The sequence below is a fragment of the Pinus tabuliformis genome, chromosome 8 (assembly GCF_031772625.1).
Source record: "Pinus tabuliformis cultivar Carrire ecotype Pingquan chromosome 8, CPIR1, whole genome shotgun sequence".
NCBI classification, from domain to species: Eukaryota; Viridiplantae; Streptophyta; class Pinopsida; order Pinales; family Pinaceae; genus Pinus; species Pinus tabuliformis.
In genome coordinates this window covers 1,569,568,701-1,569,857,058 of record NC_142294.1, presented here as the reverse complement: position 1 = coordinate 1,569,857,058, position 288,358 = coordinate 1,569,568,701, and positions in this window count along the sequence as shown.

The window sequence follows — 288,358 nt, the reverse complement described above, 5'->3', positions numbered from 1 at the left end:
TAACTCGAATAAAAAACGCGGTCCTTCTCAAATTTCGTTTCTGCAAGCAGGCCATCTATAAATCAAAAGGGAAGGGACTGCCTCAAGCATAGCTGAAAGTTTGGTATCTGAGTGTGAGTAGCATCAATGGCCGGATGTATGATTTCTTGGGTATTAAAGTTTTTCGATTCTTCCGCATTATAGAATCGTTATTCTGATTCCAGTGAAAGGATCATCATACTAATTTCTCAATTCATGAATATCAGACAATATTTGTTTAGAGCTCTATCTCAAGAAAAAAGTCATCAAAATCAAGATTTGGGATTGTTATAGAATTTGGTTCAACAACCTTAAAATTTGAGTCCTCCATATCACCCTATGAATTAGTGATTCCTTCAAGTTTGCTATTCATTTTCTCACCATTTTGATGGGCTTCAGAATCTAAGGAAATAGATGAAGATGAGATTTGTATCTTATATTTAGAACAATCCAATCCAGTAGGATTATGGGTGTCGAATAGGTTTTTTTTCCATATGATCATACTACTACTACAATTTAGTATAGGATTGGCGTATAGTTCTATGTCTATCAACCATCTCTTCCAATATCTTAATCAAATATTGTTGAAGATGACATATAGGAACCTAGTCTAATTGAACATATTGCAAAGTAACTTATGCAATATTAAGAGATGTATCTACAATAGTAAGGGTCAATATGTCGAGCTGAAGAATCCTTTTACATGCACTAACTAGGCTCTATGTCAAAAATGCAAGACTAGATGTACTACCTAGGACTCTTGAGATAGATGCCTTAGGCTAGTACTTGATATAAGGCACTCAATTGTTGTGATGTTAGATGATTTCCTTTGAAGTCATCTTGTTGCAATGCACTCACTATGATTTATAATAAGGGTGGTGCCTATGGAAACTCTTGCAAAATTGTAGTTTATATCACTCTACTTGGCTCCAGAGTTATGGCTATTGTCTCTCTGCTCTTCAAGTCATCTTGCTGGCCTCAACTGTTGTGATGACTCGTGATGTCAAATTCGCTGGCCTTTCAAGTCATCTTGCAATGCACTCACTATGATTTATACCAAAGGTGGTGCCTATGGAAGCTCTTGCAAAATTGTAGTTTATAGCACTCTACTTGGCTCCAGAGTTACGACTATTGTCTCTCAGCTCTTCAAGTCATCTCGCTAGCCTCAATTGTTGTGATGACTTGTGATGCCAGATTTGTTGGCCTTTCAATTCATCTTGCAATGCACTCAATATGATTTATACTAAGGGTGGTGCCTATGGAAACCCCTGCATAATTGTAGTCTATATCACTCTACTTGGCTCGAGTTATGGCAATTCTGTCTGCTCTTCACAGGATCCATGGTTGTTGTTTCTCTATTCTACGTTGCTATGATATCTCACTATTATGTCTCTGCACTACATAGAAGTTGTAGTCTATATCACTCGGCTCCAGAGTTATGGCGATTGTCTCTCTGCTCTTCACGTTGTTGTTTCTCTATTCTACATTGCCATGCTATCTCACTATTATGTCTCTGCACTACATACAAGTTGTCATGGTTGTTTCTCTATTCTACGTTGCTCTGCTATTTGACTATTATGTCTCTACACTATACATAGGAATTGTGACTTCTATTGCGTTGCTCTGCCCAAGCACTAGGCCCTCCATTTCACCAACGTTAGCGGGATTATAAAACATTTATCATGTTGAACCCTGCATTAAAGTATCATCCTAATGTCCTATGTCATGAGGGTCCAATCCTAAAGAGACTATCTCAGTTTTGTGCCCTTTCCACTCAAAATGAGGACACAAACTTGACGTGTGGTATTAAATTCCACCGATGGCAATAGGACTATAAAAAGTAAAAAGACGAGTAAGCATTGGAAGTACTCAAGCATGTCCACCAAAACTGTAAAAGAAATAAAACAGGACAAGGAGAGTGCCAAAACAGATACCATTAAACCTTAGAGAGCCCAATAGAAAAATGAATGAGAGTTCAAAGGGAAATAAGGAAATAACCCAAAACCAATGAAGCTATAAACTATCAACGCTTCTAACATCCAAGGACAAGAAGAAGTGTGTAGTGAGATTCTTTTCATCCACAAATTTTCTGTCCTGTGGTCTATGACATCCAAGTGACCAAGTTTTGGAATATGAAAAGTAGGAAAAACTTAATATATGCATCATCCTCCAAGTTGATAGCAATCGAGCCAACATCGGGACAAAATAGGTCAAGTCAATTAGATACAACTGATTTTCATTCACAACCTAGAGGTACACATAGTACTAGATAGGTTTTTCTCTGTTCATATCTTCTAGTTTCTCCATTGCCCGCACTAGGCCCTCCATTTCACCAACATTAGCGGGATTATAAAACATTTATCATATTGAACCATGCATTAAAGTATCATCCTAATGTCCTATGTCATGAGGGTCCAATCCTAAAGAGACTATCTCAGTTTTGTGCCCTTTCCACTCAAAATGAGGACACAAACTTGACGTGTGGTATTAAATTCCATCGATGGCAATTGGACTATAAAAAGTAAAAAGACGAGTAAGCATTGGAAGTACTCAAGCATGTCCACCAAAACTGTAAAAGAAATAAAACATGACAAGGAGAGTGCCAAAACAAATACCATTAAACCTTAGAGAGCCCAATAGAAAAATGAATGAGAGTTCAAAGGGAAACAAGGAAATAACCCAAAACCAACGAAGCTATAAACTATCAACGCTTCTAACATCCAAGGACAAGAAGAAGTGTGTAGTGAGATTCTTTCCATCCACAAATTTTCTGTCCTGTGGTCTATGACATCCAAGTGACCAAGTTTTGGAATATGAAAAGTATGAAAAACTTAATATATGCATCATCCTCCAAGTTGATATCAATCGAGCCAACATCGGGACAAAATAGGTCAAGTCAATTAGATACAACTGATTTTCATTCACAACCTAGAGGTACACATAGTACTAGATAGGTTTTTCTCTGTTCATATTTTCTAGTTTCTCCATTGCCCGCCTGTGTTTCTTGTCCTATGATAATCTTTGTTTTGAGCTCTTCATATTTTGAATATTTCTATCCAAATGACTATATAGAGTTGTCATGTGTAATTCTTGTAGGTTGAGAGCAAGGCTACATGATTTGTGGGTGCGGCTCAAAATCATCAAAAGGATTCAATGTGGGTGTGGAAGCCATCTTAAATTTAGGAATTGATGGGGAGGTAACCCAAATTTTTATAAAATATGCAAAGAAAAGATCAAATATTTTAGTGAAAAGATGGAAAATTCAGAATTATATATTCTAAACATGTGGATCTCAAATGTCTTATTCTACCAAAAAAAAAAAAAAAAAAAAATCATAATTTATAAATTTTTACATTCCATGATTCTAAAAAAACAAAAAACTGAGAATTTAGAATTCAAAAATCTACATTGTAAAAGAACTAGAAATTTGGAATTTCAGAATTCTACATTCTAAACCTTCATGACTCACAACCCATTAATAAAAAATATATGGAAATATCTTAATATGATATTTTAAAATGTCAAAATTACTTTATAAATTTGGAGTGAAGATTCCATATTAGTATATCAAAATGTCAACACTATAAAAAAAAGGTTTATCTGGAAAGCTCCAACACTTCAAATTCTTTTAATTACGCTCCACTTCCACATCAGTCACCACCATCCATGTCATCCTATGGAACATCATCTATTCTGTCTACTAATTGATTGCAAGAAACATCAAAACAAAAACAACTAGCATTGTCGTGTTGCACACCAGTGAAAAGGGTAACATAACCTCCCATAATTGACCCAAGCAAGCGTGTTTCATCCTCAACAAAAAAAGTATCGTTGAATGAAGAGTTCAGTGAGGGGTTAGCCATCAAGTAGTGAGGGGTCTCCAAGCCCCCATCTTCAGGGTTCACACCCTGCTACTTTGAAGTTGTGTTTCTATACTCATCTTTTAATTGAGACACAAGGCAAAGACTCGAGTGAATGAAAGCATTGTTGAAAAGTGTGCAACAAGAAATGCTTGTTGAGAATACAACAAGATGATGGAGCTTAGTGAAAAGAGTCGCCTTCACTAAGTGGGCCCGCAGGCTATTTTTGGCGCAAGTCTATTTTTAGACTATGTCTATTTTTAGACATATGGATCATGTCTATGTTTATGGATGATTGATCAAGTTGGGAAAAATAGATGGACTTCTATTTTTGATGAAAGTGTGAGTGATCACAGTGTGAGTGATCAAAGTCTATTTTTAGACTGGCTGTCAAAAATAGAAAAGTCAAATATTATTATCTCACAATAATATTTGGACTATAAACTTGATCTTATTCTCTTGGAGCACTTCAGTTTGAGCTATAGAGGTGGCACATGCAGCTGTCAGAAGGAAATACGCTTTTCTTATGAGTCAGTTGAGTTGTTGCATGCATGACTTCAGTTAGAACTCAAGTGAGTTGAGTTTAGTGGACTGGAGGTACAGTTGATGGAGTTGTGTTCAGTTTGACTTAGTTAAACTAGTTGTAGTTAGTCTAACTGCAGATAGACTAATGATGAGTTGTTAAACTAATTATTAACTCATAATACAACTAAAGAATACATCAGTTAACTCAGTTGCATGTCAGTGCATGTTCAGTTCAACAGGGACAAGTGGTAGAGAATCAGATTGCTATCAGTTGTGACTATAGTTGTGCATCAGATCTTGCACAATCAAGGGATTGAGTATGCCAATGAGTTTGCTCACGTATTTGGCCCACATTTTAGCCTTTGCTCACGTCCACAAAGAGTGAGTGACTATTTTGCAGGTGAAAAACGAGTTTGGGAAGCGATTCTCATCAGTTCTTGAGCAGGTATTGAGTAGTGGAGGCAGGCAAGCAGCGGGGGAGATTTGGAGATCAAATCTGAGCTGTATTGTGTGTAACAGGTGGAGATACTTGTGAGAAGTATTATGCTTTGTATTGTTACATGATTCAATCAATATAATATACATATAGTGTGGGGTTTTTAGCGAGATGCTTTCCCCGGGATACATACTGTGTTTATGAGTTTGATTGATGCTTCTATGTGTGCCTGTGAATGTTTATGCTTCTGTAAATTGATGATCAACGTAGAGGAGATTATGTATTATACATGTTCCGCTTATAATTGTATGATCAGGATAATCTCTGTGAATATGTGTTAAATTATTCAAAATTTCTACATGGTATCAGAGCTAGATAATTTGTAGAAAAAGTTCTACATGGTATCAGAGCTAGATGATTTATAGAAAAATTTCTACATGGTATCGGAGCTACTTGATTTGTAGAAGAGATTTTTACAGGACTTCAAGCGAGGATTGATCATCGGGTCTATTATTCAGGAAGTGTTTACATTTTATTTCTTCAGGCAGAGTCTGTAATCGGGCCAGGTAGCCTCTGGATTCATCCTTCTTTTGGAAGGTGAGATATTCGGTGAATGCCCATACAGTCGATCTCTGTACAAGAAATACTTTGTTCTCATGAATTCTAGATTGGAAGCGGTTGAGTTTTGAGCTGGTGGAATTCGGATTTAATTCCAAAGCAAGAGATAAACTCAGAAACATTCAGTGTGAGAATGAAGACAGTATGCCCAGGTATCTCACGAAGTTCACCCAATGCCGGGATGAGCTGGGAAGTGTGAGGGTGACTGTCGGATGAGGATGGTGAGTCTAGCACTCCTTGACCTTCCTAAGAGTTGGCATAGCTACCAGGACTCGGTGAATGGAAGGGAGAAACTGCCAAATTGGGAACGACCATGGTCGGATTTGATGCAGGAGGAGATTAGACGGAGCACCAGAGACAGTTCTTCATCTATGCATGATGAGGAGAACTGTGCCTTAGCGAGTAAGGTGAAGAAGGGGAAGGAGAAGGTTTCTCTTTTCGAATCTTGTTCTTCCAGTGATGGGAAGAAATTTGACAAGTCGAAGGTGCGATGCTTTCGTTGTCATGAGATTGGTTCATGGGTCAGGAACCTGTATGCTCTTGAGGTTCAAGATGTATGCGAAGCCTTGAGCAGCAAGGCAACTGATGGAGACTTGGTGGTTGAGAGGGAGCGTATATTACCTCTCAACATGCAGAGCCAGAAGAAGTCTCAGACGATTGTGGAGGAGCCACGATTGGTGCAACAGTTTCAGGAGATTGTGGAGGAGCCACAACAGGGGAAGCTAAGAGGAGATTGAGTAGAGACATCTACTCATCCAGAGACCTCCAGTAGGGGGAAACTTCAAGCCAGGTGTGCTGAGGGATTGCATGCAGCCATACCTCCAGGTAGGAGGTGGGGTGATGTGGATTGATCATCCCAAGGAGGAGGGGCAAGATCCTTGAGGTACCCAACCTCTTGGATGAGACCTTGCTACGGGAGCCCCAATGTGTAGTAGCAGGAACTGACTGATTGGGTAGAGACAGATGTGGATGGAGCGACAGTGCAGGGAATCCCAGGACAACGCATAGCTAGCAGGCTGTAGCAATGCGAGAGGCACAAGTGTTTTGCACAGTGCTAGGTGGCACAGAGAGGTGTGCAATGGTGCGAGATGCATGGAGATGTTGCAGTAGCGCAGATGTCAGAGAGGGAGCACTTGTCAGCAGCAGGTAGAGCTTCAGCATAAGAGGGTGTTTCTATCCCAACAGGGAGGTCAGTTGGGAGGTGCAGTGCGGATGCAATGCTGGGAGATAGAACCAGCAGCAGCACGGATGCAGTCAGAGATCAAAGTGACAGAGGCTAGAGTAGTCAGATACTGAAGAGCACAGAGATGCAGAGTTTCAGTCGACAGAGGCAATAGCAGTCAGAGACTTTGATGACAGAGCAAGTGGACCAGCCAGATGTGTTGCATGGAGAACATTCCAGAGTTACAGGATCGGATTTGAGAGGAAGCCTTTTTTGTTGAGAGGGAGTGTTGAAAAGTGTGCAACAAGAAATGCTTGTTGAGAATACAACAAGATGATGGAGCTTAGTGAAAAGAGTCGCCTTCACTAAGTGGGCCCGCAGGCTATTTTTGGCGCAAGTCTATTTTTAGACTATGTCTATTTTTAGACATATGGATCATGTCTATGTTTATGGATGATTGATCAAGTTGGGAAAAATAGATGGACTTCTATTTTTGATGAAAGTGTGAGTGATCAAAGTCTATTTTTAGACTGGCTGTCAAAAATAGAAAAGTCAAATATTATTATCTCACAATAATATTTGGACTATAAACTTGATCTTATTCTCTTGGAGCACTTCAGTTTGAGCTACAGAGGTGGCACATGCAGCTGTCAGAAGGAAATACGCTTTTCTTATGAGTTAGTTGAGTTGTTGCATGCATGACTTCAGTTAGAACTCAAGTGAGTTGAGTTTAGTGGACTGGAGGTACATTTGATGGAGTTGTGTTCAGTTTGACTTAGTTAAACTAGTTGTAGTTAGTCTAACTGCAGATAGACTAATGATGAGTTGTTAAACTAATTATTAACTCATAATACAACTAAAGAATACATCAGTTAACTCAGTTGCATGTCAGTGCATGTTCAGTTCAACAGGGACAAGTGGTAGAGAATCAGATTGCTATCAGTTGTGACTATAGTTGTGCATCAGATCTTGCACAATCAAGGGATTGAGTATGCCAATGAGTTTGCTCACGTATTTGGCCCACATTTTAGCCTTTGCTCACATCCACAAAGAGTGAGTGACTATTTTGCAGGTGAAAAACGAGTTTGGGAAGCGATTCTCATCAGTTCTTGAGCAGGTATTGAGCAGTGGAGGCAGGCAAGCAGCGGGGGAGATTTGGAGATCAAATCTGAGCTGTATTGTGTGTAACAGGTGGAGATACTTGTGAGAAGTATTATGCTTTGTATTGTTACATGATTCAATCAATATAATATACAGATAGTGTGGGGTTTTTAGCGAGATGCTTTCCCCGGGATACATACTGTGTTTATGAGTTTGATTGATGCTTCTATGTGTGCCTGTGAATGTTTCTGCTTCTGTAAATTGATGATCAACGTAGAGGAGATTATGTATTATACATGTTCCGCTTATAATTGTATGATCAGGATAATCTCTGTGAATATGTGTTAAATTATTCAAAATTTCTACAAGCATCTTATCCTTTTGTTGATGCAAGTTTGCTTTTGTTTGCCAAATGTATGAGCTCATAATTTCTCTAGTACAAGAGATCTCGCTGTGAGCGTTTTCTATTTTGAATTTTGAGCACCATATTATCTCTACCATGCATAGGATTCATAGTGCCCCTATTCCTGATCTCATTTACATTTCCAAATGCATCATTATCTGTGATAAAAACAATAACGTTTTTCTTTATTGCCAAGAAGTCCATAGAATCTAAATGTTGTTCTAAATCTGTCAGCCACCTCCTTGTCAATGTTCAGAGCATTATATTTACCCCCAAACTTAGCCAAGCCACATCATAGTGCTTTGGGTTCAAGGCATAGGCCGGAAAAATTCAAATGGGTATTGTATTTGTACCATAAATTGATAATTAGATCTTTTATGGTACCATATAGAAGAGAGCCCCACTCTTAAAGAATCTGCTGAAGTTTTCCAAAATATGATGTATGCTGATATAAATTGTAACCACCCTCCTCCCACATTTACCCAAGTTAACCAGTTCATCGGGGTAAACACGTGACAAGAAGCTACTATGATGTGATTCAACTCCCCATGTACAGTTAAAGAAGTGGAACCGACAAAACAAAACCATTATGACCTTCCACACATGGTATAGAACCTTCAGGAGCCAACGAATCCTTCCAGGTGACCAACCCCTGAGAAAACTTGACATTTCACTGCTCTGGACCCTCAGCCGCTCCCATGACAAGCCATGCATGTGATTGAGGCCTTCCAGTCTCTCCCATAACAAGGCATGTCAACGAATGTGGACTTTTTCAGCTAGTTCCGAGCCAGTGACCCCAAATTTTTTCCCACTTTTTTAGAGCCAGGGCTCAGGCCACTCCCCAGAACTTTATGAAACTTTCAGAAATGATAAATAAAAATGGAATAAGGCTACTAATGCAATCATTGGTACAAGTATTTGATCTGATCTCTACTAGCCATGATAAACATTTTGTCAAACATGTCACAAATATGTAATCTATAGGTCATAACAACAAATCTGAGCATTGGGGTCTCATACTTATATGAGCTTCGTAAGGACACATTTATGCCTTATCAAAATAGCTGCATTATCACCTATTAGGCCACATATTCATTTTTCATTCATTTTCTAATCAAAACATGATGATAGCCATACATTAAGACTGTTATAAAACATCCTCTTAACCATCGTATATTCAACAAAAATAACAAAGGTATAACAACCATAAAAACCACACACAAACAAGTATATTTATCCATCAAATACAAGAGGAGAGGAGCTCTTATTAACATATGCAAAGGAAATCAGGTCTGGAACTTCCACGTACCATCTGACCATAGATTGACTGAACCAAAATTTTCTTTCAACCAATCACCCCCATGCCATATTCCAAGCGTGAATATGGGATCTCATGAAATAAATCAAAACATGGGCTTCGAAAGGCCAAACCACCTCAACCCTCAACCAGTGATTCCACCTCATGGCTGGACATCACTAACCATCACTAGATTGGTATCTACTCAAGATGTCTAGGCCTCCAGAGCATTTGTTCCATCCAAGACTTCTAGGACTAGTAACTCAACCCACAACTGTTGCCGAGCTTCCAGAGCGTTTGTCCAACTAGGGCTTCCAGGACTAGTGACTCAACCCACTAAGAGATTCTAGAGCATTTATCCAACCAAGGCTTCCAGGTCTAGTAACTCAACCCAAGCTATTATAGGGCTTCCAGAGCGTTTGTCCAACCAAGGCTCCAAGAACTAGTGACTCAACCTACAATAATAAGAAACATGAGAACCAACCAGAAAAAAAGAGGCAAAACCCACAACACCATAGCTATCTGGGAAATGGAAAGGCTAGGCAAAACTATTGTCAATCCAAACAATCCTCCATGCCAATGACAAATCATAACCAAGAAACCACATGCATGCCAAAACTAGCAAGGAGACCATACATGCAACTCGGTGCCTGCAAGAAAAACCCATTTTAGCTGTTGATCCCGATTTCCTCTTGCACACTCCTCCAAGAGTGCTCCAATAAAACTCTAAGTGTCCAAGAGTATGAGAGAGAGTAGAAAATGAGAGCTCCAAAATTGAATTGAAAAAAAACTACAGTGAAAAAAAGCTACAAACTAATCCTCAGAAACCTTTTTATTAATGAGACTTGTATTTTCTTCATTTTCCTCCTCACATGTAACCTATGACCTTTCACCTCCCTTTTCTCCCATTCTCCATTATTTTCATAATTAAAATGCTAATTAATTCCTTGTGCCTTTTCAAATCCTTTGTCATTATCTTTTCCAATTTCCATAGCTATTAATTAATCACAAGTGATCCCCATCATTATGTTTTCGCCCAATATTTAGCTTGGAAAATGTGCCCCATGACCATGGTTATTATTTTGCCTTTATTAACTTTATTACCTAGATTTTTGACCAACACTGTTACATAAATGTCTTTGAATATTGACACATGTTTATCACAACACTACAGAAAATAAGCTAGTGGCTCCAATATGGAAAGAAACAACTCAATGTTCCCTGATCAAGCCACATCAAGAATTACAATGTTGTTGTGCATTGCTTTTTCAGTTTGCATCGTCTCCATGTTTTCCACTATGGATTGAGCACCATGGAAAATAAAGTTGCCTTTATGTACCATAGGTGATGACTTATTACATAATGGGATGCAAATTTGTTTTCCCCAACCTTCAAATTTTAGAGCTCGTCAAATTGTCTAACATCTGTTGTGCATGTTGATGGTTTGTGATACAAATTCGGATTTATTTTACTTGTCAGAAAGGATTTTCATCCATTCAACTTTGACAACTAGCTTTGAAAGCAAGATTCAAACTATGAATTACACTTTGGGTCCAAAAATAATGGGCATACCTAGCCTCAATAATGACACTGACTGCTTTGCAGGAATGCACATTGTCTTCAATGAGTTGCACAATGTTTGAAGGGCCCATGATCTCAATTACTTTTTCAATTTTCCATTCAACACTCCTCACCTGATTCTCTCAAGAAGGATGGACCTGAAGTATATATTACTACAATATTTACCAATTATCTATTGGTTGCATGAGTGTTTTCATTCGAAATAATACACAACCCACTATTACTCCAATTGGAATGCACTAGTTCTAGAAATGTCACCATAATCAACTTCTCTTTCCATAGAAGAATAGTGCATACCTTTTTGAGTTCATTCCCTTGTAACCCTACGTGCTTCCTTCACTTCTCTAACTGTGCCTTGCCAAGATGGATCCTAAATGACATTGAAGGGAATCCCATATGCATATATGGCTTGGGAAACTCTACGATTTGTCTCTTCCCTCCCACACATGTCAAACATTTTTTTTCCAAACTTCTAATGTTGAATCTTATCCTGGCATCTTCAACAACTAGTAGAACTTATTGTACCTTTCTTGAAGATGTTAGAGTATTTTTGAGTTTAGGCTTGTTTCTCCTCCTTTCTTCCTTGGCTAATTGTGCTTCACCACAATGCTTTTGAAATTATGCCTCCACCTTTTGGATGATATATATACAAACAAATTGAATCATTAAGAATCCAAAAACGCTTGTGTATGACTCTCTTAACTTTTGTTTCCACTTGCTGCAATTCCATAAGCAACTTCCACCCGATCTTTCATCCTTCTTCCCTATATTTGTGACATACTTCCAGAGAGAAGAATCATTGGTACATTTATGCCAATTTTCTCTCCCATTTCCAGTTAAATACCTCGAACTAGAACAATTTGGGTGTCAAAACGATTAGACCAGCAAGTTCCACTGGTTTTGATAACATTGGTCTTCCCTAATCATATTTCCCTTCAAATACACCCGCGTGAGAGTTTTCTTGTTATTTATCTTTTTTGTCTCTGTCAGGAACCATTTTGTTGTTGTGAGAAATGATTCTTAGGTTGCCTGGAATGCATTTGGTAGAAAACTCTGGGATCCTAGCAAATTGGTGTGGATTGGAGAATCTGCGATTTTGATCCTAACAAAAAACTGGTTTGCCACCCTCGTGTGGAAAATCTAGTAATCTTGCCTAAGAGTGATTTTCAATGTTCTCTAGGATGAGGTGTGGTTTTCCTAATTTTGTACAACTACTTCTCTCATAATATGGGTTGCTTCTGGATTTGGTTCTTCAGTATCGAAAACTTGGAGTGTGCACCATGGCCTTACCTTCATCCTGGACTACTTCAAGCTGTAAATTTTTGCATAAATAATTAAGTTGTTAAGGGGACTAGCTATATTTTCTTCAGTGTTCCCATCTTATTCATCATCTTTTGTTTCTATATCCTGTTCTTCATAGTCCACATATTCCTTGCCTAATGATGAAACTAACATTATTTCCTTGCTATTTGTGTTGGGTTTCCCATTAGATTTCAGATATAATTTTCACCACTTGTAGATGCGAATTGGTTACAAATGGATGCTTCAAAGGAATTCAAAGAATAATATATCAACATCTGAATCATATAAGAGGATTCCAATCCTTTAGATCTTGACATATGGATTCTTTTAGAATCTTTACCAAATTTACTACCAGAATCTTCTTCCACATTGTAAGAAGTCTAAGAGATGGGATAAAAAGTGAGGAGGGGTGCTTCTTACTCAGAATCAATGTTGATGTCACCCTAGCCACCTCCTTCCAGTGAGCCAATACTTTAGATGTTTATAACTACACTTGTTTGGGAAATCACCCTTTCTAGAAATATTTTTGCCAACGAATTCACAACATAACTCATCCAACTCATTTGTCCATTTCTTTCTCTAATCCCATTTTTTTCCTTCTTTTCAGACCTTTGTTTCTACCACTATCATATTCTCATCTATAATTATGTTATATATTTATTGTTCTCTTATCCTACAAAAAATTCTTTTCAAACTAAAGAAGTTGAGAGGAACAATATCTTGTGGCACTTTGTATAAGTATCCAAGGCCTACTCTAATAGTAACAGGTAGTTTCACTATCCTAATGAAATTATCCAAGGCCTACTCTAATAGTAACAGGTAGTTTCACTATCCTAATGAATTCATCATAATCCTTCTATAATTTTTCTCAAGGATATAAGAAGTCTAGGTTCAACCTGGAAATTTGTTGCTAATGATCTCCCAGGCACACTGACTGATATTTTAATTCCCTTGTTGTATGTATTTCTCATCTTCTCATCTATAATGGTTTTATTCATTTATTGTTGTCCTATCCTACAAAAAATTCTTTGCAAACTGAAAAATTTGAGAGGAACTATTTCTTGTGGCACTTTGCATAAGTATCCAAGGTCTACTCTAATAGTAGCAAGTAGTTTCACTATCCTAATCAATTCATCATAATTCTTCTATAATTTTTCTCCAAGGATATAATAAGTCTAGGTTCAACTTGAAAATATATTGCTAAAGATATCCTATGGACACCAACTGATATTTTAATTCCCTTGTTGTATGCCTTTCCTCTTTCCCTTGCTTTGCATCCAAGAGCCCTCCATTACAATGACAATAGCTAAAAAACCCAACTGTTGACTAAACAAGAAAATTCTATCGATTTCAATTATATATATTTGTCTCTCCAATCGTCTTTTAAAACATATTAAATCCTCCTAAATTCCATGTTGTTTGAACTGTTATGTCAAGGTCTATAGGATTCTGAAACAACTAGAAGTTGAAGAGGTTCTACTATCATTAGGTCATTTCCAGAAATTAATGCTACCCTTGTTCCTTGTATTTTCCTCTGGTGAGAAGTTATCCCCCAATCTTTTCTTTGTGGGATAGGTAATAGTTAAATGTTTTGTGTTGGTGCTACAATGCTACTCTAGCCTAGAAACATGGGCATACCAGAGTTTTCCCTTTTGATGGTTTTCAATAGTGTAGAGTGGAGATTTTATAGAAAACAACAACAAAGTGTAGGGAGAAGTAATATAGAGCAATAATAATGTGAATTTTGGATTTGAATTGTGTTAAAGTTTAGAAACATCAAAATTTAAAAATATTTGTACTAAATGGTTGCAGCCTAAATTATGTCAATGTGTTTGAAACTGATACTCTGGATGTTCTACTAGTATGCCTCCATAGGGTTGAATTTGTCCAATATTGGTCACCCAAGGATAGAAAAGGTAGAAGGTGGTATGAAATAAAGTTCATGAGCCTTCATAAATATAAACCTCCAGTCTTTAATTCTCCATATATACCATAATTGTCATTAATTATATTAATGATGCCCGTAGGGGCAAGTAAATGTAAAGGGATCAAAACGTCCTAGAACAATTGTAATATGCATTTTTTGAAATATATTTCCAAAGACTAAAGAAGAGAGAATCGAACATGGGTCTTAATGCCTGAGATGGAAGCTTGCTTGAGGAGAAAATCTATAACGGGGATTCGAGAAGTTTCTTGCCTTACCTATGTATTAATTTTCTGATTTGATATTGAACCACTCACCTACTAGCAGTAATGGGATAGAATAGGAGTAGTATTGAGTTTCTCTAGGAGTATGGATAATGTACCCAATCTAGAGACTTCTGATTGACCACACAGCTTGAGGAGGGCCCCAAAGAAATTCTCATATTGGGAGCATATGTGGTGTGTGCAAACAGAGTGAATAGAGAGGAAGAGTAGAGGATAATCAAATGTAACAAATTCATATTGCACTTTTTGTATCAAATTATCTTGGTTGGATTTTCATAGCTATTAATTCATTCAAACAATTCATACTCCAAGCAATTCCTCCTAGGCACAAATGAAACTAAACCGTTTTGGAAGTAATATGGTAAATGTTAATACAAGCTTCAACCATAGGTTTTAAACACGAAAAGGATATTTTGAGGAAAATTACCAATTAAAAAGAAAAAATATAAAATTCAGGTTGGAAATTTATTGGTAATTGTTTTAGTACATACCTCCCCAGATACACTTTTCCATGAGCTCCTTCTCCAATATTAGCACCAACAAATAGAAACTAGGCGTCAATAAGCAACTTCTTATCCACCTGGAAACCCAAATCCTTAGGTCTGTTTGATTGCATTTCAAAGTTGCTTTGTAACTGTTGGTTGAGAAAAAAATCTTCTTCCTCCTCCAAATTCATCTTTGATTTCAACGAAACAAATAAAACACAACAACTACAATGCCTATGGCGAATTTAATAGTATAATGCATCAACTACTTCAGATTGCAAGGCAATTTTTTAGGGGTCTTTAAATCAAATTAAAGCTTGAAATAGTCATTTTGTTTTCTTCACTACAGGTTTGAAAGAAGTAGAAATTATTCAACCTGGAGAACTGGACTACAATGTGTGCTCTTGTTTCACAATATAGCTCTATGTTCAAAATTAATAGACCAATAAATCCTATGAGGGGGTATAAATCATAACTTTGCACTAACAACTTTCCTCAACACATAACTTTGCACTAACCACTTTTCCCTAGACATCGCAAATCCACTATTGAAATAGTGGTTAGTATAACCACAAGTGTAATGCCAAGGAATGTGTATTCTTCCATAAAATACCCTCCCCTATTTCTGAATGTTGAATTACCTGTGTCATTAAGAAATCTATGTCAAGTGCAACTGAGACACAATGAAATATCCTCATACAACATAAGGGGAAACAAAGCTCCAAAGCCAATTCCACTTAACACCATGAAAATAATTGTTTAAAAATTCTTGCAATGATAAGGGACTACTCAACCCAACCCCCACCCAAAGGAACAAGATCCTCCCACCTCCCCTAGTGCTCACAAGGCCTAAGGTGAAAGGATCATCACACTAATTTCTCAATTCATGAATATTAGGAAATATATGTTTAGAGGTTTATCTCAGAAAAATGTCATCAAAATCAATATTTGGGATCACTATAGAGACTGGTTCAACAACCTTAAAAGTCGAGTTGCCCACATCACCCTTTGAATTAGTGATTCCTTCAAGTTTTCTCTTCATTTTCTCATCATTTTAATGGGCTTCAAAATCTAAAGAAATAGATGAAGATGATATATGTATCTTATATTTAGAAAAATTTAGTCCAGCAGGATTATGGGTGTCGAATAAGTGGGAATAGATGAAGATGATATATGTATCTTATATTTAGAAAAATCTAGTCCAACAAGATTATGGGTGTCGAATAAGTGTTCTGCGATATGATCATGGTGCTACTACAATTTAGTATAGGATTGACCTACAATTATATGTCTATCAACCATCTCTTCAAGGATCTTAATCAAATACTGTTGAAGATGCCATAACTAATCATATTGCAAAGAAACATGTGCAATATTAGGAGATGTATCTACAATAGTAAGGGCCACTATATTGAGTTGAATAATCCTTTTACATGCACTAACTAGTCTTTATGTTGAAGATGTAAGATTAGATGTACTACCCAGGACTCTCAAGATAGATGCCTTAGGCTAGTATTTGATATAAGGCACTCAATTGTTGTGATGACTTGTGATGTTATATTTGTTGGCCTTTGAAATCATCTTGAAATGCACTCACTATGATTTATACTAAGGGTTCTATGGAAACTCCTGCAAAATTGTAGTCTATATCACTCAACTTCACTCCAGAGTTATGGCTATTGTCTCTCTTCTCTTCATAGGATCCATGGTTGTTGTTTCTCTATTATTTGTTGCTCTACTAACTCACTATTATGTCTATACACTACATAGAAGTTTTGACTTCTATTTCCTTGCTCCGCCCCTGATGAGCCCCAAAAATGAATAATTATATGGGCTCATTCAGCCTCCTAATTCGACTTAATCCACCATTCTCATTAGTTTATTGCATGTTTTTTATTATATTTATGCTAATAGAGTGAATTGGGTTAGTCATTATGCCAACAAGTCTAATGGGTGCTTTGTGCAGATTTTCAGTCAATTTTGAGATAAAATCAAAGGTTTAAATGAGCACTTGGCAGCCAAATTTGTGGAGAGGATTTTACGAAGGTGTCCCCTTCATTTATGGGCCCTTACCTCGAATTCTCCACCATCAGCTCGGAGTTCAAGGGCCACCACATCAATTATCACAAGGGTAGCCGAGCAAGGGCTAGTAAAGGTGCTGTTAACTAAGAGTTTTGGCAGTCGAGTTCCTAAAGTTCAGGAGGGCTGTTGGGGTCCTCAATTTGTATAAATAAGAAGGCTTAGGGCCTCATTTTAGTTAGTCACTTTGTAGGCAGAAGTTAGCTAGTTTGTAGTTCGATTTTAGTCATTCTTTTAGTCATTTTTTAGGCAGTAGATTAGCTCTGCATTTCAGCACACTTTCAAGCTTTTCCTTGTGGACAGTTTTTGATGTAACTATTATTTCTTGCTCAATAAAGATGAATCCAGCTTTGCACCAGCTCTAAACTCTCTTAGGAGGTTGTAGCTCTTGGGGTTGGGCCCAACCCAAGTGCTCAGTACCTCCTTTGTTTACTTTTATGTGGTTTTGCTGCATTCTTAAAATAAAATCTGCTATTTAGATTTAAATCTTGTTTTGTTATTTATGTTGATTTTGATTATTAAAAAGGCTTTTCATGTTCAGATTGATTTGGTAGGTTAGTAACAGAGAAAATCTTGAGAAAAAAGGCTATCAAGCACCTCTGATCTAACCTCTCCCTCAGTGGGACCATGAGCTGGGACCAAGGTGTCCTTGCTGCCACCAAAAACACTGTCTTTGCTTCATCATGCAATTATTAGTGTTAGATTATCATTTGCAAAAGTTGATACCAGTTGTGGTTACATGCTCAGGTTCATGATTTCTTAGTTTGCATAGCTATTTCACATGATTTTGTTGCAAATGAACTGCTGTCCATTTTCTTTGCTGTTATTTAGGTCAGATTAGGTTAAAGTAGCTAGGTCCTTGATTTTCCGAGTCTTTGTTTGTTCAGTTTGAGAAATAACTTGCAGAGCACCTGTATTACCTCTCTATCTACCTTTCCTCCATCAGATAACCTACTCCAACCCTTAATCCATCATTCCTACCCTTCATTTGCCATACTTTTCCCACCTTGCCCTAATTTCTACATTCTTGTGCATCATCGCTTCCTCCATCCTCGAAAAAATACAATCACTCCTTAGCCCCATTCACCAGGTCCTGGACCCCTTAACATCATTATCTAACCTCCATTTCCACTTTCCCACCATTTTTCCTCCATCAACCCTCCAAAATCCTCTTTTTGGAACATCTTGTAGAAATTTCAGAACATTATGTAGAACCCCTGCAAACTTCCTGTAGAAGCTCACGAAAGCGGTTTCTTGATAACGAAACTCTGTGAAACTCTCTGGAAGGGTGCTAGGGACCCCTTAGGCCCTCTTCTAACCTTCCCAACCTCCTGCAAGCATTTCATCTCGCCAATCCACCTCTGCACAGTCAAAAACCAGTTAAAGCACATGCACAATAATTCTGCCAACTTACTCAAAAATACAAAAAGATGTTTCTTTTCAGATTTCACTTCAGAAGTAGCTTAGTCACATGCATGTTAACTTTCTAAGAGTCAATGGCATTCCTTTCTATAGCTTTCATCATTTTTTGCACCAGTAGGGTTAGTCGGTAAAACTAGGGTTTTCTAGGGTTTGCATTTCCTTTCCGCTTTCAGTTTCTTTCTGCAAGTAGATTAGCCTCCTTTGAGTTAGCTTTCGTCTATCAGTTAAAAAGCTTCTTCTAAGAGCTCATAGAAGTTGGCTTAAGCTCCTAGCGGACTTGTGCCAGCTGATCAAGTGACAGCCGCAGCAAGAGCTAGTACTTGTGTATACAGCACCATCGCTTCCAAGTTTGTTACAAACTACCGGGTTGATAAAATTAAAGAAGGGAGTTCCAGGAGTTGCAGCATTATTGCTGCAATAATGGGGCCCACCACCTTTTTGGCGCTGTTTCCAGGGAAGCGTCAAAGTATTGGTGATTGCTGCTTTTCTTCTATTTTCTACTACAACCTTCTGCTAAGTAGTTTATTTCATTTCCATTCTGCAATTTCATTTCCACAAAAGTAGAATAGACATTTCCTGCTTTCATTTCATTTCTGCAAGCGTAGATTAGCATTTCAATTCCGCAATTTCAATTATGCAAGCGTAGATTAGCATTTCAATTCCGCAATTTCAATTTTGCAAGCGTAGCCTAGCATTTCATTCTTGCAATTTCATTTCAGCAAAATAGATTAGTTCTTTCCCGCTTTCATGTCAATTCCGCATTTTCATTTGAGCAAGATAGATTTTAGTTAGTTGCAGTTCAATCTATTTCAGTTTTGCAGGTACAAGCAAAAAAAAACAAAAATCAACCAAAAAGATTTCCTTTCATGCCTTGTAGGAGTAGAGATAATTCAAAAAAATTGATTGCACAACACCCCCATTGCTTCACACAACCAACCTTCTCTCTTCTTCGATGGTTGTGATTAAAGAACCCTTAGGTGGATAGCAAGACATATTTGAAGAACCTTAAGCGAAGAAGAAGAAAAAACATTCCTCTGGAGCAAATGGCTACAAATAGAAATGTTGGGAGCATTACCTTGTCCAAAAACGAATTTGCAAATCAGATGGAAGATTTCAAGAGTGATATGAGACAGTTTCTTGCCATGTAATTGGATACCTTGTGGATCCAAAGGAAGCAAGAGGAAGCCAAGACGGATTTGGTCATCTTTTGTCCTAGGTGCACTAGAAAGCATCCTAGGAACGAATGTCCAATGCACTCCCTAGAAGTGTGTTTCGTCTGTGAAGAATACCATCCTACGAATCAGTGCCCTTCCTTGCCTGGACTTAAAGCTGCATATCAGAGAGCCAAAGGAACCATTGAATCACTCTATTATATGAACCAAAGGAGGCCACATGGACCCATACCCTACCAAAAAGGAATGCAAGGGACATCCAGACCTATTACGACCCCTATCAAGCCACTTCCATGCATTCCTGGGGTCCCCCTGCTCATCCTTCCTAGTCCACACCCCCTCCTTGGTCGTATCCTCCTAAATACCATGCTTCTCCAGTTGCTCATTCGTTTCACTCTTATGCTCAGCCACAACCTCAATGGACTGCACCTCATCAGGGGTGGAGGCCCCAGTACAACTCTCCTCCCGTTCCTTTGCCTCTACCACCTGCCCAACCACAACCCCATCCACATCCATCTCAAATATACACCCTCACTCAACTACCCATACCACCATTTCCAAACCCACACATTGGAATAGCTCAACTCCATTACAATGCTGAGGCACAACATGTCCAAACAACTCCTCTTGAGCTCCAAGATATTCACCATAGCTCAGGAAGAGTATTGGAGAAAAGAGATTATATTGATAGCACTAAAGGATCACATCCAGTAAAAGAAGATTCAAGAGAGGAGATCAAAGAACCATGGGCTGCACTTGATGAAGAGAAGAGATCAGAATCAGAGATCGAGAAAGCTCCCTCATGGTTACCATCAAATCCTCCATGTAGTTAAGAGAAAAATCGGCGAAAAGAGGAAGATGAGAAGGTCATGATAGAAGGTGACATGAAGAATGATCCAGATCAGCAAAAGGACCAAGGATATCATAGCTATATTGAGATATGGTTCCAGACGGTCACTAAGTTGCAGCAATACTCTCTTCCTCAGCTATGTTTGATCCCTTCAAAGTCAAATAATTTGGTCTCTAAAATCCGGATAGCTGTCAAAGCATGCATTTCAAGCCTCCACATCATTTTGTCTCTAATCTCGATGTGCACATGGCTCCATTGGAAGTATTCTTATACTTGAAAATGATTTTGTTTTTCAAGTAGGGTAGGGTAGAAAAAAATAAAAAAGAAAAAGAAAAATGAAAATAAGAAGAAAATAAAAATCTAAGGTGAAAACCTCCTCGGAGGCGCCTCAGATTGGCTCATTGATTGAAAACCTCCATGAGGCGGTCAATGGGTTGGGAAGAAGAGAAAATAAAAAGAGAATAAGATCCCTGGGTGAAAACCTCCCTTGGAGGCGCCCAGGACAGGCAATTAGGGTGAAAAAATCCATGAGGCGCCCTAGTTGTTTTCAAAAAAAAAAGAAAAAAACAGGCCTAATCTCTGTGGAATAATTGCAGGTTGCAGGAAATGCATTGTAGGTAAGGAGGGTTGCGCAAAACAAGGATAGGGGTCCGTACCAGGCTACAGGACATCCCTACAGATATTCCTTCCATGGCCACTCGCCTTTCCTAAGATTTGATCACATTCAGGTCGAGATTCCACCTTCTACAGGAAGTTCTGGGCTTTCTATGGGAAGTTCTGGGCTTTCTACAAGAAGTTCTATATTTCTACAGGAAACACCTATAAAACCTTCGGGGAAGCCAAATTCGATTTTGGAAGGGAATCTGAAGCTTGGAATCTGTTTTTTAGGATTTTAACCACCCCTCTATTCAACCCAGCACCATATGGCACCCTGTTCAATCTCTTTACACCTTCGTCACCCACCTGGGTATGTGTTCCTGCACAGTCATACAAGAAACCCTGTTTTCCTCAGATTGACAGCAAGAATTTTTTAGTGGCAAGTCAAATAACAAAGTCTCGCACACCCTACCTGTCCAAGCTCCATCTAGACTCTGCATCAACAAATTCCAAGTCTGCATTATAGCCCAAGCTCATTTTTCTTACCATGCAAAAAACTGCAGAATGCTTGGAAGCAAAAATACATAGTGCTGAATTTTTTTTTTCCCTCACGTGAAAATTATGCATCCATTTACAAAACCGTCTTATGGGGAGTTGTATAGGGATGATGGCAACATGCCCGAGCAATTTCAGCCAATTCTGGTGCACGGTTTCCAAGAAATCAGCCTCCATCACCTTCAGCCATTTTTGCATTTTCTCCATATTCGTGCATCCGTTTCAAAACCTGTTTCATGGGGAGATGCATATGGATGATATTCACCTACCCAAGCAGTTTTAGCCGATTCTGATGCACGGTTTTCGAGAAATTGATCTCTGTAATCTTCAGCCATTTTCCATTTTTCTCGAAATCTGTGCATCCATTGATCACAATTTTCATATCGATCTGGTCTATCGTTCAGGAGAAATGGAGAAAATAAGTCGTTGCCTTGTAAAAATTCAACATCAGCAGCTTGAGGGTGCAAGTCTGAACGTGGAAACAAACTCCTGCAGCTTAGATCTGGCCAGAGGACACCTGCACAAGGAAAACAGCCATGAATCAACAACCAAGCCATCATGCAACCACAGAAACCAATGCATGCAGCAAATGAAAGGCCACAACACCTCACAGCAACCACGCTCGACTTCTAGGTACGTGACTAACCTCGTTCCTCTGTTGCATGAATCTAATTTAAGAACTGCATGAATGAATGAAATGGTGGGATTCAGCCAGAAAGCTAGCCAGTTCGATTGCACTCATCCAGGGATCACCAGCGCACGTGTGTAGTCATTCACGGGAAATTAAAAAAAAAAAAACAGACAGTGGTAGAGATTTTGAACTCCAGCGCAACTAATGGTAAGGGATTCCAGGCAGAAAACATCCAGTCCCATAATAGCACTGCAGTCTGCATGTGGCCACGTACACCTGGCCACTTCACTCCCTCACCACGAATCACGCCGCAATTAAAAAATGCTCGGCTGAAACCACCTGTTGTTCATGTGCACTTGCAACATCCTCAACTGAAGTATGCATCCTCCGCTGCCACAAAATGATTAACTAGTCGTCCTCCACCGGTTTTTCTACCTGTCTTCGAGATTCTGTTGCGTATCGGGCTTAGAGGCACAATGGAATTCTACAGGAACTGGGGGGGTCTTCTACAGGAAGTACAACACAACTTTCCGGAGCAAAGAAGCTTGGACTTTTCTTCGTTGAATTTGGAGTTCTGAGAGAGGTAGGCTCAAAAACACTCTTCCATGCATGGTATATTTCGAAAAAGTGGTGAATTGAACTGTCTTGAATTGGAGGGTTAGAGACAAGTCTGCCTGTGAGTAAAAAATAGGAGTTTTCCTGTGTGTTGCACGGAATCTCTCAGTTGGTTCTACGTCAAAATTATTCTCCACCGTTTCTGTTAAGAAAATTCCTCCTGTAGAAAAGATAAAGCACTGTGAGGGCTAACCTGTGTATGAAGAATGTGAATTTTACATGGTTGTATGTATGCTGGGGCTGAAAATTACGCTCTGCACTCTGTTTGTGGAAACCTAATTCTTCCTTATATACACGGATAGCCGAGGTTTGGGCAGCAAAAGCATTAGAACCAGGGAATTGGTGCAAGTTAAAATATAAACACCTGAGAGATCATGTCCTGAGGTACAAACGAGGAAATCAAAACAGAAGATGAGAAGGAAGATCCAGAACATAAAAGAAAAAGACTAAAGCAGAGAAGGCATAAACTAAACAAAATGAGAAGAAAACCAAAACAGAGCATGAGGAAGCTAGCTAACAGAGGCAGAGAAGACAAAGAAGAGAAAAAAAGGAGGAAGAGACACACCATGAGATATCAGTGACAACAGATCGAAATAGTTTCTACAGGAAGCATGAAAATAGTTAAAACAGTTTCTATAGGAAGCATGAAAACAACTGACACAGTTTCTACAGGAAGTATAAAAACGGAGCAGCAAACGGAGAAATCACCTGAGATTTTAGCTAGGGAGGTAGCAGCTGTGCTTGCTGCCTTAAGCACATCTCCCAAGAAAAAAGGGAAGCGAAAAAGGGAGACCCCCATGTACTTTAAGGCAAGAAGGAGCACACGGATAAAAGTGGGCAGACCCAAACCACAGTCAAAAGAGCCAATTACTATTGAGGACACCACAACTAAACAAAAGGAGGATTCTCATTCAAAGATAACCATCACCTATGAATGAGGAAGCCAAAAACCTTCACTTGGAGAGAGAGAATTCAGATGATGGACTCAAAGACAGCTCTACAGGAAGCTGAGACAGTTCTACAGGAAGCTGAGAATTCTCTACAGGAAACTCAGGCTAAGCTAAGAGAGACCGAGCAATTGGAGGAAAAGGCGGCCAAACAATCACAGGAAGAAGGAAAGACAAGGAAACATCTGATGAACAACAAAGAGAGGACAAGCTGCAGGCTGAGGTTGAGGCGCTAACAAAACTGCTACAAGAAAAGGAGCACAGGCAGTGGGAAGAAGCAGAGAGAAAAGCATGGTTTCATGACCGAGAAGAGGACATCACTTCAGAAGCTTGGCATGACAGGGAGGCCACCAGGGCCATCAAAGATGGAGAGATGGATTAGTTGCTCAGAGGATGAGCAACACTTTCAGTAGGGGGTGATGATGAGCCCCAAAAATGGATAATTATATGGGCTCATTCAGCCTCCTAATTCGACTTAATCCACCATTATCATTATTTTATTGTATGCTTTTGATTATATTTATGCTAATAGAGTGAATTGGGTTAGTCATTATGCCAACAAGTCTAATGGGTGCTTTGTGCAGATTTTTAGTCAATTTTGAGACAATCAAAGGTTTAAATGAGCATTTGGCAGCCAAATTCGTGGAGAGGATTTTTAGGAAGGTGTCCCCTTCATTTATGGGCCCTTACCTCAAATTCTCCACCATCAGCTCGGAGTTCAAGGGCCACCACATCAATTATCACAAGGGCAGCCGAGTAAGGGCTAGTAAAGGTGTTGTTAACTACAAGTTTGGGCAGCCGAGTTCCTAAAGTTTAGGAGGGCTGTTGGGGTCCTCAATTTGTATAAATAAGAAGGCTTAGGGCCTCATTTCTGTTAGTCAATTTGTAGGCAGAAGTTAGCTAGTTTGTAGTTCAATTTTAGTCATTCTTTTAGTCATTTTTTAGGCAGTAGATTAGCTCTGCATTTCAGCACACTTTCAAGCTTTTCCTTGTGGACAATTTTTGATGTAACTATTATTTCTTGCTCAATAAAGATGAATCCAGCTTTGCACCAGCTCTAATCTCTCTTAGGAGGCTGTAGCTCTTTGGGTTAGGCCCAACCCAAGTGCCCAGTACCACCTTTGTTTACTTTTATGTGGTTTTGCTGCATTCTTAGAATAAAATCTGCTATTTAGATTTAAATCTTGTTTTGTTATTTAGGTTGCTTTTTATGATTAAAAAGGCTTTTCATGTTCAGATTGATTTGGTAGGTTAGTAATAGAGAAGATCTTGAGAAAAAGGCTATCAAGCACCTCTGATCTCACCTCTCCCTTAGTGGGACCATGAGCTGGGACCAAGGTGTCCTTGCTGCCACCAAAAACATCGTCTTTGCTGCATCATGCAATTATTAGTGTTAGATTCTCATTTGTAGAAGTTGATACCAGTTGTGGTTACATGCTTAGGTTCATTATTGCTTAGTTTGCATAGCTATTTTACATGATTTCGTTGCAAATAAACTGTTGTCCATTTTCTTTGCTGTTATTTAGGTCAGATTAGGTTAAAGTAGCTAGGTCCTTGATTTTCCGAGTCTTTGTTTGTTCAGTTTGAGAAATAAATTGCAGAGCACCTGTATTACCTCTCTATCTACCTTTCCTCCATCAGATAATCTGCTCCCACCCTTAATCCATCATTCCTACCCTTCATTTGCCATACTTTTCCCACCTTGCCCTAATTTCTACATTCTTGTGCATCATCACTTCCTCCATCCTCGAAAAAATCCAATCGCTCCTTAGCCCCATTCACCAGGTCCTAGACCCCTTAATATCATTATCCAACCTCCATTTCCACTTTCCCACCATTTTTCCTCCATCAACCCTCCAAAATCATCTTTTCGGAACATCCTGTAGAAATTTCAGAACATCCTGTAGAACCCCTGCAGACTTCCTGTAGAAGCTCACGAAAGCGGTTTATTGATAGCGAAACTCTGTGAAACTCTCTGGAAGGGTGCTAGGGACCACTTAGGCCCTCTTCTAACCTTCCCAACCTCCTACAAGCATTTCATCTCTCCAATCCACCTCTGCACAGTCAAAAACCAGTTAAAGCACATGCACAATAATTCTGCCAACTTACTCAAAAATACAAAAAGATTTTCCTTTTCAGATTTCACTTCAGAAGTAGCTTAGTCACATGCATTTTATCTTTCTAAGAGTCAATGTCATTCCTTTCTATAGCTTTCATCATTTTTTGCACCAGTAGGGTTAGTCGGTAAAACTAGGGTTTGCATTTCTTTTCCGCTTTCAGTTTCTTTCTGCAAGTAGATTAGCCTCCTTTGAGTTAGCTTTCGTCCATCAGTTAAAAAGCTTCTTCTAAGAGCTCATAGAAGTTGGCTTAAGCTCCTAGCGGACTTGTGCCAGCTGATCAAGTGACAGCCACGGCAAGAGCTAGTACTTGTGCATACAACACCGTCGCTTCTAAGTTTGTTACGAACTACCGGGTTGACAAAATTAAGGAAGGGAGTTCCAGGAGTTGCAACATTATTGCTGCAATACTGGGGCCCACCAGCCCCGACGCTAAGGCCTCCATTTCACCAACGCTTGTGGGATTATAAAGCATTTATGATGTTGAAACTTGCCTCAAAGTATCATCCTAATGTCCTATGTCACGAGGCTCCAATCCTAATGAGATTATCTCAATTTGTGCCCTTTTCACTCAAAATTAGGAGGAAAACTTGACATGTGTGGTCATTTCTCTTCTTTCACATCTTTCTCTACCCTTTCCTATTTATACTTTTGAACAACATAGAATCTGGTCTCCACTACTTTTGTTACCTAGGGATTTTTATTGACATACCAAGTACTACTACTTATCATTCAAGCTCTCTTATTTTATGTCTATGATGGTCTTTGTTCAACCGACAAGTTTTGTCACTGGAAAGAATATAATGGAAAAAATCACAATCACTAGAGATCTATCTCAAAACTCCTCAATTCTCCATAAATTCAAATCAAATATGTTGAAAGCACTCTAATTTTGAAAAATTCTTTCCATTAGGGGCTTAGCCATTGCACAAAGGAAGGTCCTTGGCAGAGGAACTGGAATATGCTAGGAAAGGTGATTGAATGAAAAAATAGCCATAAAAAATGTTAGAACAAGAGACCCTACCTAGAATATTTATGCAAATGTAAGAGTTTTAGTTTCCCTCAAGTATGTAAAGAAACCATTTTGCTTTTACTTCTAAGTTATATGCCCAACAAGTCTCAATTTGCACTATTCAAATAATAAATTGCAAAAATGTACTGGGATTTTTTTTTAAAACTTAACATAAGTACTCACTATTGTTTTCAACTAATATTTTTCAATGGGAATTAAAAGAAACTAAATATCTAGCATATAATATAGAGAGATAAAAGTGCATTGATAGGACTACAGGGACAATAATCAAGAACTACTTGTTGCAAGTCAACTACTTGCCATTATCTATATGTTCCCTCCATGTCAACTTGTTATATATCCCCAAGTCTTCTAAAAAAGGGGTACCCTTTTTGCAATGAAAGATATGATAAGTTACTAGCTTTTTATAAGTAAAACAATACACCAATTACCTTATTTTGAAGCTGAAGATATAAGCCAAGTTGGTTTCTAGGTTTTCGTGTTATGTTATTCTTGATGTTAGAGAGGTGCATTAGTTCAAACCAAATTTATCTAAACTAGAATTCATAGAGTGCTAGACCAGTTGGTAATCAAAATTGGACTGAAACCAGTATGTGAACCAATTTATGAACCACTCTACTAAAATATACATAAAATGTGAAAGTGTTAATATATTTATCTATCTACCATCGCTAATTCCATCAACCTATACATAGTTATGTTTCTCATTTAGTATATGAGTTTCCGACAATATTTGAAAATGATGATTCATTCCATATTGTTATCTATTTTCTGGCATTGTATTAAGGTCAAATATATCGTAAAATACAATACAACTTCAATATTGTATCCATTCAATTCTATTCTTGATAATATAGTTTCCTTAAATTTATCGTTGAACCCAAACAATTCATGTACATACTTCAACCTTCTTTCAATTCTAAGGTGTAATTTATCAAGATATTATGTCTCAATTCTCCTAATCCTGAAGTATCTATTACTTTCATGTTCATGAGCTCTTGTAGTAAATGGATTACAAAGTTGTTCTATATAGGTAGGGGGCAGTAACAACATTTCTACAAGTTTGAATAGAGGAGCACATCCCTTTCTAATCAATGAATGAGGGTGGGTACTTACCAACGCTTGGCAATATGGGAGGGTCGATGAAGAATAAAAATCATGCCCATTGAATCACCTAAGCATAACTCTTAGTAATTTTTAAGTTCTTTCCCATATTCAAGGCTTTCAATAGTCTCATCCATAGTGAATCTGCAGCCTTATAGCAAAGTTGGATAATAACAAGGGTAAAGTGGATAACAAGAAAGGCATTCTCGTAGGGTTTATTGCTAGTAAAAGTATTTAACACAAATTTTCAATGTCAAAGATGAGATGCATTTGTTTTGGTTTCTTCAGTCCTAGTTAATAGCTCTGCAACTTTGTTGTATCCCACTTAGAGAGAAGTCAAACATTGGTGTTCAAATACCTATATGACATCATTGTACTGGAAAACTTGCATTAATTTTCTTCTTGTATCTTGATTACTTTATTGAAATTGAGTCATAACATCATTTCAGTTTCATCCATAACCCTTGACTTAATGAGAAACCATTAAAATTAACACACGTAATAAAATCAACTTGTTATTTTTCTATTTCCTTGGTAGCAAACCAACATTAGATAGGCTAGGGTCTTGGGATAGGGGAGTGAGGTGAACTTCCCCAATACTACAAAACAAACATATCATCTTGAGTTAGTGTGTGTAGATCCACTTTGAGTGGCACAGTCTGGAAATCCCTTCTAACACAAGGGTTAAGCACTAGGCTACATTTATACCTTAAAAGTGACCTCCCAACTCTGTTTGGAATCGATGGTGATTATATCTGGGAACTACATCATACTCGTGGGGGTTTCTTTCGAGAGGCTTTAGGCTCGATACCCTACCCTTACATGTAGTTCTAGTTGAAAACTATCCCCCCAGGACGTGTTGCTATTGGTGGTGACCTTAGTGGAGTTTCTTAGGATACTATCACGAGTGACAACGAGGGGACCAATTCTTGTTGTAACTGTTGGAGAATGTAACTAAGTTCGGTCTTCATAATTGTATCAAAATGAACTTTATGTAAAAAGTAAAAAGACGAAAAACAAAAATTTATTTTTGAAGCATGAGTTTCATACTTAAAAAAATATTATTTAATTATTAAAGCATGTTCTTCATGCTTATATGATTTGTGAAGTCAAAAGAATCAAATCTATATTTGGAACTATTGTAAAGAAAAAGAAAAAGAAATTCAAATTATAATTTGGGTTAAAACAACCTCTAGATGTCAAGTGAGCCTACCTGTCATGTTGGCCCTGCCCCAAAGGACACGTATGTTCGAACCCCTCTAGATAAGTATAAATAAAGGAAAGTTGGATCTCATTTGGACACATAGTACACTTGGAGAATTTGTTCTCAAATTTCGTAGAGAAAGAAGAGGGATGAAATATGAAATGGACGAGAAAAAGGATAATTCATCTTCAGTTCAATTTTGTGGAAGTTTTTCCTTGACATATCTATTGTTGAAGATCTGTTTATGATGATCTACATGTTGCTAGTCTCTTGTTGTTGATAGTTTTGCTGAACTAAAGGAAGGATCTGACTTGGCATCTAGAGGGTTGGTTATGGGTCTTGGATATCTCATTTTGATCTGATTCTATAAGAAGAGAATTTTATGGGTTTTCGCCTTTGAGGGGTTTTGCCCTGGCTTGGAGCCTATATCTTGTGTTTTCTGTGTTCTTGTGATCTTCATGTTTTACTTTTGGTAATTGCTTGATGAAGAAGAGAAACATAATAAGATAATGCCAACAAATTCACAAGTAATTATTGTTGAAGTATGGAATTGTTTCTTTTTTACTATCCTTTTTTCCCTCTTATTTCACCTTCTTATCACCATTTTGTAGCAAATTCAACATGTTTAAGGTCAAGGTCAACTCTCAAAAAGGTATTCATCATCCATAATTAGAATCTCTGCTTCTTAATGAATTATAATGAAAATATTCTTACAATCACGGAATTACAAACATTCTGCAACTAATATTAGTTTTCGTAGAAATGTTCATTGTTAGACAGGTTGCAACACTTCAAATAAGGGATGAAGGCTACCTGGAGATGAAAATTTTCCACCATATGGATAACCACCTATCAACACAACTTGGCAAGCTATGAGGATTGAGAGATCTAGAAGTCAAACTATGAAAACAACGTGTAGTGATCAAGTAGAGGAATAGAACAATATCAAGTGAGCAAGATTGAAGACCTGTTCAGCTGTTAGATTTTGGATCGAAATGAATCTCCTATGACTTGCTCTTTCAGTAGCAAGTCATAAAGATATTGAGTTTTAAATTAAATCTATCTCGTAGATGTCAAAACAACACATGTCGTGTAGGCATAAATCTCTCAAAATCATTTTATGAAAATTATATAAAGGTTGTAAGCCGAGACCTGAGACATAAGTTTTGGAATATTGAAGTTTATAGCCATTTTACTGTGAAGACCGATATACTCTGTTTCAGTTTAATATAAGCTACTTTTCTCAATACATCCGTGAATATTTTGTGATTACTAGCTAACCTGCACTCACAATAGTGCCCCTTGTCAAGCTGTGAGGTTTTGTTTTAGTTTAATTTTGCATTGCTTATCCTTAGTATTCTAGCTTCTTTTAGAATTTATTCCATTATAGTTGCATTTCTAACAATTCTCATTTTGATTGTAGAGTACTCACAAATCGAAAAGCATTAAAAATATTTCAATTATTGATGCATCTTCTTTCCAACACTTAATCATTTCGTAGCTTAAATCGATTTCTTAATTGTTGATGAAACACTCTTTAGAGGATAAATATGCACACAAGTAATCATTCTCAAGTTGTAAATATTTTCATTTCATTTTCTACAAGTAGATCCTTTTTATGGAAATTTCTCTTTCATGCAATTAATCTAGAATTTCTTTGCTGCAATTTAGTATAAGAGTTTCCTTCTGCAAGATAGTGTAGAATTCTTTGAATTCTGCAAAATAGAGTTAGATTGTTTCTTTCTTGAAATTTGTCTTTTAAGCATTTTCCTTTCATACAATTAGAAGAAAGTTTTGAATTCTACAACTTAAGATAGATTTTCAATTTCTACAAAGAAGTTGATTTCAATTCGGTAAATTAGAATTTAATTAAATTTTAGATTGAAATAACAAGTGTGTAATTACTCTCCAAGTTGTGTCTATGCTTAGAACTAGTTTCATTTCTAGAATCAATTAATTGACAAGAAGAATCCTAGCATATATAGTGCACATACATTTCACAAGTACATGAATCCTGGTTGACAATTAATGAAGTAAATTAAGAACAATTAATTTACCAAACAATTATCATAGAAAATGATAAATTCAACCCAATGTGCAAACTTTCCATTTTTCCTATTGTCACTCAAATTGTACATAGGATTGTGACAACACTCAGGACAAGGGCTTTCACTCTGATCCCTGCCCACTCTGTTCTAGCTATATCCTAGGAAAGCTAAGGGGGGTAGTCCTTAAAGGTGAAGTGGAAACTTGTTGGGAACCAACACGGTCTAGGAGATGCACCTGATGATATTGAAAAACTTGATTAGAATTAGGTGGCAAGTTCAATTAGACAATTAAGAGACCAGTTCCTTACATAACAATGCCCAATAAAATTATGAACTTGCACAACAAATGTAGATCATTCTAGTTACAAGATAATCAGTCCTGCAAGCAAAAGTTAGCTTGATAATCAATAAAGGAACATTGCAATGACAATGTCAACTTGCTCCAATGAGATAATCAATTACACATAATGTTGTAAGAGGGACTATCAAGATCTATTAATCTGCTTACAATCAAGATGATAAGTATAGTCTTTCCATACAAGATTACAAGAATGTCAACAACAACTTAGAGATTAGATCAATGAAACAACATTATCAATATGATTGTTAAGGAGATTCGATGTGCTTCTTAAGATTCTCTTATACTTATGTATACAATATTTAGGAACAAGAGAAACCTAGAAGATGCAAAGAATAATGCTTCAATAAGATAACAATGAGTTAATCAACAAGATTGAGATCCTCTTAGAGCAAGAATAAGCTTACAACAACAAGAGAATGTGGTTTTTTTATTATCTATAAAACACCATTTCTAAAAGTCAATATTCTGACATATAGATAATTGACCTGGTCAAACATTGGATATCTAACGAAAATTGAATGTTCATCAAATATCCAACGAACATTCAATTATTTTTAGATATTTGATGAACATAGTTATCATCAAATATACAACTAACATATCATCAGATATCTAACAATAATTGTGTTTGTCAGATATGATGAAATTCAAAACTTAAAAACAAAAATGCAAAAAATGCAAGTAAGATCTAATAGTACGGTTGAACTGTCAACATACAACATCATATTTGTTGCCCATATATACTAGTGTTGCACTAATGGATGTGTAGCTCTGGTATCCATGTATGTTGTCACAATTGGTAATTTGTTCCTATGATGGCCTTCCTTCCTGCATATAGTACACCACATTTTTTTGCACTTCTCCTTACCCTTTTCTAAGTCATGTAATTGTATTGTTAAGGTTGCTAGCTGTGAATAGACTTTTTTGCTTACTGCAGGAGACGCCTCCAACTTCATGGTGGCTTCTAAAGCCTTAAACTACAAATTAAACTTATATTGAGTTAATGAGATACATAATCCTGCAATAAACCATTCTCTATGTTGCACATATAAAATTTGAAATGTCAGTTGATCCAACAAAATTTTAAACCTCTAATCAAAGTTCCATACGGACTCCTCGATGTGCTGTTTAATCTCCTTAATCTTTTTGATACACTTGGATTCTAATTTTGGTTTGTAAAATTCATTTAGTATCACCTTCCTGATTTGTCCCAATGATCTGTTTTGTCCTCCTGGAGTAGTAGCCTTATATTTCATATACCAGGCTAACGCGCAATCCCTGAAGGTGGTTTCTAATTGCAAAACCTTCATTAGTTCATCTTGGAATTTCTTGATAGCCCATACTACTTCATAGAAAAAAATATGCATCTCGGAATCTTTTGTCCCAACACCATGAAAGACTGACATTCGCATAGTAGAATCAATGTCTGTCATGATTCTCTCTGAAGTTCTACCTTGTTGTGCTAAGTTAACTAATTTCATGGTACCTTGGGTCCTATCTAAATACTTCCACTACCTTGACGACTTTTACTATTGTCCTTACTCTCCTCACTAACTAAAACTAACTGCAACAAATCACTGGGTGATCTTACTTCTTTCCTTGAAGATGTGCATTGGATCATTTGTTCGATGTAGGGTACGACCTGCGTAGGGTCACTGGGATATACTAATTATTCTTGTTCTAAGTTGAGCAGAGGTTTTATTTCCTTGTCCTTTCCTTTTTCACTATGCAATATTTCGTTATACTCTAGGCACGGTACTCCATTGGGAAGGGGATCGACACTGATTCCTTCTTCTCGATCACTAACTCTCTAATCTTCACTATTGTGCTACCTTCTTATTCCTTCTATGATATTTTTGGTGGTCCTTCTATCTATCACAAGATCTGATGTATATCTCTCTCTTACCTCACAACTGCATCGAAATCTCACTCCATTGTGCAACACTGCTAGCTCCTTCTATCATGCTTTCGTCCCGCTTTAATGTACGTGCTCTAACAATTTTTTTTTTTTGGCTAAGATTCACGGACACCTTGGTCAACGGGTGGACGCTACATCCACGGAAAAATCTGGGCTGATTGACCTATCTCCATAGCCCACTAGCAAGGCTTAACCCCAAGGGCTTCGTGCAGAATGGACCTTGTGACCTCCTGAACGGCGAGGCACTGATTTTGACCAACTGAGCTAATTGATCCGAATCGGAACACAAAAGACTGTCAAGAACCTTGACTGTATTGAGTTGAACAAATCCTTGAAAATTCCAAAACAACGATCGAAAACACCCTGAACCAGTGGCCATGGCAGCCGGCGTGGAACGACGAGGACCTCGGTCAAAGCGCGCTGACTGAGGCCCATGGAGACTGCACGGGATGCCAAAATAGCCCCTGGGAGCCCCGGATCGGGAAAAGGAGCTGATTTTTGATGCGTGAACAGGGCCAAAATGGGAAAGCTTGAGCACCCGGTCGCGTGGGGGGGACCAGAGGATTGCAGGCGGAGAAATGAAAAGCGCCATCGTACGAAGGTGGGACCCATGACTTGGAAATCAGTGGTTTTGATCGGGGCGCTCTTGAACGGTAAGAGGTTTTGGAAGAGAGCAGAGCGATCCCACTCAGCGATTGACGCGTGGCAGCGGAGGTGAGAGAAAAAACGTCGTGATCGTGCACTATTGGTCGAGCAAGTCAACCGTGCTCGACGTGCGTATGACGTCGGATCTTGAGGAGCCCAGATCAGACGGCTGAGATTGCGCTCGATAGAAAGAAGTGGAATCGACAGGGAATTAAGTTGCGATTTAAGGGGATTTGGAATCCATTTGATCGCCACGATGGAGAAAGAACGTATCCACGACATAACCAAAGAAACGAATCGACGAGCAGGCTGGCGTTGTTCCGATGGGGATGCGTGGCTACTTCTTGAGCGTTCATGTTGACGCCGAATAGGGAACTCCAAGCACGCAGGTGGTAGGTGAATCGATGTAGGCGGGAGAGGAACCGAACAAGCATAGGGATTGAATGATTAAAGCCATGAATAGAGACAGTCGAATTCAGATTCAGAGAGGAGGAATAGAGAGGAGTCCAAGCGACCAAGAGAGACAGTGAACAGTGAACCCTGAGAGGAGGATTGAACACATAGAATAGTAAAGCCAAGCAGAGGAGACAGAGGGCTGAGCTGACCACAGGCAGCGTCGAGCACCAGAGAGCTTGAAGATTCAAGCCTTTCCCTAGAGGAATCTGTCTGTACTGAGCATCACATTTGGCTCTTTCCACTGTAGACCAAGGGTCACAGAGCTGGTAGGAAGAAAAAGAGTCTGTGAACTCCGAGTGGCCTCCGGGAATCCAAGAACCACCCTACCAAGCAAAATCTACTTCAGGAGAACTCACATTGAGTCCTTGTATTGTAATTTCTCTGTTGTAAGACACAATAAAATAAGGCCACCACTGAAGCTGGACCGGAGACGTAGCCCTGGAGAATAGGGTGAACTCCTTATTAAAAAATTGTTTGTGTCTTTGTGTTGCTTACTGTATTTCTCTACTATCTTTCCACTTATCTTCTGTGTATTGGAAATCTGATCGATCTGTTGCTTAAATAACACAGAACACACACCATCACATGAGTTTGTAATACCTTTTGTTTAATAAATCTGTAACTGAGGTCACTCATAGGGTGATTATCAGATCAAGTGGTATCAGAGCTTTAGGCTGTAAGGTTAGACAAGCTTGTGTTGGTTTAGCTGTGAATGCTCACTAGATCAAAGCTCAAATTAGGAGAAGGAGGGTTGGTGGAAACTAATCCTGAAATTGGGAGAGTCTATTCTCGGAAGACAATGTTAGAGGAAGGTTCTATAGGACCAGACCCTCAATTCATAGAAAGTTTCCTAGCTATAAAGTCTATGGTAGAAGAAATGTATAGGGACTTTAGAAAGCATAAGGATGAAGATTCATCAGGCTCTAAGCAAGATAAAGAAGAAGATGAATCTCATTCCCATGACCACTCCAAAGGAAAGGGGAAATAGGAAAGCTTTCTCACACCTCCTAATAGCCTTGTGCATAATAAGAAAGCATCTTTGATTAAGTTAGATGTTAAATTTGATTTGCCTATATATGATGGAGAGCTAAATGCTGAAAAGTTGGACAATTGGATAAGACAAATTGATGTGTATTGCAGGGTACAAAACATAGACTCAGACAAGAGTAAGATTTAGCTGGAAAGCCTACGCCTAGGAGACACTGCCTTGGTTTGTTGGGAAGGCAGAACCCAAGCTGATATGAAGAAGCATGCTAAGACCATCTCTGTCTGGAGTGAATTTGTTGCTGCAATAAAAAAGTAGTTCTATCCATTGGCCTACATGCAACAAGCCATGATGAGTTGGAAAACTCTTCGACAGTTCAAAGGGCAAAGTGTACAAGGGTATACTCAAGAATTCAGAAAGAGAGCATTGATGTTGGGTATCTCATTAGACTCACCAGAGACTCTTTTGAAGTACATTGGTGGTCTACATAGCTACATGAGGCATACCATCCTCATGTTTAATCCCACTAGTATAGATGAGGTATCTGTACAAGCTACTCATCTAGAAGCCAAAGGAAAGAATGGAAATCCAGAAGTTGGGGGACCATCCCAACCCACTGTAAGCAAGAGCAAGGAGAAAAGAAAGCAGAAGTGGAAAGCAAGGAAGGCTAACACTGCACAAAAAGGCAAAGCTTCATGCACTCACTGTAAAAAGGAGGGGCATGATGATGAGCACTGTTGGATTCTGCATCCAAAACTGAGACCTAAGAAGTCCGAGGGCAAGAAGAAGAAGACTGCTGCAGCTATTCAGAAAGATTTGGGGTTAGACTCGGGAGATGAAACAATCATTGCAGCCATAGGTATAAAAGGTAAGAATTATGAAGCATCTACTAGTAATTATGCTCAATCTGTTATTAGTGAAGAACATGAGAGAAAAAGACATGAGCTTTTCCATATTCGAGTTGTTTCCAAAAATCAAAAGATTGATACTTCGTTTGATAGTGGCTCACAAGTGAATATGATTTCTGAAGAAATTTTAAAGAAATCGGGATTAGCAACTACACCTCATAAGAAGCCATACCCATTAGGATGGTTGAATGATAAAGCACAACTACAAGTGACTAGACAGTGCAAACTCAAGTTTTCTTTTGGGTCAACATTTGTAGATGAGGTTGAGTTAGATGTAATTCCTTTAGATATATGTGGAATTGTTTTAGGAAGTCCCTACTTGTATGATAGAAAAGCTATTTTCTATAGAGCTGAGAACAAGTATCTACTTGTTAAAGAAGGAATCGAATACTTTGTAAGAGCTCATAAGCTCAAGAATAATTATACTCTCATAAACTCAGGACAGATGAAAAGAATGATAAATTCCTGCAAACAGTTCTTACTAATGGTTGTAAAGGAAAGGAAAACTGATAAAACCAATGTATTTGAGGGCTGTAATTCTGATCAGCAAGCTGATATAGAAAAGATTGTTTCTGAGTATGATGTCTTGTTTCAAGAACCTCAAGGTATGCCACCCAAAAAGGGAATAGTACATGATATTATTTTGCAGCAAGATGTTCCTTTGCCTAACATTGGGATGTACAAGTTATCTGCTTTAGAGAATGCTGAAATCAAGAAGCAGGTGCAGGAGTTGCTCGAGAAAGGGTTCATCAGGCCTAGCACATCACCATTTGGGTCACCAATCGTTTTGGTGAGAAAGAAAGATGGCTCGTGGAGAATGTGCATTGACTACCGAGCACTAAATAAGATAACGATAAAAAATTGTTATCCCCTTCCTCGCATAGATGATCTTTTAGATCAATTGAAGGAAGTTGTTTATTTCACCAAGCTGGATTTGCACAGTGGATACCATCAGGTCAGAGTTGCAGAGCAAGATGCATGGAAAACTGCTTTCAAAACAAAGCAGGGATTGTATGAATGGCTGGTTATGCCTTTTGGCCTAACTAATGCTCCTGATACTTTCATGAGATTAATGAATGATGTACTCAGACCTTTTCTTGATGATTTTGTTATTGTGTATCTAGATGACATTCTAATTTTTAGTAAAAAGTGGGAAGAACATTTAAAGCATGTTAAGCAGACATTAGATGTTTTGAAAAGGGAAAAACTTTATGTTAAACTCTCCAAATGTGAATTTGGCAAAACCTCTCTAAATTATTTGGGTCATATAGTAGGGGGAGGTGAATTGAAAATAGATCCCTCTAAAGTGGCAGTCATTGTAAACTGGCCTAAACCCAAGTATGCTACATAAGTGAGAAGCTTCTTAGGAGCAGCACAATATTGGAGGAAGTTCATTCAAATTTTTCCTCAATTGCAGCTCCTTTAGATGCTTTGACAGGATTGAACAAGGTGTTTCAGTGGGGAGGCAAACAGCAGAAAGCCTTCGACACCTTGAAAGAAAAAATTAGTACAACACTTGTACTAGCTCTACCAAATCTACAAAGACCATTTGAGATCCAAACTAATGCCAGTGACTATGCCATGGGAGCAGTGTTGACACAACACGGTAAACCCATATGTTATCATTCTGAGACTTTTAATCTTGCAGTAGTTAACTATCCTACCTATGATAAAGAATTGTATGCATTAGTTCAGAGTGTGAAAAAGTGGAAACATTACTTAATGGGCAAAGAAACAGTAATACATACTGATCATCAGCCACTTCAATATCTACACTCCCAAACTAAGTTGCAACAATCAAGACATTACAGATGGATGGGTTTTCTACAACAGTTTCATTTAGTCATCAGATATAAAAAGGGCATACATAACAAGGTTGTAGATGTGTTATCTAGACCCATTATAAATGCATCTACCATACTTAAGCATAATTCTATGCTGCATGAAAGCTACATAGAACAATATGCTCAGGATATGGACTTTAAGGATGTATATGCAACTTTGAGTCAAGGCAAAAGAGTAGAAGAATTGGACTATCATGTGAAGGACCGACTCTTATATCATTGTGGGAAACTCTGCATTCCACAAACTGAGAGAGTAAAGATAATTAGGGAAGCACATACTTCTCTGATATCAGGTCACTTTGGGGTAAGTAAAACAGTTGCACAGCTGCAAAGGTTCTGCTATTGGCCGAAAATGAATGAGACAGTTTCTAGATATGTAAAGGGATGTGCTATGTGTGCTAAAAGCAAGCCCAACAACAAAAAACTAGGCTTATACACTCCATTACTAGTTCCTTCTCACCCTTGGGAAAGCATTTCCATGGATTTTGTTGGAGGACTGCCTAAATCTAGGAAAGGTCATGATTATCTGTATGTTGTTGTGGATAGGTTCAGCAAAATGTGTATTTTGATACCCTGTAGTAAACAGATTACAGCTGAACAAACTGCAAAATTATTCTTTGAACATGTATGGGTTCATTTCGGATTACCCACTTCTATTGTATCTGATTAAGACACCCGATTTGTGGGGAAGTTTTGGTCAAGTCTGTGGGAACTAATGGACACCAAGTTAAAGAAAAGCACAACTTTTCATCCACAAACAGATGACCAGACAGAAGTAGTTAACAGGACGGTGACCCAATTACTGAGAGGATATTGCAGCAAACACCCTAAGCTTTGGGATGAACACTTGTGTTATGTGCAGCATGCTTACAATAGAGCCAAACACTCTTCTACACAAATATCTCCTTTTGAGACCTACTTTGGTTTCATACCAAGGTCTCCCTTGGATTTTGTCTTTGGCAAAGATAACATGGTTGATAGACACAATGATGTGGACAGGGCAACTAGGTTCATTGAACAGATCCAGGAGATCCACCAGGCAGTACAGGAACAGCTGGAAAAGAGCTAGGACAAGTACAAGGCTAGGCATGATAAGCATCAGATGGAGCATAGTTTTCAGGTTGGAGACCAAGTCTGGCTATATATTAGCAATGATAGGATGCAAGATGAAGGTAAAAAGCTAAAACCTGTCAGGTATGGACCCTTCAGGATACTTGAGAGGATTGGTGAAAATTATTTTCGCCTTGATCTACCAGCTTACATGCACATCTACTCAGTCGTGAACGTGGATTGCTTGAGGTTGTTTGAACCTTCAATGATCAAGGACCCTGAAGAGCAGAGTCAATTACCTTCTGTTGATGACCTGCTACCTGAATATCTTAATGAGTTACAGGAAGACACAGTGTTGGACAAGAAGGTAAGGACGACGCGCAGTGGACAGGTGGAATACGTCAGGATTGGGCTTAAAGGTTCAAAGCCGAGCAGTGAAAAGTGGATTGAGATTGGACAAGTGAGACATTAGTTTCCTCACTTAGTCGATGCTTGAAGAAAACCAACTTTTGGTGGTCCAAAAGCTTTTTCAATAGGGAGGCCGTGATCCAAATCGGATCCATAAAAGATTGTCAAGAACCTTGACTGTATTGAGTTGAACAAATCCTTGAAAATTTAAAAATAGCGATCAAAAACACCCTAAACCAGTGGCCATGGCAGCCGGCATGGAACGACGAGGACCTCGGTCAAAGCGCGCTGACCGAGGCCCATGGAGACTGTGCGAGATGCCAAAATAGCCCCTGGGAGCCCCGGATCGGGAAAAGGAGCTGATTTTCAATGCGCGATTAGCGCATAGTCGCGCATCGTTGGGCGAACAGGGCCAAAATGGGAAAGCCTGAGCACCCGGTCGCATGGGGGGGACCAGAGGACCGCGGGTGGAGAAACGAAAAGCGCCAATGTACGAAGGTGGGACCCACGACCTGGAAACCGACGGTTTTGATCGGGGCGCCCTTGAACGGTAAGAGGTTTTGGAAGAGAGCGGAGCGATCCCACTCAACGATCGACGCGTGGCAGTGGAGGTGAGAGAAAAACCGTCGTGATCACGCGCTATCGGTCGAGCAAGTCAACCACGCTCAACGTGCGTATGACGTCGGATCTTGAGGAGCCTAGATCGGACGGCTGAGATTGCGCCCGATAGAAAGAAGCGGAATCGACAGGGAATTAAGTTGCGATTTAAGGGGATTTGGAATTCGTTTGACCGCCACGATAGAGAAAGAACGTATCCACGACATAATCGAAGAAACGAATCGACGAGCATGCTAGCGCTGTTCTGATGGCGATGCGTGGCTACTTCTCGAGCGTTCATGCTGACGCTGAATAGGGAATTCCAAGAATGCAGGTGGTAGGCAAATCGACGTAGGTGGGAGAAGAACCGAACAGGCATAGGGATCGAATGACTAAAGCCATGAACAGAGGCAGTCGAATTCAGATTTAGAGAGGAGGAATAGAGAGGAGTCCAAGGGACCAAGAGAGACAATGAACAGTGAACCCTGAGAGGAGGACTGAACACAGAGAACAGTAAAGCCAAGCACAGGAGACAGAGGGCTGAGTTGACCACAGACAACGTCGAGCACCAGAGAGCTTGAAGATTCAAGCCTTTCCCTAGAGGAATCTGTCCGGACTGAGCATCACATTTGGCTCTTTCCACTGTAGACTAAGGGTCACAGAGCTGGTAGGAAGAAAAAGAGTCTGTGAACTTTGAGTGGCTTGGGGAATCCAAGAACCACCCTACCAAGGAAAATCTGCTTTAGGAGAACTCACATTGAGTCCCTGTATTGTAATTTCTCTGCTGTAAGACACAATAAAATAAGGCCACCACTGAAGCTGGACTGGAGATGTAGCCCTGGAGAATAGGGTGAACTCATTATTAAAAAAATGTTTGTCTTTGTGTTGCTTACTGTATTTCTCTGATGTCTTTCCATTTATTTTTTGTGTATTGGCAATCTGATTGATCCATTGCTTAAATAACACAGAACACACACCATCACATGAGTCTGTAATACCTTTTGTTTAATAAATCTTTAACTGAGGTCACTCATAGGGTGATTATCAGATCACTAACCCTTGGGGCTATGCTCTAACCTTTCTTGTATCCTCTGCGCTTCTATATATATGATGTATTGGCATCCTAAGTCCATTTGATATCTACTCCCTTTACTATATCCCTTGATTTTATCCCCTTAGTCCATCCACTGGTCAACCCCCAGTCCCCCCACTAAGCATGAAGAAATTCAACCTCTCATGGTATCAAATTCCAGTGAAATCACTCCTTTGTTACGAAATATCATCTTTATCCTAGTAAACAATGCCCTCAAGTATTTTCCCCATGGCCCTTTGAAAAAAAATATCTTTCAATAACACTATATAACTGAGTGCCTTCTATCACAAATTCAACAATGTAACCCTCCAATATGTTATTCAGCCAAAAGTCTACCATCGCGAGACTTTGTTGCTTACAAAATTTACCCTTTGAATTAGATCAGAATTCCAATTATGCAGTACCACATGATGCTAGTTTCTGTATTCCTTTAATAGGATTTTCAACCACTTTGCCAAAATAATTAGGAACTTTGCGAAGAAAATTTCATGAAAGTCTATAAAAATGTACCTTTGTAGCTATTCCGCATGGTTGATTCTCTGGTTTTTGGTCTGTTCCACCGAAAATTTGTGTTTCTTCGCTCATACCCACCACTATATTTCCTTCTTAGTAGGCCTCAACATCCCCTTCAATTGCAGATCCCAGCCTTTGCAACTGAACCATTTGTTGGAACATAAAGAGTAGACCCAGGTTTAGAATGAATTAGCCAACAAAACCGCTCAGACACCGACCCTTTCGGAAACGCCTATGGTTAGGTGAAACCTGACCCAAGGAATATTATGAGGGGTTACAGAAACCTAGACAATTCTAAAGTGATGAAGGGAACATGGATCCTATGTTATCACTCTTATACTCAATATTTGTAGAAACTTTCATTGAAGTCTATCCATGGAGTATTAATCGACATATTTGATTACTGGAGAATACAAAACCAACCTTCTCATAGAAATATATTTTTTAGGAAAACATTTTATCATTTCTATTTCAAGTAGAAAAGGTAATGATATATTTTGCATTAGATTGGCATACATGGTCATATAAATAATATGGATTTAGGCTTAATAAAATACCATATTAGATCAATAAATATATTTGAAGAACTTGTATCTTTAATTCCCAAAGAGTATATGAAGGATGTCAATTAGGTTTATCTTGGTTGAATAGGAGGAATGATAGTTATCCTCCCCACATGGATTCAATCTTGCAAGTGACATCTTGAGCTCATAATAAGTATTATTGTTGTTATCACTTCAAGTTTTCTTGTGTATTGGCCTTGTTCCCTAAAGAATCTAGGATTTACCCTAGATACCATCCTCAAAATGAGGGGAAGTACTAGGGCATTTTTCCTATGCTTGTAACCTAAAAAAAAAGAGGTTTTTGAAGGAGAAGAATTAGTTCATAAGCCACTATGGACATATTTATTTATGTGATGAGATGGAAAAAATATATGGAAACTTCAATAAATGGAAAAATGAGGGAACTATAGTGGAAGCGACAAACAACACAGTGACAATATCACTCTTGTTTATAAATGAGTTAACAAATCTTGAGTCTACAATGGAAAATGAATGTTAAATTGACACATTTGAGTTTGATTTCATGCACCAAAACTTCAAAAGGGTGTCAACCAAGAGGAAGAAAAATGAGAGAATTATACACATATATCCCAAATATAGATTATACACATTCTGTAGCAATGGGAGAATTATGGGCCACCTTTTCATACTCTTGTAGATATATGTTTGGTTGTGAACTATGCTCTTGTTTCTTAGATCCCTTGGTGCTTGTGGAAACTACATTGTTATTTCTCATTTACCTTCCTCATGATAATAATTGACACAACTTATGAACTATTCAAAAACTCAAGAATCATGAAATCCAAGCTAGTCATCCAAATAAGTCAAAACAACAATCAAATAATTATATGCCAATAAGCCTTTTAGCACACTACAAGTAATAGAATTGGTGATCAGCCAATTAAAACATTTGAAATGATCTAAGAGCAATAATTGCATCAAAAACTTTATTGATGAAGAAAAGCAAAATATGACTGTTGAAACATAAAACAATGGAGGGTCCCTAACCTCTAGGTTTTGTGGCTTATTGAGGACATCTACAAGTTGTTATACCATTCCAAATTTTAGATTAGGGAGGTGTGGGCCATCTTAGAAGTAGAGCCAGAGGGAGGCATTGTGCAAAGGCAAGGCATGGCATATTGAGGTGGCATAAAGGAAGATACTATGAAAAGAGGCAAATGTTGTTGAGGTGCTATAGAGGAAGATACTAAGAAAAAAGGCAAATTATATACACAAAGAAAGTAAATGAATTTCCAATGGTTTATCATTATAATATATGTATTATATACACAAAGAAAGTAAATGAATTTCCAATGGTTTATCATTATAATATATGTATGTAATTTTTTTAGTGACTACAATGGTAAAAAGTCTTAAAGCAACATTGGTGAAAGTAATGAGATATGTTTGAGAGAAACACACACATATGTGTCTTTAGAGACATTAAATGGAGAAAGTTGTGATATTCCATTACTTAATTCTTTATCAATTTTCTCTGTCACTCATTTGTAAAAAAAATATACTTTTCTCTAATCCCATAGCTAGGGGATTCTCATTTAATTCTCACATTAGAAGAAATTTCAGCCTAGAAATGCTCATGAAATTTTCATGTCATAATATGTAAACCAACCAAAATCCTTTAAACTTAAAAATACGTACATGTAAATATTTTGGATGGAAAAGAAAAAAATCCTTTTTTTTAATGTGTTTTTTTCATAAAAAGTCACAGGTTCAAAACCAGAGGGGATAGAGTATGTATAACTTCGTAGACTTGGTAATCAAATGGGAAGTGATCCCTTGTGCCACAAACAAGAGGATCTGGTACACCAATTTGATGTTCAGAAGTTCAAACCCAGAGGGGATAGAGTTTGTATGTCCTCGTAGACGTAGCAGTCAAATCGCTGCGCGAAAATGAGTCTTTTGTGCCACAAATAAAAAAATCTAATACACCAATTTGATGTTTAACTTAACTATCACCTCAAAATTAAATAATAATAACAATAATAATCATACTTCTTGCCATATTTCTGAAAAAAAAATTAATGATAGCAATCTACATTAGTTATTAGCTACCAGTACCACTGTCAGCGTTTACGAGATAGATTTGAGTGAGACTGCACAGTGCAGAGCTGCATGGATTTAGGTATTCACGCATTCCAATGCAGTTGAGCGTGTAACTTTTTAATTCAATATCGAGTTTTGGATTCTCCGTTTTACGGATGGATTTCGGAGGATGGCGGCGGCCTTTTCAGTGCCAGCTGTCAAACCAATGAAATTCAGCTGCGCTCAGCATTTAAAAAAAATTGCCAGCGTTTTAAAAATTGCCGGCTTTTTAAAATCATAATGTACACACCCGCCTCCAGCATTGACCCTCCCTCGATTTCCCTCAGTCCATGTATAGCTGATTGACGCAACCCACTTGCCGCGGAAGATTTTGTTGGGCGTATAACATTTAATTTTTGGATGTATGGGTTTACGGCTCGACAATTAGTTTGTTTTTTTTTTATTATTTTAATTTAATTATTTCTTAATTTCACCACCATTATTTTTTAATTTAGTCACATTTTTTATTAATTTTTTTAAATGAATTGATGAATTTAATTTAGTAGTTTTTTGAATAAGGGTTTTTAATTTTTTTAAATGAATTGATGAATTTAATTTAGTAGTTTTTTGAATAAGGGTTTTTTTTTTTTTTTTTTTTTATATCTTTATTTTAATGATTATAAATCTTGGAGAATGGTTGATAAAGGTGGAAAATTGTTTATAAGAAATTTAAGTATGATTTTATTTTATATTATATTTATTTAAAATTAATAACTTTTAAATTGATAAATTTAATTCAGTAGTTTTTATTTATTAATAATGGATTATTAATAAATTTTGTATTTTAGTGATTATATGATTATACATATTAGAAAATTTATGATAAAAATTTATTTAATGGAAAAATAATTAGTTAATAATTTTATTTGTTTTTATTCTTGCTAAAGTTGGGTATGGTCTTGTTCTACAATTTTGTGATGATGCATAGATTTGTTCATGATTATATTTTTACTTATTTTTTTAGTTGTTAACCCTTACTTGAGATGAGGTTGTTTCTTCTATTTTGTAATTTACTTGGGGAAAGGTATTTGCTATGATGTCTTTAGCTCAATTTTATGTCTTGGCATTCTCTTTTTCATGAAGAGATTCTAATTGCTTTCTTGTTTATGAAGAGGTATTTTATGTGATTAACATTTTTTCTATGATTTTTATTAAAATATCAATGGTGATTCAATTTCAAATTAGCTTTCATCACCAAACTTGGTCTAGTAATATATAATGTCTTACTTATAAAATATCATTCTATGCCATAAAAAATTTCAAGCTTGCAAAAATGTTTATAGGGCACTTTGTTTAATAGATAGAATCTACAAGCATTAAAAGGAGGCCTATAAGTTTTGTGTTATGGAAAATGTGTTATGAGTTTTTTTTGTTATTAATAGAGATTGATCCATATATAGTGAGCGATTCAATACATTAAACAATCTTTTTTAAATATTGGTTAGTCCTTTTAATCTTACATTTAAGAGGAGCCCTCTTCACAATTCGATCGTTGAAAGAAAATCTACTTCTACTTATTACATTATTTTTGAGCAAGTAAAAATGTTTTTTTGGTTTAATAAGGAAACAATATCTATTTAAAATATCAATTGCGATTACATCTTCATGTGTAGAGCATTATCAAAAAAACCATTGTTAAGTAACTGTATGAACTCATAAAGTTTTCGGATAAAATTCAAAATCTATATAACTTATGGTATGAAAATCCAAAATACAAACACACTAAACACAAATAAGTTCCTAAAATCCTTGCATTTAAAAAGTTATATGACACATCAACTAAATTAAAAAAAAACACATGTATTACTTTAATGAAGCAATATAGTCCATCTTCACTCAAATGGTATATGTTTTTGTGTAATTTAATTACACAAAAGTGCTTCCTAAGATATATAGATATTCATTACTTTGGAATCAAAGTTATAAGACCCTTGGCTTGATCACAAACACAACACTAACGTGAAGAAGCATGACATTCATATAACATTAAAAAGGAAAATAGTTAAACACACTTTATACATGATGGAAAATGTTTTGAAAAGAAAGATTAATTTTAATATGGTAGTCATCTTTTATGTATCATGACTTCATTGTGATATAAAAAATGATTGGTGGTGAATTACAAAAATAACTTAGATAGATTTGTTTTATGGAATATAAGTTCATGTTTTTAATCCAAATTATTGAAAGTATCAATAATTTTCAAATGGCAAACTTTATGGTGAGAGACGAAGTTGATATTCAAAATATAAAACTTATTCTACTTTGGTAGTTGTGATGTTCAAGAAAAACAAAATAATGAGATGGAGTTGATATTTAAAATACAAAATTTATTCTACTTGTTAAGCTGTTCAAGGAAAACAAAATAATAAGATGAAGTTGATATTTAAAATATAAAATTTGTTTTATTTTATTATTTGTTGTGTTGAAGGAAAATAAAATAATGATATATGAATTATTTTTGTTAAGGATATTGTTAAAAGTTATAGATATTAATTAATGATATGCATCAAAACATTTATTTTATTAGGCATATTATATTGGTAAAAGTAAAAAAATCATGTAAATTATTAAACTATATTTTTATTTTAAATTATTATTATTAATTATGAAAACAATTATATATATACATTTAAACTTATTTTATTATGCTTATCATGTTGGTAAAAGTAAAAAAATCATGTAAATTATTAAACTATATTTTTATTAATTATGAAAATAATTATATATACATTTAAATAGTGATGAAACAATATTTTCAATCATGGAAATTTTATTTCCACTTTACTATGGAGATTCTTAATATGTAAATAGACTTTGTTACGATACCATGGGCCAATATCATCGCTCATTAATACCACATGCTCAAAACCATATCTCTCTTCAAATGACACTTGTTCATATGACATGTTTTTTTAATTAATCAATTTAATTAAAAGATAAAAATGCATTGTCTAAAATCATGTCTCCTTTCAAATGACACTTGTTCATATGACATGTTTTTTTAATTAATCAATTTAATTAAAATAAAGAAATGCATTGTCTAAAATCATGTCTCTCCTCAAATGGCACTTGTTCATATGGCATGTTTTTTTAATCAATCAATTTAATTAAAAGATAAAAATGCATTGTCTAACTCATCTGTTAAACTTTTTGAAAGATTTTCTGATTTTGGTCAAAATTGCCTAGAATCCAATAAGAATTTGCTAGTCAAAATTACCTAGAATCCAATAGGGATTTGCTAAAAAACTAATATTTGCCGTAAAAAAATTAAAATCTCCAAAAAAATATAAAAATTAGATAAAGCATTTCCCAACTAATTTACTTTTATTTTAACTTTAATTTAATATATAATAAATATAATAATTTGAAACATAAAAATTCAACATAATGGCTTCAATCCAAACTCTCCTCAAATGATCTCCATATAATTGTGATATCTCTATATAATTTTGATATTCATGTCTAGATGATAATTAATTAGCAATAATGATTCAAGTTTTTTTTTTTTTTTTTCCCTTTTTTGGGTTTTATTAAGTCGTAGAATATTTGTCAGATTTGTTTGGAGGGTTTTGCACCTTTTCTGGTCAAAATTTCCCACAATCCAGTTAGAAAATCATATTTATAGAAATTGACTTGCATTATAATTATTGTTAGATTATCATATTAATAATATTAATTAAATTATTAAAAAAAATTTACAATTTAAATTTAAAATCAATGATTTTTTTTCTTATAGTAAAGTTAAATTATTTTATATTAAAATTGAACAAATATATATTAAAATAATGTTAGCCATGGTGTATGATTTAGGAAACTAAATTAGTAGCATAATTTTATTTTTTTTCTTATTAAAAGTACAGTGGATAACCATAATGTCTTCCGAACTGTAATTATAATTAGAAAATAACTAAAAAATAAACTGGAAAACATAACCACCCCATGAGTTGTACTTCATATAAGAGCACTAGATCACTTCATTACTTTAGGAAGAAAGTCCATCTGGGTAGGTGTCTACTATTCACTATAATTGTTTGAAGAGGAGATATCATAATTTACCAATGCCTTTGCTAGCCTTGTGACTTCCTTGTTGAGCCTGTCAACTTTTTCCATGATTTCAACCATACAAATTAACAACTCCTATTAGGTGTCAGGGCAATTAGTAAGTACTCTCCCCATGAGAGTTTTGACATTCTAGTATAGTTTGATCATTTACATGTTGGATTAGTAGTGTGCCTTGGTAGAAATTCCTACATTAGGAATCCATTCCCTAGTTTCTCTGTCAACTTGTTTGTCATGGATAAACCTTCTACTTTGTCGATCTTGGTCTTCCGCTTGAAATATTTCTCTTTGAACCACTTCAGGAAAATGTTTCTATACCTATAAATGGTGGCACATGCAGTTGTTTGAACTTGGGTTTCACCAGTAAAAGGAGGGTAGTTGGAGGTAGTAGAGGGGCCTAGTTATCCTCTTCTCCCTCCACGATGTGAGGTGAAAAGGCGATGTCTAACCATAATGTTGAGTGACCAAGAGCACCCTAGCGCGAGAATGGAAATATAGGGAAGCTGGAAAAACATAAATTGAAATAGAGAGGCTCAGGGGGCATTTAGGGTAAAAAGGGAGTAAAATTAGAGTGGGTGACCATGATGGTGGAAGAGATACTTGGGAAGAACGCCAATTATTAAACTTGGAAGTCAAGAACCTAGAGAAAAGTTAGGAGGGTAAGGTAGCTCCCCAAAGGCTTAAGGTCTAATTCAGAGCACCAAACAGTAAACTCCTCCCATGATTAGAAGGCCTAGTGAGGGAACTTAGAACCATAATACATTGAAACCAAAAATATTGAAGAACATAGATACCATATCATCCATCGATGAAGGAGAGTTCATCACAAAGATGGAAAAAGTTGCAAACTTGAGACTTCTCCTTTGTGATTAGAGCGAGCTAGAATTTTGCATTCCGGGTTGACCAAATTCTAGCTGAAAAATGACTACTACTACATAAAATGCTATCTTTATCCCTCAATTAGCATTGGTTTACCAGATTCATAAGAATTTTTCTTCCAAGAATGAAATGTCTGCAAAAGATGACAATTTCCCATAGGATACATGTTGATCAAATACCACTACCAACTATATAAACTTCAAGCCACCTCTTAAGATATTTGGACCAACTAGTATCATAATATGCCATCATTGTAACAACCCTAGTGAAAATTCCATGTAATAAATGTTAAAAACAATAACCACGGATGACTGCGACACTTATTCCAAGCTGAATGTTGGGAAATACATCCTAGGAGGTGTTCATTTGGTTGTTTATGGCTAAGGAAATTGGCAAAGGAAATGGCTAAGGCTTTGAAAAGGTATGAGGCATTAATTGGCATTTTATTTATGAAAATAATGGAAATTAGGAGAAAAGGAAGGTGAAAGGTCACATTTTGCATGTGAAGAGGAAATTGAAGGAAAATAATGGAAAATGAAGAAAATAGAGGCCTCATTAATAAAAAGGGTTATGAGGATTAGTGGGTAGGACTTGGTCAGTTCAGTTTTGGAGCTCTCTCATTATTCTCTCTCTCTCTCTCTCTTATACTCTTGGTTACTTAGAGTTTTCTTGGAGCACTCTTGGAGGGTGTGGCATACTTGGATTCTTGGAGCAAGAAGGCAAAGGAAGACCATGAAAGCACAAGAAGGCATTGGCATCAACAACTACATCAGATTTTCTTGCAGATATCAAGTTGCATGTATGATTTATTCACTAGTTTTGGCATGCATGGCACATGCATGTGGTTTCTTGGTTGTGATTTATCATTGGCATGGAGGATTGCTTGGATTGACAGTGGATTGCCTAGCCTTGCCATTTCTTAGATAGCCATGGTGATTGAGCGTTTACTTTCATTGCTTTGTTTTCCTTGGTTCTCATTTTTCCATAGCTTGGGTTGAGTTACTAGTCCTGGAAGCCTTGGTTGAACAAACGCTCTGAAAGCCCTATAACAGCCTGGGTTGAGTTACTAGTCCTGGAATCCATGGTTGGAAAAACGCTCTGGAAGCCCTTGGCGGGTTGAGTTACTAGTCCCGGAAGCCTTGGTTGGACAAACGCTCTAGAAAACCTGTATAAGTTGTGGGTTGAGTTACTACTTCTGGAAGCCTTGGTTGGACAAACGCTCTGGAAGCCATAGAAGGCTTGGATGGAGACCGATCTGGTGATGGTTTTTGGTGATGTCCGACCGTGAGGTGGAATCACTGTTTGATGGGTTGAGGTGGGTGGCCTCTGGAAGCCCTGGATTAGTTTTGATTGATGTGTTCTATGAGATCCCACATTCATGCTTGGAATATGGAACAGGGGTGATTGGCTGAAGAGATACTTGGCTTAGCCAATCTATGGTCGGGTGGAATGTGGTAGTCCCATCTCCGGTTGGTTCATTGCATTTATTAATGAAAAAATTCATTCCCTTGATTTTCATGTGCAAATGTACTGATGTATATATGGATTTTGATGGCTGATATGTTTATTGTATTTCTGTTCCTATTATGTTTTTTATATGCACATTTACCCTAGAGGTTGTTACAGAGTGGTATCAGAGCATGGTTCAAACACTTGGACTGGATGGGCTCTATCATAGGTAAAATGAAGAACAAAGGTTAAATTTTAGACCTTTCTGTCATATTTATTATAACTTTTCTTCTGTGGAATATTAGAAGTCGAAAATTTGTCCATATTGAAGGTAAATCCCACTAATAATGTGGTAAAAATTTCAGATATTGGTTCAAAATACTTTAGGAATTATGATCTAAGGAAGATGACCTTCCTGAATGCACCTTTAAACAGGTCACATTGGCATTTCTGCAATAAATTTTCTTCTGTAGGCTTTTAGAAGCTGAAAAATTGTCCACATTGAGGGGAAATACCAATGATTATGTGGTAGAAATTTCAGATATTGGGTTGCAATATTTTAGGATATATGAGCAAAGGGAGTCGAGCCTTCTGAATGTTCCTAAAATCAGGTCTCAAATAGGTCACGTTGACATTTTTGTTATAACTTTTATTATGGGTACTCTCAGGAGTTGAAATTTTTTCCACAATGAGAGGAAATCCCAATTTTATTGTGATAAAAATTTCAGACATTTATTCTGTAGGTTTTAACCCTGTACAGAAATTACCTGCATACAAATTCTATAACACAGAAAATAAACAATGCAAGAGCATAACACAAAAAAAACATATACACAGATATTTTCCCCTGGGTCCCAAAACCGGGACTACCAGCTTGATTTTTCATTATGTTCCTTTCAATGTTACAATACATATTTATACATGTTGAAGCATCTAATACCATGGACCAAAAACCATCACGTCCAAAACCATGGACCGAAAACCATCACATCCAAAACCATGTGCAAAAAACATGCATAAAACCATAGGTAGGTCCGCCCAACCTAATATAGGGTCCAAAACCAAAATTTTCCGGGGCACTGTCCCAGACCCCATAGAGTGGGGTTACCTGCACCCCTTAAACCCCTTGTAATCCCCCCCGCCACGCAATCGGTGCAATGAAGGGGGGGCTCTGCCCCCCTTCTAACCCCCCGGTTAATTACGTGGGCTAGTCGTGGAAAGAATATAACACAACCCAAAATTCTCCCACTTGTTGTTTTCTTTCCACAGGGGGCCACAAGAGAGATTAGTCATTTATCTAGCCCTTCAACGCCCATTGTTTCTCTACACCAAGAGAACTTCTCAGAGCTCACAGGTTTTTTCAATGCATCTGCAATATTCTTCAAGGTGTCCACCTTTACCAGCAACATCTTTTTGTTTTCTGTCATATCCCTCAAAAAGTGATACTGAACATCAATGTGCTTTGTCTTTGAATGATATGCATGGTTCTTTGCCAAGAAAATTGTACTTTGGCTGTCGCAGTATATCCTTATAGCTCCCTGTACTAACCCCATACTTGAACACAATCTCTGCAATCAAACTGCTTCCTTGCTTGCATGAGTGGCTGCCATGTATTCTGCCTCTATATTTGATAGTGCCACTATAGATTGTTTCTTACTCATCCAACTAATTGCACCTCCAAATGCGTTAAACACATACCCACTTGTAGATCTTCTCTGATCCAGATCTCCAGCCCAGTCTGCATCAACAAAGCTACGAATATCCAACACTCTGTCCAATCCTGGTCTTCCTTGGTAGCACAAACCATAATCACTAGTGCCACACAAATACCTGAAAACTCGCTTCACTGCTGTCCAGTGCTCCTTCCTTGGTTTTGACATAAACCTGCTCAATACTCCCACTGCATGTGCAATGTTTGGTCTAGTACAAACCATTGCATACATCAGGCTACCAACTGCACTTGCATATGGAACACAGGACATGTCCTCTTCCTCCTCTTGTGTCTTGGGACACTGTTCAACAGATAACTTCACACCTACAGGAATAGGAACCTTCACCAGTTTACTATCCTGCATATTAAACCTCTACAATATTGTCTTGACATACTTCCTCTGGTTTAACCAAAGCTTCCTCTTTGCCTAATCTCTTTTTATTTCCATGCCCAAAATATAGTTTGGAGACCAGGATCTTTCATGTCAAATTTGGAGGACAATTAGGTCTTCAAATCCTGAATAATTTCTTTGTCATTTCAACCAGCAACATATCATCCACATACAAGACCAGATAAATAACATGGTCACCAATTAATTTAAAATACACACAGTGATCTGCTTTGCTTCCAGTGAAGCCAAGTCCCTGTATAAATGTATCGAATTTCTGATACCACATCCTTGGTGACTGTTTTAACCCAATCAAAGACTTCTTTAACTTGCATACCATTTCTTTCTTACCCTTCACTGCAAAACCTTCAGGTTGCTTCATGTAGATCTCCTCTTCCAGATCCCCGTGAAGAAATGTTGTCTTCACATCCATCTGTTCTACCTTAAAATCAAAAGTAGCAGCAACAGATAAAAGTAATCTAATAGAAGCTACCTTGGCAACAGGAGAAAAAATATCACCAAAATCAATTCCCGGCACCTGGGAATAACCTTTTGCTAACAATCGAGCTTTGTATTTATCCACCTTTCCTTATGCATTTGTCTTCTTCTTGAACACCCATTTGCTGCCAATGGGTTTCCTTCCAGCTGGAAACTCCATCAGATCCCAAGCCTCATTTTTGGGCAAAGATGCCATTTCCATAACCATGGGCTCTTTCTAGAGTTTTCCATCCTCTGAGTCTACTACTTCCTTCACAGTTCTGGGATCATCATCAGTAATAGATAAAGAAAAATTTGAACAGAAGCAGATGGAATATACCTTTCTGGCTGCCTTCTTTCTTGAATTGATCATCTCACACCTGGAGTTTGTGGCTCTTCATCTTCTGATTCCTCCTCTGTTGTAGAGTATGATTCTTCGTCCTTTAGCTCAAACTCTATCTTCTCAGGTTTTTTTGGTTGGACTTCATGTTTAATAACATCTTTCACCTCTCTGAACACCACATCTCGACTGTACACAGGCTTCCTTGTTATTGGGTTCCAAAGCTTATAACCCTTTAAACCATCCTTATACCCAATAAATATGCATTTTTCAAATTTACTATCCAACTTGGTTCATTTCTCCTTTGGAACATGTACATATGCATCACATCTAAATACCCTCAGATGTGAAAGAGAGGGTTTCTTACCAGTCCATACCTCTTGTGGAGTCTTATCCTCCAACACTAATGAAGGTGATCTATTGACTAGGTAACATGTTGTCTCCACCGCCTTTGCCCAGAATTCTTGTCCTAACCCGGCACCACTGAGCATGCTTCTTGCCCTTTCCTTCAACGTCTTGTTCATTCTTTCTACAACTCCATTTTGTTGAGTTGTATATGGATTAGTATTCTGCCGTGCTATACCACACTTCTTACAAAATTCTCAAAATTCCTTACTGCAAAACTCTCCACCATTATCTGTCCTCAGTACCTTTATCTTCTTCTTTGTTTGGTTTTCCACCAGAGCCTTAAATTCTTTAAATCTGTCAAAGACTTCAGATTTCTTCTTAAGGAAATATATCCATGTATTCCTTGAGAAGTCATCTATAAATGATACATAGTACACAGAGTTACCCAATGATGGAACCTTCACAGGTCTAAACACATCACTGTGCACAAGCTCTAATATCTGTTTCGCCCTCTTACCACCAGAGGGGAAACTCACCCGATTCTGCTTCCCATATACACAATTTTCACAGAAATCAAAATCCAGATTCATACCTTCTACCATACCTTTACCATGAAGTATTCGAAGGCCCTTCTCTCCAATATGTCCAAGCCTTTGATGCCACAACATGGTCTTCTCTCCAAAGACCACTAGATTTTCTGCTCCACTTTCAGGAACCATAGAATTGTTGCACCCATCAACAACAATGCTACCTTGCAGCTTGTACAGAGTTCCAATCTGAACTCCCCGTGTCAATAGCAGTGCTCCCCGAACCATCTTGTAGGTATCCTTCTCGAACATTGTTTTTACACCTGCATCATCCAACTTGCTTACAGAAATCAAATTTATGGCCAATGCAGGAATATGTAGAACACCCAGAAGTGTTCTAACCCTTCCACCTTGTAACTTCAACTTTAATTTTCCGTGACCAACGATTCTAGCCTTCCTATCATCCCCTAAGAAGACATCACCACCATTGTATTTCTCATACTCGCAGAACCACTCTCTATGGGGAGTGAAGTGAAAGGATGCACATGAGTCAATCAACCATGCCTCATGATCTACATGTGTAATTGAAGAAGCCAAGTACACATCCCCACCTTCATGTGAGGTGGTTTTCGCCTCTGCAGAAGGAGCATCATCAGATCCCTTTCGTTTATCAAGAGCTTTAGATTTACAGTCCCTTTTGTAGTGCCCTTCCTTTCCGCATTTCCAGCGCACCACCTTTACAGGTTTTCCTGGAGATTTAGATTTCCATCTAGATTTAGACCTCCACTCGATGACTTATTTTTGTTTCTGTTCTGGGACCGTCCTCATAGAAACAATGCATCACCATTCTGGCTCTCCATATTTTTCCATCTCATTTCCTTTGTCAGCAAGGATGAGACTATTTCATCAAACTGCAAGGCAGTTGCATTGCTACCTGTTGCAATAACCAGACTATCCCACAAATCTGGTAGAGAACACAACAAACTAATGCACTTATCTTCATTTGAAATTTTAATATCAACAGATGATAACTGACTTACCACAATATTAAATGTGTTCAGATGCTCTGTCACCGAGTCTCCATATTTCATCCTCAGGTTATACAACTTTTTCCGTAGGAACAGTTTATTCACTAGAGACTTAGATTGGTACAAAGTCCCTAACTTGTCCCACAAAGCCTTCGTCGTAGCTTCCCCTGATACATTCAAAAATATTGAATCTGAGACACACAATCGTATTGTGCTCTTTGCCTTCCGATCCAACTTCTTCCATTCTTCATCAGACACTCTCGTTGGTTTAGTACCCGGATCTACCATGATCCACTGATCTTTATCCACCAAAAGATCCTCCATCTTGAGTTTCCACAACTCAAAACTCTGACCATTAAATTTCTCAATCTCTATCTTTCTACTGCTCGCCATCTTCTTTCACCACCAGAATTGACCCTGCAGATCTCCCACTTAATGGGGTCTACCACAGGCTCGAGCGAAACCCCTTAGCAACAAAGGCATCCCCTTGAAGCCAAAACAACTCTGATACCAAATGCAGGTTTTAACCTTGTACATAAATTACCTGCATACAAATTCTATAACAAAGAAAATAAACAATGCGAGAGCATAACACATAAAACACATATACACAGAGATTTTCCCCTGGATCCCAAAACCGGGACTACCAGCTGGATTTTTCATTATGTTCCTTTCAATGTTACAATACATATTTATACATGCCGAAGCATCCAATACCATGGACCGAAAACCATCGCATCCAAAACCATGGACTGAAACCATCGCGTCCAAAACCATGTGTGAAAAATATGCACAAAACAATAGGTAGGTCTACCCAGCCTAATATAGGGTCTAAAACCAAAATTTTCCAGGGTGTCGCCACAGACCCCACAGAGTGGGGTTACCTGCACGCCTCAAATCCCCTGTAATCCCCCTCCCTATGCAATCAGCGCAACGAAGGGGGGACTCGGACCCCTTTCTAACCCCTCAGTTAATTACGTGGGCTAGTCGTGAAAAGAATATAACACAACCCAACATATTTGCTATATTTTAGTAGATAGGATTAGTGTAAATCGAGATTTCTGGATACTCCTAGAATTGTGCACCAAATAGGATTGTGTTGGTATTGTTTTATAACTTTTCATCTATGAAATATCAGAAGCTGAAACTTGAACCATAGTAAAGAATAATTCCACTGATCATATGGTTCAGTTTCCATAACTTGTACTACTACAATTTAGGATATATGCATTGAATCATTCGCTATATTAGTTTGCATGCAAAGTGTTTGATGAAATGCTTAAATGATTCAATGATTAATTGCATACAAACTGTTTGATAAAATTCCCCAGTGAGTATGTTGTTTGTGGTTGGGGATAATATTTATGTGTAATAGTATTTCTGTAGTTGATATATGCTTACTTGTATGCAAATAGTTTTCTATATTAGTTTGCATGTAAAGTGTTTGAATAAATGCTTACATGCAAATGTAATAGTATAGTAGTTGTTTGTGGAAAATGTAAAAGTATGGTAGTTGTTTGAAGAAAATGTTATTTTTTCTTGGATGGGATAGTATTGTAGTATAATAATATGGATGTAGCTGATCTATGCGTATTTTCATGCAAATAATTTGAAAAGTTGTATGTAGGGAGTTTGAAAGGTTGCATGCAAGGAATTTGAAAAGTTGCATGTAAGGAAATGGAAAAGTGGCTTGTTTTTAGTTATGATGTTACAAGTGGAATAAGTGGAATGTTTTTGACTTAATCTCATACAAAATGTATTAGAAATAAAAATCATTTTCTTTTCAAGTGTGGTTAAATTTAGTAGAGCTTTGGAGATCCCATTTCCATAATTGGACATTGGAGATCGTGCCATTATAGTAGCTTCCTCCTTCTACCTTAGTGTGGACCATGGATAGTAAGGGGGTATGATTATAGGTTGTTAGTATTGGTGAATGCTGATTTCAAATTAATAGACACGATGTCTTTCTTTTTGGAACATGTGATTGACTGTGGAATTATATGTCGCTTACATGTTGATTTCATGATACCTACTTACATCATTGTATGTTAGGTTACATTTTTGAATATTTTGATTACATGTATTAGTCTTGTAGGTTGATTACAAGAATTGATCACTTATTTTCAACTACATGTGGTTATGCATATTGGTTGTTGGTTCAGCATTGCTTATGCATACTGTTGGTTGCATGTGGAAATGTGTACAATGGAGTAATGGTTGGTGTAGTTGATATGGTCATGCATTGATGACTAGACTCTAGCTGGAATGATGTGTATATGGTTTGGTACTCATTTTTTATGTGTGTATATGCAATTGTTATGCGTATATGATCTTCGTTATGATTATGCATGTATAGTAGGTCAAACATGCCTTGTGAACTCATGTTATGCAAGTTAGGTCATCATAGTGCTATTGGATGTTATGATGCTAATGTGTTGGCTGAGATAGAGTAGGAGATGCAGATCATCATAATGAGGTTGCAGCAATTGACTTTGGGGTAAGAGCATATCATCATACATGTATTGTATGTTCGACATTTAGGTACGTAAGTTAAGGATTACTATATGCCTTAGGGTCATATAGATTAGGTTTATGAACATGTATTTGATGTTATGCTTACATTCATGATAGATGTTACATTATTAGTGTGGTTATATGCACATGTGTTAGATAGTCAAGAATGATAGTAACCTATAGTTGTATGCATTGTTATTGTTGTTTTATATTAGATAACCTGATGATTATATTATATGTTGTTGATGAGTATGATATATAGCTTATTGTTGTTATATGCTATTAAATTGATGATTAGGGCCATTTTTCTGGACCTCTATTTCCTAGTGAGAATATTGAATTATTTGCAAAAAAAGATGAATTTTAGACTTAAAAAGAGTAATGTATTTGTATTGTTTTAACGATGACATAATACTATTATTGCTAGTATAATAGCCGAAACAATATATTTGTTTGTCTACAACATAATAGCGGTGATTTTGCGTATAGAAAATAGAGACCAAAAACATTAAGAAATTGGTGTTTAGGAAGCTTAAGGTGTCATTGTAGCTATAATATGATAATATCAATGTGGAGATGTTAATCAGAGCTATAGGAATTCTTAGAAAATCAAGACCCTTCCCTATAAGGATGGTTTTAATACGTATTAATCGCATAGTCAAATCATGTTTCTCCTTAGACATATTGTTGTTCTCAACGAAAATTTCATTGAGTTGCATAGATATCTCTCTGTAAGCTTCACGACATTTTCTTAGCACTTGGCACAAGAGGGCTTTTATGTGCCAGTGAAACTCTATAGTATATAGTTATTGATTTGTCTGCCCCAAGTGTTTCTCAGGTTAAGGATCCACTTAGTTGCAGACACAAGGATATCAACATTAGTAAAACCATTGCAGTGAACCATGGTTTCTATAGTGGCTCGACATAAATCCATTTGGATAGGGTCTGGGGTGAGAGCTTGAAATTTTCTTACTACAGTAAAGGCTCGAAATTGAGCATGGACATTGCCAACACCATAATTTATTGCGCCCTTTCAACTCCTCATTCGTTCTCGAGGCATGTCGGAAGAAGGGAGCATAGCTATAAACAAAAGGAGATGTGAAAGCGCAAAGGTGTCAAAGGGAAATAAGAGAAGAGTGAAGTGAGGTTTCAAGTGATGTAGAGTTGGGGAGGGAAGTTGATAATGAGGAGTGAAAGGAAGGTGGCGGAGAAGCATAGTGCAAGGTGAAGGTCACAAAAAAGGATATAACAAGGCATTGATGAGGGGGAGGAGGCCTTTTAGCTAAGTACTAGAACAAATTACAAAGCACAAATGTATGAAACAAGGAAACATAGAGGCTCCTAGAGAGACTATGTTGAGTGAATCCTTTAGGATTAAGATGCTTAGATTTGAAATAATCATAGAATATTTGAACCTGGTGCTGGGTTTCGTATAGATCACTAAGTCCAGAGGAATTATGGTTTACAAGGTGATTCTTTTGTTGAGGAGGTTGGCCACTGTAACATCCCATGTTGGAGGAAGTCGAGACCAGGGCCAAGAGTTGAATGTTTAACCATTACCAATATTCCCAAGCCGTATAACTAAATTTCGAAAATGTGAAGCACCAAGGGCTAAGGGGGAGGGAAGTCGTAGGGGAAAAATTTATTTAAACAATCATAGGAGGAGGAAGGGGTGACTAGGTCGTGAGGACTTGGACTAACCCCCAGCACAAAGGTGGAATCAACAAGTTGTTGGCGAGGTAGCAACTCATAGAGAAATATAACAATGTTAAGAGTAGTGTAAAAAGAAAGTAGCGAGTCAAATACCATGTTGAAGTTGAAGGCACAATGCCAATTAAGGTTGCTAGAATGCGGCATTAAGTGTTTCATGCAGTTAGAGGTTGGATTCAATAACAAGAAGGTTGGCCACTAGAGCCTCCCAGGTTGGAGGACACTGAGACCAGGACCAAGAGTTGAATGGTGAACAACTGCCCATATTCTTAGGTCATACAATTGAATTTTGAAAACGTGAGAACCAAGGGCCAATGGGTAGCCAAGCTCTTGGCCAAGTAACTATGCAAGGGGGAAGTTTTCTAAAACAATCATAGAAGGAGGAGGAAGGGGTGGCTAGGTTGTGAGGACCTAGACCAACCCCTAACACAAAGATGGAAACAACACGATGTCAGTGAGGGAGAGGCTCATAGAGTCATATAAAAGTGTTAAGAGCAGTGTAAAACTATAGCAAAGAGTTGAATACCATGTTTAAGTTGAGGGTGAAATGCCAATTAAGGTTGGTAGAATGCAACATTAAGTGTTAAATGTAGTGAGGGGTTGGATTTGATAACAAGTTGATAACATCGTTGAGGGGATGGGATGGTATTGGTGTTGTCCCATCACTTTCAATTGAGCGTGTGGCCACTTTGATTAGGGGATTATTTTTTATTCAAAGTTAATAATCTCTATTTACCAATGTTAATGTATTTTCTTCTTATTATTTTATTTTACTAGAAATTGTTTATATGAAATTATTACTTTGTTATATTAATTTTATTCACAATTAATGATCTTGATATATTTATCCTAATGATTTTTTTCTTTATGTTTTATTTTAGTAATAGTCCTTATTTACTAGCTTTTGCACCAAAAGTTGCAAGTGCACGTTGATAGTGTTTCAGGGTTATTTTGACCATGCAAATATATGTTTTACCACAGACCAATACCATGCATTGTCTACAAAAGTGTAAGTAAATATAATTACATTATTTGGACTCTACCCAATCAGGGGATGGAAACCTCTATTTTGAGGAATGAGAAGACCCTATATTAAGGATTCTAGCTTAGCTACATTGTTGCTTTCATGGCCTATATATCCTGTGTAAACTTTGAGAATGTCATCCTTGTAATGTTGGCATTGTAGTGTTGCCATTGATGTCCCTTGATGTATGCCTTGTAATCACGAGTCCCATACCTTGTTTTGGATATTATATATGCTTTTAGAAGGTTTTCATAATGTCTAAATGCTTGTGGAAGGTTGTCATGATGTTTAAGGCTCAATCCTGAAGCTGAGTTGCAAATGAAATTAAAGAAGGCATACTTATAAGGAGTAACACATGTGTCTAGTTGAAGAAAAAGCATTATAATGTTCGTTGTTAGCCTTGTAAGGTGGATTATAACGCACTTGATGATCGTAAAGGGTGCGTTATAGCTAAAAGGTGATTTTTCCCGAATTGTGCACGCACTCGGGATATTTCCATGGGTTTTTCCTATGGTTTTTTCTCTTGGTTTTTGGTCAAAAAAATCAAGGAGGTTTGTCTCTATTCTAGAAGATGATTAAAGTGGAAAAATATCTCTAATTTAATAAAGATATTGGCAAATTGAGTCAAGGAAGAAAGTTCTATGAATTGGACTAATTTCATTGTATGAACGAACTCATTAAGAACTCCATCACTTTGATTACATTTACTAGTTTAATCACTCCAGAAAATTACTTATAAGAGAAGGCTACGAGGATTTTTGGTTGACTCTTTTGTGTGTGAGAGAGATTATATGCATTGTGTGCTAAGTAAAGAATTATTTGTATTCAGTGGTTGTAGTAAATCAATGCAAAATTTTAGAAAGTTTTCAGAGATCAGTTAGCAAATGTTATTCAAACTTTTGTGCAGAGATTGAAGACTTGTGTTGAGGGGGTATTATGTATAATTGTTTTATTTTCCAATGAAGAATTTTAGTGGCAGCTGAAGGGTTATCTACAAGAGTAATCTTGTGTATTCGCAACAATTATTATGTAAACTTCGAAATCATTTGTATGTTGAGGTTGTGTCCTTTAGAAAGTGGATGCATGCATTATTATTATAGGAGTTGTGGCTCATAGTTGGTGGTGGCCAAAATATTTCATTATTAAGGAGTAGAGGCTCCTTGTTAGTAGTGGCTAGCTAAAGATTGTAATTGTGAAGATCTTTGAATTAATAGAGAAGCATAAGAAAGCAAATAGTTCGGTGGTTTTCTGTAGAAAAACATGTAGATTCACAAGCTCATGTAATCTACTAAAACAAGAGGCAAGAATATACTTCTACTCTTTACAACGGAAGCCCATAAACATCGAGCAAACAACAATCAATAGAGGAAGAGAATCAAAGGCACATAACACAATAAATATATGGGGAAATCCACAACTCAAAACCCCAATATATGTTTTATATTAATTCGAAAAATCAGGATGAAATTACAATGCTTGTTCTCTCTAGAACAATCTGAGCACTTAACAAATTCAATCTCCAACTCATAAGCAAGCTCAAGGCCAAAGCTTAGCCAATTCACAAGCTCTCCAAGTCTCTATTCCAATGTGTAATTCCTATGAAGGATAGCTTGTATTTAAAGGGAAATAAAACCTCTAAAAATAGTGCAATCCCTCAAGGATCAGTTCTTGAATGCATGCACTATCAGTGCAACTCAGAAAAATCTAAAACAAATAGTACATTGTCCATGCACTCTAGTCTCAACTGGGTCTTTCTCAGAATCAACATGCATGAGTTTCTGATGGTGGAATCTTCAGTTAACTAGAGTAGCACTAATTAGGTCACTAGTGTCCCAACTCACTGTTTACTCACTATTAGTTCCTGAAACTGATTGGAACTAATTTAATTGGACTTAACTCAATAAACTGAGTTAACTAATTACAACTCATTCATAACTCATCCTGAACTCCTATAAGTTAGGGAGTACATATACATGTCTTCTAAAAGACGTCCAATTTGAATTTCCTAAATTAATTAAGTTAATTAAACATAATTAATTATTTTCAAATTGTTATGAGAAAAATAATTCTATTTTAATTCACAGTTTAATTCAAGGACAAATTAAACTGGAATTTCTTGTTGCCATTTCTCAACACTCCCTCTCAATAAGAAAGGGATTATCCAATACCTTGATCCTATCTCTGTGAAACTCGAATTTACATCTTGTCAATGCCTTTGTCAAGATGTCAGAATCTTTCTCCTCTATGGGAATGTAATCTAACAAAATGATCCACCTCAATACACAATCTCTGAGATGATGATAACAGATATCTATATGCTTTGACTGATCATGAAAAACTAGATTTTTAGAGAGTTTGATACAACTCTGATTATCACAATAAATCACTGTCAGATCCATCTACTGACCAAACAAACCAACCAGGATCTTCCTCATCCAGATAGCCTCACATGATGCTTGACTTGCATCCATGTACTTTGCCTCTGCCGAACTGAGTGCAACTGATCTATGTTTCCTGTTGTACCAAGAAACTACAGTTGACCAAATACTAAAGATCCATCCTAATGTGCTCTTCCTCTCAGATGGATTCCCTGCCCAATCAGCATCGGTGAAGCCTCGAAGCTTCACTCCCTCTGTCCGTCTGTACCAAAACCAAAACTGAGTAGTGCCTCTGAGGTATCTCAATACATGCTTTTCTGCCTTCCAATACAACTTGGTAGGCCTAATCATCGCTTGACTAAGCTAGTTAACTGCATAACACATATCTAGTTGTGTGTTCACCAAGTACATTAGTGAACCCACAAGCTTCCTGTAAACAGTATCTTCGACTACTTCTCCTGAAGTAGCATCTCGAGATTTGGGGCGTGCAATTCCTATTATGACTTGAGAGTAATTGAATTACCACCATGCTACGATGGAATTTTCTTGAGGAGGCCCCTGGAAGTCATTTTCTTTGCAACTTGAGAGAAACTGGGTCTCCTCAATGTGCCTATGGAAGAGAAGCCAGATATCTTACTGAGTTTTATGGTGGTCATTAAATATTCTCTATTTACTTTCCTTCCAAATTTCCCAGACTAAAAGGCTTGGGGTCAATCACTAAAGTCTATTAAGAACTTGCCTTTGGAAGGGTTTTTTCCCATGTTTTGACAGTTTGGACAACATCTTCTTGAACTCTATCAGTTCTTTTGAATCCCTTTGCAATTTTATCCAAATGGTCGTTTTCTATCTCACGGGTGTCAAGTAAGTGATCCATGGATTCCTGCTAGTTTTTATATATATAGCACCATGAAGGTCCTGTAAATCCTCTTTTGATGAAGTTCTCCTAGGTAAGGATTTTTCACTTTTCTAAAAGCCATATGAATGTGGATATCTTTAGCCATAATGCAGAGGACCATAACTCCTACCAAAATAGACCTAAGTCCTCTTGTGGCACTTGGTGAATTAGGTGATAGGCTTCTTTGATTGTGAAGGATCCTATTTTTTGTAGCCGCATTGCAAGATGTTTGAGTATGCTTTCTTCCTTATAGTTATGTTGTTGATTTCGTGCCATAGATTATGTGAATCTTCCACTTGTCCATATCCTTGCCAAAGCGTTGGGTGTTTTTGTTTTTGTATTTGTATGTTGTCATCCTCTTGCTAGTAGTGGTGGAATTGGATCTCCTTGATCACTACACATGGTCTTGGCTTAAGGGGAGATGAAAGTTGTTGAAAAGGATAGGATTTTTCTTCCATGAGTCCTCCCAGAATCTTGCTAATTTTCCATCATATATCTCCCAAAAGTTGTGTGCTTGGACACTATATTTTTTGTGCCTTTCCAAGTTCCAGATTAGGGAGCCTTGAGCAAATGAAGGTAGTCGAATAAGGCCCTGCTTGTCCAACTCATTTGCATATTTCTTGTGCCATAAGTGCACCCAGGATTCCAATGTGCATTTGATCCACCTTTGCCATCTTTTTTCTTCTTGTATTCTATTTATGGATCACATAGGCCAAGACCTCCTTCTAATTTTGAAAAACATAAGATGCCCCATTTAACTAATGGTTGTTTTGCTTAAGGTGATTGCCTCCCCTAAGGAAAGTTCATTGCAATTCTTTTTATGCTTTTCAGGATCCACTTGGGTGTCGCTAAGATCGAAAAAAGATATATCAACATGGATTGGAGCACATATTTAAGAAGAACAAGATGACCATCTATATTTAAAGAGCAGGAAGTCTACCTATCCAATATATTATTGAGTTTGTCTAGGAGTTTCCAACAGGAGGATTTATTTATGGTCGTGTTAGTAAAAGGCACACCCAAGTATTTGGAGGGAAGGGACGCAATGGAGAAACCAAAAATTATGATGATGTTTCTTTGGGTGATGAGAGGGGCATTAAAAAAAAACATTATAATTTTCCATATTGATGGTGGTGCTCGAGGCTTTCAAGAACAGCTCAAAGATCTCTTTGTCAATTCTAGCTTCCTTAACCAACGAATGGTTTAGGAGAAGGGTATCATCAAAAAATTGTTGATGGGTTAGAGGTACGTCATCATGGAGAGAAAGGCCTTTTAAAGTTCCCTTCTACAAATCTTCTTTAATGGTTCTTCCTAGTCATTCAACCATAAGGATAAAGTGGAAGGGCAAGAGAGGGTCTCCTTGATGAATGTCCCAGGAAGGTTTGATGGTATCAGAAGGGGATACATTAACAAGGATTGATAAGAAAGCAATGGAAACCAAGGATGTGACCCATTGGGTCCATTCAACACTAAATCCAAAGGCTAAGAGGATGCTTTCCATATAGGATCAATTTAATTTGTCAAAGATTTGGAGAGATATAAGTTAAATAACATGTCAGGTTTCTTCAAAATTTTGAGGGAGTGAATGGTTTCATGTGCCATAAATATCCCATCGAGGATTCTCTCATCTTGCACATATCCAATTTTCTCAAGTGAGATGAGAATGGTCAGGATGGGGTTGATGTGATTAGTTATTACTTTGGTGATGATTTTATAAATAACAATACAAAGGGCAATGGGTTGAAATTTACCTAGTGAAGCAACATTGTTCTCCTTTGGCACCAATGCTAGGAAAGTAGCATTAAATGCGGGGAGAATGTATTGATTAGCTCTTGAGTCTTCAATGATCTCCAAGATCTTAGTGTGGATGAAGTGTTATCATTGCTTGAAGAATGTGGTAGTAAATCCATCTGATCTAGGAGCTTTCCCATCTGCCATTTGATGAATGGCCATGTTAACTTCTTCTTCACTTATGGGCCTAATGAGTATCATGTTGTGGGCTTTCGTACCTAGATTGGTGATGTTGGTTGTAATTTGGTGAGTGGCTTCATTGCATTGAGGAAGAGGACCAGAGAGCAGATCCATATAGTGTTGGAAAAGTAACTAGGTTCGATCTTCATAATTGTCTTTGTACTTATGTCTCTATGTATATTTTATGTATCAAGAAAAAGAAGAAAGAAAATATTGTTTTTCAAACATGGATTTCATGCTCCATTTAAATGGCCAACTAGGCCAAGCATGCATTTCATGCTCCTAGGTTTTTTCAAGTCAAGAAATATTTATCATGAGTCAAAAGAGTCATTTTCATATGTAAAAGACCCATTTGGTTAGTTTGTATTAAGAAAGAAACATTATTATTGAGCTTATAAAGTCAATTTGGATTCCCAAGGCCAAATTGACCCTGCAAGTAAAAGTCGGCCTAGAAGAGGCCTATTCGACCCCTTGAGAAGGGTACAAAAGGGAAGAGAATTTGACTCATTTAGAAACTAATCACAAGAAAATTTGATCTAAACCTAGACAAGAAGAAATGAAGAGAGAAGGACAAGGAAACAAGAAGAAAGATCAAGCAAGGGAAGAAGATCTGAAATACGACCTATTTTTTCCCACACATGTGAACATCTGGAGTTTCTTTACAAGTTGCACGACCGAGAGTTACAGACCTGAATTGAGGGCCAAAAATTTGATTCGAGCAAACTTTGAAGAGGTTGACCTTTGTTGACTTTGGTAGACTTTGTCTTGTTTGGAGGGGATATTTTGGAGGGATAACTTGGTGCTTGCTGGAAGTCTTGGTCTTGGTCATTGGGTCTTGGAAATCTCATTTTGAATTGATTATATAAAAAGAGGATTTTTTGGGTTTTCCCCATTTATGGGGTTTTTCCCTGGCTTGGAACCTATACTTTGTATTCTTTGTGTCTTTGTGATCTTCATATTTTGGTATTTTATTAATTAAGAAGTAAAACTAAATGATATAAAACCAACAAATATCACAAGTAATTATCAAGAAAGGAGAATCAACATAAATCTGCAAATAACTTGATTTTCGAACATGGTATCATAGCTAAGGTCGATGAAAGTATACTTGAAGATCACTCTCATTGGCATAATTTAATATTTCACCATTGAAGGCTAGAAGAAGACATTAACATCTTGGAACCAACTCTTTTAACAAGTCCTGAAAATGCGAAGTTTTGTGAGAATAAAAGTATGAAATTATATGGAGGCAAGTTTCATTGTGGAGTAATACCAATGATGTTGGTCTCGGATATAAGTTCTTCCTCTTGAAAGAAATCTAAGTTCTACTAAAACAAGTAATCCAAGTAATGCAAAGTGGTCTATGACAATATGACAACAAGCGATATATAACCCTGAGACACTATGTTTGATAGCATAACAGTGTTATGTGAACAACAATACCAATGATAGAATGAAGAAGGTACACACAACGAAGAAAAGGAGAGTAGGCTAAGACTTTTGAGGACAAAATATGAGCATAAAAACAAAATTAATCTTCCTCTAATAAGCCAAGAATTATGAGGTGTTATAGGTGGACGAAATTGTAGTTTTGAAGGGCTGAGTAGCCTACTTGGTAGCCAAGACTAGGCTGCATTCACCTAGAATAAGAGAAGTGAGATCAATGGTTGTTAGAGTGGTTTTGAAAGTATTTGGAGTTGCTTCACGTTGCCTTAGACAGGGCCAAGTCTCTCAGAAAAGTCCCGCTCAAATCCATGATGCCTTGGGAGAGCTGAAAGGGTGTTTTCTAGGAGTATAAGTGTAGGATTGAGGTCGAAGCTTTGAATAATGGTTAAACCATCCAAGTGGAGCACATTTGAAACAGGTCGCAGGCCATTGGAGCTCAAGCGAAGGATGAAATAAAAATGTTTTGGGTTATTTATGTTTTTCTAGGAGTCGAGTGTTATCACTCAGGTTGTCCTTAAGCTCCTATAAAGGATACGGTCGAGGTAACCACAAACCAATCTTTGGATTGCAGGTCCTAGCCTACCTGCAATCAGAGAGGGCTCTCTCTTTCTGATTTAGCTTTATTGATGATGATTTTAGGCTAGTTTTTGAGTTCAGGGGTTTTGTTTAAGTTTTGGTGGAAAGGATGATGCTTTCAAGTAGAGAGGCAAAGCATAGTGTGGTAAGTTTCAAACCATTGGGCATGGAGTCATGGAGTAAGACTGCCGGTGCGTTTTCTTGGTCACAAGAGGAATGAGGAGCAAGGTAGCTGCTCATGAAGCAATACTCAAGGTGAATGGAGATGGATTGAAGGCTAAGGAATGAGAGGCAACAAAGAATCGCTCAAATCAGGTTAGCAGAGGGAAGATGAATGAGCTCTGTCTAGGAGCAGCTAAGAATTCTTAGATAACAGTCATTGATATGTGAAATAGATCAAACATGAGCCATAAAAGAATTCATATTTATGCCTAAATCAAGAGAAAAATATTTAAAAAGCCACATAAACTGAGCATAGAGTGCAGCTAAGCAAATTCTAAACCAATCCTTTGTTTTGTGACTTGAGCATATATGAAATTGAAATAACAGAGGTTAGGAACACTTATTGATTCATATAGCAGCAAAATAATTCCATCATTCACTCTTTGGAACCATTAACAACACATCAAACAATCCATTCTCCAAGCTTGTAAGCAGTCTTTGATTATAGAAAATATTAGATATACAGTGCGAGTCTCTCCTCGAGTACATTAACCAACCACACCCTTAAAACAGTGCAAAGGGTGGTATATAAAGAAAAATAGCTACAGACCTCCCTTGAACAGGTGTCAAGGGGGAAAATATCTCAAAAATATCTCTCAAAACAGATCAAAGAGATCTGTGCAATCATTGTCACTGAAACTAATCTATGCTGGAAATAAATGCATAAAACATATTAAAACAGCTGCGCTGGGGCAGCTGGCATCTCAAGTCATGTAAACAAGGGTTGCGCATGAGGCTGCAGCCTCTGAAATGAGTGTAGAGAGGTCTTTGAGTCGTGTGTTGGCCTCATGGCCATAACTGTAAGTTGGGGAGCCATAACGGCTTAATGACGCTTTGCTGAATCTGCTAGGGCCCTTCTGTTTTCATCTGCTTCAGAAGATTTTGACTGATACTCTCTGTCGCTTCCCTGATACTCTTTGCCGCTTCCTGATCTTTCTTGGTTTCAAAAATTCTCTAAACTGTCACATCATCTCATTAGTGGCCGTTATTTGGCCCAAGCACCTGCTGCAAGGTGCTTTGTTACTTCTGGGTGGTTATCGGCCCTTGGACGACTCAAAATGCTTTAGCAAGACTTAAAATCACGAACTGGATGAGTAAAGGGTCATTGAAGGCCTGCCGAGGTGAAAACCCTGCGTTTGGAGCTAATATGGGCCTGGGGTGATCGAAATTGATTAAATAATGACTCTGTTCCCTTGACGAAGAGGCGCGCGTGGCATATATATGAATAATATAAAAAATAGCCCCTTTTCCTTTATAGCAGGCAAAATGCCCATTTTACAAGCAAAAATCGCAAAAAATATGGGTGGGCGCGACACTGTTCATTAGATTAAATGCTGGCCGTTGGATCCGGCACGAGCCAATCCAACGGCTGGCGCTAAATCGCATCAGGGCGGACCATTGGTCCCAACACATAAAACCTCTGATGGAGCGATATAGCTTGCGGACCCGAAATTCCTTTCAAAACTGCCCTTTATAAATTATCGGCTCAGGAATATCGGAGACCTCCCTTTTCATTGTGCCTGGGGACCTTACAGACCCGAAAGCTTTTACAAACCCGCCCTGATAATATTTCGACTCTGCCATATCAGAGCCAAACATAAGGGGTGATCGCCAATCAAACATGGGTCATTGATTTGGTGAAGGCGATGGACAACAGAGATTACGTCGGCATTTCGCTATCGGCGGGGTCATGGGGCTGCCACATAGAAACGCCGAAACCCATCGGACCCGAAATGCCTTTGCAAGCCCTTTATTATTTTGAAATCGGGTCCGGCCCGGGCTTTCGGCAATGCAACATAGAGTAAACACATCTTATCGCCCGACCTCCGACAGCGATATCGCATCAGAGGGAGGGCACATGCCTTGAGACTTAGCCATTTTCGCTTATAATATGCCACTGCCCTCTCCCGATAGCGATATCGCATCGGAGGGGGACCAAATAGATCCTTTTCTCATCGGAGCATGTATTTTATTAAAATGCAAAGGAAAAATGAATTTGGAGGGGTAGCCTTTGGTGTTTCGGATGGATTCTAAGGCATCGGAAGGGGTCCGATTGCCAAAAAAGGGAGAATTTTGTCATTTTTTGAAGGTTTTTCATGGTTTTTGTATTCTTATGCCTTGGAAGGAGCCCAAAGGCACTTGGGAGGATTTCAATGGATTTGAGAAGGATTTTAGGCCTTTAAAAGGGTTTGTGCCTTGGAAAAGGTAGAAACAAGGCCAAAAAGATGGTTTTTTATACATATGAAGGGAATTTATGCTTTGTGAAGGAATCAAAAAGCATTAGAGGGGTTTTATGGAGTGATGAAGGGCTTTATGCATCGGAAGGAGTCCAAAGTGCATCTGGAAGATGGTTAGAGGGGGGCAGTGTGGGTTCTTGCTGAGTTTCTGATAAACTTAGCAATTCCCAAGGATGTATATGGTTATTTTTCAACCAGGGGGAAGGGATAAGTATACAGGGGAGTTATATACATAGTTTTAGTAGGGGAAGGGGAAATAGATAGGGAGTTACATAATAAAGTTAGTAGTGAATATGATAATGATGAGGAAAAGCGCTAAGAATGATGTCTTAGGCTATCAATGGGGGAAAATGACTGATAGAAGAAGTGTGAACATTCCTTGAGTGAAGTAGATCTCCACCAAGGCAAATGATATGGAGAATGATGAATCTAAGAGGTATCAAGCAGATCTTGACCTCTTTAGGGGAAGTTAGTGAGTGATTTGGGGAAAGAGGAAGAAGGGGAAGTTAGTCATGCCTCGCTTGAAGTCCTCCAACTGAACAACTGCCTTCAACTTGTGATATGATAGATATAACACTTGACAATATGAAATGGATCACAAGCCATGATTCTGCAACGACAAAGCTACGTACCCGACCTACTCACCTAGCATTTTCTCTTATTTTGGTTTGGGTGCACTTGAACTAGCATACCCAGCTTTTCATTCTTTCTTGTTGCTTGTGCTCCTATCTACTTCTACACTTATTTCAGCCAGGGGCTCAGATTAAGCTGTTGAGCACCCTTGTTTCTCTACCTAACTACAAATCTGCCAAGATTAAGCTGTTTGGACAGATGTTCATTCTCTATATTCTACAACATGAAATTGAAACCCAGGGAAGCCAAGATTAAGCTGTTTGGCCTTCCCATGCTTGAAAACTGATCAAAATGGATTACTCATCAAGACTGGAACAAAGCAGTGGCATTTAGATTAGCTCACTTTCACGGATACTTCTCTGGCCATCTGTATCAAATATGGAGCATTGCAGCAAGCAAAGTATGACATATTTGGCATGTAAAAATGTCGATCATGAAAGATGATTAACCTGCTGCAGCAGGAGGCTAATAGTGGCTCCACTTGGGGATGGCTTTTCCTTTTGACAAGCCAAGAACAACAGGTCAGAATGCCTTGATCCTCTGTAGTTGCTGTTAATTGAAAATTTCTTCTGTGCTAACTGCTGAATGACTAGAACTTTAACTTCTGAATGCAGCACTCCTCCTTAACTGAAACACTGTGAAAAATAAAGCATCGCCTGCTTTCTTCTGCGTGCTTGATATTGCATACACTTTTGCTTGAGAACTGCCCTGTGAACTAAACACAAAAAGGGAACAAAACTGGAGCTCTTCTTTTCTTGTCTTTGAACAGGCTGTAGATGTAACGCTAAAAAAAATCCTCTGTTTTGATACTACTGACTGAAGAACTGGAAGCCTGAATGCAACATTTTTAATAGAACTTGCTGTTATAAATAACAACGCTACCCTTTTGACACTGAATGCTCAGAACAACGTTGAACTCTGCTTTGGGAAGCCATCTATCTCTTATTTGCGCACAGGTATCAAAACTGAATACTTTCTTTGAAATATTTCAAAGAACAGAGAACTGTAATGCTGCATTTTTTGCTCCTTTAACTCAAAACTGTGCTGCGTTTTTGTCCTAGCAATCGAATTGCTTTATTCAAACATAAAAAGAGAACGTTGAGTCTAAACAAAGACTAATATACAAATATATACACTGGCCTGAGTTGCATTCAATAGATGGGAACATGGTAATGCTTTAATACTCGGCCATTAACCGGGCCTTCTTCAAGTGCGGAGGCATCTTCAGATTTGAGGAAATAAGTATTATTGCCTTGCACAGCGCTGATGATAAAAGGGCCTTTCCACAGAAAGTCAAACTTGGCATGCTTTCCCTTGTCTTCTCGTCTTGAGTCCCACTTTAGAACCTTGTCGCCAATAAAGAAATCCTCAGCTTTAGCCCTCTTGTCAAACGCCTTCTTCAGCCTTTCTTGTAACATTTGAGCTCTGTCATACACCTGTTCTCTGGTCTGCTGAAGGTGAATGGTCTGATTGATCCTTCGTTGAATATCATTTGGTTCAGCTTGAACCTCCTGCAACAGCCTCATAATGGAAATGCCCAAAGAAGATGGGAATCTGGCTTCCATACCGTAAACAAGCTCATAAGGGCTCATCCCAATTGATTTTTTTGTTGAAAGCCTGTCTGCCCAAAGGGCATTGGTGAGCTTTTTATGCCAGTTCTTCTTGCTTTCTTCCAAGGTCTTCTTAATGATACTGATCAGGCTCTTATTAGATGACTCGGCTAAGCCATTACCTTGAGGGTAATAGGCTGTGGAATGGCCTAAAACGATATGGAATTTATGGCAAAAATTGATCATCTTTTTGGATTTGAAAGCAGCGACATTGTCAGTGATGATCTTCTCAGGGCAGCCAAATCTAGAAAGGATATTGCACTCAAGGAATTGGATAATGGTGGTGTCATTGGCTTGCCTACATGGGATGGCCTCAATCCATTTAGTGAAATAGTCGGTAGCTGTTAAGATCCACTTATGCTGGCCTGAGGAAAAGGGATGGATTTCTCCAATGAAGTCAAGACCCCATTGTTGAAAAGGCTTCTCGGTTGAGATGGGTTTAAGAGGCAAAGGGAGCAGCTTTTTCTTGCCTTCAAAGATTTGGCAATTGTGGCATGAGGTGGCAAACTTCTTTACATCTGCAAACAAAGTGGGCCAATAGAAACCAACCCTTAAAATTTTATCCGCAGTGGACTTCCAATATAGATGTCCTCCACAGTCCCCTGCATGGAATTCTTTCATGACATTGTTAGTTTCATTCACAATCAAGCAGTTAAGCAATATACCTTCATGATTTTTCCAAAATAATGCACCATCTAAGACACAAAATTTCAAAGCCTTCATTCTTAAAAATCTCTTCTTGGTCCTGGACAATCCTGGGGGAGCACACAGGTTTAACAATACAAAGAAAATATCATCATACCATGGGGATTGCAAAAAGGTGTCACTGATCTGTGGAGTCGCCAGCTCCGGTTCATTGTCCAGCTGGTTGATGTCTAAGGCTTGAAAGTTTGTTTCGGACATCAGTTTAGCTAACCCTTGTCCCTTTATTAGCTTGGTTGGTTTTATTTCTATGTCATACTCAAGAATGTTAGCAATCCACTTGCCTCTTTTGCCTTCTAACCCCTCTTGGGTTAATATGTCTTTTACAATAGCATTTGGCACATAAGCAATCACATGTGAATATAAAATATAAATTCGGAATTCCTTGATTGCTTTAACAAGGGCATAGGCTTGCTTCTCCATGATTGGGTATTTCAGGGGTGCATCTCTTAAGGCTCGGCTAAAAAATGCAATTGGATTTTCAGTTCCTTGATCATCCTTTTGCAAAAGGACAACGACTATAGTATTATTAGATGCAAATGAAAATATGATAAATTCCCTATCAAATTTGGACTTGTGAGGACTGGGGCTTGAGTTAAGGCTGATTTAATGCCCTCAAATGCTTGCTTGGCCTCTAGAGACCACTTTACCTTGGCGTCTTTCTTGAGCATGTTGTTTAGCATTCTTATTAGCTCAGCCAAGTTTGGAATAAACCTCCTTAGGAAATTGATTTTCCCAAGGAATGCTTGCAATTCTTTTATATTTCTAGGATATGGGATTTGCAATATGGCTTGGATCCTTTCCGGATCAATTCTAATACCATCCTTTGAGATGATATGTCCAAGTAATTTGCCTTCTTCAAGGCCAAAGAGAGACTTCTTGGGATTCAAGGAAATGCCATATTTCCTACATGTGATGAATATTTGCCTTAGGTGTTTGAGGTGCTCTTTATCAGATTTGGAGAAAGGGGTTAAGTCATCAAGGTAGACAACTAGGAAATCATGGATTTCCTTGGCGAATGCAATGTCCATTGCCCTTTGAAAGGTGGCACCAGCATTCTTTAGGCCGAAAGGCATTTTAACATACTTGAATGTTCCCCACGGTGTGGTAAATGTTGTCTTGTCTTGGTCATCCGGGTGAACAAGTATTTGTTGAAACCTGAAAAACCATTGAGCAGGGAAATTCGTGATGACCCCACTACTCTCTGTAGAATGTGATCCATTTTGGGCAAAGGATAGTGGTCCTTTAGGGAGACTTGATTTAGATTTCTGAGATCTACACAAAGTCTGATCTCATTTGTTTTCTTTCTTGTGGGAACTAAGTTTGACACCCATTCAGAAAATCTGATGGGTGCTATGATTCCTGCCTCATACATCCTCTTTACCTCCTTCTCAACCAAGGGAAGGAGCACGGGGTTGATTCTTCTAATTTTTTGTTTGAAAGCCTTTTGATTTGGTTTTAAGGGAATGGTGTGTTGGATTACTGAGGTATCATAGGATTTCAAGTCCTCATAACACCAAGCAAAGACATCTTGGAATTCTTTGAACAAATCTACATACTTTGGTTTTTGATCAGGAGGCAAAGATTTAGACAATTTGATCATTTTGGGCTTCTCTGCTGTCCCAATGTTGTATTCTTCTATGGCAGTGTTTATAGGCTGCATTTTTGGCTTTTCGGGCACATCATTTGCATCAAACATGTCTTCTAGTGGAGTGAGGCCAACCGGGAGAAAATTGTCTTTTAGATCAATAATCTCGGCCTCTGTTTTATCTATTTCCTTCAAATGCATTTGTTTCAACTCTTCAATGTTTTCATTGTCAAAGACTGTTGGGCTTAGGATCTGTCTGGTTGTTACAGCTGTTACAACTTGCTGATTTTCGTTTAATGCTTGTTGTTGTGGGTCCTCCATGGTATCCTCATCAATGTTCAGGCCTGCAAATTCATGCTGTAAGGTAAGAAAATTGTATATTTGAGCGTCATCCTCGAACACTTGCCAGTGTTTAATGTTATTTGGGACAGCAGGCCTATGTTTTATTTCAGCAGTGAAATGGTGATTTGGCTCAAAGGGAAGCTTGCATGTACTAGCGAAAGTGGCTAGGCTGTGAGCATGAATGTTATGATTTCTTGAAATCTTGGCAAGCTTGGATTCAGTGAATGTATCAAGTATTGCAGTGGCAGCAGTCCTATAAGCTCTTAGCCTTCTATCATTGTTAACAAAGTTGCCTTTCATTTGTTGGATTACTAGGTCTGAGTCACCTAGGATGGAAACTTTGGCAGCTCCTAAAGCTTTGAGCAGCTTAAGGCCTAAGAGGAGTGCCTCATACTCAGCCATGTTGTTGGTGCATTTGAAATTCAGTCTATAAGCATGACCCTCTGCATGGTTGTTATGTGTACTGTGAATCCATATTCCTGCCCCTGCTCCTAACTTGTTAACAGAGCCATCAAACTCTAAATACCATGTGATTTCTTGCTTGTGGTTAGTATTAAGAGTTTCAGTCATTTTAGGATTGGGCAGACCCGAGTCTTGTGTTTCGGGAGGTTTTTCTTGTGTGCTGGATGCATTGGCTGTTGTGACAGTATCATGGGTATGCGCAACCGATTCTTCATTGATGTGTGCTTGTTGTACTAAAGCCATAGGCTTATCATCAGTAAGGGGACTTGTCTCATCATTAAACAAAATAAAAGAATCCATATCAGAATGGATTGAGTAATTTGGAAACTTTTGGGGCTTTTCCTCACTGCTTACCACATACTTCATCAATGTTTCTCTATATAGTCTCTTAGGTTGCCCAAAGACTGATATAGTGGCATAAGAGAGGTCTAATTGGAGAGATCCTTGGAGTTTTTCTCCCCAAGATCTTGATAAGAGCATGCCATATGTCAGCAACCACCACGTCCATTAGGATTGTCTTGTTGGGAAATTGGACTAAGGAGACACATAAGTCTTTGATTAAGCAGAAACACTTGACCTGACTTGAGTCAAAGGAGAATAGATCTTTGTAGGGTCTTGTGACATCAAGGTTTAGTTTCTCCATTACAGCTTTGGGCATAAGATTGTGTGAGGCACCTGAGTCAAACATAGCATTGTGCAAGACTTTGTCATGAATGTGCAAAGTGACATAAAAGGGTGGAACATATCCATATATTGATTTTCCATTAACTTCAGGACCAAACAACAGCTCAGGGGTATCATCTAAAACATTTACATCATCCTTGACCTCTGGCATTTGAAGTGATCTTTGAATTTGTTGCCTATACAAATCATGTTTGGCAAGTTCTGAGAGGGAGATGGATATTTTAAGTTTTCCAATCTCTGCCTCTAAATTAAATGGCTTTTCCAATGGAGTCTTAGTGTTGATGACGATAGTTTTTTCTTTTTCATTTGAATTATCAGCGATTTGCTCTTGTTTATCAACGTTATGGGAATTGATTGCTTGCGGTTTTTTAGTTTTAAGAGGGCTTTTTGGAACGCTGTTCAAGTTCTCTTTCGAGGAAGAAGGTGGCAGAGGCTGATCAACAGAAGGTTGTATGTCTGTTATGTCCTCTACAGTCACTTGGTGTGGGTTTGGGACAGTTATATCAGCTGTTTCTGTTATAATAGCCTTGCCTCTAATCTGGTTGGGCTGTTTGCCCTCCTTTGGTTTAACCTTTTCGGGCACATCTATGGTTCTTGTCCTCAGCTTATACTGTTTGTGGACTTCATAAACAGCTGAATCATAACCTTGTTTAAAGTCAAAAGACTCACCAGACTTAGTCTGAAATTGATTTATCTCATGGTCATCTTGGTCTTCTTGGGTTAGAAAAATTTGTTGCTCACCCTTCAAATCTATTAAGTTCATGTGAGTGTCTTCTATGGGTTCATTAGAAGTGGATGCCTCTGCGTAGTTTTCTTGAAAAGGAGGTCTTATATCATGGTCTGGGCTAGACCTACCAGCGTTTGGATTTTTATTTTTCCTGAAATTCAGGTTCCTGACAGTGTTAGCTTGCTGCCCGTCCCATGATGATTTCCTCTCAACACTCTCTACTCTGTCTCCCAGCCAGTGTATGCCATTGATAATAGCATCTAGATTTTGATCTAAGGCTGAGGGCTCTTCCTTGAAGGTGGTTCTTCTCTCAGTTCTAGCTCTGTTTCTTTTGGCAATTAAATTTTCCTCCACAGTGACAGCCACGTTTTGCATGTCTGCAAGGCTGTTAGGGGCTCTTTCTTTTAACTGGTAGGCCATATCTGGGTCGAATCCATCAGGGAATTTATACAAGGCAAGGTCAGGTGGAGGCCTTAAGTTTTGTGGGATAGCATTATAAATGCTATTGAACCTTGCACAATAGTCCAAGACTGTTTCTTGTGGACCTCTTTTGATTGTATCATATTCAACTAGTATGTGCAAGGGGTCTTTCTTTTTCTCCCATCGGTTGATAAATGACTGGTATAAGGCTTCTGGGTCTGCTATGGAATTAGCAGGGAGTGCTCTAAACCAAGTCCTGACATCGCCTGTCAAACTTTGGACAAAAATCTTCATTCTCACACCATCATCGTCAATCTCATAGCTTTCAAAGTAATCCTGCATTTTCTTTGTATGTTGAAGGGCTGTGCAGGCACTTGTGCCATCAAAATATGTGATTTTAGTTTGGTAATCCTGAGGCATAGCTCCAGGATTAGCAGGTAATTGCAAAGGTGCATATCTGTTAGCCATATTCACAGGGATAAGAGGGACAACAGGAACAACTGGGATAGTAGTGGTAGTATGTGCAGTGAATGGAGGTGTGGAAGGAGTGGATGAAGAATAAGGGGAAATAGGGGTTGAACGAAATAAAACTTTGACAGGGGTTGGGCCACAGTTTGGCTGAACTATCACAGGAGTAGAATTAGCGAAATCCTCCTTTAGCTCTAATTTCCTGAGGTTTTTTTGGATCAAATTCGGATTTTCAAAGGTAGCTATGGGATTTGGGTCTGGATTTGACCTTGTATAACGTGAATTCTTCCTGGGAGCCAGCTTCTTGCTTGTTTTTTGGGGATTTTCTAAGAATGTATGGGTTAGAAAGAAACTTTTGAAGGTATGGTTCTTTCCCAGTGGAGCTTTCCAACTTGATTTGTGAAATTATCTGAGGATGTTCCCCAGTGGAGTCGCCATTATGTTATCACTCAGGTTGTCCTTAAGCTCCTTTAAAGGATACGGCCGAGGTAACCACAAACCAATCTTTGGATTGCAGGTCCTAGCCTACCTGCAATCAGAGAGGGCTCTCTCTTTCTGATTTAGCTTTATTGATGATGATTTTAGGCTAGTTTTTGAGTTCAGGGGTTTTGTTTAAGTTTTGGTGGAAAGGATGATGCTTTCAAGTAGAGAGGCAAAGCATAGTGTGGTAAGTTTCAAACCATTGGGCATGGAGTCATGGAGTAAGACTGCTGGTGCGTTTTCTTGGTCACAAGAGGAATGAGGAGCAAGGTAGCTGCTCATGAAACAATACTCAAGGTGAATGGAGATGGATTGAAGGCTAAGGAATGAGAGGCAACAAAGAATCTCTCAAATCAGGTTAGTAGAGGGAAGATAAATGAGCTCTATCTAGGAGCAGCTAAGAATTCTTAGATAACAGTCATTGATATGTGAAATAGATCAAACATGAGCCATAAAAGAATTCATATTTATGCCTAAATCAAGAGGAAAATATTAAAAAAGCCACAGAAACTGAGCATAGAGTGTAGCTAAGCAAATTCTAAACCAATCCTTTGTTCTGTGACTTGAGCATATATGAAATTGAAATAACAGAGGTTAGGAACACTTATTGATTCATATAGCAGCACAAGAATTCCATCATTCACTCTTTGGAACCATTAACAACACATAAAACAGTCCATTCTCCAAGCTTGTAAGCAGTCTTTGATTATAGAAAATATTAGATATACAGTGCGAGTCTCTCCTCGAGTACATTAACCAACCACACCCTTAAAACAGTGCAGAGGGTGGTATATAAAGAAAAATAGCTACAGACCTCCCTTGAACAGGTGTCAAGGGGGAAAATATATCAAAAATATCTCTCAAAACAGATCAAAGAGATCTGTGCAATCATTGTCACTGAAACTAATCTATGCTGGAAATAAATGCATAAAACATATTAAAACAGCTGCGCTGGGGCAGCTGGCATCTCAAGTCATGTAAACAAGGGTTGCGCATGAGGCTGCAGCCTCTGAAATGAGTGTAGAGAGGTATTTGAGTCATGTGCTGGCCTCATGGCCATAACTGTAAGTTGGGGAGACATAACGGCTTAATGATGCTTTGCTGAATCTGCTGGGGCCCTTCTGTTTTCATCTGCTTCAGAAGATTTTGACTGATACTCTTTGTCGCTTCCCTGATACTCTTTGCCGCTTCCTGATCTTTCTTGGTTTCAAAAATGCTCTAAACTGTCACATCATCTCATTAGTGGCCGTTATTTGGCCCAAGTACCTGCTGCGAGGCGCTTTGTTACTTCTGGGTGGTATCGACCCTTGGCTGACTCAAAATTCTTTAGAAACACTTAAAATCACGAACTGGATGAGTAAAGGGTCATTGAAGGCCTGCCGAGGTGAAAACCCTGTGTTTGGAGCTAATCTGGGCTTGGGGCGATCAAAATTGATTAAAGAATGACTCTGTTCCCTTGAAGAAGAGGCGCGCGCGGCATATATATGAATAATATGAAAAATAGCCCCTTTTCCTTTATAACAGGCAAAATGCCCATTTTACAAGCAAAAATCGCGAAAAATATGGGCGGGCGCGACACTGTTCATTAGATTAAATGCTGGCCGTTGGATCCGGCGTGGGCCGATCCAACGGCTGGCGCTAAATCGCATCAGGGCGGACCATTGGTCCCAACACATAAAACCTCTGATGGAGCGATATAGCTTGCGGACCCGAAATGCCTTTCAAAACTGCCCTTTATAAATTATCGGCTCCGGAATATCGGAGACCTCCCTTTTCGCTGTGCCCGGGGACCTTATAGACCCGAAAGCTTTTACAAACCCGCCCTGATAATATTTCGGCTCCGCCATATCGGAGCCAAACATAAGGGGTGATCGCCGATCAAACATGGGCCGTTGATTTGGTGAAGGCGATGGACGGCAGAGATTACGTCGGCATTTCGCTATCGGCGGGGTCATGGGGCTGCCACATAGAAACGCCAAAACCCATTGGACCCGAAATGCCTTTGCAAGCCCTTTATTATTTTGAAATCGGGTCCCACCGGGCTTTCGACAATGCAACATAGAGTAAACACATCTTATCGCCCGACCTCCGACAGCGATATCGCATCGGAGGGAGGGCACATGCCTTGAGACTTAGCCATTTTCGCTTATAAGATGCCACTGCCCCCTCCCGATAGCGATATCGCATCGGAGGGGGAACAAATAGATCCTTTTCTCATTAGAGCATGTATTTTATTAAAATGCAAAGGAAAAATGAATTCGGAGGGGTAGCCTTTGGTGTTTCAGATGGATTCTAAGGCATCGGAAGGGGTCCGATAGCCAAAAAAGGGAGAATTTTGTCATTTTTTGAAGGTTTTTCATGGTTTTTGTATTATTATGCCTTGGAAGGAGCCCAAAGGCACTTGGGAGAATTTCAATGGATTTGAGAAGGATTCTAGGCCTTTAAAAGGGTTTGTGCCTTGGAAAAGGTAGAAACAAGGCCAAAAAGATGGTTTTTTATACATATGAAGGGAATTTATGCTTTGTGAAGGAATCAAAAAGCATTAGAGGGGTTTTATGGAGTGATGAAGGGCTTTATGCATCGGAAGGAGTCCGAAATGCATCTGGAAGATGGTTAGAGGGGGGCAGTGTGGGTTCTTGCTGAGTTTCTGATAAACTTAGCAATTCCCAAGGATGTATATGGTTATTTTTCAACCAGGGGGAAGGGATAAGTATACAGGGGAGTTATATACATAATTTTAGTAGGGGAAGGGGAAATAGATAGGGAGTTACATAATAAAGTTAGTAGTTAATATGATAATGATGAGGAAAAGCGCTAAGAATGATGTCTTAGGCTATCAATGGGGGAAAATGACTGATAGAAGAAGTGTGAACATTCCTTGAGTGAAGTAGATCTCCACCAAGACAAATGATATGGAGAATGATGAATCTAAGAGGTATCAAGCAGATCTTGACCTCTTTAGGGGAAGTTAGTGAGTGATTTTGGGAAAGAGGAAGAAGGGGAAGTTAGTCATGCCTCACTTGAAGTCCTCCAACTGAACAACTGCCTTCAACTTGTGATATGATAGATATAACACTTGACAATATGAAATGGATCACAAGCCATGATTCTGCAACGACAAAGCTACCTACCCGACCTACTCACCTAGCATTTTCTCTTCTTTTGGTTTGGGTGCACTTGAACTAGCATACCCAGCTTTTCATTCTTTCTTGTCGCTTGTGCTCCTATCTACTTCTACACTTATTTCAGCCAGGGGCTCAGATTAAGCTGTTGAGCACCCTTGTTTCTCTACCTAACTACAAATCTGCCAAGATTAAGCTGTTTGGACAGATGTTCATTCTCTATATTCTACAACATGAAATTGAAACCCAGGGAAGCCAAGATTAAGCTGTTTGGCCTTCCCATGCTTGAAAACTGATCAAAATGGATTACTCATCAAGACTGGAACAAAGCAGTGGCATTTAGATTAGCTCACTTTCACGGATACTTCTCTGGCCATATGTATCAAATATGGAGCATTGCAGCAAGCAAAGTATGACATATTTGGCATGTAAAAATGTCGATCATGAAAGATGATTAACCTGCTGCAGCAGGAGGCTAACACCGAGTTCAATAGGAGTGCTAGATGTAGCAAGAAGGAGAAGTTTAGGCACCTTTTTTGTGAATTTTTTTTATGGTTTAGACCTCGAAGTTAGGATGCATTTCTATATAGTTTGAGAAAGATGACCGAAGACCCTATATATTCTAAGTTGAAGGGGTTGAGAGGCCTAAAACTGGTTCAGATCATTCCTAAAATCCAGCATATGGATGGATACTAACAAGGGAAGAGGACTACAGTTGGAGGGAGGACTTTGGCAACAGAAAATAAGGGTTAACAAGGACTATTGGAAGCCTTAATTAGGCTGAAGTTTGTACAACAAGATACACAAAACCATAATTGAGGAAAATGTATGTTGAAAGTATATCTTATAAAATTACAATGTGTAGGCTTGTTTCATAAAAGATTGAAGGGTTGTTCCCTATTGACTCTGTCTTGGAGTAACAATTTCATAATACAAGCACTGCCAAGTGTGCCCTAGTTGATATGATTTTATGTGATAGGTCACATTCAAGTGGGTTGTCCTAGCAAGCCCTAGAACTATCATCTTGAAAATTTTGTGAGGGCTAGTGGAAGGCAGCCTAAGAACATCGAAGCTTGAGAAATAAAGGAATATTAGTGGTTGTGTTTGGTTTCCCTAGTTATGTCATCTCTAGTAAAGAAAAGAAATTGTATGAAGACTGGTTAATATGCCCTAGATCGGTAGACTTTGAGAGGGTTGGTTCAATGTCGTAGTTTAGTGAAGTCTATGGTAAGAGGGTTACGTGCTAGAAGTTGTAAGTGCAATGATACATGAGTGTTTTGTCACTATTGAGAGACAATTTGATTGGTGCTCCAAGACTAACAATTTGGAGCTGCATAAGGACAATTAGAGGGCTATGTATAAAATCCTAAGAACAATCATCTAAGAGGTAGCTAGAGAACTGAAAATAAGGTCTATTTGAAGACCCTAAGAGTTGGCTATTTTGGAAAGATGAGAATAGCAATTAGAGGGCATAATTATTTGAGTTTATGGAACCGTGTTAATTGATAGAGACTAATTGGAAAGGTAAGCCAAGTTGTGTTCAAGGTTGACTAAACGATAGATTGGATAACCTTGTTTTGTGATAATCAGTGAGTTGAAGGAACCACATGATGGACTATCTTCAAGGCAGGAAGTAGCGTTGGAAACAATTCAGGATGTAGTTGGTGAAGTCCTCAAGTATAAGATCATGAACTGTTATGAGGCATATTTGGAGCCCTTTTTCAAGGAGTTGCAAGAAGAGAAAACTAAGTGATAAGAGCATTGATTAAGGAAGCTACAACAATTGCAGGTAGTTGATGTAAGGGAAGCAAGAGTACTTTCGACACAAGTTTAGGCTTGTTGATGTTTTTTTTTTGAGAGTGAGTGAGTATGGATTTCTCCTCTCAAGTTTTGAGGGAGTAATGTTGGACAATTTTTCTCCCTATGTCATGTACTAGGCCAGGACTAACTGCCACAAGTCTACTCCATGCATCATGGATAGGGATAATTATGGATTGAATAAGCATGGTTCTCTTTATTTCAGGTACTGTGATAGATTAGGATTGGTATCCTAAGTCAAGTACAAGGAAATGGATAAGGAGAATGGTGTATTGGATAAGCATATTGGACATGCATTCTTAAGTCATGCACTGTGATGGATTAGGATGGAGATCCTAAGTCAAGTACATGGACTTAGATAAAGAATGGTATGATGGACACACATTTCCTTGAGAGAAATTGTCTAGTGGAGGACATACTTTGGGTATCCTAGGTGGAGTATGTACCTTGATGAGGCGGTGTGATGTCCCATGGAATGCCTCCCAACAATGTGCTATGTGGAATATAGAATGTACTTGTCAATGCCTTGGTAATGTGACAATGCTGGATATGATGATACTATCATAAATGATTCTTATCAATATAGATCCCTTCTTATGAGAATATTTTAACTTGAGATAGACTTGTCAAGTAATTATGAATACCTCCCTAGTTAAGAGGGAGTGTTGGAAAAGTAACTAGGTTTGGTATTCATATATGTCATTGTACTTATGTCAATATATATATTTTATGTATGAAGAAAAATAAGAAAGAAAATATTATTTTTCAAGCATGGGTTTCATGCACCATTTAAATTCTCAACTAGGTCAAGCATGCATTTCATGCTTCTATGGTTTTTCAAGTCAAGAAAATATTTATCATGAGTCAAAAGAGTCATTGTCATGTGTAAAATACCCAATTGGGAAATTTGTATTAAGAAAGAAACAATATTTTTGAGTTTATAAAGTCAATTTGGACTCCCAAGACCAAGTCATCCATGCCAGTGAAATTTGGCCTAACAGAGGCTTATTCGACCCCTTGAGAAGGGTATAAAAGGGAAAGACTTCAACTCATTTCAACACAAAACACAAGCAAGTTTGATTTGCACCTAGTCAAGAAAAAATCAATAGAAAAGGACAAAGAAACAAGAAGAAATACCAAGCAAAGGAAGAAGATCTGAAATATGACATATTTCTGCCCACACGTGTGAAATTATAGGGTTTCTATGCAAGTTGCAAGGTCGATAGTTGTAGAACTGAATTGATGGATGAAACTTTGATTGGAGCAAACTTTTAAGAGGTTGACCTTCATTGAATTGGTAGACTTTGTCTTGTTTGGAGAAGATCTTTTGGAGGGATAACTTGGTGCTTGGTGGAAGTCTTGGTCTTGGTAATTGGGGCTTGGAAATCTCATTTTGAATTGATCCTATAAGAAGTGGATTATTTGGGTTTTCCCCAATTGCGAGGTTTTGCCCTGGCTTGGAGCCTATATATTGTGTTGTTTTTTTATTTGTGATATTGATGTTTTGGTAATTACTTTATGAAAAAGTAAAATTAAATAATATAAAGCTAACAAATATCACAAGTAATTACCAAGAAAAGAGAATCAACATAAATCTACAAATACCTTGATTTTCCAACATATAGAAGTCCAATATTAACTCTTCAATGTCCCCCTGTTTCTCTACATTTTCTACATTCTCATATCGTAAAGATGTGATCCTGTTGTGAGATTGATGTTGTATGGTAGAGAGATGGAAGAAAGAGGTGTTACGTTCTACTTCCCTTATCCTACTTAACTTGGACTTCTATTTCCCATATATCTCTTATTGCTTGTATCTCTCCTCCAACCTTCTTGTGAGGGATATTTCCTTGTTTGTTTCTTCCACCATTATGCCATTGTTGATGATTTCCCATTGGAGCAATGCCATTTCCTTTTCCAGGATTTGTTTCTCTTTGAAGATATTCCCAAATTCTTCTCTGTTCCATTTTTTGTGTAAAAGTTTTATTTAATTGAGTTTTTGTTGAAAGACAAACATTTTTTATCCCTCAGCAGGGCTCATACTTTTCCACCATTCCTCGATTTTGCCCATTATGCTGGCATCTGTGAGCTATAATTGTTCAAACCTAAATGGGAATTTTAAAGGTTTGCCTAGAATCCTCCATGTGAGACATATTGGCTAGTGATCTGGGCTGACTAATGGGAGAATCTCCATTGTCAGTTCATCCCCACTAGTGAGAAAAAAATTTCATACGAGGAAACAAACTAGTTTGGAAAAGCTTTGTGTCCCCCCCCTGCTTGTTATTCCAAGTGGAGATTTTGTTAATGGTTTTCATGTCCACCATGACATTTTCCTCATTGAAGCATTGAAGGTCCTCTGATTTAGGTTCCAAGTGTTTTCGTCACCCTTTCTTTTCACCCAAGGAAGTGATCATGTTGAATTTACCTCTTATTATCCATTTGTGCTTATCAATTCTCATTTGGAGAGAGTAAATATGTTTGAGCATTTCCTTCTTTCTTGCTAGACTTTGGGGACCATATACATTGAAGAGAAAGCCATGCAAATAGGTTCCTAATAGATGAGAAGCAATAGAAAAAACAAATGTTTCTTGAGATAAGCAAGAAATGTTGATCTAAGCTAGGTCCCAAGCTATACTGAGGCCACTTGATGCTCCTTCAACATCTACAATTATGAATTTACCCCTTTTCTAAATACATGACATTATTAGTTAAAAATATGGACTAGACCATTTGGTTTCTTGAATTAATAACATAGTTGGAAGATCTTGTTGAATCTTCTAATGAAGAATACATTGTTTAGAGGGGTTATTCAAACTCCTTATATTCCATGAGATTAACTTCATGAGGGAATTATGTTTTGGGATGAATAGATCTATGATATTTGTTTGTATTGACTAGAGTCAACCAACTTCCTTCCTAGTGTATCAATTCTTTGGAGATCCAATTTCCTACCAATTTTTTTTATTTCTTTGTTGTTATTTTTGCATTCTTTACTGATGACACTATGCACTCTTAGCTGCCATGAGACCTGGGATATTTGGAGCGCAACCGCTAGAAGATCAATCCGCTTTTGAGGGATTGTTTCCAGATCATTATGGTGGTACACATCCTCAATTTCCATGAGATCTAAACCTTTTATATCCTCAGTTTCCATGAGATATAGCCCTTCTATATCCTCCTTTTTCATGGTTATGCCCTTTGTCTAATTTGTATCCTAGATCTTAGAAATGCTTCTCGGAAAGGATTCAACAATGTTATGGTTGTGATCCTTTGCAGGTTTCTCACTTTCACCTTCTACTGGATCTTCTTGAATGTTCTCTTGCTATAGAATTCCTGATCCTTCCAATAGATCTATCATCACTTCAAATCTTTTTCCCGAAACTTGTATCTTAAGTGCAACATAGGTGTTAGTCTTACTATAACACCTCTTGGAGGGGATTTTCATAAAACCATCTCCATCCCTTTCCTCTATCTATTTTGTGTCTTTCTTAGGTTCATTGTCTTGCTATAATGCCTCTTGGAGGGGATTTTTGTAAAACCATATCCATCCTTTCCTCTATCTCTTTTGTGTCTTTCTTAGGTTCACTGAGACCAAAATTGTGGAATAAGTGTTCGTGCATGTGGAATCTCCTACACCTGAAGGCAACATGCTTTTAATCCAGGTTTCTTCTGATTCCAATGATGTTGCTTCAGGGAAGTATCCATAGATATTCATGTATATGCATATTCATGCATATGAGGTATAAAAGCCATGCTTTGTTTGTTCTAAAAGGCAGAAAAATTCATCCAGCTTGTTACCAATTTCCTTCAGTGTCTCTAGATCCCAATATTTGTGAGGGAGAGAGTACATTGCTAATCCACACTAGATGCCAACAAAAATATTATTTTTTCAAGGTTGAAGCATTCCACCCAGTAACAAATGTACAACCTAGGAGAGTTAAAGAAGTAGTGATACCCATCCAACGCAACTTTAGATGTTCTATGTGAGATAAAATTATATTGAAGAACCCTTTTGTGCCAAATTTAACCTCCTAATGGGATTTTGGCATCCATGCACTATGATCTAGTGGAAGAGTGTTTTTTTCATTGGCCATATTCTGATAAACTTTCATATCAATGTATGGTCGTGCACGAATTGGATATTACCATTTAGCCTAGTTGGGGAGATGTGGATCCATGTGATTTTTGCATGGGTCATTTTTTACTCATGGCTATGATTTTCCACTAGATCTAGCTTGGTGGTGTCAACAACCTTAGATTTATGTAGATTAGGACCCACAGGAAGGATCAAGCCTAAGGAGTGGTTGGAGGGGCCTAAGGCCCTTGCCTGCAAGGTTGTCATTCCTTGGGATGTACACAATAGGGGAATGCCAGAGAGGAATAGGGTAGGAAGAGGGAAGGAATGGGGTTGCATGCACAATGATCATAAACTCTAAGAAATTCAATTTCCGACATTGATATTGTTGCAGAGCTATGGGAAATCAGTTAAACATTTTAATCATTTAATTAAAGATCTAAATTAATATTATCCTTCATTAGAAGTAATTTTGAATAATGAAAAATAAATTTTCATTACACATTATACATATTGGAATTGCATTGGATGGGAGAGGATCCACATTTTTACATTAGGAAAACATTTTGAATCAAATGGAAAGTATGCATAATTTTCTTGATTTGGCATGTACGCAACTAATCTCCTCTCGAAATATTCTCCTCCCATGTTAGACTTAGGAAGTTCATATGGCATATAATTTTAAACACTCACCTTTAATTCCTTGATTATAGATCACCATCCCCTTCAAAGATGCCTAAAGTTATGGCTAAACCAATTTATTTTTCATTTTATAGATCCATTGAATGCTTTTAATTCATTGGTGAATTCAAGATCCATTATAAATTTATCATTGAATTTAATGAAAAATCCATCTAAAAACCCCATTTCTAAATATCTATGGTGTTCTCATGGTGCATGATCATCTACAACCTGTTATAATTGGAAATGCATGAAATATTAAAAGTAAATGAATAATATAAGACATGAAAATTGATATGTAAATCCCATAACCTATTAAAATATACGATTTTTTAATGGTGAATGGGTACAATATGGGAACCATCACATGTATTTTTGGCGTGGGAGCTTCACATTGTTAACCAATATTTTATGATTTTCATTCATAAAATGTGTTTTAAAATTGTGAAAATTAAAGTTTAATATATTGTAGGTATTGGGGTGAACTGAAGAGTATTAGGGGTGTTGGGTCGGTTGGGCTTGACCCAGGTTCGACTTGTACTTCGCACCAACAAAACCCTCAGAAACCAACCCTTTCGGCAATGACCCACAAGCAGGTTGAAGTCTCACCCAAAGTGGCTATGGGTGATTGCAGAACCAGGTTTCTGCAACCTTGAGGGATTGCATGGAGTGGCTCTTAAGTTCGTTTTTTTGTATTTTAATCATCATTCTAAGATTCATAACATTATTGCGCAGTGTATTCTATCTACAGACTTTGTCACATTTATTTTAATATAAACACATTAAAAAACAATAACAGTTGTGCTAACATACCAATTACTTGAAATTACTTCACATAAACAAATAGAACACAAATAACAGATACAAATACAAAAGACTTTGCCAAAAATTCTTCTTCTTTATTAAGATATATCTTTCAATACATATAACTCATTGACTTGCGCACCCAGTTGTAGGTGGTCTACGCACTTAGCTGCAGACTCTTCCAATGCCTCCATGGACTTAGTTGTGGAGCCTTTCTTTAAGACCCAAAATATAGAACAAAAGACTCGATCACTTGTGATATCTCTATGATGTGTTCTAATTATTATTGATAAAGCATCACATGTCCTTAAATATGTTATATTGCTACAAAAACCATGGTCCACATACCATGGAATGAACAAAAAAATGAACTAAAACCCGATACCCGTTACAAAATGAGGGGCTTCAACCCTCCCCAAATCCCCTAGACTCTGCGCGGTAAATAGAACTTCGTGGACTCCGCGCACTCCACTCCTCAAAATGTGGAGTCTTTGACCAAAACTGGACCAAGTTGGGCCATGCCCAACAAAGGGGTTTATAGGTATCGAGGAGCATAAAAAAGGGTATCTAGTAAAAATAAGGGGTTGTTTTATTAGAAAGATGTACTAGGGATGGGGGGAAGGGTGGGGTTTCAAAAAAGGATTTTGGGAGGTATTTATCAATACCTAGTGAAATTAGGGTATTCTTTATTATTTCATGAATGCACACACTATGTTACAAGTTTATTGAATGAAAACCTTGTGACTTCTTGCGAATTCTTGCAACTTCTCTAGTATCTCTCATATAATCAAATCACAGCCATCGTTGTCTTGATAACAAGTGTTATCACCATCTTTTACTACAAGATTGTCCCTATCTCTTTAGTAATGAGCATTGTGATTTCCCTTATTGGCATCACTGGTATGGGGCATATTGATGGCTTCATCTACTGAAGCTGTGTCCATATTGCTTCATTTATAAGATCCTCTAGTGTTTCTTCATTACCTATTTGATATGGAGAAATAGGTTTCAAAACATGTTTCCACATATAACCTCCCAACGTCTACATGTGAATCAAATACTAAAAAAATCAGAGTAGGATTTTGATACAATGTAAGATTTTGCATGATCTTTCTAGAGAGTAACTCTATACGCGCCTTTAAAAATTTCATGAGGGCTTGTTTCACTATTAGGGATTCGCCTTGATCTCTCTAATGTTATCTCCAGATACCTCTCCTTCTTCTATTCTACTAGGAGCTTAAACTCCTTCAAATAGTTTTATACATGAAAAATTATTCCACCCTCTTCAACAAGTATAAAATCAACCATTGCATACTCTTAAAAAAGGTATGTCTTCAATCACTTAAGAAATTGGTCTTTAAGAATAAATGGTTCCATGTTTTTTAGAACCAAATATCTTTTCACCACATAACTGATGACAAAACATATCGATCATCAATAAATTCACGTGACAATTATATAGAGATATATTAAAATACCTAATACAGGTTGTGAAAAGTAATGTATTATATGAATTTAAACAGGAACACAACAAATTATGGATATAACCATAAATACAAAGATGCAACATAAATAACAATTCATTTCATTAATATCAAATATTGAAATATGCTTACAAACAAAATGGAAATAAGACTAGCTCGAGCGATGGTAGCTTATCTCTGTAAAGAGATGTGGCAGCTACATGCCTCTGAACTCTGTTACAATGAGGCTTAAAGGCCTATTTATTATTAAGAAACAATGGAAAACCCTAAACATCCAAAAACCTAACCCTAGGAGATGAAGTGCCAAACTATGGACCCCATTTGGGTAAATTGCTACATCAACTTCATGGGGTCGTAACTTTGGCATACGATCTCTGTTTGACGCGCACAATACCTCGTTAGAAAGATCTATCCGAGGACTACAACTTCGAGTGGCCAACATCATTTTACCACCAATGCTGGCCTTGTTTTTCCAAAAAAATGTTTTTTAGGGCTTCAAAATGGCTCTGGAAGTTCAGGACCTGAAAAACTGCCAAAAATAGTAAATTGTGCTACAAATAAGGAAATTGAAAAACTGAAAGAGACAATGGTGGGGGTCCAAGTGGAATAAGCAGGTGGCCCTAAATATCCACCCAGATTAGTCCTCCCCCCTTAGGAAGAAATGTTCCCCATTGCGTTGAGCGCCTCCATAAGATGGGAAAACTTTTGTTGAACTTGGTCCCTGGTGAGCCACTTGCCTTGGTGCAAGAGTTGGCCAACTTTGACAACCCGAAATAGTTAGATCTTTTGATGGTGAGTGTTCTTGACCTGTGTGTCCATAATCCAATCAATTGTAGCTTGTTCCATGAAGTCTGGGTTTAACTCTGTTGGTGTGAGCTATTGTGTAATGTGCGATGTGTCCAGTAATGGTGGGAAGTATGGTCGAAGGCAGTCCACATTGAACACTAGGTGCAGGCCAAGGAATGGAGGAATTCTGAGCTCAAAAGAATTATCTCTTACAACCTGGGTAATGGTGTAAGGACCATATCGGAGTGGTCTGAGCTTCTAATGGGGTCCGGTAAGGCGTTCTTTCTGCAAATGCAACCAAACTTTGTCACCCACCTGAAACTTGTGTGCACCCAATATTGATCATGTCGCTACTTGTAATTGGAATTTGACTTCTCTAGGATGTCGTGAACCTGCTGGCAGATGTGTTGAGTGCATTCAACAAATATGATCACTTTATTAGCCCCAAACAATGCATGTGTGGATTCTGTCTGTGTAGTCGCGTGCGACATGGAAACATAAATAAGACACAATGGTTGAAACCCTAGACCCACTTGAAAGGGATTGCGACTAGTCAAGCTATGGAGAGCTCTATTATAGCTGTGATGCACATATGGTAGACTCTCATCCCAGGTTCAAGGATGCTTGTAGTTGTACATGCAAAGTATGTGCATTGTCATCCTATTGATGACCTCTATCTGAGGATGGAAGGCAATCTACTTGGTGAGCTTGGTGTCCAATAGTGTCCAAAGGCTTGACCATAATCTGCTCGAGAACCTGTTATCTTGATACGATATAATGGTCTGCGGGATCCCAAAATGTACCCATACTTGTTCAAAGAAGAGTTTGGCAGTGTCCTCTCAGTGATACTCTTCTTGTAGGTCGCCAATATAGCAATCTTAGAAAATTTGTCCACGACCACAAATATATAGTCATAAACATGTTTGGTAGTGTTATCACCTGGATTGAACCTCAGGTTGAAGGAAGGCAATGCCAGGGTAACCACAAACCACGCTTAGCCAAGTAGCTAGCCCTACTAGGCCAAGAGAGGGTTTTCTCCATAAGGATCTCAAGCCAAGATGACTGGACCAGGAAAATGATATTAGGCTAGGTATAGTAGCAGAAGGTTTGATTTGATTTTGAAGGGTTTTGTTGGATCATGAGGAACCAAATAGTTAGGGCAAGGAAATTAGGTCAAAATTGCAGGGTGTTCGATGGGGCAAGGTAGGCACAAGGCTCAACACTCTAGGGTTTGATGGGTGAGATGATTCAAGACAGGTGAGGAGCTAGAAAGAGCATGTAAACAACATGGATTCTTTCTAAACTGAAGAAAACATAGACTGTTAATACTTTCCCAAAACAGAGCATAAATATTATGAGTTCTGCGTATTAACTTGAAAACATCCACTTAAAAGCAATGAAATGATTGATGAAGTACAAAAAACATTTTAACATATGATCACAATAGAGAAAATTGAACTGAACATCATATCACATGGATCCCAAAGAAATAGCTGCAAATTTTCATTAATCTCCTGCTGAAGACTGATACAAAATGATGTCTACTCAAAGCCTAAGCATCCAACTGAGTCCAACCCATACAATGACTGAGGAAAATCCTCAGCTCAAGGGGTCGAATCGATGAGAAGAGGAGTTGTTTCTAACAAGATTTGAACTGCAAACAAGAAAATAGGGTGGTCAAAGTGACTCATCCCTAACCCAAACAAACTGATACATTACACCTCATGAACTTGTTTTACTTGATGAATCTACCCTAGTAAGATCTAGAAGCATCATAATTACATTCAATTGATCAAATACAAGGATAAAATCATTATTTTCCAAGGTGAAAGTGAAAACTGGGACAAAATAGTGAAAAATTAGACAATTTGTCAAACGCACAGCACCGGTGCTAGGCGCGCAGGCGCCCTTAAACTTAAGCTACACTTTTGGAGGTCTTCCTGATGTCCAGATTGGGCCCACAATAGCTTGTTGGAAATATATACCTGTCTACTTTCTAGAAAAACTTGAATTTCTGAATTTGGATGTCATTTTCCCAGTCAAAAATCAATTCTCCCAACACTGCTCAGTGCCAAGGCCAAAAATAGGGCAGAAAGGTCATTTTTTGAGGGTTTTTGTCCTTTTTAACCAACCAGTTCTCCTCCAAATCCTTAGAAAAAGTACAAGGTGTATTTACTCATCATCAGAAACCTAAAAATGCTGACTTTTTCCTCATTGGATGCACCAAAAAAGAGTGCAACACCCATGGCGTTGTGCGTTTGATCTCCATGACTGTGCTAAAAATTGTCTGAAACTCTCAGCAAGTAACTTCATGCCCCAAAATGATCAAAGTACCCAAAAATGTGTTTTTATAGCTGATAAAATATTAGAGGCATGTAGGGATGCCTCAAAAAGCATGTGAAGTCTCCTCCTCTCCTCTTTTTTGGTCAATTTGTTAATTTTCTCGCGAGCTCTTTTGAGCTTGCTCCTTGCCACTTTGTTTCTCCTTGCATAATACTTGGCCATCTTCCTTTGCAAGTCAACATCTCTACTTGCTTTATCCAAGAGGGTCTACAAGTGTGTGTTCACTTTCTCAAGCCAAGACTCTCTGTTTTCATCAATGTCCTTGACCAATTGCTCATTTAAAGTGAGCTGCTCCTTCAATTCTACCTCCTTTTGACTTTCAAGCTCTAAGGTCTTTTCAATCCTCTTGTTCTTGGCCTTTTTCTTTGTCCCTGTTCATCAACTAGCTCTCCATAGTCTCCATAAGCCTCATCAAGCTGAAATTTGGCTTTCTCGGCTTCCCTCTTTGCCTTGATGTACTTGATTTGCATCAACTCTTGCTTAACTTGTAGCTGCTTGTTCTCTTGCTCATAGAAGAAGATAATATATTGGGCTCTTTTTAAATTAACCTCAAGCTCCCTAATTTTGGCATCCTTTGCTCTTAAGGAAGCTTGAGAAGATTTGTTTTCCTCCTCATCACTAATGTCCACAAGGAGAAACTCCTTTTCAATGTCATGATCTTCATGCTGCTGTTTGACCTCTGCTTCCTCTACCATTTTCTCCTTCCCTTTAACTTGTAATGTTGGTGACGAAGGCAAGGCCCCTCTCACTTTCCATAGGGTAAACACCTACCTCTTTCCCCTTTGATAGGTGAAAGAAAATGGCTACAAACTATTCCTCTGTGGTATACTACTCTGACCATGCTCAGTGTGTACATCATGTCCATCGTTGTCATCATGCTCATCAAGTCCCCCGTCACTGTCATCATCTCTAGTGGGTGAATGAATGGCTACATGAAATGGTGGTGTAGATGGTGTGGAGGTGTCCAGTGAAGAATGACCTGTTGAAGATGAGTGATAAGTATGTTGTGATGGATGAGAAGTAGTAGATGGAAGAGTGGAGGATGATGGAGGATTGTGGGGAGATGCTTGAGTAGGTGTTTCATTAAATATCTCATTAGCTATGAAGGCCTCCCAAGTAATGCCTAGTTGATCTAAGTGATTGAGGACTATCATTTTGATAAGAGAATGATGGAAAATACTATGCATCTAATGAGCTAGGTCCCTTTTCTGAGCAATATATGTCATCTTGTCAATACTCCTGAAAAGGTAATATGGAAAATTGAGCATTCTTACCCTGGTAAAGTGCATGAGTAGCCTGATGTGGTATGAGTATAGTCGGGAAAACCTGCCCTCACAAGTGAAATACCTCATGATGATCTTCATCAATGGCACATATTTGTCCAAAAGATAAGAGAAAGGGAAAATTCTCTTCTTATCATTTTTGAACCTTGTTTTAAGATATGGCTCATAAAAATTGTGATGCAGCTCTTTTTGATTGAACCATTTCTCTCCTGCATATGGAATTCTAGTGGCCTGTGATATGATGGTTGAAGATATAGTGAATGTGACCCCGGCTAAAGTGACCTGGTTGTTTTGAAAATTGAGGATGAACTGCTTGGTTAACTATTGATGAAAATTCACCGTCTCAACCTTTTGACAAAACTCTAAACAACCCATGTGCCTGAAACATGATACTGCAAGTGGTGATGCTATAAGTTCTGTTGTATCAGTGGGTTCAAATCTAATAATTATCCCTCTTTTCTTGATTTGCCTCCTAGGTTGTCCTTCACCTTCTTCTGAACTACTATATTTTGCCATGCTTTGTAGGTGAAAACTTGAGGAACTAATATATATGCCAAGATGAGTGAAACAGTGAGGAGGTGGAGTGAAATACAATGAGGGTGATTGGAAGGTGACAAAGTATGAGAAGTACTGCAATTTTGATTAATGAAATGATTTTGGAAGCATGCAAGGGAGTTTTGCTAGGGTTTCAACTTTTAGAGTGCCAATTTGCTTTATTTGATGGAGAAAAAGAAATTTCGGGCCACTTACTTGTTGAATGCAGGTAGTTGAAGCCTTTGTGGCTTGGAGCAAGTGAAGGAAATGATGTTTTGGCACCCCTAGGGTTTGCCAGGCTCCTTTGGCCAAACGCACAACACCTTCTTTAAGCGCGCAATGCTCTCAACAAGTGCCCCCTTTTGATTTTTTCCTCCTTCACTCAATCTCCTCTTTGCCAAGGATAAATTAGAATGCAAAGGAACTAATGAACTTTGAAAAATGCCTTTGAAACTTTATATAGAGGATGATTTTGATTTTTCTCATGAAAAGACCCACTTTATAATGTTTGTTTGGAACTTTTTATTTTTTTTTCAAATCTCTATCTAATGTTTCTCTTTCTCGGTTTCTTTTCAGGTGGATGTAGTTTTGATTGAACTAATTTCTTCAATGGCTCACTTCTTGCAGCAAGGAGACATGCTTGGGCAACATTGGGAACAATTATTACATATAATGACTTAAATTACATCAGCAAACTAAAATACTCTTTTTTTCATCTCAAAAACATGTTTTTGAGATGAAAATTACATTAGTGAAAATGAGAACTTTATACAATAACCATAACTTCACTATTTGTTTATTGGTCTTCCTCATATTTTTTCTACCCTTTATTTACATGTGAAACTATGCTTTTGACCTTGCAGTGAACCCTAAGACATACCTAATGGAAAGACCTTGGAAATGAACCCTAAAACCTAATGGAAAGACAACTGCCTTGACACCTAAAGTAACATATTTGAAACCTCAACTAAATACAACATGGAGATGGGTCAGCAAATGTACCTCATGAGGGAAGATTTGATTTTCAAAGAAGAAGACAACCATCAATGGACCATTTTAACACGACCTAATGGAATGATCCAAAATTTCAGTATGTGACACCTAAAATGAAAATGCAAAGAGCAGATTTGATCCCTGATGGAAGTATGCATATACTGACACTAACAGATAGAAGGGAGGACAAACATATAGTCCATGGATATGGATTCCCAGAGATGGTTGGGAGTAGGTAGATGAGTGTACATGCCTTGCTTCTTGATGGATGACTTGGCGATGGCACAAGCAGTGCAGGATTTGATATATTTCCCAACATCCAGTCGGATTTTGGGCCAATAGAAGTAATTTTGTAGTAAAGCCACAATTTTCTCCACCCAAAGTGTCTTGCGATCCGACTGTAGTGCACCTTCCAAATCATTTTGGCACACTCACTTGAAGGAAAACAAATGTGGCCCAGGTAGCATAATGATGCATCTTGGAGGAAAAAATCATGAACTTGCTTCCCATACACTAGAATACGGTATGTGGAGGTGAACTATGGATCATTTTTGTATAGATGCGGCCATCCAGAGGTCTTGTGACCACAAGAGTTGAGAACAGTAGTCAATGCTGCAACTAGGGGCTGACCAAGGCAGTTTGCAACATGATTGGTGCTGCTCTTTTTGTATTCAATGTTCAAGTGGAATTGTTATAGATATGTAGACCACTTCTGATGGTGATTGCTCTGCAACTTCCCCTGTGTCTGTATAAACTGAAGAGGCCGGTGATCAGTGTGGATGACCATCTCCTTCCCCAGAATGTAGTGCTTCCATTGTCGCCAAGCTTACATGATGGAATACATTTCTTTATCATAGGTGGGGTACTTACGAATTGTGTCGGAAAGTGTCGCACTATGATAGGCCACTAGATGCCCATGTTGGGTGAGGGTTGCACCAATAGCATAGTCTGAGGTGTTTGTCTCGATTTCAAATGGCTGCTATAGGTTTGGCAATGTGAGTATCGGTGTAGAGCAGAGGTGGTGCTTCAACTCAACGAACACCTTTTATTGGGACTCAGACCAAGAAACTTTGCTTTCGCCTCGCCCTTAGTAATTTGACTAAAAGGCCAAGTGATATGGAAGAATCCAAACACAAACCTCCGATAAAAATTTGCAAGGCCCCAAAAGTTGCGAAGCTCCGTTAGAGTGGTCGGAGCTGGCCAATACCAAATGACTTGGATCTTGGTCGAGTCCACATGCATGCCACGCTCATCTATGATGTACCCCAAGTATTGGACCTAGCTCATGCCAAAGGTGCATTTCTCTAAGTTGCCAATAGTTTGTGTTGCCGAAGGGTTTGAAGGACTTGCCAAACGTGTTGCAAGTGTTCTTCCTAACTCTTGCTAAAGATGAGGATGTCATCCATATAAACCACCACAAACGCGTTGGTGAAGGGCTGCAAGATGTCATCCATTAGCCTCATGAAAGTAGCGAGGGCATTTGTCAACCCGAAGGGCATAACCAAACATTCAAAAGGCCTTCCTTGGATTTAAAGGCAGTCTTCCATACATCTGTGGGCTCTATTAGAACCTGGTGATAACCAGACTTTAGATTGATCTTGTTGAAATAGTTGGCCCCCTTGAGTTGGTCCAGCAGGTCATCAATCCGTGGGATTGGATACCTCTTCCTAACAATGATTTTGTTTAATTCCTGATAATCAATGTAGATCATCCAGGTTTCGTCCTTCTTCTTTACTAGTACAATCAGGCTCCCACAAGGCGAGGAACTCGGTCGAATGTGCCCTTTTTGCAATAACTCCTGGATTTTCTTCTTGATCTCTTCATTCTCCAGAATGGAGCGGAAATATATCAGCCCGTTGGGAAAAGGTGCTCTGGGAGTCATATCGATTGGATGCTTGACCTGACAATGCAAGGTTACCCCTGTGGGGGAGGAGAAGATGTTCCTGTATTCTTCCACGACTACATCCACCTGCTTCTACTGCTTGGAGGAACCCTTCCTAGGGGTCATGGACATGGCTATGTCCTTCCCCTTGTTTTGAGAGCGAATAAGAAAGAAAACAAATTTCCCAGTCTAGGAGATGACCTTATTACATTGCTTAACAGAGATCAAAGGGATGGAAATAGGTGGGGCCACCTCTGGTATCCTGTATAACTTAGCACCCAAAGAAATAATACTAGATCAAGGTATAGACTCATATAAATCATGCCACTTCCATAAGTATGGTTTTCCTAATAATACATCACAAACTTCAAGAGGAGCAACATCACACAATACCTCATCCGTGAAGCACTTGATGTTGTAGGTAAGGTGGCACTGCTGGCTGACATAGAGATCCCGTCCTTGTTGAAGCCACCCGATGGTGTATGGTTGTTGATGTGTTGTAGCCGTAGGCCTAGCTGCTTCATGACCTCTTCTAAAATGAGGTTCTTTTGGATCCCTATATCGACAATGAACTGTAGCAGAGAACGCTTCACCCACATCTCTGAGTGGAATAGGCGCTCCCCCTCTTCTGGATCTTTAGGATCAATCTTCTAGATCTTGGTGATGGCCACCATGGCAGTAGGCTCTGTGTAGATGATATGCTTCCCTTTTTCATTCCCCTTGTTGGGTTCTAACTTTGATTTGGAACATGCGTCGGACTCAGAAGCCTTCAACTCGGCCACCAGTGACTGCTTGGCCCGACACTCACTTGTGTTGTGAGTGGAGCTCTTATGGAACTCACACCACTTTCTCGTGTCCTTCTTTGTCTTCATGGTGTTGTTCTTTGCTTGTGGCTTTGGTGGGTTATCCCGAGTCGCCTCGTCTTGGCTTTTCCCTTTGCTCTATGGTTTGGGGGCGCCTTTCCCTTGCTGCGTATTCACAGATCCAAAGTCTCGCTTTTTTGTTTAAGCTTTTGCTCCATCTTGACAGCGTATCGGTACGTCGTATCGAGCAAGGAGATCTCCAGGAACTCCATCTCATCCTGGATGTACCTGTGTAGGTAGCCATGGTACTTGAGTACCAAATGTTTCTCAAAATCCTTGATACTCAACTTCATGAAAAGGGTATGAAAAACATTAGTAAACTCTGTCATGTCTTGGTCCCTTTCCCGTTGTAGTGTGGTCCACTTTATTTATTTATCCCCATAGCTCTCGACAGGGTAGTACTTCTCCTTTATGGCATCCCAAAATGAATCCCTAGTGGGTGTGGCTGAAAATAGTGAGGGTGTACTTTCATCCATATGCTCGCAGTAGGTTTCCCACCAATCCTTGACGTGGGAGGTGGCTTTGAGAAGAGGAAAAGTAAACTTTTCCTAGCTAGAAAAATCATGAACACAAAAATATCCTTCTAGTAGATTTAACCATTTATCTACGTCGTCCGCATCTATCTGACCCTCAAATATGGGAATGTCAAAGTTAACTTGTACCTTAAAGGGTGTGGGGCTTCTAGAGTAGCTGTTGGAAGTAGATGTGTCGCCCCTAGTTAGCCGTTGAAGGATCTGGGCAAAGGTTGTCCATCATCGTGTTCCTTTGTTGCTCGTGGGATTATTTGAGCAATATTTTGATAGGATATCCTGCCCCCTCATCTTTCTTTTCTTCCCCCATGGGAGGCCGTCGGGATTTGCGAGGGTGGTCTTGCAAAGGTTCGACCAGTTCAAGCCCTAAATCCTTATATCGTGAGCTCGTTGGAGACATGCAAATAAAAATAGAGAAAGAGAAGACTGCTCTGATATCACTGATCTAAATTTAAACAGGAACACAAAAAATTATAAATATAACCATAATAACAAAATAATACTTCATTTCATTAATATCAAATACTGAAATATGCTTACAAATAGAATGGAAATAAGACTAGGTTAGGCGATGAAATATTATCTTTGAGAAGATATGTGGCAGCTACATGCCTCTGAACTCTATTACAATGAGGCTCAAAGGCCTATTTATTATTGAGAAACAATGGAAAACCCTAAACATCCAAAAACCTAACCCTAGGAGATGAAGCGCCAAACTATGGGCCTCGTTTGGTTAAATTGGTACATTAACTTTCCGGGGTCGTAACTTTGGCATACGATCTTCGCTTGACACACACAATACCTTGTTAGAAAGATCTATCCAAGGAATACAACTTTAGAGTGCAAAACTTGAAGAAACTCTCTCTCTCTCTCTTTCTCTCCACCCCTATCTCTTAATGTCTTTGTTTTTAACTCCCTCTCTTTCCCCCTCCAAATCCATCTCTCTCCCTCCCTCTCTCCTCCTCTTCCCCCCTCCTCTCTCTCATCCTTCCTCTCTTTCCCTGTCTCTCCCACCTCTATGTCTCTCTCCCCCACTCTATTCCCCCTCCATCTCACTCTCTCTCTTAAATATGATCCCATTGTGTTGTATTTACGAAAGTATCTAAATTAAAAATATATATATAATTGGTTGTAATATATTAAACCTATATCTTGGATCAATCACGTCAAAGAAAATACAATAATAACAAACTTAAAAGAATCATGCATTATCTTTCCTCTATCATTGTTAGTCAATTTATTTTTTCTCTTTGCTTGGATCCTTGGTTAAAATGCATCTATCCTCGATTTAATCTCTATGGGAATATTTTTGGTACTGGTGAGGATGGATGATTTAGATACCTCAAAAGTAATTATAACCTTTTTGTTTTTAAATTTAATTAAAAAATGTTATAAAATAAAATTAAAATAAAATATTTTGATTTTGAAATAAGCTATGGTTTTTGGGCATGTGGTATTGATAAGCCATGATATTGGCCCACGATATTGTAATAGAATAATTAAAAGCCTAGATATGTAACATAATAATCAAAATCATAGATGCTACATGGTATTGATAAACGATGGTATTATGATTTCCTTCCCTCATCTCCCTCGTCTCTCTATCTTTCTCTTTTGGGTATTGACCCATGGTATTGTAAAAAAGTCTATTTAGAAGTTAAAAATATCTATGGTAAATATTCATGGCTAAAAATCTTGTTATACTGTAAATATTAATTTTTTATTCTCTTATTAATTAAATTTAAAGATGGTTATGCAATCATTATTTTAATTTATATGGTAAAATGGATGTTAATTTATAAGTGCTATTTATATGTTACATATCTTAATGTGATATGTATATTATACTTTCTTTTATCTAAAAGTTTGACTTTAAAAAATATATCATATCTCACATTTAACTGATGAGCCTCATCATTGAGTAATTATATGGGCCTTAATTCACCTCCTTGCTTAGTCAAACCAACTATTCTCACAACTCATTACATACTTTTGATTATATTTTGTTTATGAAATGAATTAGAGTTGGATATTTGGCTTTGTGGTCTAATGTGCATGTAATGCACGAATAAAGGATAAAAGCAAGGAAAAATGCAGACATAAAGGATAAAAGCAAGGAACTATGGCAAATACCTTGGTAAAACTAGAATGGGACAAGGGAGAGTAATTATAGGAGGTAAATCCTCCTCATTTACTACCCCTCCAAACAACCATCACTTTGAACACTATAAGACAACCGAGCAAGTGAAGACGATAGAAACCAATTTTTCTTGAATTAGAGGCCAAGCCTCCCTAATGGTAAGAAGGTCGTTAGAGACTTCACATGTATAAATAGAGAGGTTTAGGACCTCAGTAGGATTCAGACTTCTATTGTAAAACTATGTTTTATTCCTGAGCTGCAAAGACTTGTGAAAATTTGTTGTGTAATCCATGGTTTTTATAATAAGAATGAGTTATGTTTAAACTAGCTCTGAGTTAACTTCGAGGGCTGAAGCTCTTGGGTTAGGGCCTGACCCAAGCAGCCAAAGCTCCTCTTTACTGTACATGTATGCTAGCATAGAGTTCTGTTATGTTTATTTACTTAAGTAGTTTCATGGATTTCTGTTCATTTGCGTAAGTAGCCTTATTGTTTTCACTGTTTATTTGCTTAAGTAGTTGAACTTTCATTACAACAATATAGTGTAGATTACTCATGGTTTTCCTGTTCATTTGATTCAGTAGCTACATTTGTTATAGTTTACTTCCATTTATGTCTTCTTTGAGTTCATAGGTTAGTTAGAGGAAAAAGATCACTATCAGGTTGTGCGCAGGTGTCTCGACCTCATCTCCTCCCTCTGGGACCATGACTTGAGGAAGGGACCCTTTAGCAGCCCCAAAAACACAGGTTTCTGGTTCTCGCATGGGCTATGGAGTTCGCCATTTAATGCAGTTATTTGCTCACCTGCATTGGTTTTCTCTGTCATTTTCATTTGAAACTGCATCCAGCACGTTCCTCATGCATCGCTTCCTCGTCGTCCAATCACCAACAAACATTCACAATCACTGTTTGATTCACTATTTTCTCCAACTGTTTCCTCGTGTGGAGTCCACCACTTACTTTATTAACTTTAAGCCCCCACCGTCGATCTGCCTCGCCTGATTCGACAGCTATCGCATCACCCAATCACTTTAGGTGCTTTAAACCCCCATCGTCGATCTGCCTTGCCTGATCCAACCGTTTTCGCTTCACCCGATCGCCAATTAGCTTGGTCGAACTCCACCGTTGATCAGCCCTGCCTGATCCAACGGCTATCGAACAATCTCGTGCGGATTAATGCACGAACGTTATCCACCCGAGAACATGCATGAAAAGTAGTTTTCTCGTGCTATGTGTCACGCAACAAGGCTAATCGCGTGAAATTTCCAAATATTTCTTACAGCCTGAAGGGTGCGCAAGAAACTACTTACAGCCTTAGAAACCCGCTCCCTTATTTACGCACGTTTCTTTTCCCTGTGATATGATCTTCGTCGTCCATCTCTTAACTTCACCTGCGTGATAAGATCTTAGTCGTTCATCTGCTTTGTTCCCTTGTTCATCCATCCATTCACTTAAGCCTTCGCAATAAGATCTCCACCGTTCATCCTGTTAGTTAACCCTGTTCGCACATCTATCTACGTAACCTCCTACGATCCAATATTTGCCATTCATTTTCCTTTCACCCGACTGATCCAACAGTTCTTATGCACTGTTACTCCCTCACGTCCTCCTTTCACTGATTTCGACCTTCGATTGTTTTTTCCACTTGAAACCTGATTTAGCCTAAGTTTCTTTGTTACACCTTAGTCTAGTTTTGATGCTCTTTACTTTTACAACTTAGATAATTAGCATTAGGGTAATGTTAATTTATCAATTCTTCTTAGCATAGTTGTTTAATTGGTTATTTAGGTCATGGTGTGATTTAGCATTTCATGTTGTTTTCTTCATTACTGTAGTAGAGTAGCTCTCTCTTAGAATATGTTTGCTCTCCTTCCATCAAAAAATTAAGCTTCTTCTGACCCTATAGAAGTTTGGCTTGGAACCCCTAGGGTCTCTTGCCAGACAAACAATGACAACAAGCAGGACCTTCACTTCTACTTGTGCATATATCACTGTCACCTCCAAGTTTGTACGAACCCCAGGTTGATAAGTAAAGCTGGTAGCCCTGGGAGTTGCAACATTATTGTTGCAATACCTAGGCTTATCACTAACGCTCACCCATCCAACACCTACTCATCCACCCTAAACTGTGTTGTAGAGCGCCTCTAATTAAGAATTGAATTAATTTCACATCTCTCTTTTATTACTATTTTAAAAGAGGGAATTGAATATTTTTACTTTAAATTACTTCTTTTCTTTGCATGATTTTTTTTTGTTTTTTCTAAAGTTAATATTAGAATAAATTAGTTAACCTGATATTAAAATGGTTTATTCAAGTATTCAATTGAAATATGAAAATATAAATAATATCAAATTTATTTGTTTTTTTTATTATTTAAAAAAATGTAAAATGTTTGTATAAAATTATTTTATTTCATATGGAGGTGGGAATATTTTATTTTTAAGTGAGATTGAAAGTGAAATATTTTTACCATATCTCATTTGTATTGGGTTGTAATATCAACAATAAAGCAATTACAACTAGAGTGTGACTACTTTTTATAATACTTTAATGTAAAACTAACCAAATATGTATATTTGTTTTTATTTTGATTATATTCGACATTAATTTTTAATTTTAAAAATATTTTATTTTTATTTTAATATGGATGTGTAAAATCCATGTTGAGCATGAACTAAATCACACATCATCCTCACACTAGGCCTAATGTGTGTGTTTTAAGCTTATTGTTCAGACTGCATTATTTTTCAGTTAAAAAAATACATATTGGAGTTACTGGTTGTTAATCAAAGAGTATTTTTAGATCAAAATGCAGACCATGGTCAACAATGATGTTCATCAAATGGGTTGTATCCTAGCACTAGAATATTAGTGCCTGAATCATGCAAAGTTTCATTTGAAGTGCATTCATTGAAACAGGGAAAGTTTCATCTGAGGTGCATTCATAAATTATGGATGTGCAAGGTGAACAATATCAATGAAGGAGCAACTTGAATTAAATTTAACATCCACACACCTTACGATTGTTGTACATTCATATAAGAGCATATAACATAGTATTGTAAAGAGAATTCATTCACAATGACATGCTACTTAATAAGCATGAAATAGACACCATCCATATATATAAGTTGAAAAACAGGTAAAATAGGGGGCATGCATCCACCAATGAACTTAGTAACCATAAATATAACATGATGCCCATGTGATATGTCTATTCATCATAGCCAACAAAAAAAATATACTTTTTTCTTACCTTCTAATATTAATAAAAACAATAGTGCCATAAGGCACAAGGAATAGGTGAAACAGGGGAAAACCCTCAAACAACTTGTTGGGTCTGCTGACATTAATGCCCATTAATTAGTTGATAACTCTTTCACCATCCGCATGTAATCATCCAACTACATTATTCCCCCAAAATTGGGGATTTTGTTCCTGGTAAGTTATTTTTTGATTTGCTCCAGTTGCATTGTCACTCTGCCTTCCTTTTCAACACTTTTGGAAATGATGGGCAAACAATAACATGTTGATATGAATTATATTTTGAGTTTTCAACCACTCATGCTAGGGAAGCTAGCCATAAGTCATGCAAGAATGGTAAAGACCAACAATATCCTAAAAAGTTATCTTCCACGTTATTTGAATATCTCTTGTTGATAGTCTAGTCAATTCAATACCTTAACCAACCAATTCAACCTTACCAGGGAGGTAGATGGATTGTGTTTCCTGTGATGAACTCTCACTCACAATAGGGCCTTAGATTGAAGGGGCGGGTGATAAAGGAATGTCAGATCAAAAAAATGGAACTAACTAAAAGTAAGGTTTCCAACTTTGATAAGTGATAGGTAGGTAGATTATTCTATGAGCTATAGAAGGGCCTACTTTTTAAACTACAAATAGCATAACCAAAATAAATCATCCATAGATCTCAATCTATACAATAATTTTTTTGTAATATTTACTTCATAAACAAATTAAATTTCACTTTTGAGAAAACTCACTAAAATTCTACAGAGAATTTCCACAGGGGGGATTTTCCTCCTAGGAGATATAGTTTTGATTGGTGACTTAATGTAAGGATAGCAAACAATTAGTCTAAGCAGTTAGGTAGTGATGAGATTATGGACAAAAATCATCTTTGGCTAAATGAGAGTGAAGATTAGACGTGGAAAAGGCCTTCTCAAAATGGAAATGGGAGTGTTTCACACTTTGGTGCTAAATTGTTAGGCTTATGTAGCCTCCATGACTTGGTCATTTACAATGGCATGGAAGCTTGGCCTAGATCCGATGATATTATGTGTAAAACTTACAATGGTCAAAGTGTGGTGGATTATGTGATTTATTCTTAGATATTTATTTCTAATTTGTCAGAGTTCAATATTGGAGCTTGTCCTATTGAGGTGAAGTAAGATCATATGACTTTCTTTATTAAGTTGAGAATGCACATAAGTGGGATGCAGGTACAACAAAACCAACATTTACATAAGTAATCTCATGCAAAAGGAAGAGTCATCATGAATCTGGAAAATTAAGAGCTCTTTGTTACTGCTTTGGAACATCAATTTCAATTGGCAAAATACAACTCATAAAATGAAGAGGACAATGTAGTAATAGAAAAAATTGGTAGCAATATGGTGATCCCTTTAATCCACAAGGCATTAAAGGTGTGCAAAAGATCTCGGCCAATGAAGAGAATCTCAAACTTTTTTCCAACCAATTCCTGGTTTGACAAGGAGTGTAAGGTTTCAAAAAGATCACTTAAAGAGAAGGAGGCAAACAGTGAAAGCGTGAAAAAGTACAAAAATATGGTAAGAACAAAAAAAGGAAAAGTATTTAACTTCAAGAAGGAATGAATTAATTTCTTTGGGAAATCCCAATCCAAAAATATTTTGGAGGGAATTACAACAAAAGAAAAAGAAAACATATATTAATATCTCAACTACTCAATGGTTAGATTATGCCAAGCTTCTATACGAGAGAGAATCAAAGAAAAGTAGCCCTCCCATAATCAGCACTTCGACTGAGTTATTTGCATGAGAAGATGTCGAGTGTGCTAAAAAAATTAGCAAATGGTAAAGCTCTAGACATTTATGGTTTTCAACAAATTTTTTAAAGCGGGGGGTTGAAATCTTGGCTTTGATTATCAAAAGGATCTTCAACAGCGTTACACAAAGCAATTTTCCAATTGAATGGAAAACTAGTGTTGTTATCCCTCTTTACAAAAGTGGATACATTAAAATTCCCTCTAATACTGCATTATTTTGGTTAATCCTCTTTCTGGAAAGCTATTTGGAAGCATGGTAGAGCGTAAAATAAGCAGTTGGAAAGAAAATGAAGGTAAAAGAGAAAAAGGTAAAGTTGGTTTTAGGTCACAACATTCTACAATTGATCATTGTATCACTCTTAGGCATTTAATAGAAAATTTTTGGGACATACAGGGTCAGGAGGTCTTTTGTTGCTTTGTTAATTTCAAGAAAGCTTTTGACACTACTCCTAGAGACAAGCTTTGGAGAAGAATGGAAGAGATCAAAATTACAAGTGAATATAGAGTTGTTGTTCATAAGATCTACGAGAAAGTTAGAGCTAAAATCAGAACTAAGGAAGGATTTTTTGAATGCTTTGGTAGTGACATTGGGGTCAAGCAGGGGTGCCCTCTTTCCCCCATGTTTTTTGGCTTATATATTGATAAGCTGGAAGAATGGTTAAGCAGTACCATTCGAGAGGGTATTTAGTTAGCAGTTTGTGTAGTGAGGCTTCTTTTATATGTTGACGACCTTATACTAATTGCAAAATCAACTAATGGTATGAGAGAGCATTTGAAGACCTTGGAGCTCTTCTATCAAGAGGTTGGTATGCAAGTAAAAAATAGCAAAACCAAGATCATGATCTTCTCCTTGAAGAGGAAAAAGCAGTAGGTTAATTTTATTTTTGAGGGGAAATCCTTGGAAATAGTGGAAGAATACAAGTATCTAGGATTTGTTTTTCACAACAGGCTCAATTGGGAGACTTGTAGAGCTAAAAGCATTCAGGGGGGATGGAGATATTTTTACCTTCTACATAACAGACGTAGAAAATAATAATTATGAGATTGGAATACCAGGAAAGATATTTTTGGGTTGATGGTTACACCGGTTGTATTATATGGATGTGAAGTTTGGGGGAGTAGTATGGCAAACTACAAGTGGATATAATTACAAATAATTCAAAAACACCTAATCACTAATAATCTCAAACTCAAATCAACAGTTCCTTATGAGATCTTGGTAGTCGAGGCTGGTTTGTTTCCGATGGAGGCTTCAACGATCTTTCATTTTTTAAGTTACTTAAAAAGGGTTGAAGGCATGTATGGGCATTGCTAGCATAAAATAGTTGTTGTAGAGGGGTTAAAGTGCAGGAAGAAAACTTGGATGAAGCAAAAGGACAAGTAGTTGGGTAAGTGGGGCATTAAGTGGCAAGATTGTCCTAATTCTAAAGAGGAGATTAAAAGATGGGTGCTTGAAAAATTCAAGACTGCCATGTGGGTAAAGAAGATTGGTCTAAAAAAATCTCTATATGTCAAAGATTTCAACCCAACATGGTCTCATGATAAGATATATTTGGGTGTCAAAATCATGAGAAAGGATAGATTATTAATATCATAGTTGAGGATTGGGTCTCATCATCTCAGATGTGAAACAGGTAGATCGACAACTCCAAAGGAAGAGTGGGAAGAAAGAATCTGCATCTTTTATAGTAAAGGAGAGGTTGAAACAAAATGAAACTACATCATGGATTGTCTGGCTTATGAGGATATTCATAATCAATTTGAAAGTGAGGAAGTGAGGCTTATCAAAACTATGAGCTTCTTGGTCAAGGTTCATGACATGAGAGTATACTTAGAGAAAGGTTTGAATATGTGATGTGTTTGGAGTTCTAGGTCCCTTAGACTACTTGGTCTCATGGGCGTCATTAAAATCCCTTCTTCTTCTTCATCATTTTCAAATTTGTAGTACAATGTATAAGGCAAAGGTGTGTTGAGTTGGAACATAATTAAAACACTCATCCCAGGTGGAATTCACAACTCCTATATTTCTCTCTCTCTCTCTCTCTGCACATAGCACCATGTTAGAAATTGGTCGAGAAGACCCCTTACCAATGATGACACTAAATAAATTTTTATTTTATTTTATTTGTCATATCATGGTCATCTTTCTTCTGTGACTTTCAACTCTTAATACTCATCCCAAAATGACCAGAAATTTGAGTGGATAAGGTTGAAAGCATGGAGGAAAACATAACATGTTCCATTGAGGACCTGGGTCGATGATCGATTTATTGCAAGAAACTTCGGGCATTGTTATAATAAAAAGGAATAAATTATGATTTATATTGGTCTCATGAAAAATAAACTAGATGATTTCTGATGTCGAGATTTAGATGACTGAGAGTGGCCATAAGAATAAGAACCGCATGTCACACCAGTAGTGATGCTCATGAGAACAATTGAACTACTTAGCAAGACAAGGGAGACATGGACAATGTGCATACTCCACAAAATTTTGACACCATATTCAACATGTTTGAAGAAATTGCAATAGTTTGCAACTATTCAATTGCTTTAATGGCCACATATTACTAGAAGGAAACAATATGATCACAATTCTACCAATCAAGAGTGAAATGATGAAACAAAGATCGAGGATAAAAGTCGGAATGGAGCATTTTGGGCACATATTTTGACCAATATCATCTTTTGATTGAGACTTCAGCTCAGTTTTCCTCCTCCAACCTCCAACAGTCTGATGGATAGGTCCCTGACATATTTTTGTTGGTTGACACTTCACCTTTAGATCTAGTTTCCTTAATTTTTGTCGGCAACAATCTTGAATCCACATGTGTTCATTCCCATAGTAAGTTGAGAGACTGCGATCAGTGTCTTGTACTATTGTTATTTTTTATCCAATAAAACTTGCAACTAGCATTTAGATGATGGTCTACTTTCTGATCCAATGGACAAAGGGAAATATATATTATAGCATCTACTTAATTAAATTTAAAAAAATATAGAGTAACAAAATAAGTTAACATGCATTAAAATAAATAAATAAATAAATAAAATAGAATAAAATAAATTAAAATAATAGTAGTAATAATAATAATAATAATAAAAAATAAAAATAAAATAAAATAAAAAATAAAAAATTGCAAGATGAAGAGGTTAAGCACACAACAAGGCTTGCAGTATGAACTAGCTCAGATTAATGGATACTTTCGTTATATTTGTAGGATTTTGAACCATTGAGAGAATTACAACAAAATATTTAGACTTTAGAAATAGAATTAGAATAGACCGAAAATTATTCCATCAATTATCCAAATGAAATGTGCAATAACTGCAAAGATAAAATCTAATTGTGGAGAACTAATTGCACCTTGACAACAATCAACACCATTTTGATTTTGATGTAGCACTCTAAAATATAAAGTTGGATGAGTTCATGGACTAAAGGAGTGGAAAGAGAACTAGAGAACATATCACATCTAGAAAAAAAAAGTTTTGGAGAGGAGTAATAGAAACAGTTAGAAGGACTCTGTAAGACCCTAGTAGTTAAGATCAATGTGGAATATTTTGTTGAAGCAAAGAAGCACGATAACTAGAGATTTATGGACATAATCAAGGATGAAGCACAAGAAGCTAAGGTAATCATGGAAAATAATGTTCACTCTTAGGACAATAGAATTGATTATTACTAGTAAACTAAATATCGTGCACACTAAATGATGTGCACAATTAATATAGACTGAAAAACATATCACAACATTATAGATTTGTCAAGTATCTCTAAATAAGGTTCATGTTGATTTCATTGACTTATTTTACACATTGCTTATGGGATCTCCATATATTATTTTTTTAGTTTTGTTTCAAATTAGTGAAAGTAGGGCCTAAAAGGCCAATAATAATTTACAAATATTATAATTCTTGTTTCTTCAAGGTTCATTACCTACCAATTCTCATTTGATGTATACAATATGAAATTGTGAATTTGTAACAGAGTCAATTTTCTCAAAAAATATCAATAAACCATTTTCAAATGAATCTAAGAACATAAATTTTACCATGGAGGTTGAAATGAATAAGATAATATTAATAATCTAGTCCATTTTTCTCAAATATAAGTGGTGTGCCCAAGTTTAGTGTATGAACTAGGCTTTGATACCAAGTGTAGAGGGCTCCTCCATGTGACCCAAAATTTACTAAAAAAATAAATTAACACAATTAAAAGCATATATAAATATAAACGCAAAAATTTACAACTTCAATACTTCAAATCACCATCACCATTATATTCTATAACAATATACAAAATAATAAAGCACTAAATATAATGAAGAATGGTCAAATGTTTTACTAAATAATCCATAAAACAGCATACAAGATTTATTGTTCACCCAATAGAAGGTAAAATCTTCAATTGTGGGTTGTCACAATCCTCATTTCTTGCTTGTCATGGCTCAATGATCAATCTCTTGCAATTCCCACCATGCATGACCAAAATTTAATAACTCACTCGGTTGTCCACCCTACCAATGCCAAGTTACTCTCCTTACCTTTGGATACCGAAGCTATAATGGGGTTGTAAGGAGGAGAAAATAATACTAGCTGATAGGAATTTCGGCCACAACATTGATCTCCCCAGATCAACAATTCGTATCCAATACACTCTCAACAATTCTCAAGATCACCAATTTACAACAAATCATAGGTTCTCACTAGAAAATTTAGAAAGTCATTATAATGCCCATCCAACAAAGCTCAAGAATGTCCCCTTCATGCGAATACATTTCTTTTATATATTCTTTTTGGTGAGGATTAGATGTGACACTTATTTTCTCATGCAAAATAACTCATTATTGATTTCCATAAATTTGAATATTCACCTAGCCATATATCCTACCCATAGCTCTCATGTAATTTCCTATTATTTTAATTAAACTAAATATTTTCTCTCACCCAAGAGTTATATGTTACTAAATTTATTCTTAGTTATTCCCTTATTCCCATATTCTCTTCCTTAATTTTTGTTATTTGTTATTTATTGTTTTTTCATTATTTTGTCAAGTTATTGGAGCTCTCGAAAACCCTAGTTGAAAAATACTGCAAAAACTTGTGCCACGGTAATTTTCTTTTCTTCAATTTCTCTTCCTATAGCACATGCCACTTGACGAAGCAATATTCCCTCCTACAACTAGATTGTAGCATATGATAAAATATTTGAGCAACATAAGGCTACAAATTTGAATTCCTATGGACCAATCTTAAACAATGATCAAAAAAACTTGTAGCAACACGTTAGCCATGAAAAGAAATAGATACCAGGAAGTTTCTTACCAAAAGCAACAATATACTCTAAATTTGAAGTACGGTCTACCTAGATTGGAGAGTATATATAGTACATGCATGACCATGCCCTAGTATGGAAATTTTTGGGTATTTGGTGAAAAACCCCTAACCCAATGGATCCAAAACAAATGGAAGTTAAAGTGTCACATCAAGCTAGATCTTGGTGCAAAGGGTTTTCCACCATAATTTTTTACATCTTAGAAGATAGGGACAAATTATATGAGAAAAAACCATACATTTTTATTTTTTTGGACTTTATCTTGTATTTTGAACTGAGTGTTTCATCCCAGACAAGGAATATTTCATGGTAGCTCTAGTTTTGATCTGGATGTATTCATTGTTGCGAGAATTATGGGGTTGGGAGACATTGGCTGGAATAGGAAATTCCCTAGGGAATTATGTCAAAACATCATAGGAAACCAATCAAACACATTATATTTCATATGCTTATGTATGCATGTACATGAATACATCTGAGACTCTTCCAAAATAAATTGATATCTATTTCCAGGATGATTTGTGGAATTAGACACTCAACTACAACCACATTCCCTTCAGGTGCAGGAGGTTCCACAAGTATAGACATTTCTATTAGGACTACCCATTAGTGAAGTAGACTTAAGGCTCAAAATTGTCATTGGCTTAAGCCATGATGGTTTTACTGTGATTGAGAAGGGTCATTGTAACCTTAAGCAGCCCCCTCTATGTCAGAATGTATCAAAAAAGGAGGATGTGTCATCAAATTGCTTTGATCCTCTTGCATCTTTGAACACCTATAACAACCATATTTTGGATCATTCAAAAGTTGTTTGAATTAAAGATCCCATGGGACCCTACTCGTCTATGGTAGAACCCCAAGCCTTAGAAACCCCCCATTGTAGTTGACTGCAAACCCATCGCCTTTTAATCTTCCACCTTCTAATTCCTCCACTCAACCACCTTTCCCTCTTATTATGCTCCACACAATCCCTAAGGGGGTTGAAGCACTTCTTGACCAGATGGAGGACATGTACATGGAATTGGATGTGCTCAACCTATCGAAAATAGTGAAATCCTGAAAAGGCAAGATTCCATTCACTCTCCCAAACCATCAAATTTGTCTCTTAGGTTTAGAATATTTGAAGTACAAGCAAATAGAAACCAAATCAAATTCTAGATCTAGGCCCTTGGGGCTCCAAGTGAAATCCTTGAAAGATTCAAGCAAATCGCATAGGAAGGAGAAGAAACAGGGCCATAAGTGAAATCTACAAATGTTGGACAAATTGGGTGGTTATTTGGTAAAATTCATACATGTTAGGGTTATTGTGGAGGTGTTCCATGGTGCTAACAAGTCTCATTCATGAAAGTACTATCATGGAACACGAGGGGCCTTAGTAGCAAACACAAACAAAGGCTCCTGAGAGACAAATGGATGCAAGAAAAAATCATCATTATGATGATCCATCAATCTAAATTTTAGGGGATGCCATGTCTAATCTAACTAACAATTGGAAAAAATGTCAAATTGTTGCCATATATGTCCAGGGGCATTTCAGAGGACTAGCCATATTGTGGGATGATCATGAAATCAGAGTGATCAATATGTTTGTCATATTCCAGGTTTTGACAATTTGGTTCTAGGTTGTTGATTCGGGGAAGTTTTGCCATATCTCTAATGTGTATGGGCCGAATATCCCTTATGATAAACCATTGTTTCTTAATTCGATAGCCCAAACTCGAAATTTGGTTTCCTCCTCCCCATGGATTCTCGAGGGAGAATTCAACCATATCAAGTTGCTATATGATAATAAGGTGGGAATCTAGAGGATTAAGGTGCTTGTAGCTTCATTTAAGGAGACCATAGACTCCCTGGGCCTCATTGAGGTGGACATGGTCAACAAGGTAAGCATCAAATCACATCATGACTATACCACTTCCTATTAACGGAAAACATTATGGTTTGGGATGTATTTATTGAAGCATCCATTCTTCCTGCCATGGATCATATCATTAGGCTATATGCCTTAACATATATTTGCAAACTCGCCCCTAGAACCATTCTCTTACATTTGAGAAGTTTTTTCTTTGGCATTCAGATTTTCTATCAAATATCAAGAAGTGGTGGGAGTGGAATATGGTATTTTTTTATGAATTCATGCTACAACACATACACCACAATAGGATTTCTTTTTTGAAAGGATTTGATGGCAGAAGGCTAGAAACCCACTAGGATATATCCCAAGAGTTGATTCAATTCTTCCAAAACATTATTTTAGAGCTAGAGGGGGACAGAGAGAGAGTTATACAGTCTATCACTCTGTATATTCCATCTCTCATAACAACTGGTCATAATGTGGAACTTCTTAGGGAGATATCTTTTGAGGAATTCAAATCTACTATAGGAATTTACAGGGTAAGTTCCTTAGATATAACACCAAAGGACACCGCTAACAAACAGATCACAACTCAATACACCAATATTCTTGACGTGGTTAAAACCCTCAAAGAGGGAAACAGTCCACGGCCTAAGCCAACGTGCCCACTTCAGGCAATTTATTAATAAAACAAAGAAAATTTACATAAGCTTCTCTCATGAACGGTCACCCTACAGATGACCCTCCATGCTCTTTAAATAGAGATCATGGACCAATCGGGTGTTAAGCCATGGATCAAGTGTCGGTAATATTGATGAGAGAATGAACCGTCAGATCACTTCAACTCTAGAACATATGGTGACCATCAGATTGTAAGTTACAAATGTACATATTAAAGAAACACACTTTACCTATCTCTACACTAGACCGAGTTATACTTAACTATTTCCTATGTGCCGGAATATCCTAACATCCCCCCTTAAGAACAACTTGGGATAGTATTGAAGGATGTGCAAATATGACACAATATGAGAAGGAAGGAGGCATTAGAGGCTATCCCCCCTTAGTGACAACTTTCTGAATTCCAACCATAAATTGAATTTTAGTAAAATTTGCCTCTGTGAGAGCCTTTGTAAAGATGTCTGCAACTTGATCATCGGTTGAACAATATTGCACTTCAAGAAATGGTCATGAATGAGCTTTCTGATGAAGTGCATGTGTAGTTCAATGTGTTTGCTACGCTAATGTTGGACTGGATCTTAACATAGTTGAATGGCACTTTGATTATCACACCAAAGTTTAGTCAGATGTTGTTGCTGAAAACCAAACTCTAACAGCATCTAATGAAGCCACAACGCTTCCTTACTAGCTTCTACGGCCCCATGATACTCTACTTTTGCTAAATAAAGAGAAATGGAACTTTGTTTCTTGCAATCCCATGTAATAGGTCCAAAACCAAGAGGGAAGACATAACCTGCAATAGACTTCCGATCATCAGGGTCACCAGCCCAATCGAAATCAGTGAAACCAACCAATAGAGGAGATGTTTCTGCACTGTAATGAATCCCAAACTGAACTGTACCTCGAACATAACGAAGTATTCTTTTAGCTGTTTTCCAATGACTTTCATGTGGTTTTTGCATAAACCGATCAATAAGGCCAACAACAAAGGAAAGGTCAGGACAGGTATGGGTTAGATACAAAATTTTTCCTATAAGCTAATGGTATAAGGTAGCATCAACTTCAGGGGAAGTACAAGTCACTGAAAGTTTTGCTCCAAATTGAAAGGGAGAAGGGGTTGGCTTGCAGTCTTCCATGTGAAAGTGGCATAGAAGATCACAGGCATACTTGGACTGGGAAAGGGAAATACGTTCCTTGGATTGCAAGACTTGAAGACCAGGAAAATAATGCAAGTGTCCTAAGTTTGTCATTTCAAACTTCTTTTTAAGGCTGGACTTCACATGGTTTATAAGGTTGGGATCACTACTAGTAAGGATAAGATCATCAACATAAAGAACAAGAATGAGAAGAGAATTACCCACTTTCTTCGTGTAGATAGTATTGTTAGAATGACACCTAGAAAAGCCAGTATCGAAAAGAAAGCTATCCATTTTGGCATACCAAGACCGAGGGGCTTGCTTGAGACCATAAACGGATTTCTTAAGCCAACATACAAGGCTGGAGTCTGTTTGCATAAAGCCAGTAAGTTGTTCCATATAGATTTATTCATGCAAATCCCCATGTAAGAAGGAAGATTTAACATCCATCTGATGGACTTCCCATTTGAAAGAGGTGGCCAGGTAAAGAACAAGGCGGATAGAGTTCATTATGGGAGCAGGGGAGAAGGTTTTAGTATAGTCAACGCCTTCAACTTGTGAAAAAACGTTAGCAACAAGAAAAGCTTTATGTTTATCAACTTTTCCATCTGGTCCATACTTGGTTCTGTAAAACCATTTGCATCTAACAAGTTTCCGTCCCTTTGGAAGAGGAACAAAATCCCATGTATCATTTGCCAATAATGAACGATATTCTTCATTCATAGTTGCGTCCCAATCTGGATGGCTTGAAGCTTCTGCAAAGGTGTTAGGATCATAATTCGTTGAAGCTTGAGCTAGTAAAGAAGAGGCTCTATCGAACTGAGAACATGTACGCCATTGATCTGTAGGATCACCTACAAGAGCACTTGCTACATCCCGAGTAGCACTGACCCATTTTTGAAGCTGAGGAGCTGAAGGAGGATCCTGAGAAGGCGGGGGAGAATTTTTATCCTCATTTTCATCATCTGAAGAAGAAATATTTTTAGAAGTAGAAGGGATAGAGAGAGGTGGCACATCCGCTAAACTAGGCTCATAGGCTGATATATTTTCAGAAAACTTTACATCTCTTCTAATGATAATATTTTTGGACTTAAGTGGAATAAGTCTATATCCTTTGACATCTTCATAATATCCAACAAAAATAAAATTTTCGCTCTTAGGTTCTAAAGCTTTATGTTTCTCATATGGAATATGGGCCCATGCTTCACTTCCGAAAAAATGAAAGTGACTTACATCTAGTTTAATTGAGCTCCATGCTTCTTCTGGATTGATATTCTTTAAAACCGTAGTAGGAGTGCAATTTACTATGTAATTTGCATAGTTAATTGCTTCTGACGAAAAATTAAGACTAAGTCCTTTAGATTGAAGCATACAATTAACCATTTCCTTTAAGGTGCGATTCTTCCTTTCAGCTACATCATTTTGTTGTGGAGTATATGGAACAGTATGTTGCATTTGAATTCCATTCTCAGTGCAAAAGTTGATGAATTTGTTGTTAACATATTCTCTGCCATTATCAGATCTTAGCTTAAGAATTTGATGTCCAGATTGTTTTTCAACAAAGGCCTTAAAGGCCAAGAACATGTTAAATACTTCACTCTTGAGTTTTAAGAAGTATACCAAGTGCGTTTGGAGAAATCATCAATGAAAGTTAAGAAATACTTGTAGCCAGAGAATGAAACAACTGGAAGTGGACCACATAAATCACTATGCACAAGTTGTAAAGGGGTTGAGGCGTGCTAAGAGGCACGTTTTTCAAAACTATCTCAATGATGTTTTCTGAGTACACATCCGGAACAAACACCATCTCTGCAAGATACCATAGGAAGACTTGTCACCATATTTTATTTACATAGATTTTGAAGGGAGCGATAGTTTAAGTGACCAAATCGTTCATGCCAAAGTTTGCTCACTTCATCATTATGAGCAACAAGTACCGAGGGAAGAGTTGATGACCCAAAGTTGTTAAACTTATACAACTTTGTAGAATCATCAACAATGCTAGTAGCTAAAATCTGTTTAGGATCTCTTAGGTCCTTAATTACAACATCATGACGTGAAAATTCAACGGTTTTACCTTCACCTGAATGAGTTATCTGATATACAGATAGAAGGTTGCAAGATAAGGTTGGAACACATAATACATCATTAAACTGACCATTGTCTAGATGAACAGTTCCAGTCCCTACAACACTAAGAGATCTATCATCACCAACATATATATTTTTGGTTTTACAATCAATTAAAGAAGGAAACATAGCTTTGTTTTTGGCCATGTGATAAGAAGCTCCAGAATCAATGAGCCACTCATGAGAATGAGAAGAAGAAGACACATTTAGTGCATAAATAGACCGAGATGCTTGACAATAACATGCAGAAAGTGTTATTCCTGAAGATGAAGTTTAAGTTGAAGAGTGCTCCAAATGGATGTTATGCTTCTTCATTGCTGCTTCCAAGGCTTCCATCTTCTTAAATCATTTGGATTCTAAGTGTCCATCTCGATTACAAAAGTGGCAATGTCTATCAGTCTTCTTCCCTTTGTTTTTATTTTCCTTATCATTTTGTTGAAATGATTTTTCATTTTGAGACTGAAATTGCTTAGGACCCTTGTTTGGTTTAGGACAATTCTTTTTAGGATACTTCTTCTTAGGATTCTTTGAATTTGGTTGATGTTGGGAGGCTAAGGCTTTCTTAGAAGAGTTTCCAAGATTAAGAAGACCAAGATGTAAGAGTTTTCTTGTTCTCTTATTAAAGAATCACAAAAGACATCAAAAGAGGGGGACTTGTAGTCTTGTCCTTGAGAAATAAATGCTTCTCTAGTAGAATGGAAGGTGGAAAAAAACACAGAGTAGGTTGGTCCCAACTTAGCAAGAATGGAATATATAAGGCTACCATCTTCTTTCTTAACCTTAACACCTTCCAAGAGAAGTCTAAGGGTCTTGAACTTGACAAAAAATCTTCAATGGAAGAAAAATTATTCGAGTCCAAAGTAAGCAACTCATTTTCGAGTTGATGGGCTATAATTTCATTTTTAATTCCAAAAACTTTAGTGAGTTGTTTCATTGCTTCATTAGGGGTATCAAGTTCTTTGATATGGAATCTAAGGTCTGGAGAAATAGACATCTCTATCAACCCACGTGCTTGATCTTGCCTATTTTCCCATTTTGTTGCCTTATTTTCATCTTTAGGTTTAGTTTCTCAGCTTGAGGCTATTCTGTAAATGTTAGAAATAATACTAAGAGGGGGGGTGAATCAGTATTATCAAATCAATAATTTTATTTTTCAAACATATTTGTATACGCTACTTCAGCTAAGTGAACTAGCGTGTACACACAACTGTACTTAAAGCAACCAACGTATATGCAGAGAACTTTTGATTTAGCCAATTTATCGTGCATTGAACTTTAACCAATATATCAAAGATTTATTAGACAGTGTAGTAAAAGCAGAATAAAGCATCACACATAAGCAACACACATGAACACCAAGATATAAGGTGGAAACCCAATGTGGGTAAAACCACTTGCTCTTGTCGTCTCTGTCTTCTTTTAATAATAAGAAAATATGTTTGCAATCTTGTACTGGTGCAAACTCATACCAGTACACAGGATTCTACCTGCAGAAGGTTACAACCTTCTCCAATTCTCCAACTTCTACTGGAAGGGAGCTATGACCCCCTAACTCTTGTACTAGCCGATATGTTTACTAGTATGTACGCAACGACCTACAGAAGGCTACGACCTTCTTTCTTCCTCCAAGGACCACGTTTCATAAATTTTCAAATTGGATCCTTCAACAACATCATAACTGCAATCCAATCATCTGCATCAACCAATCATTGAAACTCAACCATCACTTTCTGAATCAACCACAACTGAATCAATCAATCACTTTGTCAACCCATCATCAAATCACAATCAATCTGATCATTCATAATACTGTCACCAGAACCCAAACTAGAACCCAGAACTCTGCAACAACAAACAGAAACAACTAAAACATACTTTATAAGGTATACACTACTTCCATGTGTCAAACCTGCGTGTATACGCGCTTTTATCAAAGCTAACCAACATACACATCTGCAAATATTAATTCATAATTCTGCATCTATTCCGGACTTCAGTTATACTCAGAACATAATATTTACAAAATAACACACGTGTCAGTATTCAGATATAGACTATACATGATCAAACCACACAATGATAATTCATTTCAAGCCTTAAGATCCCGATCCATCATTAGATCTTATCCTTCATCAACCGCTAAGGTTCATCCTTGGTTCAGATCAAGCACAACACCATAAGCCAATAACCTGCATACTAGATCTCACACTTCATCATTTATTCGATACTTGCACTCCTGGCCTAATGATCTTCTCCTCCTTATATAGTTTTAGGCCTTTCTCAATACCATGGACCAAAACCACTTAGGACCAATACCTTGGACCAAATACCTAGGGTCAATACCTCAGACCAAATACCTTGGACCAAATACCTCGGATCAAAAACTTAGTTTTCCAAGATATACGTGCTTTTCCTTCTGTGAAAGTGCATGTGTACATATATGCTACGAGTGTTCAGTGAACTTGCGCATATACGCAGCTTGGTTAAGGTGAACCTGCGTATACCTCTCTTTCTTCATTCTTTGTAGTTTGATCTGTAATTCTTTGTTGTTGACATGTTGTATTATGATCTTTCATTTGAGTGAGTTGCCATCAAGGACAACACCTGTATCATAATGCCAATAATCTCCCCCTTTGGACTTGATGGCAACAACAACACCAAGTCACTCTCCCCCTTTGACATCAAGGGAAAAGGGTGGACCAAGATAATTTCTCCCTTTGACATACATTATGTTGGTCATGCTCCCCCTGAGTACATGTTGAATTCTCTAATTGAGCTCCCATGCTGAGATGTATTGAAACCACCCATGCTCCCCCTGAGTACATGCTGAATTCTCTAATTGAGATCCCATGCTGAGATGTACTGAAACCGCCCATGCTCCCCTAAGCACAAGCAAAGTCTGCAAAAAGATTTTCTAAAAGAATAACATGACTCTATAACTCAACTATGTGAGGATGACCTTCCTATCACCAATGACTCATACATACATCCATCTCCCAACCAAGTGGGGATATACCAAATTTGACTCATCCACCCAACCAAGTGGGGATATACCAATTGTTTATACATGACAAAAAAAAGAAATATTACATCATCCATCCCATGTAAAGTGGGGATATAAATTACATTATTTGCCCAAGAGGACTCATTCAAATGTATGAGAAGACATATCACACCCTATACTTTAACATGACTTGAGCAACAAATGGTATAGATATCTGAAGCCATAGCTAGACTCAGCAACCATAATGATAACAATGTTGAATGTATGTGAAGGCTAATGCTCCCCCTGAACCGCTGCTACCTGTGCATTGTTAACAGGTCAATGATCAAGGCATCTTTGTTAGTCAGATAAAATTAATGAACAAATCATATTGATCATCAATATCAGTCAGAGCACCCATATCAGAGATTGCCCCATTGTTTTTCTTGTCTGAAAAACATATACGCTCCTTGACCCACAGAAACCCGCGTGTGTACATTACTACACTTCATGAAACATGTGTATAATAACCTTTCTCTGAAAAATTTGATTTAACAGCAGGATGATGCAACAACTACTCCCAGCTTTTGTTTGAGATATTCAAATGTCTCTCTGGGCAGTGGTTTAGTGAATATATCAACAACCTGTTCTTTGGAGGGAACATATTCCAATTTGACCTTTTTTTCAAGCACTTGTTCATGTAGAAAATGGTATTTGATGGGTATGTGCTTGGTCTTGGAGTGCATGACTGGATTCTTTGAAATATTGATGGCACTTGTATTATCACATAGAATGGAGATGGGTGGAGTACATGTGATCTGAATGTCTTGCAATGTTTGCATCATCCAAAGTAGTTGTGTGCAGCAAGATGCAACAACCACATATTATTCTTTAGCTATAGATAACGCAATTGAACTTTGTTTCTTGCTGAACCAAGACACTAACTTGGAACCTATATAGAATGCACCACCACTAGTGCTTTTTCTGTCATCAACACTTCCTACCCAATCTGCATCTGTACATGCATGAAGAGTAAGATCTGTATCTCTAGGATACGATAAACCAAAGTTCTGTGTTCCTTGAAGATATTTGAAAATCCCTTTGACTGCCTGAAGGTGTGATTCCTTTGTATTTTCTTGGAATCTTCCAACTATTCCTACTGCTTGCATGATGTTAGGTCGGGTACTTGTTATATAAAGCAGACTGCTAATCATAGAGTTGTAAGTTGGTTGATGTACTATTGTCGATTCATCATTTGAGCTGGGATTGCATCTTGTTACCATTGGGGTACATACAGGTTTAGAATCTTCCATGTCGTACCTTTTCAAGATATGTTTGAGATTTTTGGTTTGTGAAAGAAAAATACCATATTTATTTTGTTGAACTTGTAGACCAAAAAAATAGGTAAGTTCACCAAGCAAGGACATTTCAAATTCTTGCTGCATTACTAAAGAAAAATTATGACTCATGGATTCTTCATTGCTACCAAAAATGATATCATCAACATAAACAACAATTATTAGCAATTTATCAGTGTCAATCTTTGTATATAGATTGCTATCTGCTGACCCTTTTGAAAAACCCTATTGGTGTAGATATTTATCAAGGTGGTAATACGAGGCCCTTGGAACTGTTTTAAACCATAGAGATCCTTTTTGAGTCTGCATACAAGTTTTGCATCATTTCCAAGAATTAATCTTTCTGGTTGTTCAATATAGACTTCTTCTTCTAAATCTCCATTAAAGAAGGCATATTTTACATCCATTTAGTATACTTTGAATTTCTGAAAGCTAGAAAGAGCAAGAAACATCCTTATGGCTTCAAGTCTAGCAACAGGTGCAAAAAATTCTTCAAAATCCATACCTTCTTGTTGAGCATACCCTTTACAAACAAGTCTGGCCTTGTTTCTAATAACTTCTCCATTTTCATTCAGCTTGTTTTTGAATATCCATTTAGTTCCTATAATATTTTTATCATGAGGTCTAGGAACTAATTCCCAAGTATTATTCTTTTCAATTTGCTCAAGTTCTTCATTCATGGCCTTGACCCAACATTCATCTTTGCATGCTTCATTTAAATTTTGAGGTTCAGTGGAGGATAGTAATGCTAGATAGCTTGAGGTTTCTGTTAGAGCCTAGATTGACCTCAGGCTGAAGGGAGGCAATCTTAGGATAACCACAAACCAAGCTTAACCTGGTAGCTAGCCCTACCAGGTCGGGAGAGGGCTCTCTCCTTGTCAATCTCAATTGAGATGACTGAATTAAATATGGATTTTAGGCTAGGTATAGTAGCTCTAGGGTTTTTGGTTGATTTTGAAGGTTTTGTTGCTGGATCAAATGGAGTAGGCAGCTTTGGGTCCGGGAAATCAAGTCAGAATTGCAAGGTGTTTTGTGGGGCGAGGTAGGTAGGTGTTTTGGCACTTGGAATTAAGTGAGATGGTAAGTCTAAGACTGGTGAGGAGCTGAGGAGGGAATGCAAGGATCATGAGTCCTCTTCAGACAACTGAAAACATAAAAAAACTAAATGTATTCCCAAGGCAGAGCACTGTTACTAATGTATTCCACCTATCTATCTTGATTTCATTTAGTTAATAAGAATGAAATAGATTTTGGCACATATAAAACATGAGAAAAACTAATGACAGAAGGAGAAATAATGAAAAAACACATTACCACAAGAATCCCACAAAAATAGTTGCAAATCCTAGTTTATTTCCTTGCAAAACTACTGTAGAGATGTACAATGTAGCTCAAAGCATCCACAAGAGTCCAACCTTTACCAATGAGGAAGAAAATACATAATATAGACATGAAAACCACCTATGCTAGCCATCAGAGGTCGAATCCAAGAGATAAGGGATTGTTTCAACCATATCTAAACTAGGAACATGAATATAGGCAATGGAATAGCTTGCCTCTAAAACCATGGAAACTGATCCATTCACCCCCAAACCACCTCAAAATGATGAATCTACCCTTTCAGGTCATTTTACAATTACATTTACATAGCATAGCATCATTTACAATCATAAATTCATCCAAGATGAGAGAAAAATTCAACTCGTAGAAAAATTAGGTGAAATTTGGATTTTTGAGCAAACTGGTTCTATGCGTAGCGCCACCTGCCAGGTGCGTAGTGCCACTTCTCAGCTGATTGTGGAGGCCTTCCCCTTAGCCAAATTGCGCCCAAGATAGCTCATTGGAAAGGTCTTCCTGTCTAGTTTCTGGAACATCTTAACTTTTTTCATTTGGAGGTCATTTTCCCCCTAAAAAGTGGAATCTCCCAAGGATGCTTCTTGTGCACCCAAAAAGAGGCAGAGAGGTATTTTTTTGATGGTTTTTTTGACCTTTAGGTGACCAAGATTTGCTCCAAAATTGCTGAAACTTTCAAGGATTGATGTTCTCATCATGCTAAATCCAAATATGCAAAACATTTCTCCAAAACATTCTCCAGTCAAAAGCGTAGCACCAAGTTTTGGTGCGTAGCGCTGGGCAGTTTCCTCCAAAAACACAACAATTTCCTCCCTTTGCTCAATAACCCCTTAAAATCGTGATTTTTCTCATAAAATTCAACTCAAATAATGAATTAACTTGAGAAAGAAATTACCTTTATATGGCTTGGGCACTTTTGATTTTTCACTCTCCAAAACCCACTTTATAATGTCTTTTGGATTTTTTCAAATACTCTGTTTTTTGGATGCTTGACTTTTTGTTGGAAATAGCTAAACTGATGCTTGGTGATCTTTTGCTTTTGCAGTGGCATGTATTTGGAAATATCAACAGGTTACCAGGAGAAGCATGAGACCATTAATTACATATGAGAAATGATAAAATTACATGAAATTACAAATAAATAAATAAATAAATGTTGGGTGTGGAGCCTGATTATCTTCTATATTCAAAGGTATCGCCACATAGGACCCCAGCTCGAAATGGGGGCGGCAACGGGGGTAAAATTGCCTTGTAAAAGTATAGTAATTTCTAGTCAATCTGGGCCGTTCATTAGGTGGATGATCTGACGGTAGAACTTATTTTTAGTTTAGGGTTTTTTGCCCTAGAAGGCAACCCCTCTCTTTGTATGAGGGTATTGTATTTGAGGCTGTGTGATAGATTTGTATTCTGTGAGTGAGAAACAGAGAGGTGAGAAGGCAAACCATTTAAATGATTTTAATACAGTTACAAGTCAGTTAAGTTCTGTAGGGGTAAACTTTGATGATGAAGTTAGAGCTCTGTTATTCTTGTGCTCATTACCAGAAAGTTGGAATGGTTTGGTAATGGCCATTAGTAACTCCGTTTCTGGATCTAGTACTTTAAAGTTTGATGATGTTGTCGGTGCTATCCTTAGCGAGGAAATGCGACGGAAAAGCTCCGGTGAAACATCGGGAAATGCTTTGAGTGCAGAGTCTAGAGGAAGAAAAATGGAAAGAGGAAAGAGCTCAGGATATCGCAGTAAATCAAGGAAAGGCAGATCCAAGTCCAGATCGGGGATAGTGTGCTGGAAATGTCGAAAGAAAGGACACCTAAAGAAAGACTATAGATCTCAGAAGGGAAAAGAAGGAGATGCACAGCAAGAAAACAATCATGAAGCAAATGTGACAGGTGAGGTGTTACAGGATGCTTTGATTCTTTCTTTTGAAAATATTACTGATTCCTGGGTGGTAGATTCAAGGGCTTCATTCCATGCCACACCTGATAAGAAATACTTTCATGACTATGTTCAAGGAGATTTTGGACAAGTTCGTCTGGGTGATGATAAACCTTGTAAAATCGTTGGAATGGGTAAGGTTCTTGTAAAACAGCAGAATAGAAACCAATGGCTATTAAAGGAGGTAAGGCATGTTCCAGATCTAAAGAAAAATCTGATTTCAACAGGGCAGTTAGGCGGTGAAGGTTGTGTGACAACTTTCACAGATAAAGCTTGGAAGGTCACCAAAGGAGCCCTGGTAATAGCAAAAGGTGAAAAGGTTGGTACATTGTATTTATGCAATGGTATTTCTAACTCTGTTAATGCTTTAACTTCCAAAGGAGCAGATGCAGCATTATGGCTTCATAGGCTCGGACACATGAGTGAAAAGGGGATGAAGATTCTTCACTCAAGGAATTTGTTGCCGGGTTTGAAGAATGTTGATTTGGACTTCTGTGATAATTGCATTTATGGAAAACAGAAGAGAGTCAGATTTCTCAGAGTTGGGAAAGAAAAGAAGAATGAAAAATTAGAGCTTGTGCATACAGATGTATGGGGACCTGCTCAGGTATCATCTCTTGGTGGCTCTCGTTATTATGTTACTTTTATTGATGATGCAACTATAAAAACTTGGATTTATTGTATTAAGAATAAATCTGATGTATTTGATACTTTCAAGAAATGGAAAGCTTTGGTTGAGATTGAGACAAGAAAGAAATTGAAGTGTCTTAGATCAGACAATGGAGGTGAATATTGCAGCAAAGAGTTTGATAGGTACTGTTCAGAGCATGGAATTCGCAGAGAGAAGACAGTTCCAAGAACACCACAAGAAAATGGTGTGTCAGAAAGGATGAACAGAACAATCATGGAGCGTGCAAGGTGCATGAGATTGCATGCAGGATTGCCTTTACAGTTTTGGGTAGATGTTGTAGATACTGCTGTTTATCTAATAAACAGAGGGCCTTCAAGTTCCTTGGATGGTGGTGTTGCAGAGGAAGCATGGACAGGTAAAAAGGTAAACTACTCTATTTTAAAGCCTTTTGGTTGTGAGGCCTTTGTCCATATTGATAAAGAAAATAGAACAAAGCTTGAGGCAAAGTCAAAGAAATGTACCTTTATTGGATATGGTGTTAATGATTTTGGTTATCGCTTATATGATTACGAAAATCACAAAATCATTAGGAGCAGAGATGTAATATTCAATGAAAAGGTCTTGTATAAGAATCAGTTGCAGGAAAAGAAACAGGAAAAGGAAAACAAGGAATACGCAGTCTTTGATGAAATCACTGGAAAAGTAAAGGTGCTTGAAAATAATAATAATCAACAACCACCACAACAACAACAGGCACCCGAAACACCTGAAAGTGGTGTTAGAAGATCTACTAGGATAAGTAGACCCCCTGAACGATACTCTCCTTCATTATATTATTTATTGCTGACTGATTCCGGTGAACCCGAATGTTATGAAGAAGCAATGCAGGTTGAAAGCAGGAAGAAGTGGGAGGTAGCCATGGAAGAAGAGATGGACTCCTTAATGCATAACCAGACTTGGGATTTAGTCAGGTTGCCTGTAGGAAAAACGACATTGAAGAATAAATGGGTTTACAGGCTGAAGGAAGAAGATGGAGGAAAACAGAGGTATAAAGCTAGACTTGTGGTGAAGGGGTTTGCACAGAAGAAAGGTATTGATTTTGATGAAATATTTTCTCCTGTTGTTAAAATGACTTCAATCAGAACTATTTTAAGTCTTGTAGCAGCTGAAGATTTGCATCTTGAGCAGTTAGATGTAAAGACAGCCTTTCTCCATGGGGATTTGGAGGAAGAGATATATATGCAGCAGCCACAAGGATATGAGGTGAAAGGAAAGGAGAAACTAGTGTGCAGGTTGAAGAAGAGCTTGTATGGCTTAAAACAGGCTCCAAGGCAGTGGTATCTAAAATTTGACAAGTTTATGTCTGAACAAGGTTATACTAGATGTCACTCTGATCATTGTGTTTATTTGAAAAAGCAAAATGATGGCAGCTATATTATATTGTTATTATATGTAGATGACATGCTTGTTGCAGGATCTAACATGCAGGAAATAAATGTGCTCAAAAGAAAATTGGCAAATTCATTTGCAATGAAGGATTTGGGAGCTGCAAAACAAATCCTTGGTATGAGAATAACTAGAGACAGGAAAAATCGTAAATTAACATTGTCTCAGAATGAGTACATACAAAAGGTGTTGAAAAGATTTAACATGCACAATGCAAAACCAGTTAGTACACCTTTTGCTAGCCATTTCAAACTTAGCAAGGAAATGTGCCCAAAGACCCAAGAAGACATGGATTATATGTCTAAAGTTCCATATGAATCAGCAGTTGGAAGCTTAATGTATGCAATGGTTTGCACAAGGCCTGATATTGCACATGCAGTGGGAGTTGTAAGCAGGTACATGAACAATCCAGGAAAGGAACATTGGATGGCAGTGAAATGGATTCTCAGATATTTGAAAGGTACCACAAATCAAGCATTATGACTTGGTGGTTCAAACATCTCCCTACAAGGATATGTTGATGTATATATGGCAGGTGACAGAGATAACAGGAGGAGCACTACAGGATATGTATTTACTGTTGGAGGAACAGCTGTCAGTTGGGTTTCAAAAATCCAAAGTGTTGTTGCACTTTCAACAATAGAAGCAGAGTATGTTGTTGCTACAGAGGCTAGTAAAGAAATGATTTGGTTACAAAGGTTTATGGGTGAATTGGGTAAGGAGCATGATATGGGCACGTTATACAGTGATAGCCAAAGTGCCATTCATCTTGCAAAGAACTCAACGTTTCATTCCAGGACTAAACACATACAGCTCAAGTATCATTTCATACGATCAGTGTTGGAAGATGGAGAGTTGAAGCTGGAAAAGATACACACTAGCCAGAATCCTGCAGATATGCTAACAAAAGTTGTAACTAGGGAGAAACTGAGAATATGCTCAGTTTCAGTTGGTCTTCAAGGATGACGATGAAGATGAGAAACATCTAGGTCCAAAGAGGAGTCATTGTCTAGCAAATGGAGCAGCGGTGGAGTTGCTACAATCAATCTCCAAGTGGGAGATTGTTGGGTGTGGAACCTGATTATCTTCTATATTCAAAGGTATCGCCACATAGGACCCCAACTCGAAATGGGGGCGGCAACGCCGCCCGTAAAATGTTCGCTGCAGGGGGGGTCCAGGGGGGGTGGCTGCGACCTTTGGGAGCCCCCCCTGGCGGGGGGTTTCGGGGGCAGCGCCCCCGAAGCTAAAAACAGCTGTAAAATTGCCTTGTAAAAGTATAGTAATTTCTAGTCAATCTGGGCCGTTCATTAGGCGGATGATCTGACGGTAGAACTTATGTTTAGTTTAGGGTTTTTTTCCCTAGAAGGCAACCCCTCTCTTTGTATGAGGGTATTGTATTTGAGGCTGTGTGATAGATTTGTATTCTGTGAGTGAGAAACAGAGAGGTGAGACTGTGAGAGAAAACAGAGGATATTACAGCGGATTTGCTGTAGGTTGTGTCTCTTCATTTTGCTAGATAATAAAAAGGAAGGACTGGCTGTTCGGGGTGGACGTAGCCCAAACTGGGTGAACCACGTATATCTGTGTCTCTCTTGTTTTGTGCGTTTTCTGTATTTATATTTCTGCAATATTTTATGTGTTCCATTGCTCCGTACTGACCATTATTAATCAATGGTTAGTGAAAATTTGACATGGTGAAACCCTAATACCTAATGAGACTATAACCCTAAGACTGAAGACCTATTTAATGAAATAAACTAAAAATGAACCTAGAATTGAACCATTGACTAAAACACACATGAAAAGAAGTCAGTAGATATGTGTCATGAGGGAAAAAACTGGAATGTATCTTACCATCAGCTGATCCATGACCTAATGGAATGCAACTCATTGAGAATGGGACTCCTAATATGAATGCAAAAGAGTGAATTTTGATCATTGATGGCAGTGTGAAGGCACTGACACTAATAGTTTCTATAATAGTTCTTTTTGTTTGTACACCTGCCTCTTTTTTCCCTAAAATTTAATTTTCTGGATGATTTTTCTGAACATACCTGGACGAAGTCTTTTCTTCTACCATTATCTCTTCTTCTGGTGCTTCATTGGTTTCTTCTTCAGAATCATTGTGATTTGATGTGGGAAAATAATCCCCATCTTCTTCATTGTCATAATCTTCAGTTTTTATCTGTTTTGGATTTTTGCATGCTTCATCAACTACAACATCAATACTTTCAACAATTTTCCCAAGTCTTTTATTATAAAATTTATATCCTTTACTTCGGGAAGAGTAACCAAGAAGAATACCTTCATCTGCTCTGGGCTCAAACTTACCAAGTTTTTCATCAGTCCTTTTGATATAACATTTGCTTCCAAAAACTTTAAAGTATTTTACAGTAGGAGTCTTACCATACCAAAGTTCATGTGGAGTTTGAGTGTTGTTTACCCGAACATTTTCTTGGTTGAGAATAGTTACGGCGGTGAATGTAGCTTCACCCCAAAAGGTTGTAGGAGTTCCAGATTCATCTAGCATAGCTCGAGCCATTTCTTGAACAGTTCTGTTCATTCTTTCTACCACTCCATTTTGCTGAGGAGTCCTTGTGGTGGAGAACTGCCTTTTTATTCCGTGTTGTTCACGAAAGTCAAAGAATTCATCCGAGGTAAATTCCCCTCCTCGATCAGATCTGAGGCATTTGGTTTTGCGATCTGATTCATTTTCAACCAAAATTTTGAAGGCTTTGAACTTTTCAAATGCTTCATCTTTATGCTTTAGAAGACCTATCCAACACATTCTGGAAAAATCATCAATGAATAAAATAAAGTATTCTTCTCCATAAGGTGAATTTTTCCTTGATGGTCCACATAAGTCAGTATGGACAAGTTCAAGAGGCTTACTAGCTGACCCTTCTTTTTCAATGAAGTGAGATCTGGTTTGCTTATCGAATTGACATGGTTTTCATATTGTATTTTCAGGGATGCTGATATCTTAAAGATCACGAACAACCTGGAATCGGCATGCTTTTCTTATTTGAGAAAAGCTTAGATGTCCCAATCTTCTATGCCACAGCCAGTTTTCATCATTTTTGCTTAGATAGCACTATTTTTGCCCTCCCTTGAGTATGTATAAGTTGTTTGGAGTTCTTGTACCTTTGATCATGGTTTCTCCTGTATCAAGCTCAAGAACAACACATCCGTTTGATCAAAACACCACTTCATTTCCTTGATCACACATTTGACTAACACTCAATAGGTTATGCTTTAGACCGTCTACATACATAACATTGCCAGCTTTAACCTTTTCTTTCAAGAAAACAAAGCCTTTACCTTTTATGACAGCAGGAGTTCTGTTTCCAAATGAGACATTCTTTTCCTTTTCTAAGGCGCTATATGAGTGAAGTTTTTTTTTGTCACCTATCATGTGTTTTGAGCATCCACTGTCGATGTACCACTAATTTTCTTGTCCTTCTGCATACAAGGCTATACCACATCTTTCTGTTTTAGGTTTCTTCCTTCTCCATATCTCGGGATTTAATGGAGTTTGCTCCTTTTAAGATGTTTGCCGAAATTTGCTCCTGCATTCAAATTCTTCATGGCCAAAGTTGTTACAGATTGAGCATTCTATTTCATTTTTAAGAAGAGAAAAGTTATTATAGGAACTTTTCTTGATCCTTGTCACATTCCTTTGATTTTGTGCTTCTCTAGTCATGATGGTTTTGTAAGCAACACATTGAGCAGATTTGTGTCCAAAATTGTGACATGAGAAACATTGTCCATTAACGAAGTCCTTGTGATTATCGAATCTATTGACTTGGTGATTGTAGTTTATATTGATATTCATATTTGGAGAAAATTGAGTATGATTTACCTGAGGATCTACTTTATGCCTTTGTTGACGATTGTCATACTGTTCACTATTCTTTGCTGCATCAAGATAGCTTTTAGTGGAGGTTGACGACTTCTGTGATTGAGATGCTTCTTCAGTATATCCAAGACCTGTCTTTATCATAGGAGAATGCTGCACTTTGATAATTTCATTTAAGGTTTCTGATCCTTTAGCAAATCTAAGATTGAGAGATTTCATTTTCTCAAGATCCTTTCTTAGACCCACAATTTCACATTCTAGTTTTTCATTGTGTTTTTCTTTTTCAGCAAGTTGGTATGTCAAGGTATCTATAATCATATTCTTTTCTTCTAAACAGATTTTGAGTTTAGATATTTCTTCATGAAGGTCATCTTCTTCTAAATCATCCCAAAAATTATCATCATCATAAGCCATTAGAAGTCTATAGTCATTACTATTTTCATCTTCATCACTATTTGATAAACCATCGCTATCTTCATGAGTATAGTAACTCTTTTTATTTACAACTTGTTTTCTATTCCATTTTGCATATTCCTTCCCTTTTTCATATTTATCTTTATGAGGACATTTGGCAGCATAATGACCGACTCTACCACAGGCAAAGCATTTGAAGGGTAGTTTACCTCTAAATCTTCCGGAACCCCGTTGAAGTTTCTTGACAAAGTTTACTTCATCTTCTTCTTCTTAAATATGTCCTGATTCATTGAGTTCTTCCTTTCCTTTTGCTGAAGCTTTAAATGCAGCTTCTCTCATATCTGATGGACCTCCTTTTCTCATCTCAAAGGCAGTTAAGATTCCGTGAAGCTGTGTCATAGTGATAGTTTGCAGATCTTGTTTTTCTTCTATGGAAGACACTTTTGATTCAAATTTAGCAGACAAGGATCTTAAAACTTTATCAACTAAGGTAAATTCCTTTATATCTTCACCCAGATTCTTCATACAATTGACAACCTCATCTATATGTAAGAAGTAACTAGCTATACTTTCATCACTGTGCATCTTAAGAGTTTCATACTGAATTCTGAGAGTTTGAAGTTTAGCACATTTTACCTTAGAGTCTCCTTCATAGCTCATAACGATTTTGTCCCATATTTCTTTGGCTGATTTGAGTTGCATAACTTTGACAAACTCTGATTGTGACAGACTTCCTAATAATGTATTGACAGCCTTGGCATTGGTTTCATATTGCTTTTTACCTGTCGTATATGTAGGAATTGTTGTTGGAAATGTATATCCTCCTTCCACAATTTCCCAGACATCCATTCCAAGTGATTGTAGATAGGTTGTGGTTCTTATTTTCCAATAAACAAAGTTTCTCCCATCAAATATTGGCGGTCTGATTGATCCCATGCTTTCTTGATTACTCATGATGATGGATCTTCCTTCAAATGATCAAGCTTCTTCTGAAGGACTTGCTCTGATACCAATTGTTGGAAATAATACTGAGGGGGGAGTGAATCAGTATTATCAAATCAATAATTTTATTTCCCAAACAGATTTGTATACGCTACTTCAACTAAGTGAACTAGCGTGTACACGCGACTGTACTTAAAGAAACTAGCGTATATGCAGAGAACTTTTGATTTAGCCAATTTATCATGCATTGAACTTTATTAAACAGTGCAGTAAAAGCAGAATAAAGCATCACACATAAGCAACACAACTGAACACCAAGATACAAGGTGGAAACCTAATGTGGGTAAAAACCACCTGCTATTGTCGTCTCTATCTTCTTTTAATAATAAGAAAAATTGTTTACAATATTGTACTGGCACAAACTCATACCAGTACGCAGGCTCCTACCTGCAGAAGGTTACAACCTTCTCTTGTTCTCCAGCTTCTACTGGAAGGGGGCTACAACCCCTAACCCTTGTACTAGCCGATATGTTTACTAGTATGTAGGCGGCGACTTATAGAAGTCTACAGCCTTGTTTCTTCCTCCAATGACCACGTTTCATAAATTTTTAGTCTGGATCCATCAACAACATCATAACTACAATTCAATCATCTGCATCAACCAATCACTGAAACTCAGTCATCACTTTTTGAATCAACCACAACTAAATCAATCAATCACTTTGTCAACCCATCGTCAAATCACAATCAATCTGATCATTCAGAATACTATCACTAGAATAAAGTCACCAGAACCCAGAAATCTGTAACAGCAAACAGAAACAACTGAAACATATTTTATAAGGTATGTGCTACTTCCATGTGTCGAACCTGCGTGTATACGTGCTTTTGTAAAAGCCAATCAGCGTACACATCTGCAAATATTAATTCATAATTCTGCAGCTATTTCGGACTTTAGTTATACCCAGATCATAATATTTACATAATAACACATGCGTTAGTATTCAGATCTAGACTATACATGATCAAACCACATAATGATAATTCATTTCAAGCCTTAAGATCCCGATCCATCATTAGATCTTATCCTTCATCAACTGCTAAGGTTCATCCTTGGTTCAGATCAAGCACAGCACCATAAGCCAATAACTTGCATACTAGATCTCACACTTCATGAGATATTTAATACTTGCACTCCTAGCTTAATGATCTTCTGCTCCTTATATAGTTTTAGGCCTTTCTCAATACCATGGACCAAAAACACTTAGGACCAATACCTTGGACCAAATACCTAAGGTCAATACCTCGGACCAAATACCTTAGACCAAATACCTCGGATCAAAAACTTAGTTTTCCAATATATACGTTCTTTTCCTTCTGTGAAAGTGTGTGTGTACGTATACGCTACTTGTGTTCAGTGAACCTGCATGTATACGAAGCTTGGTCAAGGTGAACCTGCGTATACCTCTCTTTCTTCATTCTTTTTAGTTTGATCTGTAATTCTTTGTTGTTGACATGTTGTACTATGATCTTTCATTTGAGTGAGTTTCCATCTAGGACAACACCTGTATCATAATGCCAACAGTAAAGACCTTTACTTCTAAGTAAATCCACAATGTAGGACCACCATTGGAAGTAGTTGGTGTTGTTAAGAATAACTTGACATGGACTTTCCATTTAAAAAGAAATGAAGTTGTAGATGTTGAAACTAAGTGTTCTAATGAAAAGATCTTGAAAAATTAGGCAGATTAAAAAAAATGGCTCTAAAAACGGCTTCCGGATGAAGAAGTTATGGCTTTTTGAAGAAAAGTTGTTGAAGATGCTGACAAAGTGTGTGAATGATAATGTTATATTTAAAAAAAATCCCCCCCCCCCTCCCTCCAAAATTAATCTAATTAGCTCACTTTAAAGAAAGATTTTATGTGACCCACTTTTATAAATAAGTGAAAGTCACTTTTACAATGGTACTTTATGAGCTACTCACTAAACTGTAACTTAAATAAAATATAAAGAGACTTTAGAATTATAAGTGACTCACTTTTTATAATGGGTGAGAACACTTTTACATAAAGTAACTTTCAAATATAAGTTACATGTGCTTTTTGAAAAAGTAACTTAACAAAAAAAAATATTTGAACCCAAGACCTCTATTCTCATAAAGCAACTTTAGACCAAGTGAGCTAGTTTAAAAGGTTAGTAATTTTTGGGAAAGAGAAAGGGTTTTTTTTTTTTAGTCACTGAAGCTTTGGGGTGCGTGCTTACTAGAAAAAACTCTTTTTTCCTACAAAAAAAACACCACACAACCCAACATGGACATGCAAAAAAAAAAAAAAAACTACTGGCTTGAAGTTAACTTTCACTAGGAACTAAATATTTTCCTCAATGTTTCTGATTTTTCAAGATCACAATAAGGTGCAACGGAAAAGAGCATATGCATCAGAAAAATCCTTTCTTTTTGTTTCTGATTTTCCTAGATCGCATAGATTCACAGGGCAAAGAGCATATGCAGAAATGAAAGGTATAGATCCAGTAATAAAAAACAGAGAGCTAAATAAACTGAAATAAACAGAGAGATGAATAACTAGAACTACCAAAAAAAAAATTATACCTCCAAATCTTAAAAATAACGTAGCTAGGGTTATCGGAAACCTTTTCGCGTGAAACGAAAGGGGTTCTTTCTTGGAACAGATGCTCCTAACACAATAGAGCAGTCCTCTTGGCCCGAAACCAGTCAGAAATAGGAGATCTAGGAAACGACAATTGGATGTAGTTGTACCGACTTTGGATTTGGATCACCAACGAATGCAGCCCTCAAATAGCTCTGATACCATGTAGGAATTTACAGGGTAAGTTCCTCAGATAGAACACTAAAGGACACCGCTCACAAACAGATCACAAATCAATACACCAGTATTCTTGACGTGGTTAAAACCCTCAAAGAGGGAAACAATCCATGACCTGAGCCAATGTGCCCACTTCAGACAATTTATTAATAAAAGAAAGAAAATTTACATATGCTTCTCTCATGAATGGTCACCCTACAAATGACCCTCCATGCTCTTTAAATAGAGATCATGGACCAATCGGGTTTTAATCCATAGATCAAGTGTTGGTAATACCGAGGAGAGAATGAACTGTCAGATCACTTCATGTCTAGAACATATCGTGATCGTCGGATTGTAAGTTACAAATGTACATAGTAAAGAAACACACTTTACCTAACTCTACACTAGACCAAGTTATACTTAACTATTTCTTATGTGTCGAAATATCCTAACATCTACCATCAAGATGGTGCCTCATAACAAAGCCCCTAGGTTGGATGGATTTACAATTGAGTTTTTTCAATATTGTTGGTCAATAATAGGCTAGGAGGTTTGGAAGGCGGTGGAGGAATCTAGGAAATCTAAATCTATTCTCAGAGCATTGAATGCCACATTCATAAACATGCTTCCAAAAAAGGATAAGTTTGAAGACCCCAATGAGTATAGATTGATCACTATATGTAATGTTATATACAAATTCATCGGTAATATTATAGCAAATTGGCTTAAACCTTTCCTTCCTAAACTTATCTCTCTAGAAAATACGAGATTTCTAGAAGGGAGATAAATTATAGATTGCATCATGGTGGCTCATAAGGCCATTTATTCTCTAAAAATCACTAAAAAACCATAAATGATGCTTAAGCTAGACCTTTCTAAATACTATGATAAAATGAATTAGGAATTTCTCTACCATATTATGAGGGCCTTTAGGTTTGCAAATAACTGGATCACCTAGGTGTATAATCTAATATCCTCGTCCTCTTTTTTTATTTTGGTAAATGGTTCCCCTTCTCCCCCTTCCATTCATCCCAGGGGATTTGATAGGGAGACCCACTCTATCCATTCCTTTTATTCTAGCAGTAGAAGTATTAGATTGATTTTTCATGGTGATAGCAGTAGAGCGTAGGTTAAAATCACTTTTCCTTTGTGGAGAATATTTTCCTCTCACCTACCAGTAGTTTTTCAATGGCACAATGGGAATCAATACCCAAATAATGGAGGAATCTTGTGCATTCAATCAAATTCTAGATCTTATCTCTGTGGCCTCAATACTGGAAATTAATAGAATTAAATCTTAGGTTTTTTTATTTAATACTTCCATTATTGTACAAAGGCATGCAGCATGAATTCTAGAGATCAAGATTAGCAAGCTCCCATCCAAATATTTGTGTGCTCACTTATTGGATATCTCCCTCAAGTGTAGTGTTTCGGAGGAACTTATTATGAAATGTTAGAGTAATTTATCAAGCTAGACATTCAGGTCTTTGAATATGGCAGGCCATTTAGTCTTCCTTAAAGCAATTTTACAAACTCTCCCAATTTATTTATGTTGTGCATGATGGAATCATTGACTATTCTTTAGGAACTACAATGACTTTAGTGATCCTTCTTGTGGGGTGGCTTAAGAATGGAGAATAAATGGCCTTTAGTGGCTTAGGATAAGGTGTGTAAGCCAAAACGTAAAGGAGGACTCAGTTTTTGGGACCCCTCTATAATGGCCACAGTGTTGGGTGCCAAAATATGGTGGAGATGGATCTGTGGAAATATATATGGACACACAAATATTTCCCTACAAACCCTCCCCGACATTTGATAAGATTGGAAGCATCTGCCTAAGCTGGAGAACCACATAGAGCTAGCACAACTAAGGTTACAAATGATAGCCCAAGGAAATGTTAAAATTGAATATTATTGGGCAAAGGAGATGATTAATAATCGATGGTGTAAGTGGATACCATCGGATAATTAGAATACCAACCCCAATGGTGACATTTGGAGAAACTTTTGGAATAGCATGTAGCATTTTGGGATCCTAGTCTCACATCAAGATGATAAGATATAATGGGGCTATAGTTCCAAGGGCATCTTCTTATTCAGCAAAACCTATCTCCTGGAAGCTAGACATCATGATAAGCCCATTAACAAGGTTTGGTTCAAGATCTAGAAACAACATCTATGGCCTAAAGTTTATATTTTATTGTGACTGTTATTAAAACCTTTATTCTGAATAGAAAATTCCAAGACCCGGTCTTGCTACCCTTTATGTTTATTGATGTTGAACTCTAGATCATTTATTTAGTATTTTCACATTCTCTAGAGGCTTTTGGAACAAGCTTCAGGATTTCCTATCCAAATCAAATAGGGATCAAGACAATCTTCAAAACACCATCAGTAGTTAGCAGACACAGTATTTTGTCAATTTAGTTCTTAATTGCATCTAGAACATTTCCCCTAGCTTTCTCCTCTCGTGCATTTGGAAAGAAAGAAATAGATGAATCTTTAAAGGTCAGGAAATATTGATGGATTCAACTTGAAATTCCTTTGCCAACCAAGTAAAATAAATGGCCCTTGCATTATGTTGGTTCTCCCAATATTGGTAATATTTTGGTGTTGATCCTAAATTCTGCATAAGTGGTTCCCTTCCGCTCCCATGGGTACTTCCTCAAATGGCCCTCCTCCTATTATCATTTCCACCCCAAGCCTGTGGAATCCCCCTTCACCATCCTTTTAAAGATAAACTTTGATGGTGTTGCTAAGGGTAATATGATCCCAACATATTTGGAGATGTAATCAAAGATCATATTGGGATGCATGTGTTAACATATTCAGAGACAATTGGGATTTAACACTAATCACATGGTAGAATTAACAGGTCTAAGAATGGGCTTGGAGTATTCCCAGACTCAATGTTGCAATAATCTCTTTATGGAAGGGGACCCACAACTCCTCATCAACATGATCCGCGAAATCCAAGTTGGGTCCCATATCCATAAGTTATCTACAAGTTGGAGGTTGGAGTCCCTACTAGAACAGGTCACACTCCTCATATCTAATACTCTAATTCTTATCCCACTGCACATAAGATGAACATGTAACATATTTGTGAATATATTAGCAAATTATGGTCATATGGAATCTTCTAATCCCATGGCATCAATTTGGAATTGTTATCCTACTTACCCCATGAAGGCAACATGTTGGAAAATGGCTTAGAAATATTGCCCAACCCTAGATGGGGTGACTTTCGAGACGAGGGAGGGGGGGAAATTTCCACTACCCCACCCAACCAAGGGGTTGGGATCGTGGCACCACACCCCCAACAAGTGTAATTACGACATGTTGGCATTAATACCACACTCACATGGATAGATGAGAGAATGGTGTAGTTCAAACATCGATGGCATGTAACGTGCAAGGAGGGTGGCCATAATGGCATGCTTGTTGTTGTTAAATCATTTTTTCATCTCCATGGCTTAGAATGAGGGAGGGGAATTTTGGTCTGCAATGAGACACCCCCATGAAGATGTAGATCATGAGGATGTAAGGAGTTGGGTAGAGAGCAATAAAGAAATAATTCGTCAAAGTGAGGGTATCACCACCTTCTAATATGCTCAACAGTGGGTGATTTGCTTGGGAATCAGCCTTAGCTTATGACTCATAGTAGTTCTCATTTAGGAAGGCACAATGTTCATGGAAATTACCACATCTCCTAGTTGAATTGCAGACTGCCCATCTCATAGAAGTCAAACGGGGAATTATTGTTGATTTTTTCTCCTCTCTTCAGGCACCCAAGGAGAAATGTTCCACTAAAATGACTAGGTGATAGATTTCTCCAATTATGGTTACGTTTTTCTAGTTTTATTTGTGCTTTCCATTTCCTATTATAATTTTGGTCTCACTTCCCTTTCTCGGGTGGAGTATTGTGGGTGGTGGTAACTTTGTTTTTCTCATTTATCTCCTGAAGGCTGGGTACTAGCAAGGTCTATTGAGGTTAAGGGGACCTTCATCCTATCCTAACATGGTCTAGAGTGTTGTTACAAGGTGATAGTGTTTTCTAGCTTATATTGTTAGTATTACTGAGACACTAGGGGGGCAATTCTGTGTGGTGCATCATGTTGGAAGATAGTGGTGTATGTTCTCTCGAGGTTTAATGAGTTTATGTTGTCCCACTGGATTTCCATCATTAACCCAGGCTGGGTGGAGGGAATTGGATCTATCTTGGGTAATTGTTTCAGTGAAATCCTTGTTTATTTGGTGGTCGATTAATCTATTTGTTCTTTGGCGTATGGGAGTTGGCATGGGTTGGTATGTTGTAGGAATTTTGATGACCATGGGCCTAGCTAGAAAGGTTGACATGCAAGTAGTATCTCAACTCATTCATCCATCAGTGCTTGACTCTTTCAGTGTGTGGTGGCTCTGTGTGGAAAGGGTTTAGCTCATCGAGGGAAGACCATGGCCTATTTATGAGTCTCCAAGTGTCACTCTTGCAATTCCTAAACAAAGAGCCAGAGTCAGAAGATGGGACACTTATTATGAGGAGCGATCCCATAGACGATATACCCATTTGCATCATCAAGTTAAATATTTCGCAACACAATATCAAGAGCACACTCTAGCTCATGTTCAAGAGGAATTGGCCTAGTCTGGGGGAGCATCTTCTCATAAAGCGTCCCTCTTAGATATTGAATTCCTTGCTGAGTGGGAAAATTGGATCTCAAATATGGGACATACAAGGGGAAGATTTAATTAATACATGTAGGCAGTAGACTTGTATTGGCAAATGAAATTCCTTCTAGGGTGGAATTTCGGGACTGCAATGAGTCTTAGATGAAATCGCTCCAACCCTTGGATCTCATGCATGCACATATGAGGGACTTCTATAACAATATGGAGAGGATTGACCATAGGTTGGAGAGGATAGAACACCATATTGGCATCCTGTTGGTAGTTGATTGATGTCCAGCAAATCCGACAACTCATATCCTTGTGGTAGGCACAGAATCCAACCCCTTTACTTGACTTTGATATGATTCTAGTTTATGATTACAAACTCTATGGAAATATATAGATGGAACTATGTAATAGATAAGAGGAGTAATCATTCTTGATTATTGGGAAGAAACTGATCTTATAATACCACATGATGATCAGTATGTGGGAGTGGAAGATAGAGCCGACATCGAGTAGTTGCCTCTGTACTCATTTCAAAAGAACATATGATCAATGATAATAATTCAATCTTCTCAATTTTCTGGGAGAAGTACGAATTGGGGGAGTAGGCATGTGTAATGCAATTCGAGCACATGTACCACGAGAGTTGCATATTTACGTGGTTGGAGAACCAGAATACCTGTCCTCTATGTCGATTTGAAATGCTTGTATAGCATAAAGCTCTTTTATTCAAGGATGTAAATTGACTCTCATAGGTGATTTGAATTATGTCAAATACATTAGCAAATTTTTTTAATAGTCGGTAGAGAGATGTGAAAACAATAACTTTTGAAGGTGATTTTGTTTTGAGATTCCAATTATCTAGGTATTCAATAAATAAATAAAACGGTTGTTTGGTTATTAGACATTTTGGAGTTTTTGTTAAGCCGTGATATTTTGTTATTTGAAAGGTTCTTTTGATTACATGTGTGAATTCAACACTAGAAACCCTGAAACATTAAGATGATGAAAAATTCACAATTCAAATTTGTATTTTCAGAAAATCTCTACTATATTTTGAGTAATTTAAACCTAAAAATATAATAAGACTCCAAAACATTTTATAAAAATACTACTTTTTTCCTAATAATTAAATTTAAATAAAAATTAAAATATACTCACTAATGCAATGCTATTATCAAAGTTATAATTTATTAATAAATACACAACTAATCCAAAACTCTTTTATCTTTAAATATCGAATAATCCACCACATTTTTAAATAATTTCTCTTTAATTGACAATGAAAATAACTAGAAAACCTAAATTTATCAAATAGTCTTCTACCAATTAGTTAACCACATTTATTTTTCTAATCATTTTTAAATGAAAATAACAAAAAATTCTAAGGAAAATAAACATGAAGAAAGTCAGTATTTTCTACCTTAATAATAAGGAAAACATTTAAGCATTTAATATTATTTAATTGTTTTTTTACTTTGTTTATAAACAGGATAGGTTTATCTTCTAAACATTAATTGAATATATATATATATATATATAAAATCAAACATATTAATTGAATATATATATATATATATATATATAAAATCAAACATATTAGATAATAGGTTGAAAATGCTTAATCCTTTCACCCCTTTGAAATAATTTCACTGTAATATGAAAGAAAATAAGAATATGCAAATTTATTTGACAATTTTTTAATTTGCGTTGGGTTTCTTGCTTTGCAGCATTTAATTTCACTATACATGTCTTAGTAAATTAATATCCATTTATTCTGTGTTGTTAACATGTTTTCCAACTATTTAATTTTACAATGTATGTTTTATTAAATGGATGTCTATTTAGTCTGTGTTTAAAATGTTGAATATGTTTATTTTGAAATATAATGTTTTTAGTTTAATGTGAAATTTAAAATATATATATATATATATGTTTTTTGTTTTAATTAATCAAATATATCCATCACCCCTAATTATATGAATATGGCATTTTCTATTCCAAAGTTACTTCCAAGTTAGAAGTTTCTCTAATGAGATTTTAGTAAAAACAATTTTTGGTTAAGCTTTCCAATTTTGTTATTTGAAAGGTTCTTCTCGGAACAATTATCTAAGCTGAGAGAAAAACACTTTCATTTCTCTACGTCGCTCTCTTTCAATCATTTTTCGATTCCTTTTATCAGGCATGATGGAACTTGGAAATATATTCAAGGATTTACCATCAGTCAGAGGACTCGAGTTGTTGAATGTTTGCATTAGAGGAGGATTTGAAAGGCATGTTGGGGTTTCAGAGCTATCAAACAAGTTAAATTTTTATGCATGATGGTCAATTCTAAAATGTGTTGATCCAAATGGATTGGAATTACTCCATACGCTTTGGACATCCAACTTGTTCGTGACATCATTATAAGAGAAAATTGATGAGTGCGACCAAGAAGGAATGCTCATCTTTGAGGCCAACTCAACCTTAAGAGGCCTAATTTGAAAATTACGAAAAATATTTTCCAACAATTTATAGACCAATGAATGGATCTATGATCGTCTGCAACGATATTGCTTCTCGATTAGTTCTCGTTTTCCAGTGAAGCACAAAATCCCAAATAGAATCTAAATGAAAAGTCGGCGATCAACTTAACACCTAAAGAAATAAGTTGGGATTTGAAGGATCTCTTCCTCAAAATGAAAGAAAATCTTGCCTAAGAGTATAGAAGATCCTAAGCCATTTAACTGTTAAAAATACGGTTGACAACTCATTTGGGAAGGCCACCATTTAAATTGATCGAAATGAAAGAAAATCCTGCCGAAGACTATAGAAGATCCTAAGCCATTTAACTGTTAAAAATACAGTTGACAACTCATTTAGGAAGGCCACCATTTAGATTGATCGTGTTGTCATGCTGGGAGCAATTGCTGGTGTGTACACTCTCCTACCAGAGAAGAGTAAGACTAGCCCATTCCGTAATCTAGAAATTGAATTCCAGTGGTCAAACAAGTGATTGCGGGATAAGTATGCACATTGTTTCCTATACTTGTAATCTAATCATTGAGAGGCCCTGACAGATGAAAAATGGATTTTTGTATTGCAGTGTTTGCCTTTACAAAAATCCCCTTACAAAAGAGTCTTGCATCCAATTGTTGCAATGTCAATGTGTCTTTTTCCCAGTAATCATGAGCAGCAAGAGGAACATCCTCCAAGGATTCAAAATCCCCACATCAATTCCCAACCAGTAGTTCCATATGTCGGCAACAACCCAAGATTTTTTTAGGAGCCCAAACTTGAAGAGCATGGTTGGTCCTATAAACATAGAGATTTTAGCGTCTGAAAACAACAATGGAGAAGAGACAACACCCTTTGAAATGTTGCTTCTCAGGTAAGCTTTTGATTTTATTTTAGTTGTTGCATTTTATAGTGTGAGTTTTGGTTGGTTAGGGTTTAAATCTAGTGATTCATTTCCTTGCAGTTGCATCTGTAAGTTGTTTAATTGTTTTTTTTGTGGTCCTTTTTCTGATTGAATTTCAAAGACCCAAGTGATTTCTTTCAACAATTGTGGATCATCTTTTCTCTTTCTGGGGTCCCTACTAAATGAAATTTGGAGTCCCAATCAATTCATCCCCACATGCAATTTTTTGAATTGTTTGATGAATATTAACATCTTGGACCAAGCACTGAAAGACATTACAGTTTCTTTTGTATCCAAATAGATCCTTGATATATAAGTTTGATATCACTGGGAAGCTATAGGGTTCAGACTAATGATTGAAATTTATTCTTTGCAATATGTATTGTCTATGTGCTCGTATGTGTTCTCTTATACACACTTGTCTTCCCATGCTTAGAAGTTGGAAAATATTATTGCCATATTATTGTTTTGAGGCAGTAGCTGAGGGAAAAAGGGCAGTTACTGCAGGCTTGGCAACAGGCATCACACTATCAATAAATGAGAAGGACATAGGAGTTCCACAAATTCTAGTAATAGGGAGTTGTTGAGGAAGAACTTGGACTATGGGTTTGATATGTTCCTTATTTATGAGCTATGAAGGGAGGCTTGTCTCCCCATGTTTTCCATTTTCTACTACATCTAACATTTCTTAATGGGAATAACAGACCTCTATTAACTCTTGAATCACATGTATTGTTTGTGGGGTGGATTGTGTGCACATAACCATGAAATTAGGTGTCAAGAATGTCTCTTGCTCACACAATGTACTATTTCCAAACATGAGTTACAAGAGGTCGCGAGAATGAGGGGAATTTAAAAAGCCTTGCGGGAAACTCAAAAAATGTTAGAAACAAACCAGGCTCGAAGTAATCTCTGGATATGCTCATGATGCATTTTGATTATTTTGATGACTAAAACACCACTCTATTTGGTGGTGGATATGATCAAGAGTAATAGCATCAGTATCACAAAGTAGTAGTAAACGTCGTTGATTGATTGATTGATACATTTATGTGAGGTGGGCAAACATAGACCTCCCTCTTAAGACACTTGTTATACTTCTAGTTGAGTAGGAGATAAGCCATGGCTTTTCATATGGATTGGTGTCATGCCCTTATGGAGGAGTAGTAGGAGCCCATGACATAAATGAACAAAGACCCACAATTATATCCAAATCGACCGCTTCCTATGACGGAGATGAATCCACTATTGTGATTGTGGTAGAGGAATCTATTATGGAGGCCCGAGCCTCAGCCTTATCCTAGTCCTGCATACGAGTTCAAGGCCAATCTATATGGATATTAGTATGAGGAAAATCCTAGATGGAACATATCACTCCAAGATTACCATTCTGGGTATTCTATTATAAATATGAATGAGAGAGTAAATCGAGTTATGGGAGGAGGCCTCGCTATGGTCAGTAGGAGGCCAAGTTATTCATCAACCTAAAGTATTCAAATGGAAACACAAGCGTGTACTATAAACCTACAAATTTTCACCATTTAGATTGATTGTGTTGTCATGATGGGAGAAATTTTTGGTGTGTACACTCTCCTACCAGTGAAGAGTAATACTAGCGTAATCTAGAATTTGAATTCAAGTGGTCAAACAAGTGATTGCGGGATAAGTATGCACCTTGTTGCCTATACTTGTAATCTAATTGTTGAGAGGTCCCAACAGATGGAAAAAGGGATTTTTTTATTGTAGTGTTTGCCTTTAAAAAATGCCCCTTGCAAAATAATCTTATCCAATTGTTGCAATGTGAATGTGTCTTTTTCTCAATTACCATGAGAAGTAAGAGGAACATCCTCCAAGGCTTCAAAGTCCCCATATCAACATCCAAATGGTAGTTCCATATTTCTGCAAGAGCACAAGTCTGAGGAGCCCAAGCTTGAAGAGCATGCCTAGTCCTATAAAAATAGAGATTTTTGCCTCTAAAAGCAACAATGGAGAAGAGACAACCCCTTCATTTATTGGGGATCTAAGAAAATGGCTGAGATGATTACTACAACCAATATGTTTATTCTACTTTAGGCCAGGGTTTATATTTTAGCATAAAATTGTCCAAAGTCTTACTAATTCGGTTCATTGAGATTCTTTATATTGCATACGATTTTCCAAGTTACTAGACTCTATGTTATTTGTTTGTGTTTACTAATTTGATCTTGGGCCAATAACTAGTATATATGTTGTTGTACCTTCCACTTGATTGACATAATTACCAGCATAGATCCATCTTAAATACGGATCTAACATGAGCAGAGAGGGATCCAATTTATTCACTTGCATTTTTTTTTTATTAGTGGATACTTTTTTTTCCACTGGAAAAATCCGTAAGCATTTCATTAAAGATGAAAGGTTACATATGTAGATGCGTGCCGCATATGCCCAATTTTTCATTGGTATCTCTGTACATTTACAAAAATAAATACATATATCTGCTGTTGCACAATATTGCTGTATGGTCGGTACAGTCGAAGAGTTGATGCCTTATGGCATCCATCAGTTTACAAAAAATTTACAAAAATCACAGTTTTGTTTACTGTTGCTGTCCTTCTACTAATTTGATATCAGTTCTCATGCAGACCCACAGTAGGATATTGTGGGTCTATATATGGGCGGTGGTAAAACTTTTGCTCCTGTTGTTCCAAAATCTCGGTTATCTCCCAATGTCCTTTCTCCATCAGTGTGGCCTCCTTGGAAAGTTTATCAGCATCCTGGTTGTGTTCCCTGTATATATGAGAAACGCAGATGTGATTAAAAGCTGTCTTGAATTGTAGCACTTCATCAAGTATATTATTGAGTGTGTGAATGTGACATGTAGTGATGCTGTTGAACCAATTAATAATGATCTGTGAATCTCCGTAGATGTTTATGCTGTTACATTGGTGGCTCAAAGCAAAATGAAGCAGATGTCGAAGAGATATTAGTTCAGCGAAATTGTTGGTCCCGGCCCCCAAACCAGCCTTGATGCGGTAGGAGTGATTTCCAGATTTGTGCAGTATGAACCCACCCCCACTACTTTGGGCATTTGCAGCCCCGTCGAAGTATGCCCAAGGAGTCCCCCTGTCAATGGCGGGGGGATGGGATGGAATGCGAGATTTTGGAGGAGGAGGATCAGGTAATTCATTATATGCACATATGATCCGGGCTTCAATAAGTGGCCAATGAATAGCTTTCTCTTCGAAAATCAGCTGGTTTCTAGCTTTCCAAATGGACCAATTTATGATAATGGGCAGATTAACAAGTTTGGTGCCTTTATGACTGTTCCCCCAATCGATCCATGTGTTAACAAGGTCGATTCCTCTCCATTCACCCGCGAATTTCATAACCTGTTTTAAATTGATCCATAATTGAAGGACCGCATTACAGTTCAGGAATAGATGCTCTGTGGATTCACTGGCATTCTTGCACAGAACGCATCTCGATGGTCCGAAATGGCCCCTTCGCATGAGGTGCTCACCTGTGGGTGCTCTGTTTCTGAGAACGCACCAGGTGAACAGTTTGGAGCGTGGGGAAGCAGATAGCTTCCATAAGTTGTGCCACCAGCGTTCAAGAACTTCGGGTTTTCTCTGCCATATGATGTGAACATAACCTTCTTTTGGTGTATACCTCCCACTATCCGCCAGGTGCCAAATGATTTCGTCCGGTCCTTCAGTTATTTTGACATGTGATTCCATCAAGGCCTCACAGAATTCACTCCAAGCATCGTGCCATCTCTGCGGGAGGTTGAGTTTTGCGGCATTTTTCCAAGCCTGATGGAAAAGGTTTTTATTAGTGGATACTATTTAAATGTTTTGTATAGTTATTTAATTTTTTATTTTTATTTTTAGATTTTTAAATTTTTTATTTTGATAGACATGAGCAATTTTTTTTTTTTTATTAGTGGATATTATTTCAATGTTTTGTATAGTTATTTAATTTTTTATTTTTATTTTTAGATTTTTAGATTTTTTATTTTGACAGACATGAGCAAATTTTCAACTTTGATGACAGATGGACATCATTACAGAACATACTAGAATGAGCCTCTTTGCTCAATTAGTACAAAAAATTGTGTAAATTCTAACTCTTTATCATGATATATATCCAAGTTTCCAGCTTATCTGTGGTCTACTTTTTTTTAATGTGAGAATAACCAAGGTAGGCACAATCTTTTATTTTATTTTTTTATCTAGCCTTTCCGCTCATCTAACTCAAATTCAAGCCCAAACTACACAAGAAAGCAACATGCATCAAGCTCTAACAACAATCATAATATGAAGCCTAGACTACCCAAAAAAACAACGTGCATCAAGCTCTAACAACAATCTAATATTTTCAAGGGTCTAACAACAATCATAATATTTTCAAGAGACCTGTTGTCTTTTTGTCTTCTTTTACAATATATGGTGTAATCGCTGCTTTTATACTAACACAATTACATTAGTAAATATGATTAATCTAAATCGATAAGCATCATTTTCCACCTATTATTAAAGAAAAAAACAATTTATATTAATTTTTAAAACTGAAATATTTTGAAATAAAATATATTTTAATTTGTAAAAGGTAAAATGTTACAATAAAATCTGTAACGAAGCATGGCCAACTTTGCAACGGACGTAAAACGTGGTGAAATTTATTTTTAAAATATCTACTAAGACCGTCACGCACGAGATGAAACCTAAGTTTTCTGTAAATTAAAATTCTGTAAACCTACTTCCAAGATTGAAATAGATACATGTTGAGTAACAAATATTATATATATAGTATTTCTATTTATGTGTAAATTAGTAAATTTATTTTTATACATTTCTATTTATGTGTAAATTAGTAAATCTATTTTTATCTTTTTTATATGGTAATTTTTATGTTAAAGGTACATATGAAATCTCTCTCTTTCATATATATAGATATTTTTATTTTTTGCGTCAATATTTTACTAATATAAAACAACACTATTATATGTGTTATAAGTATCATTCTTTTTCAAGTTGTCATATGATGATGTAAGAGTTACTCACATGACAATATTTTTAATACATTGGGTTGTAGATAAGTAAATTAGCAATTGCATCAAATGTTGCAAAGAAAACGCTATAAGGCATAAATTCGGGAAGAATTGTGCCATATAAAACATCATTGAAAATAAGAATTAGTAAACAAAATGTCATTCAGAGTTAGAAGATAAAGAGAAATCACTTAAATTATGCCAAATTGACAAATTCTTGAGAAATTCTATAACATTTCCAACATAAATTGTCTCTTAATCTTCAAAGATGATGTTTCAAGTTCCAATAGCAAATAATTAATAGATGTTGAAAAAATATTAGTAGATGACCTCAAATGAGGTAAATAAAATATGATGGATATCTTTCCAAATTCAGGAATTTTTTAATAAGAAAACCTCATATATCAAACCTTGACCATCAATCCTCTATGTCATTTTTTGGCATGACCCTGCCACTCGTGAAACTTAAGACTGCTTATAACTAACTAATTAGTATTTTCCATTAATAACCTTTTCACATGCCCATACAATGTCAAGCATGAAAATTTGCTTGAAATCCATTAAACCATATGATTGCAAAGACCAGTCTTCGATAAGCTAATACCCATTTTCTTTGCAAACCCAGACCAACGACTTGGAACATCATGAAGAGGGCCTAAGTTGTTTTAACACAAGGCTCTAGCTCCTCTTCGATAAGCACAGGGCTGGGTACCTGGTGGTTGAACAAGGTTTCAAAGTTTTCAAAGCAAAATATCTTAGTAAAAACTATCTTAGGCTCAGTTAACAATCATATATCACAAGATAGCACAAATTGGTCACGTTAGCAGAGCAAGATGTTCTTGGGGAGATTGAATCTATGTGTTATGAAACCAGCTCAAGAAAAAGATAGAAAAGAAGATCAACGCCTTAGAATTCAGCTTCTTCGAGGGGGAAACCTCCTTTACATTACATAAATGAACAATTCTTGCATGATACAAATGAAAAGACCTCCTTTCTATATATAGGAGTCTATAACATAATCAGAGCCGACATAACAATAATAATGTAAGGGCATAATAACAACAATAGTGGGCTTCTATGGGGCACAATAGTAACAATATGGGCACTACATGGGTACATCAATATAATAAGTGGGTTATACTAATAATAATAAGGGGTTACACTAGTAGTATAGGGGCCTAACATGCCCCTCTCCTTCAAAAAGCGTTGTCCTCAACGCTTGAGTAGTTCTTGATGCTTCTGTATAAAATTCTTGTCCTCCCATATGGAATATTTAGTGGGTAAGTTCTTCCACTTGATGAGATACTCTAAAATTGATCAATTTCGTAGCTGTTGGGTTCTTGTTCCTGTGACTACTCCAGGTTCTAATATGATTTTTCCTTCCTCTTCAATTTCTGGCAATATTGTTTGAATTGGGATCTTTTGCAACTTTTGAATAAGTGGCCATACTTCTTCGTCCTTCTTCCGTTCATCCCTTGCTTCGTTTATCCAATCTGGTTGGATAATATAAATAGCACAAAACAATGCTTCCACATCCTCATCCTTGAAGAGTCTTCCCATTCGGTAAGGTCGCCATTTTTTAAGTGCATGTAGTATTGCCAACATTTCCTTCTCATAAATAGCTTGCTTGAAATGTAGCAGTAAAAATACCCAATCACCTACATCAAAACATTTTTCACTACGATGTTGATCTACCTGTTGTTTCGTTTGATTTTGCACTGAAGTGGCGTTATCCCTTAAAAGTTGGAGAACTTGTTGTTGATGCTCAATGTGATCTTTCACTGCTTGAACCTTTTTCTTCTTGATATGTCCTTCTATCTCTAGAGTTTGAGGAGTGGTAATTTCTTCCAATCCTTTACAAGATATGGTCGGATTCATTCTTGATGCTTGATGTGATCTTTCACTTCTTGAACATTTTTCTTCTTGATATGTCCTTCTATCTTGATAGTTTGAGGAGTGGTAATTTCGAACAATGAATTACAAGATATGGTTGGATTCATTTCTTCTTTCTCGATGTGACCCTTCACTTCTTGCACCTTTTCTTCTTGATATGTCCTTCTATTTAAGTATGGGGGATTTACTTGCTAAGGTTTTGCAAATGGGGTAGCAAGCTAAGTGGGCTTGATTGTGGGGAAAACTCCACAGTTAAGCGCGCTTGAGCCAGAGGAGTTCTGGGATGGGTGACCTCCTGGGAAGTCCTGGTTACCGGGTGCAAGCCCCGGAAGTGATGATTGATGCTATGTGATTCGTTCTCCACATTTCACTAGTTTCAATCCCACTTCTTCACCCCTGTGAGCATCACCCGATGCAATGAGTGCTAAGTGAACTATTCAAAAATCATGAGAAATTAGTCAGTTACGACTACCTCTCATGGAAATGGTCATACGTTTGAATGACTTACTTAACGCAGTTGAATCCCAAAAATGATATCTAATGTCCTTCTATATTGAGAGTTTGAGGAGTGGTAATTCTTGCCAATGCTTTACAAGATATGGTCCGATTCATTTCTTCTTTCTCTGGGGTGGGGTCCTAGCATATATCTTCTTCTTTTGATGTTTCTTGATCCTTTTCTTCCTCCTCTTCATATTCTATGTAAAATAATTTCTTTCCAGCACACTTATGACATTTAGTGCATTTGCTATCACAATTGTAACAAAGCCCTTTTTCTCTTTTTTCTTCCAATTGTTGTGGTGTAACCCTTGTAGGTTGTGGAAGGCTAGGAGAAACAACACTTCCATCTTTATAGTTGTGAGAGGTACGTTTCTTGGTTTCCATAATTTTTCTTTCCACTGTCACAAAGCCCTTTTACTCTTTCCAATTGTTGTGGTGTTGCTCTAAAGAAGGTGTTGCTCTTTGTATCCTCATAATGTGCTATCATTTCCTCCGTGAAAATTGACCACGTAACAAGTTGTTTACAAGAACAAAGCCCTTCGTACCATAAAAATTGATCTGGTTCTAAATATGAAGATGCAATACATACCTTTTGTAACAGTTTTACACCATGTAGATCAAAATATTGCTCCATCTGAAGTATCCAATTTACCGGATCCTTGCCATCAAACTTTCTCATCTTGCTTTTTCTTGATTTTAGGAGCTCGAACTTGAAACGACTGTAACTCTGTACTTTTGGATCTTTAAGTTCTGAAATTGTGACCTATATCAGCCCTCTATGTCCTCTTTCCAATGCCACTAGTCTGATCCAAATTGGATTCTCTAAGAAAAAGTTATGCACAATCTCCCAAGATGACCTGATTATAGACATTTCGAGAAGAGCAAACTTGTATGAAGTGTCACGTGTCACTGTTTCGACCTTTGGATCTAAAAAAAGATATACAAAAAGCTACAGTCCGTCCTCTTTCTGTACCTTCTTACAAAATTTCAATCCGATCCCCAGAGAGAAAGTTATGACGATTTTCCCCAGGTTACCTGTTTGGAATGTAATTCAGGAGTCTGCAAAAAGACCAACTTCCTCAAATCATATCTCCGCAAATATAGCGCTAAAAGCTCTGAAATTCAGACCCGAGGTTGAGCGCAATTTCTTCTCAAATGGGTTTTTTGTTTTTTGTAACTTCTGAAACGTCGCAGAAAAAAAGTTATAGCAAAAATGCCACGATGACCTGTTTGGAGCAATGAAACCCTAGAATCCAAAGCTCTGATACCAAATGTTATGAAACCAGCTCAAGAAAAAGATAGAAAAGATAGATCAACGCCTTAGAATTTAGCCTCTTCGAGGGGGCAACCTCTTTTACATTACATAAATGAACAATTCTTGGATGATACAAATGAAAATACCTCCTTTCTATATATAGGAGTCTATTACATAATCAGAGCGGAAATAACAATAATAAAGTAAGGGCACAATAATAACAATAGTGGGCTTCTTTGGGGCACAATAGTAACAATATGGGCACTACATGGGTACATCAATATAATAAGTGGGTTATACTAATAACAATAAGGGGTTACACTAGTAGTATAGGGGCCTAACACTATGTCTCAACCATGAAAAGGCATTCAATTTATTGCTTGGTCACATTCCCTTGACTTCCAAAAAAATGTCATTACTCTATTACATCTGATATAAATGATCTAACATATCCCTTGCACCATGAAATACATGTCAATAGTTTCAGTGTCCAGTGGAAATTTTGATACTCTAAATGCTCTACGTTTCAGGTAACTATGACATAGTTGTAATGTACACAAAGCTTATTTCCTTGCCATCCCTCTTGAGTTCATCATATGTCTCAGAGATCATAGATATGGTGTGATGTAGAGGAACAATCAGCCAGTGAGGGCCCATGAGAAGGCCTGTTAGTTTCCCATCCAAAACACTGGATTCTACACAAGATTTCATTGCAGTTAGCAGACATAAGTCCATGTTCTTTAATGGAAATTGTGGTTTGTCTTCAATGGAATTTCTATTGCTTAGCTCTTGTGCCATTGAACCAATCTCCCCAGTCCTCTCCACTGTCCCCTGTCTCCATATATATATGGATTGGTGGGTTTTCCTTATTTTTCCAACCTTCAAATTATTTAAAGAAACAATTTCCCCTCATGCTCGTCCCCACAGTCCTATATATATTGTGGGTTTTCTTATGTTTGTCCAGGCTTCAAATTATTTAAACCCCTTTTGAGCTACAAAGGACCCATAGTATGTACGTGTAATCATTCCATAGACGTAATCATGTCAGAAATGATTCAAACCCCTTTTCAGCTACAAGGGACCCATAGTATGTATGTGTAATCATTCCATAGACGTAATCATGTCAGTTCTTTGATTGGGTAGCAGAGGAGGAGAAGGTGGCATAACCACATAGGACATTGGTTTCCCCTAAGTGACCAAATGTTGGTTGTGGGCCTTTGAATCCCTTTGCCTCATTCTCATTGAACCTAAACACTTAATCAAATCTTTGTTGCCCCTTAAAAAGGGTTATTATACTTTGAAATTCATATTAAAATTCAACTTGTTACACTTTTTATGGGGACCCAGACACTCACATGTTATGACATTGCTTTTGGGATTCATAACAGAGTTTAAACTTATAAAGTAAATTCCTTCAAAATACTTATGGATTGATTGTTGTTGCATGACAACAAATTATGACCAATCACATTGAAAAATACCTCACAAAAGCCAAAATGTAATAAAAACAACGTAAACTTTGAAATGGGAACTGATATTGTTACCCGTTTCGTAGAGATAGCAAAAAATTGACCTGATTTTGAAAAGGGGCGATGCAGAACACGCATATTTTTTTAGAGCATAGTTTTTGGCACTTTAAATAACCGATACGATTACCCGTTTCGTAGGGGTAGTAAAAATGTGACCCAATTTTCAAAAGTGGTTAAGCAGAATACACTTCTTTTTGTTGGGAGCATATTTTTGACATTTTAAATTTTCTTATGTATCAAATATAAATATTTGTTTTTAAATATTACTGATTTTCATGCTGATTTTGAAACGTGTAGATGCAACGTGTTGATACAGCGTACTTTTTTTTAGAGGACTTATTTTTTACACTTTAAAATTTATTATGTCCAAATTTTTTTAAAATTATGATTACTTAACGAATTTTCAAATTGTTTTTTTTTTTAAATGTTGATTAGTTTAAAAAAAAACAAATATAAAAATATATATAAAAAAGACAAACAAACAAACAAAAAAACAAAATTATATATATATATATATATATATATATATATATATATATATATATATAAAATTAAATAAATAAAAATTAAAAAAACATTAGCAAAAACTAGGAAAAAAAATAAAAAACAAACTAAATTAAACAAAAATAGAAAATTAACCAAAAAAATAAAAAACCAGTAAAATTAATATTAAAAACATTTAAAAAAACTAAAAAAACAAAAATAAACTCAAATTAAAATAAATAAATAAATAAATAAATAAATAAATAAAATAAAATAAAAAGAAAAGAAAATTCTAAAAATATATGTCCTTTCAAATTTAAATAATAATAATAGTTAAAAACATTTTAAATTTATAAAAAAAAATGTGTTTTTGATTTAAAAATAATAATAATAATAATAATTAATTTTTTTATATTAAACTTTCATTGTTTATTTAAAAACAAACAAATAAAAATATTTAAATTTTAAATTATTATTTTTTTAACAAAATTTTGTTTTTTTATTATAAAAAAATAATAATAATAATAATTTTTCAATTTTTTTTTAATTTGTTTTTATTTTATATATATATATATATATATATATATATATATATATATATATATATATATATATGTATTCTTAACGCCCACGGCTGTGCCACCACCAAGCGACGAGCGGGCCGTTGGGCGATTCTCGGTATCGCCCAACGGCCCACCTGTCGCCCAATGGTGGCGCGGACATGGGCGTTAAAATTTTTTATTTTATTATTATTATTATTATTTTTTAAATGAAAATTTTTTAATATTTTTTTAAATAAAAAAACAAAATTTTCTTTAAAAAAAATAATTTTAAATTTTTTTATTTGTTTTTTTTAAATAAACAATGAAATTTTAATAATTTAATTACTATTATTATTATTTTTAAATCAAAAACACATTTTTTTATAAGTTTAAAATATTTTTTAATTAATTTTTTTCTTTTAATTTGAAAAGACATATATTTTTAAAATTTCCCTCTTTTTTTTTAAATGTTTTTAATATTAATTTTACTAGTTTTTAAAATTTTTCTTTTGTCAATTTTTTAATTTTTATTTAATCTAATTTGTTTTTAATTTTTTTTTTCATAGTTTTTTTTTTCACATTTTTTTTTTGTATTTTTTATATATATTTTTTTAAGTAATCAACATTTTAATCTTAATTTCACTAGTTTTTAATTTTTTTTTGTTAATTTTCCATTCTTTTTTTAATCTATTTTGTTTTTAATTTTCAATGTTTTTTTAGTTTTTCTATTTTTACCTACTTAATTTTATAGTTTTATTTATTTATTTTTTCCCTTTTTTTTTTTTATGGTTTACATATTTGTTTTGTTTTTCTTTCTTTTTCTTTTTTAAAATTTACTATTTATTTGTTTATAATTTGTAATTTTTTTTTATTTTTTTAATTCTTATCGTTTATAGGTTAATTCATTCTTCTTCTTCTTTTTTTCTTTTTTTTCTTTTTTTTTACATTTTTATGATTGAATTTATTTATTTATTTATTTATTTCTTTTTTTTTTATGTTGGATTTTTTTTGTGTTTTTTTTTTTTTTTTTTATTTTATTTTTTTTTTAGTATATATTTTAATTTATGTTTTGTTATTTTTTTTTATTTTTTTTTGTGTTTTTTCATTGTTTTAAATTATTTATTTATTATTATTATTTGAAATTTTAATGTTTTTCGAAGTCATGACAAAATATTTTACACCATTATTTCGAAATGTTGAAATTTCACCCTTGAAAAAAATTTGTTATCCCAGCGTCAACACTTTTCGTTTTGAGAATGTTTTTTGCACAAAATTTATCATTGAAAAAAAAAATGTTATTCGAACATCAACACTTCATTTTGAGGGTGTTTTTTGGACAATTTTTGCATTAAAAAATTGGTTTTCACCGCCATTTTTAAAACGTGTTGAAAATTTACCTAGAAAAAAAAAAGTTGTTATTCCAGCATCAACACTTTTCGTTTTTAGCACTGTTTTTGATATTTTTACGGGGTTTTTTGGCCAGAGTTCCCGTTTTGAGTTTATAGTTCTCATTTCAAAGTTTACATTGTTTAAAGATTCGGGTCTCTTAGTGCTAGTATTCCAGTGATGTGTTTGGAGGGTTTGTGCTATTTTAATGGGAGCAAACTATGTTATTTTTAATTGGTGAATGAGATGGATTGCAGCATAACTAAAGCTCAATGAGTTATGCCACAAAATACGTATGGATTGGTCACAAAGTTATTGTTGCATGAATTGAATGGTGACTTGAGAATGACCTCATTTCAATAGGTCCATGTGAATCATGTGCCAAGAGTGGTAAGTTATATGTTGGCAGTAACTTTTACAGTTATAAAATACTTATGAATTGTTTTGTTGCATGAAAACAAATTATGACTTGGACCAATCATATTGAAAGAATACCTCACAAAAATCAACATGTAATAAGACTCTGGTCTCTTAGTGCAGTGATGTATTTGGAGGGTTTGTGCTATTTTAACGGGAGAAAATTGTTTAATGTGACTCATTGAGTTGGATTGCAACATTGTTGTTGCATGAAGCAAGTTGTGACAATGTTACGAGTGGTAAAAAAAAATCATGGAGTGCAAGATTTATCATAATTAATGTTTCAAAAAACTTTAGATATAGAAAACATTTAGGCATTGGAGCAAATTGTTTAATGTGACTCGTTGAGTAAAAAAATTGCATTACTCTCTTACATCATATGATATAAATGATCTAACGTATCCCTTGCACCATGAAATACATATCAGTAGTTTCAGTGTCCAGTGGCAATTTTGCTACTCTAAATGCTCTATGTTTCGGGTAATTATGCCATATTCTTTTTTTTTCCAGGTAACTCTTGCATATTCTGCAAAGCATACTGTGATTTATTTTCTTGCTATGCAAAATTCCCTTATAAAGTATGGTTAATATTCATTAATAGCTTGTTCCAAACAACCCTGAGTTTTAGAAATTTGCTTAGATGTTGCATACTAATTCAAGATTCAACAAAATTGGATACACATCACTTGAGCTCCTTTCTTGACAGAATTAGTCCATGGGTTGCAATACAAGGATAAGTGTCACAGACCTCGACAATTGAAATTACCTCTATCTATTTATCCGTTGGTGCGTAGTTACCAACTTTGACACAACATATTTCAAATATTGAATCATTCGTTTGTTTCAAATGGCAATGTGTGTCGTACTAAATTTACTATAAATGTTTTAAGCGAGGGGGGAACTTGAATTTTGGTTTTTATTGCATTTATTTGAGGTCAAGAGCTATGTGATTATGTGGATTGAAGGCATTGAAAGCACGAAAATTCAAACGACTCCTACACTTGGAAAGTTTCATGATTGTTTCTACTGATTAAGGGAGGAGAGAGGAGTGTATGAATATTTACCTAGAAGCAAGCCCATCTATGCCACAGTCATGAAAAATCTCCTGCTCAATTTAAAGTGAAAAATGGGACTCTTAGAGGGTTTTGGAGGTACATACAAAAGGGCACCAAATATCAGTGAGAGTTGGGGCCAAATTTATAGTGTTCAAAATAATATTAAATTCATTAATAATTTCGATAATTAAGTTTTAATGCATTTATGAATTTTCTTCACCACCGTCTTAAAAAATGTGTTGTTAGTGAAGCCAATAAGCCTTCAAACAATAGTGTCCGCTAAATTTGTGGAGAACTAAGGCCAATCATTCAGCTTGAGATTATCTATTGATTCCCACAAACATTGATTAAAAAACCATTACTAACAACAACCAATTCTCAATCAGGTCATTCATTCTGACACTTAGACCACTGAGCGCGCAATTCCTCAGCGGATGACACTGTAAGTTGTCACTATGGTGGTCAAAGCAGGCCAAATTAACAACGAGGACAACAATTTCTAGTACGAGCCACTGTAAACTACTTCCTCGCACAATTTGAGACTTGCAAAGCTTCACTGTCGATTCCACAAGAGAGAAACTCGACCCTAGCACTGGTCATTCTGTAGGTAATCACAGAAAGGGATGGAAGGCTAGAAGGCATCGCGTGGTCGAGTTTCACGAGTTCACCTGCCTAACTAACTTGGTTGTCGCTTCCCGATTTGGAAATCTCCCATTAAATTCGAATCAGATTTACACTCAAACCACTAAGCGCGCAATTCCTCAGCGGGTGACACTGTAAATTGTCACTATGGTGGTCAAAGCAGGCCAAATTGACAACGAGGACAACGATTTCTAGTACGAACCACTGTAAACTACTTCCTCGCACAATTTGAGACTTACAAAGCTTTATTGTCAAGTAAACTCGACCCTAGCACTGGCCATTTTGTAGGTAATCATAGAAAGGGATGGAAGGCTAGAAGGTGTCACACGGTCGAGTTCACCTGTCAAGCTAAACTGGCTCTTGCTTCCTAATTTGTAAATCTCCAATTAAATTCAAATCAAATTTAATTCGTGTATTTTAATTTCAAGAGAAGAGGACACATAGATCAAGCAGGTGTCAAAGTATGTAAGAAGAAAGATAACAAATCAATTGTTTTAAAATTCTGTATTGGACTTTGTGTGGACTGAAACAAACAAGCTTTGCTCAATTTTTCTTAATGATATGTTCAAAGTGACATAAGTACGCATCAGAAACCCTCATATTGTGCATGCCTTAAAAGAAGACCACAGACAACAGGAAAATAGCCAAAGAAAACTAAACATGTCCATAGTCACAAGATCCAAATGAAACCCTAGTAGGGAAAATTTTAAGAACCCCCCCAAATTTACATGTATAATAAATGGGCGAATCTCCATGGTATATAGGAAAAATGGAAGGTGATTTGATCAATAATATGATATGTACATATAATTTTTTGGCGAATCTCTCACCAGGCATGGTGAATATTTTACTCAATTATAAAATCTCGTGTTTACTGAATACACAAATGAAATCATTGCATTTCTTTAAAATATCTTTTGAAATTAAAATTACCGAAATTACATATCGATAACCTAGTGGGTGTAGGATAAAATTCACTCGTGCCATTCACAGAAAGCATGAGAAAAAACCTAATACTATATATAAAACCAAGAAAAATTCAAATTCATCACTTCTAGTGACCTCGTAACCACCCTGCCAATACACAAGTATGTTCCTATTTGCAATTAGAAAAATTACCCAAATTACAATCTGTTTACTCCAGCATATGTTGGAAAGTTATAGAAGGATGACTAGTGTAATCAATCCATTCCTTTTAGCCCTGGATTTGTTTCAGTTTAAAACAGAAGTATATAAATATACTTGTCCAATGTCTATTCTTTAACCATTCACCTTAAGATGTTTTTACAATATAATTTCCTAAGTCTATTTAATATCTTCATTATCATAAAAACCAACCTATATCCATCTTAACTCCACATCTGCCACTCTTAGGGGGATGAAATCTATTTATCTCTCTGAGCACTTGGTAGACCCAGAATTAAGATGGATCTAAGATGATAGAATTTCCCCTTTAAATAGTCTATGCTCACATGAATACCATGGTATTACCATGGGTCAATACCATGGGTTATCATAAACCTAAAGCTTAAAAATTACTATTAGTAATTTATAAAAATTAATAAAATTAATAGTTGATTCTTATTTTATTTTTTATTTTAACCAAGCTAAAATGTTTAACATACATTAAATTACAACATCCATTTTTACTCTTGATCGGATCAAATATTTTTTCACTCTATGCTAGTTTGCATATCACAATATTTGATACCTCTTGGGGGATAGTAGATCCAGAGTAAAGATGGATCTATGCTGGTTTAATTCCCCCATTTAAATAGGCTACATTCCAGGTGAATACCATGGGTCAATACCATGTGCCATTTTGGTGAATACCATGGGTCAATACCATGTGCCATTTTTATTTTTATTAATACTAATATTAGGGTTAATAATGTTTTTTTGCATGGTATTAATAACAATCTAGTCCATGGTATTTGTCCCATAGTATTTTTCCCATAGGTTTCACCTAAATATAACACATTTTTTGAGTGTTCGTAAATATAAGGTGACTTATGGAGTAAATATAAAAAAATGTTTTATTTGTTTACCATACCTCTTGTTTATTTATATTTTTATTAATTTACCATACCTCTTTTACAAATATGGTATTTGGCCCATGGGATTCACTTAAATAAAACCTCTTTCTTGAGCCTTCATAAATAGAACGAGGCTTATGGACTAAATATAAAAAGAGCTTATGGTATTTGGCCCATAGGATTCACTTAAATAAAACCTCTTTCTTGAGCCTTCATAAATAGAACGAGGCTTATGGACTAAATATAAAAAGAGCTTTTATTTATTTACCATGCGTCTAGCTTATTTATATTTTTATTTATTTACCATACCTTTTAAGTATAAAAATACGTTTTATTTATTTACCATACCTCCACTTTACTTATATTTTTATTTGTTTACACCCTTGCATGTATATAAGGTGACTTATGGAGTAAATATAAAAAATGTTTTATTTATTTACCATACCTCTCATTTATTTATATTTTTATTAATTTACCATACCTCTTTTATAAATATGGTATTTGGGCCTTTGGCCCATAGGATTCACTTAAATAAAACCTATTCTTGAAAATGGGCAAATGGATTCACTTAAATAAAACCTATTCTTGAAAATGGGCGAATGGAAGGTTGTAACTCCTAATTTCAAGGGCTAAATTTACCTTTTTTACCCTCTCCTTTAAAATAAGGTGGGCTATTTGAGGTGATTTGTAAAAATGTACTATGATACAAAATATTCGCCCACTAAAAATTTAAAACCCCTTAATTTCGCCAAAGGGCAAACATTCGCCCCTGAAATTTTCTATGAACCCTAGCACTTTCAAACCATGGCAGGTGACCCTACAAACCGTCGCTATGGTGGAAATATCATGAAAAGTTGAAAACAGGAACTAGCAATCACTAGATCGGGCCACTGTAAACCACCTCCTTGCATAATTGAAAAATCTCAAAGCTTCATTTTTAAGTCTACAAAAGAAAAAAATTGAATGAGTTTAGAAATAACTACCTATGAACCGGAACTTAAACACGCTGCAAAACCAGAACTTGAAGTACAAGCAACCCAAAGGTTTACTAAATTACATCATATCCTGCAACACTTTGAGGTTATCGACAAGTATAGAACATACCAAAACAACCCTTGAGTGCACCAGTAATGTTGTGATAATCCAGGGCATTTGCATAGAAAATTTGCAACCCATCTCCATACAATTTTATGAGAGACTCAACTACCCCTGTCACCATTCAAAATCATCATTGAAGAATGCCAACATATTATAAGTTCAAATAACGTGAAATGTAAAAACCTCACCAAATGTGCGCAACCCTGGCCTTTTCTCTAACAGACCTGTTTGGGTTTGCGCTCCATATTTAGGGGGGGGAATGGACTTTAGGTGAGCAGGAAAATGGACCTTTGGACGAAGAGGAAAATGGACTGAAGATGAATAGTATGGAGAGAGTAAATTTGCAGAGTTATTGTGACGGCATGCCAAACGCAATAGCACATATGAACCCTTTCGACTTTCAAGATCAGTTATCCTATAATAACATCCACTCAAGATCATTCAAAGGCTAAAAATTTTCTAATTGTCTAACATATAGAATCTATGGTCCACTAATTGACACGGTGGCAACCGGGGGAGTTGTTTTCAAAGGGAAATGCCTTACGGTGTAATAAATAAAATTATCTACTTTATGAGGGAAATTATCTTTGAGTTATGTTAAAAAAATTATTAGAAGTCATGGTTCCTCTTGATTGCTCATAATTCAAATGCTGAAACTTTCCTTCAGGGGTTTTTGGCTTATTTTAAAACAATTTAGAATAATAGAATTTGGGTATTTGAAACTTTTTCCAAAGTTTTGGCCCATTTTAAAACAACCTAGAAGGATAGATTTTCGGTAAATTTTGACTAAATTAGTGTAGAATTTGACCTTACAAAAAAAGTGTAGTCTAAACATTCAATTTTTAAACTTTTCTCAACCATATTTTCCAATCAGTTATGACTAGTATCTTGGTTGAAATTTAGAAAAACCTTTAAAATTGTAGATATAAACAATCTCTATGCATCAAGGGTTTTTTTTATTATTGGAACTAATCTATACATTCAAAAATACATTTTGAATAATAGAAAAATACATTTTCCGCAAAATTCCACTAGCATTTTCCAAAAAATAAATAAATTAATTAATGACATATTTAAATTGTGCATTAAAAAGAGGGGCTTTCCTGAAAATATGAGCTTTGTCACTTATTAACTTATATATAACCCAAAAAAAAAAAACTATTGAGTATTGTAATCAAAATTGTATTGTCTTTATTTTGGATGTTTAAAATAGTTTTAAAATAGCCATGTCGTAATGCATTTCTCTTATAGATATATTTGTTCGTCCTTTCCTATTAAGTTGCCTGGTACCACTCGATTTTATTTAGATGACCATGGGTGCTCGTCAGACTATTCATGGAGCCTCGCGCCACCTCTCCTATTGTTATTGTTTGCTACCTCCCGTCTCTTGTCGCCATAAGCTTAATCCATGCACAACGTTGTAGGAATATTAATTCATCTTTTTAGTTAGTCCCCACATTCAGGGTTGGTAAGGACTATAGTAATCAGGTGTCCTTTGTTATTAGTACCTGCACAAACACCGATGACCAAAAACTTATCATAAGCTAAATTTGCAGTAACTTATATTGATATTTTATTTTTAACGGAAGTTTATATTAGCCACATTTAAAATGGTAACCAAAGTTTTAGTTCACCATCTTATTTGGTCTCTTCCCGAGGTCAAAGGTGCATAATGGTATTGGGATAAGAGCATGTATTTAAATACATTATTCTAAAGTGAAGTAAGGCATATTCTAACTTATAGACAAAATGACATTTTTCCAGAGCATTTTTTTGGATAATTTTAATCAAAATCCAGCAATTTTTTTGAAAAAATAGTTTAAGTTGTTTAATATGTAGAATTACAGTGCCCTAAGGGTTTTTCATAATGTTGAATCCACTTATGCATTCAAAAATGTATTTTAAAATAAAAAATCACAATCTTTCTTGAAATTTTATTGTCAGATTCTGGTGAAAAGGTTATTTCATCTATAAGATATACTATGTTGTGACGTAATGCTAACATTAATTCACTAACAATTAATGTTAAGTTATAAAATTTATAAAAACTTTCGATCCATTGTATCTTGATGTTTTTTATAAACTTTTCCAACTTGACATTTGGGTTTATGGGCCTTGCGTGGCAAGTTGTTGCATGTTCTACCTGGCACAACAGCATATTCTACTGGGCACAACTCTAACGTCCTTCCACAAAGACCTTTGATCTCAGATTACATCTTGCAAATATTTCTCGAATTACATTTTGCAGATCTTTAACTCTCTGCAGTAAGCCTCCCGGTTTCAAGTTCAACTTTGCTTCCTCTGTCCCCTATCGATTCCTTTGTCCTTTGTCGATTCCTCCAGTCCCATTATGGACTAATGGATTCCCAAATGTGTCTGTCACTGATTGCAAGGGAAATAGATTCAAACACTAATGAAACTATCGATACCAACATAGATTCCATTTTTGAAACCTTTTCAAGTGGTGACAAATGTGAAACGATATGCATATCCTTGCTCTCTACCATTCTTGGGTTTTTTTCTTTATTTTGAGAATGAGTTTAAACTTCTATTGCAGCAAGTTAATAATCATGGCAAATTATACTATTCGCCATTATATGGAGGGCTTGGGGCCAGTTTTAGGAATGATGGGACATATTCAAGCATTTGATGTATAATGGTGATAGTAAATGAGCAGACATTAACTTCACTACAACTCGATTATGGTGTTGAAGGAGATATCAATGTGAAGGATAGAGATTCCATGGAGTTCATCTAAGTACATGTAGTTTCGTGACGAAGAATCCTGGAATGCACTACCGTATGCACCCAGCATCGTCCCTACGAGCAAAAAACATAACCATCAACTTTCTTGTAGAAAACTTTTTTTCTTTTTTTAGGTAATAGTTTTGAACCCTGTCATAGATTGGACTCCCTTTCTATTGTATTTCCACTATTTAATTTCTCCTCCTCTTATTCATGTTTGTCTTTGCTGATAATTCCAAAGCATGTGCTCGTAACACAATACCATTCGCAATATATAGTCAATCCATTCGATCCATTACTATATACAAAGGCATGAGTTGGAACAAAAGAAAAGCAAGCACCACCTATAGCATAAGGACCGATAGTGTTAGTAATAGGTGTGGATCCAGAACCACCTAAAGATGCAAGGGTGAAAACATAAGTTCTTCTCTTGCATGATCAGTTCATCGATTTGTGGTATACATGCAAGTTGCTCATCAAATACAATTTCTTAGAACTTGGCACCGATCTGGTTGTCGCATTGGCCACCCTGAATGTGCAGGATTTCACGCATCTTGGCAATCTAAACCCTTTCCACATAGAAAATAAAAAAAACCCTAAAATATGAATTGAACTTAACAGAGAATCCTCACAAATCCAGGATAGGGAATTTGGTATACATGCATGTTGGTGCTCATGGCATGAGAGATATGTAGCTATAATGTGGGCCACCCTGTAGATTTTAATTAGTGTTTAATTAAATAAAGAACATGAAATAATTCTTTTAATTATTTTTCAATTGTGACGGCCATGCACCCTACTAGATTTCAGATTCATGTTTTGCATGTGTCTCTCATCATCACATATTGGACAGTTCGAAAGGGTTAAGTCAGCAAATATTTGAATATATTTTGTAAGACAAACATTGAAGGAAATAAAAAGGTGGTGGCTCACCAAGACATACCGTGATTAGTAATGAGAGGAGAGGACACATGTATTTCAATTATCCGCGTTTTTGTTTTTATGTTTGAAGTAGTTTCTTTCAATCAAATTTTGGCAATATTTCTTGTATACTAAATTTGCAAGTTCATGTTGAAATGAGGTCTCTAGACTATTGTAAGATGCATAAAACTATTGTGGATATGGATATGGAGAAGTGGGGTCTTTGTTTTTATTGCAAATTTGCATTCATTATATATAGGAAATGTCCCAAACTCTCTAACTACTAATATGTAATAGTGCATTTGAAGGTTCATGATATCTATCATAAAGTATTTCAAATATTGTGATAGTTATCAAACTGTGGCATCTCAAACATTGTAAAATGCATAATACTATTGTATTTTAATATCCCTTGATATACATCACATGAGAATATTTCAAACATTGTAAGGGCTGCACAATCTGACATCACAAGTACAGTAATGTATCTCATAACTCTGTGCAAGTTATAGGTTTAAAATATGCACATGGGTCTCTTTATACTATGTAAATATGCCTTGTCATTAAATCACATTCCATGGCCCACATCGAAGAAGCATTCTATATAAAACCTCTCGTAACAATTTTGAATCACATTATGCTCATCATCTCATATTGGGTAGTTAGATTCAATGTTCTTCCATATTGGAACACATCCAACCTTTCTTACCTTTTCATCATATTTTGCATGTATAATATTCCAAAGATGCTTAATGCACTTCCTTCCCAGTTGTAACTTGCATGCAGTTCCTTCTCTTCCCCATTGACCTTTTTTGGCCGTCATCAATTTCTAAAATTGACAAAAAATATTCTCATTTATAGATACATGAGCTCAACTTTGACTAGTGTTGGGATGGGGTCCCCTGGGACAAGTTTTGATAAAATATTGTGAAGTCTCCAGATTTTGAGGAGTAGAACGTGAGTAGCGCAGGTCACTAGGAGTCAAGGGGCCTTAGGAAGGTCAAAGCCCCTTATTTTTTGTATTGTTTTAAGATCCGCCCATGGTATTGTAATGGGAAGAAGTATATAAAAGGGTGTCTTAGCAAGTCTAAATAAATGAATGAGTAGAATGGATTTTGATATGTTCTAAGTTTGTACGATCTTTCTGTATTTTTGGCGAAGGGGAAGGTTCCTGCAGCTGAGTGCTCGGGGACCTTGGTAAGTCCGCAGTTGTGTGCACAGGCCCCTACAACCGTGTGTGGATGATCTGGAAAGCTTGTATATAGGATATCTGAAGTAATAAAGAATATTTGAAGCAATTTTGTGTCCAGTTTGTATACTTAAGTGTTTTTTGTATTTACGCACACTCTAATACTATCTATATTTTTGTATTTATTCCCCCCCCCCGAAGATCTGGATCTACTATTATATCTGATTTCATGCATGATTAGATGTTTACGCGAAGTTAATAACTCTGTTTAACTGAAAATCGTTTAAGTTTTGGGAATTTTGGAGATAAGGGTTCACAAAGGTTAGATTAGGCCTGGAACTGGAGAAACGCCTTAACCCCACATCCAATAGCCTTCTGGATGCATAAACTGTAGAAATTTCTCATTTCCCACCCCGGTTTTCAATTTCTCCTTATTTCTCCCATATAGTTAAATGCCCTTTCCCATAACCATACATTTAACAAGCTGAAAAAAATAAATTTGCTGAAAACAAAAATTCTGGAAATTTTACAGAATGCTGGAAATTGCAGAAATAAAAAATCAGCAGTAATAAACAGCCATTAAAACACATTTAAACACTGAGATTTTTGGTCAATGTGACCCTGGAAAAACCCCCTACAACTCTTGGGGAAAACCAGTTTGAGAGCTCTTCTTTATTTCTGGAAAATGCCTTTTTACAGTAAGAGAAATGTTCAACAAAAAAATCAGCAAACAGACTTTTACAACTTATCTCAGCCTTGCTGAAACTCAGCCTTGCTGATACTCCGCTGCTGTTACTCCACAGCTGTTACACTGTTGTTGTTACTCCGCTGCTGTTACACCGTTGCTGTTACACCGCTGCTGATACTCCGCTGCTGTTACACCACTGCTGTTGCTGATACACCGCTGTTGTTGCTGATACACCGTTGCTGATACACCGCTACTGTTGCTGATACACCGCTGCTGTTGCTGATACACCGCCCAGAAATCTCCCTTGCTCTCCTGCTCTCCTTCTCTCAATCTGCTCATGAAAGAATTGAATCGAATGTGATCTTTTCCTCCTTTTCCTCCTTTAATATAACTCCAAGTGACTTTTGGGTGATCTCTAAATCCAATGGCTGAAATATATTTAGATCAATGGCTGAGATTAAATGCTCATTTAAATCTCACTTTTTATTTTTTAATTCACCCCACTTTAATAAAGACCCACTGAGTCATTTATTTCCAAAGTCACTTTTCCTTTCTAATTTTTCATTGACTTTATAAAAGTCACTTTAAAATTAGACTTAGTAACTTTATCACTTAAAGTCACTTTTAAATTAGATTTAACTTTATAAAATTATAAATTCACTTTAGGAGAAAAATTAAATTCTTTTGGACACTTTTCCCTAGGCCAAAGATCAAATCCTAAGGGAACCACCTATCCTCCGATACCAAATTTCAACACTCCCTGTTACCGAGGAAGGTGTTCCTCACCATACCCATCTTGTCTCTGAAGTAGACATGCTTGCCTCGTGGTAAGGTTTTGGTAAGAATATCTGCAACCTGCTCATCAGTGGAAATATACTCAAGCTTCACAGCTCCCTTCTGAACATAGTCTCTGATGAAATGATATCTGATCCCGATATGCTTTGACCTGTCATGAAATACTGGATTCTCTGTGATTTTAATGCAACTCTGATTATCACAGTAAATCACTGAAGGTCTCAACGACTGACCAAATAAGCCAAACAACATCTTGCGAAGCCAGATAGCCTCACAACTAGCTAGACTGGCTGCCATATACTCTGCTTCCGCTGAACTCAGTGCTACTGACTGCTGCTTCCGGCTGAACCATGACACTACTGCTGAACCCAACCCAAAACAGCACCCTGAAGTGCGCTTCCTATCAAAAGCACAACCTGCCCAATCAGAATCAGTGTATCCTGCCAATCTCACTCCATCTCCCTGCCTGTAGTCCAGACCATAATCCACTGTCCCCTGCAAGTACCGCAAAATGTGTTTTGCAGCCACCCAGTGAACCTTCCTAGGCTCACACATAAACTGACTCATCGTGTTGACTACAAAACAGATATCTGGTCTAGTGTTGACCAAATACATCAAGGAACCAATCAGCTGCTTGTACAATGTGGGATCCACCAACTCGGAATCCGAAGCATGAAGCTTCTTCCAGTTGGTGATCATTGGTGTCGACATGGGTCTACAATCCTCCATGTGAAATCTGCTAAGGATGTCCACAATATACTTCCCCTGCCCCAGGAAGAAATACCCTTCCTCCTGCCACACCTCCAAACCCAAAAAGTAATGCATCAAGCTGATTTCCTTCATCTCAAACTCCGTCGCAAGATCTCTCTTGCAGTGCTCAATGAGTCTCTCTGCACCTGTAATGACCAAGTCATCCACATACAACACCAGAATGAGAGGCTCCTCACCAATCACAATAAAGTAAAGGTTCGGATCTGCCTCACTCTTTGTGAAACCCATCCCCTGCAAAAATGTATCTATCCTGGAGTACCAAGCTCTGGGAGCTTGCTTCAGGCCATAAAGGGCCTTCTTCAGTCTGCACACATGGGACTCCTTCCCATGCACCTCAAAGCCTTGTGGCTGCTCAGTGTACACCTCCTCCTGTATGAAGCCATTGAGAAATGCGGTCTTCACGTCCATCTGGTGGATCTTCCAACCCATCTCTGCTACTATCGATATAATGGAGCGGATCGAAGTATATCGAGCCACGGGAGCGAAGGTCTCCTCATAATCAACTCCCTCTACCTGGGATAACCCTCTAGCCACAAAACTTGCTTTGAATTTCTCAATGCTGCCATCTGCAGCATGCTTTACCTTGTAAAGCATTCTGGAAGTAACCACGGATTTTCCCTCAGGCCTCGGCACCACCTCCCAAACATCATTCTTCATGATAGAAGAATACTCCTCCTGCATGGCCTCTCTCCAGACCTGCTGGCTAGCTGCCTCCTCATAGCTAGAAGGCTCAGAGTCAAGGATGTTGGTAACCATCGCCATATAGCTACAAAACCTCTCAGGTGGTCTACTCTCTCTGACCGGCCTCTTCGGCTCAGCAACAGATGTGGCATCTCTCAAGGTGTCCTGAAGCCACTTGGGCTTTCTCTTCCCTGAGCATGCTTCTCCCATAGCAGAATGAAACTCCTCCTCCTCATCACCATCAGTAGCCTGAACTCCTGACTGTCTGTCTGTTGTCCTCCTGCCTTCACCTGAACCTGTAGAAGCTGAGGCACCGTCTGAACTGTCCATCAGTGGACTCCTTAGTGAACTGCTCTGCATGCTGCTCGGAGCACCATCCCTCTGGCTCGGTGAGCCACTACTCACTGACGGACGTGACATCCTCATAGATGTACCTCCGAATCCTCCTGATCCCTGCCCACTGGATCCCTGCGACTGACTCAACTGCTACTGAGGGTCTAGCTAATCCAGATACTCTAACTCGCGTGACCTCCTAAAGGCCCTGTCCTCCTCAAACTTCACATCCCGTCTGACAACAACTCTCCTCTGTGCAGGAATGTAAATCCGAAAGGCCTTTGAGGTCTCACTGTAGCCCACAAAGATACCCTTCTCTGTGGTGGGCTCTAGTTTGGTCCTCTTCTGCTTGGGTATATAGGAGTATGTAATGCATCCAAAGATATGAAGATGACCAATATCAGGCTTCTTCCCAGAGAAATCCTCCTCCGCAGTCATGTGCCCCAAGGCACGATGCAGACTCCTGTTCTGCAAGTAAACAGCTGTGTTGCAGGCCTATGCCCACAAGAACAATGGCAACCCCTGATCATGTAACATGGATTTGGCAGCCCCTATGATGGATCTATTCTTCCTCTCCGCAACCCCGTTCTGCTGGGGGTTGTAAGGAACAGTGAACTCCCTCCTAATGCCTGCCTCCGCACAATAGTCAACAAACTCTCCAAGGGTGTACTCTCCTCTATTGTCCGACCTCAGGGACTTGATCTTTCGACCTGTCTGAGTCTCCACAAGAGCTCTGAACTCCTGAAACCGCTTGAAGACCTCACTCTTGGTCTTCAAGAAATAAATCCAGGTCCTCCTGGAGTGATCATCAATGAATAAAACATAGTACTCATATCCACTCAAGGAAACATGAGACATCCGACCGCTCACATCGGAATGAATCAAATCAAGTATCCCCGTCGCTCTGCTGTCACTGCTGGGAAAAGGGGATTTGGCAAACTTGCCCATCGCACAACCTCTGCAAGTATCAAAGTGATCAGTACTGAAATCTGGCACACCTGTAGTGATCTCCCGCAATGTCCTCAAGGCTCCATGATACATATGTCCCATCCTGCGGTTCCAAATCTCACACAGCTCAGAACTGCTAGCTCTGCTGTCGGTACTACTGCTCAATGCCAAAAGGGGCTGGAATGCAAACTTGTACACTTTTGCATGGCGTACACCTATCACTCTAGTTGAATCAGCTGGAGTGCCCCTGGGATACATCAACACCTGTTCTCCCCTAAACAGTACCTCATATCCTCTGTCCTCTAAAGCTGAGATGGATATGAGGTTCTTCCTCATCCCTGGCACATAAAGAACCTCTGACACCTTCAAGGGAGGTTTGGACTCCCTCTGAAATGTCACTGTCCCCACCCCAACTGCTCTAACAACTCTGTCATCACCGAGTACTACCTCAATATCAGTGCCACTCTCTGAAAGCTCTGAGAAGTACTCACGGACTCCTGTCATATGACGTGAAGCCCCACTGTCCACATACCAGATACCTGAAGATGCTCCGCTAATCGAGGGAAAAGCATGCTCCCTCTGAACCTGTGTGGTAGGTGATCCTGCACTAGAGGACTCACACGTAGTGAACGCAAACTCTCGGTCAAAACGACCAGCAACGTCCTCAATCTCTGCTGAAGCTGCCACGTCCTGGTTCTTCCCCTTCTTCTTCTGCTTCTCCGGACACACAACTGCATAGTGTCCCATCTTTTGACAATTCCAACACTTCACCTTGGAATAGTCCTTCTGTGTGTTCCCCTATTTACCTTTACCTTTGCGTTTGCCCCCACCACTGCTTGTGGAAGCCTACTTCTTCCCTTTGACTTTCTTGCCTCCTGCCACCAGTGCTACATCCTCATCCTGCTCAACTGGCTTGGCTGCCCCAAGCTGACCTTTCCTGATCTCTGTCTGAATGCAATCATCCCAAAACCTCTCCCATGTGGGAAGGGTCTCACATGCACAAACCCCATCAAAAAAGTTCAACCATGAACGGGGGAGGCCATTCACTGCAATCCGCACCAACTCAGTGGGTGGAATGGCCTCTTCAATCGCTGCCAACTCATCTCTCATATTAGTAATCTTTGTGAGATATCCAGCTGCACTATCATTACCCATCTTAATGTTCTTCAGCTTCTCCTTCAGGACCATCTTCCGGTTCTAATTGGTACTCTGGTAGAGATTGGGCAATGTTGTCCACATCTCATGGGCATTGCTCTTTCCTCTCACATGAGGAATGCAATGGTCTTTGATTCCGTCTAGAATCAACATCTTACCCTTGTTGTTCTTTTTATTATAAGCTGTCAACTGAGTAGCATCAGTAGGCACAACAACATGGTTCTGTGTGGTATGCACCATGATATCCCAGACTTCTGCCTCCTCAAAGATACTCTGCATTCTCTCCTTCCAAATGCTGTAATTTATATGCCCATCCAGCCTATCCTCCATCCTCAATCCCAATGACATCCTGCTGTCCTAAAAACTGAAAAATAGCACTGCTGTAGTAAAGATAAAATTGTTGTTTATGAAAAAAAATCAGCTTGCTGGAATTTTCTTAGTGAAAAAACAGCAACTGTAATTTTTCCTTTTGCTGTCCCAAACTGCCCTTCAGCACTCAAGCTCTGATACCATGTAGAAATTTCTCATTTCCCACCCCGGTTTTCAGTTTCTCCTTATTTCTCCCATATAGTTAAATGCCCTTTCCCATAACCATACATTTAACAAGCTGAAAAAAATAAATTTGCTGAAAACACAAATTCTGGAAATTTTACAGAATGCTGGAAATTGCAGAAATAAAAAATCAACAGTAATAAACAGCCATTAAAACACATTTAAACACTGAGATTTTTGGTCAATGTGACCCTGGAAAAACCCCCTACAACTCTTGGGGAAAACCAGTTTGAGAGCTCTTCTTTATTTCTGGAAAATGTCTTTTTACAGTAAGAGAAATGTTCAGCAAAAAAATTAGCAAACAGACTTTTACAACTTATCTCAGCCTTGCTGAAACTCAGCCTTGCTGATACTCTGCTGTTGTTACTCCGCAGCTGTTACACCGCTGCTGTTACTCCGCTGTTGTTACGCCGCTGTTGTTACACCGCTGCTGATACTCCGCTGTTGTTACACCGTTGCTGTTGCTGATACACCGCTGCTGTTGCTGATACACCGCTGCTGATATGATACACCGTTGTTGTTGCTGATACACCGCTGCTGTTGCTGATACACCGCTGCTGTTGCTGATACACCGCCCAGAAATCTCCCTTGCTCTCTTGCTCTCCTTCTCTCAATCTGCTCATGAAAGAATTGAATCGAATGTGATCTTTTCCTCCTTTTCCTCCCTTAATATAACTCCAAGTGACTTTTGGGTGATCCAAGTGACTTTTGGGTGATCTCTAAATCCAATGGCTGAAATAGATTTAGATCAATGGCTGAGATTAAATGCTCATTTAAATCTCACTTTTTATTTTTTAATTCACCCCACTTTAATAAAGACCCACTTAGTCATTTATTTCCAAAGTCACTTTTCCTTTCTAATTTTTCATTGACTTTATAAAAGTCACTTTAAAATTAGACTTAGTAACTTTATCACTTAAAGTCACTTTTAAATTAGATTTAACTTTATAAAATTATAAATTCACTTTAGGAGAAAAATTAAATTCTTTTGGACACTTTTCCCTAGGCCAAAGATCAAAGCCTAAGGGAACCACCTGTCCTCCGGTACCAAATTTCAACATAAACCTGGTTTTAGCATCCCCCAATACTACCTCGGGGGAGACTACAACCTGCACTAAGCGATTTGTTGCCAAAAGAGTTGGTAGTGTAGGGTTTCGTTGGTTAGCATAGCTAAATCTGAACCTGGGTCCAAGCCCCCTAAAGCCAACAAATGGTTCTGTTGCTAGGACTGGGATCTATCTGAGGGATGTGTGATGTGGCATAAGTGGATACCAACTAAGAAGGAAATCGAGAAGTGGATAGATTGGAAGTTGCACGAGTTTGCAGCTCAGGAGAATAGGAATTCGCGCTTGTCAAAATAAAAGTGGTTACAGAGGTATTGGTGGGCCCCAGTATTGTAGCAATAATGCTACAACTCCTGGAACTCACTTCTTTAATTTTATCAACCTGGCAGTTCGTAACAAACTTGGAAGCGACGGTGTTGTATGCACAAGTACTAGCTCTTGCCGCAGCTGTCACTTGGTCAGCTGGCACAAGTCCGCTAGGGGCTCAAGCCAACTTCTATGAGCTCTTAGAAGAAGCTTTTTAACTGATGGACGAAAGCTAACTCAAAGGAAGATAATATACTTGCGGAAAGAAACTGAAAGCCAAAAAGAAATACAAACCCTAGCAAACCCTAATTCTACCAACTAGTCCTACTGATGCAAAAATGAGAATACGAACTATGAGAAGAGATGCCATTACTTCTAGGAAGGTAAAATTCATGTGTCTAAGTTATCACTATCTGAAGAAAACATCTTTTTTGTATTTTTGATTAAGTTATTAGAATTATCATGCATGTGCTTTTAACTAGCTTTTCACTGTGCAGAGGTGGATCAAGGAGGAGAAATGCATGGAAGAGGTCAGGAAGGTACAGAGAGGGTCTAAGGGATCCCTAACATTCTTTCCGAGAGTTTCACAAAGTCTGGATGCCATGCAATCGTGTTTATGAACTTCTACAGGAAGTCTGCAGGGGTTTCTACAGGATGTTCAGAGATTTCTACAGGATGTTCTGAAAAGAGGATTTTGGAGAATGGATGGAGGGAAAAAGGTGGAGGAACGAGTATGGAGGTGAAATAGGGGTGTGAAGAGGTCTAGGGCTTGGTGGATGAGGCTAAGGAGCGATTGGATTTGTTCAAGGATGGAGGAAGCGATGATGCACAAGAATGTAGGGATTAGGGCAAGGTGGGGAAAGTATGGCAAATGAAAGGTACGAATCATGGACTAAGGGTTGGAGCAGATTATCTGATGGATTATGGGTAGATAGAGAAGGATAACAGGTGCTCTGCAAGTTATGTTTCCAACTGAACCAACAAAGACATGCAAGAAAACAAAGATCTAGTTATAAAACCTATGACCTAGTTACTTCACTCTAATCTGACCTAACAGCAAAAGGAAATGAACAGAAGTTTATTTGCAGTGAAACCATGTGAAACAACTATGAAACTAAGTGATCATAAACCTAAGCATGCATCCAAACTGATATCAAGTTCTATGAACAATATTCAAACACTAATGATTGCATGGTGAAGCAAAGAAAGTGTTTTTGTTTGGGACAGCATGGTTACTTCAACTCCAGCCCCTGATCCAATAAGGAAGAGGTGAAACCAAAAGCGTTTGCTGACCCTTTTTTGGAGCTTTTTCCTGTTATTATCCTACCAATATATTCTAAACATAAACAACTACTTTAACCATCAAAAGAAATCTAAATAACGAAGCAAGATCTAAATCTAAATAGCATATTTTATTTTAAGAACGCAACAAACACATAAAGATAAACGAAGGAGGTACTGGGCACTTGAGATGGGCCCAACCCCAAGAGCTACAGCCTCCCAAGAGAGATTTAGAACTGGTGCAAAGCTGGATTCATCTTTATTGATCAAGAAATGAAAAGTTACATCAAAACTGTCCACAAGAAGAACTTGCAAATGAGTTGAAAGCAAAGCTAATCTATTGCATCCAAATCGAACTATAAACTAGCTAACTATTGGCTACAAAATGACTAACCACTAGCTAACTATCTACTGGCTAACTAGCTAACATCCACTGGCTACACTGGCTAACTGGCTAACCAAAATGAGGCCCTAAGCCTTCTTATTTATACAATTTGAGGACCCAACAGTCCTCCTAAAATTTAGGGACTTGGCTGCCCAAGACTTGTAGTTAACAGCAGTCCTACTTGACTTGCTTGGCTGCCCTTGTGCTCATTGATTTGGTGGCCTTTGAACTCCGAGCTGATGGTGGGGAATTCGAGGTAAGGGCCCATAAATGAGGGGGACACCTTCCTACAAATCCTCTAGCTTGTTCTCCCACGAATTTGGCTGCCAAGTGCTCATTAAGACCTTCAATTTTGTCTCCAAGTGGACCAAAAAGGCTACACAAAGCACCCATTATACTTGTTGGCATAATGACTAACCAAATTCACTCTATTAACATAAAAATAATCAAAAACATGCAATAAACCAATGAGAATGTGGATTAAGTCAACTTAGGAGGTTGAATGAGCCCAAATAATTGTCCATTTTTGGGGCTCATCAGGTATCTCTACACAAAAGTACATGAAGTTTTCTTTTCGACATTCCCTTGTGAATTACATGAGTGGTTGTCCAAATTAGCGAATATCAAACCTACTTCGAAGCACGACGATCCCATTGTGTGGACTCTAGAATTAGTCAAACATCTTGAAGGATCTGATTATAAGGTTGCAAGGGATGTTGATTACTGGATTGATAGTATCTTGGGCGGTTTCATCACTGAATTTGCAATAGATACATCTGTGTCTTATAGCGAAGCTGAATGACAATTCTTCAAAGGTCCAAGAGGTAAGTACTTGAAATCGCTAAAAACCTGGATTAAAATGCTTTTGTGTGAAAAAGGGATTATGCCTTTACCTTAATGTTTAAGAGGGGTCAGACTGGATCTACGCGAAATGGAAATCCATTAAGAGTAGATCTAGAAAAATTCGCCGAAAGCGAATACAATCCCTATTGAGAGAGTCTGAAAGCGAAGAAGAAAGAAGTAGCCATAGTACGCCTAAAGGTGCGACACAAACAGTAGATCACAGTACTTCTGGAATTCCACATCCATCCACCCCACCTCCACCTTCGCCTCTGCCTCATACACCTACACCTCCACCTCCACCTCTGCTATTTAGTATGGTGAATACAATGAATGTATGTATTCAGGGGTCAGGGATCAGAGGATCCCGATTAGTTTTGGTTAATCGCAGAGGCTGTGTAGAAAGCACAACAGATCAACAATGATGACATGAGGAAAGTGCAACTGGTTACAGCGCTACAAGATAGAGTGCTTGCATGGTACATCAGATACAATACAACTCATCTGACTGCTTCATTGGCTAACACAAAGGATGCGCTGAATGCAGAATTTAGGAAGCTGAAGTCGCATGCTTAGTGTGTGACCGAAATTAAGGAGATCAAGTAGAGGGTTAATGAGTCTGCGTGGGAAATAGATCTGCGACTAAAATGCTTACTGAGTCATTCTAACCTTCAGATTTTAAATGAACAACACAAGGACTAGTATATAGCTTCGATATTAGCTCACTTAATATTACCATTATCTTAGCAGAAGATTGGGTCTTAGGCCAAAGTGTTGGAAATCGCAATGAAGCTAGAAGCTTCACCGATCCAGGATACGAATATAGGAGTTCAACAGATCCAGTCGCAACTAGCAAGATTGCATATGGAATTACAGGATCTGAAGAAGGGAAAGGAGGTTAATTCAAAGACACATTCTAAAGTTTGGTGCACAAAGTGCAAGGTTGAAGGTCATCATAAGGATCATTGCCCTGTATTCTTGGATTATATAGTTGTGGGAGGTCCTAACCCGCTAAAGCCAAAATATTTCGATGGATCAAGTACCTGGTGTAGCATCTGCCAAGTATTAGGAAAACATTCGACAGATAATTTTTCCCTATTACAGAAATTTATACAGTCTCCAAAGCAACTTTTTTGTAACTTTTGTAAATCGGTTGGTCATGATGAAAGGAATTGTTGAAGCTATGAACTAATGATGGACAAGACTCCGCTGTATAGAATGCAAGCTAAAAAATGAGCGCAAAATGATCAAGGCTCACCTACAATGCGCGGAGGATTCCTAGGATGGGGAAGAGGACGAGGACGAGGAGCTTGAAGAGGTCAGGACCAGATTATTTGTTACAACTGCGGAGAACCGGGACACTTTGCATGCGACTGTTAGAATCCAACACAACCTTCTTGTCAATAATGTTGTCAATTTGATCATGTTATAGAAGATTGTCTGGTCTTAATAGCGAAGACGCGGGAGAAGAAGAACCCGCAGCCAATGCAGAATATCCATATGATGAGATCCGAGCTGCGTGAACATGATCCCAATATCAACATAGTCACATGAAGCGATGTAGCCACTGGTGAAGACAAGGTCGAAGGAAAATAGCCAGAATTGGATTCATGGTTCCGAAAATCCAGTGAGAAGAATGTTGGATTTGATTTACATAGAGAAAAAGAGATGTTCATGGAAGCAAGAAAGAGTTTTATGGATATAGGTGCTTATACGTCTCAGAACCAGATGTCGATAGTCTCACAAAAGTAAAAACCTGAAGAAGCCACTACGACACAAGATTCGGATCCCAAAATGTTAAAATCATTTCTGCAGACTTGCATGAAGTTATTATGGGATTAGAAGGCAGTAGAAGCACTACAAGAGCTAATAGATAATTGTGTCAGCAAGGATAATTTGTTACCAGAACAACGTGCAATCAATAAGGTGAATTGAAGCAAGAAGAGAACTGGTAGGGAGATGCGGTTGACTATGCAGATTGGTGATTTCGAAATGGACCAGGTAATCCTAGACTTGGGCTCTGATGCTAACGTATTTCCAAAGAAAAATTGGGAACGTATGGGAAAGCCTAAGTTATAGTGGTCACCAATTTAGCTGCGCATGGCGAATCAACAAAAGATAATTCCAATGGGGCGCCTACATGGAGTAACTATAGATATTGAAGGTGCAAGAGCAGTGGTTGATTTCGAAGTTATTGAGATCGTCGATGACAGTAATCCATACCCAGCGTTGCTTGGGATTGATTGGGCCTTTGACATGAACGCAATCATTAACTTAAAGAAGCGAAGCATGGTATTTGAAAAGAATGAGCTTTGAGTAATTGTCCCATTGGATCCAGCTAAAGGTGTGCGATACACAAAACCAAACCATGACTATTATGAAGATGAAGACATTGAGCACATATATAAGTTAACTGTGTGAAATGAATATTGGATCAATCCCACTACGGATGGAAGGATCAGCTGGGAGAAGGACAATTCTTGCCAATCAGACTCAGACGAAGAGTTAGAAAACTGGCAGAATCGGTTGCATGAGGTCTCTACGTTGTGATGTAATCAACTTACAAAGTTGATACGTTGTATATCTACTGAGGTACGTAAGTTACCTTATTATGATGGCTTGGATGATGTCAATATATTTCTTGACCATTTTGAAAGGGATGTACCAGAGGAACATCGATTCTAGGCCTTAGATCTAGCATTAAGAGCTACGCTTGCAAGATGGTGGGGTACGCACAAGGATAATTTTTCTGACTAGAAGGAATATCGTAGAATGATGTGATTAATATTTGGCTATGCAAACACCCATTTCACTGAAAAATACACAAGGAAGGATGATCTGCACAAACATCTGGCACGATGGACTAAGGCGTGGGGTGCAATACCTCAACCTGAGTGGGTACATATCTTTGTTCATACCCTGGATGTTATCCCAAAGAACTGGTATTTAGAGACAGAGTTGTGACACAGGACCGATGATTGGGATGAGATGAAGGAAAGTTTCTTTTTGACCTTTAGTTTTGAAGATGGGTTCGAATGTATTGATGAAGCGCTTCAGGAGATTAAAGCAGCAATCTTCTGAACACCCGTAGAACCTATCACATGGGTACAACCTAGTTGGAGTATGCAACTACAACATGCTTTAGAATGTTACAATGTCACAATGGAGGAAGGTGATGAGGATCCACGGAATATTAATATCCCTGAATTAGAGGGACAACGCAAAGTTTGTGGACCTAATGCGGAGATCCCTGATATTTCGCAACTGGTACACACAAAACTGGTAAACATTGGTTCAGAAGTAGAACCAAAATTTGCGAACATTGATGACTATTTGGATGAAGTGTAACGACCTATCTATAAATATAAAGAACGCAAGAGTAATAGCAGGCATACGGTGCATGCATATGATAGCTACATATGCATGTGTCACATACCTGCACTAGTATTTATATACTAAATTAACTATAAGTAGCAAATATCATGACACTTCTTCGAATAGAGGTTCTACTTATCCATCAACACCCACATTGCTTAATGTATGGGTAAATATTAAAAGAGGACTATATAAATTATATATTCCAGATTATTAATAAAAATTATATTAATAAATTAATAATATAAATAAATCATATTAATAAATTAATAAAATATTTTTTAAAATATATATAAGAAATTAAAAGGGGCACTAAGTATAAAGTCATTATGTTTATATTAAATGAATACTTTAATAAAACCCAATGTGACATATATACGTGACCTTTAAAAGAGATAAGTGAGGAATACATAAGAGAGGAGCGTGTCATCAGCAAACTGAGCGGTGGGCTGCAGATGGAAGAGCGGCCACCGCCAAGCAACAGGATAAAACCACGGAACAGTGATTTAGAGTGGGGGGAAAATAGAGGGAAGAAAATGGGAAGGAGGAGGAACATCATGTACGGAAATCATCCACAGGAAGAGCTTGAGTTGTTCTGAGGTTCTGGGCACGGGGGAATAGTCGGCTTCTGCTAAGAAGCTTACTGGATTGAGTAGCCAGGTTCTGCTCAGTTTGGCTGGGTGGATTCGGTCTTTTGGTAACCGAAGCAGGGAGCTGGAGGCTTCATCAACCGCACGGCACAGGTAGGTACTTTCAACAGTTCTGTCAGATTTCAGGAAAAATAATTACAGGTTCAAGTTAAAATCTCTTTTATTGTTTTACATATGTTTTTTTCTAGTCTTTACATGAAGATACAGTAGATAATATCATTGAATTATTACATGAATATCAAGATTTATTTCCAACTAATTTCTCTGACTTGAAAAGGATAGTAGGAGATTTAGGTATGGTGAAGATCAATTTGAAACCTGATGCGAAGCCAGTTAAGCAGCGCCCATATCAAGTGAATCCCAAATACAAGGAAAGGTAAGGCAGGAACTCGATGATATGCTCATGGTCAGGATAATTGAGCTTGCAGAAGAATATGAATGGGTTAGTCCTATGGTGGTCCAAGAGAAGAAAACAAAGAGTGATATCAAGATCTACGTAGATCTGTTGAACGATGCATGTGTACATGATCCATTCCCTACGTTGTTTACAGATGAAGTTCTTGAGAATGTTGGTGGACATGAAGCTTATTCATTTACATATGGATTCTCGAGATACCACCAAATTAAGATTGCGCCAGAGGATAGAAGTAAAACTACCTTTGCTACAAAATGGGGTTCGTTCCAATATACAGTCATGTTGTTTGGACAAAAAAATTCCCTTGTGATTTTCTCAAGGGTGGTTGTCGTAGCATTCAGGGAATTGATTCATAAGTTTTTGGAAGTCTACTTTGATGATTAGGCAGTGTTTGGGTTGGTCAAGAAACATGTATCTAGTCTGCGCCTGATGTTGGATACATGTAGGAAGTATCAGATCTCCTTGAACTTGAAAAAATGCATTTTTTGTGTACCTTATGGAATATTGTTAGGCCATGTTTTCTGTAAGCAGGGCTTGATGGTAGATCCTATTAAGATTGTCGTAATTATCAATCTGGAGACCCCTAGTAATTTAAAGCATCTATGCGCAACATCAGGTCATACAAGTACTATAGGAAGTTTATTAAGGCATATACGCAGATCACTACGCACATGGAGAAGTTGTTAAAGAAGGATGCTATGTTTTGCTTGGATTTTCAGAAGAGATTGGATACTTTGAAGGAAAATATGGTTACGGCACCAATCCTAGTATTCCTAGATTGGAAGAAGGAATTTCACATGCATGTGGATGCATCTTGTATAGCGTTGGGAGTCGTCTTAACTCAACCAGGGGCAAGAGATATTGATCACCCGAATGCCTTCGCTAGTCGAAAAATATCTAAAGCCGAGAAGAAATACTCAACCATAGAGTGCGAAGGATTGGCCATGGTTTATGCACTATAGAAGTTCAGGAATTATCTGCTAGGTGTGCACTTTAAGATGTACACAAACCATTCTGCTTTGAAGTACTTGGTCAATAAGCTTGTGTTGGGGGGGAATCTATAGGTGGTTTCTCTTATTCCAAGAATATGATTTTGAAGTGATATTGAAGCTCAGGAGATTGAATGCTAGACTGAACCACCTTTCTCGGATCGATAATGGTGAAGAGCCTACAAATATTGATGAAGGATTACCTAACGCACAACTCTTTGTTGTCAGGGTTGCGGATGAGAATTTTGCAGACATTATTCAGTTTTTATCTACTGGCATAGCTCCTAAAGTTTATATGATACAACCAAAGAAGGAATTAATTGTCTGAGCTGCCAATTTTTCTTTAATTGCAGGGAAATTATATAAGATAGGGTTAGACGAAGTTCTACGCCGATATGTGCTTGAATATGAAAGACAATATTCAAGTCGAAGCACATGGTGGTGTCGTTGGAGGACACTATGCAGGCAAGGAAACTATGTAGAACATCCTACGAGAAGGATTATGGTGGCCGACGATACATAAATATTCCAAGGAACACTACAGTACATGCAATGTATGTCAAAGGACCGGGAGACCATCACGAAGCGATGAACTTCCTTTAAATCCACAAGTCACACTACAATCATTTGATAAATGGGAAATTAACATCGTCGGACCTATTCAACAACCAAGGAAGAAGACGGGAGCACGTTATATTATTATTGCGACGGAGTACTTGACCAGGTGGGTTGAGGCACAACTTGTGAAGGATTGCAGTGCGGACACTGCTGCGAGGTTCATATTCAAGTTTATTCTATCAAGGTTTGGATGTCCGAAGATTTTGATGAGTGACAAAGGTTCAAATTTCCTTAACGAGACAATTGCAGCTTTAACAGAATAATTTCAGATGTATCATCAGAAGAGTATGTCATATCATCCCCAGGTGAATGGCATTGTCGAAGCTTTCAACAAGATCTTGGAGAATTCCCTCACAAAGGTCTGCAATGTTAATAGGAATGATTGGGATGTGTCCATACCAACGGTTTTATGGGCATATCAGACTACCTGTAAGAAATTGACTAAGAAAACACCCTTTTGACTAGTTTACGCACAATAAGAAGTAATGTCGATGGAATGCATAGTGCCTAGCCTAAGGATCACAGCAGTAACCGAGATGGAAAATCGCAACGTAATGGAGGAACACCTAGCACAACTACTTTTGTTAGAGGAAGACCTCTTTTTGGTTGGCTTTCATCAGAAGGTACAAAAAGCTAGAGAAAAAGTATGGCATGATCGTCACATTAAGCAGTTCACTTTCAAGACTAGCGATCTGGTCCTGATGTATGACAACAAATTTACCAAATTTCCAGGGAAGTCTCAGATGCACTGGCTAGGACCGTATGTAATTAAGGATATTTCGGATGGTGACACAGTTCAGCTCGCGAAGCTGAATGGGGAAGTATTTCCTAGTAGGATTAATGGGAGCAGGTTGAAGGTTTTCAGGGACGATCCCACCCCTACACAATGACTACATGGCCGCAGGAAATTCTTAGTGCTTCTAGAAGTTGAAAGAAAGCGCAAAACTATAAACTACTCTTATAGATAAAAAAATTATCGAAGAAGGAAGGTTGTGTGATATTTTTAAAGATGGCACAGGTGGAAGCTACGACGAGGTAGCTACATGACAAGGAGGATTTTCACGCAACTTGCCTAGAAAGTGACCGTTGGAACAACTACAATTGATTTGACAAGGAATTTTTCATTAAAAGGAGTGGGGGAAAAGCATTTAAGGCACAAATCTAGGAAAATATGTCACCAAATCTGTATTTATGAGGAAGATCTAAGTGGGAACGGATAGTTTGAATTTGAATTGGGTTATAAATATCACACCCCACTCCACACTTGGACACTTTGCTTCTTGAGAAATTGTTGTGTTTTTGCGCTTAAAGAGCCAAGTGTGTTATTGCATGTCTGGTTACCTGAGTTGGGAAGAAGTTGAGCAAGAGTTCTTGAGGAGAGGATTAGGAAACATCATGACTGCAACACTGTCAGTCCCTGCAACAGCACCTAGGTTGTCGAAGCCAAAGCCTATTGCCTCCACAGTAGGAGAGAAAAAGCAGAAAAAGATGCAACAACCCTCAATTCAAAAATCGTCACGGAAGGTCCCAACTAGCAAAGGCAGAAGGGTGTAATGGATAAAAATAAGCAACCTATGGATCCTCAGGACTTGGACGAAGAAGAGATGAATGTGGGGGTTGAGAATATCAGCGCAGAAGGTGTGGAGCCAATTTCTCGGCTACTTCCGTATATGCCATTGCGGAAGCCTACCTCCAAAGTAAAAAAGGATCCAGACTCTGTAGAATTCAAGGTATTCACATCATTGATGTGAAAGGAAGTACCTATTGAGGGCGAATTGTTGGCCTGGGTACCATACCTGAAGATGGAAGATTGGGATTTGGGTGACCATGAGAAATTTCCATAGTTGGCACCCAACAAGTATCTGAAGACAGTATACTATGAGGAGGTGAGCCTTACAAGACTTGAACCAATGAAATGGATGGTCGGAATTTAGCGCGCGAGATTACTAAACATGATGTATGTCCTACAGTTTAGCCGAAGCATCATTAACACTATTTGTGTGTGCCAGTTGTTGGCGTTGGTCCACGATGGGTGTCTCTAGTTGGGAGGGCCCATCCCAATTGATGACATGTTGATACAAAGAATCACAATGCTACCATATCAAGGCACGAACCCTGCAGATGCTTTTGTGGGGAAGTCACACGAGAAAAAGCTCGCATATCAAATGAGAAGTGACTTTGGGTTGGTCAAGAATTCATGGGGATATGCCATCAGTTCCATGTCAGATGAAGTTGTGCAGATTGCTGCATAGATTTTGGCAGGAAAAATCATGAGAAAGTGTCGTGCTGATGAAGTGTTGGCACCAGTGGTATCTGTGGCTACGCAGTGCAGCAACGGGATTCAATTCAGTTGGGCGAAGTACCTGTGCCAAGAATTCTTGGATGATTTCCGTGAAGCACATGAGGAAGGAAAAGAATTCCACTATGCGTGGTTGTTGTTGTTGATCGTGTTGATCACTTGGAGGAAATTAGATGATTCACTGTTCCCTACTACGGATCCGAAGTTGTGCAAATCTGCTAAATTTGCCTCATTGTGGGAAACAAAGGACCCTGCCTATGTCATTGAAAATAAGATGTTATGGGTAATGTTTGAAATGGATCTGTGAATGGTGATTAACCAGAAGCCAAGGTTGTCACCAAGACTATTCACGAAATATCGGAACATTGTTGATTTTAAGGCTGATTTCCACCATGTATACATCCATGCAAGGCGCGATTTGACGAAGAAATGGATGATGTTGTCGTTTATGGTCACCGAAGACAATATCACGCAGCTAGTTCTTAAGTGGCTGACTGACTGGCTCCTTCTGATAGATATTGTAGAGGGTATAGCAGGGACTAGTAAAGAGGTGCACAAGGAAAATAATACGGTGACCATCGACCTAGAAAAGAATATTGTGCAGGAACTAGAGTGCGACCAAGAAGAAGAGAAGCATACCAAAGAATGTGATCAGGGTATCCAAGACCCCTATGTAGACCCAGAGGATGTTGATTCTCCATTTATTTTCAAACAGTGACAAAAGACAAGTGCAGGAGGCGCACGTAAAAAGCACAAATCTGATAAGTCTGTCGGTGCGGAGGCCATGGTCCTCACTGAGGGGGACCTTGATGAAATTGGAGATACTGTCAGGTTCGTGACAAAAGATATTTGGGGCCACATTGAAGAACAATACCATTCTATTTTGACGAAGGTCCAAGAGGGCCTCAAAGAATTGCAAGGTCAGGCGAGCCAGGTTCAAGTGAGTGTGGTTCAAGCGATTTGGTCTCAAGCGAGTGAGAAATCAATGACATCAGGTAGTGTGCAGTTGGTACTCACTTCAGAGCTTTGTGTTGTCTCGATGCTTGATGGATCCTTACACTTGAATGATGTCGCAGAGGGGAGATCGCCTAGCCGCATAAGAATGTGAGTATTAACCTCATGACACTCCCCCTATACACATTGCATGAGCTACACCAAGGTGTAGTAGATGAGCTTAAGGTGCGAGAGTAATGAGCTCTCATTGTGATCAAGGATTCACATATCACCAATCAACAGATGTGCGATGAAAAGCACAAAGCTCTCTGGGATCACGATGAGGCTGCTGCGAGAAGGGCGCAGTTGGAGTAGGCCACTTCTAAAGAAAAAGTGTTGCAATTGGAAAATTCCTTTAGAGAAGAAAAGGCGTAGGTGGATAAAGTTTGCTTCGATCTGCAGATGCAAATCACTGAGCTTTAATTGAAGCTGCAGCCCACCATGTTATCAAATATCCGAGAGTATCATGAGGCTGCCATCAGAACAGAGAGGGAAAAGCTCGACGTTGCATTCAAGGGCCATAGCCAACTATTCGAAGAAACATTGGAACTGTGGGCCTCACTGCAGGAGGACGCACAGGTGAAAAATAATTAAGTAGCCATCCGGGATAAGCAATTGCAGTATGACTAAATAAAGGCAACAACGCACACCTTATCCCCTGTGCAACGATTCACTCAGTTGAAAGAGGGGACATCCCTCTAAGGATAGATCGAGGAGTTGTAGAAGAAGATGTAGATTATCACTGCACAGATGCAGTCGTGGGAAGAAGATGTCGGGTAGATCTCATAAACTGTGGAATGCACACTCAATAGTATGCAATAGATGTAGCGAACCATCGGCCTATTAGCAAAAGGGTCAACTATGGAAAATTTGGTCAAAGAAGTTCAACAGGAAATAGTACAATGCACGGAGGCGCTTCACCCAGTGAAGTCTTTGTTCACCAGCCTAAAACCAAAGATCCAAAGTGTACCAACAGAGTGGCTCGACGATGAGTCACATATTTTGTTGGGGGCCTATTGGAATGGGGTCCCCTGGGACAAATTTTGATAAAATATTGTAAAGTCTCTGCATTTTGAGGAGCGGAGTGCGAATAGCGCAGGTCACTAGGAGTCAAGGGGCTTTAGGAAGCTCAAATCCCCTTAGTTTTTGTATTGTTTTAAGATCCACCCATGGTTGTGGACCATGGTATGGTAATGGGAAGAAGTATATATAAGGGTGTCTTAGCGAGTCTAAAGAAATGAATGAGTAGAATGAATTTTGATATGTTCTAAGTTTGTATGATCTTTCTGTATTTTTGGTGAAGGGGAAGGCTCCTGCCACTGAGTGCGCAGAGACCTTGGTAAGTCCACAGCTGAGTGTGCGGGTCCTTGCACCTGTGTGTGCAGGATCTGGAAAGCTTGTATATGGGAGATCTGAAGTAATAAAGCATATTTGAAGTAATTTTGTATCCAAATTGTATACTTAAGTGTTTTCTATATTTACATGCACTTGAATACTAGTTATCTATATTTTCATATTTATTTCCCTGCGAAGATTTGGATGTACTATTATATGTGATTTCATGCATGATTAGATGTTTACACGAAGTTAATAACTCTGTTTAACTAAAAATCGTTTAAGTTTTGGGAATTTTGGGGATAAGGGTTCGCAAATGTTAGATCAGGCCTGGAATTAAAGAAACACCTTAACCCCACATCACATAGCCTTCTAGATGCAGAAACTTGGTTCTAGCATCCCCCAACACTACCTCGAGTGAGACTGGAGCCTGCACTAAGTGGGTGTTGCCGAAAGGGCTGGTAGTGTAGGTTTTTGTTCGTTAGCGCAACTAACTCTGAACCTGGGTCCAAGCCCCCTCAAGCCAACAACTAATTGGGCTTCTAGAGGTAGGTAATGTCTTTGTGCATTGAAACAACACAATTTATGAGGAATTTTGTGATAATATTACATTTCTATGTGTGCTATGCAAACAACAAGTTCAAGTGAAAGACTGAGCGACTTGAACAAGCAATCATACAATAAATGTCACATTATTCATCCATGGGATTCTAGATAAATACATCAATCAAAATTGAAAATGCAACATCATAATTTCTCCCCATCGAGCATAGTTTCAGCTATGTGACAAGAACCTTGGTTTATGCAACAATCCACTATAAATTCCAGAGAAAGTAATTGTCTAACTTCTAAATCTCCCAACTCGATTTCCTCTATTCAAAACCAACCAATTCCTAGGTTGACTCAATGCCCCGTTTGGACACTAATGGGATCTGTACATTTTATTGACAATTGTACTAGGAATTTTATTTTTGAAAACAAGGTTTCTAGTTCTCATCAATACAGAAAATTGGAGGTCGACACAACCCTTTCTCTTGGCAGATCTGTATCATCAAGTGACAAAGAAAATACAATATCAGACAAGCTAAGTTTCGTTGAGGATATTATGTGATGCACTAATAAACCTTATTATGGGCTTTTCTGGAAAGATGATCCAAACTCTCCAAATTCAGTGTCTGACAAAAATTGAAGAGAAAAAAACGATGGAGCAAAGTGTTACAGATCCATTTGGTCACATCACTCTCATCATTCAGATTAGTACTATTAGGGCTCATCAAACCCTAATTCAGTTGCCACATGCCCTAGACAAGTCATCACTTTGAATGCCTCCTTCCCTGAGAGTTTCTTGGCCTAAATCCCTCAATAAATGCCTCCTTGATAGACCAACGCAACCTTTGTCAGGGGTAAGTGCGCTTCAGTGCAGGTAGGCCCATGTCAGGGTGCTTTCCAGAGCACTTAGGCCCACTTTGACCTGCGCTAGGTGAGATTGAGCAAAATCATCATAGGGTTCTGAGAATATTCTTATCCTCTAGAGCCATCTAGAATATTCCCACACTTATCATCTCCTATGAGCTCGAAATTTGATAGGGAATGAGTTAAGTAACCTCCTATCCTCTCATCCCTTCCTCCATGGAAACTAACTCTAAGTTTGGAAGGCCATTCAATACCCTCATTTATGACCAAATTCCTCCATTTTCCTATAAATTGAGCACTCATCTAAGTGATTAGGGGCTGGACTTTGAGAATTTGTAAGGAGATATTGTTGGTGTGAGGTTTGAGCTTGTAAGCAAGTACTGTTATGCTGCCGAAGTGTTGTGCTTTTGATGTGATGTTGGTTGGAACCCAAGCTGGAAGAGTGACAATGGATCAAACTTCATGGTTGTAATTCTTCCTTATACTTAATAAATGTGTTTACACCTTTTCCCATATTATTGTCTTTATGTATGATGATTATATGTGTAAATGATTTCGATTCCATTTTCTTATAGTAGATAGATCTCTTGCTTTGATTGGTTTTTGTCCTCTGTTTATGATTGCAAGTACTTGTCGAGCGGATTAAGTTCAAGAAGGAGCGACGGGAGCCAAACAAAGGAGACAAAGGGAAAGCGAAAGATAACAAGTAGGTCCCTTGTCTTATTTATCTTCTATAGAAAAAGGTTAAGCGCTTTAAATCTGTTGTTCTAGGTGTAGCTACCCACCTAGGGAAATTGTGTTTATCCATAGATGCAAAATTCCACATAACAAATTGGTGACTCTGTTGGGGAATGATCATCATTCTGGGTACTTTAACTTCATCCTAGTACACCCTAGTAGACTTTACTTGCATCCATTGATCTTGTTTCATCCTTTTTGAATTATTTTTTGGTAAAAATTGTGCTTGAAAGCCCCTAGAATGGCCTCTTAGGCACCAACGTAGGCTTGGTCAAGACACAGAGTGCTACAGAGAACCCTTGGCTTGAGGACAGTGCTCTGAAGTGCATTGTCTCCCATTCAGGGCTGCACTGATCCTCCTTAGGTAAAAAATCCCACCTTTGACTTGATTTTTCCCAAATTTCCTTCTGTTTTTGCTTGCTGAAAGATCAATGATTGTTGTGTCTCTGAAATCAATTTGTGTTTCCTTTCCTAGCCCTACTTTGGCCTTGATTTTTTAGTGTTTCTTAAATGATTTCTTTATCACTATAAATTCATTTTCAAAGTTATTTTATAGTCTATTAATCTTTTCTCAAAATAAAGTGTCATAAAAGTCTTTATTTCTTTCGAAAAGGAACTATCGTAAAGTCTTCATTCTTGCAAAAAGATTGATTGATTGTATGTGCATTAGTTTCCTTTTGTTCATCTCAACATTAAGGGAATTGAAAAGAAAAACTTGCATTGTGCATATTGTAGTTTGTGAATGCTTGATAGGAATAACTATGGAAATTGCATTAGGTGTGCTCTTTTCTCTTTGTCAAAGATCTGATTGCTCTATCCCTTACTAGCTACGGTTTTCATTGTTAATTGAATGAAAGAATGTTTCTCATGTTAGTTTCATTCTAGGAATTGCAAACATACATCACGTGGTGAACCTTGAAAGGAAAATTCTTAAGAATATCAACTTAAAAGTTATCTCAATTAACCTAATGGAGCATTGTAACTTAACGCATAACATTTAGAGGTCTAGGCTAGAGACGTGTTCCGGGTTGTAAAACATAGCAGCTGTCGCTAACTTGTCTACGATACATTCTGAGTGTGATACCTCATTCCACGTATGTGAGTATATCGTAGCTCGTCCATGTACCTTCAGGTATATAGGGCGGTGTTATAGTACGTAAAGTATAAAGGAATGCTCTCACTATGCGGTTTCGCATTAGACAGTGCTAACACGGATTGGGCCTCCACGTACTTTTGGGTATATATGGGAGGACTACATTAGGTTTCTATCCATCCTTAGGTAACCGAGTCGGCCGCCTTGTACACTGTGATACACCAAACACAACATTCAAGGAGATTGTCTGCCCGTACTTCTCGGTTCGCCGGGAGGTTTTCTCTAGTTCACAGTTGCTTGGTAATCCTTTTGCCTAGATTATCCCTCTTTGTTTTGTTATGTTATTTTGATTAAAATAAAATTAATTGACCATGGATAACATCCTCCATGCTCACTCCTAGTTGATCTTAGGTTGAGACATATGGCAACAACTTCAGAGTCTATCAATCAAGGAATTCCTTTTGATGGGAATCCTAGTCCTTTTCCTACTTTCGGAAATATGGGTGCTCCTTATATGGCTACATTTTCCCTTCCGAGATTTACCATTAGCTTTCCAGTATGATTGTTTTCACCCTCCTTCGTTCAAAATGTCGTGATTTATCTGCAATCGAGTATTCCTACAACTGGACAAAATCAACCTCCAATTGATCCTAAATTTGACCCTTTGCCTTCTTTCTCGATTGTTTCTTCCTCCCCTTCTTCCTCTTTGCATGGTGAAAGTATTGACACTAGTAACCAGGTGGCTAAGAAGAAGAACAAAGGGAAGGGGAAGAAGAAAAAGAAGAAGAAAGGGAAGAAGAAGAAGAAGAAAAAGAAAATTCAGCAGGGGGGCAACCAAGCAACCATTGCTTTGAATGCAACTTCTAACGAGAAACTGTCTGATAAGCCTCACAAAGTTCGATGTCCTTGCAAACTTTTTATGGGAGACCATCTTCTTCGAAATTGCTTTGGTATTCCTCAGATCTTAGAAGAATGGTCTTCTAGTTCACATTGTCCCGTGTCATCAACTTCTAAAGATCATACTAGTTACACACCATCAACTAGTGGTAGTAAAGTTCATGGAACTAAGGGTAAAGTTAAGTTTCCCTGTAGGTTATGTGAAGGGAATCACCCCATTCACCTTTGTCCCTATCTGGATGAAGCCAAAAAAGTGTTGGATAACTATCCTGATTCTCCGCAATGACTTCTATGTGGTTACAGAGGACTATCCCTTAATCCTCCACTAGTTGATAAACTGACTGACCCAAATCAACCATTGGTCAAACCCACTCTCTCTGAATGTGAATCCCATGATTCTATACCTAACCAATCATAGGTCAAGGAAATAGTTGACCCGATTTCACCTTCAGCTAATCATACCTTTCCCGTAGAGAGTGAGTATGATACCACTCAAGTTTTTTTCATTTCATCAAATTCCAATGAACTTGGAGGAAATCCTCCTGTTCCATCAAGACAGGAGGAAAATCCTCCCGTTCTCATAACTCAAGGGGGTAATTCTCCCATTCTTACGATACCCCCTCCAAGTAGTCTGGTCACTTCCTTTGATTGGAATCGACTGGCAAGATTCTGTCTTCCTTCTTATGTGCCTTTCCAGATCATAGTACAGGTTTGTAATATGATTCTACCTGGAACTATTATAGATGAAGGTGCATCTGTGAGTATCCTTTCCTCCACTGCTTGGAAAGTGCTCGATTCATCGTCACTTGTGCCTGTTACCCAAAATTTGTTGGCTTTTAATAGAGGACTATGTTTATGACATGGGAGCTATTGTTTCAACACTCTTTCGAGTGATGTGTTTCCCGCATGAAGGTAGAATTGTCACTGTTGACCAGCTTTCATTTCTCGGTCCAAATATGGCTTCCAGTCAACCATCTTCCCTAAATGGTCCTTTTTTCCAATGGTATCTTCCTCGCCATGGTTTAATTATGTGGCAACTCGTTCCATGCCTACATCAACTGACGATCAATTCCATGGTGTTGTACATTATGTATTGGGGGCATTGGAACCAGATCTTGGATTCCTTGTTACGAATCCCTTCCAAAGCATTGTTCTCCCATCTAATGAGAACCTTTTGGAATTCATGACCTCTTATGAGTCGTGAACAAGGAATATGAGGATAGTTCCTAGTCTTCTGTCAACCTCGTTAAAAAATGAAACGAAGGGTATGAGGATAGTTCCTAGTCTTGTGTCAACCTCGTTAAAAAATGAAACAAAGAATATGAGGATAGTTCCTGGTCTTGTGTCAACCTCGTTAAAAAAATGAAACAAAGGGTATGAGGATAGTTCTTTATCCTGTGTCAACCTCGTTAAAAAATGAAACAAGGAATATGATGATAGTTCTTTGTCTTGTGTCAACCTCATTAAAAAATGAAATAAGGAATATGAGGATAGTTCCTTATATTGTGTCAACCTCGTTAAAAAATGAAACAAGGAATATGAGGATAGTTCCTTGTCTTGTGTCAACCTCATTAAAAAATGAAACAAGGAATATGAGGATAGTTCTTTTACTGTGTCAACCTCATTAAAAAAATGAAATAGATCCTAGAGTGTAGTTCCTTGTCTTGTGTCAAGCTCGTTAAAAAATGAAACAAGGAATCTAAGCAGAGTTCCTTGTCTTGTGTCAAGCTCATTAAAAAATGAAACAAGCTCCCCTGGAGCAAAGTTCTAAGTCAAGTCTTTGAGTAGATATCGTAAAATCCCAGTCGAGTCTTTCACTTGATCTCGTAAATGAACCTTCATTCCATCCACCTGATAGCCACAAGTAGTCTACTTAGGTGAATGCAATGAAGCTCGGGGGGCATGCACCTAGAATCAATTCATCATGCTAGGGGCATGTAAACCAATTTCAAGCATAGTTTTTTCTAGGTTCAAGCTTGTGTAAAAATGAAACTGAATCCAAGCATAAATTTTCGTTTCCAGCTTGTGTAAAAAAGAAACTGAATCCAAGCATAGTTTTTCGTTTCAAGCTTGTGTAAACATGAAACTGAATTCAAGCATAGTTCCCTATGGTTCAAGCTTGTGTACAAATGAACCCATCTCCATTTTAACCCTCGTGATTACCATTCTATCAGCCTCTTCCATCAGATAAGCCTTGGTTTTTTCTCCTTCCATCGTCACTATTTTCTTGGCCGATCATACGCTTTCACTTGGTTGTTTTACCCTTTTTGAGGAACAATTGCAATGAGTGGTCTTATTACCCAGCCTCTTCACATAAATCAACATGTTTTGAGAAGTTCCAACATCACAGGAACTAGTCGCTATCCTAGAAACCACTCGTTCCTCAAAGTGGAGTCCTCTTTAAGCTCTTTTCAGACTCTCGAAATATGAAAATATTACCGAGCACTTGTCCTTTTTAGCTCGTTAATGGATTGGAAACGACATCTACTCAATATAAGTTTAACCCTTTTCCGAATTGAGATAGATTATTTACGAAAAAGGAATACGTTGATCGAACATGGTCAATAGGTTCTCTCTCGTATTATTTTACGCTTTTTTAGACTTGAGAGACAAATCTACGAAAAAGAACTTGTGGAGTTTTCTTTTTGTCCCTTTTCAAACTCTCTAAACATGAAAAGGACTGAGTTATCATTGTCGTTAAACTCGTTAAAACATCAAATAGCGACAAACTTGTCCATCATGACAAAATTGAGTTTCACCTTCGCTAGACTCGTTAAAACATCAAATAGCGATGGATTCACCTGAAGGGTGGAATTATAAAACAAGCATATGTTATCCTCCTCAAGCTTGATAAAAATAAAGAGGTATTGGTCAGCAATGACTGGGGAAAATGGGAAAACGGGTAAACCACTTTATGGCAGCAGGTCATTCCTAAACATGACACTTTCACTTCATCACTGTGACTACTTGGGTTGGGTTATCTGCTTAATGGTCATCATACCTTGGTCTATCATACCATCCATAAATTTGGTTTTGGTTCAATGCTACCAATTCATTCAGTGTCTCTGACATGTTCAAGAGAAGTCATTCAGTTAAAATTCATCCTTTTTTTTTTTTTCTAGGTTAAGACTAAACTAAGTACCCACGGGGAATTGAACCGGTGACCTATCGCAAGGAGTGCCTTAACAGCGCACCCATTCACCGTCAATCCAAAGCCCCGTGGGCAGTTAAAATTCATCCTTTGCAATACTCATAAACCTTCATTTTCATGACCGCCATTCTTGAACCTTGTGTCATCAATCACATTCTGTCTCCAAAAATCATTACACTTGTTTCATGTCGTTGATGTGGGATACATCAAGGCCCTCCTGCGACGAGTTGCTTCTTGTAACCATCAACACATTATCCAAGAAGTTGACATAGAAACACCCTTCTAGTACCTTGAAGCTTGCATACATCAATGGCATGTTTCTCACTTCTGGCAATAGGTTGACATCACTGGCCTTCGACCAAAAGACTTTGTATGGTGTTCGACAATAAAACATCCATTCACACCATGCAAAATGTATTGTAGTACCTTGAGGATCATTATCATTATCGGTGATTTCTCTCGCGTCTGTTAACAGCTTACATCATTGACTGGTAATCAGACGTTGTCTTCCCATGTTTGACTTCAGATCACATATTAGCATGGTTAGGCTCGTACTTGAGTGAATGATTGAACGAGATACAAGACCTCGGATCTAGTTTCATCCATCCAGGCTGCGATTTCAAGAACGTACCAAATCATCCGTACGATGGGTTTACACAGATGGTCATCCTATCCTAGGTCTATATCTATAGACGACTGTTGGACACCTAATCCTAAATGGGTTAGTGTGGAAGTTGAATGGACAAAAGCAGTCCAAGAGACCTTGGGATCTGAAACCCAAGAGTCACATAATGTACTATAAATGTACATCTCTTGTTAATAAAAATTGTATTGCATGATTTATCTTTCACATTGTCTTTGTTGTCCATGTGTGTTTAACATGGTATCAGAGTAGGCGATTGCTGGTCCTGCCCCAATTTGAGCCACTTGTTTTGTGGTCTCTATGTATATGTCATTTGTGCAGACCTTCCAGTTCTGCCCATTACCTATAAAGCTCCATTAATTCATTGTTTGCCAGAAATCTGCTGACTCTGGCTATTTTAAGACTCTCTGTCTGACCCTTGAAATCATACCTGCGCTCTCCCTTCTGCGTTACTTGCGCCCTCTGTCCTTTAAATTATGCCTGCACTCTTTACTATTTATAAACGTTCTGTAAAAGAAGCGTTGTCCTGACAATTTAAATTTCTTGGCTGTCGTGACTGTTTATAAACGTTTTGAAAAGCGTTGTCCTGACAATTTAAATTCCTAACTGTGCATTGTTGAGTTTGTGAAAGTCATGACTGTTGCGTTAATGGTATATTGACTATGTGTGGAAATACCTTGAAAACCATGTGCGATGGCCGTGTTCAAATGTTGCTGGCGGTGTTCAATTACTCTTGCATTAATGATTGAATTTGGTGGGCCTACTATATAATCCTGGTGCATTGAGCGTTTGTAACGCCCCTTACCTGCTCAGAGCTATTCGTTACATTCCGACCTGACCCTCCACAGTCGCTGCTCACCTCTGCCATAACGCATTTGTCCTGACATAATGCTCTCTGGCACACCGTCGCTGCCTCTGGCCATAACGTATCTATTCATAATGCTAGTCTGACACTGGTCTCTCCATATTCCAAAATTGCTGGCTCCTGGTATCGATATGTCTCCACTGTGTTTTATTTTGTCTGAGAGTGAAGTCACTCAGATTTCACCGTAGAGCTTCAATGGAGAACGAGATTTGCAAGAAAAACTAAGGTATCCAAGTTCTATCAGTTAATTTTAGGAGCTTAGTTGGTATTTCTATATCGTTTTGGCATGTAGAAGAACTTCATGAAAGTCTGAGCACACAAGCTCAAATTTTGAGCCTTGGCAATCGATTCCCTTAGCCAAGCAGAGGTTGAGTTCGTTTTTTTAAGGTGTTGGTCACTGTGTGGAGAATATCTGAAGATGCTGGTGGTTTGAGCTATCCTTTTGAGAGGCAGCTCTAATGTTTAGTCACGGTTAGGAGTATCTTTTACTGTGGTCAAGTTTCCCTTCCTCCTAGGCTGCGTGTTACTCAATGTCTTGAGCGTATGGGCTGTAAGGGATGAAGCACTGTACAAGGAGGTCGTACTTCATAATCTGGTCATGAAACAAATACTTAAGAGGTTGTACTCTGCTACTGTGTATGACCACGAGTTCTGGAAGCTGTATTGAGGACGACGAAGGTCATTTTTCATCTTTATCGTTGTTGTAGCTTCACTGTGGGACGGCATGCTATCTCAGGGTCAATCTTTATGTGTGATACTGTTGAAATAATGATTGCTGCCAATTGTTGTAGCTTGTTCAGCCACTATAAATTAATGCTGGAGCAGACATGATATTGCAGATTTATTTGAGGGTGTATCCACTGTGTTGCACAAATTACTAAGTACCTGAAATGAATATGGGTGTATAAATTTTTTTGTGTATTTCCTGAAGTTACATTTCAATGAGAGAGTAGTTACTGACTGCCAGTGTGAACATTAGTGTCATTGATACTGGTTGAGTTCAATATAAATGTAAATCTGATATTCTGAAGCAATTTCATTAGCATCTATTTCAGTTTCCTGTGGTTTTATGTAATAAGAACCTAGGAAAGCATCTACAGCAGTTAGTAGACCAACTGTTTGATGAAAGTATTCACTGAAGTAAACTATAAAAATTCAGAAATTTACAGGGTATATCTGGAAGGTTTCCAAGGTGGGATTTATATCAGCAATTTGTGTTATTTCTGCGCATAAGGTGTCATTCTGGTTACTGGTTACAATCTGATTCAACCTCAATCTTACTAATTTCACCACGTGAATCTAGTGTTGCTGCTCCCTACGGGCTTGAGATCCAAGCAGTTTCAAATTGGTTGATTGCAAGACTTGCAAGCACGGTACCACATTGGTTGATCAGGCTTAATAAAGCTGATATATACTCTGACATTGAAGTAGGCTGGCTTTCCTTCACCTACAGAAGGCTCAATGATTTGGGAAAGAAATGCACGCTAAGAATACAAGGATCTGGAACCAGCCCTTGGAGTCCCGCTAGGAAGTGTGGAGGCAACAGGCGCCATCGATGAGCCCTTTCCGTCTGTGTCATACCAGGAACGAAGCTTTTGAGCAACGGGGAGATCTGGGTTTATCATTAGAGTGCTTCTACCTGTAGTAGATAAAGATACTCCTGAGTAATCACTGACTTTGGCTGCCCTTACTGCTATTATAGGTCCATCGTCAACATTGTCAAGCAACACTTGTCCTTCTTTCTTTGCAAGATCATTCCAGAGACTCACTACCACTGTCTTCTTGCTTTCATCTGCAATTGTAATATCATGCTTGGGGATTTCTTCATTGTTGCTCTTCCGCCTAATGCTTAGAACTAGTGATACACTCTGAACAACTCCAATGACATCAACAAGATCCCTTGAATTGACATATGGACCAAGCTCATCAACCTTGACAAAGTTGTGCTTATATTCTGGAATATGGGTTCCTTCCTCAACTGCTTCTTCAACTTCTGAATTTGCATGCAAAGTCATCTCATAATCATTTGCTACTGTCTTGAATTGTTTGTAGAAACTTGAAATATATGTTATTGCAATCAAGGATTGCAATTATGCATACAATGATGATGAAGATTGAAGGTGTAATATCAAGTCTATGGTGACTGAAATGGAATGAAATTCTTTATGTTCTTGACTTCAAGCTTTGAGCAGACCCAAAGCGATTCACACTGGTCTTCCTATTTGAAAGGGTTTTGAAATTCATAGATATTCAAAATATGTTCATGAAAATATATATATATCATATGGTATGAAATTGCATTGTATATGGAAGTATATTGAGAAGCTACATACTTGAAGATTTTTTGAAGACAAAGTGGTACACCAATCAATTTTTTTGCAGTGATATTATTGTGAAATGGATAGAATGGGTGTTGTATTAGAATTACTGAACACTCTAATACATTCTACCACGGACAATACAATTATGATTGATAAAGCCATTGTCGCAAACATTCAAATCTGTTTGAAAAATGTACAAGAAAATATTGAGTTTTTGCAGCTGGAAACAAAGCTACAGTAGGAAGAATTACAGCAGTGGAGTCATCATTCTGAACCTGTTTCTGTTCAGAACAATGAAGCAGACTCCCATAAACAGCAAGTCAATATTGTTCAAGTTCATTCAGATTCAGTACCCAATAAAGCAGCAGTTGTACATGCAGATGCAGAAACTCAGTCTGCACTTCCCAAGCCCATCATCAGACCTTGGGAACAGCTTGTCCACAACAAGCACAGAACTGGTCTTGGATATGACAAGGACTTGTCCTTTCATATTCCAGACTATGCCAAGCCCATTTAGTTTCAGAGTGTTGGATTCATTGATGACAGTTCACCTGCATCTCATGATAGTTCAGCTTCAGCTGTTCCAGAATCTGCCCCTCTTCCACAACAACAACAACAAATCGTGAAATTCCAACACTATGACCGAGTTGGCCATCTGAAAGATCACTGTTTTGATCTTCATCCATGTAAGCACTGTCATAAAACCAGCCATTCTTCACACAGATGCTTCAAAACCAAACGTCCTGCAAGAACAAAGATTCATCTTGGATGGATCGCTTCTTGGCAATGGGCATCAACAGCCAAGAAGATATTCCAAACACATGTCAGAACTTGTTCCAGAATATTGAACAGTCTTGCAGTTGAGTTTTCTCCATCTTCTCACCTTGTACCTGACAGGGGGGGAAATGATGGTCATCTACAAGCTTCAAAGTCACATCAAGCGAGCCTGAGCCACAACCTGCCACACCAGTTTCAGAGTTGTAGCCAGAGACAAAGATGCCTGAACATGCCTTCAGTTGGAAATCTGGGACACTTCCTCTAGCAGAAGACTCCAGCTTCTTGCCAGTTTTGGAAGAGTTCCAGGAATTACAGAGTTGTTGGTCATCCTTAAACCATCACAGATTAAGAACACTTCCTCTAGCAGAAGACTCCAGCTTCTTGCCAGTTTTGGAAGAGTTCCAGGAATTGCATTAAGCATTCCAGAGTTGTTGGTCATCCTTAAACCATCACAGGTGAGACCTCCCTTTTATGGTTGAAGGTTTCCCTCTTTAAAACAATAGGATCACTTCCTCTAGCAGAAAACTTCAGTTTCTTGCCAGTTTTGGAAGAGTTCCGGGAACTGCACTAAGCGTTCCAGTGTTGGTGGTCATCCTTAAACCACCGCCCTTTTTACCAACATTTCATAGAGCACATTCAGCCTAGTGCTGCCATGCATTTTTTGCACATTTTGTATTACAGCTCTCTTCTTGGACTCATACATAACCCTTCGGATTAAGGGGGGGAATGTTGGACACCTAATCCTAAATGGGTTAGTGTGGAAGTTGAATGGACAAAAGCAGTCCAAGAGACCTTGGGATCTGAAACCCAAGAGTCACATAATGTACTATAAATGTAAATCTCTTGTTAATAAAAATTGTATTGCATGATTTATCTTTCACATTGTCTTTGTTGTCCATGTGTGTTTAACAACGACTATCTATGTACTTGTAATGAAAGTTTATATGTTGAGCATGGGTATGCCTTCCCTCATAAATTCATGAGAAAAAATCAAAATATCATGATGTTATGTATTGTAATTGATGCAGGTCACCATCCACTTCGGAACCTCCTCATCACATCGTAAAGCATATCACTCAACATTATCATTTTCGACTTCATGCTTTAGGGGGCAGCTATTACAGATCCATTTGGGCACATCACTCCCATCATTGATATCAGTACTATTAGGATCATCAAACCCTAATTCAGTTGCTACATGTCCTAGACAAATCATCACTTTGAATGCCTCCTTCCCTGAGAGTTTCTTGGCCTGAAGCCCTCCAAAAATGCCTCCTTGAGGGACTAGCACAGCCTTGGTCAGGGGTAAGTGCGCTTCAGTGCAGGTAGGCCCATGTCAGGGTGCTTTCCAAAGCACTTAGGCCCACTTTGACCTGTGCTGGGTGAGATTGAGCAAAATCATCATAGGGTTCTAGGAATATTCTTATCTTTTGGAGCCATCTAGAAGATTCCCACACTTATCATCTCCTATGAGCTCGAAATTGGATAGGGAATGAGTTAAGTAACCTCCTATCCTCTCATCCCTTCCTCCATGGAAACTAACTCTAAGTTTGGAAGGCCATTCAATACCCTCATTTATGACCAAACCTCCTCCATTTTCCTATAAATTGAGCACTCATCTAAGTGATCAGGGGTTGGACTTTGAGAATTTGTAAGGAGAAACTGTTGGTGTGAGGTTTGAGCTTGTAAGCAAGTATTGTTATGCTACAGAAGTGTTATGCTTTTTATGTGATGTTGGTTGGAACCCAAGCTGGAAGAGTGACAATGGATCAGACTTCCTGGTTGTAATTCTTCCTTCTACTTAATAAAGTTGTTTACACCTTTTCCTGTATTCTTGTCTTTATGTATGATGATTATATGTGTAAATGCTTTCGATTCCATTTTCTTATAGTAGATAGATCTCTTGCTTTGATTGGTTTTTTTCCTTTGTTTATGATTTCATGTACTTGTCGACTGGATTAAGTTCGAGAAGGAGTGACGAGAGACAAACAAAGGAGACAAAAGGAAAGTGGAAGATAACAAGTAGGTCCCTTGTCTTATTTATCTTTTATAGAAAAATGTCAAGTGCTTTAAATCTATTGTTCTAGGTGTAGCTACCAACCTACGGAAATTATGTTTATCCATAGATGCAAAATTCCACATAACACAAAGGATTGCTCTTCTCAGTATTATGAATTAGCTAAATAAGATTGCATTGGAAACATCACTAATAAATGATTGGATTGAAACTAGACTCAAACTAAACTAAGTGAAACATAACTAAGACACTTGGAGGGATGTATTGACACCTAACAGGTGGTTGGAATCAGATTCTCCAACACCCCCCCTTAATTAAAACCACATAAAAAAATTAATTAAGATGTGTGTTAGTCTATGTATCAGCTAGGCTTACAATTTTAAAAACTTGACTTCAACTAGATTTACTTTTCTTCTTCTCTTCTTCCAGATCTTGTAGCCTCTAAATTGTTTCAACTTTTTCTTCTTGGTGCAGGCTTCAAATTTCATTTTTTTCATTTGCTGGTGCAGGTCTTCCATCGTTCCAGGTTTCCTAAGCATGTCCTAGATTTCTTCACAAATCATCTTGTATGTGGATTGCTACCACATATTATATTTTGTAATGTTCTTTTCATCATTGTTTGGTCAATTTAGTATCCTAAATTTCTCTACATAAATTATCAATTCCGGTATCATAAACTGATGAATTGTAGTGCACTATATGTGCCAGATGACCTTTCTTACTTCATTGTTTTTTAGTTTTATGTTGTTTTGGGGGTTTTTGGTCTTTTAGTCCCTAATGATTTATAATGTGACTGTCAAAATCCTAATTTTAACTTCTATAAAGACTGCTAAGAATCTAAAAAGATGAGGACTAAAAGAGCTTAAGTAAGATTTGGAAACAAAGTTTAATCAAGAAATAAAAACAGAGTTTCTATCTTTAATCATATCATTATTTCCGAATCATGAACTATGAACTAAAAAGTAAAATTGCAACTACAGAAACAAGACTAAATGAAATACTAAAACTGAAAGTGAATTTGCAACTATCTATTGTGGAAACAAAACTAAAATGAAATGCTGAAACTGAAAATGAGATTACAACTACTATTTAGTCTATTACAGAAACAAAACTTAATGAAAACTGGAAGTGAAATTGCAACAAAGCTAAATGAAATACTTAGTTTATCTACCTCTCAATTTTGGAAGACAAACTTCCTTGGGATGACATTTTGAGGAATTATGTACTTATTATTCTAAGAGAAAATAAATGCAAAAATGAAAAAAAAGACTCATTGCATGAATGAAATATTCAACCACTTAGTTTGAGATGAGTTATCAACTAGAAGGGCCTTTTAGAAACATTCATATACACCATGAGTCACTAAACTAATAATAAAATGGCAAGAACTGTAATGGCACTGATCAATCTATTTGGAAATTAAAAACTAGTGAAACAGTAAATGAAATAAACTACTCTACACTACTGAATTCAACTTCTAACTACTAATAAAACTAGAAAGAAATTAAGCATGAAAGACTCATTGCATGAATAAAGTATTAAACCACTTAGTTTGAGATGAGTTATCAACTAGAAGGGCTTTTTAGAAACATTCATCTACACCATGAGTTACTAAACTAATAATAAAATGGCAAGAACTATAATGGCACTGATCAATCTATTTGGAAATTAAAAACTAGTGAAACAATAAATGAAAGAAACTACTCTACACTACTGAATTCAACTTCTAACTATTGATAAAACTAGAAAGAAATTAATCAAAGAGAAATCTATTCTGTAATGAAAGAAGCTATTCTGCATTAGTGAAGAAATGATGCATTATAAATAGGGTTAGTATGAAAAATGGTTATGAACACTATGGAAGAAATGATAAATTTACAATTCCAACTATAAAAGACAAAACAAAATGAAATGAAACCTCAGTCAGCACAGGGGCCTTCTGCAACTACTCAGGTTATGCGTACTCAATCAAAACTCCAATAAACGCTTCCAGGTATCCATGAAACACGCGGTCTTCATAATAAAAACAGAGAATGAGTTTTCAAAATTACAGAACAGTAGTCTGAGCTTAACACATGAGAAAATTCAAACTAGTTTTGCATTCTTCACACAGGTATTTATAAAGAAATTATACAATGTTTATGGAGAAAAATAAGCTACAACCAAAAAACACGTAGCAGACAAGCACACGGAATTCTCTTCCTCGATTGTTGGAGACATAAATCTAAGGCGATGGCTGTTGGATTCAGTTGCACAGATGGCTATCAAAGTCTATGGGCTCAGGAAGTTGTTTCGGATCCCATCACTGTGAAATATGTACAAAACATAGTCATGTTTGCCTTAGGCCTCTACATTTGACTTCTCCTTTGACCGGAGTCTTGTACCATCTTCCTTGTCGACCTGGGCTAGGTGAATAGGACACGATCAATGTTATGATGTTTTCCAAGCTGCCCATGTAGTTATTTTCTCCTTTTGACACCTGGAACCTGTAAAAGCATGGAATTAGCTACGAAACAGTCGATTAGCTGCAGAATAGGCTGTGTTCCGTAGCTAAAAGACAAAAACTTATTCAAACAGCAAACATAAAAGTATAACATGTAAATCACTAAAATGTTCTCCTTAAGGCAATTTATATTGGTCATTGATGATAGAAATGCATTTCTTCATGGAGAAACAAAGAAGAAGGGATGAGAAAAGTTGCTAAGGAAAGGGAAGTTTTGAAGCTCAACAATCATCACTCTGTTGAAACATAAGACCGTAATACAATTTTATCTCTTCAAGACTCCAATACCCAAAAATTTCATTAATTTGTTCATCATCCAAGCTGTCTTCATGGTTTGTTTCTGCAAACTCTACGCAGATTTCATCTAGACATGGTGTTGCAAGCCATGCCTCAAGGAAATTTGACTCTTCTTCATAATCGTTTTGTGTACCTGCACACTAGAAATCAATGTTACAATTAAAAATATTTGCAGAACCACATTGGTTCTATTCCTTATGCTCTGTAATGAGGGCTTTCTCATGTTGCGCTTTCTTCTTTTCCTTTGCCTCTATCTATTTTTTCTCTTTGTGGGCTTCCTTCTTGTTAGGGTCTTATAATAATAGGATTCATAATTTTGAATTGGCTATGGTTAATCTTGTAATATTGTACATACTTTTGCTTTCTGCAAAATGTTTTCCATATTAAAAATTAAAAAATGTAAAGAGGGTATGTCCTAAAAGAATAATCAAAGGACAAAAAGAAAAAGAAAAGATAAAAAAAAGTGAAAAATATGAACCCCAAACAAAAAATAAAACAGATCATGAAAGTGTGCAAATTCAAGTGCCACTACTTGTTACTTTACTATGCAAAATAATGGTTGTGTGTAGCTTGTCATAAATGCCACAACCCATGATAGTCAAATAGCTTAATCTTGACTAATTCATGCTTTAAATTTCATGTTTATAGATAGAGAATAAAGATCTAGCCAAATTGTTTAACCTTGGCAGATCAGTAGTTAGGTAGAGAAATAAAAATGTGCTCATTAGCTTAATCTAAGCCATTGGAAGTTATAAGGTTAGAATTAGATAGTTTTCTTGTCAAAAGAAAAGGAAATAAAGGGTCTGCTAGCTCAAATGCACCTAATAAAGTGAAGAAAAAATGTTAGGGTAAATAAAGGGTAGGTAGAAGAAAGGTTGCAGATGTACAAGGTTGTTAAATCATAAGCACATTTATCATGCTTAATCCTATGTTTCAGTGTGTAGGAGCATTTATGAGAGTGAAAGGATGTTCACTAGCTTACTTGATTAACTTCCCCTCATTTCATTTCACCCCCCACATACTTTCTTACTAATTTCCCCATTATCCCATCATTTCTTATAAAAATACCCTTTTTCCCTTCATTTTGACCCTTACCCCTTGGTTTCACACATTTCCCTAGTAAATTACCCTCCAAAGGTCATCCCCCTACCCAAAACCCCTTTTCCCTAGTGTGAAGCCCATTCCCCATTGCAAAAATCTCCCTTCCCCCTTATTAATTTCCCTATTTTACCTCAAAAACCCATAAAAACCCCTTATCCTAAGTTTTTGTCCCCCCCCCCCCCCCCCCCCACTCCCCCGCATTATTTAATTACCTCCTCAATTTATATTTAAACCTTTTAACCCACCAACCCAGGTGCAGTTAAACAAACCCCGCCACATTAACCCCTGGTCCCACTCCATTAAACCCACTCATTATATTTTTAATCCCCACCTTATTCATTAAATAATTACAATTAGTTGTAATTAACCCCCCAGGCCCCACAAATATTCACCCCTATTCCCTCCGTGCAACTTGACCATGCGATAGCCGTCCGATCTTCCACCCCCAAATCCAACGGCATACATCCATATCATGCTCATTCCCTCTCCGACCTTTACCAACCCGAGAGCATGTGAGATTCGCGATTTTTCTCGGGCCCTATTCTGCTACGTGGCAGCCTCAGGCGAGATCGCGTGCTCTCAAGGAAATACCGCCTGCTCTCCAAAAGCGGTGTGATGGCCCCTGAAACTGCCTCCTTGCCAAAAGCTAAAACCATCCACTTTTCATTTATGAATTTTGTGCCAAATTGTGAATGTTGCCGGTTAAAAGGTCGAAGAAGCCCATTTCGACTCTTTTCACTCATTTGCAATGTGAATTCTACTCAAGCCTTCCTGCACCACCCTGAGCCTCTACAACTGAAATTGACCACCGTTTACCTCCTGAACAAACTCCGGACACCCAATTCAAGCATCTAGTGCATAGTTGAAGCCACCATACCATCAACAGTCACCATTGAAACCAATCTGCAACCTATAACACCAATTTCTGGGTATTTTTGAGAAAAACCCAAAACGACCCTCTCAAATTGGAAACGTACAGTCAATTTAAAGATTAATTAATTGAAATTAATTGATACATTTGCCTAATTGAAGAATAATTCACCTGAAATCCCAAAGCCTTTCTTTTGCAAAGTGTGAAAACCCTCTCACTATACCAAAATTCTCAAACCTCACTTCTATAGCCTATACAAGCCTAATTTACACTTTTCCTCCTAAAAATGGCTTCCCAGACCTCTTTGGATGTGAGACTTGTGTCAACCCCTCACCTGGACATCGACCATTTGGCACTAGTAGACAAGGATTTCCAAATAAAAGATACTGTTACCCTAGCCTACCTTCTGAAGCTCCACTGCTCAAGTAAGGACAGATTCCTGAACCATACCGATGACATCCGTCTATGGGAATCCAATTTACCCAAATATCTATTCCCGTAAGTTCACCCATTCCCTGATATAATACATTTTTGTCATGCATGCTATATCCCTAGCCAAAGGGCTATTTTTGCTCCAAAACATCAACTCTTATTCACCATCACACCAGAGTCTATCAATCAAATGCTGCAAGTCCAACCTAGCCCTAATCAGACCCCTCTACCCATTAGAGACCTATTGGTCTTATATATCACACTGGACCTGGTTAAGATAAGACAAATCTTCCAGACCTTCATCATTAAATACAACCATACTCCCACAAATACTCCACCTTATGCTGCCACCATTTTTTTAGAGACAGGCAGGCATATAATCACCATGCTCTCTTGCATCCTAGGATATACCTCAGATGAGCATGTGGATGAGGTTATCCTGGCCTTCTTGTCCATCTTCACCCCAGGAAAGCCTCCTTCCATCATCTACAATTATGTTCAGTTCATTGCAAATAGGATGCATGAACAATTCACATGACTGCCCACTGAAAGAGTTTTCAAATACTCTTCAGTGCTATTTCACATTTTTATGTATTACCAAGCAGATAAGTTCCCTGTAAGCATCCAGAAGTTAGATACCAAGGGAAAAGAGAGATCAATGGTCTATTGGACACCCTTGATCCAGAAATACTTCACAACATTTACCTACAAATAATTCATAGATCCATTTCTCTACCCAGTCATGAACATGCTGACCAGTAACACACAACCTAGAATCAACCAAGAAATCAAGAGGGTGTTACATTTGGCTAAGAACAGAAAGGTGGGAGACTAGTACCTATACCAGAACCACACTAAGATTAGGGTTTATGGCTGCCAACTAGCCCCTTATAAGTTTCCCAAATACCTCCCTATGAGGATATTTGCACTTGAGTATTTCAGACAAATCATCAACTATGATGAGGTCCACTTCCTATCTGCTAGGAAGAAGACCCAGTTTAAAATGAAAAACCAATTGGGCCCATTCATTTGCAATAATAGAGAGGCTGGACCAAAGGCTGACAAGATACTACAACAGATGAAATTCAGCAACAGCTTCATGTGGTAGTATGACCCTCATGGGGTCATAAACAAGCTAAGACTCAAGGTCAAATTGGGACCTTTCATCCACCACCCAAGACCTGACATTGAACAGTTTTCCAACCAATATGAGTGGTTGGAAAACACATTGATTGATATGGATAGCACAGTTGTGGATGTTGAAAACACACTCATTGATCTAGAAAAGCAAATTGACCAGAGCTCTTTCCTGCAGGTTCCAGAACTAGGGGAACCAATGAATAATCCTCCTGTTTTACAGACCCTAGCCAATGAGGAGAAGAATCCAAAGAGGAACATGGAAGAGGGTTCTAGTTCTGCCATGGAGACTACATATGAGCTTTTTGAGCTCAGAAAAAGGCCCAAGTTGAATCTTGTGTCCCAATAGGAGGAGAACATTGAATTAGTGGAAATAACTGACACTGAAACAATGTGGTAGAGGAGCAAAGACACAACTGCTTCAGGTGAAACACAACAGTCATCAACCTCCAACACTCAAATGATTGAGAGATAAAAAAGTGTTGAGGTTTCTTCCTTTGTTAGGCCAATTGATAGAGAAAAGAGATATTTGACAAAATAGGTACAATTTTGGAAGTGAAAAAGTTCCTCACCAAGAGGAATTTGATGTTTAATCTAGAGGATAAGTGCCAAACCATGCAACTAGCCATTGACAGATTCATGGTCAAATTTGAAATTTTGAGGCAAAAAAGTTTACCAAATCCATTGGTAATAAATGATAAGCTAATGACATAGGAGGACTATAACAGAAAAATTTGGGAAGTGGCCAGAGATTAGGTAAATACTTCATCAATGAAGGGAATACCTACTGGCAAAGTACTATATCAAACTTTTGAGAATTTTTTTTACCTCTAGCATGAGGTAAAACACCTTTTTGTCAATAAGCCTAATTTTGCCAAATATACAGAGGCAAATGAGATCTACAGGAAGATGCTCAATATCCAATTACCAAATGCTGAGACATGGGAAAAACTAAATGTTCTACTATAGAAATACACAGTAAAAATATAAAATGTACAGTAAAAAGTAAAAGGGCACAGTAAAAGGATATTGACAAGTCAGACAGGTTAAAGTGTATCAGGTCAAAGTGTATCAGATGAAAGGTCGGAGTAAATAGAGCATCCAGCGTGAAGACCAAATAGCAAAGCAGATTAAAGGGCAAAAGATCAAAGATTAAAAGCCAGCACAACCTAATAAGCAGGGACAGTAAGCATCAGTTCAATAGCTGTCTCTATCTTCTTGCATGAAGATTTTTCTTTCTCCTAGATTAGTTCCCAAGACAGTTTGGGATATTTTGTAAAATATTTTTGTATAAATACTTCATAATTCGAAGTATTGAGGTGTGGATTGCTATACATTTGTAAATTTATTTTGATCATAAACCTGAGGGTTATTTTACCAATTTTCAAGTTAGTAGACTGGAGCAAGTAATAAAGAGATAGCATTACAGGATTCATGTGTAGAGCTATTACAATGAAGTATTTTCTGTGTCAACTTGTTATTCTCTTATTTTTCACAAACTTAAATGTTATCTAAAGTTGAATGAATTAGCTGGAAATTTATCTCAGAATTTGTTTAAGTACACTCTGTTTTCCACAGTTAATCATTTACATGTTTTCTTCTAAGATCCGGATCTGAGAATCCTTAATTCCTCTCCCATCCTAGTTGACCTCTTTCACTTTCTTCATAATCCAGCCTATGGAACCCTTAATTTCTCTTTGGATCTGATCGAAAACCACTTCACCATCCAACCTTGAGATCTGAAGTAACTCTGCTATCTTGCCCTGTAGACACTATTTTTAGAACGTGATCGAGTCCTATTTTGTCTGAAATTTGACCCCATAGCCCAATGGTTAAAAGACAACCCTTTTTCATCGAAGTAAGTGATCCCACCACCAAATCTAAATCAAAACCCAAAGCACAATCATAACTAGCCTAAAATCAAATAACTAAACAAAGTTAAATAAAAAAGAGAGAGCCCTCTTTGAGATTAGGAAGGCTAGATCCTAATCTCCAAATTTGGTTTGTGGTTACCTCTATCATTTCTTTTTCTAACAACTTAGAAGAAATTTGGGACTGATAACACTTCTTTTCCTCTGTCTCTATCTGTGTCTTTGTTTTTGTCTCTTCCACTTCTTTACTAACTTGTGTTGTTGCAAACAAGTTGTCTTCCACTGATTTAAGTGGGATTTTCTCATTGAAACAACTTTTCTATATGATGTTTTTATTTCATCATCCACAACCATTCATTATTAGGAAAAAAGTCTTCATCAAACTTAACATCAGTAAATTGAATTGTTGGATTCACCATAACATTGGCTGCTTCAATGGTAGATTCATTTTCATCAGCAAGCATTGTTGTTCGATTCACCAAATTGTCATTAGCAAGCTCTGTCGCTGGATTCACCAAATTGTCATCAACAAGATTTGTTGTTGGATTTACAAAGTCTTCATCCACTTGTGGCTGTGCATAATGGGATTCACTAAAATTTTCATCTCATTGTAGATCTGCTGCTATAGATCCACCTTTATCTTCAACTGGATTGCTCCCTCTTACACCAAAAATCCTCTCAAGGGTATCCCAGGCCTCCTTGGTCATCTTGGCATCTAAAATTAGGGGAAGAATGTTGTCATCCACAGATTCTTTTATGCATGTCAATGTGAAGGCATAAGTTTGTCTCTTCACTTCCAAATCTAAAAATATCTCAAACATCTCTTGTTGTCGCTTTGACCTTCTTAGCCTCTTGGCTTTTCCAATTTTTTGAGCACTGATAGAATGCAATTCAACAAACAAATCGCCCTGCATCCATAGTGGTTTCCTGCAATAAAAATGCCTCTATGGTGGCTTCTCTACTGCTCAGCTTCAAAAATGGATCTACAAATTCTCTGCAAAGGCAATACTCTCATACACAACAAAAAAAAACTTTCACAAACATTTTTCTTAAATTGCAATATCGACGACCAATTTGAACAATGCCCCTTTTGCCTTTAACAAACGAATTTCTTTATAATTTAGATGGAAGTCTTTCAGATTAATCACATAGTTAGGATTTGGTCGACGTTTCAAACCAACTAATGTGGTTCATCCTCAAGACAAGGTGAGAAATCAATCGATCAGTAGATATAAATAGCATGGATGCATCATTGCCCAAAAATAGCCATTGGTAAGTTAGTTAAAAATTATTAAAGAAATGAGAAAAAAAGTTATCTATTAAAATATTAATTAATTAGTTAAATACTAGTTATTATGCAATAAATAAATATAAAATATAATTTTTCAAAATTATCGATTTATATATTTAATAACATCATACTCTATAGTGTTATTTGTTAGGGGATGACTAATTCCCATAAAATATATTTAATTTAAAACTAATTATTAAGATTAATTCAATTTTTAGTTGAAAACTAAAAATAATTGTTTTTAAAGGACAAAAAATGAAAATAACCTAAGCCATTTCATAATTACATACAGCCTTTTCAAACTCACCCACATTTCATATGTGATTTTTAAAAGACAAAAAATGAAAAGAACATAAGCCATTTCATAATTACATAAGGCCTTTTTTTAAATTGATTTTTCAAACTCACCCACATTTCATATGCATTTCAACGAAGCCCTTAAATAACAAGGTCTACAAGCAACGGCAGTCCTTACTGGGTCTGGAATCCTTACTTCGTTGTAAGTTTGTGCCATCCTTAATCAATCCTCAAGAGACTTATAAATATACAATTAATTTTGAATCAACTGCCGACTAAGCATAACATGTGACTCATTTTGTCATTCCAAATCTCGTCGATACAATTATCATAGTATATAAAAGTATCATCACGATTTTGAGGAGGTCTTTCATTTTGGAGTTCATTAATCGGCCAGAATTATGACATGCAGACCATAGATTTATGTTTTATTCATGATTGGATTAAAATTATTTGCTCTGTTTGACAGTGAATCAATTTCTGGAGGTATTATTGATTTGATTAAAATACTTATATATGTAACTACATAGTTCGTTCTTCCAATTTAATTGAAGTGATTAATATTTAAATTAATGCTTTAACGAATGTAATATTGGACTAATCTATTGTATTGTAATTTTGATATTTAAATTAATATTTTGAATCAAAGTAATTTGATTATTCTATTGTAATTGAATTTCTGTACAATACATTGATACAACCATTTCTAGGGAAAAAGTCGTGAACACCATGGCACCCTAAAATGTCATGAACACCATACGTTAGACACGCAATTACACGTTCTTTTAAGATGACACATATACAATGGAGTTTTCCACTGGCACTATCACTTGCAACAAGTGGTGGGGACATATGCTATACTCAATAAAAATGTTTCAACTTACCATATTTTTCATTTCACCATTATGTGAAACAACAAGGACATGGATTGGGATATCCAACGGCATAGGAACTTGGGATTGGGATATCCAGGAGCATAGGAAACTGTTGAGGAGATATAACTCGAGAACGCTCCATGGAAAATAGAGTTTGGAAAACCAGATTTGATGCCCTCTTGCAAAAGCTTGAATTTTCCATTTCTAAATACTCCAATATTGAGCAGATTGTGTGTGGTCTCAGCTTTCTTCAAGCTCTGCCCGACTTCGACGAGAGGGCCTTTCAATCTGCCAGGGAGCAGATGTAGAAATGGCTAGAGGAAAATCCTCGCAAAGGTCGTGAAATTAGCGTATATGGTAGATCGAGAAAAGTGTGTGTCATAATAATTTAACTTTTTTTACTTGTAAATTGATTGTATTAATATTTTAATTTCTTTTAGTTTAAAAACATATGAAAAAGGTAAAATGGACTTGAAATTTTTGTAATTACATCTCACTTTGTGTCTGTTGTGTTTCTTGTAGGCAAAGAAAATGCAGAGGAACTAAAACTTATGGTGAAAAATTCACTCGCAACAGGTCCATATAGGGTTATATGTGGCGTACCCTCAAATGTCCTTTTGATTGATAGTGCCCTTACTCGGTTTGGTGTTTGGGGACCGATAGAGTGACTGGGTTGAGAAATATATTATTCTCGGCACAAATAGAGGGGGGTTGGTTTGCCTCAACTGTTATGTGACTCTATTGTTGCTGAACATCGATCATCGGGCTTGCTACCCTCAATAATCATCTCCACCTTGAACCTTCCCTATTCTCGAGGTTGAGTGAAAATAGAAAAGGAAACTACATGTTCATCAAACTCTGAAAATATAACCACGTGTTCAATGAAAATAGAAAAAGAAACCACGCGTTTAGTGAAAAATAGAAAAAAAACCACGCATTTATTTAGTGAGTTACCATTCCTGTCAATGGGATGTGTGAATATGGAAATGACTATGGTATGCCACTCTAGCCACTGTGTGCTATCGTGCTCTACATGACACTGAAGATATGTTTGATATAATCAATTAATATGGTTCTGAGACAAATTAGCCACTGCAGGGCTCTGAGCCAAATTAAGCCCTGCGGATTCGAACAATTTTGGCTTGATTTGAAATAGATTTTTCAGAAAGCAATAGCTAGCCAAAAGTTGTAGTAGAAGCTGCCGCAGAAAAGCTGGACATAGGCTACAATCTTGCAGAAAGCAAACCGACCGCAAAGCTGCAATCTTGCAGAAAAACTGGCGAGAGGCGCAAAGCTGCATTATTGTAGAAAGCAATATCTGTAAGAAATATATGTAATAGCTGCCACAAAAAATATGGACGAAGGTAAAAAAAGAAAAAGTTAGATAGAAGCTGCAATTTTACAGAAAAAAGGGCTAGAATTACTGGGTAATTTGACAAATTTGAGAATTTCATTTGAAGTAAATGTTATACTTATACCTAAAACTATATTTTCTATAATAATATTGAATTTTCATGAAAACTGTGTTTTCTACAATAATATTGAATTTTCATGAAAATTTGATCTAGAGATTTCTAGATTTGAGATTAGATATTTTGCTCATATTTGCAGTTTGATAAACTTTCTAGGAATCCAATAACATTAAAAGCAACCCTAGTTTTAGATGTCTTCAGTTCATACTTGCAGAAAAAAGTTGAAACTTGTAGAAAACAATCACAAAATTAATGATGGGGAGATGGATTTTGGAGATTCTGAGAAAAAAAATGAGGGCAGATGGAATTGCATTTAGTTCTGGTTTTAAAAATTTTCCTTACCTTGGAGGCATCCTTTCTAGTTGTTGTAGCACTTCAAGGGATTGAAGACCACAGATATAGCCACCGCATTCTCCCATTCTTTTTCTTTGCGCTATTCTCCGTAATAACAAGAAAACCATGGCAACCGTCAACACGGTAGCAACCGATGCCATAATCAAGCCGGTCATGCAATTGTTGAAGGATGTTATTATAATGAAGGATAGTTGTCGGATTCTTCATCCGAAATCAACAGAAAGAGCCTCCGAAGATGAATTTTTCATGTCAACCAAATTCGTGAGAAATAGTGGAAAAACATTTTGCATGTCAATCAGCCAAATTCATAAGCAATAGTGGAAAAACAGTGAATGAAGAGCGCAGATGAATAGAAAGTTTGTCAACAAACAGTAAGCCAGACTCTCTCTCGCCACTTTTCTTCACTTGTTGCTTATTGTTTGCAATCTCTGCTTATTGCTTTTAGACTCTGTACGCTTTACCAATTTTGGCTTTGCTTATTTCTTGTAGACTCTGTATGCTTTTCCAATTTCGGCTCATTCTCTCGAGTGCACTAGAACACCGTATTCTTCTCATTCTCCTGAATGCACTAGAATAGCAAAATGAGCACACCAGAACTGAACTAGTGAAGGCGAGAGGGGACATGCAATAATCATACACTACGCCAACCAAAACAACCATTGGCTACTATGACGAGGTAAACTCAGTCGATATAAGTCATTCACAAGGGCGGGTCATGGACCAATGGACCAGTCGCTACATTAAGCAGAGCAACAGGTACATATTATTTACAACCTCATAAGAGTACCTCATTTTACAGTTTGGTATGCATTTTTGTATTGCAAAATATCTATGTGAACAAATACCTGAAACTAATTAATGCAGATGAAGCTGGAGTCTAAGGGTTTTCAAATCTCTATTTTTCCATATAAATGTTCTGCTAATCTAATGAATTGAATGACTATTTATTTTATGAGTTGTTTAAGTCTACATCTTGCAGATTGAAAACAGGAAAGAAACCTTACTTGCGAAGTGGAGAACTTTGGCAAGGAAAAAACCAGAAACCTCACTTGCGAAGTGGAGAACTTTGGAATTTGAAGTGTGCCTGACTACAGACGTGAGTTTCAGAGATAACCTTCCCTGCAATAGCTTTCTGTCTCATTTACCTGCAATAGCCTCCTTTACCTGTGTTTGTCTCCTTTACCAGCCAGTCTCTCTGGATGAATACACAATGAGAACATGTGGCATCAAAGAGTTGTGACAGAATTCAGGGCAACAAGAACAGGTGGCATCCAAGAAAATGGTGGTGGTAGCATACAAGAAGCGAAAGTTACTTTAGATATAACAAAATAGACAAAGAAGAAATTCTCTGCATTTAGGAAATGAACTTTGGATAAAAACACTTTATATATCTAAAGTTGCCTTGGGAAACATGAAGTTTCCAATAAGAGGTCGATTTGAAAACTTTGCTTAAAATTTTGGTGCAGCCAAATTGCCAACAAAAACTTTGGTTAAATATTTGTACGCAAGCGAAATATTTGGTGAAAGAAGTGTTTAATTGTCAGTCAACACCGTATCAAACGCTATAGTCCCTGCTATGTCGGAGGCAGGGACTAATAATATGCTCACCCTTATCTTAAAAACAAAAATATCTTCAACGAAGCCATTAAATACTATGAAACAATAGTATGAAACACAAAAAAACCCAATTCGTTAAAGCCTTTTGCAAATTAAAGAAAATGACCGTTTAGTGAGAAGGTGAAAATGACAATACTCAATGAACCTTCCAAAAAATAATGAAGCTTTGACCTTCGGCTTCCCTTGTCGTTTGGAAACACTAGTAATAAATTTAAATTATTGGAGTGAAACTCGATTTAAACTGAACTAAGTGAAATTAAATTAGGACACTTGGAGGGACAGTTTTGACTCTTAACATGTGGTTAGAATTATATCCTTCAAAAATTTCAACTTGAATGAATAATGAGAGTTTTAATTGAAATACAGAAATATCTAATAGAAAGTTTATGAAATTCAATACAGAAAGTCAACTAGAAATCAATGAAACTAGTATAAAATTGTAATTGTTAGTAACAACTCAAGTTGTTATTAATGCCTCCCCATCCTTATGCACATTCAATATTTCTATAATGTACTTAAAACAGTACAGTAACATCAATCCCATAAAGGAAGAAAAAGTATGGAAATGTACATGCAAGCGCAATGCAGATTGTGAGAAAGAATATAAAAAGAGAAGGATTAGAAAGCCATCAGCGGAAATATTGGACTAAATTATTATGTTGAAGCAGTAGAGAATTATATTGATACTTGTAGCCATACCAATGCATTGCAATGTGATTGTTATTTAACAGCTCAGGAGTTCTCTATTCTCCATTGTGTTTGGGATTACTGCCCCAACAACTTCTTCAAATTAATACACAGAACCCTCGTGTTTCAACCATTTGACTTTTAATCGTTAAAGTAAAATTTATTGGATGAGTTCAACAAGGTTCTCACGAGAGTTACAGGAGGTAATGACTACTTACAAAATTATAGAACTCTCATGGATCACTTCATAACCACATCTTCATGGCACTACTCTAATCAAATACTTTCAAAATTGTTGGAAGTTATATTCATGAATGGCTTGGTAAAACTTCTTTCCATCCATCCATAACTTTACCTCAAGCACAGTTCTTAAACTGATATCAGTGGAGAAGATGGATCATGGCAATTCCTACCTTAATTCAACTCTTCCTACAACATTTCATCTCTATGTTGATGTCTAAAGATTTTAACAGTCATTTGATATTTAAAAAGAGACTTTGGTAACTGGTGAAAACCATCTAAGATTACTAAGGTTATTGTTACATGCATCAATTTTTCCTATTTATTAACCCCATAATTGCATGTTGAACTAAAAGTTTAAGGTCCACCTTGATTTCATCACATTTATTAGAGCTAGCTACACAATCAATTCCATTAGATTCTGAAAATTTGTTGATCCTTCAACTATACTTATGATTTCCAATAATACTAATGAATTCAAATTCCTTGACAAAGAAAGCTTGCATGCATGATGATTTGAGCCAAGGGAAGAGGATGCCCTTCTTAAGATCAACAATGTTGATCTTCCAACTATACTCCTAATTTCTAATAATAACAATCAGTTCAAGTTTATTTCTAATAATACCAATTAGTTCAAGTTCATTGACAAAGAAAGCCTCCACGCATGGTGATTTAAGACAAGGGGAGAGGAAGCACTTCTGAAGATATGAAATCCTCGTAATTACTCATATGTAGAAATTTTTAACAAAGGATTTAAGACATGGGGAGAGGATGCACTTCTGAAGATATGAAATCTTGGTAATTACTCATATGCAGGAATTTTTAACAAAGGATCTAATGCACTTACTCCAACTAGAATAGAATGGAGAACCAGATCAAAAAATATCCCAAGTTTGATTTGTGAAAATAGAGTAATGCTCACTCAAGATGGAGTGCTCCACCCCTAGGCGAAGAAAAACAGCCTTAGGGTCACATGTGTGCAAGTAAGCTCCTCAAGAGATGCACCCCCAATTCCTTTGGTTATCATAAATAGTTTCGGTTGAACTCTGGGAAACATACTACACATGTGGCATACAATAAAAATGGACATATAAAACGTGGAAGTTTTGCTGACATATTGTAATTTCACCATAATCCAGAAAATTAATGGACTCTTTGAGGGTATGACTAGCTTATACTCTAGCTCATACCCAAGCTAATGTTGGCTAGCCCACAAGGCAGGGACTTGTTGCTTGGCAACCACTTTTTTTTCATGTATTTGGTTCATGTCTTATCAAAGTTGAGGATTTTGTTGACCAAACCATCTTTATGGTTTTGGATTACATGGAGTCTAATGATTACTTCATCAGTGAGCACAACAAGTGGTACGTGAACTTCAATGGAAGTCATCCATCAAAATTGAAGACTTACCTTGATCCTTAGAGCAGTGACTCAACTTTTTATTTAGATATATCTTCCAGCTAATGTCCTAATTGAATATGGGTGAAAACATGCCACTAAAATTCAAAATTGAACATAGAATCCTCCATTCACTACTTCAACTCTTAATATTCACTCATAGAACATTTTTCCAGTGATCATAGGTGGGAGGGTTTAGTTGAACTTGGAACTCCTCGCTATAATTTATTGGAAATTATTAGAATTATTGGGTGATTTTCAATCCATTTTTCTTCTTTTATCTTGGATTTGATTGAGCTTATTATTTTTATTTTGTAAAATCTTTTGTGTCATGTGAAATAATTTTATATTCTATCACTAGAAGAGCACCTTTAGGTTGTTACTTTTCACCTCTTCATTTCACATTATAGATAATGTAAATATTCTTGTTGTATATTTATAATTAGACCTCTCAAATTTAGGCCATATATATTAATGTTAGATTTGGATCCATTGGAATATGTTGTGTTGGCTCTTCAACTCTTACCCTAAGCAATCTCTTTCTTAGTGAAATGAAGTGTATGGTAAATATTTTCATGAATATGCCATTTCTCTATTTCAACTTGACATGGTTTCACTAATTTTATCATATCTACAAAAAAGAGACAATGGGAAATTATGAAGTAAAGCAATTAGATCTCACACCTTTAAATTGTTTTAAAATCTCTTGAAATGAAGAGTTTCACTTTCTCCCCATTTCTAACTAGCCCAATGTGATTGAGAAACTTATCATCTCCCTCTACATCCAACACAAACTTCTCAAACCATCCATGTGTTGCCTTTGGTTCGATAAAGAGCGTTTCTTGATGAAGAAGCATATTGGATTGAATAACATGAATGGAGGAAGATATATGAAGCTTGGATACTTATTTTCTACATGATTCCCAAACACAAGTCTCCTAAGTTTGGGCTAGTGAAATCTAAGGAATCTATTTCAAATGTTTTTCGATATCCAAAATTAATCTAGTTTATTGATTTGATGCTAAACCGTCATAGTAGAAGTGAGTCTAACTCTTTAAGCCATCCATACATAGTTGAAGCATTATTAGTGACGTGAGAAGCAAAAATTCCTCTATTGATATGTTTTTTTTTTGGTAGGTAAGCACCCATGGGGATTTGAACCAGTGACCTATTGCAAGGAGTGCCTTAACAATACATCCATTCACCGTCAATCCAAAACCAAGTGGGCTAAAATTCCTCTATTGATATTGATATTGATATTAATTAATTGTTCAATCACTAAATCTTTAAAACTAACCATTCTTTTCTTCATCTCAAAGTGAAGTTGAAGTAGTTGGCAATTGGATTGATGGCCAACTTTGTGTCTAGCGACAAAACCAAGTGTGCCCTTCCATTAATAAACAAATCAAGTTTATCTACGATGAACACAGAGTATGCAATAACTTTTTCAAAGTTCAAGTTTCGATGAAAAGCATCATGTAAAAGAAATAAATTATTCTTCCATATATTTGATTAATGCATAGTGTTGACTTATGATAAACGTGGAAAACCAACATTATCCACCCAACCCCTTATAAACTTCTCTCAAAAAAGACTATATAATGAATTAATGGGTGAGAATGTGAATGACTCATAAATGGTTTTTACATCTCTCACTATTCTAGGTTAGAACTCTACGTTTTTATTATGGAATATATATTTTTAAGGAAACACGATATATATTTTTATTTATTTCAAGGATGATATATAGGATAAATTGAATTGGTGAAAAATTTTAAGCTTTGTAACATTATTACAAAAATATATTTGTTAATAGTTCAACATCTTACTTATAAGAACTGAATTTAGATACGGAGGATAATCATTATTTCTAGATTTTAATCACCTAAGTTAAACTTAACTAACAAAATATACATATTCATGCTTATATCTAATTAATTACTTTTAACTTAATTTAAAAATTATATCATTACACAATAAAAGTTAAAAAATATGTTCACTTCATTAATATGTGTGTGTTAAAGGATCTTAGCTCAAGTAGATTGGTGAATAATTCAATTCTAATTGCATTGGTTCATGTCTCTAGAGGCATGTTGTAATTGTCTCATTTGTGTCATTCATGAAATAGTTGTATAATTACCGATTCTCCAAACAAACAAAAAATGTGTGTGTGTTTCAACTACGAATCCATTTGTCCAAGTTGTTGAAATAAGTAGAGATTCAAAGCTTCACTTCATCACTAGTCAACCTGATGTTATAAAAACTATTTACTTGAAACAAATGTATGTTAAATTGAGTGAGCATTAAAAATACATACCAATTAGTTATTTACAATGAGGGTCCCATGAGAGCTTAGCTCAAATTGAGGGGTCATTGTAAGTCTACCACATTCTTGGATACCAAAGTTAACTTCTCCAAAGGTACAAATGGATTTTTAACTCATGGTGGTTGCTTCAATTGAGGGAACGTGCAAATGGTTTTTAACATGTGGTAATTATCTACCTCCAAATTATTAGAGTGTATAAATTTATTTTTAACACATGGTGGCAAATTAATATGTACCATCCTAGATCCATCTTAATTTTGGATTTATCAAGCGATGGGAGGGATCAAATTTCTCAAGATGCAAACCTATTTTTTAGTGCAAAATTTGAAGAAAGGTTTGTAGCTCGAGAGATTTGATCCCTCTCGGTGTGATGAGCCTCATCATTGAGTAATTATATGGGCCTTAATTGGCCTTAATTCACCTCCTAGCTTAGTCAAACCAACTATTCTCACAACTTATTGCATACTTTTGATTATATTTTGTTTATGAAATGAGTTAGAGTTGGATATGTTGCTTTGTGGTCTAATGTGCATGAAATGCGGGAATAAAGGATAAAAGCAAGGAAAATGCAGGTATAAAGGATAAAAGCAAGGAACTATGGCAAAGACCTTGGTAAAACTAGAATGTGACAAGGGAAAGTAATTATAGGAGGTAAATCCATTCGAATATTCCTCCACCAGCTCGGAGTGCAAACAGCCATCACTTTGAAGACTAGAAGACAGCTGAGCAAGTGAAAAGGACAGAAACCAGTTTTTCTTGAGTTAGAGGCCAAGCCTCCCTAATGGGAAGGAAGTCGTTAGAGACTTCAAATGTATAAATAGAGAGGCTTAGGACCTCAATAGGATTCAGACTTCTATTGTAAAACTCTATTTTATTTCTGAGCTGCAAAGACTTGTGACAGTTTGCTCTATAATCCATGGTTTTTATAATAAGAATGAGTTATGTTTAAGCCAGCTCTGAGTTAACTCTGAGGGCTGAAGCTCTTGGGTTAGGGCCCAACCCAAGCAGCCAAAGCTCCTCTTTACTGTACATGTATGCTAGCATAATTTCCTGGCTTTCATTATTCATTTGTTTAAGTAGCATAGCTGCCTGTTTCTGTTCATTTGCTTAAGAAGGATTCATGGTTTTTCTGGTTATTTGCTTAGGTAGCTACATTTTCATTACAATAGCGTAGAGTAGATCAATTGTGCTTTAGTTTACTTTCTTTTGTACCTTGTTTCAGCTCACATGTTAGTTAGAGGAAAAATATCACTATCAAGTTGTGCACAGGTGTCTCGGCCTCATCTCCTCCCTCTAGGACCATGACTTGAGGAAGAGACCCTTTAGAAACCCCAAAAACACAGTTTTTGGTTCTCGCATGAGCTATGGAGTTCGTTGTTTGATGCAGTTATCTGTTCACCTTCACTAGTTTTCTCTGTCATTGATTTAGAAATTCTGTTTAGGCATAGTTGTTTAATTGGTTAGCTAGGGTATGGTGTGATTTAGCATTACATGTTGATTTCTTCATTACTGTAGTAGAGTAGCTCTCCCTTAAGATAGATTTGCGTTTCTTCCATCAAATTCAAGCTTCTTCTAACCCTATAGAAGTCTGGCTTGGAACCCCTGGGGTGTCTTGCCAGATGAGCAGTGACAACAGGCAGTATCTTCACTTTTACTTGTGCATATAGCATTTTCACCTCCAAGTTTGTACGAACCCCGGGTTGATAAGTAAAGCTGGTAGCCCTGGGAGTTGCAGCATTATTGTTGCAATACCTAGGCTCATCACTTTTTGGCGCTGTTGTCCGGGAGGTTTCTAAGTATAAGTAATTACTGCTTTCTTCTATTTTCTAGTCTCCAACTTTCTTTTCTTATACTTCTAGTCTTCAATTTTCTTCCATTAGTTTATTTCTGCAAAAGTAATTTAGTAGCTTCCTTTCTTTCATTTGTCATTAGCTGCTTTCCTTTCCATTCTGCAAGTACTTTCTAGCTTTAAAGAAAATCTTACAAAAACTAACCCAAAAAAATTTCCTTTCATGCCTCGTAGGAATAGGGACAATTCAAGGAAATTCTTGTCAAATACCCCCACTACATCCAACAGTCAACCTTATTTCTTCTTCAGTGACGGTGAATTGGAAGACCCTTTAGGTGAGCAACCTTACCTATTTGAGGAACCTACAGAGGAAGAAGAAGAGGAAGAACCCATTCCTACTAAACCAATGGCTAAAAACCGAAATGACAGAGGAAATAGAGAGAGAATTGAGGGTGCCTTCCCCATCAGGGAAACCAATGGGGACACTAAGATGAAGAATATAAGCCCCTCTGCTCTACCTCATTTCCATGGCCTGACCACAGAGGACCCTGACACCTTCCTATTTGAGTTTGTTGTTATATGCCAAACCTATGACTATACTGATGATGAGCAAAAGTTAAAACTATTCCCATCTACCCTCAAGGATGCAGCATTGCGCTGGTTCATGGGTTTACCTGGAGATAGCATCACAACTTGGGCTCAGATGCAACAAACCTTTAACAAAAAATATAGGGACTATTGTAGGTCAAAGGATACTAAAGAAGAGATTTTCAAGATGACCATAGGCCAGGATGAATCCTTAGAAGACTATGAAGAAAGATTCCAACTCAGTTACAAAAGGGTCAGGTGCACACTCTACCCTGAGTTACTAAAACTGGTCCTGCTTAGAGGAGTAAGGGAGGATCTTCTGGATACCTTACATATGATAGCAGGAGGAGATGTCTACCAATCACCCTATGAGGATATTAAGACTGTATTTGGAAACCATTCTAGGGCAGCCAGGAAAAAGTGTAAGGGTAGTCAACCTATGGCTAGTACATCATCCTCTAACTTATCCATCAAGGGTGAAATTGGAAATATGTTGGAAGATTTCAAAAGTGATATGTTGCAAACCCTTGCCTTGCAATTGGACACCATAAACATAAAAAGGAAGAAAGAGGAAGCAGAGAGAGCCTTGGCCATCTTTTGTCCTAGATGCACTAGGAGGCATCCTAGGAATGAATGTCCATTAAATTGTATTAAGATTTGCTCAGTCTGTGAAGAAAACCACTCCACAGACAAGTGCCCTTCTTTACCTGGACTCAAAGTTGTATATCAAGGAGCTGAAGGGGTCACTGAGCAGCTTTGCTACATCAACCAAAGGAGACCTCATGGGCCTAGAGCATACCAACAGGGTATGCAAGGGTCATCCTATGCATATTACAACCACAAATATACTTTCTTGGGGACCCCTTGCTCATCCTTCCTGGTCTACACCCCCTCCTTGGTCCTATGCATCTCAGTATCAATCCCAACCAGCCAACCAGTCATTTCAACCTTATGTTCAGCCACAACATCAATGGAATACCCCACACCAGGGGTGGAGGCCCCAATTTAATAATGTTCTAGCCCTATTGCCTCCACCACCTACCCAACCACAACTCATGCACTCTGCTCCACCCAAGCAACCCCAGATGCTTGCCCAGCCAAATCCAAACCCAAACAATAGGCAGCCTCCACAAGTATACAGTGGAGAGACATCATACCCAGCTTATGTTGTAGAAATCCAGGAGATCAACCTAAGATCTAGGAGAGTTCTCCCAAACAACCAACCTCCCTCTCCACATAGGGAGGTTGAGGAAGAAAGAGAGGAAAGAAACCTTAAAGTAAATCCACCCTTTCCCGAGAGATTAACCCAACCACTCCAGCCTACTCCAAAATAAACTAAACTTCTGGGAGAATTGAAAAATCTATGTGTAAAGATCCCCCTTCTCCAGGAAATCAAAGATGTTCCCATTTACAATAAATTGATTAAGGATAAGTGCTTCAAGCATCCAGGAAGAAGAAAAAGGGATGCCCCTACCATTAATGTCGTTGGGAAATTGTCTGACTTAATGCTAAGGCAGGTAATATGTCCAAAATATTTGGACCCTGGAAGCCCTATAGTAGATGTGCACATCAATGGCATTATTGTCCCACACACTCTGATTGATCTTGGGGCTGCCATTAATGTGATGACCAGGGACACCATGCTCAAGCTCAACCTCCAAGGGTCATTAAGAAATACCACAACAGTTCTGCAACTTGCAAACTGCTCCATAGTCACCCCTGAGGGAATTGTGGAGGATGTGACGGTCTCCATTGACTCCTAGAGTACCCTGCAGATTTCCTAGTTCTCCAACCTAAGGCTAAGCTTACTGGTTACCCTCTCATCCTTGGGAGGCCATGGTTGGCCACAACTGATGCTTACATTAGCTATAGAGCTGGAAATATGACCATCAAGAATGGGCATATGTCCAAACAGTTAGTCTTATACCCTCCTACTCAACCTACCCTAGAGCATGATTTACCTTTATGGTTAGAGGAGGAGGAAGAAGATGAGGTTTATTCTGCCCAACTTTATGCTTTGGAAGCAACCATAAGAGGAGGACAGCAAGATGAGGATGACTTAATTGAACACTTGCTCCAAAGTCCAACTCCTAGTTCATTACCATTAGAAAAGGAAGTGAGGGAAACCCAAATCAATCATCCAATTGACTTATGCTTGGCCAATTCCAACCCACTCCATGTCAAAACCATAGAATCTAGCCTAGATAGAACTTTGAAAATTAACCCATCTCTTTCTGCTTTAGAAGAGGAATAGCTATGCAACATGTTGAGAGAACACCTAGAAGCCTTCGCTTGGAGTTATAAGTAAATGAAGGGAGTACACCCCTCAGTGTGTACTCACCACATATATGTCAAAGAAGGTTTCAAGCCAGTCAGGAAACCACAAAGGAGGATTAATCTAGCTCTTAAAGACATAGTCAAAGAAGAACTGCAAAAACTGCTAGATGCAGGATTCATTTACCTTATCTCAGATAGTGAATGTATCTCTCCTTTAGTGTTAGTTCCCAAGAAAAATGGTAAGTGGAGGATTTGTGTTGATTATAATGAGTTGAACAAAGCCCCAAAGAAGGATCATTTTCCCCTACCCTTCATTGACCAAGTGCTAGATGGCTTGGCAGGGAAGAAGTTATTTTCTTTCCTAGATGGATTCAATGGGTACAACCAAATCCAAATCTACCCAGAAGACAAGGATAAGACCACATTCACCTTTCCTTGGGGTACTTTTGCCTATAGGGTCCTTCCTTTTGGCCTATGCAATGCTCCTACCACTTTCGAGAGAGCAGTCTTAAGTATTTTTTTTGAATTAGTACATGATGCAGTGGAAATCTATATGGATGACTTTACACCTTATGGTTGTGATTTTCAAGAAGCCCTAACTAACCTAGGCAAAGTATTACACAAATGCATTGAAATGAGTCTGTCTCTTAGTCTAGAAAAATGTGAATTCTTAATGACTGAAGGGACTGTGCTAGCTCATTCAATATCTCAGCAAGGACTGTAGGTGGACCCAAACAAAATAGAAATCATCCAAAGGGTCCCACCTCCAAAAAAGTATAGAGATGTCAGGAGTTTCTTAGGGTTAGTTGGTTACTACCGAAGGTTCATAAAGTACTTCAGGAAGTTGGCTTCTCCTTTGTTTGGGTTGTTGGCCAAAGATTCTGAGTTTATATGGTCAAAGAGTTGTCAAGAGGCCTTAGACATTCTAAAGGGTAAGTTAACCACTGCACCAATCCTTAGAGGCCCAAACTGGGCCCTCCCTTTTCATATTCATGTTGATGCCTCACACAAATCCATAGGAGTAGCCTTAGGTAAGGAAGAGGAGAAAGTTCCCTATGCCATCTCTTTTATCAGTAAGAACCTATCAAAAGCTGAACTGAATTATATTGTGACCGAAAAGGAACTCCTGGCTGTTGTGCATGCATTAAACAAATTTAGGCATTACATTACAGGCTATCAAGCATTTGTGCATATTGATCATGCTGCAATCAAATATTTAATGAACAAACTAGATGTGAATGCTAGGATTATAAGATGGTTGCTTTTATTACGCCAGTTTGATCTAACTATTGTTGATAAGTTCGGTAAGGAAAATGTTGTTGCTGACTTTCTATCTAGGATGAATCTCCCTGTAGGTGAAGAAGGAATGGTGGATGACCAGTTACTAGATGAGAATTTTTTTGTTATTTCAGTTCTCTCCCCATGGTTTGCTGATATAGCAAACTATTTAGTATCATCACAACTTCCACCAAACTTTCCCTCCAAAGAAAAGAGCAAGATAGTCAGAAAGAGTGCCCCCTTCACCTGGATTGGGGCAATCTGTTCAAACTTGGCCCAGATAAAATCTTAAGAAGGTGTGTAAGGGAATAGGAAGTCTTTGAAATCCTTCTGACCTGTCATGATGGGCCTTGTGGAGGTCACTTTGCAGCAAAGAGGACAACATTCAAAGTGTTGCAAGCAGGTTATTATTGACCTACTCTTCATCAGGATGTGAAAAAGTATATTAGTCAATGTGATCGGTGCCAGAGGATGGGAAAGCCTACTCCAAGAGATGAAATTCCCCAACAACCTCAAGTGACTTTCAAGCCATTTGACAAGTGGGGCATGGACTTCATTGGGCCTATCAACCCTCCTTCAAAGCAAAAACAACACATCATTGTGTGCACTGATTATTTGACTAAGTGGCCTGAAACCAAGGCAATTAAGGCAACAACAGAAGAGAAGGTGGATGAGTTCCTAAGGGAGAATATATTCTACAACTTTGGGTACCCTAGAGAGCTAGTCACAGACCAAGGCAACCAGTTTACCTCGAGCATGATTGAAGAATTGCTCAGCCGTCATAAAATCAAGCATAGGACCTCCACTCCCTATCATCCATAAGCTAATGGGCAAGTGGAGGTGACCAATAGGGCACTGGAGAACATCTTAACCAAGGTAGTGAGCAGCAGTAGAAAGGACTGAGTAGAGAGACTAGTCGAGGCCACCGAGGCCTATAATACCACATGGAAGACCACCATTGGATTTACACCCTATTAGCTGGTCTATGGGAAAAAGGCTTTGATGTCCATTGAGTTTGTATATAACACATTGAGGATGGCAGCCCAACTAGATTTGGATCTCAGCGATGCACAGAAAGAAAGATTGTTACATTTGAATGGCTTGGACGAATTCAGAATGCAGACCCTCCTACATACAAATATATTTCAGCTTCAGAGGAATATCTGGCATGACAAACACATCAAGGAGAAGCAATTTCAAGAGGGAGACTGGGCATTGTTATATGATTCCAGGTTTAAAGACTTTGTTAGCACCTAAATCTGCCTTAGGCTGAAGGAAGGAAAAAATTAGGGTAACCACAAACCACGCTCAGTCTGCTAGCTAGCCCTACTAGAGCAGGAGAGGGCTCTCTCCGAGTCACGCTCAGTGAATAGATGATAGAAAATGGTCTGAGATGACTTACAACACAATGTTTACCTTAGGTTAGTAAGTGAATAGGGATTCTGGAAACAATTTTATGAAATGACCGAGCTTCTGGGATGTTATGGGACTAGTGCTCAGCAAAGAACAGAGAATTTAATACAAAGGCACAGATTATTCCGTGAGGCAAGGTAGGCAGAAAATGTAACAATTTAGTTTGAGGTACCACGGCATGAATAGATTGCTGAAGAAAGTGAAAAGGGCATAGTGACATGAATCCTTTTCAACAGAATAAATAACACTAAACATGAAATTTTCCCACAGGCAGAGCAATAAAATTGAATTCTACCTAATCTCACTCAGAAAATTTCACTGGAAATGAGCATGAATTGAATTATGAAACATAAAGAAATACATATGAAAACATAAGAGACACATTTGCTATACTCACAACCACAAGAATCTCATGAAACAGAGCCACTGCCTTTCATTAATTATCTGTCAAAAATACACAGTGAAGAAACAAAGTTTCTTTCCCACAGCCTCCCAGAAGTTACAAGCCAACCAACCATTTGCAAATAACTTGCATACAATATATATGATGTGTAAGGAAGAGATAGAACGCCCAAGGGTTGAGGAGTTACTTGAATCATTACAAAATGGAGATGGAGAGCCAACCATCAGCTACAGGTGCAGCGCTACAAACATGACATTTGGCTTGGGTGACCTTTTGCCTTCCTTCGCCACTTGGATAGAAGCCAATATGGATAAAAAAAACTTTAAATGCTACCTTTGGTGCCAAAAAACCAAAGTGTAGATGATCGGGCCCACTTGGAGAAGTTGCGAACCGAAATTTCGCGAAACGGAAGCAAATTGGCAATTTTTCCTTAGTGCGCCGCGCCATTTTCTCTGTGTGTCACGCTACTTTGGGGTTTGTTTTGGGGCACTTGCAGGTGTCCAAAATGTGCCCAAGTGGACTTGTTGGAAAGCCTGTCCTGTTTAATTTCTAACCCCACTAGAATTTTTGAATTTGGTGCTCATTTGCCCCTCCAAATCTTCATCCTCCCAAGACTGCTTCCTGTGTGTCAAAAAAGTGGTAGAGAGGCCATTTTTGGGTTTTTTTGACCTTTTGGAGACTCAGATCTTGCCCAAATTTCTTTCTTGGACACCAGTAGTCGTAATTTTCCATGATGAATCCAAAACTGCAAGCCATTCCTCATTTGGAGCTCTAGAATTTTAGCGTCGCGCCAATGGCGCGGCGCACAGGGAGAAAATCTCTGTTTTTTGCCCAAAAAATTTCCATGTGACCAAAAATTCCCCAAATTTCTTGAAATTTGGGCTGGAGGTTGTCTATGGGGTGCCATGATGAGCCAAGGAAGCCTCAGCCAAGATCCTAAGCCTATATTTCTCTTTTGCCTCTTTTGCCCTCCTTGTTGCTTTCCTCAATTTTGCTTTTAAACTCTTTATTCGGGCCTTGGCGCTCATGTTTCGTGCCCTGTAATGAAATGCCATGTGTCTCAACAGAGCAAGGTCTTTGTCGGCCTTGTCTAGTAGCCTCTCCAAATGCATGTTGACCCTCTCAAGGTTGGCCTCCCTATCCTCATTGATTTCTTGCTCCAAAGATGTGAGTTCAACCCTTCTTCTTTGAGCAGCTTGCTTGAATGTTTTGCAGCTCCATGATTGCCTGCTGGTCCTCAAGCTGCTTGTTTCTCTGCTCCAAGTACTTCATGTTCCACTTGGCCCTCTCCAAGTCAAGGGACAAGGCCTCAATCTCTGATTGTTGTTCTTGGATGACCTCTCTAAGCTCTGCATTTGTTGGCTCTGTATCGGTCTCATCATCGTGAAGGAGAACGAACTCGGTCTCTCGTTCACCTGATGGCTCTCCTGAAGGCCCCTCATCATGCGCTGGCTCCTTACCTCTGTTTTAGGAGAAAACACAATCCTTCTGCCTCTTTGATATGTATTGGTCACCTCAGTCCTAGGTGCCTTGGAACCTCATCATTCTTTCTTGATGACCCAACCTCCATTGACTGTGCTGACATAGTTTGGTGCTGGCTTGGTGAAGTAGTTATATGCATGTTCAAAGCTACCTCAATGAAAGTGTACCATGTCATGTTATTTTTTGTCAACTGATGGAGAACCATAACCTATATCAAGCTATGATTAAAGAGACTAGGATAATGCACTTTTCCTTTCAATTTCACCTTTTTAGACATCTTGGTTAAGCTCCTATACAAGTAACTACTCAAATTGAGAGAATTGTTTGTTGTAAAGTGCATGAGCAGCCTTATGTGATATTGATGCAACCTGGAAAATTTTCCCTCACATGTGAATAATTTCATGACAGCCTTCATTAATGGTGCATATATCTCCAAGAAAATATCTGAATGGGAAAACATGTGAGTGTGTTTCTTTATATTATTATTTCAGTTAGGGTTTGTACTCTTCTAGGTCTAGGTTCATGTCTTTGAACCAATTTTCACCATGGTTTGGTATGCCTGTAGCTTGAGAGATGGAATCTACTGAAAACATGAAATCATTCCCTGCAATGGTAATTTTGTCTTCCATCAAGGTGAGGGAAATATACCTCTGAGATGCTCATGGTGAAAAACTTGTTTTTGGCCTTTTTCTTGCCACATGTTCTTCATGGTGCTCAATGTTATCATGGTCCACCAATTCCTTTCCCTTCATATCTTGTTTCTTGACTTTGAATTGTTCTTTCTCCATAGGTAGATGTTGTGCTTTAAGCTGACTGTTTTCTTGATCAAGGCATGAAATGATAAATTTGGCCCTTATCAAATTGTCCTTGACGTACATGATCTGAGAATACTTCTCTTTGATGACTTGTTGTATGAATTTATGCTCATCTTGTGCCTCCAAGTCAACTAGGTCAAAATCATGCTTAATGAGCTCCTCATCATGCAAAGAAGCCTCATGATGTGATGGTGATCCCTGTTCTTATTTGCTTTTGCCAATAGCTTCTCTAAGTGGATGTGGATCCTCTCGATCCAAATCTCTCAATCAGCCTCTATCCCCTGCTGAATAGGTGTCTTCTTGTGGTTGTCTTTATGAAATTTGTTGCATTCAATCATAGGCATATAACCACCATATCACTCATAAAATTTGATAAACAAGTGATGTTATAGAGCCTACCTTGCAATTTTATGGGCTTCACAAGAAATTTGAGGAAAAATAGCACAATTTCAGGCCTTTTTTTCCCTATGCGTCGGGCCAGTGTAAATTTACACTGGAAATTTCCTCCTAGTGCGCCGCGCTCCCTCTGTGCGCCGCGCTCTTTTCCATGCGACTTTTGGAGGCCTTCCTGGTGTCAAAATTGGGTTCAGGATAGCTCTTTGAAAAGGTCTTTGAGTCTAATTTCTAACCCAACCAGAATTTTTCAATTTGGAGTTCATTTGCCTGGTCAAAAGTCAAATCTCCCAAGACTGGTCAAAATGTGCCCAGTGAGGCTGCCTCAAGGCAGAGTGCTGTTACAGTCAACTTTTGAATGCCTTCCTCAACTCCAAATTGAGCTCATGATATCTCATTGGAAATATCTTTGTGTCTAGCTATCATTTGACTCATCAAGTAAGTCATTTTTCCAACTGAGATAGGAGAAAATTTGATTTTCCCAAGGTCACTTCAGAGGTGCATCAATTCTCCCAAGGCAACAATATTTTTTACATTTCTCCAAAACCATGACACCTGTGTAAAAAAAGAAGTAGGTTTTTCTTCCTTGGAATTTTTTGGACAAAAACCTCTCTCATTTTTCCCAAATTCATCTTTTATTGCTCAGAAACCTCATTTGAGTGAAACCTATCCCGATGTGTGGAACAAGGGATTTGTCGAAATGAAGCGAAATGAAGGGAATAGGGACTTTCTAAATTCTTGAGGAAATTTTGGAAAGTAGGGAGGGATGTTAGGAAGTATGGGAAAGTTTAATCTCAGGGATTGAGTGAGGGGAAGGGGTCCAAAAACGTAAAACACAGGTCCAACCTAGAAAATTGCCAGGTTGTAGCAAGAAACTAGGGTTTGTGCGAAAATGAGGAATTTGGGGGATCTCAGTGATGGGAAGTGTTTTATAAGGTACTTTAAGGATAGGGGAAGGTGTATGAACATCAGGATACAAGTTTTGCCGATGATTTGGCCGTCAAAGAGAAATTGCCTTCAAAACCCTAGGAGAGGGAAATGACCTTACCTAGGCGCAACTGAAGCATGAACAAGGTGTAAAATGACCCAGTGGGACTTGACATGATAATGACAACCGTTTGAATGATGGTAGACTCAGCTGAATAGTGACCTAGATCGACATTTGGACGACTTTGGAAGGAGTGAAAGCAAACCCTAGACCTAATGCCTAATGATCAAATTTTACTTGAAGACTCACTGAAATGACAAAATTTGACCTTGACACCTTAAAACCACTTTGTAAGAGCATGTTTGATCACTGGAGAAAGGCTGCAAAGACTAACACTAACAGACTTCAAGGGCAAGCTAAGGACAAGATGGCTCGGACCTTATGTGGTGGAAAGATGTCATGACAATGGTTCAATGCAAATCAGAACTATTGATGAAGAATCCATTCCATTGCTATTTAATGGACACCGATTGAAAATGTACAAGAGGCATTTATCAAAACAAGAGTTCATTGACAGTATCAATAAGACAGTGATGATGGTAGAGCAAGTTCCAGCTCCTCCCTCATCAGGTCACTAAAAAAGGAAAAAGAATAAGGATTCAGGTGAAAACCTCCATGAGGCACCTGAGTCCCATCTTTGGGTTGAAAACCTCAATGAGGCAGCCCAAGGGAAAAAAAATGAAAAAGAGTAAGAAGATCCTTGGGTGAAAACCTTCCTTGAGGCACCCAGGGCAGATATTTAGGGTGAAAACCTCTCTGAGGAAGCCTAGGTGTTTTTTTTAAATATAATAATAATAATAATAAAAGAAAAAACATAATTTTTATTTGCAGGTGGGTGAAAAAGACAAGCAAGGAGCAAAGAGAAGATCCAAAGGGAACCCTGCCTCACATATATTCATCTCCTCCACTCCTTACCATGCATCCCTCCATCAATTTTATTGTTTTTCACTTCATTGCTTCAATTCAGGTGAAGATTGTGTTTTCTAACATAATCACCTCAACCATTACCATCATCCCTGCATCCACATACACTCCTACTCCCTCTGTCCATTCATTACAACATCCTCACAGCACCATCCAACAACATGATCAAGAAATTCTAAGGGAGACACCAAACATTGCCAAGTGGTAATCCAAGAGCTCCACAACAGCAACAACATCAAATCTAGGAGCTCCACAGCAGCAGCAGCATCAAATCCAAGAGCTCCACAGCAGCAACATAATCAAATCCAAGAGCTCCACAGTAATAATAGCAGCATCAGATCCTTAGTCACAGACATCTGCAAAAGCTAATAAACCAGCAGCAGACAGCATAGGCGGAAGAAGAATGACCATCAGCAGCACCTCTGATCTTTGACAACTGCAGCATGGCATCAAGACCACAGTTAAGTATCCCACTCACTCACTCATATGCATCATTTGATCAAAATTTGTAAAGTTTAAGAGGTAGTTGGTTTATAAGTGAAAAGGTGGAAAAAAGGAAATTCTTTAATAAGTCAAAAGGGAATGCAAGAGTCCATAGATACAGTGTTGTTATGGCAACCATTTGAGAATTCTTGAAGAATTAAGATTTGGGGTAGAAACACTAGTTCACCAAAGACTCAGCATACCCTATTTCTTGATGCAATCACTCATAGACTCCAGTAGCAAAGTAAAGGAAGGAAATTCCCAGCAGTTAGTTCACCATGGGTTGATCAGGGTCCTCATCAAGGATGCTTTCCAAAGCCTCAAGATACCCATAACATGGTCAGTCCTCATAAACTTACGAATAGAGGATGAAATCAAAACCCTTACCTATGATGTTAGTCCTTCTGTCAGTGAGGAGGAGGTAAAACAAGAAGAAGAAGATATTGAGCTAGATGGGGATGAGATGGGTGAAGAAGAAACTAATACAGAGGAACATGCTGAAAGAAGACGAGGATGATGCTGAAACAAGAGGAGGAAACAAAGGGAGAAATTGATGGAGATGCAAAAGAGCAGCAAAAGGAAGAAGATAAGAAAAACAGAGAGGACAATTGTAGGAAAAGAAAGAACAACTAGCATATATGGCCAGCCTCTCCTTGGAGGCCATCCAGTGTAGGATGTCAACTAAATCCTATGCTCTTTACCTTAGAGAACAATGGCTGCAATTTCAGATTAAAACACTAGCACAAAGGGGCACCATGCCATTTCAGGATTGCAGACAGTTTATTGATCTTTGTGATCAAAGTGCACTAGATGATAGGGCCAAAATGGTTGAGTTTTACTTGCACAATATTGCCCTCACAGACATGAATATTTGGGATCCTAATCCAGAGCTAGAAGATCTACAATTAATGGTCTTGGCATCATGGATGAACCATGAGAAGTCAAGGGCTGTAGAGATGAAAAGAATATTGGCCAGAGATAAAAATGAACCTCTTTTTCATCAGAGTTGAACAATCAAATCCCATGGACCTAATCAACACCCATAATCTAATGGCAAATGATCCTCAACTGGCACCTAAATATCTTGCTTCCCAAGAGCAAGAAATTTCACATTTTGAAAATTTGTTTAGGCTGCTAAGAGATGATAATACACATGCCTGCTAAAGGAAATAGAACACACTATCACACAGCTTGAATATTAGAGAATATCACTCCCCTCAAAGGTTGATAGATGCACTCAACATGACACCCATGTATAAGAAATCAATGCAAAGGTTGAAGGTCAATTGAGTAGGCCTAAAACTCAGTCCACCACTACTCCTAGGGATGATAGAAGGGATAAAAGAAGAAGAGGAAAAGAGGCAGTGGGATGAAGTAGAAAGGAAAGTAGGCTTCTATCAACAAGAAGAAGAGACCACAGTAGAAGCATGGGATGTCAGAGAGGATACCAGAGCCATGAAGGACATGGACATTGACTAAGTTGCTTAAAGGATGAGCAACACTTTCAGTAGGGAAGTGATGATGAGCCTCATCATTGAGTAATTATATGGGCCTTAATTGGCCTTAATTCACCTCCTAGCTTAGTCAAACCAACTATTCTCACAACTTATTACATAATTTTGATTATATTTTGTTTATGAAATGAGTTAGAGTTGGATATGTTGCTTTGTGGTCTAATGTGCATGAAATGCAGGAATAAAGAATAAAAGCAAGGAAAATGCAGGTATAAAGGATAAAAGCAAGGAACTATGGCAAAGACCTTGGTAAAACTAGAATGGAACAAGGGAAAGTAACTATAGGAGGAAAATCCTCCTCATTTACTACCCCTCCATTCGAATATTCCTCCACCAGCTCGGAGTGCAAATAACCATCACTTTTAAGACTAGAAGACAGTCGAGCAAGTGAAAAGGACAGAAACCATTTTTTCTTGAGTTAGAGGCCAAGCCTCCCTAATGGTAAGGAAGTCATTAGAGACTTCAAATGTATAAATAGAGAGGCTTAGGACCTCAGTAGGATTTGAACTTCTATTGTAAAACTCTGTCTTATTTCTGAGCTGCAAAGACTTGTGACAGTTTGCTCTGTAATCCATGGTTTTTATAATAAGAATGAGTTTTTTTTAAGCCAGCTTTGAGTTAACTCTGAGGGCTGAAGCTCTTGGGTTAGGACCCGACCCAAGCAGCCAAATCTCCTCTTTATTGTACATGTATGCTAGCATAGTTTCCTGGTTTTCATTGTTCATTTTTTTAAGTATCATAGCTTCATGTTTCTGTTCATTTTCTTAAGAAGGATTCATGGTTTTTTTGGTTATTTGCTTAGGTAGCTGCATTTTCATTACAGTAGTGTAGAGTAGATCGGTTGTGCTTCAGTTTTCTTTCATTTGTGCCTTCTTTTAGTTCACAGGGTAGTTAGAGGAAAAAGATCACTATCAAGTTGTGCACAGGTGTCTCGGCCTCATCTCCTCCCTCTAGGACCATAACTTGAGGAAGAGACCCTTCAGCAACCCCAAAAACACAGTTTCTAGTTCTCACATGAACTATGGAGTTCGTTGTTTGATGTAGTTATTTTTTCACCTTCATTGGTTTATCTGTCATTTTCATTTGAAACCGCCTTTAGCATGTTCCTCTTACATCGATTCCTCATCATCTAATCACCAACAAACCTTCACAATCACCGTTTGATTCACTATTTTCTCCAACTACTACCTTGCGTGGAGTCCACCACTTGCTTTATGAGCTTTAAGTCCCCACCGTCGACCTGCCTTGCCTGATCCGAAGGCTATCTGTTACAGATCCATTTGGGCACATCAATCCCATCATTCAGATCAGTGTTTTAGGGCTCATCAAACCCTAATTTCAGTTGCTACATGCCCTAAACAAGTCACCCCTTTGAATACCTCCTTCCCAGACAGTTTCATGACTTGAAGGCATCCAGAAATAGCCTCTAGAGGGACCAACACAGGTAGGCCCATGTAAGGGTGCACTGCAGAGCAGTTAAGTCCATGCCAAGGTGCTCTATAGAGCACTTAGGCTTCCTTTCACCTGAGCGAAATTCACATATGGTTTGAGGAATATTCTTATCTTTTGGAGTCATCTAGAAGGTTCCCTCACTTATCAACTCCTATGAGCTCGAAAATGGATGAGGAATGAGTTAAGGTGCATCCTATCCTCTCATCCCTTCCTCCATGGAACTAATTCTAAGTATGGAAGGCCATTCAATGCCACCATTTATGACAAAACCTCCTTCATATTCCTATAAATTGACCACTCATCTAAGTGATCAGGGGCTGGATTATGTTGAATTGTAAGGAGATAATGTTGCTATGAGATTTGGCTTTGAAGCAAGTATTGTAATGCTACAAGTTTGTCATGCTTTTGATGTGATGTGGATGGGATCCAAGCTAGAGGAATGGCTTTGAATCAAACACCAATGGTTGTAATTCCTTCTTCTATTCAATAAAGTGTTTGAACCTTTCTCCCATATGTTTGTATTGTTTCATAATGCTTATATGTGTGAATTGTATCTGATTCCTTTCACTTATATTCAATAGATCATTTGCTTTGATCGATTCTTTGTTTTCTGTTGTGTTTACAGGTACTTCTCAAGTGTATTAAATACAGGAAGGAGCGACAAGATTGATACAAAGGAGATGAGAGGAAAGTGGAACTACAAGTAGGTCTTCTCATCTTCTCATATTATCTATTGCTTATAGGAAAAGACTAAAACACTTTAAATTGTTGTTCTAGATACAGCTACTTATCTAGGGAATTAGTATTTATCCGTAGATACCAAATTCTCCAAAACAAATTGGCGACCATACTAGGGACGATCCTCTTTCCTAGTAGCTTATCCACCTCCTAGGACATCCTTGCAGACCTTACTTCTGTTCATAGATTGTAATTTAGCTCTTTGCATTGAAAAATTGGTTAAAACTGTGTCAAATTGCCTCTTGAAATGGCTCATTGTCACCAGTGCAAGCTTGTGAGGGACACAGTGCGCTGCAAAGCACCCCTAGCTTAGGGACAGTGCTCTGAAGTGCACTGTCTCCCATTCAGGGTTGCGCTGATCCTCCTAGGGTTAGTTTCCCACCTTTGGAAAGTGTTTTTGCCAACTTTTCTCTGTTTGTTTGTTTGTTGATTGATCAATGAATGTCATGTCTCAAAAAACAAGTTTCTATCTCCTTGTCTAGCCCTACTTTGATTTGATTGATTAATGTTTCTTTAATGTTTTCTTTGTCATTATCACACTATAGTCAAAGTTAGAATATAGTTGATTAATATTCGTTCGAAAGAAAGTGTCGTAAAGTCTTCTTTTCCTTCGAAACAGAACTATCGTAAAAGTCTTCATTCTTATGAAAGATTGATTGATTGTATGTGCATATTTCTTTTTTTTTCATCATAACATTAAGGGATTCGAAAAGAAAAACTTGCATCATTCATATTGTAGTTTGTGAATGCTTGAAAGGAATAGCTAGGGAAATTGCATTAATTTTTCTCTTTGCTCTTTGTCAAAGATTTGATTGCTCTATCCCTACTAGCTAAGGTTTTCAATGTTCAATTGTATGAGAAGAAAGCTTATCATATTAGTTGCATTTTAGGAATTGCAAACATACATCACGTGGTGAACCTTGAAAGGCAAATTCTAAAGAAGATCAACTTAAAATTTATCTGAATTTACCTAATGGAGCATTGTCACCTAACGAAAAACATTTAGTGGTTCTAGGCTAGAGACGTGTTCCGGCATCGTAAAACATAGCAGTTGTCGCTAACTTGTCTACAATACATCCCGAGTGTGATACCTCATTCCACGTACGTGAGTATATTGTAACTCTTCCACGTACGTGAGTATATTGTAACTCTTCCACGTACCTTTGGGTATATAGGGCAATGTTACAATATGTAAAGTATATGGGAATGCTCTCATAGTGCGGTTTTGCATTAGACAGTGCTAATACAGATTGGGCCTCCACGTACTTTTGGGTATATATGGGAGGAAAACACTAGGTTGCTATCCATCCTTAGGTAACCGAGTCGGCCGCCTTGTATACTGTGATACACCGAACACAGCATTCAGGGATATTGTCTGCCCGTACTTCTTGGTTCGCCAGGAGGTATTTTTCAGTTCACAGTTGCTTGGTAAACCTTTTGCCTAGATTATCCCTCTTTTGTTTTTTTATGTTACTTTGATTAAAATAAAATTAATTGACCATGGATAACATCCTCCACGCTCACTCCTTAGTTGATCTTAGGTTGAAACATATGGCGACAAATCCGGAGTCCACCAATCAAGGAATTCCTTTTGATGGGAATCCTAGTCCTTTTCCTCCTTTCAGAAATATTGGTGCTCCTTATATGGCTACATTGTCCCTTCCGGGATTTACCATTGGCTTTCCAGTATGGTTATTTTCAACCTCCTTGGTTCAAAATGTCGTGATTTCTCCGCAATCGAGTACTCCTCCAACTGGACAAAATCAACCTCCAGTTGATCCTAAAGTTGACCCTTTGCCTTCTTCCTCGGTTGTTTCTTCCTCCCCTTCTTCCTCTTTGCCTGGTGAAGGTATCGGTACTAGTAACTGAGTGGCTAAAAAGAAGAAGAAAGGGAAGAAGAAGAAGAAGAATCAAATTCAGTAGAGGGGCAACCAAGAAACCATTTCTTTGAATGCAACATCTGATGAGAAACCATCTGTCAAGCCTCACAAAGTTCGATATCCATGAAAACTTTGTGCGGGAGACCATCTTCTTCGAAATTGTCGTAATATTCCAAAGATCTTAGAAGAATGGTCTTCCCATTCACATCATCCTGTGTCATCAACTTCTGGAGATCATGCTGGTGACACACCATCAACTAGTGGTAGTAAAGTTCATGGAAAGAAGGGTAAAGTTAAGTTTCCCTATAGGTTATGTGAAGGGAATCACCCCATTCACCTTTGTCCCTATCTGGATGAAGCCAAAAAAGTGTTGGATAACTGTCCTGCTTCACCGTAGCGACTTCCATCTGGTTACAGGAAATTCTCTCTAAATCCTTCACTAGTTGATGAATTGACTGACCAAAATCAACTGTCAGTCAAACCCACTCTCTCTGAAAGTGAATCTTATGAGTCTATACCCGACCCAAATCAACAGGTCGAGGAAGCAGTTGACCTGATTTCACCTTCAGTTAATCGTAACTTTCTATTGGGTCTTGAAAATGTCATTCATTTCCATTACACTTTCACTATTATGTCCATTATATCACCTCCATTTCACTACTATGTCACTAAATTCATCCCACTTTCATTATCATTGGGTCAAATTTATGTTTTTCCAAACTTTATTAATTCTTAGCCTTTTTAAGTGAATTTGTGGTTAAAGATTAGAAAATAATGTGCATATGCTTATACCTAACAAGTGGGTTGAGATTGTTGATATGTGTAGGTCAAAAGGAGGCTTCTAGAAGACCCTTATGTGGCACTCTAAGGCCAAATTTGAATTTGAGTGCAAATAATCATGGGATCATGAGGATATGTATCACATCTCCTAATTGCATTGAAACTCTAAGAAGACATGTGTCTTATCAGTTCCTATTTTGATTAGGACTCTAGAGGTAGAGGGAGAGATTCATGGACTCTCATTAATGAGATGGCTTCTCATCTTTTTTTATAAATAGGAGATCTCTCTCCTTCATTTGTTATCTTAGAGTTTAGAGCTTAGCTTGTGAGTCTTAGCTTAGCTTGGAGTTTGTAGTTCTTCCTTGATGGCTTTTGAAAGCTTTGGAGAGCTTTGTTGTACTTTGTAATTTTGAAGAATTTGAATAAAGCTTTGATGTTCTCAACATGGAAGGAGATGTGAAGTAGATGTCATGGAGCATATTAGAATGTAAGGTAGAGTAGATTTTATTTTGTAATTTTGCTTTGATTTCATTATGTCATTTGATTGCTTTCAAGTTTGATAGATTAGATTTTCCATTCATGCAATTTTAATTCATGTAAGTGTGTTCAACCGGTTGATTGTAGATTAGTTTTTCTTTACATGTTTTTGCATCAAATAGTGACATGAGATTTGCCTCTCTGCTGACTTTGTTTTTTTTAGCTTTTCAATTTCAGTTATGCTTTGATTCAGTCTTATTCATTTGCTCTGTTAGTTAGTTTAGATATCAAATTCCTCATATTATTGACGTTATCTCCTAAAGCCATAGCTTAGACTACATGGCGAGCTATTAGACTATGAATGATGTGATTTAATTTTAGTTTTACTTTTCTGCAATTAGATATCAAACTACTCATATCATTAACGTTATCTCCTAAAGCCATAGCTTAGACTACTTGGCGAGCTATCGGACTATGAATGATGTGATTTGATTTTAGCTTTATTTTTCTGCAATTAGATATCAAATTCTTCATATCATTGACGTTATCTCCTAAAGCCATAGCTTAGACTACTTGGCAAGCTATCGAACTATGAATGAAGTAAATTGATTTTACTTTTATTAGTTTGCAGTTTTTGATTTGTTTGAGTGCAATAGCTTAACTTTTATTTCTGTATTTAGATAAACAGCAGAGACAGTGATTTCATGATCAGTATTTCATCTTTTGTTTGATTTAAGTAGCTGCATATTTACACTTTTGTTCAAGTACTGATTTGATCAATAACATGTTTTGAGATGTTTTGAAGCGCTAAGTTTTGGAAGTTACCATAAGGGACATAAACCTTGTCTTGAAATCTCTATCCATACTTTACCTTTAAAAGTATTCTTAAGACCTTAGAATAGGATTTCTATTTGCATTAGACACTTTAAGAGATCAACAAGAACAAAACCCTAAAACAAGATAAAAACTATGAAACAACGAAGTAAGAAAAAGGTTAACTAAGCACATCTGGTGCACCACACTTTATCAGTTTATGACACCCGAATTGATAATTTATGTAGAGAAATTTAAGACGTTAAATTGACTAGACACTTTCCCGAAGAGAGTGAATATGATACCACTCAGGCTATTTTCATTTCTTCAAATTCAAATGAGCTTGGGGGAAATCCTCCTATTCCATCAAGACAGGAGGAAAATCCTCCCGTTATAGTAACTCAAGGGGATAATTATCCCGTTCTTACGGTACCCCCTCCAAGTAGTCTGGTCACTTCCTTTGATTGGAATCGACTGGCAGGATTCTGTCTTCCTTCTTATGTGCCTTTCCAGATCATAGTATAGGTTTTTAGTATGATTGTATCTAGCACTATTATATATGAAATTCCATCTGTGAGTATCCTTTCCTCAACTGCTTGGCAAGCGCTCAGTTCACTGCCACTTGTGCATGTTAACCAGAATCTGTTGGCTTTTAACAGAGGAACCAGTCAACCATTAGGGATCCTTCCTCAGTTGCCTATTACTTTGGGGGGAAAAATAATTTTCCTAAATGTGATGGTAGTCCCAGGCCCTTTAGATTAAAATTTACTTCTTGGGCGCGACTATGTTTATGACATGGGAGCTATTGTTTCAACACTCTTTCGAGTGATTTGTTTCCCGCATGAAGGTAGAATTGTCACCGTTGACCAACTTTTATTTTGGGGTCCAGATATGGCTTCTAGTCAACCATATTCCCTAAATGGTCCTTTTGTACCAATGGTGTCATCCCCGCCACGTGTTAATTATGTGGAAACCCGTTCCATGCCTACATCACCTAACAATCAATTCAGTGATGTTGTACATTATGTACTAGGGGCATTGAACCAGATCTCTCCTTCCAGAGCATTTTTCTCCCATCTGATGAGAACCTCTTGGAAGTCATGACCTCTTATGAGAAGTGATCGAGAATAGTTCCTTGTCTCATGTCAACCTCGTTAAAAAATGAAACAAATGGTATGAGGATAGTTCTTTTACTGTGTCAACCTCATTAAAAAATGAAATAGGTCCATGAGGATAGTTCCTTGTCTTGTGTCAACCTCGTTAAAAAATGAAACCAAGGAAATGAGCATAGTTCCTTGACTTGTGTCAAGCTCGTTAAAAAATGAAACAAGGAGTATGAGCATAGTTCCTTCTCTTGTGTCAAGCTCATTAAAAAATGAAACAAGGAATATGAGCATAGTTCCTTGTCTTGTGTCAAGCTCGTTAAAAAATGAAACAAGGAGTACGAACATAGTTCCTTCTCTTGTGTCAAGCTCGTTAAAAAATGAAACAAGGAATTTGAGCATAGTTCCTTGTCTTGTGTCAAGCTCGTTTAAAAATGAAACAAGGACCCCTAGAGAAAAGTTCCAATTTGAGTCTTTGATTAGATCTCATAAAATCCCAATCAATTCTTTCACTTGATCTCATATATGAACCTTCATTCCACCCACCTCATAACCACAAGTAGTCTACTTAGGTGAATGTAATGAAGCTTGGGGGGCATGCACCTAGTGGTAAAGTTAATTTTCCCTGTAGGTTATGTGAAGGGAATCACCCCATTCACCTTTGTCCCTATCTGGACGAAGCCAAAAAGGTGTTGGATAACCGTCTTGTTTCACCGTAACGACTTCCATCTGGTTACAGGATACTCTCCCTTTCATCATGCTGGGGGAATGTAAACCAATCTCAAGCATAGTTTTTCATGATTCAAGCTTGTATAAAAATGAAACTGAATCCAAGCATAGTTTTTCGTTTCAAGCTTGTGTAAACATGAAACTGAATCCAAGTGTTATCACAAAATCTGACCCTGATAGACTGCTGATCAAGTAGACTCTGAGTAACTCTTTCAAACCAATCTTTTGGTTGAGGCTTAGCGTCCTCAACCTGAGAGGGCTCTCTCAATAGGTCTAGGACTAGATGGCTAACTCTAGGAATAGAAATGGACAAAAATGTATAACTGGTTGACTAGTTGAATCAAAGATTAGCAAAAGTCTATTGGGTTATGGAGTCAAGATAGTCTTCAACAAAACATTATGATCAGAAAAACATGGAAGTCAAGGCACTTGGAGTTTAGGTTTATAAGTAAAACAGTAACACAGTGAATCAACACAGTTTACAAGCATGTGAAGGAAGTTAGAGCATTTTCCAATGAATTCTAATTATCATAAGCTCATACCACTGCAAATAAGTAATTGAAAAAATCCATAAGAACATCAAACACATAAACCCCTTGTGAATCTTGAGTAGTCAAACTGATCTCTGTATTAATTTTGAAAAACCACAGTTTCTTACAATAACACAAATTTCTTTTGCTAATGAAATTACCAACCCCGAGGAATTCGATTCTCATGCTTTATATAGAGTTTTTACAACCTTGGATTCTATGATCCATCCTTAGGAGAATTTGAATTCCTAACATTGACACCTATCTGCTCATAAAACAAACTTCTTAAATACAACTTGATAACTAATTGTCTTTAAGAGTCCTAATACAAATAGGAGTGAAACTCCTAAAACATGCTTCAACAACCTTATCTATGACTTAAATACATTATTTAATCAGCTGCTAATCCATGTCTTCGAGCTTTATGATGTCTCGAGTATTGTTGCAAACCCTGTTGATTCATGACCTAACTGTCCTGAAAACAAGGAGACAAAATTCCTCCTTTTAAACCCTTAATCCTTTATGCTTATCTTCGAGCAGTTTTGCTACCGTTGATGATTGTTTCATATATGTGGCATGTGTTAGTAATCCATTAAAACTTCATTTTTCCACCTGTGCAAAAAGGGGAACCTCGAACAGATGGAAAAGAGGATGAAACATGACTGTGCTACGAAAATAGTATGTTTTCGTAGCACAGCTTTTATATCACTTATGGAATACTTCTTTGAACCATTCTTTCTGCATCACTGCCATCTGAAACTTCATCTATGATCCTCATATGTCTACCAGCAACATAAAAACTTGGAATTTATCAGACCTTACCTTCGAAATACATCTATAAAGTGCTAAAAGGTCACCTTCAGCAGTTTCGTAGCACGCTACGAAACTGCTATGTATTCTCTTTTTTCAACACGGTTTTCAAAAATCTGCAGTTTGGGAATTTCCAAAATTTCATAAAGACTGATATGATCACCAAAAATCAAAACAACTTAACCTTATAAGATGTTCTTCTTCACAGATGACCTTCTTTTTAATACCAAAACTATTTAAGATATATCCTTTATTGCCCTTTTTCATCACCCTGTTTCATTATTGTTGTAGCCTTTCTTCAGATTTTGTTAACTATATTTCTAGGTCTTCAATATGTCTCTTCAATCTCCTGTTAGTAGCTCTCAACTGATCATTCATCTTCCTTACAAATCTGGCTTCTTTGATTGCAGGAACAGTCCAAGTAAAGTATTGAGTTTCACTGTTGACTATTTCTAGTTTGGAAACTTTTTCAACTTCCCATAGGGACTTTATTTTTTTGAAATCTATCTTCTCAGCAGCGTGCCTTCTTGCTCTCATCCTTAGTCTAGAAATTTCATTATTAGTTGCTCTTAACCTTTCTACCATTTCTTCGTAACTGGTTTTTTCTATTTGACTGGGAAAAACTCTGTTTTTGTCACCTTTAGGTATTGGTGATGAAAGGTCTATCAACTCTTCCTGAATAGCAGAAGCTTCTTCTGTTTTCCCTAACTCAATATTGGACTCTTGTATCTTTTTAGATTTCCTGGTTAAGGGCTTTCTGGGCTTGAACACAAATGTTGTAACATCATCCTCAAATTCCAGTTTCTTAGAGGATTTCATCTTCTTTGACTTTCCTTTATCAAATTCTATGACATCTGCCTACACCAAAGGGGATTCTACAATATCAATGGCTTTTAAAATATCATTTAAATTACCCTTCAAGCTTGGACTTTCTCCCGAGATCACTGATTTACCCTTCTCCTTTGCAATTTGACTTCTAGTCAATATCCTTTGAACTGGTTTGTTAGCTGACTTTTCTTGTGTCATTTCTTTAAATTTAGCTATCTTTTCCTTTGTGGATTTAGGAGTCTCAAGAATAACCACTGATGTTTTTCTCACTTTCTCTTTCACCTGCTTTCTAGGTTTCAGCTTAACAAATATTTTTGACCTAGACATACAGACTTGCTAGTTTTTGCTGATGGAGTTTCCTTAACCTTAGGGCTAATTCCTGTATCATGCTTTTCCACTCCAAAACCACATAAAAACAAAAATGAAGACCATTCTCTGTTGATCCTTTTAAGTTCATGTAAAACTATCATTTTAATTAGACCATGATGAAAAAGGGAAGTTTCATATCCTTGAGATTTCATTTGCACTTCATCTGCCATCTTAGCTATACTTTGATACAGGAAGTAAGGCAAATCTAAAGAAATCATACAAATAAAATTCAACAGGAGTTTAAAATGATATGAATAAAATTTATGATATCTTCCCTCACAGGTAAAATAACATTGAATGTTGAAGAGAAATTTGGCATAAATGTCTTTGATGTAGTTCCTTGGAATTGCCTTGGTTAAGTATGTTTCTGCAAACTCTGGCTTTAGGGACACTTTACATGGTTCCATGTCAAATATGAAGTTTTTGAACCATATATATTGCCCCCTAGGAATCTCTGTCACCAAAGCTATGATCTCTCAAGAAATTTGCAAGTTTAGGATTCCAACCTTTGTGTTTGAGCGAGTGAAATGTAGTTCAAACTCCTTTGTCACCTGAGTATGTCCTCCCTGCAATTTTTTACAAAACTTCCAACATCTTGCTTTCTTGAAGGCTTCCACAATTGAGTTATCTTTGGCTAAGACCTCGGTGCTTTCAGGCTTTGTTCTTAAACAATGACCAGACCTGTGACTTTTCTTTTGTTCTGTCATCTTTGCCTCTGAATTCCTGTAACAAACTAGCCTCGCTTGCTTATGGTGGTCAGCCTCACTTGAATTATAGATGAGAGAAACTTTGGTAAGAAATTACCATAAGCTTACCATTCACGATCTGTTTGAGCATTTGCATGCAAACTGCAAAAAGAAACTAGCCAGCCCTTTCGAATTTGAAATTTCCTATCATGATGACCCCTAAATTCGAAATGATGAATTTTGGATGGCTACATGCTTAAGAACTGACTCCTAGCTGACACCTAATAATGAAAATTTAACGGAATCTTAACGAATTGATGTTTTGACAAGACTGTCTACGAATCCGCGCTTTCGTAGTGCAAAGGGAAAAGTGCTACGAAAAGAGCAGCATTTTCATAGCGCAAAACAAACATTTTACACTGTCTGCGCTACGAAAATGTGGTTTCGGGGCTAATTCCAAAAAAAATTCAAAATGGTTTAAGATATGAGTTTCTAAACAGAATGTGAGACTTCTGAGACATGGAATAAGGTTGTTAAACTTTATTTGGATATGAAAATGAGACTTTTGAGACTCTTAACCTATCACCTACCCATTAAAACATAAGATGACTTGACACTTATCTAAGACCATGATTAGGAACAATGTAAACTCTTATTTTGGTGATAACACCAAGCATAGTTCCCTATGGTTCAAGCTTGTGTAAAAATGAACCCATTTCCATTTTCAACCCTCGTGATTGCCATTCTATCAACCTTTTTCGTCAAATGAGCCTTGGTTGTTTTCATCCCATCGCCACCATCCCTTTGGCCGATCATACGCTTTCACTTGGTTGTTTTACCTTTTTTGAGGAACAGTTGCAATGAGTGGTCATATTAGCCAACCTCTTCACATAAATCAACATGTTTTGAGAAGTTCCAACATCACCAGAACCAATTGCTACCCTAGACACCACTCATTCCTCAAAGTTGAGTCCTCTTTAAGCTCTTTTCAAACTCTCTAAACATGAAAAGATTGTTGAGTGCCTGCCCTTTCCAACTTGTTAACGGATTGGAAACGACATATCTATTGTTATTTTATGCTTTTTTGGGCTTGAGAGATTAATTTATGAAAAAAGAACTTATGGAGTTTTCTTTTTGTCCCTTTTCAAACTCTTTAAACATGAAAAGGACCGAGTCATCTTTGTCGTTCAACTCATTAAAACATCAAATAGCGACAAACTTGTCCATCTAGACAAGACCGAGTTTCACCTTTGCTAGACTCATTAAAACATCAAATAGTGATGGATTCACCCGAAGGGTGGAATTATACAACAAGCATATGTTATCCTCCTCAAGCTTGATAAAAATAAAGAGGTACTGGTCAGCAATGACTGGGAAAAATGGGAAAAAGGGGAAACCACTTTATGGTAGCAGGTCGCTCTTGAACATGACACTTTCACTCCATCATCATGACTATTAGGGTTGGGTTATTAGCTTGATGGTTATCACATCGTTGGTCTATCATACCATCCATCACTCTGCTTTGGGTCAATGCTACCAATTCATTTCAATGTCGCTGACATGTTCAAGAGAAGTCATTCAGTCAAAATTTATCCTTTCCAATACCATAAACATTCATTTTCATGACCACCATTCCTGAACCTTGCGTCGTCAGTCAAATTCCATCTCTAAAATCACTACACTAGTTTCGTGTCGTTGATGTGGGATACATCAAGGCCCTCCTGCGACGAGTCGAAATCAGCACATTATCCAAGAAGTTGACTTAGAAACACCCTTCCAGTACCTTGAGGCTTGCATGCATCAATGGCAAGTTTCTCGCTTTCAGTGATAGGCATACATCAATGGCCTTCGACCGAAAGATTTTGTATGGCGTTCGACATCAAATCATCCATTCACACCATGCAGAATGTACTGCAGTACCTTGAGAATAATTATCATTATCGGTGATTTCTCTCACATTTGTTAATAGCTTACATCATTGGCTGACAATCAGATGGTGTCTTCCCATGTTTGACTTCAGATCACATATTCACATGGTTACTCATACTTGAGCGAATGATTGAAAGAGATAGAATACCCTGGATCTAGTTTCATCCATCTAGGCTGCGATTTCAGGAGTACTAAATCATATGTACAATGGCTTTACATAGATGGTCATTCTGATCATGGGTCTATATCTGTAGACAACTGTTTATGTACATATAATGAAAGTTTATAAACTGAGCATGGGTATGTCTTCCCTCAGCGATTCATGTAAAAATCAAATATCATGATATATGTATTATAATTGATGCAAATCACCTTCCACTTCGATACCTCCTCATCACATCGTAAAGCATTTCATTCGACATTGGCATTTTTCTGACTTCATGCTTTAGGGGGAAGTTGTTATAAATCCATTTGGGCACATCAATCCCATCATTCAAATCAGTGTTTTAGGGCTCATCAAACCCTAATTTTAGTTTCTACATGCCCTAAACAAGTCACCCCTTTGAATGCCTCCTTCCTAGACAGTTTCATGACTTGAAGACATCCACAAATAGCCTCTAGAGGGACCAACGCACGTAGGCCATGTAAGGGTGCGTTGCAGAGTAGTTAAGTCCATGCCAAGGTTCTCTGCAAAGAACTTAGGCTTCCTTTCACCTGCGCTAGGCGAGATTGAGCGAAATTCACATAGGGTTTGGGGAATATTCTTATCTTTTGGACTCATCTAGAAGGTTCCCTCACTTATCAACTCCTATGAGCCCGAAAATGGATGAGGAATGAGTTAAGGTGCATCCTATCCTCTCATCCCTTCCTCCATGGAACTAATTCTAAGTATGGAAGGCCATTCAATGCCACCATTTATGACAAAACCTCCTTCATATTCTTATAAATTGACCACTCATCTAAGTGATCAGGGGTTGGATTATGTTGAATTGTAAGGAGATAATGTTGCTACGACATTTGGCTTTGAAGCAAGCATTGTAATGCTACAAGTTTGTCATGCTTTTGATGTGATGTGGATGGGATCCAAGTTGGAGGAATGGCTTTGAATCAGACACCAATGGTTGTAATTCCTTCTTCTATTCAATAAAGTGTTTGAACCTCTCTCCCATATGTGTGTATTGTTTCATAATGCTTATATGTGTGAATTGTATCTTATTCCTTTCACTTATATTCAATAGATCATTTACTTTGATTGATTCTTTGTTTTCTATTGTGTTTACAGGTACTTCTCAAGCATATTAAGTATGGGAAGGAGCGACGGGATCGATACAAAGGAGACGAGAGGAAAGCAGAACTACAAGTAGGTCTTATCATCTTTTCATCTTATCTATTGCTTATAGGAAAATACTAAAACACTTTAAACTTTTGTTCTAGATACAACTACTTATCTAGGGAATTAGTATTTATTCGTAGATACCAAATTCTCCAAAACATTATCGCGTCACCTCCACACCTTTAGGCACTTTAAACCCCCACCGTTGATCTGCCTTGCCGGATCCGACAGTTGTCACTTCACCCGATCGCCAACTAGCTTGGCCTGTCTCCGCTGTTGATCAGCCCCGCCTGATCCAAACAGCTATCGCACAATCTCGCGTGGATTAGTGCACGAATGTTATCCACCCAAGAGCATGTGAGAAAATTGGTTTTCTCGTGATACGTGTCATGCAATAAGGCTAATGGCATGAAATTTACAAACACTGCTTACAAACCCGCTCCATCATTTCTGCACGTTTCTTTTTCCGCAATACGAACTCCGCCGTCCATCTCTTGACTTCACCCGCGCGATCAGATCTCAACCGTTCATCCTGTTCATTAACCCCGATCATCCATTTATTCGCTTAAGCCTTCGCGATAATATCTCCATCATTCATCCATTTATTCGCTTAAGCCTTCGCGATAATATCTCCATCGTTCATCATGTTAAGTTAACCTTGTTCGCCCATCTATCTACGTAACCTCCTGTGATCCAATCTTCGCTATTCATTCGCCTTTCACCCGACTGATCCAACGGTTCTTATGCATTGTTTCTCCCTCACATCCTCCTTTCACTGATTTCGTCCTTCGACTACTCTTCCGCTTGAAAGCCGAGTTAGTTTAGTTCTTTGCTTACACCTTAGACTAGTTTTGATGCTCTTTACTTCTGCAACTTAGATAATTAGCATTAGGTTAGAATTGATTTAGAAATTCTGTTTAGGCATAGTTGTTGAACTGGTTAGCTAGGGTATGGTGTGATTTAGCATTACATGTTGATTTCTTCATTACTGCAGTAAAGTAGCTCTCCCTTAGGATAGATTTTCTCTTCTTCCATCAAAATCAAGCTTCTTCTGACCCTGTATAACTCTGGCTTGGAACCCCTGGGGTATCTTGCCAGATGAGCAGTGACAACAGGCAGTATCTTCACTTTTAATTGTGCATATAGTACTGTCACCTCCAAGTTTGTACGAACCCCGGGTTGATAAGTAAAGTTGGTAGCCCTCAAAGTTGCAGCATTATTGTTGCAATACCTAGGCTCATCACGGTGCTTAATAGATATGGAATTAAGATGCATCTAGGTTTGTTTACTTATTAATAATTAGTAATTATAATTATTTGTTTTATTTTATTTTTAGATTTTAAATTATTTTTATATAATTTGACGAAGTTAAAATGTTTATATAACATAACATTACAACATCTCTTCTATAATGGACTAAAGAGTGTCTCTAGGCACAATGAAATATATTGTAAGAGATTACATGATTTGTTATAAAGAGATGATAACTATGATGGCATAACTTCAAGCTGGGTTTAATGGATATTAGAAGGTTGTTTAACTTGTGTTTAATCATTTTATATGAGTATATTAAAATGGATTTTAATATTTAATAATATTGTATATAAATGATATTTAATTATTTTTATTAAATTAAAATATTTTAAAACAAGTGAAGAATAAAAATAATAGAGATTGTGATTTTTTTATGACTATATTTAATTATTTGATATTGGAGTAGATATGTGGAATCTTCCTATATTCAACAATACTTACCACGAAAATTTGAAAACTATAATGTTAAGTTTTGTTAGTGAGGTTGGATTTTGAGGGTTTTGTTTTGTGAAGTAGTCAAGGTTCAAAACTTGTTGTAGTCGGGAATAGACACCAAAAAATATCCAACCATGTTATGGGTTGGTGTGGCCTAGCTTATGCAAACCTTGGATTATTTTGATGACTTGGATACCCCTAGGTCATGGTTTCTTAAACAATATACTAGTCCCAAAAATCACAAAGGCACTAACAAAGAAAAATGAGATATTAAAATCATAAATAAAAGATATTTTTTTTCTAAATTAAACACTTCACATCATGTTAACATAGTCACTTTGATTCCCCCTACATCAAGTGGTCATTATACATACCCAAATGCATGAGGTTCATGTTGACACCTAATCATAGGGATTGGGTGAACAACTGTAAATAACGTAAATAAATAATAGAGAAAATGGAGAGTCATCAGGAGATGAAACTCAATAGTCACTCCCTCATATATATAATAATGAACAACCTAAATGAATAATATAATCTCATTTGAGGAGTTACCTCTTGGCCTAACAAGGTATCAGAGCCAATTCTAATTTTAGCTTTCCTCCCTTTGTAACTCCCTCATGTTCTGCAAATTTTTGCAGAACTGTCACCTTCTCTGCATCCTGTACACATGCGCTGGTGATTTCCCTGTCTTATCCCTGCAAGATTTTGTGCATTATTGAATTCACTATTCTAAATGAAGTGGGAGTGTTGAAGGGTCGATTTGTTGCATTAAGGCATTGCTTTGCCTACTGTGAAGACTGGAGCATGGAATGGTCATGTGATGCCAGGAAGTGTTGCATACTGTGTGCTGGAAGGGTGGCGCAGCTGGAAGCATGGTGTTATGGCCAACACTGTGACTGCAACTGCATTTGAGTCTATTATTCCATAGAGTGTGGTGTTGAAATGAGTATGCTTTGAGTTTGGTAGAAGACCAAATGACCCTCCATTATATCAATATTTGGAGACTGCTAGAAAACGTTGCATACTGTTGCTCCACTCCCATAGCTCTGGTTGTCACAGTGTCGAAGACTGTTGGGGTATTTTTCAAACTGGTTGCAAATTCACTACTACATTTCTGCGGACAAAAGTTCGAGGTATGGTGAATGTATATGGTGTGAAGCCCATTCAAATCCTTTGAGAATGGTGGTAGTATTAAAATTCGTTGAGATTTTTTAATGGTGATAATAGAATGATAATTTTGGATGGTATTTTTTTTTTATATATATTATATGGTTTATATGTTGAAACCATCATATCATATATTTGTGAGTGGAGGAATATATGCTACATTAAAATAATTAATATAGTGAATTCTTTTCCACCTAAACAGAAGATATCCAGAAAGGTTGTGTTTGTTTTGGAAATCAAAAGCAGATATTTTTTGGGAATGCATTCACTAATATCTATTCTTGGAGTAGTTCTCTTTGGGAAAGAGAACTATCCATAATGGTCAAGGAAAATTAAACACACTCTCGTTTTTAATGAGTTGTGGAAAGGAGTGTGTGTTGGAGATGGAGAAAAAGAACCAAAATAGCCTACCTCAGACAAGGAATTTTCCATTTGGGAAAATAAGAACAACAAAGCGTATGCATTGATTGCAGCATCAATATGAAGAGGTGAGTCACCATATTTCACCATTTTCAAATGCTTTCGAATCCTTACAAAAACTGAAGGAACTCTATGACTCACACTCTACACTTGAAGTTGTTCAACTCATGATTAAATTGTTCAACCTTGAATTACAAAATGATGATCCTGTTGATCTTGCATCAGAAGTAAAATCTATTATGCATGTTATCAAAGTAACTAATGTTGAATTGGACATTCCTCTGATAGCTTTTCTCGAGGAACTTTATCCCACTTACTCAAATTATCTTGAGTCATTGCAAGCAAATGGAAACCTCAAAGATATTACCGTTGACTCCCTTGTGAAAGAAATTGTTGAAAGAGAGAAAACTTTTGGGAAGAAGACAGCTCCTCAGTCTTCTAAAGAGGCTGTCTGTATTGCACATAGAGAGAATGATCTTGCTCGAGATTCTTCCAGAGGAAGAGGTGGTCGAAGAGGAATAGGAAGAAGAAATTTCAGAGGCAGGGGAGGTAGACACTCTCAAGGAGAAAAGTTAGATTTACATTGCATACGTTGCAAAAGAGATGGATCACATGATGCATCCACATGCAAGTTGCCTTGGGACAGAATTGAGTAGGAAAGAAACCAACTCAAAGGTAAAAGTAATGACAAAGAGAAATGTAAAGCACCTGAATCCGCTCACTATGTTATGGCACACTATAATATTGGAGTAAATGAAGACTTATTTAATGCTTCACTTGCTTCTTGGAAAAATGATTGGTTGCTTGATTCAGGAGCAACTTGCCACATGACTTTTAGAAGAGATTTTTTTGGAGAATTTACTGACAATGTTGATGGAGCAATATACTTTGCAAACAAATCAAAACTCAAGCCATCAAGGCTTGGAACAATCAGGTTTAAATTGCCTGGTCTTCCAGACTTTCTTCAACATCATCTTTTATATCTCCCACAGCTGAGGAGAAACTTGTTGTCCTTGGTCCACATCTGCCAGCAAGGACACTCTGTTCACATGTTTGATGGCAAGATTGAGGTAAGAAATCATCAGACCACTCACTTGTCATGACAGGTATAGAAGAAGAAAGGCTTCTCAAGCTGCCGGGTACCTCTGCTCATGCACAAAATTTCTCATACAATTCTCATTATGATGAAGGTACATTTCCATCAAGTTTATTATGGCATGCTAGATTTGGACACTTGAACTATGACAGCCTCCGCTTGTTGAAGAAAAATGGTGTTACTGGTTTGCCTACAATTCCTAGGAAACTTAAGAAATGTGATGCTTTCATTCTAGGAAAGCATAGCAAATAGTCTTTTCATGATTCACATTCCAAAGCACATAGAAAACTTGAACTCATTCATTCAGATTTATGTCGTCCAATGCCTGTTCCTTCTACAAATGGAAATAAATATATGATGACATTTATTGATGACTACACCAGAATGTGTTGGGTTTATTTATTGAAGAACAAATCTGATGCTTTTCAAACATTCAAGAACTTTCATACATGGATTGAAAATGATGCACAATCTCATATTGACTCTATTCGCACTGATAATGGAAAAGAATACACTTCAAATGAATTTGAAAACTATCTTCGCCAACATGGGATCAAACATCAAACAATTGTTCCTTATAATCCCCAACAGAATGGAGTAGCTCAAAGAATGAATAGGACAATCTTAAATTTGGTGTGGTCCATGATGTTTTTCAAAAATGTAAAATTGATGTTTTGGGTTGATGCAGTTCTATGTGTTGTATATGTAAAGAATAGATGTCCATCTAATGCTATTACAAACAAGACTCCTTATGAAATGTGGTATGGACACATTCCTTCGGTAAAGCATCTCAAGGTCTTTAGTTCCACATGTTATGCCTTGATACCAATGGTACATAGAAACAAATTTGGTGTAAGAAGTCGTAAGTGTATCTTCATGGGGTATTCAAACACCTCCAAAGCATACCGCCTCTATGATGAATTCAATAAAAAGTTTCTTGTATATAGAGATGTAATCTTTCTTGAATCATCCAAAAGTGACAATGTTGTTGAGCAGCAACTTGATCGCTTGGATAGATTCACAAATGCAAAATCATTTCAAGAATTTGATAATCAAATTCCACATCTTGAAGGGGGGATTCCTATACTAGATCAACTTGTGGAATCTTCTTCTGAAGCACTCTCTCCCCCGCATGAAACTCCAATAATGGATGATACTTTGAGTGATGTGAATGACATAAATTGGGAGACTCAATCTTGATTCAATCCCAACTCAATCAACTGAGCAGCCTGGACCATCTCAGAAAGGTCCCCCAAAGTGGCTGACAAAGACACTTGAAAGTGTTCATCCTGATGAGGTTGGAAAGACAGGAACTAGAAATTCAACCCAGAAAAATGGAGATGATGTAGATGACTCTGATTCACCTATTGATATGGATGTTTCTTATGATTGTGAATTGAATTTGTCTACATATTTTGAACCAACTTCCTTCAAAGAAGCTGCTTCTCATGATGAATGGAAAGAAGCAATGCAAAAGAAGTATGATGCCTTGATAAAGAATGGCACTTGGAAGCTGGTTGATCCTCCATTGGGAACCAAACTAATTGGTTGCAAGTGGGTCTACAAGAACAAGTATAAAGTTGATGGCTCACTTGACAAGCACAAAGCCAGGCTTGTGGAAAAAGGTTTTGCACAGAAGGAAGGGGTCGATTATGAGGAGACTTTTTCCCCCACAACAAAATGGGCTACCATCCAGACACTCTTTTCCCTAGCATCTCATAATGGTGGAAAGTCCATCAAATGCATGTAAAAATTGCTTTCTTGAGTGGAGATCTAAAAGAGAATGTTTTTATGTCTGAGCCTGAAGGATTGGTTGTGAAAGGACATGAACATAAAGTATGCAAACTTGTGAAATCCTTGTATGGCCTCAAACAAGCACCGTGAGCCTGGTATGAAAAACTAACTGAGCATCTTCTGAAACTCAATTTCAAACATTATGATCTTGATGATGCAACTTTGTTTGTCAAGAAAGTTGGCAAAACAGTTGTATATCTTGTGGTATATGTAGATGATCTTTTGATGACAGGGAACAATGAGAGCTACATTGCATCCATAAAGAAGGAATTGAGGAAAGTTTTTGAAATGACTGATTTGGGCTATGTTCATTACTATCTTGGTATTGAAGTAACTCAACATCCGAAGTCCATATTCCTTTCTCAAAAGAAGTACATTGGAGATCTGTTGAACAGGTTTGGCATGGCTGAATGCAATCCTCTGACTACTCCAATGGAACAAAACTTAAATCTCACATTCATTGAAGGAAAATAATTTGTGGATGCAACAAAGTATAGACAACTTGTAGGAAGTCTCAACTACCTGACTACTACCAGACCAGACATTTCGTTTGATGTTAGAACCCTCTCCAGGTTTATGAAAAAGCCTTGTGAGGGACATTGGTCTGCTGCAAAAAGAGTTCTAAAGTACTTGAAGGGAACTCAAGACTTTGGACTGAAGTATACACAGGTGGGCGACTTCAGCTTGATTGGATACTTGATTCAGACTTCGATGGAGACAAAGAAACTGGGGTATCTACTTCTGGTTATGCTATGAATCTTAGATCAGGAGTTATCTCCTAGAGATCACGCAAACAATCAGTTCCAGCAGATTCCACAAAACAGGCAGAATATATGGCAGCAGCTGAGGCAACAAAACAAATTGTGTGGCTCAGGAAAATTCTGGAAGATTTGCAAGTCAAACAAGTACATTCGACTCCACTCATGATTGACAATACCTCGGCAATAAAGTTGGCCAAGAACACAAAGTTCCATGATTGAACGAAGCACATCAATACAAAATATCATCTAATTCGACATCGTGTTGAGGCCAAAACAATCCATCTTCACCATTGTTCGACTAATGAGCAAATTGCAGACATCTTTACCAAAGCGCTTAGAATAGAAAAGCTTGAAATATTCAGAATGATGCTTGGACTCACCAATATCCCTTCAGATTAAGGGGGGGGAATGTTGACACCTAATCATAGGGATTGGGTGAACAACTGTAAATAATGTAAATAAATAATAGAGAAAATGGAGAGTCATCGGGATATGAAACTCAACAATCACTCCCTCATGTATATAATAACGAACAACCTAAATGAATAATATAATCTCATTTGAGGAGTTACTTCCTGGCCTGACAGTTCCAAATGGCAGGAGGTTCTGATGATTATAGTTTATCATGTGATGCCTAGATATGGAAGGGGATTTGGGTCATGTTGATTTGGTTTAACTTGTGGGAGCTTTTGTTAGCCATGAGAGCCATATGGCCAATTATGGTGGTCACAAAATCTTCCGCAACAGAGGCACACTAATCATGGTGATGACCAATGTTCCTTTCATGGGAGAAGTGGCAATTATGAGAGGAAGGGCGATAGGGAAGGATAATTATTGTCGCTAAGAAGCTTTTTATATTATTTGTGCATGTTAATATAGTAATAAGAGGAGTTGCATAGAAGTCTTATCCATTTTTATATTGTAGCAAAAACTTTGGGGTTAAGTCTTATTGGCTTAACTCTATGAATTTTTATGCATTTCCACTCTGTAAGTGGTGTCAAAGGTCCTAGAAAAGGGAAACCCATTTGAATACGCTCATTTTACATGTACATGGGGTAATTTTAAATTTGTATATCTTGTTGTTAATATTTACTGTGTTCTTTTGTCTTTTTCCTCCAATTCTCGAGAGGGCTACTATTATTTGGTATGGTCAATAATATTAGGGATTGGTCGTATTGGCAAATTGATACTATCATCTTCTTTGGGAATTTTTTCCATCTTTTAACTTGGGTGGTCGCTTGTATCTTTCCTGGATCCTATATCGAATTCAATGGAAAAAATCATCTTTACCTCACATGTTCAACACTAGTTGATTATTTGAAGCCTCTGGGTTGACGATAGAGGATAAGGGAGGCATTAAGTCTTTTTGTTATCTTACAAATAGTTATTTTCTTAACCTATGTGAGAGGGGATCTTTAACACCAATCAACAAAATTTTGGTTTGGTCCATTGAAAGAAGGGCTTGGGGAAAGCCATTTGATACTCAAAGTAACTATAAAAACACCACATGTTTGAGTAATCATTATCTAGGTTTGAATTTTGGCAAGCTGACTAAAACATAGCTCTCTCCAATCATGCTACAAGGGTGTAGAGGTAGACGAAGGAATGTAAGGGGCTGGGGTGCTACGAGTTGTAGAGATCAAAGGATAGATGAGGCAACCTCCACCTCATACGCTTCGCACGTTGCCAATAGGTACTTTAGTTACACCCCACCATGGGTTCGGTGAGAGATTGTGGAGGCAGAGGAGGATGTCAGCATTAGAAGGAGATTTATTTCATATTAAGATAAACCATAATAGGTCAATAATCAGGTGTTGGATATAGATTGCACTTTTTCCCATAAAACACGCTATCTAAGGGTTGTTGATGTATATTGGCAAATCAAGATGTCATGGGAAAAGTATTAAGTGAAAGATCAGAAGCTCACTAGGAAACTCAATTCCAGTTGAACGAGATTTAGAGGTAGATTGACAAGGTGTATCATAAAACCAATGAATTGATGCAACAACTAGTTAACATTGAGTTTTCTAACTCAAAGGACGAAGTAGCTCAACCTAAAACATTTAGATGAACTCTCCAACCAACTAGAAATATTGTAGCAAGTTTCCCTAATAACTACCAGTGTATATGATCATCATGTTATTGTTGTTTTACAGTGATCTTATGTTAGTTTTTTTTATATCACCTCTAGATAGGTAGGGCAGGTAACCCAATTTTGATATGTAAGTCGTTTTTTTTTTCATTTTTTTCTAACACTTATTAAGATGTTTTTCTTAATGGTAAGCCAATAACATCAAGAAAATAGTTATTATATTTACTTTTTTATTCCATCTTAATATAAAGTTGCCTAGCTTTCAAAAAAACACATTCACTTCAATTAAAACAATTCCTTTAAATTTTATATTACAAAATAAATTATCATATTTATTAATTATTATTTATCATATATAAAAGTATTTCAAACATATAATTTGTTTTTAAATTTTGTATTCTATTTTAATTAATTAAAATATTAAATAATCATAACAATTTTTAAAGAATAATTTACAAAAATGATAACAAAATATATTTCACGTCAAACTTTAAAATCTTATATATATATATATATATATATATATCTTTTTCTTTTTCTTTTTCTTTTACATTGAATTGAAGAAAGAAGAAGAAGGAAAAATTATAAATTCTTTTTGTCTTTTTCTTTTTCTTTTACATTGAGTTGAAGAAAAAAGAAAAAGAAGAAAAAATTATAAATTTTTTTTGTCTTTTTTAAATAAAAATATGAATAATAAAGAATTTTTAAATATAATTTTCGACTATCAAATTCTTAAACTTTTTCTTTAATGTTTACTATATGTTGAAAAATGAAATATGTCTCTTTGATCAATCATTCATACATATTTTATAGTGGATTTTGGTATTACCTTTATTTCATATCACCATTATCCTGACAAGCCCATCCATGTGGTTGTCACATCACTCTTTAGACTTATTAAGGTCCAAAATATCAATGGCTTTTTTATAAATGAAGGATATTTATGGGCAAATATTAAACACTATGTAGTAAGCTAATGATTGGTTTAATGCATTTACATCTTATTTATTAGATGAGAATAAAGTGATATCCAACAAGTGCTACATAGTAGCTTCTCCCTGCCCCTTTTAAAATAATAGTGAAACTATTTGATCATTACTGTGATATATTAAAAGAATTACCAATTATGCTTTGAAATGTAGTTCTTTGGGTAGGATTTGTTTCAATCGGTTAGAGTATTAAAAATTATCATTTAATATACATCTTAATTTAAAAAATTAAGAAATAATGCAATGTATTATTATAAATAGTTACACTTATCATTTAATATACATCTTAATTTTAAAAATTAAGAAATAATACAATGTATTATTTATAAATAGTTACTTGTAGTATATAGTTTGTTTTTTATGATTTTTGAAATATTAAATGTTATAACTATATTAAGTAAATATAGAATGGTAAACATATTTAAACACGATAAAGATATAAATTTAAAAACATAAAATTTTAATTTTAATTTTTTTATTTATTATGGAGATTACAAAATTAGTTTACAAATTTATTAAACATTTTTCATGTTAATTATAATATTAATTTTTTAATTAATATAAAAATTATTTAGTCACCTTTGAATAAAAAAATGTGTCAATTACTTACTAATGAGATATCTCACTCAATTATGGAATGCAATAAAAACATAAACAAAATTTGATGTGACCCATGTACTCTTGGATTTTTAATTAATATAAAAAATATTTTGCCACATTTGAATAAAGAAATGTATCAATTACTTAATTATGAAATGTCTCACTCAATTATGGAATGCAATAAAAACAAAAAATGATGTGACCCATGTACTTTTGGATTTTTAATTAATATAAAAAATATTTTGTCACCTTTGAATAAAAAATGTATCAATTACTTAATTATGAGATGTCTCACTCAATTATGGAATGCAATAAAAATAAAAACAAAATATGATATGACTCATGTACTCTTGGCTCGTTATTTGAGACATTTGGTAAATAACATGTCCAAATTGACCACTAATCCTATGAGAGATAAATGTCAATAAAATAAATTGTAAAAAATAAAAAATAAAAATATTTTTAAAAATTACACTTTGTTAAATTGAAAAATATTTATCTTGTTTGATTGAATTAATAGATAATCAACAAATATCCAATGCATAATGGTTTTCTAGAGAACCAATCATTTGCTTAGTTCTTGGTATTTAATATTTCTCATATTTATGTTTTCTTTTCATATTAATTTGATATATAATCGGTCAATATAATTTAAACAAATATTCACTTTACAACTATCTATTTTCTTTTTATAAATATGTAAAATTAAACATAAAATTTCTATAACGTGTTATTTGAGGAAACTAATATTATTTAAAAATCTGAAGCATCTAATATAGGACCATCTAAGAAACAAAAAAAATTATATTAACTTTGAGTAGTGATGCAATTTCCATTATAAAATTTGTGTTTTAGAATGAAATAATTTATATATGTGAGTCATCAATTTGTGAAGACAATATTTGTGGTTTATTTTCGTTGTTGATGTAATATTTGTGGTTTATTTTATTAATGTGACATTAAATTTTCTTCATTACATGTGATGCTTCTCATGTCTTCTAAATACTATAGTTCTTTTGTTTTTCATAACATAATGGAATTATGTATATTTATTGTTAACCTTTATTTTGTTAATCTTTACATGCGGATGTTTCTCAGGTCTTGTAAATACCATATTTTTTTTTATTTTTCTTAATATAATGGAATTATGTATATTTATTTAAATTCAAGTGTAAAAATAGATTATATATAAAATTAGATAATATTTAATAATTTAATGATAAATTTGTATAATATATAGTTTCATTTGCATAATAAAAATGGAGATTCAAACTTTACCATAAAATATTTGCAGTTTTATAGTAGAATCAATAAAATTGTATAGAAAAAATTTGTGATACTATTGAGCTATGTAATGAATATAGAGTCCTAATTGTTGAGCTTGAAGGCACTACATTCCATGGTGATCGTGATAAGCACCATGATGTTATGCATGAATTAAATGTTATATGTAATGGTCCTCCATAAAGATGGTCTCCATTGACACCTCTCTTTTCAAACCCCATTTTTCATTATCTTATTTAAGTTCTTTTAATTTTCTAAGTTCTCTCATATTTCTCCTCCCATTTGGTGGAAGGTCACTAGCCCCATCCAAACCTTCTTGTACCAAACACCAAATCATGTTTTTCTATCCCCATATAAATTACACATCTATTTCTCCAGCAACACCAAGCAAAACCTCTCTACACAAAAATGCTTCTTGTCCAGATCCAATAATTGTAAAGGCCTTATAACCCCCACAACTTCATTGTCTTTCCACTCATTTGACAACTTCTCCACTATCAGTGTCACAAATGTGGTGTCCCAATAAAGGAATGAATTGAGATGCATTGTTTTTAGAGGATAGTTCCACGCTATCTATAATAAATTGTTTTGGCTTGTCTTAGAATGAGGGGGATGATGCCCCTTAAATCTAACATCACCATCAATAAGCATATCAAATCATATTGGAATTTTTATATGCTTATGACCTTAGTTAGCCTACAAGCAGAGCAGGTGATGACAAAGCACTCATTGGTACATCACCTATCCAATCTACTTTACAACTAAGAACCCATGCACAAAGCTATCTCCAACCTTAGAGTCCCCTTAGTCCCATGTTGGTGCCCCTAATACTATTACTACTATGCCCTATAAACACCATACCTCCTTCATTGTTCTAAAATTTATTCCCACACATAAATTCTATTCAAATCTACATCATACATATATCATTTTAAAACATTACATTTTTTACAATGTTCCTTTACACATGGAAACACAATTGCTAATGATTAAATCTTATTATCATGTTTCCACCCACTCTTATCCAAACCAGCACTAATTTCATGCTTATTATGGTAATAATTTATTTTTTTTGTCACCCCTTGTAGATTGGAAAGAAGTTGGAAAAATGATAAAAAAAAATTAGGAGAAGGAATCTGAGATTAAATATCTTCATGACCCATTAAGCCACAATCAAAACTCCTTAGGTAATAAAGGATAGTGTTGCTAAAATGGTGGATAAAGTGTCAAGAAGCATTGTATCTAAAGGGTGAGATATAATCCCCTTGCTTATTGGTATAGTGGGAATCTAGCAAATTTATGGAAATAGATATGCATGGACAAAAGGATTTGTGCAATGAAATATTCATGCAACTCCTCGATGGAAGTGATTATACGACACAAAATTTTCGGCGGGAGGTTTAATGGTGACAATGTTTAAAATGGTGAATATGATCTCCCGTAACTTCAATTTTACGATCATTGTTATAATTTGCATGTGTGTATATTGTATGGGTAAAGGAGCGATGACTCTTAGTGATAGAGTCAAGATCTACACATGGCCTTGCATGAAATGTGTGTGTCGTTTTCACGCCACATGTACCTTGGGTCACCTACCAAGGTCTTCTCAAATTAATTATATGCAACTAGGAATTCATGGTTTTTTTTGCTACAGTGCTTTGAGTAAGGTAATTCTCTTTGTCTGCTCAGAAATGGCATGCTCCTCCCATGGAGGATTGGTTGCAGAAAGGGAAGTATCTGACAGGCGGGGAAATTTCATTTATTAGCTCATCATGCAACAATGACGTGGGATAGCTGAGTTTTGGTTTGACATGTACCTCACTCAACGGATCATTCTGATCACATCGTCAATGTATTATATATTTTATACTTTTCTCTCAGGGTGGCGAAAAGATGGTAGTCTCGTCGTGGGTGTCATGGAGGCTCATGCGTCTTTAATCATATGGTGGATTCATAATAACTGGTTTAGAGTGTCTTAAGGTCAAAATCCTCTAATATCCTCTGAGTTGGTCATAATAGGGTTGTGTTGTTGTATTTCTAATCGTTGGGTATTACAGTGTCCTCCGGTCATCAACAATTAGGAGTCAAGAGCTATCCAAGGTAGTATTTTTTTAGTTCTTAAGGGTCAATGTTCTTTGTGTCCAATGATGGTCTATGGATTTTGGTACCTTGGTACCTTCTCTACATGGTTCTAAAAAATGTCATGGTCTGTCTCAATCTCTGCTTTTGCAAGTTGTTTTAATTTCGGTTACTCTGGGCTCACAAAAAATTAGGAGCTTTGGGAAGTCTAGACAGTTATTAGATCGTGTTTGTCACAAGTGTCGCTTACTCCTCTCTCGTATGCATTACAAGTGTCAGTTATTACCTTGGTTTTGTGGTGGTTGTCTCTCCATTATTATGGTTGAGTTTATAGTTTGAATCATTGTGGATATGGACTCTTGTGTAGGTAGTCATCAAGTAGTGATTAAGTACTCTACGATTGTCATTATGTGGTTTGTATGCAGGCATGATATAGCTCCATGTCAACGATTACCTAGCCGCAAATGTGTTGCTCCTGGGGAATCTTCCTTAAGACACATGCGTATTTTCGAATGGGAAACAATAGCAAATTATTTTGGTTCGACCCCTCTTCAGGTCTGAAAGGTAATCTTAAACCTCAAATCCAAGGATTTCAAAGATCGAAAATATTTCTCTGATTCATAGACTGGTGGAAACAACTTCAAATGGGTTCCTAATCTAGGAAAGTTTTGATTTAGAAGAAAACTTTATTTCCTTCACTCTATCACCCAACACCGTCAAATGGAAGCGCTGCTCAACATGGTAATCTGTGAGAAGTAGGTGGACATCTACAAACTCTTTGCAGGCAAGGAGGAGATTAAGAGAATCTTGAGGGACAACAAGTATAATATGGATGATATATTGGTAAGATTCAGTCGAGTGGATCGTTTTTTGGTTTTATATTCGGATATTGATTCAAATGAGCATCAGGAGGAAGCAGCAGTCATTAACACTCCACCTCTGAATACCATCCATGCATACTCATCTTTGCCTCTGAACACCATCCATGCAAACTCTTCTCCTCGTTCACTGTAGAAATTCCTTGTAGATTCAAATTGCTTATGTAATATGCTAAAACAAAAGACTTGAATCTACTCTACTCATTAGCAGAAACAATTAATCGATCGAGAAATCACAAAATAAACATGAGACAAGATTGAATCACATATGTTCGTAGATTTATCAAAGGGGAAAGCAACTTCTCAATACCCCTTCCTATTTGTATTGCATTAGTCGGAAAATAGAGAAGAAATACAAAGTTTTTCCAAGCCTGAACAATCTTTGCGCCAGTGTAATCAATCTCTCTACCTCACAAGCTAACTCTGGCCAATACTTAGCCAACTATGTTGCCTTCCAATCTCCTATTTCTTTGCATTGTTTCTCAAGGAGTTAGCCCCTTGTTAAATAGGGAAATTCCCAATTAGAATTGTGTAATCTCTATAGGCCTTTCTCTGACTGCATGCACCACCTGTACAATTTGGAATTGTATACAACTGATAGTACACTACCCTTGAACTCCAATCTCAACTGGGTAATTCGAGTTTCATACATGCATGAGTTAATTATGGATGATTTATTAGTTAACTGGTTGAACACACGAAGTTGCACCCCACTACTAGGCATCCTACTAGTTCCTCCAATAGTTGGAACTAGTTTAACTGACTTTAACTCAGTTTAACTGAATTAAACTATTACAACTCAAATTAAACTCAACCTAGGCTCCTAAAATTTAGGAACCACTCTACATGACTCAAGTTAGGCCCTCAACTTGAATTAACTAAGCTAACTGAGTGATAACAACTCTATTAACTCATTCAAGTTGTCTTGTGATGTGGAATTACAATTTTCTCCAAATTTAATTAAGGAAAAAATTAATTTAGGAATTTCTTGCTGCATTTTCAACATTCACCAGTGATCATTTTGAAAAATATGTCCATCAAGAAATTGGTTTTAGTCTTTGATGTTTGAAGCAACTTACCTTGTCTAGTAATCTTAGTTTATTTTTTCAAGTTTTCCAGAGGTTATTGCTTGTCTCCTATCTTAGTTTTACTTCTATAGTCCACATTCCTCGGGATATTCAGTAACGTAGTCCCTTTTTGTTAATTTTTGCTAATGATAGTTTCCGCTATGTATATCGTAATATTGGTGGAATCTCATGATCCTTCAAGTCAAACAATGAAATGAAGAGCTCCCAATGTAATATCTCGTGTAATACATTTTTCTATCAATAGAAATACATTAAAAAAATTCACACAACAATTGAAATTATATTATTGGTGTGTTTGTTAAAAGAAATAGGTTTTCAAGAAAATGGAGAGACACTCCAAATATATTTACACACACACACACATATATATTATGTTTTTGTTTTTATATTTTTGTTGTTGTTGATAAATGGTTGTCATTGATGTCAACCCAAGCACCATCAAGTGTTGATCTACCTTTTGTGACTCAATATGACGTAGCAATTTATGGACTCTCGTGTTAAGATCCTTCGAGATAGATTCTCCTCATCGAGATGTTTCCGGTGGTATGTGGCATGCCACATAGTTTTTCATGGTTTGAAAGATATTTGCATTTGAAGTTGAAGACCTAGCTTTTGGGCTAAAACCCCAAGGGGTGGTGACATGGCACTCTTTTATTTGTTATTGGTCATCACATCAAGAATTAAGGTTGTTTGTCATCTTTCATGGGGAAATCATCTTAAGAAAATTTATCCAACCAATTAGCATCCACAAGGGGATCCCTTATTAATTAAAAAATGATTAAAACCCTTTATCCGCAAGGGCAACAACTTCCTTCCCTAGGGTTTAAGGTAAACCATGTTAGAAAAGTTAAACATTTCAAAACAATTAATCTTCTAAAGTTTCCTCCAATGTTCATTAAGAAAGCCCCTCCTAAATTCCTCTAGAGGCCATCCTCTAAACCTATAAAAGAGTCTTACCTTGTCCATGAATTACATATACTTGAATGATTATCTTGAGTAAGGATATCTAAATTTTCGACCACCTTTAAGCATCTAACGCATAGATCATTTGGTTAGGACCTTATTTTTTCTTGGATTTTTGGTGTATTATTGGGTACCATGGTTTAAGAGTTTCGTTGAATATTTTCTCATTACAGACAAAATATATTTTTGAAGACTTAAAGGACCTTTCCCTTCAAAAGAAACCTATTACAGACCAACGAAGACTTGAGAAAGATCTGAGCTTACTTCAGGACCTTGACATTCATTATATGACTAGGGCTCTTTGTTTTTGTGGTTCGTTGAAGTATTCTTCATGCAGGTTCAAGAAGCCCTAAATCCCTACATCATTTCTCAGGCAAACCTAATGAAATATCTCTCACATATTGCAGAACAACGGAAGGAATTTTTGGTTCATACTTAGGATTATCTTATTGTATTGCAGAGCATCCCTCTCCAAGAGGGTGGACTGAATATCTAAAGTATAAACAATCCTATCTCTCAATTCTCAATAAGGCTACAGATACGGGTAACTTTAAATAAAAGTGAGGACTCCTTTTGCCTCAACATCTTGCAGACCTAAGTATCGGATTCATGGCACGATTATCTTGGACAAAGTCTGTAATAGATGGTATTTTTTTAGCATAAAATTACAATCATCACAATTGTGGAGCCTTTGTGATCTGAATAGCGAAGTTGATACAAGCATTAAAACAATGCCTTATTGTCTTCAAAGCTCAATAGACCTGATTATAATCACTTCAAAAGTATCCAAGTTTGATGACATCTATGGAGGGTTTTGAAGATATAGGTATATATAGTTAACACAGTCCCATTCAAGCTGACTTGTTGAAATTCTTTAACAACGTCAAGCGCATTCACTCTATTTGGAAATTCATCTACATAATGTGAATTACTCCATTAGTTTGGCTACAACAATCTAGTCTTGAGATAAGAAGCAATTAGAGTCTCTATTATACAAATTATTAAGGGTTGAAGCAACTTCATAACAACAAACATACATCTAGACAAGAAGGAACTCATCAAAATATTTTATTTAGTGGCCCATTCAGAAGCAGTGAAGTTAAAGGAGTATTGTTGACTGAAAATTATCAAATTTGGTCCAATACTGAAGAATTCAAGCGTCAGTAAAATATCAATCTGTTGGCAAGTATAGTAGTGAGATTCCTTATGTTAATGTTCATAATCATCATCGCTCAAAGATTCATCATCAACAAAAGCATTATGTACAATAGTTAAACTCATTGAAAAAACTGTAAGTTCTTCTAAATATTTGTAAGGAATTGTACTATTTGTACAAGAGTTGTAGAGGTCATTTTATTTTGGTACAAGGGTTTGGATTATGGTTTGGTCAAGGGTTTCAAGTCTTAGGGTTTAATTCAGTCAAAGAATATCATTATATATAATTGTCAGTGGATTATTGTCCATGATACAGGAGTCCATAATTTCTTGTATTTGATTTTTGTCTTTTTAAGGTGGTAGGGTGGTGCTAGGGAGGTGGTTGAAGTCACCTTTAGGTGGGTGCCTAAAAACACTTCAGGGTGGTAGGGTGGTGCTAGGGAAATTTGGTGTTTGTTAAGGTTTTAGTGCATCCATTCAGTTGATTATTGATAAAACCTAGGGTGTTGGGGCATCCTTCCAATGGGTGATAGAGAAGGATGTTTTTTCTAGAGTTCTAGGGAGTTATAGCTTTCTTTTTAGTTACGGCTAAAGATTTAAAGAACTTATTAGAAAAGTGTTTGGTGGTTTTTGACCCAGAGGGGGTTTTTCACCTAAAAATTCTTGTGTTCATTGTGTATTGTTTATTTGCTGTTTGAATACAACTGAAGAATAACTAATGCTTTGAAAAGATTGACAAAATACTAATCGGTAAGAAATATTGATTCACCCCACTCTTAGTATTTCCAACATTTGTAATGTTTTTTTGTTAATCTTGTATTTTTAAATTTTCTTCGAAAATAAATAACCTATTTTATAAAAATAAAATAAAAAAATATAATTAGGCTCTTTTTTCTAATAAAGAAAAAGAAATTGTCCTGGGGGACCAGCTCAATTGGTAATTTGAGATATGTGAAATTGTTGAAACTCGAGAGACCCGAGTTCAAATCCCCCCTGTTGTGACCCAAGCTATGGGGAGGAGGACATATCGTAGCCCCCTAGAGGTTTATTGGTAGTTACATGTCAGGCGGGTTGTTGGGTTCCTCTAGGTCACAAAAAATAAAAAAATAAAGAAAAAGAAATTATTTTAGCAAATCTTGAGACAGATCTAAAAAGTGGAGATCAAAATTTAAATTTTTTTTTTAAATGAATAGTAAATTTAGATCTCCTAATCATTCTTTTCAGATTTATGAATTTTATTGTGAAATTTAAAAATAAATTATCTAAATTTCCCTTGTTAATCTTTCAAGTTGAAATAAGACATGAAAAGAGAGCATTCTTTGTAATTTTGTCAATTATTTATTCATTTGAAATATGAAATTTGAAAAACAAAGTAAGAAGATTTTATCTCAGACCTCAATTTTTTAGCTCTCAAAACTTTGCTTGTTCTCCTTCTTCACAAATATCTATTTTCTTGTAGATATTCCAACCAATTGTTCGTGAACCAGGTAGTCCTTATTGCACCGCCAAATGAAAAATTCCAGGAAATACATGAAATCAAATTTCAAAACAAAAACCCAAAAACATTACCAAGCTTGGTTTTATTTCTTTATTCTATCCTACTTTATTTTGAAAAAAAAAAAAAATTGTTAAGTTTCCAATGAAGCCATTTACGGATCGAGATCTCTAGTGTGCTCATATCCAAGCTTGAAAAATATACCTCAATGTACACTAGGATATGAGAAACCAATTGTACATTTAGATTTGGTGCCAGGATTTGTTGAAGAATGGAAGAATGGTGTGTTGTAGTCACTCTTTGAAACCAATCTTCAATGTAGTCCTTATTGTCTAAGAAATTTTTTATCATCATTCTAGATGTCTTGTCCACAGATGGATTAGTATCGAAACTCTTACAGTACCAAAATTGGTTGAAATTCATGCATACTAAATGATTTTTAACATGAATTTTAACTATGCATATAAAAATGAATGCAACTAAAATGAGATGCAATTGCAACAGCTTTGGTTAGGAAGAACCCCACAATCGTGATGTGCAAGTTCTTACCTCTCGTCTTACTGCTCCTCCTAAACAGAGTGGTGTAAAATAAAAGACATACTAAACTGAAAACTAACACCTATTTATACCTCCTCGAAAACAGTGCCAAAAATGTTGGGTAATTTAATTGTGAGTTAAATTACTTAGCAATAAATTATCAATCTAGGTTTGTATACTTGTGAAGTACACTTGCACAATATATGCTAGGATATCAACTTTCAATTTTAATTCTAAAAGAACAATTCTAATAGCAAGAAATGAATGGTAAACCTCTACAAATGAATCAAAAAAATGCGATGAAGTGAAAATGAATCTTAATCAAAAAAACAATTGAATTTTAAAGGCTGCAAATGGAAAATCTATGAGATGAAATCTAGTCAAAGGACACACACATAATTTTGATGGAAGCAGTGAAATGACTATTCTTGAAGGCAGTAAAAGCAAAGACAATATATTCTAGGAAAGCAAATAACTTTTAATCTAATAAAAGCAAAGATACTTATGCTAGTTAAAATAATAAATCTAATCTAATGAAAGAATTTGAACTTAATCTATCAAAGCATGAAATCTTAATCTATGAAAATATTTTAATTTTAGTTTATGAAAGCATGGAAATCTTTAATCTGTGAAAGCAAGTAAATCTAATGTATGAAAACATGTAAAAATTATCTATGAAAATGATGTGATTTAACTATGAAAGCATTGAATATTGTAAAGCAATTCAAAAATTCAGTGTGTGTTCAAAGGTTGTAGTTCATTCATAAATTAAAACCATGATTTGCTTAAGAATGCTTGTGCAAGAAAATTATGCTATGAAATAATTTATGTGAATGAAATGAATGTACTTGATCTGCAAAATAACATAAATGGAATGAGAAACAAAGCATCTAATCAAAAGACTTGAAATAAATATTGCAGAAAATGAGCATAAAAGAAACTAATCTATCTTGCAAAAATGAAACATTAAAATACACTCATACTCATCAGGTGGCCATTCTGAAGTGCATGAGAGGTGGAAAGTTCAGGAAATTATTGATCAAACACCAAATATCATCATGAAGGTATAACCATATCAAAGGATTGTATTCACTGAAAAATGTGTGAACTACAATGGTATTCATAACATATAAGCATGGTACCAATCCTTACCATTCCAAAACTTAACACACCTTTGAATGGAGAAAACGCTCCTATTTATACAAAAACGAAGATAACTAATTAATAAATGTAGATCCACATATCTCTCCTAGATCCATAAATATCTCATGTTTTTACAACCATGTGTTAACATCTAGCAAGTAACCTCCATATATATCCTCTCACAAACCTCTCATAGCTTTAATAGGAGACGCTTATGAAAACTTCCATGATTCTTTTCCATGAAATGTGCTTGATCAATGATCCCAAATCTTCCTCAAATCTTCAAGAGTTTGAAGAGGAAATTCGAATTTGAGACTTAGTGGCCAAATATGACTTTGCTGGAATATTCAAATATGCCTACAAACATCACAAAACTCATCCAAAGTTTAGATATAAGTAAATACATGTTATTTTTCTAATATTTAACCATAAATTCACTCAAAATACTAAAATAATGCTTTGAAAAATAATAATGATAATCCCATATATGATCATGAAAATGATCTTAGTATAAGGTGATGGAGTTGCAAAATATGGTAAATATTGAAGGAAAGTGAGAAAAGGGAGTGAAAAAGGATGGCATTTTGGATATGCAACAATGGACACTCATTCAAAAATTGCAGCAAGATCACAGGACATCTAATACATTTATCTATTAAAAGTATTCACTATGGTACAAAGATCACTTATATATATGTAAGAACTCCCAACGCAAACAAAAGGTTCTTTTGGAATTGCACACCTCTCCTATAGGAGGGCACTCAATATTTTTAAAAACTTCCAGTATGATCAAGAAGGAAATTTTGGGGATGGCCTTAAATTTGATATTTGGAAGTTTGTGGCGGAATGTCTGGTTTGCCAAAAAAATAAAGTTGAGACACTTAAGACCTCGAGTCTTTTACAACCATTGGTCATTCCAAGTCAACATTAGGAGGAGGTCTCAATGGATTTTATCGCAGGTTTACTCAAGTCCAAAGGAAAGAGTGTCATGATGGTGGTAATTGATAGACTTACCAAGTATGCACACTTTTGTGCGCTATCTCATCCTTTCAAATACAATACAATTTCTACTACATTTGTGGAAACAATTCAAAAGCTACATGGAAACCCAAAGATTATTGTAAGTAACAGAGATCCCATTTTCACTGGAAATTTTGGACAGAATTATTTTCTTGTCTTGGTACTCAATTAGCTCATAGCTCATCTTATCATCCTCAATCTAATGGGAAAACAGAGATAGTGAACAAATGTTTGGAAGGATATCTTCGTTGCTTTGTATCTTATAAGAAAACACAATGGGTTAAGTGGTTACCTCTTGCGAAATGGTGGTATAACACTTCATTCCATACCGCAACAAAACTGACCCCATTTATGGCGCTTTATGGATATCATCCATCACATCATCTTTAAGAGACAATTCTAAGATTCAAGCAGTGGAACATCACATCGAGCATTAACAAGTTTTCTAACTCTTAAAGGATAACCTGACTCTGGTGCAAAATTGAATGAAACAACAGACAAATTAACATCGCAGTGAAAGAATATTTTATGTGGGTGATTGGGTATTTATCACCCAAGTACTATGGCCCTTATAAGGTCTTGCAAAATATTAGTACTCTGGCATACAACTTGTAGTCGCCTGCATCTTTGTGAGTACACCCAATTTTCCATGTTTCATGCTTAAATAAGGTTATAGGTGACAAGCTCCCAATTCAAAATATATTGCGAGAACTTGACGAGGAAGGAAAAATCATATTAGAGCCTGAAGCAATCATGGAAACAAGAATCTGATAGCTATGAAATCAATCAATTTCGGAATATCTCATTAAGTGGAAGAACTCACCTACTGAAGATTCCACATGGAATGATGATTATTTCATACATAAACATTCAAAACTACTCAAGCGTTGAGGACGACACTTTTTTGAAGGAGAGGGGCATGTTAGGTCTCTATAATACTAGTATGGCACCCATATTGTTATTGTTGTGCCCCATAGAACCCCATTATCGTTATTGTTGAGCCCTTACATTATTATTTTTATGTAGGCCTTAATTATATTTTGACCCCTTAGACTCCTATATATAAAATGAGGTGTTGTCATTTGAATTATCCAAGAATTATTCATTTATGTGGTGTAAACGGAGGTTGCCCCCTCAAAGTGGCTTATTCTCTAGTCGTTGATCTATTTTTTCTTATGTTTCTATGTTATTTTGATCTATTTACATAATAGTGAGGATCAATAAATTTGTAGGCAATACCATCATCATTGTGTATTCTTTGTCATGTTGATTCCAACAATAGGTGGCATGCCACATAACTCCTTACGGTTGAGGAGATATGTCTCGTCAAAGTTGAAGCTCCACTATGAGGTCAAGGAGACCCAAATTTAATGTTAAAAGGCAGCCCTTCTATTGGAAAAAATTTGGATTAGTGGTTAAATAAAATTGGAATATATATTTATGTACATTGGTCATTATAATTATGTCTAAAAAAATTATTTGTCAAGTTGGGCTTCAACAAGAATCATGTTTATTGAGCATGGATAAGGTCGGCTCAAATTTTCTTTGACCATTTCAATATATATTCATGTTGGTTAGCCCATAATTTAAGGGCAAGTCAACTCCCTATTGAGCTTCGCCTCATTTTCTATAAATAGAGGGCTCAGATCTCTAAGGCATTAATTTGACACATAATTTTATTGTTATTCCTCTTACGCCAAGCCTGAAAGACAATTCGATAAGGCAGGCCGAATTCCTTGAGGGCTTTTGGTCATATTTGTTTTATTTTTATTTGGTGCTTCTCGCTGGGACATAACAAAGATTCTTTCACAGGGCTATTATATGTGAAAATTCAATTCAAGATGAAGGCCAAGTCTTACGCTTTCCTTAAGGAGTATTTCAACCCCATTCTGAGGGATCATTTGTTGAAGTAATGTGGTTCGATAATCGTGTTTGTTCTATTGTCATAGTATACTCTTTTGTCTCATCATGTAATCTTTGTCTGAATTGATGATTGGTTAGAGCAAGTTTGTGGTGGAGTCCTAGCTAAGTGGGTTGTGATTGGGATCAGATTAAGCTACAAAGCTTTCCACCCACATTATGTTCATCTTTCTTTCCATTCATATATATATATATAAGATCATTTAGCAAAGAGTGGGTTTTGGTTATGGGTTTTGGTTATCATAACATAGGTTGATGTCTAGAATAGTTACATGAACAAATACTCACTCTCTGTTTGTGCATACAACAATTAACATGTTGACAGACAGCCATTTGAACGTTTCCAACCTAATTTAATGAACAAGAATTAGGACTTTATGATACTAATGATGGTTTGGATGGTTGGCTGGAGGAACGTCTTGGATAAGTGTGATAACTTTATCCCAAGTCATGTATGCTCTTGTTCTCGTAGACATGATCAAGTACTCAATGACTCTTGTGATTAAATCCACATGTTAATTTCTTTACCAAATTGTTTCAAGAATCAAGAGAGTTTTAAATCACAAGACGAAGGAATCTCACTTGAATGGATTAATATGGGTGCACTGCTTAGTAATTATGGAAAAAGTATAACATTTGAGGCCAAGTTTTGTTTAAGGACCAACTAGGGCATATAAGGGAGCATAACAATATTTTTCCTAAAAATTATTTCGCTATGAAGAAATTTTTGGAGTCTCAAACGGAGAAGCGGAACTAATATTTCACCTCTGCTAACAATTTTCGTTCCAATTGCAAACAATATTATTTGATTATGCAAAAACACGCAGATGCAGTGATTCATAACAATTTGATTGACTTCAACAAATCCCACCAACGTCTCTTAACGTGTATAGCATAAATTACATGCTTGGATGCCCCATGTATATAATCCAATAAATTTTGGGGCAATTCATTATATTTCATTGTATGTTGAGTCGGAAATTTGTATTGGTCAAAATTTGGATGTTGGATATATTTCATGGTTGATGAGCACGAGTATGGCGAATCTATTGATTTAATTTGATGTTGGTCGCAAGTCTGGCATAAGTCGGTTGTTAATCACATTGCACGTAAAACTATACAATTAAAGTGGAAACTATCACCGAGCAACATAATTGGTAGGAAGTGTGCATTACATTGTGTGAATCCGCCCCTCACAATGTTTGATATTTTATTTTATTTTTGCCACAAAGGTTCATTTTGTTGAATATTTAACAGTTTCTAGTGACCCATGATGGAATCTAGTGGCTTGATTGAAAAGCACCCGCAAATAGGCATTCTATCAAATATTTAAGTTTATATATATATATATAGTTTCTTTGAGTTGTAGACTCATTAAGCAAATTAAGATTGGGAAGAAGCACTGGGATTAGAACTAAGAGATGAACCTTGTTGAAAGCACAAAAACTTTATTGATGTATCTTTGATGATCAAAATCCCTATTATATGTTTTGAAGGCTTAAGAATAAATTGTGGTTCACTTGCATATTGTTGATCTAAGTAGCTAAGGTTTAAGACAACTGAGAGAGCTTGTATGATTTTGTAAGGTTGGGCATAGAATAGACTTATGGCACATCGGATTATGCATGTGGGAAAGATATAGCAGTGACATGTTTTTGCAGCAATAACGATTGTGGAAATTATAACAGTGATTTGACAGTGATATGACAAGAGCAGAGGTAGTTCAGGGACATCTTATCAAAGCAACGGAATACAATGAGTTATTGTTTCTATGTTGTTAGGGTTTGTCATCAGATATACATGTTGAGCAATAGTGGATTTGTTTATGACAAAAAATATTTCGGTGAAAATCACATAGGAGAAAATCTCGTCATATTATAGATTTTCTCTTACGTTATTTTCACCAAAATATTTTTTGCCATACATATTATGGATCACAGAAGCCTGAATTCAAAAGTGGATTTGTTTTTTGAGAGAAGAATATTGAGTACTACTAGATTGTTCAACTAGGGTTTGATCTTTTAATGAGCAGTTGTTGTTGATGACTTTGTGTCAGTATTACATATTGACAGAGTCAATAGATTGAGTTTATGTTGTTTATATTGATATTGAGCATATGTGGATCCAGTATGAAAATGAGATGAAATCGCGCTCCACTGTGGTGAATTGAAGGTCGAAGCCTTCAGATAAAGTGGTGGCTTGTTGAGTAGGGTGGTAGGGTGGTGCAAGGTAGAAAGTGAAGTCTCATTTATGTCGGAGCCTAATAACACTTCAAGGTGGCAGTGTGGTACTAGTGCATGTTGGAACCTGTGTAAGGTGTTGGAGCATCTTTTCAGTTAGAGCTGATAAAATTAAGCATTGGAGCGTCCTTCTAGTTTAAACTGGTAAACTAGGGCATTGGAGAACCCTTCTTGTTCGAGTTGGTAAACCAAGTCATTGGAGCATCCTTTTAGTTGGACCTGATAAATCAAGGGGTTGGAGCCTCCTTCTAGTTGTAGTTGGAGAATCTTATAATTTGGATTCATGTTGATGTAATCTTTAAAAAACGTATATTAAGAAGCATTCGGTGGTTTTTCTCCTGGAAGGGTTTCCACCTAAAAATATCTTGTGTACTATCTTTGATGTTGTGCATTGTTGAATGGTGTTGTTGATTTATGTTTTAATTTAATTCTAATGATAATTAATGCTTTGTGAAGTGAAAATTAATCAATTGAAGTGAAATATTGATTCACCCCCTTCTGAACATTTCCAATAATTGGTATTAAGTTGCAACTTAAATGTTGTAAGGAATATCTCAGGTGAATAAATATGGGAAGGTCAAGGAAGAAAGCCACCAAATATTCAAAGGAATCAAAGGAAGTCTTTGGTATTGTAGTGGTCTCAAAATTTGTTACAACTAATGAAGAGAATCAAGTTGGTCCAGCTCCTGAGTTCGATGAAACCAAATATGATATATGGGAATCCAGAATGGAAGCCTATTTGAAAGCTCATGGATATGATGTATGGCACTTTGTTTTTTTTGGAGACACGTCTACCGACGAATCTAGAAGTTACAATACAAAAGCACCATTCTTAGTGCTCTTCCAGATTATGTGAAAGCCAAAGTGGATCACTGCTCATCAGCCAAAAGGCTTTGAAAGAAGCTTCACAATCTCTACTCAAAGAAGCATGCAAGTCAAAATGAAGATGATTATGATGACTGTGATTCAGATTACGTAGATGAAGAAGAAGAAATAGTAGTCGACATGGAGGGAGAATTGATTAGCGCCTTATGTGATCTTAACAAAGAAAGGAAGTGAAATTAGATACTCGAAGAAGAAGTTTCCCTTCTAAGACTTCATGTGGAGGAAGCAGAGAAGAAAGAGAAAATCATGAAAAACCAATTAGAGGAATATGTTTAGAAGTACAAGATAGAAGTTAGTCAAAAGTAGAAGGAACTTGATGTCGCTCTAGATAAATAAACTAGATCGAGAATTGGAAATAGGATCAATTGGAAGATATCGAAAAGAAAAATCATGTCATTAATAGGAAGGATCAAGAAATTTCTTAGTTGAAGATGAAGGCCAAAGAATAAAGTGAAACTCCATGAAATGAATGCACAAGCTCCAAGCCCTCGCAAAGCAAGGTTGAAGAGAAGCTTGATAGAAAAATCCTTCAAAGGAAAAATCGAAGTGAAGGTCAGAAGAAGGTTGAAAATGTTGTTGCTCCAAGAAGTAATGTTGAAGTAATCAAGGACAAGGATCAACAAAGGGTCGTACCTCCTTCAAGAAAGAATGTCTTCAGAAGATCTTCAGGACAATAAAACTCATCCACGTACCCTCGTATGCTTAATGGTTATTGTTTTTCATGTACTAACTTTGGGCATAAGGCTAAGGATTACAGATATTATAACATGGATGACTATAAAGGCCACTATCAAAACCCTAGAAGTAAGCTTACAGGATCACAAGAAATATATCCAAATGGGTTCGTCAGAAGAATGTATATGTCAATTGCATCATCATTCAGGTATCATGTTGAATTCTTCAATGCCATAACTATGGACATATAGCTCGTGATTGTGGATACATGATGGAATCTTCCATGAAGGAAAAAGCTAATATCATGTACAAGAAGGTTTGGAGAAGAAAACAAAAACAAGAAGATCAGATGAATGAAAAAATATTAGTAGTTATGCTCTTAGGATTTGTAAAGTCACAAGACCATGATGAATCTATAGGTACAATTCAGGATGATCCGATTGCAAATATGGTGCATACATTTTTTAAAACAATTCATCTTGGAGACTCCCTTTCCTATGAATGTTGAAGAGGGGGAGTCTAAGTAGCAGTGGTTGAAACTTTGAAGATTTTTCATTCGACTATATGATTTGGAATGGTAGATGATGGATGTGAAGAAGTCATCATATCATAAATCATCATTATGAGCATATTAATCAGCGTGTGGAGAAGTAGATTTGATCATGGACAATTTTCAAAATTGAAAATTGAAAAATGGCCCGTTGTCTTTGTCTTAGAAGTGAATCTTTTTGGTTATGCATATTGACAGGTAGAATCATTCATGGCAAGTCATGAGAGGAATCACATGTGAGGGGGTGAGAAGCAATTAAAGGGAGAAAGGTATATTGCAAGAAGATAAAGGAAAATATTTCGTCAAGGGGAGTAACCCTTTGCTATTGATGTCAAAGGGGGAGAGAAATCAAGAAATGAAGATCATGAGCATGTAGTTAGGGGGAGCAGTAATCACAGAGCGAGTATGTGTGTTGACATCAATGAGAAAGGGGGATATTGTTGAATGGTGTTTTTTTTATGCCAATGAACACTCCTAATATTCGTTTATGGATTACATTTATTGGAAGCTCCACCGGTCAAGAAACCCTAGAAGGACGAGGAGCTCTTGTGGTGTGGCCATCATGCCCAACATTTGATGAGGAATTTGGATGTGAGGATTAGTAAATTTGAAAGCATGACCATCCTCGTTGTGTATTCATTTCATGTCGATTCCAACGATAGGTGGCACGCCCCATAACTCCTCACGGTTGAAGAGATATGCCTCATCAAAGTTGGAGCCCCATTATGAGCTCAAGGAGCCCCAAATTTAATGTTAAAAGGTATCCCTTCTATTGGAAAAAAAATTTGATTAGTAGTTAAATAAAATTGGAATATATATTTATTTATCTTGGTTATTACAATTTTGTCTAAAAAAATAAAAATTGTCAAATTGGGCTTCAACAAGAATTGTGTTTATTAAGCATGGATAAGGTCAGCTCAGATTTTATTTAATCATTCCAATATCTATTCATGTTGGTCAACCCATACTTTAAGGGCAAGTCATCCCCCATATTGAGTCCCGCCTCATTGTCTATAAATAGAGGGCTTGAATCTCTTCTAAATCCATCAATTTGACACAAAATTTTCTTGTTATTCCTCTGAGGCTAGGGCAGAAAGAAAATCAGATAAGGCTGGTTGAGTTTCTTGAGGGTTTCTGGGCATATTTGTTTTATTTTTATGGTGCTTCTCGCTGGGATGGAACATAGATTCCTCAACAGGGTTGTTGGATATGCAAATTCAAGTCAAGAGAAATGCCAAGTATGGCGCTTTCCTTGAGAAGTATTTCAACACCATTCTGAGGGATCGTTCGTTGAAGTAATATGGTTGGATAATATTCTTTATTCTATATTAGAGTTTATTCTCTTTGGATCATCATGAAATATTTTCCTAGATCAATGATTGGATAGAATGAGTTTGTGGTGGAGTCCTAGCTAAGTAGGACGTGATTGGAATTAGATTGAGCTACAAAGATTTCCACCCACGTCATGTTCATCTTTCCATTATATATATTTAACAAAGGTTGTGTTTTGGTTATCATAGCATAGGTTAATGTTTGTACCGGTTACATGAACAAGTACTCGGCATTTGTTTGTGCATTCAACAAATAACACGTTGACACCCATTTAAACATCACCAACCTAACATGTTGAATGAGTGTTAGGATTTTATGATGCTAACCACGGTTTGGATTGTTGTTCGGAGGAACGACTTGGATAAGTGCGATGACTTTATCCCAATTCTTGTTTGCTCCTATTCTCACAGACATGATCAAATGCCCGGTGACTCTCCTAGTTAAATCCACATGTTAATTTGTTTACTGAAACAATATTGGTAAAAATGTGTTGTTTCAAGAATCAAGAGAATTTTAGATCATAAGACCGAGGCATCTCACTTGAGTAGATTAATGCAGGTGTGCTACTTGGTAATTATGGAAAAATCATAACTTCTAAATCCAAGTTATGTTTGACAACCAACTAGGGCATATATGGGAGTGTAATGATATTTGCTCTTAAAATTAGTTCACTGCAAAGGAAGTTTTGGAGTCTCAAATAGAGAAGCAAAACTGATATTTCGGCTCTAGGTTGCAGTTTTTGTTCCTATTACAAAAAACACTATTTTCTTATGCAAAAGCACACAAATGTAGTGAGTCATATCAGCTTTGATTGACTTCGATGAATCCCACTAACATCTCTTGGCAGGTGTATATTGGCATGTGTAGCATAAATTACGTATTGGGACACCCCATGTATATGATCCAAAAAATTTTGGGGGAATTCATTATTTTTTGTTTTGCATTGAGTCAACAAATTGTATTCGTCAAACTCTAGAGGTTGAATATATTTCACAGTTTATTAGCATGATTACTAAGAATCTATTGATTTAATTTGATGTTGGTCAAAATCCTGGCATAAAGTGGTTGGTAATCACATCGCATATAAAATTATATAATTATATTACATTACATTGTGCATTACATTGTGTGTTGGAAAGGTTTGATATTTTATTCTTTTTCTGCCACAAAGGTTCATTTTGTCGAACATTTAGCAGTTTCTAGTGACTTGTGACGAAATACAGTGGCTTGATTGAAAAGAACCCACAAAGAGGCATTCTTTCAAATATTTAAGTTTAATATATATATTTTATAATGTTTCTTTAAGTTATATAGTCATTATTCGCCCAAATTAAGATCTTGAATAAGCATTGAGATCAGAACTCAGAGACAAACATTGTTGAAAGTACAAAAACTTTATTGATGTCTCTTTGATGATCAAAATCCCTATCATATGTTTTGAAGGCTTAAGAATGGACAATTGAGAGAGCTTGTATGATTTTGAAAGGTTAGGCACAGGATATACTTGTGGCACATCAAATTGTACATGTTGGAAAGATCTATCAGTGACATGTTTTCATAGTATAGGCAGCGGTAATGACAGTGGAAATTATAGTAGTATTGTGACAGTGATATGACAAGAGTAAAAGCAGTTCAAGGACATCTGCTCATAGTTTTGGAATACAATGAGTTCTTGTTTCTATGTTGCTAGAGTTTGTCATCAGATATACATGTTGAGTAGTAGTTCAACTAGGGTTTGTCATCAGATATAGTAGTACTCAACATGTATATTTGATCCACTATTGGATTATTCAAGTAGGATTTGATCTTTTGATGAGCAGTTGTTGTTGATGACTTTGTGCCAGTATTACAGATTGACAAAGTCAGCAGATTAAGTTTATGTTGTTTATATTGATATTGAGCATAGGTGGATATAGTTTGAAAATGAGATGAAATTATGGTCCACTGTGATAAATTGAAGGCCAAAGCCTTCAGGGTAAGTGGTGGCTTACTGAGTAGGGTGGCAGGTTGGTCCAAGGCGGAGAGTGGAGTCTCCTTCAGGTTGGAGCCTAAGAAAATTTCAGGATGGCAGGGTGGTGTTAGGGCAGGTTGGAACTTGTGCCAGGAGTTGGAGAATCCTTTCATACATAGCTAATAAAATCATGGCATTGGAGCATTCTTCCCATTGGAGTTAGTAAACCAAGGTGCTACAGCTTCCTTCCAATTGGAGTTAGTAAACCAGGGCATTAGAGTGTCCTCCCAGTTGTAGTTGATAAATCAGGGGGTTCAAGGCTCCTTCCAATTGTAACTGGAGAATATTTGAATTTGGATATTCCTATTGATGTAATCTTTAAAAGGCCTATATTAAGAAGTGTTCAGTTTTTTCTCCCAGAAGGGTTTCCACCTAAAAATATCTTGTGTATTGTATTTGATGTTGTGCATTGTTGAATTGTGTTGTTGATTTATGTTGTAATCCAATTCTAATGATAATTAATGCTTTGTGAAGTAAAAATTAAATAATTGATGTGAAATACTAATTCGACCCCCTCTTAGTATTTCCAACAGCGATCACATAGACTCGGAGTGTGGTCCCCTTTGCGTTCGTGGCATTCTCTTATTATGCCACACTAGTGGATTCACATGCCTTCACGTGCTGTTAATTGGGAAAGGTTAAACACTAAACCCGATGGTTGTGATGAAGCATTGGATGATCAGCAATGTGCATCATCAGGGTTTCATTGGTGATCATAATGATTATGCTCCTAATTGTTCATTTAGTATTATTTCATTTGGGGTTTGCAGACATAATTGATCTACTCTTTTCCACTACCCATTTTAATCTTTTTCATTCTATGCAAACAAAAAACAATGGAGACCCTTCCCTATCTATAGACCTTATTTAGTCTTCTTGGATGAAATGTGCCGCATATACCGATTAATTCAGCATAATGTAGGTAAGGGTCCATTTTTCAGTCTTTTTATGCTCGTCTTTCTTTTAGATTTTAGTGATTTATGTTTGATACATTTAACCAACCTTTCTCTTGTTTCTTACAAGTTCGTAAGGAGAATTTCTTCCAGGATTGTCAAACCTTCTTAACAGTTTAATCCACTTGTAATTTATAAATCTCTAATATGGAGTACATTTGCTTGGCTTTTCCAGTTGTGAGGGGTATTTTCTCCTCAGCTTCTTTATTCAGGTGAACAATTATATTTTAATACATTTTTTTGTCATATTTGAGTTCATGTTTTTTGTCTAAATATTTAGACAATAATTTTAAGCTTTATCTTTTCTTTTTGTTTGTGACTAACTTTACTAGTGAAATCAAACTATAATTTTTTTGTCATTTCTTGCTGGAAAATTCTCACGGTGCTAGTCTAATTTTAGGAGAAGCTTGTTTCTTCAATTAGTAAGCTAAAACCTTCATAAAGGATTTTGTAATTTTTCTAAAATTTAACATTCTTCTCTATCTTTTCACGAGTTTAGGTTGTATTATTAAAACCTTGTATAGAACCTTTTAGTTATGTTCTTCTCGGTTAGGGTTCTAGCTTTAATTTTTGGTCATATCTGATAATATGAGAACCAGCCATGGATAGCCTTAACTCTTTAGAGATATTTAAGTCTACAAGGTATTAACCCATATTAAATTTTGTTACTTTTGTTTTTTACTGTAATTATTTAACTAATCTCCATATCATTTTTAGGCATTGTGTTTAGGGTTTTTCTGGTTGTCATCCTTTCTCGGGTATAAAATTAATCTCCACAAGTTAATTATTTTCCTTTCTAGATTTCACTTTCTTTTATTAAGCTCCATCTAATCCTGTACTATTATTGATATTTCCAGGTGTGCAAAAATTGGGTATTTACTTTAACAGGTTCCTATAGGCTCGAATATGGATCGAGACTTTACAATTTCTAATGGGTTCGGCCTCCTTCCTATATAGGTCAACAGACTCACACCCCTAATCACTTCTTTTGTAAGATGTTGATTCTTTCATTTTTGTTATGAGACCTTGAAGCAGCTCTTCGCCCATATGCCCGGAGGGAAATTAGATTGTCATAGACAATTATTTCTCTGGTAATACGACTAAGGTTGAAATCCTTTTGTCAAATCATTATTCTATTGTAATATTCTATAGGTCTATTCAACCTTATATTTTAAATAACTCTTCTTGTAATTTGTATTGCAACCATTTTTTCGGTTTCTAGTTCTAATAAAATAGAACCATACTTTCCTATTATGTTCGAATGTTGTCATGATTTTGCTTCAAGCTCTTATAGTTTAATAAAGAATCATTATAATATATTGTCACCATTATTGACTTTTCACTTTTGTATTAAAGCCATATAATTTGATTGTTAATTGGGTTTAAGCTACTCTGTAGCATAATAGGATTTTGGTTTACATACCCTAGATAAAGCTTCTTAATATTATTTTCATAAATTATGTTATATCCTTTAAAGACTAAATTCTAGACTACAAATACAAACTCAGTTTTCTTTTTCGTTTATTGTTACATTAGATGGTCTTTGGCCAACACCTAAATTGTGGTTATACTTTTGTATAATTGTACTTACTTGTGTACATAGTGATTTTTTTAGCTTGATTCACTCTCCCTGTACTTTATTTTGTCTTCAATACACAAGATTTATAGATTAAACCTAGTAACAATTTACTAAATTTTTTAGTTCAATTCCATTCTATGTAATGAATAATAACAAACTATTTCATACATTTACTTTAAGAAAAAAAACTTCATAAATACACAATTTACCACTATTATTCATGTGTGAAATAATTCATAATTTCATTGTTTTGAATGTACAATTTTCTAAACCTTATTTAAAATTCAATGCAGATATTTCTATACTTTTTCTCTTTGATTGCATGCATGCACATAAAATTTACATTTATTTAGTAATTGCATAAATAAAAAATATTAGCCATTATAAGACAATATAATGCCAAAAGTTTAAGATGTTGACTTGTCAAATTTTGCTCTCAAAAATAAGTTTTGTGTTATCTAGCTCCACCCAACCTTGAGATAGTTTTCCTCAAAAGGGTCCCCCTGAACTCTCAGGTTTGAAAGTCAACTTTATTTTCAGTCTTTTCTCTTTTTTCCCTTCCAATGCCTCTCAATCCCATATTTTTCATTGCGTGAGTTTTCAGCCAGCATGGGAACCAAAAACACACCCCCCACCCCCACTTTCCAATACAATCAATAGTTGGTAACTACCTCCACCTCATCCACCAAGTGGTAGGTAGTTACTTGACTCATTAATGAGCCCCACTTCCCCAACTTCTAAAGATGATGTCCTATCTTTTTGGGGAAGTTATTGGTCATTAAATTTTCATCCTCATTAATAATATAATCCTAAGATTATATGCTTGGGTCTTATTCACCAAGGGGTAATTTAATTTCCAACATTAACTTGCAGCCAAAGTTCTCTTAAGCCAATCATAGCTTCATAATTATTTTCCAATTTTATTTATTAACAACATAATAAACATATTTACATATAATATTTATCAATGATGTGTAGAAATTAACAGAAATTTGCTACTACTAATGAAATCGAACATAAATCAAGAGATTACAAATTTCCTCTACTATTCTACAGAATGGAAATCACAATTTAGATACATATGCAATGACATGCAACCATTAAAGCCCCAAGAACATAATGATTTACAAGGGAATCCAACTAGGAAATACCCCTTCGTTTCTTTGCATTAATTCGGATGAAAATAGAAACAATTATAATGTCTTGCTTCAACTCTTAAGCGCACCCTACACTGCAATCTTGTTCTTCTGCTTCCTGACTCGCTCTAGCCAAAACTTAGCCAATTAAAGCCTCATCCAACCTCCTATTTCCTTGGGCAATCCTAGAATAATTAGCCCTAAAAAATAGGATAATTCCCTATTTCCTTATGCAATATCTTGAGGAATTGACCACCTGCTCAGTGCAAAAATCATTGTACACTCAACAGTATACAAATATAAATACAAACATTTATTTTCCTCCACTTCAACTAGGCAATTGGAATTCCATGCATCATTGTGTCTATTTTAGTTGATTGACAAGTTAACTAAGAGATCAATGAGTTAACAACAGTGATAACTACTCAACTGACCTTCAAATGACTCAACTAATGACTAGAGCTCAGTTAACTGAGTTCAATTAACAATAACTCAACTAGATTGCTAGATCTTCGAAATAAACTCATGCACAACTCTACTTCTAGCCTACAAACTCGAGTTTATTGACTTAACAAGTGGACAAGGCCATGTCACTCTAGCTAACTGCAAGCCAAGTCATCCTGCTTAAGTCAAATTTCTCTATTTGACTAAGGCACTAGTCAAATAAAGACTTCTCTTGCTATAATTTCAACACTCCCTCTTAGCAATAAAATGATTTGCACAATCCCAATCCTTCTCTTGTAGGAATGTATTGTAATAAGACTCCCTCTCATTTTTGTTGTTGTTACTACAACAACTGCAACTGAGAAGCATCTAAAATACTGAATCACATGTGTCTTTGAACCTGTCTACTAGAAAATTTGCACTACTACTAATCCTCTTTCTTCGTCGTCAAAATTGCTTTGTGCTCCTCAGTATTTGACTGCTACAACTGACACTGATCCACCGATTATTGAATATTATGGTCCCATGTAGCAAGGGTAATGATCCATGAGAATAGTATAGTACAACTGCTACTGCTCTCCTATGGACCTTTCCCAAATATTTGCAACTCTAGGATTAGGGCTCTACGTTTCCCCACCTCACTCCTGGAGGCATGGCAGCAATTGCTCCCTCTGAACTAGAAGGTTCCATCTTGAGAGCTCTATCTTTGTCTCACTCAACCATCACATCTCTACTCTGAGGAATCTTTACCTTGCTCCTCAAGGTTGCACATGCATCTTCCTCCAATTTGTAGAGGCTCTTGATCCTAACACCAATCTGCTTGATCTGACTTGAAGCAAAATGCTTGAGGTAGGCCTTCCCATTGCAGAAGACTACATCATACCCTTTGTCTTCAATCCTCAATTTGTTCATCAAACCAAGTTTTCTAACATCACTGCTATTTTTTAATAGCTTAGTGAGGGTCTTCAACATAGTAAATGGAGTCTCATTTTCATGTAATTTCAATATTGTGTGGTCTCTCACACCCTCCAAGATTATCCTCCTAGCTCTTGCGGTATCCTTCTTCCACTGGGCTAACTATTGTGCATCCAATATTGTTGGTTTTGGATATCAATTTTGGTGTACTCTAGTACACCAATATCATCGAGCATTGCTTCCATCTTATCCTTCCGGGCTATGAAATTTGAGGTTCCCTCAAGGGCATACTCTAGTCTCAATCCGTTGAAATACATTTTCCCGCACGGAAGAAAAAAAATTGTTTCCCTAAATTTGCAAATAGAAATATATGAAGGAGAAGATCTATTAATTGGTTCCTAGTGTGATTTCTTCTCTGATACCATGTAAAATTTAATAGAAAATTGCTACTACTGATGAAATCGAACTAAAATCAAGAGATTACAAATTTCCTCTACTATTCTGCGGAATGGAAATCACAATTTATAAACACACGCAATGGCATGAAACCATTAAAACCCCATGAACAAAATGATTTACAAGGCAACCCAACTAGGAAAAACCCATCCATGGTTTTGCATTAATTCAGATGAAAAGAGAAATAAGTAAAATGTCTTGCTTCAACTCTGAAGCACACCTTGCATTGTAATCTTGTCCTCCTTCTTCCTGACTTGCTCTAGCCAACACTTAGCCAATTCAAGCCTTAACCAACCTCTTATTTCCTTGCACAATCATAGAGGAATTAGCCCCTAAAAAATAGGAGAATTCCCTATTTCCTTGCACAATAGCTTGAGGAATTTATCACCTGGTCAATGCAAAAAACATTGTAAACTCAACAATATACAAATATAAATACAAACATGCATTTTCCTCCACTTCATCTAGGCAATTCAAATTCCATGCATGATTGTGCTTATTTTTAGTTGATTGATTAGTTAACTAAGAGATCATTGAGTTAAAAATAGTCATAACTACTCAAATGACCTTCACTGACTCGACTAATGATTAGAGATCAATTAATTGAGTTCAACTAACAATAACTCAACTAGATTTCTAGATCTCTACAATCAACTCATGCACAACTCTACTTCTAGCCTACAAACTCAAATTTATTAACTTAACTAGTAGACAAGGCCATGTCACTCTAGCTAACTACAATCCAAGTCATCCTGCTCATGTGGAAAATCAAATTTCTCTATTTGACTAAGGCATTAGTCAAATGAAGCCTTTTCTTGCTACAATTTCAACATGACATAACCTTGATAAACCAGTTTTCAAATAAGTCTTAAAGTCAGAAAAATAAACACACTTCACATATACAAATGTACAATTAAACTCTAAGTTAGGGGACATCACATCCTCCCCCGCTTGATTTTGAAATCATCCCATCTTCTGCCTTTGAATTCTCGAATTTAGCCCAGTTTTCAAAATGAGGATGCATATAATTATTTAAAAACATCTTCCAATTCCCAAGTTGCATCTTCTGGGCTGAAGTGTTTTCGCTGAATTTTAACTTGGGTTATCACTTTCTTCTGAAGCGTGAATTCCCTTCGGTCTAGTATGCTTAGAGGTTCTGCCAAGAACTCTCCCTTTGGTTCTACCTATCCAACATTTATATCAATTATATGAGTTGGGTCATGTACATATTTCTTTAACAAAGACACATGAAACACACCATGAACTTTTATATTTGTTAGCAAAGCAACCTAATAAGCAACAAGGCCTATCCTTGCTAACATTTCAAAGGGTCCACAATGTTGAGCCCCAGAACTACCTCTCTTCTACATACTTTCCTAGACCTTTTCTCTTCCATTTTTCCCACATCAGTGCCCCATAAGCTATCAAATATTGTTACATATTGATTCTAGGAGTGCATTTAAGTGGTTTTCTAACTATATCCTTGTGTGTGTTATTTGGTTTAGATTTTTTTCATTAGCTACGGAATTTAGCCACTTTCCGCAACTAACTCATAATTTCGTAGCTACTTTCATTGTTCTGTAGGTTACAGGTGTCAATAGGTGCAACAAGGCACGTGGGTGGCTCAGAAATGATCTGCACACGGATAAGGTCCTATTTGTTCAGTTGAATTCATGAAGAGAGGAATTGGTCAAAGGATGGTCAAACAAGGAGTCCTACATCAAATAGGTCTTTGTTTCAGCACGTGAAAAGTCTGAGACCGTTGCTAGATTCGTGGATCCCTCTTGACAGCTGCAGGCCATCTCCATGACGCAA